At 39.2% G+C, this 288358-nt stretch overlaps 5 long non-coding RNA genes across 12 annotated transcripts in view; 2 read left to right on the forward strand and 3 right to left on the reverse strand.

Annotated features, from left to right (window-relative positions):
- Positions 1 to 26340: 26340 nt before the first annotated feature.
- LOC117672527 (uncharacterized) lies at positions 26341 to 79429 on the reverse strand. Of its 2 annotated transcripts, none has more exons than XR_015733293.1 (4): positions 79379 to 79429; positions 31151 to 31320; positions 27432 to 27480; positions 26341 to 26547 (listed from the first exon to the last, which is right to left on the reverse strand). It is a non-coding gene; the product is annotated as an uncharacterized LOC117672527 (long non-coding RNA). The 2 variants fall into 2 exon arrangements; XR_015733294.1 differs by having other exon boundaries at positions 79297 to 79418.
- Positions 35803 to 161022, forward strand: LOC132709167 (uncharacterized). Its single transcript, XR_015733295.1, has 5 exons — positions 35803 to 35899; positions 55520 to 55621; positions 73818 to 73984; positions 85272 to 85399; positions 160811 to 161022. It is a non-coding gene; the product is annotated as an uncharacterized LOC132709167 (long non-coding RNA).
- Positions 160781 to 197966, reverse strand: LOC148114871 (uncharacterized). Of its 6 annotated transcripts, none has more exons than XR_015733289.1 (4): positions 197680 to 197966; positions 197030 to 197212; positions 193658 to 193709; positions 160781 to 160950 (listed from the first exon to the last, which is right to left on the reverse strand). It is a non-coding gene; the product is annotated as an uncharacterized LOC148114871 (long non-coding RNA). The 6 variants fall into 6 exon arrangements; XR_015733287.1 differs by lacking the exon at positions 160781 to 160950 and adding an exon at positions 167402 to 167614; XR_015733288.1 differs by lacking the exon at positions 197030 to 197212.
- Positions 197967 to 273021: 75055 nt separating this feature from the next.
- Positions 273022 to 280836, reverse strand: LOC117672530 (uncharacterized). Of its 2 annotated transcripts, none has more exons than XR_004593270.3 (3): positions 280755 to 280836; positions 274805 to 275017; positions 273022 to 273747 (listed from the first exon to the last, which is right to left on the reverse strand). It is a non-coding gene; the product is annotated as an uncharacterized LOC117672530 (long non-coding RNA). The 2 variants fall into 2 exon arrangements; XR_004593271.3 differs by lacking the exon at positions 280755 to 280836 and adding an exon at positions 280080 to 280127.
- Positions 280746 to 288358, forward strand: part of LOC117672531 (uncharacterized) — a 26816-nt gene continuing 19203 nt past the window's right edge. The window contains exon 1 of the long non-coding RNA XR_004593272.3: positions 280746 to 281078. This is a non-coding gene — a long non-coding RNA (uncharacterized LOC117672531). The remainder of the gene's footprint in view (positions 281079 to 288358) is intronic.

Here is a 288358-nt window from a genome sequence, read left to right on the forward strand (position 1 = left end):
CCCACCATCCCCGACGTCATCAGAACACTTCTGTGCAAGCGAAGCGAGCGCACATGCGCAGCTCCGTTGCGAACCGGTAGTAAAGGTAAGTAGAACCCACCCCCGGGGTCCTTATATCTAAAGGCCTTGAGCCATGGGAACAGTCGGTACCTTGAACTATCCTGGGAAGCTTGCTGGTAACCACAGCAGCTGCATCAGTGGTGGGTTGCTCCCGGTTCGGTCTTGTTCTTGCGAACTGGTAATAATGGTGGCGGGAGGCTTCGCCCACCCACCCGGACGTCATCATGGATGATCTGCGCATGCGCGCCCATTGTGAACCGGTAATAAAGGTAAGTGGAACCCACCCCTGAGCTGCATGAATTAGAGATGTCAGATGGGTGAAATAAAATGAAGGTGTAGGAGATGACCAGGCTGAGCCTAAGGGATGGGTCAAGTGCATCATGGGTTTGGAATCCCTTTGCACTCACAAGAGATCTGAGTCTGCCCCCACTCCTGTGAATTTCATTGATTCTTATCTACTGCCAATTTGCCTTGACTGTTAATAGTTCAGATTTTTGTAGATCGCTGGCATGGAATAAACTTATAATTGAACAACCTTGGTTCCTGGTTTCTTGACTTGCGCTACTGTATTCTGGACTAACTGTAGCTTTTAAGTAGTCTTCAAGGACAACTGTAAGTAAAGCACTTTCTGTTGGCCCAATGAGAGCTGATTATTGCACAAATGATGGTGAGAAGAGCCTTCCAAAGCAGGAACGAGTGTAATTGTCTACCAAATGAATATGTGCAGTGGTTCTCCTGGTAACAACCATCATTTTCTAACTGAGCAAGTGCTGTAAATCCAGAAGGACCCCCGAATTATACACAAACGTCAAATAGATGAACTGCTTTATATCTTTGGTCCAGTGCCTAGATGCAATCTCACCAGTTTAGTATTATGTAAAAAATTAACAACTGTATAATAACTAAAACACTGCTTTTCAAATGAAATTGTTGCATATGCAGACTGAAACTTAGAAGTCACATAGGACAGGAAGTCCTGCAAGTTCTAAGCTGAAATTAGCTGCTGCCAATTATAGGACTTCTAGGTCTTTGGGTTTTATAAAGATATTGAATTAATATTTTGTTTGTAGCTCAAGTGCAACTCCCATTTTAAGATAATAGCAGATAATAAATTCGAGAAGCTGATTCCTCTGGAGGTCTCCCAGCAGTTTAATTCAGATTTATCTATTTTTCAACTCTACTGCAACTTTCTGGGTTATGGTACTTTATTAAAAAAAACTAATCCTCATTGTCACAGAGGTAAATATAAGACATAAAAATGCATGTGACAGATGCCCTAATTTTTCCTCTTGGTTTTCACAATGTTTGATCAAGACTTTAAAACTCAAACATAGTGGCAACATGGGTTTATCATCAGTTAATCTCTAGAAAACTACCACTTTAACTCCTATTGACATGGGAGAACTTCTAAAGGTATTACTTGTTGAATTTCATGATAATTCAGGACATCCTTGTAAATCAGGATTTTTTTTTCTTTCTTGTTTAAAAACGTACAAACTATACAAACTGAGTATAGATGAAGTCATGTACCGCTGCCATTCTAAAAGCATCAGTTCTAGTGTTAATCCACACATTATATCTCACTGAGCTTTCTTGAGCTCAGAGTAGTTCTTTTTCTTCCCTTGAATTTCTGAATCAAACTGTAATGTTTAATGTTCTTATTTAGAAGAGGGATATCTTTGATAGTAAAAGGCCATCCAGTGATTTTTAAGTAGGGTGAGGACAATAGATGGGTTAATGACACCATATCAAACACAAAGGAGAGATCCAGAATATTACGTTTTTTCTCAGCTTCATGAGAATTGTGATTTTGTACCATTTATTTATCCTAATATCAGTGGTGAAATCCAATTTTTTTTACTACCGGTTCTGTGGGCGTGGCTAGTCGGGAGTGATGTGGCTTGATGGGCGTGGCAGGGGAAGGAAGGACTGCAATCTCCATTCCCACCCCACTCCAGGGGAAGGATACTGCAAAATCCCCATTCCCACCCCACTCCAGGGGAAGGATACTGCAAAATCTCCATTCCCACCCCACTCCAGGGGAAGGATACTGCAAAATTCCCATTCTCACCCCACTCCAGGGGAAAGATACTGCAAAATCTCCATTCCCACCACACTCCAGGGGAAGGATACTGCAAAATCCCCATTCTCACCCCACTCCAGGGGAAGGATACTGCAAAATCTCCATTCCCACCTCACTACAGGGGAAGGATACTGCAAAATCTCCATTCCCACCCCACTCTGGGGCAGCCAGATATGGTATTTGCTGGTTTTCCGAATTACTCAAAATTTCCGCTACCAATTCTCCAGAACCTGTCGGAACCTGCTGGATTTCGCCCCTGCCCAATATGATTTTAAAGCTTATGCTACATTTTTGTTTACAATTTTACTAAATAATCTTAGTTTATAGAAGGAGAAGCCCAATCTTTACCTTAATAAGGTCATCTGTCTACTACCATTGAGGTATTTAAGACTATGGTTCTTATAGTCCCATAAATATTAACTTGGAAGAAAGCTCCACTTAACTTTTAAAGTAACTTTCTTCCTAATACAGGTAGTCCTCGATTTACAACAGTTCATTTAGTGACCGTTCAAAGCTACAAGGCACTGAAAATAGTGATTTATGACCATTTTTCACACTTATGACTGTTGCAGCATTCCCATGATCAAAATTTGAACACTTGGCAAATGACTCATATTTATGACAGTTGCAAAATCCCAGAATCATGTGATCAGCTTTTGCGACCTTCTGAGAACTAAAGTCAATGGGGAAGCCAGATTCACTTAACAACCGTATTACTCACTTAACAACTGCAGTGATTTACTTATCTGTGGCAAGAAAGCTCATAAAATGGGGCAAAATTCACTTAACAAATATTTCATTTAGCAACAGAATAGTTGGGCTCAATTTTGGTCGTAAGTCGAGGACTACCTGTAATCATATTCAGATTAAATCAGTTTTCCCCAAACTCAGTAATTACAAACCTATACTAGAAAGATCTACTTTTTGTGAACCATCAATAGCAAACATTGTCCTTCACTATGTGAGCCTCTTGAGACCAACTATCTTTATTAGTATTGTCTCCTTTTAAAGGTCAGAGATTTCTCTTAATTCTTTCATTCATTTCTTTCTCTTTTGATACCACAAATAATATAAATTACGGTACTGGTTAATAAACAGGATGAGATTGCAAAAATCCCCGTTTGCTTTGTTTTTGACCTGGCAAACCCCAGACCCTTGGCCAAGTAAGTGAGAACATTTCCATATAATTGCATAAGGTAAAGGTTCTCCTCACACATATGTGCTAGTCGTTCCCGACTCTAGGGGGCGGTCCTCATCTCCATTTCAAAGCCGAAGAGCCAGCGCTGTCCAAAGACATCTCCGTGGTCATGTGGCCCACACGACTAAACGCCAAAGGCGCACAGAATGCTGTTACCTTCCCACCAAAGGTGATCCCTATTTTTCTACTTGCATTTTTTATGTGCTTTCGAACTGCTAGGTTGGCAGAAGCTGGGACAAGTAATGGGAGCTCGCCCTGTTACGCGGCACTAAGGATTCGAACCACTGAACTGCCGACCTTTCGATCGACAAGCTCAGTGTCTTAGCCACTGAGCCACCACATCCCATATAATTGCATAGAATAGATCAGTGGTGGGTTTCAAAAAATTCTACTACTGGTTCTGTGGGTGTGGCTTGGTGGGCGTGGCATGACTTGGTGGGTGTGGCTTGGTGAGTGTGGCAGGGGAAAGATACTGTAAAATCTCCATTTCCACCCCACTCCAGGGGAAGGTTACTGCAAAATCCCTATTTCCTCCTGATCAGCTGGGACTTGGGACGCAGAGAATAGATGGGAGTGGGGCCAGTCAGAATTTTTACTACCGGTTCTCTGAACTATTCAAAATTTCTGCTACCGGTTCTCCAGAACTGGTCAGAACCTGCTGAAACCCATCTCTGGAATAGATATTTATATTGCCTTTTCCCAGTAATGGGTTTCACTTACCTTCGCTACCATTTTGGAACTGTGAGTGCGCATGTGTGTGTGCTCACTTTGCTTGCATGTTATGTTTATGCACATGCTCAGAACTTTCTGCGCATGCGAAGAGCATCCATGATGACATCCGGGAAGGGGGGTGGAGCCTGTCGCTGCCGCTACCATTTCACCTCAACTGGGGCGAACCAGTAGAAACCCACTACTGCCTTTTCCTAATTTAAGCCCCTCAAAGAGGTATTTTTGAACTCCCTCCATCCCCGTAGATGGGAAACACTAGCAAATAAATAAAGGAAACTCTCTTTCTTGCCATCTAGTGGTCTTTCAGAGTTTTGCAACCCAGATCTGGTAAGCTTAATGTGAATTGATATGTGGCATTTGAAAGCATTGATATAGGCTGGTAATGCTTTATTGGTATGTCAACCACTCATGTTACTCTGTCACTTTTTAGTGAGAAAAACATTACTCAGGGAAGAAACCCCAAAGAACATTTCAAAGTGCTTTGTATGTCATGGATATTTAATGTACTGTAATATGATTTGACACAAAGAAGTTGGGGAATACGAGAGAAAGGCAGAAAGAAGTAATGATCTGAGGCCGAGGAAAAGAGAACAGAACTTTAAATTGGGGGAACAAGAGACAAGAACAATTTTTATTTGTTTGAAGGACAAATGAGAGATAAGTGAAAGAATATTTGTGGAGACACAAGCCAAAGAATAATTGAAAAGAATTTTATTTCCTTTGTAGTGCTGCTTTTTTTTTTAATTTTTGAAACTTTCCTTAGATTTATAATGAGGAAAGGAGAGAAGAATTTTAGATCCAGAATTTTAAGCAACTCAAAAGTCTGAAGTAAAACATGAAAAAGGGTAGGGAAGAATGAAATTTAGCAGCAAGGAGAAAAAAAAAATCACTGGCTTTGCTGTGACTGTTGAGTCCCCAAAGGCAGCCCTGAGGACTCAGTCAAATGGCAAGCAAGAAAATAAATCTTTCTCCTTCTGTAATGATACCATTCACTGATTCAGGTGTCAGCTCTGCCACAAAGGAAAGAAACAACAAGAAACCCACGCTGGCCTTTTCTGTTTTAATTAAGCCCAGGTTAGGAAAACATTAAGTTGGTTTTGCAATAACCTCTTAAAATAAGGAGTATTTTTTACAGCCGAAGGTTGAACCTCATCTGCTACCTTCACAGACCAAGATTAGCTTGATTTATGGACAATATTAGACTGAAGCTATGTAAGTGCTAATGGCTCTTGCTGGGCCAAGGAGATAGAAGAATGACTCATCACACTGAAATTTAACAATAGTGGAGTGTCATGTTTATCAAACTAATAAGTTTCAAAGGTAATTCTCTAGCTAGGCCTAACTACAGCACTCCCAAACACTATATATTGGTTTATAGAAAACCTGTAAATTTAGTTTTCTTTTTCTTTTGATGCTGGCTTGGAATTTGACGCATGAGATTTCTCAGATAATGGACTTTCATGTGTTGCTAAGATAATCATAAAGACACCTGTCATGTAGATGGATAGGTGTGGAGTGTCTCCTTTGGAGAGCAAAGCCTAGGGCTGGACTGCCAATAAAACAGGTGAACTATACGTGCCACACCCAAACACAACTATACACATCTATTTCCAAGACCCCATCACTATTATTAAGGAAACAGTAGGCCTCAGGGTTTATTATGATTATCTATCGTATAAATTCTCTAAAGCCTGTAAGGGTTGCAAAAATCTGGATGACAAGTAGATAACAACCAGAGAACATAAGACTATAATTCTTTGTTGCTATTGCTGCATTCTACACCTGGTAACCCTAAATTCTTTGCAAACCTTCTGAAGTGAAGCTGGGTGCTTTGGGACATTGCCTGAAATGCAATATGGTAGCCTGGAAGTAGAGAATGGATGCTTCAGTGGTCATAAATGTCCCCAAATCATGGTTAGCCATCTTTTAAGGAACCTCTGGAAGGATATCTAGGATGAGGCCAATCTCATTCAGGAAGTTGATGTTCTACAGGGCAAATACCACAGTAGAAAAGGCCCATTTCCTAGGTCCCACCACTTGAGACTCTTTCATAGATAGGACCTGTAGCATACCTCTTCTGCCGGACCTCCCATCAGACTTTACAGCTGCTTTCTACTTTCTAATCAATTGTCCTTATACAAATTAAAATGTAAATAATTCACATAAAGACACACTGTTATATTATTAGGGGATGAATAATAGGATTTTCAGAGTCATTTCCAGAGGAGAAGTTTTATGGTTTTAAGAAATGGACTGCTAACATGGTCAAATTAGTTGAATTTAGTGCAATTTGAATTTTGACTCTCAGAATTTCTTAGCCAGCCACACATCTTAAAATGGCTAAGGATGAGAAATACTATTTTAGTGCATTGTTATGGTATTACAATCAGCATGTGGAGTATTAAAATATATCAAGTGTAAATATATTCAGATTCAAATAACTTTTTAATATTATACAATATAACTTGTTTTAATATTTTAAAACAAGTACTAGGAAGAGGTACCGAGCTTTACCAACTTTAATCATGCTAATTAACAGGCAATGTAAGAAATTAGTGATGAAGTAAACTTTTGTTTTACCAAAATACTGTATGCTGTATATAACTTGTTATACTGTAATGTCTAGCTTTTTCCATATATTTTGAATATGTTCATAAAATAGATAGTATATAGATGTACTTACTAACTTTATTTAGGATCATGTATACTGTCATGGGAACTCAAAGAACTGCCGATTATTCTTAAATGTTTTGAACCTTACACAATGCTCTTCTTAAGCATCTCTGTAGAACACATAAACTAGCTTTGGTGTTGAGTGTAAAACAGCAGAAGGAGCCTCCCCCCTCAAGCACTAACTGTCCCAGGTGGCTAAAAGTCCAGGATGAACAGTATGTCATCAAATGGGCCTAGCTAAAGTGTGTGGAACGGAGGGGCCATGGCCCATTGGCCAGGGTGAACGAATAGGCGCATGTCAGCCAAGGAGAAAAGCTAGCAATGAATACCCGGAGGTGGAACCTTGGCAGAGAAGCAGGCGGGACCAAGGTAGAAGCCAAAAAGTCCTAAACCCTAAATGACTGTGAGATCACAAGTTGTTAGGGCCAGAGAAAATTAGATCGTTCAAACATGCATTTGAACGATCTGGAGAAATAAGTCTTTACCTGGTACTTAAAAGTTGATGCCGGGATAATTGAAAACAGTCCTAAAGAAGACCCTCTGAAGTATTTGAACGACAATTAAATATGGTAAATGTAATTATTCCCCTATTTAAAAAAATATTTTCCATTCTGTTAAAAAAATATAGTTTAATAGCAATTTATAGAGTGTTTTTTGAGCATCATCCAAAGATGTGATGGGATTTAAATGAAAGGCTGACTATTGTTGGTAGCATTTAGCAATTTCATTCACATGTTCCTTCAGAGAAACTCTCAGATGAATGCCATCTGGTCCTGAGACTTGTTGCTCTTCAATTTGTGAGTTTGCTGCCTCACTCCCAGTCATTAAAACTCATCTCTATCTACTCAGGAAAGACAATTTCCTCTACAAATTAGAACAAGTAGAACTGAAGCAACCAGAATGTGCAGCCTTTCTAAAGCAGAATCCTGGCAGGCAACTCTGCTGCCTCACAGCCCTGTTGAGGCACACATCAGTGGTGGGTTGCCCCCGGTTCGGACCGGTCCTATAAAACCGGTAGTAAAACTGGCAGGAGGCTCCGCCCACCAACCCCGATGTCATCAGAACGCTTCTGCGCATGCGCAGAAGAGCGCACACGCGGACCCGTTGCAAACCAGTAGTAAAGGTGAGTAGAACCCACCCCGGGCACACATCCATGTTAAAGTGGTTGCTTCCACTTTTCATGATCTTTTCATGGTCTTCAGCTGTGAGGTTGAGCATTTCCACCCACACATGGGCTGCTTTCTGACAGCAATGGGCTGGGATAAAGCTGAAGACTGGAGGAATTAGGAAGTAGAGATTAATAGGAAGAGAGAAGAGGAAGCAGGATGGAAAAGGAGAGTGGGGAAAAAAATATAATAATCTTTTCTATCTTTCTTGGTCACCAACACGCAAGGCTAAACTTGCAGAGGAGTAGGTTGGGCAGCAACCTAAATGACCAGGAAGAACTCCTCCAAATGATTGTCAACTTTACCTCTGATCAGTGTATCCTTGCTAGAAGTTATCACTGGGCATATCAACCTTATGGTCGATCTACATCTGATCTTCATGAAAGATTTTGTTCTTATGGAAACAGAACAAACAAGAAAAAGAGGTAGTTATCCATAAGAGAAATCCACACTCTCTGTAGCCATAGGACAAATGTCCACAAAAGCCTGAAGCTCTACAGCTGGATAGGAGGAATAATTCTGGAGGGGACCAATTAGAGCACAGCAGATTGCCAAATGTCGGAAGACTCTGCCACCACATGACATTTCTTCCACTTTCCTATGAAAAAATATCTCTCTTTCTGCCCAAACTGTCTTGATCTGCCTTTGAATAGTGTCAGCAATGGACTGCCCCAAGGAAGCAGCTCCATTGTGAGGTTATGACCTCAGCCTCCAATAAGAAGGCCACACTGGATGCAGGGTAAGGACACCGATAAGTATTTAATTCAGTGTTTCTCAACCTTGACAACTTTTAACTTTTAAGATGTGTGGATTTCAATTCCCAGAATTCTGGGAGTTGAAGTCCACACATCTTAAATTGACCAAGGTTCAGAAATACTGTTCTAGATGAAGTAGTGGAAATATATTTGATTTTAGACCAGTGGTGAAATCCAATTTTTTTTACTATCAGTTCTGTGGGTGTGGCTTGGTGGGCGTGGTGTGGCTTGGTGGGCGTGGCAGGGGAAGGATACTGCAAAATCTCCATTCCCACCCCACTCCAGGGGAAGGATACTGCAAAATCTCCATTCCCACCCCACTCCAGGAGAAGGATACTGCAAAATCTCCATTCCCACCCCACTCTGGGGTCAGCCAGAGGTGGTATTTTCTGGTTCTCCGAACTACTCAAAATTTCCGCTACCAGTTCTCCAGAACCTGTCAGAACCTGCTGGATTTCACCCCTGTTTTACACTGAATAGTTGGAGACAACCTAATGCAGTGTTTTCCAGCATAGATGGGCTTTGTCACTTGGAATTCCCCAAGTGAAAGGGTCGTTCCTGAAAATTTGGGGACCAACTTCACACATTGGGCATCAAGGGATGGGAACACTGATCTAATAAGTAGTTTAGTCCAATCTTTAGGAGAGCTTTTCTGACATCCTTAAGCATGACAGAAAAGGAATTAGTGAGCACAGGCGCAAAGTACAGAAGGGATTTGTGGTTAGCAACTGCGGCAATTTAAAGTTCATCTTCCTTGTTTCATTACACCAGTGTAGGGACAGGCAAAGTGACAAATTTCTGACAAAGTGTGAGTGGAAAGCCTCTGATGTGTACAATGGGATTTAATTTTATTTTAATGAAAAAATATACATATAAAACTATCCATTAAATATAAAACAGCAAAGTAATTTGCAAATTTTCCTACAGCATAATAAATTAAGCATGGAGAGCACTAGGAATGCAATTTGCAGTCATTTATAATGCAGTATTTTATGTTAATAATTCAAAAATCACATGCTATTTGGAGATACTTCTAATTAATGTATTTATGAAATAGTGAACTGTGACTGTTTTGGTTCCATTTAGCTAAACATTTCAACAGAATGTGCGTGTTGTTGATTTGTGTTTGCTTGATGGCACCAGCAAGCTTCAAATGTACAACAGGGGAAGTTGTGGGTTGTGAAGTTTTTTGCTTTTTTTTAAATGTAAGCACACTACTACAGAATATGGTGGTGTGAAAAGTAGATGGGATAGAGGAAAGAAAGAAACCTTTGAGAATTTACTTGGAATAATGTGAAGCAGGAAACTTTTGTGAATGAATAATTAACTGAGAGAAAAGTTCAGAGCCTCATTAAAAGCCCTCTCAAACATAAGTACTTTTTGCATGACGTTCTTCCAGAACTTTTCAGGCATGGGATGTAGAATAGTCAATTTTGATTTCTTAGTTCCAATTAGATTCTCTTTCATACAAACAATAAGCTAAATATTTGTTAGGTTCCTCAGGAAAAGAAAATTTAGGATTGTATTTTGTTTTGTACATGTGCACGCTTACACGCATAGGAGAGTAGTAGTGAAGTTGTTGGACTAGAACACGGGTCTGCAACCTTAAACACTCAAGGAGCCATTTGGACCCATTTCCCACAGAAAAGAAAACACCAGGAGCCACAAAACCTGGGTGGGCATGGCCAACTCAATGTCACTCACTTCCACCAGTCACATGATCCCCCTAGCCACGCCTACCGAGCCGGTCATTAAGGCAGAGAACCAATTGTTAAAAACCACCGGGAACCACAAAATCCTTTTGACATCTCTCTCTCTCCCCTCCCTCCCTCCCTCTCTCTCTGTATCTCTCTATGTCTTTTTCTCTCCCCCTCTCTCTGTATCTCTCTGTCTCTGCCCTGGCCGCTTCTCCATCACCCGCCATTGCCGTTACCTTCTCAGGCCAAGCGAGGAGTGACTGGGAGGGGAGGGCAAGGGGCGGGGCCAGCCAGTGGTGGGATCACCTGACAGGGAGCCATAGCACAGGGCCCAAAGAGCCGCAGGTTGCTGACCCCTGGAGTAGAAGTGGAGATACAAGGTTCTAGTCTTCAGGCATTCAACCCTGCTGGGTGACTTGGGTGACTTGAGTGGGTGACTTGGGTGACACTTTCCTCAGGCCTTGACTGGGAAGTTAAAATATTAGCCAAATTGAACAGTGTTACAGACTACACTCATAACTTTTATTGAAGAGACAATGGGTTGATCTGGGGTGGTAACGATATTTCAATTTATAGTAGGTTAGAAATGTTATCGTCATATAGGAGTTTTATTTAATGGTATGTCCTTTGATTTTAACAGAAAGAATTTTTAAGAAAATTGAATTTTAAATTATACAATGGACAATATTTCCAAGTTTTATTTATTTATTTATCTATTATTAAATTTATATTGCCGCCTATTCACCCATAGCGACTCAAGGCGGCTTACAGAATATTAAAACCACATTTAAAAACAATAAAACTAATTACAAATCAAATAAATTAATATAGTAATAAAATCATAATAAAATCACTCCCCACCCCCCACCTCCCATCCCGGCAACAGCAGATCACATGAGCCATTTAATGGGCTCTATCCCACTCTGGGTTTCCCAGGCCTGCTGGCAAAACCAGGTTTTCAGCGCCTTCCAGAAGAGAATTAGAGTGGGGGCCATTCTAATCTCGGAGGGAATGATGTTCCAGATTGATTGATTGATTATGTGCCACCTACTAGGCAAGGCAAGTCTGTGTTCTCTTCCAACAGCAGCAATAACCATTGGCTTGTACTTTGCATCATACCCAGAGAACTTTTAATTCATTTTTTTTCATTGAATTTATATATTTTCTTTCTCTCTTTTTTTAAAAGGAAGATTCCACTGGTACTGCTGAATAATAATTTATTCCATCTTTTCTTTATGTTGCTCACTGAGGATTTAACATTGTGCTGATTCAATGGGTTGTGATCATAATTTTTAGTGGGAATGACTTAAGAATAGTCTCCCTTATATGTTCTATTCTCATCAGTGGTGGGTTGCTACTGGTTCTCCACGGTTCTTGCGAACCGGTAGTGGAAATTTTGAGTAGTTCAGGGAACTGGTAAATACCACCTCTGCCTGGCCCTGCCCCCAATCTATTTGCTGCCTCCCGAGTCCCAGCTAATAGGCTAGAAGGAAAAAATCAGGGCTCACTTGACAAAGAAGAGGAAAAAAAAGCAAGACACCTTAGCTTTAAATTGAGAAGCCAAGAAGCCTCCCAACTGATCGGCTAGAACCGATCCGCTCCTTGTAAACTGCTCGGTAGTGGTAGATTGGCAACTGAGGCTAAGCTGCCTGAAAGCGGTTTCCGATGCTCTTGGTGGTGGCAGAGTGGCAAAAAACTGTTTAAACTCTTGCCGCAGTGCTTGAAAGGGCCGCCCTACAGCTGATCAGCAGTAAAAGGCAGTGTGGTGGTAGACCAATGCGCTCCAAAAACAAATGGATAGACCAGTGCGCTCCAAAACAAATGGGTAGACCAATGCGCTCCAAAAACAAATGGGTAGACCAATGCGCTCCAAAACAAATGGATAGACCAATGCGCTCCAAAACAAATGGATAGACCAATGCGCTCCAAAACAAATGGATAGACCAGTGTGCTCCAAAACAAATGGGTAGACCGGAACGCTCCAAAAACAAATGGGTAGACCGGTACAGCTTTGCAAGCAGTTAAAAGCTTGGTAGATCAGTACCTCTGCTAAATCCTAAAGAATTGCTTGTCAGATGACCATCAAACCACACCCACAAAATAAGCCACACCCACAGAACCGGTAGTAAAAAAATTTAGAACCCACCCTTGAGTCTCATGGATATATGAAGCAACCATATACATCGGATGATGTTATAGTCTCAAGTATTTATACAGTGTTGTGTTGTATTCTTGCCTGCTTGTTGCCCTCGCTTCTTTTGACTACAACTTTCAGCAGCTGCAAAAACTGGGGTTGTTAATAGTTTTGATGTAAAGCAGGCAGAGATCACCAAGCTGGGGAAAATGATGGGTCAGCTGGAATCCAGATGAGACAAAACTAACGGATGATTTTTCCTAACTTAGCGTTCTGTTGTGTTAGAACTTCTAAAATTGTAACCCCAATATCTCTACATTGTGGAAGCTGCGCCGATAAACTGTTCTGAAACTTGTCGTTCTGTCAAGAGCATTTCATGCTGAACATTCACTCGGCGAAACACTCTTACCACATATCTGTTGATGAAATGATGGAGGCTATAATTAAAAGTGCACGTGCTATGACAGAGTGCTGGTGAGACTATTACTGCACCAAAATATTAAGTTTAAAGACGTGTCCTAACATTACTGAAGACTCACGTATTCTAATGACTCTATTCATCGTATAAATAAAACATTTCGGACTAGTAATGGGCAACGCAGGAGCAGCCAAGCACATTCTTCACCATCTTGAGAGAACTACTTAAGCTTACACTTTACAAAAATGGCTACTGCCAACAGTGCCGAAATAAGGTTTTCAGTGAAACAATGTCATTTCTGTTTTTGCTGCGGAATACTTTGATAAATAGTCTTGCCTCTTTTTGAGGAGACTGTGATATATCAATACACTTTGTCTGTTGACCCAGGAGGGCACAGTTGATGATACTTTGAATATTACAAATCCTTTGCCATATGCATGTTGTCTAGCCTGGACTTCAACCCTATCACTTTTGAACAGATTGTTTTAGACAACAGATCTCAAGGGCAGAGAATCTGCAATGCATATATGTTTCCTTGCTCATTTAATACAAAGGAGTCCTCAACGCTGACCTTGTCTCTGGAATCCAGCTTGGCAGGGAGGGAGGTAACACAGCGAAGACCTGCAAATTCCCATTTTTAAAGGGGCACCTGAACAAAAAAGCTAATTCCAAATGAACGGAAACATCTAGTTACGAGTTACTAGTAACTAGTATCTAGTTACTTTTCTGTTGTTTAAATAAGAGAATAAGAGAAAAGCCCTAAATGAATAGGTATATACACCTATCAGATCGTACTAATCCTATAATATTACTTATTTCAGAATAAGGCATATTTTTTTCTTTTTTTCAGACCAACAATCTTTACAAAAGTTTGGATACCTTAACATCAGCAATGTAAGGATTTTTCAGGTTTTCTGCCTTTTAGATTTTCTCCCCAAAACATTTCTTTGCTTACTTTCATTTCTCACAGGACCCAAATGGTGTCCTATCAAGATGCTTAGGCTCTGTGTATTTCTCCTATTTTTTATTTTTCTTTTTTAACTTAGAAGACTCCCATAGACAGAGTTTCTTTCAGATCCCCTTTGTTTGCCTCTACTTGTCATTTTCTAGCCAGACTGCGTACAATCTTCATCTTTTCTTCTGACGAATCCCTAATTTACCTATAAAGTCCACCAAGAGTTGGACATGACCAAATGGTTAAAAACAACAATACATTTGTAAAGTTATAGCCTTCACTTATTTATTTTGTTTGATATATGGAGCAGCCGGAATACCACACTGTTTCCTTTTAACTGGAAAAAGAGCAGGCTACTTGGAAGGCAGAATCACAGGTTTTTGTTAGTTTTTGCAGGTTTTTTTTAAAAAAAAAACAAATATCAGTATAGAAATTGATGGCTATGTTGGGTTTTGTTTGCCTGTTTGTTTTTATGACAAATACAGCATCCTTTAAAAAAAGATGAAATGCATCCCATTTTTAATCGTGTTAACATGGCACTTGGCGTGTGGACCAAATTTCAGTTCTGTTTATTATGGTTATTTTAGATCCCAAAGCATTCTGATGTGTATATAATTCCTGAGAAAATTGTTCTTCTGGCAGATTAAGGAAACAATTTGCTTTTGCTTCAGGCCATTAACATTTTAATGTAATGGTTGTCGGTGATAACAAATCATCTTTAGGCAACATTATCTATTATTAACCTTATTAAGTAGCACATTTCTTTTTGCTGGCAAACTGATTTTCCACCCTCAACAACAATGTTTCTCTTTTATTGTTCCATTCTTCTTCTGTCTTTGCTCCTCGTTCTTTCTTCATCTTCCTCCTTGACTGTTTCACATTACATTCCTTTACTAAATTGCTTCCGGGGTCCTCTTTTTGTTCTAAATATATAATCTGTCAATAATTCATCAATGTGATTTGCAAAAAGTGGTTGTTGTTGTTTTATTTAAAAAGAAGTTGGTATCATCTCTGTGGAATATTAAACATGTGCTTGTTCATTTTTGGCTATGTCCAGATGGACCTTTTAATATGCAACACCAACAGTTAATTGTGCAAATTTTGCCTCCAGATGATGCAGCCTTTATTTAGAGACTAGGCCATATTTTACCTTCCTTCCATCTGTCTTTTCTGTTTGCAGGAATAATCCACTTAGGTAAAAGTAGCTTAACTCAAGGTCTTTTGTTCTTGCGAATGTTGCATGCTATGAAATTCTACCTTATCCTGAGAGGTTGGTTGCTACATCAGCAGTGACTGATATTGCTGCTCTTGGTTCAGTTTCTCCCATACTGTTTCCTCTCATGGCCCAGCATATACATACTGTTATAATGTTATAATGACCTCTCAGAATTTTAAAATAGTTTTGTTTCTTGTTCCAGAATTCCAGAATGCTTCTTCCAAAGGTGCTTTTTCAAGAGACAATTTCTTGTTTTTCTTTGAAGATGTTTTGCTTCTCATCCAAAAAACTTATTCAGTTCTAACTGGATAGTGGAGAACGGAAGGATTTATACTCCTTGCAGACAGCTTCCATTCCCCACCATCTAGTCAGAGCTGAAGAAGCTTCTTGGATGAGAAGTGAAATGTCTTCAAGAAAGTCCAGTTGCTTCTTGAAAAAACACCTTTGAGACAACTATGACCTGGATGACTGAGAATCTCCATAGACATCCAGAATGCTTGGGAAATACTGCGGTAGTTATAATGCAGGACAATCTTTAAATTGAAAATGCAAGAGGCATGCTTGTAAAAAGATTGGTACATGTCTTTCACACTTCTGCAGTTCAGGTAAAAACATGTGCAAAGATTAGGCATGCGGAGCTCCTTGTGCAAGCTTTGCTGATCTAATTGTGTACTACCCAAACTTATGCCAAGGAAGAAATAAATGTAAAATCATCCAACCAAAGAAACTTGGCATATTATTTCTCTTGAGTTCCAGTTTTCTATAAATTCAGTTCTGAACCATTTAAAAAAAAATGTTCAAGAAGTAAACGCTTGTTAGTTCTGCAAACCAAGGAGAGGAACACAGAAGTGAAAATTCATCCTAAGCAGACAGGATAATATGAAGAAGATAAGTACCCCAAAATGATCTGTATAAGGTACAGATTGAAATACAGTGACTCTTTTGAATAGATTATGAAACAGTAATGAAACATGTAAACTGTTCTGTGGTTCTAACAGTAGGAAAGAATGAGAAAGTGATGTTCTGTGATAAACAGCTTGCATCTGGGCGCAGTATCTAATTTTCCTTCCCCACATTTAAAAGTCAACAACAGCGCACATGACAAAAGAAATGCCATTTAATAAAATCACATGTGCTGATTTTAAATCATCTACACATCTGTTGCATTCACAGTATTTATCATACTGTCATACAGCTGAAAAACCTAGTATAGTACTGGGCAAGCTCCAGGCATATATTCTGTAAAATAAGACAATTAGGGAAAACCTGATGTGTATACAAATCAAATCACTGTACCAGCTAGCTGTGTTAGATCTGAAGTTTAGGCCATTTCCCTATTAGTGACTTATAGCATTTTTATAGTATCACCCAGCCAATAGTCAAAGTTTTTTTTGGCGGGGGGGCACAATGATGGTTGGAGAACTCTAGAAAATGTTATAAATCACAAATGGGAAAATGACCATAATGACCTCCTCCATGCTGACACCATCCTCCAGTTCCTTTTTCCACTGGGCATAATGTGCAAGGAGTAGTAAATCAAGAGAAAACTTGGGCTATGGAAATAATGGAAGAAATAGGACAAAAGAGCACAGCTTCCTTTGTGAGGCATTCTCGGCACTAAATGGGAAAAAAATGCCTCCTTTTTGAGAAGGAATAGGGTTTTCAGGTCTTTGTCATAGTAACTCAATTAGCACCCTCTCTTCTCTGGAAGAGATGGCCCTTCAGACATAGCCACTGCTACCTTTTCCCAGGTGTTAACCAGTTAGAATCGTTTAATCTCCCAATCTTATTCTGGAAAGAGTCTCAGCAACTACAGCACCCCTACTGACATTGTATTTGTAGCTGTCAACTCTTGCCTGATCCAAAACACGGCATACAGTAATACAGTACATTTGTCATTCATAACAGGCAGACGATGCCTTATTGAAAACAATGAGAAATCCAGATCATAAGTGCAATTGCATCTAGAGAGACACACTACAATCAGTGCTATACCATGGAGTTGCATAATTCTGCATTTATCAATGCATATTGGTTCTTCTGAATCTTATCCTAAGCAGAGAAAACAAACTTTTCTATGGAAGCTTTAAAGGTTCCACTTAATGGGCAGCCATCATTGGCTTGGATATCTTGAGGACACAACAAATTGAAATTTGGGGAGCTTCTCAATCAAGACTAATACTTTTGAATGATCATTTTAATATAGACTTTTTGTCATTTTTACTTCTGGATGTTATTATCATGTTTCCCCGAAAATAAGACATCCCCTGATAATAAGTCCTCCCCTGAAAATAAGCCCTGCCCGAAAATATTTAATCACATGCACAGCTGGTTCAAAAAAATATAAGACAGGGTCTTATTTTCGGGGAAACATGGTAGAAAACCCAAAAAGGAAAGGAAAAGTCAAAATTGACCGTAACATATGTCAAGAAATTCCACATTAGGAAAATGGCATCTTTAGTTTGAAACTTTGAATTTTAGCCTTTAATATAAACATTAAATGTTTCCACGTCAGGATTTGTTTGTGGGAGAAAATTGCATGATTCTAGGACTATCTTTTTAAGGAGAGGATATACTTGAAATTTAGACACTATTGAGCAGGGTACTGACCATATCCCCTGAGCTTGGAATTCTTTTAATATTTTCTTCAAATGTTGCTGCCACTATCTAACATTTTACAGAGGAAAGCAGTTGGGCTCAGCTTTTCATATATTTTGCTGACTGCTTCAAAGCCAATATGTTGTACCTACAATCCTCTAGATCAGGGGTCTCCAATCTTTGCTGGCTGAGGAACTCTGGGAGTTGAGGTCCACAAGTCTTAAAGTTGCCAAGGTTGGAGACCCCTGCTCTAGATCAGAACATATTCATGGATTTCAATCTGAAAGACTGCATTGAGGGGAAATAATAATCAAAACGAATAATCAATTGCGCAGTGAAGTGCAAATAAAAAATACAAGCATATAATCTGATTTCCCTTTATATAGTTATTCTTGTTGGAAAATCTGTATAGGTCATTAGGTTTGCACATTTCTAATCGATTTTAGATAGAGATCCAAGGAAGCACCCGAATCACTTGTTTAGCTAACAAAAAAGTCAAAAATTTCCTTTGAACATGGTAAACCACTACAGATATCATGAAACAAATTCTTCCAAACACGATTTGACAGTCAGGTGGATCCTTGCTGTTCAGCTGTTTTGATGTCTGTCTTATCTGGTGGATGATTTATTTATTTATTTAGCGTATGGTATACAAGGCCAGAGACACCAGTGTTATGCACACAGTAGAAGTCCTGGCAGCTGACAGTCGCTAGTCCGTTTGTTGCATCGGTGCACCACAAGAGAGCTTCACACTGGCTGGCCTGCAGTGTTATCAGAGGAAGTCAGATCTTCCAGCACTTTTCTCCACTGCTCCTCCACTGATTGCATCTGGGCAGATCCAACGCTGGTTCTGGCTCCCTGCGCAGTCAGCAGTTTCCCACCACTGAAATGTCGATACCTATCCATCAGCTCACAAGTGATGCTTTCAAACTGCTAGGTGGGCAAGAGCTAGGAACAAGAGCTGGGGGATCACCGTGTCCTGTGGATCTGGATTTGAACCTCCAGAGTGCTGGCAATTGTTCAGCACATCCAGTGTCATTAAGCCTCTGCACCACTGCGTCTCCTGATGGACAATAGTTCACCAGGATTGTGTATCCATAGTTGCTTCTTTGAGTTCTTATAAGCCCATGTTTGTGAAATCAGTGAAAGCATCTAACTACTTTGTCTTTCGCTACCTTTTCTTTCTTTTTTTTTTTGGGTTGCCTTCAATTTTTGCAAACATCAGATCTTCTCTGAAGATTCTTGCTTCTGCGTTGTGCATCTAAAATACTTAGGTTTTACCGTTAGTGCTTTCAGTGAGCTGTCTGGCTTTACTTCATTTAGTATTAAATGATTCATCTTTCTTGTAGTCCAAGGTACTTTCAGCAATTTTCTCCAATGTTTCATTTCAAACAAAGACATTGATTCTTCTTTGTTAGCTTTTTTTTCGGTTGAGCTTTCACAGCCATTTGTTAAAGTAGGAAATTCATGGCCTTGACAACATGTTCCTTTTTTGTCAGGGTGATGTCTCTCCACTTTGATATTGTCTTTGGATTTGTTGAAGTCTTTTTACAGAATAGTAGATCTCCCTGCATTTCATAGTTACATCATCACCTCTCTGGATTCTTAGTCCAGCAATATAAAATCTATTATAGCTTCCTCAGCTATTTACATTGGTTAGACTCCAGCATTTTGCACAATCTTTTAAAAAATATATATCTGGAGTATCTGGTAAGCTTTTGCATTCACACATTTCATTTTCAACCACAGATTCCTTGAGTTTTCCTCACCTCCAGATGACAAAGGCTATCATCCCCATACTAGGGACCGTTAATATTTCTCCTAGAAATTTTAATTGCAACTTCTTTTTTCCTCTGTATTCCGCATATGAAGTAAATAGATAGGCTGACTGTATGTGGGATAGCCCTTTGCCAGTTTTGAAACAATAAGGCAACTTTGTATTCCATTTTAACTGTTGCTTCCTAGACTACAGATTTTTTTCATTACTTGGATGTGACGGTGTGATAGATTTGTGTTTTCATAGAATCAAAAGTCACAGTATGATCAATAAAGCAAAAATAGGGCTTTCTGAAACTTTTACCTTTTGAATGTTTGCAGTGTAATCTTGGCTGCTTCTCTTTTCTGACAACGGCTTGCATCCATGGTGCTTCTCATTCTATTTATTACTGAAGTCTGAATTGCAATTGTTCAGTAGTTTAAGCATTTTTAACCAGTGTCTTTTTTTTTTTTTTTTGGTATTGCAGTATAGACTGATCTTTTCCAGTCATCTGGCTGCTGCCGTGCTTTCATCCTTGCACACAAACTGCAGGCAGTTTTTAACAGCATTGTCTTGCTAGATGGAATTTTATCAGTCCTGTAGCCTTATTGTTAGCAGTATTTTCTACAACCCATTTTACTTCATTTCCCAAAATGTCTAGCTCTAGCTCATTGATTGTATCTTTATGCATATCAGGGATTTGGGGTCTTTTTTGTATGTATGTGTGTGCGTGCATAGCTCCATGCATTCGGTTTTCTTTATATGTACTTTTCTCCATTGTGCCCGTCTCTGAGTAAAATGTTCCTTTGATTTTTCTAATTTTCTTACATCAGTTTTTTTTTCTCGTTTTATTGCTGTCTTTATCTCCCCCCCCCAATTCTTATTTAGATTTAGATACATATTGTTCTTCTCTGGAATTCAACATTTAATTTTCCTCTCAGGGTGTTGTCTTTTGCTTTTTGTCTTTCTTCAGCTAGCTCCATATCTCAGTAGATGGCTTTTTGTTTTATAGAAAGTGGACTTTTTAAATTGTTTCATCTTTAATGATATTATGAATTTCAAACCAGAGCTCTTCCAGTGCTCTGTTTATCAGAACTAACGCAATAAACTTGATTTTTACTTTCACTGTGTATTCATGTAGGCATCTTGTTGAGATGGTACCTTAATGGTATTGGTTGATTTCTTCAATCTTAGTTGGAATTTTACAAAAAGTTCATCATCTCTGTCACATTCAGAGCCAGATGTTTTTTTTTAAATTTATTGAATAGAACTCCTTCATAGTTCCTTGCAAAGTAGACAGTTAATTTGACGATGACATTACTTTCTGTGATGTTCATGCAGGGCTGATTTTTAGGTTGTTGGAAAAAGTTACTTGCTGGTATTCCCCCCAGAATTCTGTTAGTTTGTCACCTGCTTTGTATATCAAGGTCAACTGCTCCTGTTATTCCAGATGCTACTTTTCGTACACCTTTAGCATTCCAATTACTTATTAGGAATATGTCCTTATTTTCTGATGCTATATCTACAATGCTTTGGAAGTTGGCATAGAACTCTATGGTTGGAGCATAATGTTGGAACCACCATAATATTGAAATGCTTGTTTTGGACAAATTGAGATCAGGCTGACATTTTGGGGAGTTGAATTCAACATTGACTTTAGCACTTTTTTTGTTAATAATAATGACTATTCCATTTCTATGATCATCTTGCCCACAGTACAGCTGGTGCTCTTATGATATGAACTGACCCATGCCAATTGGTTGCAGATGAATAATTTCTGGAATGTCAATGTTCACTCTCAATTTTTCTGCTTCAACAAAAGTTGCCTTGGTTCATAGTTCTGACATTCCTTGTGTGTGTGTGTGTGTGTGTGTGTGTGTGTATCTATATGTCTATATCTTTATAATACCAAACTTTTATTTTGCCTCTAGGCACATTAGCAGTTAGCTGTCCAGTTTTAATCGAGCCACATTATAAACTTCAATGTTACTCACATTTGCTTTTTGATTTTCCTGGTGGCTCGTTGTGTATCTTCTGAGTTGAAGGGCTGATCTTCCAGGTTCATGTAAACATTGTCCTGATTGTGAATATCCGTTTGGGTTTTTGGGGTAGGGGCAGAATACTGGATTGCCATTTCTGTCTTCAATGGATTGTGTTGAATTTGATTTCTCTTCTCTAACCCATGTCTTCCAGAAGTGTTCACCCCCAACCATATTGTGGTATGCAATATGCAAATTCGTTCATCACTACTTACATAGCAAAGATTCATTAAGGGCAGCTAGATGCATAGTTGGTTCAGAAAATATGTTCAAAAAACATTAATCAGTGGTTGTCATCAAGAGGAAGGCAGGTATTGAGGTGCTGTTTGGGATTCAAATTTATACCTGGCATATTTCAATATTTTATGAATTATTTAAATGGCAAGGAGAAAAGAATTTTTTTTTGGATTTGGAGATGATACAAATATCTTAGAAAACAGGAATTACATACAAACAAAACCCACATGATGGAGGAGGAGTGAGCAGTTTGTGGATCAATGCACTGAGCAGGGAATTGGACAGTGATTGAAATGTCTCTTTCCAACATTATGATTCAGTTATGAAATCAATGTTGTAATTTTAAGATTTATTTACATTTATATTGATCTGGTACGACATATTGCGAGCAACTCCAAGGAAGAGCTGGGGGGGGGGGAGAGAAATAGTTTCAATTAAAGTGAGCTGTAGATCCAGGTTATTGGATGAAAGTTTTGCTCTTGCTACTAATCTAAAATTTTGAAAAGCTCCTAAATATTTTTTAGGAATTAAGAACGTTTTAGTTCTATTTTACAGCATAAGCTATTAGCATATTCCAGAAATTTAGAAGCACACAATTATGAATGTCTTATTGTCATTCAGATAATCACTTATGGCAGTACTGTGGTTGCAGGAAATGTAGTACTGTTATTTTAATGCAAATATCTAGTACGCTGTAGTATTTCCCCTTTAGATATTTTACAGCAATTATATATTTTTCTTTTTTATCCTAATTAATTGTGACTTTTGTGTTTTATCTTCTAGTCTATGATCAATTAGGATTGATTGATTGCAAAAATCTAGGAAGTGGTAATAAGATTTACCAGTGAAAATAGAGTTTAATGCAGCATCTATTCTGTTACCCTCTTGATGAAGCTAATGGAAGAATAAGTGCTACTGCAAACATTGTTGTTTGTGATGGGGTAGCAGGAAAAAAACAGCAACACAGACACTATTTCACCTTGTCCTTTTGTGTACATACAACATCTCCCCATAGCAAACTACATATTAATTACTAAGCTTCATGACTGCTATGGGAAGAAGCTGAGCTCAGGTGTATTGAATACTGACCAGTAGTGTCAGATAATCACTGTGGAAATTAATCTCCTATGTGAATAAATGAATAGTGGCATCTGAAAGTGCTTTAAGTTTAACTCTCCTGCTTGAGCAGGGGGTTGGACTGGAAGACCTTCAAGGTCCCTTCCAACTCTATTATTCTGTTCTGTTCTGGTTGAAATGGTTCAGAAAAGTCTTGAGTTGTTTCTCATGCAGCTCTTCACCTTCTTAAACACAGAATAGCTTGTTGAGCCATGGAAGATATTAGATTTTTTTTGGCTGGTCTTCTCCAACAATCTGCTTCCGGGCATCCTTTCTTAGCTGCACCATCTGTTTAGCTTGGAAACTTGCTTGAGGGTGCCGAGATGAAGTTTTTGTTCAAAAATTTCTTCAATTCATTTAATATAAGTGTAGAATAGTAATCATCGACTATATGACCAGCAATCCATGTTTTGCCATAATTGGTGGAAGACTGTGACTATTGTAATAGATATTTATGACTGGAATAAGGACACTTGAAACTATGTTGAGTTGAAGATATTTTCAGAAATTTCTTGTAGATTCTTGAATAGAGTTTCCTGGTTACTTATCATTAAAGCATAGATACCCATAATGATTTATATGGGTAGCACATAAATCCAATCCAGTCCAATTAATAAACAAATGGATAGGTACGTAGGTGGGTAGATTGAGAGAGAGAGAGAGAGAGTGTAGATGGATGACATATATAACTGAGGTAGAAGCAGAAGGCCCTCATAGAGAAGAGCAGTGCCCTTCCATTTTCTATAACTTTACTCGTTCAGATGATGATTTGTCCTTTAGAGGATGGGTAGCTGCCTCTGACTACTTCATACAATTCTCTTTTTAACATACTGAGAAAAGGGAATGATGAGTCTCTTAAGGAAACATAAACACGGTGAATTCATTAGAAGGGTCATTATAAATAAAGCGCAGAGGAAGTGCCTGAAGAGCAAGCTCTTTTGAGGGTGTTTATTACAACAAAGAGCTTCTCTAATAGGGCAACCAAAAAAAAAAAAAAAAAAAAGCACTCTGCTGCGATCGTTAATAAACATTACTGATTTCTTGAGGGCGAAATGCCTTTTTACAAGCAGCAACCTGTGCAAAAACCAGTGGTGTCATATGGCAAAAATGTCCCTACCTTTGATTCTAAAACTTCCATTGTAATAAACTATGAAACTTTGGTGGCAAAACCATGAATGGTGTTTGACTATGTCAATTTATAAATGCTATAAACATGAACTGTAAATATTCCTGGGGTGCAGTTTCAGATATGTTTGGAAAACTGTGCTTAGAAACATGCTTGGAAAATAGAATGGAAGAAATGTAACTAGATTTTGGCAGAACCTAAAGTGTTTAGTGAATTATGCCTTGATTTAACAGCATGATAATTATATTGTAAAACACAAGTTTAAATATCTTTGGACTGTATTTCTAACTGCACAGTATGAGAGACATAAGAAATAACAGAATTGCTCTGTTTAGTACTGTTTTGAGTTAGTGAAAAGATAATATTTTTTTAAAAGAGTACTAACTGGGGATGATTTGAAAAAGTTGAGATTGTAAAAACTATTACCTTAAACACGTAAAGATTTTGTTGGTAGCAATGTGGACTAGTTTGCTGTAGTGGTTAAGGCCCTAGGCTAGAAATCTGTGAGTTCTAGTCCCACCTTAGGCATGAAAGCCGACTGGGTGACTTTGGGCCTGTCACTCTCTCCCAAGCCCAACCCACATCACTTCTTGGCATCTTACTTCTCCGCCATGTCTTACCTGACTTCCAGCTCCTGCCATGCCCGGTGAGGTGGGGGGAGAAGACACAGCAAAGGGAGCTCCATCTCCGTCCATGAGTCTCGCTTTTCCGCCACCCCACCCCTCCCCACTTGCCACTCCCCCTCATCGGCCGAGATCGGCAAGCCAGATTCAGGGAGCTGAACGCGCTGCCGCCGCCCGGGAGGAGAAGAAAGTGAGAAATGGGCTCTTTCACAGCACCTCCTCTTTCTCTTCTTCTCCTGAGTGGCAGCAGTGCATCCAGCTCACCGAATCTGGCCTGGTGATCTCGGGTGGCAGTGGCTCTGACCCGATCCTCACCGACAATGCTGCGTGCAAGAACTGGCCACACAAATCCCGCTTCATGGCTGCACAGACAGCCCACACTGGCCACTGCTCAGAGCTCCAATGCCAGTCCCCCTTGCCCCAGTCCCAGGTCAACAGGACTAGGGCTAGCAAGAGTTTTTTTTGTGGCCGCTCTTTTTGCGGCTGCCATTAAGAGAAGGGGCGCACGAGCTAGGGTTTGCAGGAGCGGCCTCCGCAAGGCTGTTCCGCGTGGATGGCAGGTGTGTGTGGGGCATGTCCCCACTTTCGCCCCCCTGCCTCGTCTCTTCACCTCGTGCTGTTTGCATGGGAAACAACAGAAAAGCTGCCACAATTGCTGGAGTCAGTGTCCTGAGTGGCACCAGCAAAGCAGCTGGTCGGCGCTCTGGTACCAGTCTTCCTGCCACAGGCCAAGGTTTAGGGGCCTCCTGCACCTCAAAAATAATAAGACCCCCAGTAATAAGGCCAAGGCCATATTTCGGGGTTCAAAAGAAAATAAGATCCTGTCTTATTTTCAGGAAAACACAGTATTCGAAATGTTGAATTTATTGTCGTGTCGCTAATACTGACAATATTGTTGGCAGATACCTTATTTTATTTCTGGTACTTGTCAAACAACCAGAATTAGTGTCTGAAAAGCACTTTATTTGCTTTCCTGAATAGATCTCTTTTTGAGATATAACAAAAGCGAAGGGAAAATGGCCAAGTCAGTTCTTTTCAGAGATCTCCTAGGATAGAAAGGGATTGTGTTCAGCCAAGATTTCGTTCTTACCTGGATAAAAGTTAATAAGCTGAACTGGAGTGTCCATGTAATTGAGCCTGACTTTAATAGATAATTAAATTTCTCATCATTTTGATGCAACTGCAGGTGTTCAAATATAGTACTGTATGCAGCATCCTTAAAACTCTTTTTAAGAGGGGGAAGGATAAGATGGGTGAGAAAGCAAGGAAGGAAAGGATCTTTTTTTTTTTGTTGTATCCCTGAAAATCATTCTTAGAGGCTTTCTGGGTGACACAATTGAGAATACTAACTTCTTTTTTGATAATGGTATTGATGCAGAACTGTTAGTGGTGGGGCATCGGAGTAACTGTTAATAGTCAATTGGCATTGATTTATTAAGGTTTTAAGTTTGTTAAGGTGTTTGTTAAGGTGTTAAGGTGCTGAGGTCCCCAGAAAAAATGTTGAAGGCTCTTCAGATTTCTTTGGGATTATGAGTCAGCACTTCTGTGGTGGCTCCTGTAGCCAATGGCAAGACAACCTCTTGGCCTATTGTGGCCTATTGAATGACTGGCAGGTCAAAGTGCTTGATGGCTGGAACGAGATCCAAACATAGACTAGGCAGGGCAGCCATTTGCAATATATGATGAGCTGGCAGTGGAGCAGTGATAGTGTTGCCATCAATCACGTGTTTGGCATTGGACAGTGCTGGACTGGACAGCTCCTGAGGTATCTATTTTTTTTTTTATTGTTGTTTAAAGAATTGGCTGACGAGAAATGCAGGATTTGAGAGGTTTAAAGGGAAAGGACTTTGTTGATGAAGCTGGTTGGTGTCCATGTTTTTCCTCTTTCCCAAATGGGAGGCTGGGATGCGTACAATTGGAAAGAGAATATTTTGTGGGCACAACATCATTTGCTACATTCCCTGCATCCTGAAATGCAAGAAAAACTCATGTCAAAACTCCATTCATCACTGGATTCCTGTAAACACAACCCATCTGGATGTCATCTTAATATCAGATCACCGTTTGGCCTCTGAATTTAGCAGCGTGATCTGGGAGCGGGCTGCAAGAATAGGTCCAAAAGGCTGCATGTGGACTCTAGGCCATCCATTATCTGTCACTGCTCTATACAGAAATAAAACAAAACCCATTATTTGCACGGTGCAAATTAGTGTGTTGGGGGAAAAACTGGATGCAGAATAGCCAGATTTGAATAGCAAAACAGTCTCAGGCTTCTGCAGCTTGTTTATTACATTGCACAGAAGTTCGCCCTGTTGCCAAAATCAGTGGCTTGAATTTTCATTTTAGAAATATCAGCACAAAAAGAAATCTACCTCGATACAATGTAAGAATTACCAGTATATGTACTTAGGGAGGAGATAAACTGGAACTTCCTCAAAACAGGTTGACCTCTTCAATAGTACCAGCAAGTATATCACTTTCAAAGAAATACTGGGACACAACTCATTTTAAAAATGTGCCCTTTCAGAAGTGTTAATATTATCCACAAGGCATATTATTGGTATCCTTTGTTTCCCTAATATTTTAATTAAATGGAATGTATGGTCTGACCAGCCATTTTTGGTGTCCTGTTCTGTAGGCAATTTCTGTCAAGGCTTGACCTTGATCAAGAATTGGGCTCTTTGCTCCTCTCACTATGCAAATGACACTAATTAATCCACACAAACATCAATATTTTTGCAAAGCAAAACCCCAAGTGCTGTTTTATGACCATGTAATTTACAAGACCTTAAACTACATTAAAATTACCCCATACAGTGTTTACAGTTTAATTACACGGCTATTTGCCTTACCCAATCAAGTGTTATTCATATAGCCCTTACTCACTGGCCCTCATCTTACCTAAAAAGAAAAAGAAAACAAACCCTCATGCCTGGAATAAGAACAGCAAACATTTAGCAAGATGAATTATTTCAGATTGCTTTGTTTTTGTGAACATTAAAACAAATTACTCTATATAAGATCATTGTTACAGTATGTATCTATTTGCATTTCTCACTGATGCCTACTTCACTTGGATAAATGCCAGGGAGTTGTGGTGATGGTGATGATAAGGAGAAGATGATATGAAAACTATTAGGTGTCCATATGTTGTAAAATGAGGTGAGGAAGTCATGGTACAACGCTTAGATGGTGGAATGGATTATTTCATTTTGGAATACAAAATAGGGATTGCAAATTCAAATGAGCTGATCCGAGAAATATATTTGCAAGAAGAAATTAACTCAGCAGATGTAGGTCCACTAGATTCTGAGGAATTGGTTTTTGTTTTTAATTGTCAGAAAAACTGGGTCCATGGGTGGGGTGGGACTTTCAGGATGCCTATAGCCAAGGATCCCACTTAACAGTAGATTGAGAAATAGTGATTCCACATAGTCACTGAGCAAACTGTAGGAGATGACCAGGCTGAGCCCAAAGGAGGGGGTCAAATACGTCATAAATCACGAGTCCCTGCTTGCCTGCAATGAAATCTAAGTCCAGCCCACCTTGAGTGCCTCTCTTATCTCCCGCTCATTTCCCTTGACTGTTAGTTGGTCAGATTCTTGTACGGAGCTGAAGCTTGCAATAAATCTTTATATTCGTTTGAACTGCCTGAATCTCCTGAATTCCCCAATGCTTGACACAAACTTCATGGATATGCACGCAGGACTTCTTGAGCTCCATCACAAAGACTTGGCTCCCATTTCTATCCTGTTTAAATGGAACGGCATTTTGATTCCCACCATGGACGAATAGCTGCAGAAGCTGATGGAGTTGGCAGAAATGGCTAAATCGATCATTTTGATTAAAGAAAAGAATATAAGTACGTTTGTTGCCACACGGAGACCGCTTCTGAACTTTGTGCTTGAGGTGGGAAAAAAATGAAACTTTGATTTTTGGGTTTTACCAGTTAGATTGATAGACGTTTATAGAAATGGCTAGTTTATATTACTATATTAAAAAGCAAAAAGTTGTGTTTTGATGTTAATGCTTTGTTTTACTGCATCAGAGGGAGTTGGAAGTCAACACTTTTTTTTCTTCTTCCCAGCCCTTCCTCACTTCTTTTTCTCCTCTTTCCCCTCACTGTCTTCCTATTTATTTTTGTATTTTGTATCTTATCTTATAACCTAATAAAATGTAAACAAACAAACAAACAAACAACAACAAAGACTTGGCTCCATTTCTATCCTGTTTTCTCTGTAACTGTAGCATGGTTTCCCTTTGCTTAATCTTGTACTTGGCTTGTGAGCATAACACACTCTCTCTGGAATTGTCGTGTTCTCTTTGGGCTCCTGCGGTGACTTTTTGGTGCTAGACTTATGGAAATGGGACAGGGAGAATTATATCATTTTAATTCCATTTCCAATACTTCTAACAGCAGCTTGGAGAAAATAATGAGAATCAAAGATCACATGGCTACAGATCCCTCGGGAATGCATAATGCTTTTCTGTGTAAGTATAGCACGCAAGCAGTTAGAATCATGGCAGGATTCAGATCAACAACCATTATGCTTTTGCATTTACTGATATAATCTTACATTACTTCAATTTTGGTATCCCCCCCCCTTTATTTCCAAATGGATGAAAAATGCCATGCATCAATCCCATGATACCAAACAGTGCTCTGATTATTATACCTGCCAAACAAGAGTCGGGTCTGTAGACATTTAAGTAATAATACAGCTCTTAATCCTGGAAGCACCGCAGGACTCTTTGTCATTTATAATGTAGATTATTTATGAACATGCAAATTATGCTTGGGCTCCTTGGAATACTAATGTAGAAAACCTCATTTACATTATTTCCAACCTATATTATTATTTACTCAAAAACCACCAAGCCCCAGAAGAAGTAATGTAAAACAGGGCACTGGATCTTGGTACACCGATCCAGAGATAATTTGATGGCAATAGTAAGGTTAGAGAGAAGCAGTTTGGTGTTGTGGTTAAGGCACCCAGGCTAGAATCTGGGACTGGGGAATTCTTAGTGGTTGGGGAATTCTGGGAGTTGAAGTCTACAAGTCAAGATTGGACCCCCTGTTATAGACTTACTCTGCCTAGTTTAGTTTGATTCTGAACAAGCTATCAGCCATCCTAGAGTTAAACCAGTGGGACTGATGTTATAGTCACAGGAGGAAATCCAAAGCATTGAAGAGCATATCTGGTTCTTGAAATCAGCGCTGCTAAAGCGCACTCCAGGAAAATTAATAGTCCAATATCTTTTAATAGCAGCGAAAACATTCTTGACTCTGTTCCACTGTGGAATGGATTGCTGTGTCCCAACCATCTTTAAGAAGGATCTTTTAATTCTGCTTTGCAGCAAGATTTAGAACTGGGCAAGTAAGGATTTATATTACATCAAAGTAGCAACCCCTTGCAAAGTGTTATTTCAGAGTTTTAATTTTCTTGCTGGTCTCTTCATTTTACATTTGTGCTTTGAGTATCATTGCTAGTCCTAGTGTTCTCGCAGCAATTTTGAAAAGATACTAGATTCTTTGTCAATGTAGAAGAATAGGGTACTCAGAGAGCTGGTAGTGGCATACCTCGGATATGCAGTCATGAGTGAGGAACCCGCTATCAAATAGCTCTGATTGGTTCACGGACTTGGGATGGTGGTTTGTCTTAAATAAAACGTGCCTTCCAAACCAGCAGTCATTTGAGGGCATTTTGCCTAATAAGTTATGCATTTGTGGAATGTAGTCTTAATTTTTTTAAAAAAATCAGGCTGCCTCAACCATGGTGTCTTTTCTTTCGAAGTCTCTTAGAGCATAAACCCAACGATAAAAAAATAAAAGACTAGTTTTTAAGAATGGTAGCCACGCACGATACAACCTGCCAAATACAGTGGGTAAGAATGGTGAGGTTAGTAATGTTGCATGCAGGAAGACGAAACATTAATTTGATGGAGAGAGCAATCACAGAAATCAAACTGTGAATCAATCTGTTTATAGTTGACTAGAGGAAGAAGAAAAAGGTGGATGCTGATAAAAGAGCATGCTTTTCAGAGTTGGCTGCTTTTGAAATGAATGTCAGCTTCTTAATTCATATTGAGAGGTATCTAAAAATCCTTTACACATGGAGCTGATAGAAAGTGGCAGTTCCTGCAACCAGCAGCTCGTTTAGAGCTGTGAGGAGGAAGTTGCGGACAGAAGGGTGTTTTGAGCTGGTCATTTAGGCTAAGAGTCAGCATGGATGTCCTCATCACTGAGCCAATGACACGTTTAATAAGTGCTAGGACAGAGTGACTGGCAGGGAAGAGACAAAGGGGCAAATTGCACCCGTGTGAGTTGAGATTGCTGTTTTCTAACCTCCTTGGTCTCCATTTAAAATCTGGTTATGTCTGGGGGATACTTTTCTCAAGACACAGTGTGCTTAGCAAACCTTGCATGGATGTCTTTTAACAGAAGGCAGGGAATTACTTTTAGAGTTTATTTCTAGGCTATCTTGAAAGACAAAAGGTTTTCCAGGACAGCTTGTGCATGTAAAAGAAATGAAACCTGAATAAAAGCAGCGGAATACAAAAGTTAAACTACCTCTCCCAAGCTGTAAAATCAACACATTTCAACTGGTGCCTGGATGGAGTAATATTACATATTCAGTGGCATGTTTGAATAAATAAAATGTTTCTCTCTCTCTCTCTTCTTCTCTCTCTCTCTCTTTCTGTGTCTCTCTTAAAAGCTGGCAGTGACAGCATCTGAAGGACCTGCAGACAGATAGAAAATCACAGTAGGTCAATACTTAGCTAAAAAGATAAAACGGTTTAAATATGCCAGTAAACTTTGTACAGAGGAGGGAGGGTGCTTTGAGAAGAAGTATACTCATTTTTAAATAAGTGGCATTTATCAAAAATGGTAAATGGTATTTGAAAAAGCAAATCCACAGCCCAATGCAGACTATAAATTTTAGAGTGCATAGAATTAGTATCAGTGTATTTTCTCATCGCGGTTTCTGGATTTTACATTCTCCTCCAACACTTCTGTATTCTAGTAGGAAAAATAAAAAAGGTTATGTGTACAGATGGTTAACTGCTCAAATGCCCAGAAGGTTCAACTCATCTGCGTTGCAAAGATGAGGAGAATTTTCCATTGACTAATTCACAGGTGTTAAAAGCTCTGGATTATATTCACGTCTTGCCATATTGTTTGATCAAATATCTTAGTTTCAATTTGAGAATATGCAATGTTAATTATTATTATATACACAACGTGAAATCACAACTGCCAGTTCTTTACTTGGTGTTGGCCTTTATATACATCAAATTCTTCCGAAGAACCTGGGATGTTGTATTGTCTCTGCGTAACATATGGGCGGATCCAAGTAATGTGGCCTTTTGTAATTGACAGATGGAAATTCCATCAATGTACAGATTTTCTAAGTATTATCATTATCATTATTATCCATGCCGATTCCTAGAGAAAATAGGACATGTGGAACATGTGGACTGTATAGTTGTTACAAATAGAGGCTCTGGGCCACTTGCATGATTGAGTTGGTTCTCTTTTTCTGTGACATATTGTGTTGCCTCGGGTCAGCGACTCATGGCTTGCTGCCCCTTGTCATCATGGTTGTAATTTGGCAAGTGATGATAATTATTTTCTGCCTTATGCTAGGCAAGACCTTTCTCCTTCTCCATCTCCCTCTTATTCAGCAGTAACCAGAATCACACACACACACACACACACACACACACACACACACACAGGAAGATATTTAAAAATTTTGGCTGGCATACTAGGAGAACAGAAAAGCACAATTTCTTTCACCATTAGAAGAAGCTGTGTCGGCACCACACTTTGGCAGCTATCTGTCTAAAGGAAGATGCAAAGGCAGTGCTTACTGTAAGGTCTTGCTTAAGAAAGGTTTAATAGGAACTATGAGTAAAATTTTAAAAAAACCTACTCACTATGGTATATATCACTATTATAAGCAAATCTGCCAGCCAAGTAAAAGTGCAGTAAGTACTTTTCCTATTTTTTTAAAAAAGGAGTTAGATTTATTATATATTTGTTGTGTTCATATTTTCTACAATCCATATATAAATTGATATATATTCTTTCTGCATTACGTAACAAAAATACCAGCACTTTCTTCATTTAATGTTTCTGGAAGAGTGTCTGGAAATACAAAGCTAACGCTGCATTTTTACACAGCCACCAATCATACATTTGTGTTGTCATTATCCCCAAAACAGTACCCAGAGTAGCATTCACGATCATCCTCAAACCATATAACTGTTAAGGTACAAGTACCAAAATGTGCAAAAGTTCCCAAAAAGAGATGTTTGATGATTGGCAGAGACAGTGTTCTTCTCAACCTCTCTGTATCTTTCGTCACTATTGACCATGAATTGCCAGAGATTTAGGAATAGGAGGCACTGCTTAATACTGGTCTCATTCCACTCTCTGACAGATATTTCAGATGGTGTTGCTTGGAGACAGTTGTTCTGCTAAGTAGAAGCTATTATATGATCTCCTGCAGGGCTCCATTCCATCTCTAATACACTGCAATCTCTGCAGGAAGCCTCTTGGGGGAACCACCTGGAGGTCTGCAGATGGGCTTGTCAATACATGGATGCCAACCAAATCTATTTCTCGGTAACAGCTCCAAGAAAAGCGTGGCTCGCTGATCAACTCTGTAGTCATTACAGTTGGAGGAGACATAATAAATTAGGCTGAACCCAGGCAAGGCAGTGATTCTTATAGGAGGTCATAATTTCAAGTAAATGACTTATCCTCTTTCTCTGTGCCGTATTGCATTCCTTCAGAAAAAAGATGTACAGGTAGCCCTTGACTTACCACCACAACTGAGCCCAAAATTTCTGTTGTTAAAGTGAGACAGTTGTTAAATGAGTTTTGCTCCTTTTTATGACCTTTCTTGCCACAGTTGTTAAGTGAATCACTGCCGTTGTTAAGTTAGTAATACGGTTGTTACATGAATGTGACTTTGCTTGCCAGGTTGCAAAAGATAATCGTATGACCCTGGGACACCGCAACTCTCATAAATATGAATCAGTTGCCAAGCATCTGGATTTTGATCACATGACCCTGGGGATGCTGCAATGATCGTAAGTTTGAAAAACAGTCATAAATTGCTTTTTCAGTGCCATTGTATCTTCAAATGGTCACTCACTGAATGGTTGTAAGTTGAGGACGATCTGTATTCTGGACTAGTTCTTATCCAGGTCATGGTCTGATTTTCTAGACTGAACAATGAGGAACATCTATCACTTTTGCTGAGACTGCCTGTCTATAACTCTCAATATGAATACTAATATGTATTCACATCTGGTCTATGACACAGAAGACATGTATTAATCAAAATATCCTTTCAAGCATCTAGTTTCAGCTTCAGGGCTTGCCATTGTATAGTTCAAATATAGAAAACTTCTGGTGCTCTTATAGCCTCCTGCCCTAACTATAAAAAAATAAGATTATAATCTTGGCCCTTCAAGACTAACCCTCCTCTACCCCCATTAAGGAACCCATGGCTTAAGATGTTCCCTTAACATGCCTTAAAGAGTGACTTTTCGATGAGCTAGTTCTGGAATTTGTGTGAGTGTCTAGAGGAATGAGGAGGGAATGTGTACATTTGTGTAACTCTGTGGGATGTCTGATCCATGTCCAGGCAAAACATTTTGTGGGAAAATGTTCCTGCCATGCAGTGTTCCTATCCTCTATTAGCACACTTTCAATGCTCTTATTACCTCCTAGCCAAAATAAACTAATACTTCAGATTCAGGGAAATGCATAATTGTATACATGAGAGCTTCATATATAATACAAGTGGAAACGATGCATTGTTTGAACATTTTGCTTTTAAACAGTTTGTTTTTAAGCTGAATTCCCTAGATCCAGTTCCCTTGTGGAAATAGGGGGCCCTTTTCACCAATCTTAGTCACCTTTGCCACCTGTTTTCTCCTCATCTATTCTTTGGTCTAAAAGAGATGGTCAAATGAGGTGTTGGTGAGGACAAGAAGCACGAGGAAGATTCATTGACTGCTTACCAGCACCAAGCCTGGCCAACAAGACGTAGGAGCAAAGTGGTTGAAATGTCCACTGAAGAGCTTTCCCAAAAATCCTATTCCTCCAATAAAATCCAGTGTGCAAAGGAATCCCAAAACAGAGGCATTTAGCATGCTCATAAATACTCTGACTCTTGATAATTGCAGTTTCTTCTTCTACAGCAGAGCTCTCCAAACTTGGCCAGAACAGACGAGTTGGAAGGGACCTTGTAGGTCATCTAGTCCAACCCTCCTCTCTGCCCAAACAGGAGACCCTGCCTACACCATTTCTGAAGATGGCAGTCCAGTCAATTCTTGAAAGCTTCCAGCGATGAAGCTCCCACAACTTTTGGGCCACTTTCAGGCTTGTGGACTTCAACGCCTAGAATTCTCCAGCCAGTCCCCAAATCTTAAAATGGCCAAGTTTGGAGACTCCTGTTCTAGAGGAGCGAGGTTGAGATGAAAAAACAAAACAAAAAAACCTTTAATTTTTGATTCCTGATGACTTGCGTGGTGAGGCAAAGAAAGTTACGCGTGGAAAGCACCTCTGCAAATTTCTCCCCCTGGTAAGACTGGCTGCAAAGTCTCCACACCTGTTCATCCTGACAGGTCAGAAGGCACCAGATTTTGGGGAGGGAGACGGAGTGCACAGAAGAAGAGGACAGTGTAGCCTTGGAGTTGCTGGGTTCCTCCCCCCCCCAAAAAAATCCTGGTGTAAATGGCAGAGACACCCCTCTAGCTTCTCATAAACACCCCATTTAAGCATCTCTGGGTTTTCTAAAAACAGCCGTGGAATCTGATTTCATCAAAAGAGGAGCAAGTAATGAGAAACAGCTTCCGAGAGGTTGTTGGGGCAGTGTGAGAACTTGGCCCCGCCGTGCAGAGCGTTCCAGAGAGAGGAGTGCCAATACAAAAAAACAAAACAAAACACCCCACAAAAACATCTTTTAAAGGAATCGGGATATACACTGAACTGGCGAGAAGCTTCAACCCACAACAAAAGGAACTCCCCCACCCCCTTTCCCCCCCTCCTCCTTCCCATTTGCTTGAGTTTTCCTGCCAGAAAAGGCGGTGGGACTCGTTTCCTAGCAACGGGCCCCAGCGCCCGCCCTCTCTCCGTGGAGAGTCTTTTACCCCTAGGGGGAGCCCATCAGCTGTCAGCTTCCAGCAGGGCGCCGGGTTTAATTTACTAGCTCCTTCTGGGATGCCGGCAAGCTGTCGGAGGGCACAGTTTTGGAGTATCTGCCCCGACAAGACGGGACAGCACCCGGCAAGAGGAAAGGTAACGTTTCCTGCTTGGAGGAGGCCAGAGAAATTTCCAGCAAAATCCTTGAGAAGTGCAAAGATGACCCGCCCCTCCCACTTCTTAAACGGAGCTGTGTAAGCACAGCGCGCACTAAATCTTTCTTGGGTTTTAAAAGATTTTCACGTTAGGGAATTCCCAAGAGAAGTTATGCTAACACCTGCGATTTTTAATTTATGATCTTTAACAGCAGGCCTTATTTGCCCGTTGGATTAAAGTTGGGGTGTGTGTGTGTGTCCTTGGTACGTTTTCTTGCAGATGTTTCATTACCCAAACTTAGTAGCAGCATCAGCATCAGCATCAGCATCAGCACAGATGATGTTACCTAGTAAGGTAATGAAACGTTTGCAAGAAAACAGCCGAACTCAGAGAGCGCAAAGCACTTCTCATTTCAACCCTGAGCTACAAATATTCTCCTTTATCAATTAAAGTTGGCAGCCGACGAATCATGGTTGTCAGCAGACCTTCATCAACAACCTTATTAATTGTGTCCCACTGGATTCTCAAACTACTACTATAGTCACCTCCAGCCGGGTGTTCCCATGAATGGGATTATGGGAACTAAAAAACAGCACAAGTGGAAACTGCTTTCCTAGTTTTGCTCATCCCTTGTTTTCTTTTTCAAGGTTTCTATGGAACATAATTGAGATTTCTGTACTTGGTGCAGAAATCTGCACTTATATCTTAACTATACAATTAACATTAATGAATGAGTGCCAGATTAGGAGCAGAGAGACCTGAGTTCAAGGTCCTGCCTTAAGCATGGAAGCAAACTGGGTGATTTGGAACAGTTTCCCCTTAGAAAGAAAAAGGCAATGACAAACCATTTCCAAAAAATGTTGCTAAGAAAGCTGCGTGGACTTATTCATAGTTCCTCCAGGAAGCAGTCCAAGGCACAAATATTATTTATACTCACAAAGTATATGGATGTGTAAATGTATGTGCTTTCATTATGTGAAGCTTATACAACTATACACACCCTACAACTAAATATGATCAGCATAAGTATCCCCAAACAACTGATGTCTTCTAAAATGACTTCTGGGTATTTCACGATCACAACTATTCCTTAGAGAAGGGGATGAGAATGAAGATAGCTACAAGGAGTGAAGAAGGATTTTTAAAAAAAGAATTCCTTATCTAAAGAGAGTATATACATGTGTTATGTTCTTCTCAGAAACTGGGAAAGGAGACTATTTTGGAACAAAAAGTCAGCTCTGAAGATATACATATTCTTCCTTTATCAGGAAAATGGACAGTCAGTATTCCTGTCCATTAAAGTGTGGTTAGAAAAATAAATTAAGAATGATTCTAATTGAAATTCCTGTGACTTTATTCCTTTTCTCTTTCAATAAATTTGATTATAGAGATTTTGGTAAGATCATGTAATCAACCAGATATTTAGGCTAGATTGGAATTTTTATCTATCAAGTCCTTCCCAAGGACCTGGGATAGGCCAATGTTGTTATTGATGGTGTTAAAGGTATTATTGCAGGGTGTAAACTCTTCTAATTAAATATGCCTTTTGCAATTGACTGGTGATTTTGTCAAGGCACCTATTAACTATTGATATTATCTTTGCTTTCTTTTGCCATAGTTGTTCTACTTCTATTTGCAGATCTTCGTATTTTGTGATTTTCTCTAATTCTTTCTCTTCTCTTTTGCTGTCTCCAAGCATTGCTATGTCCACTTTCCAGACTTCTTTGTCTTTCTCATCAACATTTGTTAAATCTGGGATGTTAAGTGGCAGGTGCTCATCTATTTAAATTCTAAAGCTAAAACGTTTTAGATTCTTCATTTTCTCTACTTTGTCTGTCTTATGGCCCCATCAGTTCTTGCTTTTAGGCAAATAGTATTTCTTGCAAGTATTTCTTGCACATATTCCAATGCACCATTGTTGTTACTTTGTTGTATCATTGTATTATTATACACAACAGTGTGAAATCACTTCTGCTAGTTCTTTAGCTGGTATTGGCCTTCATAGGCATTGAGTTCTTCCCAGGATGTCATAATGTAATACTAATATTACATTATTACATGATGTACGGTAATAGTCATACTATGAGCATAGCATATATGTGGATCCAAGTGGAGTGGTATTTTGTAGCTGAGATGGAAATGTTGTCAATCTTCATATTTTCTAATGCTGTCCAAAATTATTTGGTATGGCAAAAAAATGCATTCGGGAAGCAAAGTAAGCTGCTCCATTGCTGGGTTGTGTGAGCTATCTTAGAAGTGGCCACCATTTTCCAAGTGACTTGGGGCTCCTAGAAAATGGTGGCCACTTCCAGGATTGTGTCACATAGCCCAGCAATAAAGCGGATTGTCTTGCTTTCCTTAGTGACCTCTGGAGCTCCTGAGATCTCCAAAAGGTAAGTGTGCAATGGCTAATGTGGGATGAGGAGGAAGGTATGGTCTGGTGATGGGGGGAAGTAGCCCCAAGGCGTTTGACGCTCCTGGAAGCAGGAAGTGGAGCATTGGGTGCCTCTGGGTCTGGGGGCCTAATAACCTACACATTCATTTAATAACTATATCAAGGAAGAGCAGAGATGGGAGGTTGCAAGTGTTGCAATCATGTTGGTGCTTCACTTAATGGCCATCATAACTTCCAACCATAATGGGCAGGCTCCATTATAGTTCTGCGTCGAGGACAACCTGTAAACCTCTCCCTCCATTTCTGTGGGGCAGATATATTCTGTCGATATCACTATGAGGTCACAATGCACAGTGAAAGTCATTATCTTTCTTGTTTTTCAGTCCAAACTATGAGTTGGTGTCCAGTTAATAATTCCAACAGTGCATCGTATCACAGCCATATTCATTCTCATATTGGCATTGTGACCCATATCTCAGATTTTACTGTTGTACTTATTATTAATTTATTCAGAGTAGTTAAATCTCAAAATTTCACACCTTATTAGAAATTTCTGTTCCAGGTATATGCTAAAAATAAACAAGGCTACCCTTTAAGCAAGATTTGTATTTCCAATCAGATGAAATCAGACAAACTAAAACTAAATGCTTGAAATCACCAGGCATGTAAGGGCAGAAAATACTATTTTATTATTTTTATTACTTTTAGTTCTGCTCCTTTTTATTATATACACTTGTGTTACTTACAGTAAATAGGAAATCATTGTCTTTATAGGAAATTAGTTAATACCATACAACAATCCTTGTTTTCCCTAATACAATATTTTCCTTGAAAGCTGATTAGAACAGTGGTTGGTCTGGCAATGTTTCATTATTCATATGTTTTTATATGATTTTATATGAATAGTTTATTCCATAATGTAGGGGACTTAATTGATGTTTTATAGTATGGGTGGGTTTTATGTTTTTGAACATTAGCCGGAGTCTGGTGATAGGAACAGTGAAAAAAATACAATAAATAAAGAAATCTGATTGAGATAAGTATGACAATATATTATTATTAATGATTGATAATTTTGATAGAATAATAAGATTCTTTCCAATAATGAGCATGCACATATGTGTATATTTGTGTACATATTTCTGTATCTTTAATTATATAACATCCACATCTATATCTATTCATCAAGTGTACCAGAGAACTATCATGCTAGGATGAAAATCTGGTCTCTAATAGTTTTAAGTTGTTAGGAAGTCATATGATCAAAACTCATTAGCATCTGAAACGGCTTCCAAATTCTGAAAAGAACTTCTGTACAATACTTAAGAGTTAGATCATCCTGTAACAGGATGGATCTTTTTCTCCAAATATTTATTTGTATTCCCACGCTTACAGCTTCATTGAAACTTTTTTTAAAAAAGAGAAAGAATACAGTTGCCAAGATAACAGCTAAATTTTTCTTGCTGGATGCACTTAAATTTCTAGGCAGGCATCGATGCAGACTCACACTGGCCTTTCTCTCACTGTGTAAAAAAACTAGTAACAATATTCTTTCCGAAATAAATGTCTCACTGTGGGGTGACTGAATAGAACATTGCTATAGTCTTTCTGAAGCATATAAAATGGGAATATGTAGCCCAACAGAGAGAAAGTGAAGTTCCTACGTACACAAAGCAATAGGACATTAATTGCATTTGCTGAAATGCTCCGAAAGTAGAATGTGGTTGAGCATAAGTTCCAGGTTATTTGAATTAATGCAGTTTCCCCATCTGAAGAAACTGAAAGTTACCTTTTAAAAAAGAGCAGCAAGTTGAATAGATAGAAGTCATGGACTAAAAAGTGCATATCTAATACAGGCGGCTTGACAATCCTGTTCAAGGAGAAAGTGAAGAAGGTAAGTATGACAGTATAAAGAAAAGCCTTCAAAAACATCAAAGGCCATGCTCAAATGTATGGCAAGGATGGAAAAAACCCCATTCCAGTTGCTATAATATATCACAGACTGTCAATTTATTAATAGATGCTTCTAAAATAGACATGGGAGGGGACATAACAACTTTGACGGTGCCAGCATCAAATTCTACGCAAAAGAATGAAAGATTAACTACAGAATATTCACTGGTGTGAAATGGAAGCTGAAAGAAGGCAGATCGCAAACATCTGGTGTTGCTTTGTAATAAAACAATTCATTAATGACACTTGGGAAAAGAGAAATGAAGTGATTCTCAGACAATATTTTGTCATGGAATAGTTAACTTTGGAGGAGAAGGCAGAGTTGTTTGGCTCCTGTCTAGGATTTAGACCTCCATCGGCCACACATGTTCATTTGTGAATCTGGCTTTAGATATTTTCTGGGAAACCAGTACTAATTTGATCATTGTGGTTGAAATGAAGCTTGCAACCAAATGAAATTAGTGAAGTTGCAAGTTCCAAATCTGTATTTTACTCAACTGAAACATATTTTAAAACTGTTAATGTAATTGAAGTTCTCAGGACAATAGTATGACACAGAATGCAGGTATATTTTTAAGATGTGGAAACTGCCAACATCTAAATGAGGTTCTTAGCAAAATTATCTCCATTGGCTTGTCAGTAAATATTTGTGTCTTTGATTCCTTTAATCATGTGTTCTAATATACAATAAAGTATTTAAGAAGCATGTTATATATGGAATTAACAAACTTAAACTTGAACAACATTCCTTTATGTGATCGTTACAGTTTGCAAACATTTTCCCTTCTTTTTCTCTTTTTCCCTTAGGTGGCCTGAATGTGTCGCTCACTAACAATTTGGCAACAAACTGCAGCAAAGAGCTGTACACTAAATTAGTTTATCCTTAAGCATAATGTTCTTTTCCATTTTAACTGAGCATAAATTTTTATCTTTTAAGAATCTTTGGGAAGGGAGGTTTGATGCTTTTTCAGTAACTCAGTATGACATATGGTCTGCCTTTCCAAGCATCAGTTTGATTTGCCACATATAGTATCTGCAAATTTGAGTGAGTTTTGCTGTGAAAACAAGTAATGATTTATTCCCCCCTTCATTCTAAAGAAGAGAATAAAAATTATCTTTCCTTAAAATTTTAAGCAACATAACTTACGTTTCTACATGCATTTTGTGGGTGGTTATGTACTAAAGTTTCCTGTAATTCAAAGTCATACATGGGATTCTGAATGGGCAAGGCTGTCCAAGTATCTTCATAATCAGAAAATATTTCCAATCAACATTCAAGAAGCCTAGTTTTATACAGTTTTCCATACACAGATGCTTCAATCGCCTCCTTTTTATCACCATCATTATCAAATTAGTAGTTAGGTGATTTTATCTAGTTATTCAACAACTGGAAAATAGCAAGTTTCTCTGAACTTTTAATAAGGGATCAGTGGGTGATAAAAGAAATTAAAGGCCAGGTTCGTTTCACATTTTTTTTTGGGAGAAATTGTTGAAAATATTATTAAAAAGAAAGTGACCATGCATTAAAAAAAATGAGCCTTGTTGAAAAGGCACTTGACTTTCACAGAAGTATTTGTATTTGTATTTATTAATTTGTCAAACATGTACAAGATAGCAGGTATAAATATAAACATCGATATGAATGAAAGAAATGAATACAAATAAATGGGGACAGTAGGACGAGGGTAGGCATGCTGGTGCGCTTATGCACGCCCCCTTTATGGACCTCTTAGGAATGGGGTGAGGTCCACGGTAGACAGTTTAAGGTTGAAGCTGTGAGGGTTAGAGGATGTAACAATAGACTCAGGTAGAGCATTCCAGGCGTTGATCACTCTGTTGCTGAAGTTGTATTAAGTATATCGTGTCTTACTGACTTTCCATCATACCATTTTCTCAGTGAACAGATAAGGATGGCCAAGTTGTGTAATGGATTGGTAACAGATAGGGGTATCCATGAGGGCTGATAAAAAAAAGTCAAATGATGGCTCCAATAATGTCAGTGAAACTCCACCTCTTTTATAGGAATGAATGCATAAATGGGTGGGGCTTCAATTGCAAACTTGTGGCCACCATTTTGTCTTTTTTGAGCCCCCGTTCCCCCTATAGCTATCCCTGGTAACTAATTATAAAAACCCCCAAAAAACCAGTATGGCTAGATGGGTCATTTTCATGCTGGCAAAGTGTGGTCTCTCAGGGATCGATTCTGGGATGTATTTTTTTCCCTTGTGTACAAAAGATCTGGATTTACAGCTGAGACAGAGAGAGTGAGTCCTGAAGTCATTTTATGTAATTTGTTTCCAACATTTTGTTGAGTTGGAAAGAATTAAAAAGGAGATGCCATGCTTCAGTTAATTAGGAAAGGAACTGAAAAATAGAACTGCCAATATTACAGTGTCAGTATATAAATCTATGGTGAGACCAATCTTGGAGTATTGCGTACTGCAGATATTCAGAGTGTTGTTTATGTGTAGAGAATCAAGGAGAGACAACCTTGAGGGTCAAGAACCATTATATAAGCCGACAGGGCTGAAACCCTGGGTAATGAAGGAGTAAAACAAATACATGAATCAAAACCGCCAAACTAGAAAGGACCCTGAACTCATCTGAGCCTCCCTAACATCTTGCTTAGGAGTTTGCATATGCTGACTCATGGGTTATCTTAAATCAACACTTGTAAATTTAAACGGGAACTACCCACAAAAACTGCCTAGTGCCAACCTCCACTTCATTATTCTGCTTATCTTATTATAAATAGGAAATCCAAGCCATGTTGTGATTGGTGTTTGGCACCCTCCTTCAGTGGGCAGAACCTTGGAGTCTGTTCCTAGCACTGTTCAAATAAACATGATTCAAAGCACATTGTTTGGTCTCAACTTCTAAATTGGGTAATGGGGAATTTTTTCTTCTTCAGAAACAAGATAGTACATTTGTTTAGAGACCATTTGAAGTTACAACGGCCTTGAAAAAAGTGACTTACGATTGTTTTTCACACTTATGACCATTGTAGCATCCCCATGGTCACATGATCAAAATTTGGACACTGTGCAGCTTGGCTCATATTTATGACAGTTGCAGTGTCCCTGGGATCGTGCGAGATCACCTTTTGCGACCTTCTGACAAGCAAAGTCAATGGAGAAACCAGATTCACTTAACAACCGTGTTAGTAACCGAACCACTGCAGGGATTCACTTAACATCTGTGGCAAGAAAGTAAAATGGGGCAAAACTCACTTAACAACTGTCTGACTTAGCATGGAAATTTTGGGCTCAGTTGTGGCTGTATGTCGAGGGCTACTTACAGTATATTAGGAAAAATATGGCAGACTCCTCCCTGATTTATGAGATATAAGAAGGAGGAGTTTAAAGCACATTCAGTTCTGCAAGATTTTATTACTATAACCTCTCCTTAATGAAGGTTAGTTCTAGGAATCAGATTTCTTATCTGGTCTGTTTCAAAGGACTGGCAATATTCTGGACACTGCACCTTAGGAAAGTTATTATAGAGTTAAAAAGGTGGAAAAAAAAGTAATAACAAGATTAGGGAAGTTCCCCTCTGAAGAAATACTGAAACACTTAGGATTCATTTGTTGGGAATGATGGTGAGTTAGGACAGCTAAGATAAAATCTTTTTGATACCAGAGATAATTTGGATGGAGATCTTTTTTTCTTCATGTCTCGACTTGAAGACATCTATAAAAACTACATGCAAGGGAATTTGGTGGAAGGAAAGACATTTTTTCCAGTTAAACTATAGATTTTTCTGGCAGTGGCTGTGATAATGGCAGCCAATTTGTGTGATTTTAAAAGAGGGCTAGATATTTTAGATATGTCTAGATATGTCTAGATATGTCTCTGGACTTGGAGGCCACATGCCAGTATATGACTGCTAGAAAACAATGTAAAAAACAGTGTAAAAAAATGGCAATCTCCATCTAGGGCAGCCTTGTGAACTTCCTAAGTACACGCAGCTGGCAACTGTATAATTCTGAATGCTGGTCCCTTCATATGCCCTCTTTGCACCATATTGCCTAGAGCTTTGGTCAGACTCTAGATTAATTTTAAGCTTTCTAAAAATAATACATAGAATAGAATAGAATAGAATAGAATAGAATAGAATAGAATAGAATAGAATAGAATAGAATTCTTTATTGGCCAAGTGTGATTGGACACGCAAGGAATTTGTCTTGGTACATACACTCTCAGTGTACATAAAAGAAAAGATACATTCGTCAAGAATCATAAGGTACAACACTTATTGATAGTCATAGGGTACAAATAAGCAATCAAATCATATTAGGAAACAGTCAATATAAATCGTAAGGATACCAGCAACAAGGTTACAGTCATAGAGTAATAAGTGGGAGGAGATAGGAACAATGAGAAGATTAATATGTAGTGCAGACTTAGTAAATAGTTTGACAGTGTTGAGGGAATTATTTGTTTAGCAGAGTGATGGTGTTTGGGAAAAAACTGTTCTTGTTTTCTAGATAAATGATCACAGGAACAGCAAAGGATAGCTTAATTGCCTAATCTTGCAACAATGCTTAAACTCTAGATTCAGAGATAATGGTAAAATCAGAAGAGATTTGGAATTCCTGTTCCTACATCAAGTATGGTTTGTTAGTAATCACAGACTTTTAATTTAGCCCCTATCACTTGATTGCTACATATGTTTTTTTAGGTTAATAGAGAATTGAAGTATTTTAAGAAAACAAAAGCAGAATCATTAAAATGATTTTTTTTTCATATTCAGACTGAGTTTTACTGGTCAGTGTGTGAACAGTTTCCATTGAAACATTCTATCTATCTATCTACCCTGTTTTGCCCAAAATAAGAAATCCCCTGACAATAAACCCAATCCGGCTTTTGAGGGCCGGATTTATAAGGCCAAGTGCTTATTTCAGGGTTCAAAAAAATATAAGACAAGGCCTTATTTTTTGGGAAACACGGCATCTCCCCCCCCTCTCTCTCATATCTATCTATCATCTGTCTGTCTAGACTTTAATTTTAGGGCTATCAAATCTGGGCTGCAAAAATCTAAACAGCTAGTAGATCTCAGCAAAGATTTAGAGTTTTCTTTTGCTGGAATCTAGTGGTCAACTGGAGTTTTCTAGATCAACTCAGTTAGCAACAAGTTCTGAGACCAATAGGTTCTGCGACCAGCTGAGCAAACCAATAACTACAGTTGTGCTATTCAGATATGCAGAATGAAAAAAACAACCCGCACCAAAATAGGCCAGCAACAAAAATTGTGTAAAGGACTGACAACAAATTGATTTGTGAATTTCGGGGTGAGTACAGAGGATGTGGACCTGGGTTTCATAAACTGAATAAGGAATAACATACTTCTTTATTATTAATAATGCAATTTCTGTTTAATATTATTAAGAAAGTGGACTTTTCAAAGGAATCTGGTTGATCATTTTGGGAAGAGAATGCTGGCTAGGTTAAGGTGACCAGACGTCCCGCTTTTGGCGGGACAGTCCCGCTTTTGAGCAATTTGTCCCGCGTCCCGCAGCGTTTCAAAAAAGTCCCGATTTTTCTTGAGCCCCAGCTGATGGCTAGAAGAAAAAAAAACTGTTTAAACTCTTGCCCGGGGCTTCAAAGGGCCGCCCTACAGGCAATCAGTGTAAAGAGTTTTTTTTCCCCCTAGCTAAGCTTCAGAAACGAAACCGAAACCAGGATCTTTGGTGCAGCGTGACAAAATGAGGCAGAGAGAGATTTATTTTTATTTTTATTTTTCCTCCCCAAAAAAGGTAGGTGAAAAACTGCAAACAATGGGAAATTTAGGAGGAGAGTTCAAGATTTTAAAACACAAAGGAAAAAAAGCTGTATTTAACTAGGGAATTGTAATAATTGAGATACTATTAATTGTATATTGTGTTGAAAGCAGAAATGGTTAAGTTGTGGTTCGGAGGAATATATGGGAGAAATTATTTGGTTTATTATTATTGGTAAATATAATTAATTGATTTGTAAGAAATTGGATTGCATGGAAATAATTGGAATATTCATGTTCATATTGATTAATATACAAAAAAGATAGTTTTATAACTAATTGATTTATATTAAAATGTTGAATTTGTATTAAACAACTGTATTACATAATTACATAATTAAACAATGTGAGGATGGATATAAAAATAGATGACAATGGGAAGGGGTATAATATAGAATAGAAGGGAAAAATTGAATTTGATTAAGATTAGAGATGAGGATGAAGGGTAATATTGGTTTTTTTAAAAAATAGATGAGGAATAAATATGGCAAAAAGGAAATATAGAAATTGTAAATTTAATTGAAATGACTAAACGCTGTTTAAATTTGTGAACCAGCCAAATATTCTGTTCAAAGAAAATACATTGTATGTTTGTATGTGTGTTTCTAATTATTGCTATTTATTCATATTTGTTCTCTTTTATTCTTTAAAGTTTAACAATTCATTCTTTATCTTAATATCTTTATATTTGCTTGGGGTTGGCTTTCTTCCCTTTCATCTTTTTTATTGTACAGCAATCTTTCTCCTCAAACCTACCACCTCTCTCTTTTCTTTCCTTCTTACTTTCTCTTCCCCCCACCCTCTTTTTCTCCTCCCTACTTCCTCTTTCTTTCTTCTTCTCCTCCTCTCTTCCTCCCTCTCTTACTCTCACTCCTACTCTAATTTCCATTCCTTCATCCCTCTCTATTGCTGTAATCCTTTAATGCATATGGACTACTCAGAGGGCTGAAAAAGTTATTTTTGACTGGTCCTCACACTTTTGACCAGTCCTCGAACTTATGACTGTCCTCACATTTTACATTTTTGCCCTATCTTGTCATCATGGTGAAGAGAAGCAGTTGTGAAATGAGTGACATGGTTGTTAAGAATGCTGCATGGGCATAAATGTGAGGATGGTCATAAGTGTGAGGACCAGTCAAAAGTGCGAGGACCTGTCAGAAATGACTTTTTTCAGCCCTCTGGTTAGTCCTTTTGTGCATATGGACTACTCAGAGGGCTGAAAAAGTTATTTTTGACTGGTCCTCACACTTTTGACCAGTCCTCGAACTTACGACTGTCCTCACATTTTACATTTTTGCCCTATCTTGTCACCTTGTTGAAGAGAAGCAGTTGTGAAATGAGTGACATGGTTGTTAAGAATGCTGCACGGGCATAAATGTGAGGATGGTCATAAGTGTGAGGACCAGTCAAAAGTGTGAGGACCTGTCAGAAATGACTTTTCAGCCCTCTGAGTAGTCCCTATACACATAGCCATGGCCACCCGGTCACATGACCAGCTAGCCACGCCCACCCAGTCACATGGCCTCCAAGCCACGCCCACACAATAAGCCACGCCCACAATGGTGTCCTTCTTACCAATGTTAAAATCTGTTCACCTTACCCTATAGACATAGCCATGGCCACCCGGTCACATGACCAGCTAGCCACGCCCACCCAGTCACATGACCAGCTAGCCACGCCCACAAAATAAGCCACGCCCACAATGTCCCTCTTTACCAATGTTAAAATCTGGTCACCTTAGGCTAGGTCTATGATGTTATGTTTTCTGTCTGTGGTTTGTTCTATGGTGAGTTCTTCAGACATACCAGCTGTTATCGAAACTACAATAATCATACGCTAAATAATAATCAATTGTGGATTGTAAATTGTGAATTTGGTATCTGGAAGAGTTCTTAGGGCCCAAAAGTTGATATCTCAAGCACAAATATACACACTATCTTACATTTCAGATAATTTGCCCTTAAAACTACAGTCCCCATCTTACCTCAACCACCTTCTGCCTTAAGCGATAAAGTACTCGGGCTGTGCTAGATATAAAGAGGAAAAGTATCTCTTGCAAATATTTCCCTTTACTTCTTCAGTCAATTCTTTGTTCACAGACCATTTATTAAATGAAATGCTCAAAGCAAATTTTGTTTTAGCTACTTTTAAAAAAGCTTTCACAGGAAAGAAATTTCAGGAAAAAAATGAAGTGTATTTTTTAAAAACGATTTTTGAAAAATAAGATAAGTGAATCCTCTTCTGTCAGGTTACATTATTCAGTCACCTACATGATGGGCTTGAAATGAAAGATGGAGCTGCTTTAAAAAAAAAAAAAAGACTGTACCAGGCAACAGAGAGAATCACTGTTTATTTTCCTAACATTTTTTTTTTCTCACCACAATGCATCATAAAGTCCAGGTACTTTTGTAGCACCTCTGAAATGAACTTACAAATGAATATTCTGTCTTGAATACAGAGAAAACTGTTTCTGAACATCCTGGATAAGAATGTATTGCAATTTATAAAAAAACAGAAATGTGTTTTCTGCTAAAGCATGATTTTTAGTACGTGGCTTTTCTATTTAATGAACAAAATGCTGTCAGACTTTCTATCATAGACTATGCCTGCTATTGCTTATTGCTCTTTCCCATTCAAACAAGCGAGTGGCTTACTATTGAGTACAGTATGGAGCTATTGTATATCTTTTTGTGAAATCAACTTAATTACACAATGTTTTGTACAATACCTCCTTTTCTTTTCTTGGCAGATCCTTGATAAAGGCTGGAAAATGTGTCGCATATTCAGAAGAGTTATCAGCAACTACAGAATTGTATTTTTCTTGTCCAAAAATTAAAATATTTTTTTCCCACTTGGCACAGTCATAAAGAGAACCTTCCCTTCACTTTGTTATTAATTTTAACAAGGTTTTATTATTCTTGCCTCCTTTTAAAATTTTAATTCTAAAATTTTACTTTTAAATACTGTTTTTATATGTTTTTATATGATGTTTTATTGTGTACCACCCAGAATCCCTCTTTGAGGGAGATGGTTGATTCAGAAATATGAAATATAAATAAGTAAGTAAGTGCATAAGTAAGTTTAGGATCTTTCTGAATGATAAAATATCAAAATTTAATTCTATTTCTTAGCACTGTCCTCATATAATCCCAGTAACTGCAATTGCTGAAAGGAAAAACAATATCAAAGAATAGACAAATCCTCTATTTATTGGTTGCAAACTGCTCAGAGTTGTTTTAAAATAAGTGGCTATGTAAGTGTTACAAACAAACAAAACAAACAAACAAACAAACAAACAAACAAACAAATGTACTTCTTGAATTTTCTAGGCTTCCTGCACACTTTGCAGTCATGCCTTAGAATGTCCAATCTGTGCTCTTTAATCTCTATCACAAACCTCTCAGAAAATTCTTTATATACTGAGTTATTACTATGCAGCTACGATCTGGTCATTGTGGCTCCCATGACTTAGACAAGTTTTGTAATGTATCATGCAAAAAAGCTGCCCTTTCTACTATTTCTTGCTCACTGGACAAGAAGACATCTCTTGATCCTCAAACTAATCCAGAGTCATGAACACATGCAGAGTGAGCCACAGCAATTTTAAGCCTTTCCCAGCAAGAGGCTCCTTACCATAATGCCTTCATTTCCCTTTGTAATGTGTCTGGGATTTTACAAGAAATAGACTTCTACAGGTGGGAATTACTGGCAGGTAGATCATTGGGGGTAGCGATTGCGGCTGCAGAATAAAATAAAATATTCTGTCTAATGTACTCTTCTATCATCTCAATATCTATAGACAGCACTTATAGGAGAAGATCAAGCTGTATCAGCTGGAATCCCCACCTATGATTGTGCTATTCAAATACCTGAATAGAAATATTAAAGGATTATATTAATAAATAAAAATGAATCTCTCTCTCTCTCTCTCTCTCTCTCTCTCTCTCTCTCTCTCTCTCTCTCTCTCTCTCACACACACACACACACACACACACACACACACACACACACACACACCTACCTCTCTTAATATTTAGTAATAAATCTCAATATAATAAGTTGGTTCCTATTGATTTCACAATAAGTCATTTGGTATAAGAAAGTACAGATGTCTTCAGCAGACCCTTGCTATCCAGAACCGTAGTCATTTTTAATCTGTTGTCTTTGGAATAAGACAGAATCTTGTTCTACTTTAAATGCTGTGAAAAGTGAAAAGAAACATATATACCCTCAAACTCCATAAGCCACTCAACTCTTCTGGAATAGCATCATCTTGAAGCAAACTAAATTGGAATTATCAAAGACCAACCAACAAATCTATGGAGCATAATGAAGGAGAAAAGTGGAGTGTTTAGGTCAATGAAATAGCTCAAGTTAAAGCTTCATCTCATAGGCTTTGATGGTACAGTATATTAGTCCATTGCACCATTGGCCTCCAGAGGATCGCCTCTTGAACAATGCATTATTAGGTAGTTTGTTTACAGTAACTGATATTTTTCCTAGTTTGCAGTTTGTGAAGCAACATTATTCTTCCATGGTAACACTTTTTGGCATGATACGATCCAGCATTTTGAATGGAAAAACACAAATGCTTTTCATCACAAAGATTATACAGTGCAATTGTCGTTGTGTCAAATAAATCGATGCCATTGATGTGTACAGTTGTTGCATGTAATTTCTTCTTGCCTTGTACATTTTAATAAATAATAGTGCTGTGCAGAGGTGCAGTTTTAAAAAGTAAAATATGACTCAGAGGTCATGTGGGTGTATATTGTGTGCAGCACCTGGAATCTTCTAAAGCAGGTATGTATTTTCCTGGGCTTGGGCAGACAGATGACGCACAATTCTGGGAAAAACTGTACAGGTAATCCTCCACTTCTGACCACAATTAAGCCCAAAATTTCTGTTTTGTATAGTGAAACATTTGTTAAGTGAGTTTTGCCCCATTTTATGACCTTTCTTGCCACAGTTCTTAAGTGAATCGTTTCAATTGATAGGTTAGTAAGCAGTTATGTGAATCTGGCTCTCCCCATTGACTTTGCTTATCAAAAGATCGCAAGAGGTGATCACATGACCTTGGGACACAGCAATGGTCATGTACGAACCAACTGCCAAGCATCTGAATTTTGATCACATGACCATGGAGATTCTATAAAGGTTGTAACTGTGAAAAATGGTCGTAAGCCACTTTTTTCAGTGCCGTTGTAACCTTGGTGTTCAATAAATGAACTGTTGTAAGTCGACGACTACCTGTATTTGATTTAAAGGTGTTCCCAACAGATACTACCATATGTGCAGGCCAGTGGTGGGTTCTAACCGGCTTTACTTCCGGCGCGCAATTGCCTCTTCATGCACGTGCTTCACGCGCGATTGCCTCTTCATGCACGCGCTTTGCACGCGATTGCCGTGCACAAAGCGCATTTCGCTCACATGCATGCCAAACCTGTGCTCTGCGCAAGCGCGTTAGGGATCTGCCCAGCTGAGGTGTGGCAATCCACTCTGCCACACCTATCAGCTGGGCTAAAAAAGAAGAAATAAAAGGTAGAAATAATGCGGGGGTGGGCGGGAGAGCCTAGCTCCCAAACAAAGAGAACCGGTTTGGTGACATCATATCGTCACTGCTACCGGCTCGGCCGAACCAGGAGGAACCCACCACTGGTGCAGGCCTATATTTACTCGGAATCACATTTTTGTCATTCAGCCCTTTGTACAACCCTAATGAACAATGTACTTACGTATTTAGTTTATGTATTTATTTCCCAATGTAGTTTTTATCCAGGTTTCTGTAATGTGAATTTATCACTTTGCTACAAATTCTTATGCTTTGAGCTGTTCTCTTGCAATACCCTGGATATTTAAGAGATGGCATCTTAAAAGGATTTCTTTTTTCCTGTTTAGTTTATTCCATATGCTATTGATTGTGCTTGGTTTTGTGCTTTCCTGTGTCGATTTTCCTTCAAGTCATGTCTCTTTTTCCTCTCTTAGCCTCATAGGTAACGCACGTCACTTTAGTTAGTACTACTAAGCACGCATACATTTCCTTCCCTGGTTCAGAAAGTGACCAGGTTGTCCAGTGGTCTGGTAAATGATCATGAAAACTCATGGCTGAGCTAGCCAGAATAAATCCATGAGCTTTCATGCATCATGGGAATACAGGTAGTCCTCAACTTATGACCACAATTGAGCCCAAAATTTACGTTAAGTGAGTTTTGTTCCATTTTATGACTTTTCTTGCTATAGTTGTTAAGTGAATCATTGCAGTTGTTAAGTTAGTAACCGGGTTGTTAAGTGAATCTGGCTTCCCCATTGACTTTGCTTGTCAGAAAGTCACAAAATGGAAAATCATGTGACCCAGGACCCTGCAACCGTCTTAATTACATGCCAGTTGCCAAGCATCCGAATTTTGATCATGTGACCCTGGGGATGCTGCAATAGTCGTAAGTGTGAAAAATGGTCATAACTCACTTTTTTTCAGTGCTTTGAATGGTCACTAAATGAACTTGTAAGTCGAGGACTACCTGTAATGAATTATACCTTATGGAACAATTCACAAATCTAAGTAGCTGAGTGCTGACTTGAGAAGTAAAGAACAGCCTTACAAAATGGAACTTATGCCAAGTTTTTCTGGTGATAAGAAAATTTCTTCTGGGGTCTTGGATTTGGTGGTGCAGTTGAACTGTATTTATTCTCATTTGTTCTAAAAGAATGGCAGTTTCTAACTTGCTTATTCTATTTATATAATCAGCCACAGACATTGTTTGCAATCCAAATGCAGTTTTCCCACTAATGCAGTGCCTCTCGTAGGGGGCAGCTCTATTCCTTTTTCTTTCTTTCTCCTTAGCAGTTTAGGGACCTTCCAAGGCCAGTTTGGGGCAGAGAGAAAAATAGGGAGAAAGAGAATGTTCTATGCAAGAAAAAATACAAAGGAAAAAGAAACAGAAAAAGAAAGGCAAAACAAAAAGGAAAAAAAAAACCAACCTCATGCAACATGGGACTTCATCCATTGCTCTACGAGCAGTTCACAAAATAAAGGGGTAAAATTACAATACTAAGGTCACATGGGAATTCCACATCACGTTCAAGGAAGCACCAGTGAAAAAGCCTCTGTTCTTTGATAGCACTGAGCTTCTGAAATCACACCGGGTTTTTCAAAGCTGAGGTTCCTCTGCCACTTCATACTTGTTAGAAAATAATTGCAATTCCCATCTGCTCAAAAACACAATTGTCCAGGGAAGGATGCGCACTGTCTGCCTTTTATTCTGACAATCATCTGTCATGGATCTGCCTGCAAGAAAGCATCATGCTTGTTCTCCAAAGAATCCACCAAGTAATTCCTTTTTTAAACAAATTCCTAAGTGGGAATTTGCCAGGTTTATACCTCCTGCTCAAAACTGGGAGCTTCTTATGAGGTGAGGAGATGTGAGGGAAAAGCATTTTTCTCCGTTTGAGGAGAAGGCCATTTTTCAACGGACAAGACATGGGGGACAAGACAACAGGCCACATACCATTCGTAACGCCTTCTCTAGATTCCCAAGGGCTCCCCACAGGTAGTCCTTGACTTACAACAGTTGATTTTGTGACCACTCAAAGTTACAACAGCACCAGTGGTGGGATTCAGCCAGTTCGCACCACTTCGGGAGAACCGGTTGTTAACTTTCTGAGCAGTTTGGTGAACTGGTTGTTGGAAGAAATCATTAGGGCAGAGAACCGGTTGTTAAATTATTTGAATCCCACCACTGAACAGCACTAAAAAAAAAATGACTTATGATGATTTTTCAACTCTTACGATCATTTCAGCATCCCCATGGCCATGTGATCAAAATTCAGACACTTGGTCACTGATTCCTATTTATGACGGCTGCAGTGTCCTAAGGTCACATAATCCCCTTTTGCGACCTTCTGACAAGCAAAAGTCAATGGGGAAGCTAGATTCGCTTAACAACCGTGTTACTAACTTAACACCTACAGTGATTCACTTAACAACCATGGCAGGAAAAGTAATAAAATGGGGCAAAACTCACTTAACAAATGTCAACAGAATTTCTGGGCTCAATTGTGGTCCTAAATCAAAGACCACCTATTCTTTCCTCATATAGACACAATTTGTTTTGAACTCCTCACGTTGCCCCACTTATGTGGCTGCTGTTGAATTTGCAGCTTCAAGTACTGGTGTCTAAGTCACACACTCATTCCAGCATAATTATTTTCTTTAACGCCTTCTGAATGCAGCCCCCTCCAAAAGTAGTCAGTTCTGATATGTGTTTATCATGCCCTGGAAACTCCTTCTTTCCCCTCCTGAATGTTAGATGTTTACATGTAAAATGTAAGATCAGCAGCCGTATCAGAAATTGTACATGTAGTCGTCAACGTATGACTACTGTTGAGCCCAAAATGTCTGTTGCTAAGCAAGGCAGTTATTAAGTGAGTTTTGCTCATTGCTCATTTTATGACCTGTTTTGCCGCAGTTGAATCACTGCAGTTGATAAGTTAGTCAAACAGTTGTTCAGTGAATCTGGCTTCCCCATTGATTTCGCTTCAGGGGTGAAATTCAGCCAATTCTATCCGGTTTGGGCGAATCTGTAGCGGCGCCTGCGGGAGGCTCTGGCCATCCACACAGACGTCTCCGTCCACCCGCACGGACGTCATGACGTCACTTTTTTGTGATGATTTTAAGCCTCTGTGCATGCGCAGAAGGCTTTGCGCATGCACAGATGATGGCGCGCGCACATTTGCAAACCGGTAGGGAAGGTAAGTGAATTTCACCTCTGCATCGTTTGTCAGAAGATCACAAAAACTGACCACATGAGACCCTGCAACCGTCATAAATATGAGTCAGTTCCCAAGCCTCTGAATTTCGATCACGTAACCTTGGGGATGCTACAATGGTCGTAAGTGTGGAAAAACAGCCATAGGTCACTTTTTCAGTGCCGTTGTAAGTCCAAAGGATCACTAAAGGAACTGTTGTAATCCGAGGACCACCTGTATTATACAATTAATTGAGAACTTCACATTCACTGCATTCTTACCAAGATTCTGGGAAAAGAGATTCACGATTCTGTCTTTTAATATAAAAGATATTTTTAAAAATCAAAATGCTTTTAGAAAACTAGGCTTGGATAGTTTACATTCCACTAGACATCCATTTTGCATAATTAGATGGATGGGAATTTTTTTCTCCCCTCCGTTCCCCCTTCAGCTGCATATTGGCTCCAGACCATATCCCAGGTCTGGGAGTGAGGAACAAGAGAAGGATTCAGCATTCAGAACCAGAGCAGTGTTTTACCCAGGTTTCAGCTGTGTTGTCCTCAAGTGCAAGGGGTTCTGGAAATGTTAACTGTAAGTAAATCTCCTCCTAAATGGCCTGGAGGAGGGAGGGAGAGAGAGCAGTTGTGTGTGCCCTCTTTCTTCTTTGGATTTTGCTCTAGGAACTGGCGAGCATCTTGTGCTCTTGTGTTTTTGTTTCCAACCTTCCCACGCATGCCTCTCATTGTCAGGTGCTGGTTACTCAGAGGAAGAAGACGGTCACTTGAGCTCATTACCGCAAGAAGATCCCCGACTTCATTCTCGCATCCCTGTGGAATTCTGGGCAACAAAAGGTATCAGTTGAAAGTTCTTTTAGTGCAAAATTTGGACGAGATTAAAAAGAGGGCGAGAGTTCACATGAGAACGAACCACTGCCAAGCCTGCAAAACATCTTGGCCCAAAAGGCAGAGGGCTAGCGATACAGAGGGGGAAGCCTTTGGTTTGAAAGGCGAGTAACCATGGCAAGCCAGGAACTCCATCCTAGAATCTGGCTAACAAGGATGGGGTTTCACAGAGCTGCAATTGTTTATTCAAGGCATGACGATACCGTTGTCTCCCGTGAGTATTCTCACAGCTCCGATCCAAAACCCTGAGTGCGGTTTCTTGAGACCAGCCAACATTTCTTCACAGTCAATTTGGGGATGGACAAAAGAGAAAGAAAGTACAAAGTTTATTCTCGGTAGTTCTTGGTCTTGGAGACAGTTTCACAGAAGGGGGGGGGCAAAATTCATGCCAGAGGACCCCCCTCTTTTTTTATATGGATGGGGCTCATTTTCTTCCTAGAGCAAAGGAAGCAATGGCTGGGGGGGGGGGCGGGGCGTGTCATGATAGCAGCCTTCAGGAACCCTTGTGACTGTTGAAAAAGAAGATGCTGCTGTTCCTGGGTTCCTTCAACTCATTTCAGGCCTTTGAGATTGAGAAATATGTTATCCCATCACTTAGCAGTCATATCAACTGGCTTTTGCAAAGGGAAGGGCTACCATCTTGTTCTTTACCTCAGGCCGCAAAATAACCTGCAATAGTCAATCAGTGCAGGGAGGTGTTCCTGGTGCCAATCTGTCCAAGTCTTCTTCCATAGGAACGGGAAGCGGAGAGTGAAAGATGGACAGTTGTCTCTTTTTTGGAAAGAGTGTTTCTGCAACAGTCGCCTTTTTAGAAAACAAAACCAACGTGGCTTGCAGCCACTTATTGCTGTGAGAATTTGGAGGTTAGGGATGGCATGAAAACAAGGACAAATCTCATGCAAAGTAATAACTCACAAAAGCCGATCTGCAAATATCAGCGATACCCATCTACGCACCTGCACCTTTTACACACCTGTTGTCCTACATGCGCAATGAAAACTCCCTTTGAAAGAGAATTTCCTTTGCAACTACACTGACCAAAAGATACTTCAAGCATTTGGCATAAGTTAAAGCTGGGAAAGAATACTTAGATTTTCTAATAAAGCAAGAGAGAGGAACTGAAAAGAGTAGATACCTTTACTTCCCAAAATTAAATCACTACAATTTCATATTCATGTTCAAATGCTTGCTACACAGGATTCTTAGGCATATTAATTTATATTTCATGTTTCTAGGCCATCCGTGTCCCTCAAGGATCATTTACCATCTGAATTCTATATTCCATTTGGATAGTATTTCCAGTATTATTAATGTTGTTATTATTTTATTTGAATGTAATATGGCTATTGACTCGGGGGCGGGGGGGTCTTAAAAAATCCAGAATCAATAAAGATATTTAATAACACAAAACAACACAGTATTGCTTTTCATATCATAAAGTCAATGTCCCTGTTCATTCAAACACACAGTAATAATGAATGCAACCAACAGAAACTTTATGATTGCTGGGAAAATGTCCTAGAATTCTTGTGATATTTTTGAGAGAATGAAGATCACTATTGTAGCTTACTTATGACAGTCAGAACCATATTATTTCCTTTCCTGTTTGTTTTACAATATTGTTACAGAGAAAAAAAGGGTTAAATAAAAAGTTCTTGGATGCATTGGACTAAAATTCCTCCCATTTCCCCAACAAGTCCTTGCCAAGGAAAAACATAGCTCTAGACCAGGATTGGTAACAGAATGATGAGAGAGGGGAAAAAAACGCTTTTCATTTCTGGTAAGGACAATAGAATGGACTGATCATCATGGGCTATTTATCTCCACCTCTCTATCCTTCTAATCTGTAGTCAAGATGATTAATAAAATAATAATAAGGATTCTTAATGCAAAAAGGGAGGTTACATTCCAAGGGAGAATATACCACTAGGTTGAAGGATAAAGCTGTAAAAATTAGCCACTGTATATAGTTAGGAAAAAATGGCAGTGAATTAGATTATAAATTATCCAATACATATACTGAGTGTTAGTATCATGAAAGTGTATATACTGAGTATAATCCTTTGGGCGTTATTATAGTGATTGTGGATCTACTTTATTTAGGATGATGATGATATTATCCATTCAGTTGTGTCCGACTCTTGACTATTCTATGGATCGGCTCTTTCCACATCTTACTATCTTGCACTACTTTTATATAGGATACTCTTCTATTTGAAGATATTGTCCAGCTGAATAGCTGTCCAGCTTAAGTCTGAGTTAAGGCAAAAGAATCCAGAATGGAGAACAGTGGGTCTTCAAGTTTTTTTTTTTTAATTTGATTTATATGCCGCCCTTCTCCGGAGACTCAGGGCGGCTTACAATGTGCTCAGCAATAGCCTTCATCCTTTTGTATATTTATACAAAGTCAGCTTATTGCCCCCACAACTGGGTCCTCAATTTACCTACCTTAGAAAGGATGGAAGGCTGAGTCAACCTTGAGCCTTGGCGAGATTCGAACCTGCAGTAATTGCAGGCAGCTGGTCTTAATAACCAGCTTAATAACAGGGTGCCTTAGACCACTGTACTACCAAGTTGCCCATCAAACAAGAGCATCTGGTTATAGTTTACCCTTCTTTGTAGAGCAGAGTTGTATAATTTTCCTGATTGAGATGTAGCAATTAGACCCAAATATGTGCATCTTTATATAAATTAACAAGTACATCATTTTCTGTTTGACATAGGTTACATTGCTGTCTTTCTTGGCTAGTGGTAACACTGAAGTGGACACCCTAGCTTTTAATTTTCTGTCTTCTAAAGATTATTCTCGAAACAAAAGCACAAAAGACACTTCAAAATGGAGGATTCTGGGTAGGAAAAGCAGTGAAACTTAAACTTCATATAACTTGGACAGACCATGTGTTCTCATTAGAACAGTGTTGTGTGGGATTTGTTTGATTTTTAGAATTTTATTATCTTAAAACTTCATCAAGATTTTGCTACTTTAAAAATGAAGAGGATCTATGTAAAAATAATACTCTAGCACTTTTTTTTCTCCTCCCCCCTTTCCCCTCTGATCTTTGCTGAATAAGTCAAGATGTGAAAACAAAAAGTTCTATATGCAACATGCTAAAAAGAATTTAACTCGCTACTGATTTTTCTTTTAGCAAGCAATCCCTAGTGGCTTGACAACATCAAATGGGAATTTTTGACTCTTCATCTGTTTTTTATTTTATTCATGCCTTGTTCTCTTGGTAGCTTTTCATCTTGAATTGTCCTCTGTGTTTTAGTAAAGTCTTTCTTAGTCCTAGTTATTGCACAAGTCTTTGGGAGAAGCAACACAATAAGGAAAAAGACCAGAGTTGATTACATGGTATATTTGTAAGCATATTTTTAATGTGTGGAAATGAGGAAATCAGCTGTAGTAAAATGAGATAAATGTTACCTTAGATGTATCATGGTAAAATCATTATTCATCTGGAAATTAAAATTTGTAAAAGGAGCAAAATGACCATAGACTTTTTAAACGAAAAAATTGTGTAGGAGTTTATTCTTTCTTCTTAACTGTTCGCTGAGTTTTTTCCCTGAAGCATAGCCATTGTTGGAATGCTCAACTCTTGATTTTTTAAAAATGGTGACATAAGTGTTACACGACTAAGTCTCAAAATCCATAACAAGAAATGGACCTATTCCGAGCTGATATCTGTACAAAGTTGAATGTAACCATCAACTAAGGTGGTTCTACTTTCATAAAATGGAGGAAATAAAAGTGAGTTTCACAAAGCAATAATACAGAATTGATGTCTTGCATTCAGCTTGGGGCATTTTATTAATACATTCTAAAGTACCAACCTCATAATAAAAATATGCTTCAAATTAGACAAAGAGTTGTCTAAAATGTGTATGCATGTACAGTGGCTTTGTTCACTGATGGCCCCATTATTATTCTTTTAAAAAATATTGAATCACAGCGTTCAACAAGTGCTCATTTTTCAATCAATTTCCCACACTTTTATATGTTAATGAACGAAAGAAGATTGTACTACAGTGCTCTATATTTTTGTAATAGAAATACTCAGTAAGTTATGCTTCCTTTTCACCAATGTTGAAATGTTGGCTTGGATGGAAAAAAATGAGCAGAGAGAAAATTGGAGAGGTCTTCTCTTTTAAGAAATGGGATTTTTGACATCTTCATGTTGCATCCTGATTGTATCACTCCTGGGTAGAAGTCTATTCAGTTTGGGGCAGTTCCCCTTTTCTCAATGACATCTCCATCCCAGGGTTGTGTGATCTTGGCAACTTTAAGATCTATGGCAGGGGTGTCAAACTTGCAGTGTCATGTCATCACATGACATATTGTGACTTCCCCCCCTTCGCTAAACCAGGGGTGGGCGTGGCCAGTGTGTGATGCATTTGACCCACAGGCTGTGAGTTTGACACCCTTGACTTATGGACTTCAACTCCAAGAATTCCCCAGCCAGCCATGCTAGCTGGGGAATTCTTGGAGTTGAAGTCCACTAGTTTTAAAGTTGCCAAGGTCAGACAACTCTGCTCTACTCTATCCCATGTTATCTGGAAACTATTTGGTGGCATACTTTGTTTATAATAGAAGAGCTCAGGAAAATCTTCCACAAATACCATTTATTTTCCCTATTTTAAGTTTGAACCAGTAATTTACTAGAATACACAAATGTAACTAATATATTAACAACTAATTGACTAAAAATAATATAATTAACTATCAGAACAATCCATCAGAATGCTTCGATAAACCCTCAAGCCCTGCTAGCAGGGCAGAAGGAGCAGAAGGGCAGAAGGGCAGAAGGAGCAAAATACAGCAACTATTGGCTGGGTCAGCACTTCAAGCTGCATTTACTCTAGTGCTGACATAAGAAGGAGAAGAGGAGGCGTCTGGAAAGGGACGTTTGACTTTTCACCTACTTATTTTCCCTGGAGATAATATCCCCTAGGAGATGGGATGGGAGGGGGGAAATTCCTTTGAGCTGGAGCAGTAGATTAGGGGTAGAATGACTTGGAAGATGGCCAATGAGTGCAGGGGAGTGGGGAATGGAAAGGGAGGGTTTTGGGTCTGGAAGTCAGTGTTGGCTTCGATGGAGTTGGATTTTAGAATGTTGTGCTTAATAAATAGGAGTTTTCCTTCAAAGACTTTGTTTGAAATGCAATTTATTTGAGACAACCTCGAAACCTGACAGACTGTTGGTATCTTTGAAGGAATGTAACCTCTCAAAGGCTCACAATGAACAAAGGCTTGTGACTAAAGTAAAAAATAACAAAAAAAGCTTCTTCCAACATATTAAAAACAAGAAAAAAGTCAAGGAAACAATTGGCCCATTGCTGGGAGAAAGTGGCAAGAAGGTGGCAAGCAACAGGGAGAAAGCAGAACTACTTAACTCATTTTTTGCATCTGTCTTTACACAAAAGGAAAAAACAGTCCAACCTATCAAAAACAGCAGCACAAAAAAACAGATTAGGAACACAAGTTAAAATAGGGAAGAAAATGGTAAGTGAATGGTAAGAGCCTTGATAGTACAGTGGTCTACACACCCTGTTATTAACACAGCTGCCTGCAATTTACTGCTGGTTCGAATCTCTCCAAGGCTCAAGGTTGACTCAGCCTTCCATCCTTTCTAAGGTAGGTGAAATGAGGACCCAGTTTGTGGGGGCAATAAGCTGACTTTGTATAAATATACAAAAGTATGAAGGCTATTGCTTAACGCATTGTAAGCCGCCCTGAGTCTCCGGAGAAGGGCGGCATATAAATCAAATTTAAAACAAAACAAAACAAAAAAACAACAACACCTGTCTACCCTAGACAAGTTCAAATCACCAGGACCAGATGGATTACACCCCAAGGTTCTGAAGGAACTGGCAGAAGAGATCTCAGAACCACTGAACTATATCTTTCAAAGTTCCTGGAGCACAGGGAAACTGCCAGAGGATTGGAAAAGAGCTGATGTAGTTCCCATCTTCAAAAAAGGAAAAAAAATAGATCCAAGAAACTACAGACCTATCAGCCTGACCTCAATACCAGGGAAGATTCTGGAAAAGATAATCCAACAATGAATCACTGAACTCCTAGAAGCAAACCAAGTAATAACCAAAAGCCAACATGGGTTTGTCAAAAACAGATCATGCCAGATTAATCTTATTGCATTCTTTGACAAAGTGACAAAATTAGTGGACCAGAGGAATGCTGTTGATATAATTTACTTGGACTTCAGTAAAGCATTTGATAAAGTAGACCATTACCTACTACTAGATAAAGTAGAAAAATGTGGGTTAAACAGCATCACCACCAGATGGATTCGTAACTGGCTGACCAACCGCACTCAACATGTAGTCCTCAATGGAACTGCATCTACATGGAGGGAAGTATGCAGTGGAGTACCCCAGGGCTCTGTTTTAGGCCCAGTACTCTTCAACATCTTCATCAATGACTTGGACGAGGGGATAGATGGGGGACTCATCAAATTTGCAGGAATAGCCAACACTCCAGAAGATGGGCTCAAGATACAGAAGGTTCTTGACAGACTTGAACATTGGGCACTATCTAACAAAATGAAATTCAACAGTGAAGAAAGCAAGGTTCTACATTTAGGGAAGAAAAACAAAATGCACAGGTACCGTATATGTGGTACCTTGCTCAATAGTAGTAACTGTGAGAGGGATCTTGGAGTCCTAGTGGACAACTATTTAAGTATGAGCCAGCAGGGTGCAGCAGCTGCCAAAAAAGCCAACACAGTTTTGGGCTGCATAAACAGAGGGATAGAATCAAGATCACGTGAAGTGTTAATACTTTATAATGCCTTAGTAAGGCCACACTTGGAATATTGCATTCAGTTTTGGTCACCACGATGTAAAAAAGATGTTGAGACTCTAGAAAGGGTGCAGAGAAGAGCAACAAAGGTGATTAGGGGAGTGGAGGTTAAAACATATGAAGAACGGTTGCAGGAACTAGGTATGTCTAGTTTAATGAAGAGAAGGACTAGGGGAGACATGATAGCAGTGTCCCAATATCTCAGGGGTTGCCACAAAGAAGAGGGAGTCAAACTATTCTTCAAAGCACCTGAGGATAGAACAAGAAGCAATGGGTGGAAACTAATCAAGGAGAGAAGCAATTTAGAACTAAGGAGAAATTTCCTGACAGATAGAACAATTAATCAGTGGAACAACATGCCTGCAGAAGTTGTGAATGCCCCAACACTGGAAACTTTTAAGAAGATGTTGGATAACCATTTGTTCGAAGTGGTGTAGGGTTTCCTGCCTGGGCAGGGAGTTGGACTAGAAGAACTCTAAGGTCCCTTCCAACTCTGTTATTCTATTCTATTCTAACTATAAGCAAGGATAAGAAAATTGACTGGTTCAGCTAAACATGCTGTTTAAAAGGGCTTTGATTGGAGAATTTCTCAGATGTTGATTTCATCTCAACCTGCTCTAGTGCAGCTCAATCTGCTAAAAGCAATCAATAAGAGACTGGCGGGATGGGAGGTTTGAAGAGAGAACAGTGGACTCCGAGTCAACTGGATTATCATTGATATTTATTTTCCTGGGTTAAAGCCCTAACACCTTCGCATCTTTACTTGAGTCTTGATGTCACAGCATGATAACAGAAGAAGCTCTGCAGGAATAGAATAATTTAGCAGAGTCTCTGCAGAACATCTGAACAAATGTTGATTTCAAAGACAAACTAGTAAATATTTGGGGGGAGCTGGCAAAAATTATGAATATATTCATACTGTAAGTCTGGAAATGGAATGAAAGATTAATTTTGAAGAAATGCATTTTATAAGATCATTAGATGACACCAATATCAGAACCATTGTAAATAAATATCAGAACCATGTAAAAAAAGATGTTGAGACTCTAGAAAGAGTGCAGAGAAGATCAACAAAGATGATTAGGGGATTGGAGGCTAAAACATAAAGAACAGTTGCTGGAACTGGGTATGTCTAGTCTGATGAAAGAACGATTGAGGGCAAAAGAAGAATGGAACGGCAGAGAATGAGGTGTCTGGATGGAGTCACTGAAGCAGTCGGTGTGAGCTTAAATGAACTCCAGGGGACGGTAGAGGACAGAAAGGCCTGGAGGAACGTTGTCCATGAGGTCATGATGGGTTGGACATGACTTCACAACTAATAACAACAAGTCTGATGAAAAGAAGGACTAGGGATGAGGTGATAGCAGTGTTCCAATACCTCAGAGGCTGCCACAAAGAAGAGGGTGTCAAGCTATTCTCCAAAGCACCTGAAGGCAGGACAAGAAGCAATGGGTGGAAACTAATCAAGGAGAGAAGCAACTTAGAACTAAGGAGAAATTTCCTGACAGTTAGAACAATTAATCAGTGGAACAACTTGCCTCCAGAAGTTGTGAATGCTCCAACACTGGAAGTTTTAAAGAATAGATTGGATAACCATTTGTCTGAAATGGTATAGCATTTCCTGCCTAAGCAGGGGCTTGGACTAGAAGACCTCCAAGGCCCCTTCCAACTCTATTATTCTATTCTAAATATATTTTTTATGGTATTTATTTTTTAAAAAAAATTAAACTCAATTATATTTTATGTGCATAATAATTATTTATAGTCTCCCTCCCTCCATAAAGGATTACTGACTGGCAAATATATATCCATGCCAAAAAGAATAGATTTTTACGGAATCTTTACTGAAATCTCTTATTAATCTTTTACTAATTGAACTTCCACTGGTACACAGGAAATATGTGCCAGATTGTAATCCTGAATATTAGCTTGTATTAATTTGTACTTGATCCCATATCCCACAAGAAAATAAAAGGCAGATGTCAAACTGTGTTGAATCCTTCTAAGAATTATAAAGCTATTTCCTAAAACGTAACATACAGAAAGTAAGTTCGGCTGGTTGTTTGGCTTTGATCTGGGTTCAAGAACTACCTTTCCTATTGCGATAGATGTGATTGAATTATTGCTTCAATAACAGAAGAATATAATACACAATATTATACTATCTTAATAGAAGCATTTTCTAGTAGATTAGAAAGTAGGGACCTTTTTAATATTTAGTTAGACTTTGTGAATTGTCCCTAGATTTGATGAATCAGTATTTGGCTTTCTGATAGCTGTTGTTTTTTCACCAATGATTTATATAAGTGACTGAAATGTTTACAAACATCTCTGCAAAAATAATAATTAAATAGTTAGCCTAACTAATGATTTTTAATGCGACTTGGCTAATCACATTAATGCGACTGCGTTTTGGTTAATCATTTCCAAATGTTGTGTATTTGCTGTTCTAAGGCTGGACTGCAGAGAAAATAGATTTGAAAGGGTGAGGAAGTCTGGTAGTTTCATGGACATTTTCATGTCATTTTCCTGGAACAATATAGAAGTGGCATTGGTTTCTATATTGTGACTCCCCCCTCACTCCCAGTCTAGTCTAAATTTCCTTTAAAATCGGTCTTTTTTAAACAGGCACCTTCCAGAGATGCTGAACAGCCATTCCTATTGTCCACACCAAAAAAGACCAAAAAGTCATTTTGCTAAGGATAATGATTGTTATAGTCTAATATATATTATTGGCTTGTGCTGGGGGAGGTGCCTTAAATTATTAGCAAATGTATTGAATGCCTGTGTTCTTTAGCATTCTCCTGCTGGCAAGCTTATGAGCTTCTGCTGAACTAACCCTTAAAGAAATATTTTAGATTTTTTTTTTTACTCCCCCTTCTACTTCAATTGTTTTCAAAGTAGTAATATCAGTGGGGGATCCTCATTAATATTCATTGTAATGCATTCACATTTGTCCTCTCATCCAATCCATATATTACAAAACATACCACAATGGTTTAGAGTGGGAAAAGCTAGAAAAAGTGTTAATATTTTGTTTGTAATGGTTCAAATAAAGCATTTGAAAGTGCTCTTAATCATGAATGATGATAAAATAGGAACATTTTTATTTTTAGTTAACACACCTCTTAGATTCTACCTTGTGCTCTGTCAAAACAATACTTCACATTCACTCTGGCTAAACAATAGATTCAACATTTGATTCAAACAAATTGTTTGCATCAGTAGATCATATAATGCATTACCAATATATATATATATAGAGAGAGAGGAGTAATTTATTAGTCTAATGTAAAATAGTTTTCAGCCCAAACATCATTTGGAGAGTGGAGAAAACTAGAAATGATGCCGTCTTTTCTTAATAATGTATTTAAGATTTTGGGCTATGAAACAATTATTCACTAAAGCCATTCTTTTTCTCTTTAAAAATCCTTTTAAATATGGAATGTCAGTCCTTTACTAAAAAGAGAGAAAGAGAGAGAGCGAATCAGCTCAGATGCAGCTGCAGTGATACAAAAGAAGAGATTATACAAAAGGGAACAGGTTGGAAATGTGGAATATAAGGGGTATGGATCCTTTATTCGTCCTTAGAATTGTGATTAAAATGAAAAGGTTAATAAAAAAATTCCTTGTAAAGATTTGAGAGAGCACTTCTAAAATATGCTTTAAATGTTATTAATTTAAAGAAGGACCTTTTCAGATTGAGGCGGAATAAAGAATTTAAAAAAACAACTCATTCCATTTCCCACCCCTTTGAAATATTTATAATGCTTGGATTTGGGTTTTTTTCCCCCCAAATAAAAAAGTAACAAATGTAGTGGAGGAGTTTGTAGGACCACATGCCTACATGCTTGTGTATGCACATACACTCATGGCATATACCGATATAATTAACAAAAATGAGTCCTGGATAAGTCTTTTTTATATGTGGTTTCTTTTATATGTGGTTTACTGCAAGTTTAAGTCGAATGGCAAGAGGAAGTCTGGAATTAGAGTACTCTTTTGGAATCCACTACTGAATTGAATTCAATTGAATTGAGAATTGAATTATGTCTAAGTCCTTTGATCATTTGTCTTCAATACAGAGAAAAGAAACATTTAGATATGCACCAAAAAGTTTCCTTGTTGAGAACAATGGGAATTTCTCAAATTTTCAGTAATGATTGGATAAAGATCATTGGCTGGCCTTTCAGGGAAAAAAATGGCTTTAAGTAATCGAGCATTTTTTCAACCATCTGTAATTATTGTGCTATTTCTATGTAGTTCTCAGATAAATTCTGCAACATTCTGATAAACGTGGTACACATCACAGCCCAACACTGATAATGGTGCATGAGGCTTATATTTTAAAAGTCAGAGATTAGTGGGAATAGGAAATAAACTTATTCATATTCCTCTTTTGGCATAATTCAGTATTACAAAACTTCCTTTTCATCTTTTTTTTCTTAGTTATGAACTTTTATGGTATGTGTTTCAATTCCCTTCTTGATATATTATTAGCATTCCTATAAAAATCACCAAAATATTCTTTCTAGTACTCTCTTCAGTTTCATCTTATATTATGTCAGCACTTTTATTTTTAATTCTTTCTATTTCCTTTCCTGGAGGTTCTTTGTTTAGACCTTTTCACTCACTTCAAAATTATTTTATTTCATTCAAAATTACTCTATCTATTCATGCCATCTGACTGAATAGTATTTTCCTTGATCTTATTCAGAATGTCACACACAATTTTTCCCCGAACTCTTGTCTGGAATGTAAAATATAAAATATGATCGACCTATGAATTCTTACTTTCCTATACATCAGTGCTTCTTAAATGTCAGTGTTTCTTCCTATACGTCAGTGTATTTCGCTGTGCCCTCAAAACCATGTTGTTCCGCCAGGCTGGGCTATCAATATAAAGATTTTAATTGGTTTTAAATTGGGTTTTTAAATTCGGGGTTTTATAAATTGGGCCTACTATTTAATAATTTTAATTATTTTTAAATATTGTCTTTGTGTTTTTAATTAGGCTGTACATCGCCCTGAGTCCTTCGGGAGAAGGGCAGTATAGAAATAAAATTAATAAATAATAAATTAATAAATAATAAATAAATAAAGTATGAACCCCAGGGAATTACCCCAACAGCCTCACAGGGATCCACAAAATGAAAATTATTTGCCAAGCTATATTGAAAAATAACTCAATATTAAAATCCCACTAAATGATGATGAGATGAGGTAGCAGCAGATCTGTCCATTTTGATTTCTGATATAACCATCAATAAAAATAGCTTGTACAAACAAAAGGCCCAATATGGGGTTATGGGAGGGAGGGCATGCGCATGCACACTCCCAAAATGCAATGCAAGCGCCCCCATGCATATGTCCCGCCCCCGTGCATGTGCCCTGCCCCCCTTCACATGCACATGCATATCCCCTGAATGCCCCCCGTGCATGCGCGGCAGAGACCTGAAGACCGGGTGGCCAGCGGGTTGTGCACGCGCATGCACTGTGGAGCTAGGCTGGGGCGATGGCTGGTGTGCCCACAGAGAACACTCTATGTGCCACCTGTGGCATATGTGCCATAGGTTTGCCTTCACGGACCTAGGCAATTACAGTAATTAGATACACAGTTGGAATAGTGGAGTGGACTGAAGCGGAACTAAAGGTCCTGGATAGGAAGATCAGAATAATAATCACAGTGAATCTTGCCCTTCATCCATGCATCGATGTTGACAGAGTCCACTTACCAAGGAGCATAGGTGGGCATGAAATCTTGAAAGTACACCAGACAGTTGAAGAAGAAGAAAATGACACTGGAAGAATATTTAAAAGATAGTGAATAAGATGCACTGAAGCTAGTACAACACGAAGATTTACTGAATACCAAAGAGCCCAACTGACCTTTAAGAAAGACTAAATGAAGGACAGAAAAGAGACATGGCAAGGCAAAGTAGTACATGGCCACTACATTAAAAAACAAAACAAAACTAGCAGCCAAGCAGATAACAAGATCTGGCAATAGCTAAGAGCAGCAAATGTGAAGAATGAGATAGATGTGCTAATTCTGAATCCAACAGAGCAAGCCTTTAGAGCAAATGCATAGAAGGCTAGAATTGAGAAGACAGCAACTGACAGCAAAGGCTGCCTCTGCAAAGAAGTGGAAGAAACAGTGGATCACCTAGACACTGCTGTAGGAAGATCATGCAGATTAACAAATAACAGCAGGACAAAGTAGCAGCAATGGTGCGTTGGAATATCTACAAGAAGTACCATTTGCCTGCAAACCACAAAATAGACTAAATAATCGAAAATGAAGGAACTAAATTGCTCCCGGATTTTAGAATTCAAAAAGAGAAGCTCCTGCCATATAACATCCCCGACTGAGCAATTGTCAATAAGAGACAAAAAAAAAAAAAAGAAGTCTGGATAGTGGACATCACAGTACCTGGAAAATAAAAGAGAAAAAGCTGGAGAAAAAAAAACAAAATACAAAGAACTGCAAATAGAACGACTGTGTCAAAATAAAGTAGTATAGATAGTGACAAGCACCTTGGGTACAATTCAGAAAATCTGGAGTATTGACACTATTGACAAAATCACCATTAGCCAAGTGCAAAAGTAGCTTTATACATCCTGCCAAGATTCCTTTAACACCTACCAACTTCATCATCTGCCTATCCTGGGTCCTTGGTAAGTAGATAAAATGCCAAATCTGGTCTGAAAATTCGATTGACTGTGTGACCAATCATAATAATAACAATTCACTCTTTTTAACATATCCGTAGCTCTTTCCTGCATACATAAATAACCTAATCTTCACCATTCTGCATATATTCAGCTCCATAAGATCAGGCCCATTTCATTGAGATTGCCCCTTTTCTCTTTGTTGCATAAATACACTGCATATCTAGTGTTCTTTCTTTTTTCATTTCATCTGTTAATTTGTGCTCTTCATCATTTACTCCTCCTGATTTCCAAAACTCAGTCCTTCACATGCAGTGGCTTTCTTCAGAGGGGGCCTTCTCCTTTTCTCCACTCAAAGTTTCCCTAATGCTTTTGGTAATATAAATAGACTAGACTAACTGGCCTTAGTTGCATCCATGCTAATGCAGCATTAATGATAAGGACAGCGCCAGCCAGTTTGTGTACTTTTTGGTTTTTGTGACACAAGAATGACCAAAGCCAATTTTACCTCAACCATTCTCTGTGGAAGCTAGGATCACTACTGTAAAGCCAACATAATTTTGTCAGTATCCAATCAACTAGGATGTACCTACAGAATCTAAAAACTCTACTGTCATTCTAGAACTTCAAATGGGTTTACTGTTTTTCAGAGTTCAATATTCTTAAAGGAGGATGATTTATCCTCCTGCCCTCTGCTGATGCTTCTGTACCCTTTTCTCTTACTGGCAATTTCTACCTACCATTCTCCGCTGCCTATTACCTTCCTTGCCTAAACTATTCCTAACTGACTGAAGTTGTATTTAATGACTGCAGCACATGAGAACGCAAATGGATTTCAGGGAAAGTTAATCTTCAGTCCATGCATGGTTGGCCTGCTGGGTCTTTCAGGAACTATAAGATTAGGTGAATTGGCTGGGAAAGTTATTTTGGTTTTAAAACAGACAGTGCAAACCATGATTCCCAACCTGTTGGACTACAACTTCCTTAATCCCCAGCCAGCTAGCAACACATTTGGTGGGCAGTTATAAGGGAGGGGTAAAATAAGATGTTTACTATTGCATTTGTTATTTTAAAAAAACAAAATGTTAGAAATCCTATAAAATAAATATAAAACGGAAATCAGTGAGTGTTAGGAACCCATAGCAGTATCAATATCATCTGAGAAGATTGGGGAGAATAAGAGCATTTTCTTAAGCATTCTCCATGGTCACAATCCTGTGTGTTGGAGATGGCAGGCTGGGACTTTCGTATCAGTTGGCCTCAAAGCCAACCTCTCTCTGTGTGTGCTGTTTGTGTGGGTCTTTGGATGTGTGTGTGTGTGTGTTAAGATGTGTGCAAAAGCTTCACAATATCTGGAAAGAAAAAAGAGACAAAACAAGAAGGTGCTTAAATTAAAGCTGCCTCGAGGCCGTAGCAAGTTCTGGGTTGGTGGGTTTTACAAGACTACTTACTATGCTATTCAATTAAAAAAGAGAGAGAGAGAGAGAGCAGTTACCATAGCAACCCTCCCATCTAATGGCTCTTGTGCTAACTCAGAGATACAAAGCACCTTCTTACAGAGATGCAGTGACCAATGCAGAATGTTGTGGGAAGTTTTATGCTCCCAGCAATGCTTTAAAGGGGAAGGTGCATCTTCCAATAACAAGGCACATTTATGTCTCTGGGCTGTAATCTGCTTTTAGAACTACTTGTTTGCCTTCCCCTGTTATCTGTGTATTTGTTTGCAATTCTCTCTCTCTCTCTCTGCCTTTAGATATACGGTGAGATATATAGCTCCAGTAAAAAAAAGAAAAGAAAAAAATTCCCATTTGTGAGATTTATAGTACATTTTCTCTGAAGTGAAGTATTGAGCCTGCCAAGTCAATATAGCTTATTCCCAGCATATTTAGTTTTGAAGTTTCAGGTTGCCACCTGAAGCATTATTATCTGGACATCAACTCCTCAGAACATAATGGGGCTTTCTTTTATGTAAACATTTACAGGAATGTGCTCTTAGTCCATAGGTAAATGTCCTTCCTTCCTTCCTTCCTTCCTTCCTTCCTTCCTTCCTTCCTTCCTTCCTTCCTTCCTTCTTTCCCTCCCCACTCCCTCTGTCCCTCCGTTCCTCCTTCCTTCCTTCCTTCCCTCCCCTCCCCTCCCCTTCCCCCTCTCCCTCTGTCTCTCCCTCCTTCCTTCCTTCCTTCCTTCCTTCCTTCCTTCCTTCCTTCCTTCCTTCCTTCCTTCCTGTAACTGCTATTTCATTAAACCAGCAAAATAGAAGTCAGAGTTGGTACACTAATAATGGTATTCAGAAAATGCTTTGAGTTTATCAGTAAAGCACACTTGTTTTTCTGAAAAGGGTTTTTATCAGAAACTGGCAAAAGTGGGAGAATATGATTTTCAGAAAATATTCAAAACGTACCTCTTTCTATTTCTTCGAACAGAAACATTTCTTTAATGCAGGGTGGGAAGTAACCTTTCATATACCTGAAGCTATTTGGGGAGATGAGAGACAGCCAAGAAATATCGTGCATGATGCAGTGATAAAACAATATCACTGAAATGGTTGGGCTACAGTTTCTGAGGAGGTTTTGAGGGACTATTTTTCCTCTAATGTGTTAAGCCTAAAAGAAGTCTTGTTCTGTCTTATAAAAAGGCAAAATTGGCAGAAAATAATGCCCTGATTTTTCTGTAACTTTTTCCTGAAAATCTGTGGTTCGATTTTTAGGATTAACAAAAAAGAGATTCGGGGCTACCTATGTAAAAGCATGAATTGCTCATGTCTGCTTTAATGGGAATTAAAGGATATGGTAGGGTAAATGCACACATTATGATACATAAGTTCATATGTTCCAGTGGCTGATTCCCTCATTGCCATCATTTATGCATCAACTTACAATGTTAACTTATTCTGGAGAATTTATGAAAAGAAGAAATCTGTGATTCTCCAGACATTGCCTTTGGGGACTAGACTAATGGAAGGTGGAATTCAAAAGTTCTGGAGAGCTACAGCTTCCCACTCTTAATAGATGTGAGCCATATCAATGAATCTGATATTGCATCAAACTTTCTGATCTGTTTGGAAACCCTACCTTTAACAGATTATGATCGACTCTCTCAAAGATTTAAACATTTACATAACAATAGGTAGTTCTCGATTGAAAGCAGTTCATTTAGTGACCGATCAAAGTTACAACAGCACCGAAAAACATGATTTATGACCATTTTTCACACTTATGACTATTGCAGTATCCCCATGGTCATGTGACCAAAATTTGGATTCTAGGCAACTGGTTTATATTTATGATGGTTGCAGTTCCCCAGGATCACATGATCACCTTTTGCGACCTTCTTACAAGCAAAGTCAATGGGGAAAACCAGATTCACTTAACAACCTTAGAATAACAGAGTTGGAAGGGACCTTGGAGGTCTTCTAGTCCAACCCCCCCATTTAGGCAGGAAACCCTATACCATTTCAGACAAATGGTTATCCAATCTCTTCTTAAAACTTCCAGTGTTGGAGCATTTACAACTTCTGGAGGCAAGTTGTTCCACTGATTAATTGTTCTAACTGTCAGGAAATTCCTCCTTAGTTCTAGGTTGCTTCTCTCCTTGATTAGTTTCCACCAGGGGTGGGTTCTACTTACCTTTACTACCAGTTTGCAATGGGGCCACGCGTTCATGCTTGCTTCGCTTGCGTGTGCGCGCTCTTCTGCACGTGCGCGCTCTTCTGCGCATGTGCAGAAGCGTTCTGATTATGTTGGGGTTGGTGGGCAGAGTCTCCCGCCGGTTTTACTACTGGTTCTATAAAACCAGTGCAAACTGAGGCCAACCCACCACTGGTTTCCACCCATTGCTTCTTGTCCTGCTCCCAGGTGCTTTAAGTTTAACCTTGTTATTAACTTAACAACTGCAGTGATTCATTTAACAACCATGGCAAGAAAAGACATAAAATGGGACAAAATTCCCTTAACAAATGTCTCACTTAGCAACAGAAATTTTGGGGTCAATTGGGGTCAAAAGTCGAGGACTACCTGTATTGTAATCACACTCTGTACACACGATCTCTGTGTGTCTAGAACATATTTCTGTGTGTGGATCTGTATCATCCCTAAAACCAATAATGAAAGCAGCGGAGGTGTTGTGGATAGGGCTATCGATGCAGCCATGTCCAAACGTTTGAACCTGAAAAGTCAAATGCAAAGTGACGGTAGAAGGTATTTAAAATTCAAGTGCTAGCTTTTTTTTTATGCATTAATGTATTCTGGAAAAAATGAATTATTAAGAGATTTGCATAGGCACAACAAAAGCCAATTTAGACAAGCAAGTTTACCCTGAAGCGTTTTGCCACCTTTCCTTCCCAATCTTTTCCAAACACTGCTAAAGACTTTTTCCCCTTCAAATTTGGGAGGAAAAAAAATGCATTACTTTTACTGAAATTGTTTCCTTAAAAATGCTTTTCAAATGATTGGGAACCAAGTATTTTTCCTCCTGTTCAGATCTTTTCATGGTTTATATTTTCATCACTTTTATAATGTGATGACATTCGATTTTTTTCTCACTTTGCTTTTTATCTCAGCAATTACTTCTGTCATCTAGTTTTTAAAATACACATTTATTATTTAGAGGTCAAGGAGGGAAAAAAAAGAATTGGTTCTGCTTTTCTCTTTCTAACAGATACCAAAAGAGAACAAGAATTGGTACTATTCGACTCTTCAGAAGTTTACTCTGCCTGGTGTGTTACATTTAAATGACCAATGGCAGAATAGCAACAGAATAAAGAAAGTTTATTTATGAATTGCAAGCCAGTTTGATTCTCAAGGGTATTTTACAGAGCTATCAAGGTAAGTATAAGGCAAGGCCTCTATGATTGGCACATTTTCTTTTACTTATTCAAAGGAGACACTGAAACATGTTTTTTAAAAAACTTTTGTACCTCATACACTGAATGAACAATGTACTGTCTTTTTCCTGACAGCATATATCCAAAAATATTTTTCTTTTCAGGGATGCCTACAAGATATCATAAAAAAATAATAATCAGTCGATTCATGGAATGCTGAAAGTTTTCAGGTATGGGATGGTAAATAGCAATTGTCAAATAACTGTGGATTAACTAAGATTAACTAAGATTAACAGGTGAGTTGGTGGGGGACAAAAAGTCAGACCTTTTGAAGCTCTGCCCCCTTTCTACAAATGTTGCATATGTTTTTGGACTTTTTTTCTTTTTCTTTTGGCTTTCCTGGAGTTCCTTTTCAGAACTAAGGCCAATAGGTTGAAACTGCTCTCTGCAACCGATCACTATGTTGAACACATTTAGGAGCTAGAGACAATGTGGACAAAATACAGTAGAGAAATGTGTGTTGGTATCTTTGTAATGTTTTCAAACAAAATGTGTGATAATGGTTGTAGCATTTCGGTTTTCACGTGTGAATGGGTTATTTCACATCCCACAGGGCTTTCTTATTATATTTCGTCAGGATGGATCCACTCTGCTTCAATACAGCCAATGGCAAGAGAACAAATATTGTGTAGGCAAAATGAAAGGGCATGCAATTATTTCTTAATTCACTGTTCATAGGATAATTTATTAATTTTAGACCCAGCGAAGAGGTCTTATCTGGTGTCCTTGTGTTGGACTCTGTGACCCACAGAAGCTATGATTTGCTTCTAATTTACTTCACAAGGGTGTTTGGGATTTCTCAGATGAGTTGAAGAAGATAGGAAGAAAACATGTTTCCCTTATCTCTCCTGGGTGGCATTGTATGCAGACTGTAAAAGCAATTGGAGTAAACACAAGTGTAAAACAGACAAATGGGAAGGAGCAATTTTGGTAAACAAGAAAAAGCCAGTTTGTTCTACAAAGCACGATAAACTTAGCTAAATCTGATTCATGAAATCCAAATTAGTAAATAATGCTAAGTAGTGGTTTTGGATTATCCTCGGAAGCCATGCCTTTAGTTATGCCTGTCATCCCCTGATATTGGCCCGGTCTGATTGCTTTTATGCTCTCACATAGTAATCCTCCTGGTGGCACGATATTATTACACCACCTCCCCTGATCATTCTTATTGCAGCTTGCAAATATCGCAGCATGTGGAATAACCTCTGTGCCAGGCATCAAACAGAATTTGCCAGAACTCCTTGAGGTAGCAATTCTAGAGAATTGCTTTCATGAGTAACCATGAAAATTGCTAGAGATGAAATCATCAGGATTTGTTATTTGTTCCTCATCTTATATCCAGCAAGTGAAATTTCACACTGATTTCCTGCTTTTTCTGGTCAACAACAGGTAGCAACCTCGTAACACACACACACACACACACACACACACACACACACACACACATGGACACGGACACATCCTGTTTTTTCCTCATACTGTAGAGCAGCTAAAGGTGCTCTTTTAAAAATACTAGTGGAGAAAAATTTCTTTCTTTTTTGAAATAGGTATATGGATTCACAATTAACACTGTCATAATCCAGGCAAAAAGCTATTTACTTTCAGTTTCTATAGAACAGCTTTCCCTGATGTGGCGCCTTGCAGACATGTCTCTCTACAATTCCACTGGTATGCTATCTGAGAATACTTGAGTAGGAATTCTAAACTGACATAAACTAGCATATCTACAAAGTACAAAATCTGGGAAGGCTGGAACAGGAAATTTTTTTTCCCTATTGCTGATAACTAATTTTGATTGCATGCAGCTTGTCCTGAGGACAAGAGAATGCTTTTTATGATCTACAAAAGACTAAATGCTTTGGACCTAGGATGTCATTATTCTCAGACATACCCACTTTTAATTTACAATAATCCAGGGGTGGGCTGCTGGGGGTTTGCAGGGATTTGGGAGAACCTCTAGCTAAAATTCTGTGCAGTTCAGAGAACCCCCAAATACCACCCCTGGCTGGCCCCACCCACCTCACCCCGCCCTTCCCAGGAGTCTCCATGCAGCCTGTTTTAGATGCAGGTAAGTGCAGGGTGTGCAGAGGCTCAGGCAGGGGTGGGTTCTACTTGCCTTTACTACCGGTTCGTAGCGGGGCCGCATGTACGCGCTCGCTTTGCTCACATGCTCTTCCGCACATGCGCAGAAGTGTTTTGATGGCGTCGGGGTTGGTGGGTGGAGCCTCCTGCCAGTTTTACTATTGGTTCTATAGAACCAGTGCGACCCGGGGGCAACCCACCACTGGGCTCAGGGAGGGCAAAAAATGGGCCTACTGGAAGTTTGGGAAGGCCAGAAACGAGCCTGTTTCTGGCCTCCAGAGGGCTTCCGGAGCCTGGGAAGGCCATTTTCGCCCTCCCGGAGGCTCAAGAAAAGCCTCCGGAGCCCAGGAAGGACAAAAACACCCTTCCATGATGCAAGAGGCCAACTAGGCCACACCCACCATGGCCACACCCACCAAGCAACCGGACAGAGAACCCCTTGATAAAATTTTTGAAGTTCACCCCTGCAATAATCTTTAGAGATGTATTTTCAATTATAGCAACCATTTGAGGAACTTTCTGATAAAAGGAGATGGGGAGAAAAGTTGGCTTCTGTCCAGCGTGCGGCTGGAATCAGTCAGATGTCTCCAATTAATTGGATTTTAAGAAATGAACATGCAACAATGACCTGACAAAAGAATTATTTTTGATACAAGTTAAGTGCCTGTGATTTGTCTTTTTAGCAACTTTTCTACTCTACTTGTAGGAAGTTCTGCTCAAGAATGTCCATCTTCACTTTTTTCCCTTCTTCATCTTTTCGTTTTGCTACTCACTTCACTTGCATTCATATCCTGCTTCAGTTCTTTTTATACAGACAGACATTTGGATGCATATTTATTTTATCTCCTTTTTAAAAAGCTACTATCTATGGCCAAGGATGGCTGTATAGAAAGAGAGAAGAATTTATCATATAGATGTGACCAATTACATTTGAAGCAAGAAAGCTTTGAACATCTTTCAAGAACTTAGTGCTTAATATTACTTCTTTGCTTTGTGCATTTACACTAAGGGACTTGTGGGCATAATACAGTAATCTCTCGAGAATTTTGAAACTGTCTTTGTGATCATTTAAATGCATGTGGGATGGTTCCTTGCAAGATAATTATTAGGATGCACAGCCCAGGTTGTTCCATATAAAAAATAGGGTAAGAAATATATCTCTTTTACCCTCTTCTATTTATGCCTATTTGGATCAGGAATACATGTTCCATTTCTCTTCATTGCTCTTGCTCTCTCCCTCTCCCTCCCTCCCCCCCTCTGTGTGTGTGTGTATATATGAGAGAGGGAGGGAGGGAAAGGGATCACCCTAAAGCTTTCTTTTGTTTTGTTCCTGACAATGTCTGTGACAGATACTTTTCTTTTTTTCCCTGGCTATTAGAAATAGAAAGAATTGGGAAAGGAATGGTTCATAGTAAATGAATCCTTGAACTTAGGACCAAATCAGAAACACATGGACAGAATTAAATTTCTATAGAATTAAAGATCATCCCAAAGCTTTGTGAGAAAATCAGACAACTAGAGAAACAGAAAACACAAACATCGAGTTATGCATTTTCTCCATATAAGGAATCCTGCCAGCAAGGGAGAAATGTGAAGTGTAATTTTGGAATGGTCACTCTTCCTTCAACCAGGGGCTAGTTTTATTAAGGCTCTCAATTTTGTTTCCATTCAGAATGTCTTTGTAAGGATGTAAAGAAACTAAATAAATGCCGTTACGCTGTTTCACAGCTTTCATAGTATCAACCACTCTGAAAGATTTCTAGGAATGACTGGAAAGCTAGCTGAAGTCTAAAAACACAGAAGTTGTTACTTCTGATATCTATTCCTTAGTCAGGCATATGGAGTTTCCCAAAATCCCAGAATCTGACTCAAGCACCCCCAGCATTCTTCTCTTGCTGAGGACCAAAGCCCAAGCACTACCTGTCTGCCTAAAGGTGTTGCATACTTGCCACATACTGGAGTCCACAGGGTGACTGAATAGAAGAATTGACCTCTTGGCTTGGTTGTCAGCTTTATCACTGCTTAATATACAATGTATTAAGGGTTTTCGCTGGGTTTTCGCTCTGAAAGACGGAAATTAAAGGATACCTTCCCCCCACCTCTTACCTGAGGGCATACAAAGACCAAGATGCTCTTTTACAAAAATATGCTTGACTGTTACACTACTGTCACACAAGGAAAGACAATGCACACAATGAAAAATAATGTATGACAATGTTTCCTACAATATATATAGGAAACACACCACAGTACTAACGGGGGACTTTAATTACCCTGACAATAACTGAGAGATAAATTCTGCATCAAGTGGGAAATCGAACAGATTCCTGACCAACCTAGCTGACAACTTTGTCATCCAAAAGGTAGAAGAGGGAACAAGAGGGACAGCTATACTGGACCCAATTCTTACTAACAGAGAAGAAGTGATAGAGGGGGTTGAAGTTGCCAGAATTTTGGGTGAGAGTGATGATGTCATATTGGAATTCAATATAATGCAAACACAAACAATAGAATATAATCAGACCAGTGTCTTAGGCTTTAAAAGAGCTGATTTTAACAAACTTTGAGCTTCCATGGATGAAAATTTTAAAGAGAAAAAAATTATAACCAAAAGCAAAGTTATAAACAGAAGCCAACAGGGGTTAGTCAAAAACAGATCATGCTAAACAAATCTTATTTCATTCTTTGACAAAGTGACTACATTAGTGGACAAGTGAAATGCTGTGAACATAGTATACTTCAATTTCAATAAGGCATTTGACAAAGTAGACCACAACCTTCTTCTTAGTAAGCTAAAAAAAATGTGGAATAGACAGCATCACCACCAGATGGATCCTCTCCTGCTCCCCTCCCCCTCACTCACTTCCCCTCTTCCCCATCTACCTCCCAATGAATCCCTTTCTCTCTTCCTCTCTCCCTCCCTCCTTCTTTCCTTTCTGTCCCCCCTCCTCTCCATTCCCTTCCTACCTTTTCTTCTGCTTCTTTGTCCCATTTCCTTCCCTTTCCCCCTGCATAGTCCTCTCCCAGTTCCCTTCCCACTCTCTGTCTTTCATTCCTTCCACTTCCCAACCTTCCACCCCCTTCGATCCTGACTCTCAACCTCACTGTCATTCTATCTTTCACCCTCATTCTCATCTTAAACCTAACCCTAATCACAACCAAAGTTCTCACCCTTATCACCACTTCTGATATTTGGTTAGAAAAAGCGGGAAGGTTTCCCAGAATCCAGGCGCTTTTCTGAAGACCAACTGACCTCTTAGGAGCCATCTTCACTCTGACAATTGACATCACTGATAGTTTACCTGTCAGTTAGGGAAGGATGAAGTCATAAAGCCATCAGAATTCCCAAGGAGATGATAGGTCTCCTTTGGCATCCTATCAGATCTTACCAGATCAAGATATGTCACAATCTAGCTGAGGCTCCATTTCTTTCTGAACAACTGGGTGGTGATCACATGAATTTGTTGCCCTCAAACTCCGGCATCCCGAGTTTGGTGGAAAGCTGATAAAAAAAACCCTTGATCCCTGAATTTGAGAGAGATCCGTATATGCGGTACGTCAGTAAGCAAATGATCGAACAATTAAAAACACTGATTGCATGTGAGACTTGAACAGTAGAAACCATGGATTCTAGATAAAATTCCACAAATGGCAAATGGCTGGGTTTGTATCTTTTTTAAAAAAACTTGCAAGTATGTTGAGGGAATTCCAGAATAGGCTCTCTGTTTAGTGTTGAAAATGGGTTCTCCCATACCAAAAGAAATGGTCTTGACAAGAAGAAGAAGAAAAGTTTTGCAGAAATTAAAAACAGGCCTAACTGCCATGTTAAAAGTGCTAATATCATTTAAAAAAATAATAAATAAATAAATAAACAAATAACTTTATTGTCATTGTACGTGTATACACAGTATATCCATACAACGAAATTCACTTAACACCCAAAGACCAGGTCCAACACACATAATAATCCCCAAACACACTCCCACCCACCACAAATTCCCCACCCCTAAACCACCCAAACATCCACACAACAGACCAAGTAATGCTATCCAACAGCTCACTGATGGTGGCCCTTTAGTTCATCGTTGAGTGCAATTATAGCTCTGGGATAAAAACTATTCAGAAAATCTGTATCTTCTGCCAGAAGACAACAGTCCAAAAAGATTGTAAGCAGGATGGGAAGAATCTCTGAAAATGTTATGCAACTTTCTCAAACAGTGAGAGACAATAATGTAGCCTAAAATTTGAGGCAACAAATTCATTAATCATTTTGAAGTCAAAACAATGCCATAACTACTACTTGGTAAGTTAGAAAAATGTAGGATAGACAGGATCACCACCAGATGGATTCATAATTGGCTGACAAACCATGCTTAATATGTAGTCCTTAATATAATTACATTTACATGGAGGGAAGTAAGCAGTGTGTACCACAAAGATCTGTTTTACTCAATACTCTTCAATGTCTTCAAAAATAATTTAGATGAGGGAATCAAAGGGGAATAAGAGCCTGTAGTACAGTGGACTAAAGCACTGTTATTAACAACTGCTGCTTGCAATTACTGCAAGTTCAAATCTCACCAGGCTCAAGGTTGACTCAGCCTTCCATCCTTTCAAAGGTAGGTGAAATGAGGACCCAGATTGTGGGGGCAATAAGCTGACTTTGTATAAATATACAAAAGTATGTAGGCTATTGCTTAACGCATTGTAAGCCATCCTGAGTCTCCGGAGAAGGGCGGCATATAAATTAAAGCAAAAAAAAAAAAATCATCAAATTTGAAATGACGCTAAACTGGCAGGAATAGCCAACACCCCAGAAGATAGGCTCAAGATGATAGATCTCATTGAACACTGTGTTCTCTCTAGCAAAATGAAATTCAGTGTAGAGAAAAATAAGATTTTACACTTAGGCAAGAAAAAGCAAATGTACAGGTACAGATTTGATGAAACCTGACTCAAGAGCATAACTGTGAGAAGGATCTTGGAGTCCTAGTGGACAACCACTTAAATATGAGCCAGCAGTATGTGGCAGTAGTCAAATAAAGCCAATGCACTCCTAGGTTGCATTAACAGAGAGATAGAATCATGTCAAGTATTAGTGCCATTTTATAAGTGCAACATTCTGCAGTGAATCTAATTATATTATTTTCTCAATTAAGGGTCCTCTTCATTCTATCACAGATGAAGTATTTAAAGATTTTATAATACTGTTGCTATCAACGGAGCAGAAACCAAAACAAAGGAGTTTTTCATTGATCATAATCTCCCAGCCAGCTACCTATACTTCTGACAGTTTATTTATACAGAGGCATGCCAATGTAACAGGTGTACAAGTTTCTCCCACAAAATAAAAATTCTCACTCTCACTGCATAATTGGCTTAAAAGATAGCATAAAACTCCCAGGTGTCTATTTTTCTAAAATATTGTTAGTATCTTCCCTATGAGCACTTTTTTGATGTAAAATGTTTTCATACAAATTTATCCAAAACCCTCAAAAAGAAGATAACAAGTTAAAGGAGTGGCTTTCCAAATAGCTGAGGTAAGATATTTTATGAGTGACCAAATTGGCATTCAAACCAGTAGTGGGATTCAATTTTTTTTACTACCGGTTCTGTGGGCATGGCTTTGTGGGCATGGCATGGCTTGGTGGCCATGGCTTTGTGGATGTGGCAGGGGAAGGATACTGTAAAATCTCCATTCCCACCTCACTCCAGGGGAAGGTTACTGCAGAATCCCCATTTCCTCCTGATCAGCTGGGACTTGGAGAATAGATGGGGGTGGGGGCCAGTCAGAGGTGGCATTTACCAGTTCTCTGAACTACTCAAACTTTCCGCTACCGGTTCTCCAGAACTGGTCAGAACCTGCTGAAACCCACCTCTGATTCAAACTCATATTCTGATTGGAGTGCTTTATGCAGTTCTTTAAAAAATGATCCTCTTTCTCTCACAATTTCTCATTGCTCTTGAATAGTAAAATTTGATACCCTGTGTAAGACTACAGGAGTTATATTTATTAAAGTTGGGTGATGCTTCACATTGTCAGACATAATATATCATTTTGTTAGTGTGTAAAGCTTGATTGGGTACTCACTAATCCTAGCACTAATTTGTGGAAGAGAAGAGAAGAAGCAACATAGTAGTAGCTATGGGGAAATAGTGGTACAAACAATATACAAGTAGATATGAAGCAGGGGTGAAATGGTCCCGGTTCGGACTGGATCACCCAATCCAGTAGCGATGGCAGCAGGTGGTTCGGAGAACCAGTAGCAAAAATCCCTGCATCCCCCCCTCCACCATGCCCAGCTGAGCCGCACGATCATCAGAGGCTTTTTTTTTACTTTTAAAAGCATTTTTCTACTTTTTCCGCCGAAAAAATGCTTTTAAAAGTAAAAAAAAAAAGCCTCTGATGATCGTGCGGCTCAGCTGGGATCGTCAGAGCCTTTTCAAAGCTTTTTTAAACCACCTCTTCCGCTGAAGAGATTGCAGAAAAAAATGCTTTAAAAGTCTCTCTGACGATCCCAGCTGAGTTGCCTGATCGGCAGAGGCTTTTCAAAGCATTTTTTTGCATTTGCAGAAAAAATGCTTTGAAAAGTTAAAAAAAAAAAATTGGCCACGCCTACCCAGTCACATTACCCCCCCTCCCCCCCACCAAGCCACGCCGACAGAACAGGAAGTAACCAATTTTACATTTCACCCCTGATGTGAAGTGTAACAGAGAATAATTTCTGGCTATCAAAACCTTTTTCAAAGATTTTTATTCCATTTTTTTCTCCATATACAACTGATGGTGGTAAACATTGATAATTCTTCCTTGTCCTATTTTCCCCATAACAACAAGCCTATGAGGTGAATTGGACTGAGAGAGTAACTTGCCCAAAGTCACCCAGCTGGTTTTCCTACCTAAGGCAGAACTAGAATTCAGTCTCCTGGTTTCTAGGGCAGCACCTTAAGTACTATATCAAACTGGCTCTCAAACTGATTGCTTTTTTCTAGCTTCCAAAGGGTTGTCGTGCATTTTGGCCTGTGATTTTAGAAACTGCATAACTGAAGTTTGATAGCTACAATTTGTTACCCATTTGCAAAGAATTATATCTTTATGGGAATTTCTCCATTTAAATTTGGAAGAAGTTGAGTTTTCCCGAATTACTTTAAGTTGTGATTGATCTAGTGCATGACATAGAACACATCTAACATAGTCAATTTTCTTTTTCTAATTTCCTTATTACAATAGGAAATCTCAGGAAATGGATAATTTGATTCTACAAATGATATTGAACTTGCAATAAATAAACAGCCACCTTCTGACAAAGTGATTCACTTTATCTCAAGGACACATGCACTGTCACTCGTTAACCCAGTCAAATGCAAAAGCTTCACTCTTTTCTGTGTTCATCCTGAAGATCAAACTACTGTATGTGCCATACTTAAAAAAAAAAAACGTTATCTAATATATTTATATTTAAATATTCTAGTTTCATTAACTCTTTGGAAGCCTTTTTTCTATCTCTCCTAGGAAGCAAAACTCCTCAGAAAAGAAACTTCTAGGGAAGGAAGAGCAAAATACATTTACAATTGAATCATCTGTACTATTTTAGAAATTTAATATGTGCAGGTGGTTATAGACGCAATGAGCCAATCTGTCAGGCCCAAGCCTAGAGACAGAATGAAATCCAATCAAGTGCAATCCTTTATTAGCTTACACCTAGTGGACAGAATCTTGCCATACTAAAGCTATAACTTTCTACCTATTGGATATATCCTGAGAGACTCTGGAGTGTGATTACCCTGAACTACTTCTTCCCTCCCCTATCCAACTCAGGACGGTGCAGTCTCTTAACGTCTATAACATTACCAGTCTTCTAGTATTTGATGGGTTGTCACATAGAAGAGGGGGTTGACCTACTCTCCAAAGCACCTGAGGGCAGGACAAGAAGTAATTGGGGGAAGATCACTAAAGAGAGATCCAACCTAGAACTCAGGAGAAATTTCCTGACAGTGGGAATAATTAATCACTGGAATGGCTTGCCTCTGGGAGTTGTGAGTTCTCTCTGAGAAAGTTTCATGTGGCTAAAAGTCCTCCCATCTTTTCCTCCTTCCATCACCTCATCTCTGCTCCTGAGCAATTTTGTTTTAATAAAAACAAAATTCAGGAAAATAAACACTGGCATGATATGCTTTCTGTTCTACCATCCAAATACTAGAGGACAAGGAAAGGCCTTCATCATTGGCCCAGATCAGGGATGTCAAACCCGCGGCCTGCAGGCTGGGTGTATCATGCGCTGGCCACCCCACCCCCATTTTAGCGAAGGGAGAAAAAGTCATGATACATCACGTGACGACGTGACGAGGTGAGTTTGACACCCCTGGCCTAGATCTTAGATGCTGCTATTTAAAAGGCCTTTCATTTCATCACAGCCAATTAAACACTGGAAGGAACAGGTTAATAGAGAGCAAGATTACACATAAAGCATAGATCAGTAGGCTGTTGAGGAAGAACCTCAAGCCCACATTTTGTTCCCCACCTTCCTCACATTTTACTACACCCTGGGAATAAGAAGGAATAACTGTAATTACATTTCTAGAAAAGTGGGAGAGGTCTTGAAATGACTTCCAAGGAGGAATTTGAGAATGTGAACATTCTCATATGAATATGAGAAATTAATGATTTGAGTACCAAATAATTTGTGCTGCCTTTAGTGATTAGCCATTCTTTAGCCATTCTGGAAAAATCAATATTACACCATGCTCAGAGCATTTCTTTTAACAGAATCAGGGATGTAGGCACAATGCTCTGTTAAAAGAAATGTTCTGTTTGAACATCTGAAGCATGGCATATTTTTTAAACAAAAAAAGTCCACCTGATAAAGAGGAACCATTATTTTATTCCCCTCCACTAGATATTTCACCCTTTTCTAACCATCCTTTTATTTTCTCCTTGTTTTACAGAAAAAAAATCATAGGCTAATTGGCTTTAGCTTTTCTAGAGCGGGAGTTGTAACAGTTGATTCATAAACATCCATAATTAAAGACAAACAAATAGTAAATCCAATTTATTTGTAATGATCCTTGTCACATTTGTATATTTCAACAAAATTTGGTCTTGATAAAGCATCCCAGTTCCATTTGTCTTTTGCCTACTTTTACAGGAAAGGAAAGAACAAGCATTAAGGGCCCTGAAATTCCCAGGAATCAAAAGGGAGAAACAATAAAATAGAAACTGCAAACTGCAAATGATTTCTGCTTTTGGGATCACATTTGTCATTTCGATTTATCGGTGAGTCCAATGCTTAAATAGCAGATCTTTTCCCATTATTTATCTTCCTGGCTAAGCCACAAGATACTTTTTAAGTAGCTAAGTTAAGTACCACTTCAGACCTGTCTTCCACTTACATACTTGTAAAGCAAGAACTTTTCCTACTAGTAAAAGGAAAAGTTACCTTTTTAAAAACCATTCTAGAGAAAATGTTCGCATTGATGGAGATACGGAATAAGGAAGGCAACATTAATGCAGCAAAGTATTCAATTTAAGAAGCCTACAATTTTTTAAAAAAACTATGAACAAGCAAAGGATTATTTCATTTTAATAAAACTTGCATAATATTTGTTGGGAGGAATTGAAATGTGGAAATAAGAAGAGTATGATTATAAAATAAACGCCAAATAATCTGAATCTTATTTAAATAGGGCTATACTGCCTCCATTCTTCGTCCAGACTAACATAGGTAGTCCTTGACTTACAACTGGCTATTTAATGACCTTTCAAAGTTATGACACAGTTTTAGAAAACTATTTACAACCCATTTTTGAAGTTATGACTGTCGGCTAGGGTCACATGATTGTATTTCAGGCACTTGGTAACTGGGTCATATTTACAACCAGTTGCAGCATCCCACAGTCACATGACCATGATTTCTGCAAAAAAAAAAGTCCTTTCAGAAGAATGGATTTGTTTAATGACCATGTGATTTGCTTTGTAACCGCAGTATCTAGCTTTATAACTATCGTAAATATAGTCATAAAATCAAGCTTGGTGGCATGGTGCCTTTACTTACTTGTGACTGAAATTCTGGGTTCCATTGTGGTTGTAAATTGTGGGCCAATAGTATCTTCTCTTTTAGGAATAAAAGCTGAGAACAATGTGTAATATCCATATCTGTTGTAGGGCATAACAACAACAACAACAACTTTACTCAGAACTGCCTACATACTCAGACGCTAACTTAAGTTCTTGGTTAGGACTTGAACTGTTAAGTTTTTATCAGTCCCAGACTGTGAATTGAATTGAAGAGTAAATCTTAAATAATAATAAAATAAAATAATAAAACAATAAAAGAAAACAAAACAAAATAATAGGAATAATGAACTACATCTGTGTATGAGAAAAAGACAAACAGAAAGTAGTTTGATCCTTGATTCTGGATCTTGACTGTGCAAGATCATCAGCCAACTCTGGGCTTTTCTAAATGCAGCAGTCAGATTTAGATCATCATGCTTTATCCCTTTGTAGTTGTTGTTAGTTGCGAAGTTGTGTCCGACCCATCACGACCCCATGGACAACGTTCCTCCAGGCCTTCCTGTTCTCTACCATCTTCTGGAGTCCATTTAAGCTCACGCCTATGCTTCAGTGACTCCATCCAGCCACCTCATTCTCTGTCGTTCCCTTCTTCTTTTGCCTTCAATCTTTCCCAGCATATTAGGCTCTTCTCCAGTGAGTCCTTCCTTCTCAATAGGTGGCCAAAGTATTTAAGTATCCCTTTGTAAATTTATACTAATGAGAAAATTCCCTGTTGTAATTGACATATAAAATAACTTTATCGGAAGACTATCTGTATGCCTAGGATTAAACAGTGAGGAATGACAGTTTTGGGCCACAGATATCCACTGATTTTACTCATAATACTTCCTCACCCCTCCCCTAACATTCCACATATTTCTAATTTAGCCCAATGTCTTCAGACAAAGTGTAGACATTTGGAGAGTAAGCAACACCTCTTAGACATAAAACAGGATTCTGCTCCAGTAATAATATACAACACTTCATCTTTTGTGTAGCAGTCAGAGCTGATGTAATGGTTCCCTTTATATTTGAGCTAATTTATTTTATTTATTTATTAATTTTATTTCTATACCGCCCTTCTCCCGAAGGATTCAAGGCGGTGTACAGCCTAATTAAAAACACAAAGACAGACAAAATTTAAAAATAATTAAAATTATTAAATAATAGGCCCAATTTATAAAACCCCAAATTTAAAATCCCATTTAAAACCAATTAAAATCTTTACATTGATAGCCCAGCCTGGCGGAACAACATGGTTTTGAGGGCACAGCGAAATACACGGAGATCAGAGATTTTACGAATTTCTGTATAATACTTCATAATACTGTATGTCCATATGTATCTTGTGAATTATGATATTCCAAAAATAATCTATAATTTTTTTCCTGCCTCTCCTCAGAAATACAACATTGGCTGAAATGTATGCCTGAAATACAGCATGTAAATTCACTAAAGTTCTCTATCATAATATTTAAATAGCCTTTAGAGCATTTTTTAATTGTTCAAAGCTCTTCGTATACATTATCTCAAGAATTACATCATTAGTCAAATCTATTTCTAGCCAACCTGTTTTCCCTACATTGTTTGTTAGAAGGCTTGTATTTTCAGACTTTCTCCAGATCTTCAATTCCGTGCAGGAAAATGAGACATTTGACTTAACTGTCATTTGTTGATGGAAATACATTTTTTCCCTACTAATTAATGCAAAGGCTGTTTGGCAATGCATGAACTGTATGTACTGTTTCAAAATGTGCTTCCTTACTCTGCTTTGGGTTTCTACTGAGAAGGAAACATTGAAAGTAATCTGAGCTAGAATCCTGTGTACCAAGTCCCATCTATATAAGAATGTAATAGTGGCCAAGGCCTAGATTAATGGGGTCAAAAATAATCAAGTTATATAAATGATCGTACTGGGTCTGAAGAATTTCCAGCATTATGCATGCAGTACAACAGCTATTTTGCAAATTCAGGATCAAATAGGAGCCAGTTCATTCAAAAGGGCATGGTGGAGACTTTACATAAAGAATTTTGCATGCTTTCAACACCATCTGAAAGAAGCACCCGATCATAATTAGGATGTTTGATTTAGCACGAGTTTTGAAACAGACTAGAAGGCCAAGCAATGCATCAGAACAAAATGACAGAAAAGAATTAAGAATGAAAATACTTTTCACTTTAAAGTTAAGCAGCTCGGGGTATGCAATCCAGAGAAAAGACCCCTGAATGAATGGATAGTTCAATTTGTATTATTGCTCTTCTGAATATCCTGTCCCCAGGCTTGTCGATTTTGACCTGGCCCATAGCAGCAAATTCATCTGCGGTAAATATCGGGTAATAATGTTTCTCTCAGGGCTCTTAGAGCTAATTACAGCTTATCCTCCCAATGTTTCTGCAAAATAGGTTGGATCCTGGGAGACCACCCTGTAAGGACAGTACTGATCAGGGATTTGATCTCAGGTGTGAACTGCCTCATTCTATTCATCGTTGCTGCCTTGGTGCATGTCCATATTAGGGTTCTTGTGCCTTTAACAGCTGAATAATAGGGAGAAGCACAGCAGGTGAAAGTTTTAGTGGCAGGATGTGGGTTGCAGAGATAAGAAAAGATCCATCTGTTCCATTTCTTGTGTGCTATTTTGTGGCTAAAGGCAAAGGAGTCTAACTGGGTCTCTCCTGCCGGGCTTTGTTTGCTATTTCCAGGTGGGGATGTTAGGAGAGGAAAAATGCTAATGAGATGGGGCAGGGGGTAAGGGTGGGAGAACTAGAGACTATCTAATCACTTCCCACTTTCTGAGCTGGTTGCATTTCTAGTTCCCAGTCTCAAGTTCTATCCAGGGGTGGGATCCTACCAGTTTAACAATCGGTTTGCTGAGCACGCGCACCAGACGCACATTGAGCACGCGTGCACAATTTGCAGAAAATTAAACTGAGAGCAAGGAAAACAGCTGAGAAGCGGCAATCCACTCTGCCTCCTCAATCAGCTGGGCTTCGGAAGCAGAAATATAGGTAAGTATAACGCAAGGGCGGGTGGGCCCACTGAAAGAAAGAGAGAACCCGTTCACTCATGGCTGAAAATCGGATCTAATGGTTCACCTGAACCGGTCCGAACCAGTAGAATTTCATCACTGCTACTCAATCAGTTTAGAATTCAATAACCATAGCGAAATTCCCAAAGTGTTCGTTTCTAAAATACGTTGGTTGTTCAAAGAAACACAATGCTACCCAAAAGCCAAGGCTCTTTTCATACTATGGATTTTTTTCATAGTGTGGGTCTTCAAGATAGCCCTAATAAACGTGAAACAAGTAAACGTGTAAAAACACATTTTGGGGGGTAACTCCTACTTTCAGGGCTGCATGATCTTAGCTTTTCTGTTCTATAGGGAGCAATGCTCAGATAGTGGACAAAAACTTTCTCAAGCGTGTCTCTAGGGCTTTTTTTTTGGTGGGATGCCATTTTGAAGAAAAGCTATAAAATTAAATTCTTTTTTAACCTGGTCCATGTCAGACTGTGGAGTTATAACATTTGTATGTTTAGGGCACAGAAGACAGACTACCCATATTCCATTATCAAAACACAGTCGACTTCATGAGAGTATTAACTGTACTGCGTTTTTTACTCTTGCTTTGGAAATCCACCAAGTTGTAAATGAAATAATTTCCATACAACATAACTTATAAAGGCTTTGTGATCCTATTTATCAGAAGGAGTGTGGCATTTAAAAATCATAGTTCCTGCCTGATCTACCCTGACATTAACTCCTATTATTCTAAACAGCGCTTACTGTTTGTGGAGGCAGGAACTGAACAGGCTCCCTATCCATTCACCAACATTTTCATCAGAGCTATTGTATGTATTTTCTGACTGATACATATTTACATAATTCGCAGTGCTGTAAACGGTTCCTGTTACTACAATAACTGAGCAGGCAGAAGCTGAACAGGTCCACCATCCATCCGCCATCACTTCCTACACATGCATAAATAAAGAGCAATTCTTTAGAGCAGCTTGATAGCTTGCTCTTTTGCTGTTCCCATCGTGAGTGCGGCTAACATGAATTGATCTGCTGCAGAAATGAAAATGATGTTATGCAGAACATCCCACATCAAGCTTCATTAACATTTGATGATGAAGCTTGAACGTACAGATGAACTGCCACATGATTCAAGCACACGGTAGATTGTTTCTTGTCATCTGAACTCTGCTTTCCCCAGTGACAGAAAGCTTTTATGTTCTCATGCCAGAGCAAATGGTTTCCTCCTTTCCTCTCCCATTCATACATTATAAATGGGTAGATTCCCCGAAATGAATGCCATGCCCTCTCGCCTAGAGATATAAGAATATTTTGCAGATCAACAAAATGGCTTCACCAGGTGAAAAATATGTCATGATTAACTGCTGATTATGATGGCAACTTCTGCATTTTGGCTTTTGATTAATATATTCAGCAATAATCACTTTGGCAGGTGAAAAAAATATATTCTTAGATGTTTCATGATCACAATTTAAACAAGCCAGTTATTCTCTCTGTGACTAAGCCATCTTAAATATTCAGGGAGACCATTGCATGAAGAAACTTTTAAAATTTATTTATTTACTTATTTATTACATTTTTGAACTGCTCATCTCCGTCATGACATTGAATGAGTTCAAAATGTGAAGTTGTTCTTTTAAATGCATCCTACAGACCTGTTTGCAATCTGGTGCTCCACTTAGACTCACGACTCTTGGTCAAAGAGCAAGTGGCAGTTGTAGCTAGAAAGGCCTTTGCACCACTTGGTATTGTGCGCCAGTTGCTCCTCTTCCTAGATCGAGGGGCTCTACACATGATCACTCATGCCCTATTTGTAATGGACTCTATATGGGGACTGCCCTTGAACAGTATCTGGAAACTTCAGCTGGTGTAAAATGCAGTGGTTCAGGCAGTTATGTGTGTTTCATATGTTATATCTGCCGGGTGGAGGGATTCAAATATTTTTACTACCGGTTCCGTGGGCGTGGCTTGCTGGGCGTGACATGGTTTGGTGGGCATAGCTTGGTGGACGTGGCAAGAGAAGGATACTGTAAAATCTCATTCCCTCCCCACTCCAGAGGAAGGATACTGCAAAATCTCCATTTCCTCCCAATCAGCTGGGACCCGGGAGGCAGAGAATAGATGGGGGTGTGGCCAGTCAGAGGTGGTATTTACCAGTTCTCCGAACTACTCAAAATTTCCACTACCTGTTTTCCAGAACTGGTCAGAACCTACTAAATGCCATCTCTGTCTCTGCCCCATGAGCTGTATTGATTACCAGTATGTTTCCTGGTCCAATTCAAGGTGCTGTTTTTGACCTTTAAAGCACTACCTAGCATGGGTGATCAGTGCGTGTGTGTGTGTTTGCCTTTCTCCAATAAGATCTGTTTGACCCACCAGTTCAAGCAGAGAAGGCATGTTAACAGGTTCCGTATGCTAGGGAGCTACATTTGACAGGCCTTGGGCAATAGGCCTTTTTGTCCACTGACACCCACATTATACAATAACTTCCCCCCTGAAGTGAGATTGAATTCATCATTTTTAAGTTTTCAAAGGTCCTGCAAGACCTGGCTGTGTGCCATTAAGCCTGGAGACTCTAAGGAAGTGGTGTACTAGTGAGATGGAAATTAACACTCTCACAATTTCCTCTTTTTAACTTTGTTTTTTATAGATTTTAAATATATTTTAAGCATCATCATCTTACATCCTGCAACAATACCGTTCATACCATCAAATACCACCTGTCTATCCTAGCCTTTGAGAAGGACCCGACAGGTAGATAAAAATGCCAAATCCAGACTAAACATCTGGCTGTGACAAACCATATTAACAGTTTTGTATTTACTGTATGACTAATTTTTAGTTCAGTTGTAGACTGCCCAGAGTCACTTGCTTTGAATGATGGGTAGCTATATAGAGAAAGGAAGGAAGGAAGGAAGGAAGGAAGGAAGGAAGGAAGGAAGGAAGGAAGGAAGGAAGGAGAGGGAAAGAAAGAAAGAAAGAAAGAAGGAAGGAAGGAAGGAAGGAAGGAAGGAAGGAAGGAAGGAAGGAAGGAAGGAAGGAAAGAAAGAAAAAGATGCAGTAGTGTAGACTATACTACTTGATTTTGATGTAAGTAGCGTAATTCACTTTACTGTCTAAAATGGGATGGTTCTGTTGAAAGCATGTAAGTGCCCTAAATCCAGAGCTTAATTGTTGAATATGTTTCCTCATTCATTTCTCCATTATTTGGGCCTTCTCAGACTTGATTAGGGTTATGCAGATCAGTTTAATACCAATCAGTGTCAGTGTCCACCAATTTTAATTTATTATAAAATATATATGATTCCGAACTGTTGTGTGTTTTTAAGTTGGTATTATATCTATTTTGCCTTTTATCTTATTTTATCTTATATGTATTTTTCTCTTTTATTGGAACTACTCAGAGTTACATATTGAGCAGTAAAGATTGATAAAACAAACGAATGAACAAATAAATAGATTTCAACTGTAATGACTATAACCAACATCTGCACCTGTGTTCTGTTAGCCAGGTTATAATTGTAAAGCTAGTTCTTTCATTCAGGCTTTGAGCCCAGCAACTTTCTACATGCAAAATATGTTTTTATACAGAGGGCTGTTCTCACAACTTTTCATATGTACAAAATGCACGGTTAAGCAACTAGCATGGCTGCAAAATGGGGGCCTTTGGAAGAAGGTCTATCCAGATATCCCCATCAGCCCATTGATCGGGGAAATATATATATATATATATATATATATATATATATATATATATATATATATATATATATATAACACACTCCCATCCAATCAGAGCACAGCCAACCCCCCATCCAATCAGAGCACAGCCAAGCTCCCACCCAATCAGTTCACACCCCCACTGGCAGTTAAAAGGAAGAAATAGCTGTGATCACACATTGCTCCTAGAAGCACGAAGCCGAAAACACAAGCCTGAAGATGATGAATGAGACTTCGTCAAAACGTCGCCAAGACACTTCCAATTTTACGCGGGAGAAAACCCGAATAACCAAAGACCTACATATATATATAGTTCTTACTGTAAACTCTAATGAAAATCACAATCAATTCTAAATATCACCATTTGTTAGGTTTCTGAGCATAATATATGTTTCTGGCTGCAGGCAATGTATAGTATGTGATGGTAGGTAAGTGATTATGGCTATGATGATGTGATGATGTTATCCATTCAGTCATGACTCTTGGTGATTCTGACGCCAGATATCTCCACATCTTCTGATCTTGCACTACTTCTTTGATTGGTTCTATACTTTGGCTGTGTCAGCTTTGATGATGTCCAGCCACCATGTTCTTTGGTGGCCTTGTTTCCTGTTAACCATTAACTCTTCCAAAGACAATTACTTTCTCCAGTGTATTCCCCCACATGACATGGCCAAAGTAGGCAAGATGCAGTTTTGTGACTTTTGCCTTCCAGTGACATGTCTGGTGTTGTGAGCTCCAGTTCTTGCTCGTTGATCACCTTTGCTATCCAAGATTATCGCTAAGAGTCAGTGGTGAAATCCAAATTTTTTTACTACCAGTTCTGTGGGTGTTGCTTGGTGGGTGTGGTGTGGCTTGGTGGGTGTGGCTTGGTGGGCGTGGCTTGGTGGGCATGGCAGGGGAAGGATACTGCAAAATCTCCATTCCCTCCCCACTCCTAGGAGAAGGATACTGCAAAATCTCCATTCCCACCGCACTCTGGGGCCAGCCAGAGGTGATATTTGCTGGTTCTCCGAACTACTCAAAATTTCCACTACCGGTTCTCCTGAACCTTTCAGAACCTGCTGGATTTCACCCCTGCTAAGGGTGCAACCAAACCCAGTGATTGACATCTAAGAGATGAGACAATCAGGCAGTTTTATTTTTCTCACAAACTATCAAACATCTTAAACGTTTGCATCCCTTTTGTAGCACATGGTCCATTTAGTCACTTATCACCTTACAAGGAATCTTTCAGATGTCACAAGACTGGTGGCAATAGAATTTGGCAATTCTTCATGCTGGGAGGTTTTGCTTCTTCTAGCCACTAGATGGGGCTATATGTCATTTCAAGTAAGGGCTTTCCTTTCTTTGGTTGTTTTTTGTTTGGGGGCTTCTAGTGGACTCAATGGAAAAACAACAGGCAGATAGATAGACCCTTATTCATGAGAAGAACTACAAGTCTACAGTAGATTGTGGGCATCTTGAGTTACCCTGTTGTTTCTCACTCAGTTATTTCTGAGCAAAATAGGCCAAATTGATGCTAAATGGACAACTATATGTGCATCTGAGTACAAGCTAGGATCTCCTTCCTAGAGATTGCATCCATATTTTCCACATGGAAAGAATGGCAATTAGAATAGTAATCCTATATATCCTTACTGGGAGGAAAATGTAATGCTTCTGAGTGTCAACTGATCTAAAATGGCATCCAGAAGCAAACCAGCAAAGGATATAATTTTTTTTCCCTATTGAAGACTTATGGACAGCTTAAAAGTTTGGGAAGGTATAAAAAAGTAGAGAAAATGTGACAATTAAAAAATTTAGGGGGAGATAATTTAAATAAGGACACACTTAATCCAGTTCCGAATACAAGTGCAAGGCTCCAGTTGGCAGGTGAAGGTATTTGAAACTCTTTTCTACTGAAAAAAGTTTTTTGCTTGCTAAGTTTGTGCATGAATCTTGTTGCTAAATGTTGTTAGGGAGAGAGGTGAACACATAAGAAGGATTTTAAGAGTTTTTTTTTAAAGTAAAAGTTGCATTAAATCTTATTTATACAATTAATACCAATGATGGTACGGTAGATATCTCATTTTTTATTGTCCACATCATTACAGTCCAAGTGTAAATTCATCAAATGATGAATTTTTTTAATGAAAGTAATGTATATAATAATCCTAAGAATGGCTCTGAAAATAAAAGTTGCATTAAATCTGATTTCAAGCTTTCTGTATAAAGGTATAGGTAATCCTCAATTCACGACCACAATTGAGCCTGAAATTTCTGTTGCTAAGCGAGACAGTTGTTAAGTAAATTTTGTCCCATTTTATGACCTTTATTGCCATAGTTGTTAAGTGACTCACTGCAGTTGTTAAGATAGTAACACGGTTGTTAAGCCAATCTGGCTTCCTCATTGACTTTGCTTGTCACAAGGTCACAAAAAGTGACACATGAGGTAGGACATTGTAATTGTCATAAAGATGAGTCAGTTGCCAAATATCTAAATTTTGATCTTGTCACCGTGGGGATGCTGCAATGGTCACAAGTGTGAAAAACAGTTGTAAGTAACTTTTTTCAGTGCTGTTGTAATTTCAAACAGTCAATAAATGAACAGTTGTATGTCAAAGGCTACTTGTATTGTTAGTATTGAACAGTGATGCAATATTTAAAGAGTTGGGCTGTGCCACTGCCATCAGACAGCTATTTTATACTGAATTGTGCAGCACATTATATCTACTTATGATTTTAAATTTAAATCATGGATCTATCTTTATACAAGAAAAATAAAGGAAAAAATGTCAAAGCAAATAAGGTTTCTGCAACTTGAGGCCCCAAACAAGAATTCTCCATCCGTATGGTCAATGTTCATATGGAGAACGATAAAGTACAATCTTGTCACTTGCTAACAAATCTAAATGTTCCTTCATTCCTAGTTCAAAATTGTCATCTAAGTGAGGTCTATTCTGAAAAACTAGAGAAAACTAAGATTAATCTTTTCCTCTTAGAATCCTTTAATATACTTTTGCCTGCAACTAAGCTATTTATATGTCTATATTTCATGTAATTCTGCAATGTCAGATGAGATAGTGAAGATTATCCTCCTAGAGGATTTGAGTTAAACTACCTCTTCCACCTGCTTATCATATAATGACTTGAAAAGTCTTTGAGTAATAGCAGGAAAGTGAAATGTAACCCTGTCCATCAAGTTGTGACAATAAAAACTTAAAAGACACACATGAAATATCAATCTGTTGGGATTTAATCTTGTATTCCTTAGTGACTAGATTTCTTTTCAGTCAGTAAGTGCTATGACCCTCAAAACAATCATGTCTATATACTGTTTATTGTTATTTGCATTAATAATGTTTTAAAGTAGAAGGTAATTCTATTCACTTGTAGAAGGAATTATATTTTACTGTTTAAAATGGTTTAAGGGCTATAGCAGTGTCTTATCTAAAGATCTCTTCTTGGTAAGAAGTCAATTCATTATGTAAGAATGAATTAATTTCATTCTTTCAACCAGGACAGAAAAGCTATGGCCCTTCAGAAATGGAGCTTTTAGACATTGTGATTTAGCAAAGTATAGACAATCTTTGCCTAACACAAAATGGTGAATGAATTGGTTGCCTCAAATTTTAGGTTATATTATTAGCATTTTAAAAGATGACATTAGCACTTTTTACATGTTTTTAAATTTTGGAAAAATTGTTTTCTTCCTCTTGTTGTCAAGGCCATTTTTTGGGGGGTATGGGACAACCCATTTTCAACACTAAACAGAGAGCCTATTCTGGAATTCCGTCAACACACTTGCAAGTTTTAAGAAAGATAAAAACCTAGCTGGAAAGAGTAATGAAACCCATAAATTTGCCACTTGTGGATTGTTATGTAGAATCCATGTTTTCTACTGTTCAAGTCTCATATATAATCAGTGACTTTAATTGTTTGATCATTTGTTTACTGGCATATCATATATATGAATCTCTCTCAAATTCAGGGATTCATGTTTTTATCAACTTCCCATCAAACTTGGGATGCTTGAGTTTGGGTGCAACAAATTCATGCGATCACCAACCAATTGTTCAGAAAGAAATTGAGCCAATTCTCACATTCTAAACTGATTATTATGGGCAAGCCTCCCCTCTTCAATCTATTCATTTCTCCCCAGACAGTGTGACCCAGAGCTCAAGAACCTCTGCCTAAGAGAACTCTGCATGTTTAATCCAGGGATCCTCAGGTGTGGGGTATTGCTATTTCTGTTGGTCTCTTATACTTCAGCTAGCTTGTCTTTGGCTATGACATACCCTTGATCTGGCAAGACCTGATAGGATGCCAGAGAAGACCTGTCATCTCTTTGGAAATTCTGATGGCTTTATGACTTCATCTTCCCCTAACTGACAGGCTAAGCTGTCAGTTATGTCAGTTGTCAGAGTGAAGATGGCACCTAAGAGGCCAGTTGGTCTTCAGAAAGGCTCCTGGACTCTGAGGAACCTTCCCTCTTTTTCTAACCAATTATCAGGGGTAAGTGGTGGTCAGGGGTGAGAGTTTTGGCTGTGATTAGGATTAGATTTAAGATGAGGGTGAAAGGTAGAATGAAAGTGAGGTTGAGAGTCAGGATCAGGGGGAGAGTTTGGGAGGTGGAAGGAGTGGAAGACAGAGAGGAAAGAGGACAGGGAGAGGAATATGAAGGGGGAAAGGGAAAATAAAGGAACAGAAAAGCAGAAGAAAGGGTAGGAAGGGAATGGGGAGGAGGGGGACAGAAAGGAAAGAGGGAGTGAGAGAGTGTGAGAGAAAGAGGGATGCATAGGGACTGGGACCAAATGGAGGATAGGGAGGGGAAGAAGGAGAAAGGGGGAAAGAGTGTGGGAGAAACAAGGCAGGGAAAGGAGGAGGGGGATGGGGAGGGGAAGGGTAGGGGGTAAAGAAGGGGGAGGCAAGGGGGAGGGGAGAGGATGAGGAAAGTGGAGAGTGAAATAGATGTGAAGTGTGATGGAAAGGGAGGGGAGGGAGAGATGGTAAGGCCAAGGGGTAAGAGGATGAGGAGGGGAATGAGAGGGGGAGATAGACCATGATGGTTTGGGGAAGAGGAGAGAGGAAGGGAAGGGAAAGAGTGAGGGGGAGGAGCGACGGGAAGAAGAGCAGAAAATGGAAGAGGAGGAGGGAAAAATAGGGATGGGAAGAGGGAGAGGTAAAGGGAGCAGGAGTAGAATTGGGAGGTGGATTTGTCAGTTGATAGGTCTACAAGCAGAGCATATTAAGAGTATGGGACAAGATTAAATGAAAGAGAGGAACAAGCACTTAAGGGCTCAGATAAAGTGACAGGGATAAAATCCCAAATCACAGAAAGAAAGAAAAATAAGGTAGAAAATCAAGGTTGCTATTGCTCTGAATCAATCTGGATGTTAAATGTTTCCTACAGTACCCATCCTCAAAGTTTGCTCTCCCTGGATCCTCATTTATTAATGCCAATTTAATATTTTTATGCATTTTAGCAGCCTTATCATAGTTGTAGCAGTTAGTCTTGTTTGAGTTGGTGTTTACAGGACTGTTGGTAGTGATATACAAGTGGCATGTTTGTTTCCTAAGCACCGTGCAGCATGTTTCCAATATCAATGACACCCAGTTGTATGATACAATGTTTACACAAAGGCATATCCTGCTTAGCAGACATTGAATATTCATTGGCATAATGCGGCTCATGATGAATTCAGGTGACATTACCACATGTGTCACATACAATGTATTATTGTGAAATTATTAGTGTATTTACATTCTATTGAACCCTGCAACGATCATCTTTTTTTAATTTCCTTTCCTGTGAGAATAACCAGTAGAGCAGTTAAAATATATGTGTTTGCTCTTTTTTAATGACACTCACAGATCTGTATAGAAAGGGGGTAGGGAAGAATCGGTGTTCTCTAACCTATTTGGAACTGATGTATTTTCTGCTTCAATTCAGTTGGTGAATGGAAAAACTGAACTCTGCTAACACTTGCACCATAACAAGCAAAATGTTTTGTGCACACTGCAGATTAGATAAAATAAAACTCAGCCTATTTTAAAAAATCATTCTTTTTGGCAATGTTTTAGTGAGTCCTTCAAAAGAGGTTGAAATATTTCAGTTATTCAGGATGTGCTTTCACAAAGGCCCATTTAAAAAATATGTTGTTCTGAGCTTCCTGTAGACTAGAGATAACATATCGAATAAGTGTGGCTGAAGGTTTTTTCTCTCTCTCTTCTGAAGAAACTTTAACTTGCTTGATTTAGCTGAGCATAAGAAAAAGAGTGTTATAGAAGCAAGCAGGATTAACTTTATATGGTTATATCTATTGTTGATCTCTGATCGTAAATAAAGAATTTCAGATTGAATTTGAACAGGATCATAGTGCTATAGACCATTAAGATCAGACTTCATTTTCTTTTTGTCCACTGTCCCAGAAAAGCATTGAAAATGGTACTGCAGCACATAGCCTTGTTTGGAACTTTTTTGTACAAAAAATTGGCAAACCTCAAACAGAGACCTTTATTAGTCTGTAGAGATTCTCAATCACCCAAGTCATGGTTGTCCCAAAGTGGTTGGTTGTCCCAAAATGACCTGGATGACTGAGAATCTCTACAGATTTTTAGCTGTACAATTTGGGATGAACACCCTTTGAATGGTGTGGGAGTAGGAATGGATTTCCAGTGGAAAAAAATTGCAGAGTACAGGAACCAGGAGCACTACTCAGGTGACCCTGAGAACACAGGTAAACCTCCAAGTGCTTCAAAGACCCTCTAAAAGGATGCACATTACCAGCTGTCTGCAAGGAATACAAATCCTCCCATTTCTCACTATCCTGTTAGAGCTGAAGAAGCTTCTTGGATGAGAATGAAAAAAAACAGGATAGCAGTGTTCCAATATCTCAGGGACTGCCACAAAGAAGAGGGAGTCAAGCTATTCCCCAAAGCACCTGAGGGCAGGACAAGAAGCAATGGGTGGAAACTAATCAAGGAGAGAAGCAACTTAGAACCAAGGAGAAATTTCCTGACAGTTAGAACAATTAATCAGTGGAACAACTTGCCTCCAGAAGTTGTGAATGCTCCAACACTGGAAATTTTTAAGAAGAGATTGGATAACCATTTGTCTGAAGTAGTGTAGGGTTTCCTGCCTAAGCAGGGGGTTGGACTAGAAGACCTCCTAGGTCCCTCCAACTCTGTTATTCTAATAACTAAGAAGCAAAACGTCTTCAAAAGAAAAAAACAAGAAAGTGGTTGCCTCCTGAAAAAGCACCTTTGGGAGAGCTCCCTATTACGACCTGTGATTAGGCTGTAAAGTTGGAGAGATATTTCATCCCAGCATTAAATTACAGCTGGGAGCCTCCCTGTGAGCGTGTGCATTTTAGGAAGACATTGGATTGTGAAGACAGGACAATGTTGACCAGAGCCATGGTAGGACCCTAACTGAGTATTGGTTCTTAGAACTAAGTCTGAAGGTTGTCCCTGGAAATCCTGAGGAGTTTGCAGCCTAGCTGTAGTGGATAAAGAGAAGGGCCTTGAAGAACAGAGGGAAGGTCTGCTACCAAAGCAGCGAATAAATTTTAACTCGGCCCAAAAAAGTAAGTTGTGAAAATGCCTCCGGAAGCACCCACCCTCCCAATTCTCATGAAAATAAAAGAAGGAAGAAAGGTAGCAGCTTGAGACTTCCAAGATTGATTTATCTAAGTTACTTTTATTAAGGTAGGAACAGAAACTTGCGAGTCTGGATGTGCCACCTTTCCTTCCTCTTTTATCTTCATGAGGCTTGGATGGGGAATTGTCTGAAGCATTTCCAATGACTTTCCTGACTTCCTGGCTCAAGTTGCATTAGTTTGATTGCTTCCTTGGTAGTAGATCTTCCCTCTTTCTATGAAGGAAGTCCTCTGTGTCCACTACTCTAGTCCTCTGTGTGATCTGTTTTGTTTGACCACAAATAGAAATGTGATATGGGTTTAATGTTATAATTATGGCAGATTGTATGAGTTTCCTTTTTAATTTCTGATATACTTTAATTGAAAGGTCTCATTTGCAGATAGGGGATTGTTTCTCCTCCCCCCACCACATTTCTTTTATGTTCTTGGATTCCCCCCCCCCAACATTGTCTAAGTAGAGAAAAAATATTATGGATTTCATATTTTTATCTATCTATACAATATTTATCTAGATAGACACACACACCTTTCAAGCAGGGGTGAAATCCAGCAGCTTCTGACAGGTTCTGGAGAATCGATAGCAGAAATTTTGAGTAGTTCGGAAAACCGGCAAATACCACCTCTGGCTAGCCCCAGAATGGGTTGGGAATGGAGATTTTGCAATATCCTTCCCCCAAGAATGGGAAGGGAATGGGGATTTTGCAATATCCTTCCCCCAGGAATGGGAAGGGAATGGAGATTCTGCAGTATCCTTCCCCTGCCACGCCTACCAAGCCACACCACACCACACCACACTACACCACACCATGCCCACCAAGCCATGCCCACAGAGCCGGTAGTTAAAAAATTTGGATTTCACCACTGCTTTCAAGTACATTCTAGTTAATGGCCAAATGAGGCTACTGTCAATTATTACTTGCATCTGTGCAAGTAATAATTTTTAGGAAGGATTGCATTTGAGAATTGCCCTCCCATATGAATAGACTGAAACAAAAACCATAATTCTCTTCCCTTGGGTCTGAATAATTCATAGGCGTACTCTAGTCTTTGCAACTCTTCTGTTTTCTGTGCTCCCTCTCCTTATTTACTCTGTCTGAATTCTTGCTGCCTATGACTGTCTGATCTACACTCAGCCTGAATACTGAACAGAAAATGCTAATATTGTTCAGAATTGTTCTGTGCATGGATGAAGCTACAATATTTATATATGGTACTCATTTACAATATCATACTGTGTGTTTCTTGGTGTGTTGCCTAATTGTATGTATCTATGTGTGTGACAGAGATATAATTTATTTCTATAATAAATAAATTCCTCTTCACATTTAGGGTATTTTTAGCATACAAGCTCATTAGTCTTATTTCCTCTGTTCTAGGATCTAAATATAGATTTTGGATATCTTAACATTGATCTTCACATCAATGGTTCCACATTTTTGCCTCCCTCTCAGTGTATTAAAAGAGGCTTGTCACATTATCTAAAACATTCATGTTTATCAGAATTCGTACGCACTCCACAATATAAATTTTCCAAATAACTTTTCCAGGGCTACATGCATGTTCTTCAGAAAAGGCCAGGCTGAAAAAGGGCACTTGAGTTGATGCTTGCTTGCATGTATAGTTCCCCACTTCACAGCCACTCCACTCCAATTATAGTGATTACAGTAATGTGTTCCCATTGTGGCAATGGCTCCACAGTTGTCTGGTTAAGAAGTTCAAGCAGGATCTAAAATGAAACACACAGCAGTGTAACTCAATGGGACTAATTTAGTTTTGGCATGACAATTGTAAGCCGCCCTGAGTCTCCGGAGAAGGGCGGCATATAAATCAAAATTAAAAAAAAATAAAATTAAAAAAATAAAATTCCAATGTTTATTTATTTTATTTATTTATTTTATCATTAGACTATTATGTAGTTATGATCTCTTGATCTAATCTGTCTACTACCTACACTATGAGTAGGGAAGTCAATTGACATACTATGATCCTAGAATTTTTTTAAAAAAAAAGAGAACAGAAGGCAACAAATATTCTATAGATTTATTAGACAGATGATAGATAGATAGATAGATAGATAGATAGATAGATAGATAGATAGATAGATAGATACTGAAAGACAGACAGAAGTGTGTGGCAGCTGCCAAAAAGTCAATGCAGTCCTAGGTTGCATTGATGGGGAGATAGAATCAAGATCATGTTAATGTTAATACCACTTTATAATGCCTTGGTAAGACCACACTGGGAATATTGCAACCAGTTTTGGTTGCCACAATACGAAAAAGATGTTGAGATTCTAAAAAGAGCATAGAAAAGAGCAACAAAGATGATTAGGGGACTGGTGGCTAAAAAAATACGAAGAAAGGTTGCTGGAATTGGGTATGTCTAGTTTAATGAAAAGAAGGACTAGGAGTGACATGATAGCAGTGTTCCAAAATCTAAGAGGCTGCCACAAAAAAGAAGGGGTCAAGCTATTCACCGAAGCACCTGAAGGTAGGACAAAAAGCAATTAATGGAATAAAATCAAGGAGAGAGCTAACCTAGAACCAAGGAGAAATTTCCTGACAGTTTGAACAAGTAGTCAGTGGAATGAACTGCCTCCAGAAGTTGTGGGTTTTCAACATTGGAGGTATTTATGAAACCTTGGACAACTACTTGACCGGAATGGGATATGGTCTCCTGCTTGAGCAGGAAGTTGAACTGGAATACCTCAAGGTCCCTTCCAACTGTTATTCTGTTACAGACAATAGAATTGTATTTTATCAGCTTATACATATGCTTTAAGTGTTCTTTGTTGACAAAATACAGACCATTAGCTGCAAGCTGTTCTTGGTAATTGACAATTACTGCATCAGCAAAACTACCTGTCCATAGTGGACACTCCTGTCTATAAAATGAGAATAGATTCCTGAACCCATGAAACTAAATATGAGTGAATGAAATGAGATAATAGTTAACTAGAATGAGCTTTGCAAATAAGCATCATTGTTCACACCTCCACGTAAACTTATCTAAAAACGATATAATACTAGGGAATTTTCTTAAAGCAGTTTATTTTTTTAAGATTTCAATACTGCTACTGTAATTTCTGTGGAGGAGGTATATAACGTAATACAACATTTACCAAATTAAAAATGACAACATTAAAATATCATAGAAGATCAGAAGAATAAAAATGCTATAACATCAAAATAACAATTCATTGTTGGGGAAAACTTTTCAAGCATGTGGCTTTGAGAAAGGTCTGTTCGCTCCCTGGTGACCAGATGATGTGATCCATTGAAGGAGAACTTTCAGACTGACTCGAATTCACATGCTGAAATGGAAGTTGCTGTTTCTTCTAGCATGGCATTTGAAATTGTCATTGAAACAGACTAAAACCAATGACATTCTCTCGTGAATACTGAGATATGTGACCAGTGTCCACTCAATAGCTTCATGAGTACAGTAGAAATGTCTACTACACTACACATAATTACGGCGGCCAGACTGACTTTAGCACAATTGTGGAAAACAGATCGTATGCCAACAGATCAGGAAGTAATACAAAAAATTTATACATGCGCAGAAATGGATAAATTAACTCTAGAATTAAAAGATAAGGAAAACTCAAAGTATTTTATAGTATGGAATAGATGGTATAAATGGATAAACCAAAGGAAAAAAGGGTAAAGATAAGAATTAGAGGAAATGCCAAAAAAAAAAAAAAAAAAGCACCGTCAGATAGATAGAAAAGGTAAATAAGTCACTGTTTGTAGATTTGTATATATGTGTTTATATAATCATATGTACTTAGTTTGTTAGTGTAATTATGGATTGAAAATGTAAATTTTAAGAGAGAGAAAATTTGTATATTCTCTCTTTTCGTTTCTGTTTGTTAATATTTTTAAATTCAATAAAGTTTGTTTTTAAACTTAAAAAAAGAAGAAGAAATGTCTACTCTTTCTAATGGTTATTTCCAAAAACGAAAAAGGGAGGGAAGAAGGGAGGCGACGGAGAACTTCCTAATTGCTTTTAAAAGATAAGGAATGGTATTTTGTTTGCAATATACCAACATTTTTCAAAGTTGGCAATTTTAAAATGTGTAGACTTTAAGTCCCAGAATCCCCCAGCCAGCATAGTGGAAGCATACACACCTTAAAGTTGCTAAGTTTGAAAAACACTGTGATAAACTAATAAGTAATTACTAATCTTTGCAAGTTTGAAATAGCGACATCAGGACCATCTAGATATGTTATTTCCTATTTCCAGTTTTCTGTTTAATTTTCTTTTTTGATGTCTTCATTCTTATGCAAAATGAAATGTTTCCTTTTGGGTTTTAATTGTGTAGAACAGTTGAAGGAGATGTTCTTTTCATGCCCAACAACATCTGTACATAGGTTTCTATCTGGGAAGTATAGAAAATCATAGACCTACATTTGTGGAAAGTGTCAGAGAAGTGTCTTTAGAAGTATGTTAAATGGGTCCAATATTATAACCACACTAAGCAGTCTTTGCAATAGTTGCAACTTTTTCCAATTTCATATGATTTTATTGGTAGTTTCATTATATCCTATCTTGGGAATAATGCAAAGTGGGCTAAAAGTAACTCAGATAAATAATGTAATAAATCTGTATTAGGTGGTTAAACTATAATATCCTATTACCAAATCAAACAAGCAATCAAACGAAGAAGAGATGAACTTAACATGTTGAAGAGTCATCTGTTTGAAACACATTTTGAATAGTAATTCTCAATTCATCCCAACAATGGTTTTAAGAGGTATCTCAAATGGAAATGGACTGAACTGAGGAAATAGGCACCATTTCTGGGAAGTAAGATCAGATACATTTCTACTCGTGTAATGTTGGAACAGGGGTTGGGAAAGTAAGAATTGGAAGATCCAGCTGTTCGAGATAAAACTCTGATCCTATCTTCAAGGGCAGCAGTGGGCAAACAGTGGTTGCAGACAATGATAAGGGGGCAAGAACTGTTTGGAGGTCTGAAGAGAATCACTTGAGTCAGTAAGTCTAGACTCCAGATGTGAATGTACAACCACAGAAAGCATAAATATATCATCCAGATGTCCCAAGTTTCAAACTACAGATCTCTGCAAGTGGTGACAAGATTTGGCTCTTTGAACTCTTTCCAAATATTTGCAATACTTGTTTCCTGTTTACATTACTGGTCACTTGCCTTGGCAGCAGCCGATAGAGACTGCCAGCTTGAAGAACGGCTGTTTAGGAGTGTTGTCTGGTTGATGCTGGGTACAAACTGTTTGGTTTCCACTAAGAAAAATAGTTCCACCAAAAGAAAAAAAATATGAATAAAATTGGAATGGGAGAATAGAAAACGAGGTTTGTTTGGTTTTTTAAGCAATGCGTTAGAAGAAGATAGCTTGTATCAGCATCAAACCCATTTATAAGACAGGATGGGTGATGATGGATCAAGGACTGGCTTGAGGCTTTTAACCACCTCGGAAGATTTTAGGGCTGGAAAGCAGGTTAGAGATCATAAGTAGCAATAGCAATAGCACTTAGACTTATATACCACTTCACAGTGCTTTACAGCCCTCTCTGAGCAGTTTACAGTGTCAGCATACAGCCTCCAACAATCTGGGTCCTCATTTTACCATTTTATCTCAAAAGGATGGAAGTCTGCCTTGAGCCTGGTGAGATTCAAACTGCCAAATTGCAGGCAGCCGGCAGTCAGCAGAAATAGCCTGCAGTACTGCATTCCAACCACTGTGCTATTTACTCTAAATAGATTAGAATAAGAAGACATACATAATAATAAACATATTATATTTAAATATATTACCTTTGCAAACAACATATTACTCATCTCTTATATGTACCGTATATGCTCTTAGTATGTTGGAAGGTCAAGAGCTAGTGTGGCTCTAAAATTAGGCACACAGAGGCTGAGCTCCACTTGTCTCTACCACAATGGAATAGGGTGGATTAAAATGATCAGGCCTTTACAGAGGAAAAGTCTCAGTTGGAACCCTGATCACTGCTTTCTCTAGCTTTGTTTTCTCTGCTCACAGTGAAAGAACAATCCCAGCTAGACTCCTCTGCCCAAAGAGCAGCTTGTTTGGAGGAGAAGAAAAGACCTAATAGCAGGATATGCATATGCATTCTTATTCTAATGAATCATATATCATACTATCTAATTTAACAGAGGTCTTAATGTGGTATATCGATGAATTTGATTACTCAGCTGCTGGCTCTGGCTTTGTCTGAACAACCTGCTTTTAAAGTGCATTTAATATCAGGGTGAGATAAACGGTACCTAAATTTGATAATAAATACTACTTCTACTGCATCTTAAAACAAGTGACATTTGATTTAATAATGTGGAAAGACTTTACACGGAGGTTCTGAGAGGTTCTCAGCTCTCTTTGTTAGCCCCTTTTGATATCTACCTGGGTGGTTATTGGCATTAGTAATAGTGGTGTTAATAGCTCTCATGACTAATAGAAGAGGTAGCTAGCTGTTGAAGGAGCAGCGTCTTTAGTTAGGCAAAATAATTGGGTTATTGATCCAGCGAGTCAATCTGGATGCCTGGCATTGCTAAAAATCTGGGCTGCTTTTTTTTTTTTCCTTTCAAGATTTCTTAAGAAGTAGGTTCTTGTTATTGTTTATGAAACACCATCTGTGTACATGGCGCTTTACAAGTGCCTCGGGGGGGGGAGGGGAGCTTACAATTTAGATGCCAACACAAGGGAGACAAGAGCACAAGGAGAAAAAAAAAATGGAGACAAGGGAATACTGTGTTGTTGTTTCAGTTAACATATTTCGGCTTCATTAGAGTAAAATGTATTAGAGAGGGTTGGAAATTGTGCGATATGCGGAATATCCATTGTAAATGGCTGGATTTGCCTTCCCAATGCAAGTTCCACCAGGCTAGCTAAGCATGATGCTACTTGCATCTACTTGCATTGTTTATTTATTTAGCCACCCATCTCACATAAATGACTCTGGGTGGCTCACACACTTAAAACAGAAAACAATAGGTACAAATAAACAACTGAAATGAGAATCATTAAAAACTAATGAAAGCAATTAACACTTAAATTGTGGGAAAATACAAACCGTACAATGGCTAACAGTACAATCAAGAGGCTCCATATTCCCACTGGTTCCCCAGGCACAATGACAAAGCCTTTGGAAAGTCCAGCAGGGTTGGGGCCAGGTTGGGGGAATGATGTTCCAAAGGATGGGTGGTATGGCAGAAAAGGCTCGTCTCCTGAGTCCTTAGTGGATGGGAGCTTACCAAGCCTCTTCTGCTGGCTTTGATGCAGTGGTGGGCTGCTGCCGGTTCAGACTGGTTCTAGCGAACCAGTAGTTCCGACGATCGAATGGCCCCGCCCACGTGCCCCCTCCCTATCCTGTCCTATATTTCCTTCTTTCTGGCTCAGCTGATTTGCGCTGCACAGCTGATTTCCGTGCCTCCACTGTTCTACTTACCGGGGCTGCCTTAAAAGGTAGGAAGCAGAGCTTCACATTGCTGTATTTTGAATCCTGCACGCAAGCGCGTTTAGGTGTGTGTGTATGCAAAGTCCGCATGCACGTGCAAAGCCTGCGCTCACAGAACCTGTTGTTAAACCGGTTGCAGTCCACCACTGCTCTTATGGAATGAGTAAATGTAACCAGGTAGAAGTCTTCCCTCAAATAACCTGGCCCCATGCCATGTAGGGCTTTATAGGTTAGCATCTTGAATTGAACCCAGAAGCAAATTGGCAACAAGCACAGCTCTTGTATCAGAGGTGTAATATGGACCGACTGAAGGCTGCACACATACTTGCCCCACCATTGCATTTTGCATCAACTATAACTTCTGGATGTTGATCAGTGGCAGCCCCACGTAGAGTCTGTTGTAGTAATCCATTTTGGAGGTGACCAGGGCATGAGTGATTGAGTGTAGAGCCTGCCAATCCAGGAATCAGTGCAAGTGGCACACAACCTATGCAAAAGCTCTCCTAGCCATGACTTCCACGTGCTCACTAAGAAGGAGTCATGAATCCAGAAGGACCTTCACCATAACTTCATCCAGTACCTAAGATGGTAAGTTCCTGGAACTGAAGGCACCCAAACCCAAAAGCTACTCACTCTTGCTAGGCTTGAACTGAAACCTATTGTTCCCCATCCATACCCCTGCATCCTTCAGACAGCCAAGACGAGACATGAATAGCATCTCTTAGTTTGCTACAGGTGGAGATATACAGCTGGATATCATCAGCATGCTATTAATACTTCATTCCCAAATGATGGATCACCTTACCTGCTGGCTTCATGTAGGTGTTAAACAGGAGCAAAGACAGTAGTGAGGTCTGCAGCTGGACCTCTTGCTCCAACACCAATTGGAACCAGATCCAGATGAAGGAAGAGAACCAGCACAATCTAGTACCACCTACTCTCAACCCTAGGAGCTGGTCCTGAAAAATACCATGATTGATGGTATCAAAGGCCACCAAGAGGTCAAGAAGGGCAATGATGGATGCATTACTTCCATCCTGTTCTCATTATAAGTTATCCAAAAGTGTGACCAATGCTGTTTCAGGCCCATGCCCAGGTGTGAAACGTGACTGGAAGGAATCCAGAAATACATCACTAGGCAGCCATAAGGCTGGGGTAGGCTGGTTTGGACTATTTTTACTTACCTTTTTACTTACTCTTTTCATGTATTCAAATTATGTTTATACTTTTACCTGTTAACTTATACATGCTTGACAAATTTATGATTTCATGTATTCAAATTATGTTTATACTTTTACCTGTTATCTTATATATGCTTGACAAACTTATGATTATGATTATGTTGCTGATACTGAAATCTTTAGTTAGAGTCAATGGAGTTGTTTAGTATTTGGTTCTCTCCCTGTGAAAACCTAGGATTTTTTTGGATGTGTGTGTGTGTGTGTTGCTGTTTGTTTCTGAAAGGTCTACAGATTTTCTTCCGCTATCCAAATTCCTGTAAAACAGGGGTGTCAAACTCACGTCGTCACAGCAGCATCATGTGATGTATTGAGACTTTTTCCTCCTTCATTAAACCGAGTGTGGGCGTGGCCAGCACGTGACACATCCGGTCCGTGAGCCGGCAGTTTGACAGTCCTTGGTAAAACAATTACTTTGTAATACTTTGGGGTTATTAATACGGAATGATGTAGCATTTCATTTATATCCCTCATATTTATCAACATAAACCTCCTAGGTAAAATTAACATCCAGAGGTTTAGTCTAAACTTAAGTGTTGGTAGTAGTCTAATGATATCTGACTCTATTCCTTCAGGATCTCTCCCAGGAATGCTATCGGAAATTTGAATTCATGCCTGATAATTTGGGATGAATGACAAAATATAAAATCAGATTTAATCCAGACAAAACAGAGATGCTGATTGTTTGGGGTGGAAATGTGTACAGGTAGTCCTCGATTTACAACAGTTCTTTTAGTGACTGTTCAAAGTTACAATGGCACTGAAAAAAGTGCCACCCTTTTCACCGTATGATTGCTGCAGCATCCCGATGGTCACATGATCAAAATTCAGATGCTTGGCAACTGGTTCATGCTTATGATAGTTGCAGTGTCCCGGGTCACATGATTACTTTTTGTAACCTTCTGACAAGCAAAATCTGTGAGGAAGGCAGATTCACTTAACAATCTGCAGCGATTACCTTAACAACTGTGGCAAGAAAGGTTGTTTTAAAAAAACAACCTTGCAGTGGTGAGGCCCAGGCTGGATTACTGCAAAGTATTTAGTAGAATACTTTGCAGTATTTGCACTACTAAGGAGTATTTGGATATTTCAGTTGGTATGGAATGCCGCTGCTGCTGAAGTGTCAACATATGCAAGAGATTCTACTTATTTTCTTACTTACTTACTTACTTGCTTGCTTGCTTGCTTGCTTGCTTGCTTGCTTGCTTATCTACCTACCTACCTACCTACCTACCTACCTACCTACCTACCTACCTACCTACCTACCTATCTATCTATCTATCTATCTATCTATCTATCTATCTATCTATCTATTGTTGCCTTAGATCAGGGGTGGGCAAATATGGCCTCTTTATGACCTGGTTCAGGAATTCTGCGAATTGGAATCCAAAGGTAGTAAAGGGGCCATAGTTGCACATCCCTGCCTTAGATAGCTGGGGACCAATATATATCAAAAGCCTGTATGATCAAAGCGTCCTGTGCACGTTGAAATAATTGGTTACGTCTTTGGTTTTCTCTTTTTGAAAACTATTAGGTTGATAGACACAAAATCGCCCATTTGGAGGCAACTTTTGGAGACTTATGGAACTCATTAGCAATAGAAGTTCATTTACTTCTGTTTTTAAATCTTTTAGAAGTATCCTGAAGAAGTACCTGTTATGCTCACTGATTTTTCCTTAAGTGTGTTATAGAAATTATCGAAGTGGGTGGTTTATATTTATATCTGTGTTTCATTTTAGTCTTACTGCACAGTATTTATTAGTTATTAAGATAACTGGCTTTATTCCAATTGTATGTTCTTGATACTTGTGATACGTTTTAAATGTGATACATAGAAAATAAAAGAAAATAAAATTTGTAACATGAGCCTTCGTTCTCCTGTAGATAACCTGCAAATATATTTAAATAAAATCACTAAAATGACCTGCTGAAACAATCTTGGAATCACTAGGTCAGGCTCTGTAGTCATACAAGGCATTACATTTTTCCAGACAGCAATTAATGCACAGTATCACAATGTCCTAAAATCAAAAAAGATATTTCTCCTACTATTGCCCTTAGAATCTTTTAGGCAGACACAGTGAACTGTTGAACTAGCATTTTGAAATTTGTTCCAGGATCTTCCCAGGATAGAGATGCTACTGGGCATTTTGCTAAATGTCAATGATCATTGCTAGTTGGCTTTTGAGAAGCTGTCAAAGAATCACTTTATCCTATAATGTTTCTTGCTCAGTGGAGTGTACAAAATGTTACCGGTGGAATCTACCAAACACATTTTCCCTTAGGAATGCAAAGTGCTTTTTATTAAAGAGTGCTCATCATTGTGGCAATGATTGTACTAAGTTCAGTTGGTGTATTTTAAAAGTAATAACCAGTGGATTGAAAAAAAGAAATTTTAAATTAAGGAAGAGGAAAACAAAGAAGAAAGAAAAATAAAACTCCAATCTGGAACAAAAATGTCAGTAAAGTGCATCTCACTGAAGAGTAAGAGTTGTTGAATGGTAGAACACAACAGTAATCACTTTCTCCTCAAAGACTGATATGTAAAAACATGCCCTCAAATGTTTGTATCCCATGCATCTTTCTGATGTCATCTGTCTTCCTTGCATATGCTCTTGTTGTGTTGCTGTCTTCAGTTACTTTCACAAACTGGTTCTGTTCCATATCAGGGAACATTAGTTAATTAATTCCTTAAGTGCCTTGTGCAGATACAGATTTAAAAAAAGCTAGAATCACCTCGACTGGAATTATTAGAATCCACAGTGGCAGGAAGTTCACTAGGCTGTGCTATTTTCATATTTTCATGATAAGACTATTGCTAGTTTGTTTGGGATTAAATCTCACATACAGGAGGTTCTCCCTTACTGAATACCTTGTTTAGCGATCATTTGAAGTTACGTCAGTGCTGAAAAACTAATTTATAACTAATTTATAATAAACTATTATATAGGGTAGAGGTGGCTCGAAAGGTCGGCAGTTTAGCAGCTCAAATCCCTAGTGCTGTGTAATGGGGTGAGCTCCCGTTACTTGCCCCAGCTTCTGCCAACCTAGCAGTTCAAAAGCACATAAAAAATGCAAGTAGAAAAATAGGGACCACCTTTGGTGGGAAGATAACAGTGTTCTGTGCATGTTTGGCATTTAGTGATGCCGGCCACATGACCACAGAGATTTCTTCGGACAGCGCTGGCTCTTCAGCTTTGAAACGGAGATGAGCACCACCCCCCTAGAGTCGGGAACAACTTCCACATATGTGCCAGGGGAACCTTTACCTTTATAATAATCTAATTTATAAAAAACTAATTAATAACCATTGCATCCTCACAGTCAAGTGATTGACATTTGGGTACTTTGAAACCTGCGGCCATTTATGACGGTCACAGCATCCCATGATCATGTTAGATTACGATGGTTATTTCTAGTAATTGGGTTTTGGTTTTTTTTGAGTGGCTATTTGAAGAGAGGACATGGGGAGATCTGTTTAAATATAAATATATATATCAAAGGACGGATTCAATTTGGATATAACAGATAGTTAGTAAGACTTAGCAGAAATGTTGCTATTTTGGATAACCCTTCCTGGATATTTGCTGATGGATAAAGAAATATGAGGTTTTAGAGACAAGTTTATTGCGAATGGGATGAGTTATGGAATGAAGAGATACTTGGATGTTTTTTAAGAGATAGTGATAAGTTATTGATTATACTTGCTGGGGATGGAGAGGGAGGCTCCTTCTATCTTTTTTCTGTTTCTTTTTCTGCACTTTTAATTTTTTTAAAAAAGAACTTTAATGTATTTCTGTTTCTTTGTAGTTGTATTAGTTTTATCTGTATAATATAATCTTCAATAAAATTATTGGGGGGGGGGGGAAGAAGTCGGCTGCAGCAATGCACTTTCAAGGAAAGATCATGCCCTAAACTGATAACACTACTGATGAATCATCAGTACTGAACAAAATTGGGTAATCTACCCAATTTAATCTGATGCCACATCATTTCTAGTGTAATAACACTTAATGGACTTCTGGGAGAGTTGATTTTTAATCAGAACAATTGGTACTTGCAGAATTGGATTCTGCTCAGCAGTTTTTAAGAAAGCTAATTCTTGCCACCAGAAAAACCATTTCTTGTCATCTGAACTGCTTTTTTCAATCACTAGTATTTTTCTCAGTAGAACATTTCTTTCAACCCTAAATATTGACACTCTTTCTCAGTCGGGCATGCTATAGATTTTCATTTTGATACATGCAAAGCATTCAAGTCCTTACCTCAATGTGATTTTTAAGTCAGACAAAGAATGTCGGGGCAGGAATATATCTGAGAATTAAAAGTTGGGAAAATCTGAATTCAATGATGGCAGCATTAGTCTTTTTGCTTATATTTTCCAATATTGAACTGTTACCCAAAATCTTTGCTTCCTGGAGCCATCGACCTGCACGCATGGATGGATGGAGATGAAGGAACATCTTGCATCTCATTTCTGTGTTTCCATAAGATAAAATCTGAAGAAAATTCATCACCGGTTGAAAACAGGTTGCATTTATTAACTTCATATTATCCTGAGTCTGGCATTTACATCCTTCATATGTTTGTTGTCTGCATAGTGAGGGGCTTTTTCAATGGAAGACAATGCCAGTTCTCTCACTCTTGCCTTGCAGATCTAATTAGGGATTGTACCTTTATGTACGGAGACAGTTTTGCTCAGGTTATTGTCCTGATTATCGATAATTGCTGCAAGCTGATACCTTTTCTTCAGAATACACGAGTCTCCCAGGAAATAGCTATACATGTGATTTTTTTTAAAGAAGCAAAAGAAGGATAGAATTATATTTTGAACAGCAAGTGCAGACATTGGTTTGCATTTTCAAATATTCATTTTTTTCTTCTGATACAATTAAGTCTGCTAATGCTTTAACAACATCACTTGCAAATATTTTTAGTGAACTGGAACTGTGCACCATCAAGTTACAGAGGAGAGTGCAGATGTCAAGAAAATACCATTTAAATCCTGCTGCTAAGGTAGTGAAATCAGCGGTGGGTTTTACATTATGTTACTACTGGTTCGCCCCACACGTGCACACTCGCTTTGTACGTGCGCCTGCCTTCCGTGCATGCGCTTGGCCTTCCACACATACACTTTGCTCATGTGTGCACCTTCTGTGCATGTGCCCAGCCTCAAAAATGTGCCTAAATAGGATGGCATAGAGCCAGGGCGAGGTAGCAGTAGCAGAAACCCGTGATTTCTGCTACTGGTTCGGGCGAACCAGTCTAAACCGCTAAATATCACCTCTGAGTGAAATGTTAGAGCCTGCAGATTACACTGGGTAACTTTCTGAGTGTACTGGGTGCGTTGCTGTTCCCCTGGATCTCAGCCTCCTTGATCGAATTGCCAGGCTGGCACTTTTATTACTATTATTATAGTTCATCACACAATCAGTCAGATGTTCAGACTGGATTGGGCATTTTTGTCTACCTATTGAATCCTTTCCAAGGACCTGGGATAGGCAGAGGTGGATGTTGGATGGTGTTAAAAACATCATCACAGGATGTAAGCCGCCCTAAATAAAGCTGCCTTTTGCAATTGCTCGATAAATGATTTTGTCAATGCTGATGATGTTCCGGTTGTTTTGGGATTCTAGCCAAAATGTTTATTATTATTGGTACTACCTTTGCTTTCTTTTGCCTCAGTGGTTCTGCTTCTATTTGCAGGTCTTTGTGTTTTGTTATCTTCTCTATTTCTTTCTTGTACCCTTCTATCTCCAGATACTGCTGCATTTGCTACCCATTATTATTAAATATTGTGTATTAATGTTTTATTATGTTGATGATTTAGTAGCTTATGTATGCATTGCAAAAATAAGTAAATCCCATTTTAAACATTTTGAAGTAATACTCTGGAAGTGGAGTTTGCTTGATGGCTATTAGAAGAATTTGAAGCATTTGTAGCTGTCTCCATCAGGATCCTAAAGAGCATGATGCTGACATAGACAATGCTTTTCTGAAGGATTGAATTTTGGCATCTCAATCCATGACAATGCCATTTATTTCTGAAGACCCAGAAACACCAATTCTCCCTGTGAATTCATGTATGAATATTCTTGGCTGCTCTGCATCTAACTCCAGCTGCCTGCCAGCCTGCAATGTTGGACAACTAAGCCTCAAAATAAGAACCAAATCAGAAGTGGGAAATGGCCAGGTGCTACGTATGGCGCAAATAATCCAGATTTTCATATGATTATCCCTATTTGGTTTTTCAATGTTAGATTTAGACAACATCCAAAGTAAGGACAAATCCACTACTGTGTTACCTTCCATGTGTTAACAGCATGGAAGACCATATAGATAGATTTTTCTCCATGATCCCACATAGGAAGGGGAATATTTCAAATATTTCAAGGACCATCACACCAAACATGGAGTGACACTAATGGAGGAATGGCAAGAAAACAGATTTTAAACCGAAAATAATGTTGAGGAGGCAACGGTGAAGCATGTTCACTGGGGATAATAGGATCTGTGTGGGATCATGGGGGAAAAAATTATATATGTGGTCAACACCTACTTGATGGCACATAATTAATAGGATCTGCGGACCAATGCATCTGGATATTGTGAGATTGTAGAAGACAGATGCCAACAGCAAAAGAATAAAATTGGATTGCCGTGAGTCCCTTTCCCCTACGCAGCTCCATTTAATGTCAATCTTCCTCAGAGGAGTAGCTCGGAGATCTCTCGGCCTGCAACTCCTCCAGCTAGTAAGATAGGGTGGGAGATCCTGAATGCTGCTGTTCCAACACTGTAGTTTTCTATTCCAATTAGCAAATACTGTGGAAGGTGTTTGTTTTCTAATTATACCATTGTAACCTTTAATCTTCCATTAAATGCTGTTAAGTTTTAACAGAATTATTATAGCCTCTTGTAATCTGATGTTGTTTTTAAATGCTCTGCTTCCAAAGCCAGTGAAAAAACAAATACCGTTAGGTGTTCGGCGTGTATTTTGAAAATCCTGCTCCAACCATTACAGGTCTGCATCTGTCATTGCTTAGGCTGCCTAGCAATTGTGTAGCTCTGTGGAAAACAGCAAGGTGGCTATTGTCAAGTGCAAATTTATTTTTTTAAAATTCAGGCAGGATAGGGACTCGTGCAATAGTGCTTGATGAGCGTATTACTTGTAGAATTGTACAGTCTGTGTGCATTTTGGAGAGGGAGGGATATATTGGAAGATGAAATCTTCTATTAGGGCAGAACTTGCAATTAATTAACCCACCACAAAAATACCAGCGATAGCCAGCTAAATAAGTCTTAAACAATATTCCTCCTAATGTGAATATTCTTCTGACAAGAAATGTCAGGTCTTGCTGCCTCTTAGGAGAGCATTTTAGCCAGCTATGAAGGTTTCAGAGCTGACAATAAGCCTGTTTGTGACAGCTTGTTTCAAAGGATTTACTGTCCATTGCCTGAAAACCGTTGCAGAAGGGTTCAGATACTTCACTTATTGTCAGATGATTACTATAAAGAGGTCACTGGTAAATTCCCATAATTCACAGCGACTGTGGAGGAAAACCAGCCCTGGGGCTTGTTGATCATTATGACTGAAAGCTTTGAAGGAAAACATCACCTGCTGTTTTAATTGTTCCAGCACAGCCCAAATGTTTGGTGGCCTCTTTTTTTTATATAGAGTATTAGATCTTTGGACTTTGCTAGATCAAGACAGGGTCTAAAATTTAGAAGGAAAACTATATGTTTGTGTGTGTGTGTGTGTGTGTGTGTGTGGTTGGGTAGAGGGTAGGTGTCTAGCATCATTCCAGATTGTATGGATGTGATTTGTAAAATAGTTGGGGGAAGGATTACAACCAAAACATATGGAAGATAAAACGTAAATCAAAAAGGAAATTTCAATAATAGGGGAAAAAAACCCTCTCAGAAAGCTACTTTTAGTTTTCCTATAAATGGTACTTTTTAATAAAATAATATTGCAAAGATGACTTTAAAGAGTCTCATTGCTAGAATTAGAACGTGGTCCAAATGTCTTCATCCAGATTGCACATTTGTAAGTTACAGTGATTTCAGGAATGGCTTTATTGCCTTTATAATTACCTATAACAACTAATGAAAAAATTAAATATTTAAGTTTGGGTTTATCACATCATGATCATTGTTGGTTGTTGCCTTGCATGAATGTCAGCCATGTCCTTCTTACCAAATATAATTATTTTTCATTGCTAAAACATAGAAAACATTGCTTTTGCTTTGACAATGGTTTCATATCCCTTGACTAAGGGGCTCAGTAATGCTCTGAACTGATAGGCTATCTGGCAACTAACTTTATGTAGAATCTGTTATGCTTTTCTGACCTATGAATGCAGCCCTACCCTCAACTGTTAATTTAGACTTTGAGGATTAATTTCCTTAGTGATTCCTGACTTTAGAAATAACCACAAGAATCAAGTGAACATCCATTGGGTGGAACATGAGGCTCATCCGTACTTCTTATGGTCTCAATTTTCTACAAAGTTATGCAGGAGGTCTGCTGGTTAGGGCAGTAAGTCACGCTCTATGCTAGTTGGAGTCTTGAAAACTTCCTGATTTGTTAAGTCCCAGATCATTCCTTAAACACATTGTTTTTCGTGCTTGAGTGTGTACCTACTCACTTTCTCTAGGCCTATGGTCTCTTCAGCATACATGGAGTGCGAAGGCAGTCTATCTAAATAAATATTCAAGTTTTTAACCTTACAGTTTTCATCATTGTATCCTGCAGTAGTCTAGATATGTACAGTATGCGTATGCATTATTTGCAGAAGTGAAATATATGTATATGTGTGTGTATGTATGTATGTATGTACAAATGTGTATAGAGAGGTTAGAAAACCACATACAATAAATATATTGAACAATTTTGCCATACAATTTCCAGTGAATGAAAATAATAAAATTTGTATCGAATAGATTGGAATGGAATGGAATAGAATTTTTTTTATTGGCCAAGTGTGGACACACAAGGAATTTGTCTTTGGTGCATATGCTCTCAGTGTACATAAGGACAATAAAATACAGTCATCAAGAATAAAAAGATACAACACTTAGTGATAGTCAAGGTTATTAATAAGCTATCAAATTGTACTAGTAAACAAATAAAACAATATAAATTGAAAGATACAAGCAACATGGTTATAGTCATAAGTGGGAAAAGATAGATACTAGGAAGGAAGAGAAGAATCATAGTAATACAGTCTGAGTAAATTATTTGACAGTGTTGTGGGAATTAGTTGTTAAGGAGAGTGATGGCATCCGGGGAAAAACTGTTCCTTGTGTCTAGTTGTTTTGGTGTGCAGTGCCCTATAGCGTCATTTTGACGGCAGAAGTTGAAACAATTTATGTCTAGGATGTGAGGGGTCTGTAGATATTTTCACAGCCCTCTTTTTAACTCATGCAGTATACAGATCCTCAATGGAAGGCAGATTGGTAGCAATTGTTTTTTCTGCAGATCTAATTATCCGTTGAAGTCTGTGTTTGTCTTGTTTGGTTGTAGAGCCAAACCAGACAGTTATGGAGATTCAGATGACAGACTCAATAATTCCTCTGTATTATATATTATTATATATACACCATATATTATTACTGTATATATGAAGCAGGTTATTAAAGATGATGCTTCCTTGCACCGACAATATTCCCTATGTTATCTCTTTAATCTGCTTTAATCTGCAACCATAGACAGAATTGCCAATATAATTCATAGCCACAGTGACAACAAATGGCAAAACATGAGTGGTTGATCATGACATAAGCTTCTCCCTTTCATACATGTGTTCCTTGATTTACAACTGGTTGCATAGCAGTGGGTTCACTTAACGACTATCAGCATTTGCTTAATGACTGCTACAAAAAAGATCATAAATTGGGTCAGTCATGTGATTGACCCAATTTAGAACTGTCACAATATATTACCATAAGGGCAGGGCTCTGTTACAATCGTATGTTGAGACTACCTGTAATTACATCACAATATCAAACCCATGTGTATAAGGGATACAACATATTATATTGTATCACAATATTTATAACCCACATTTCAGCATTTCCTCCCATGTTCTCCCCTTCTCATCTGCAGACCTCAATGGTACCATTCGATATTTTAACAATATTAAAGTAGCAACACAAGTGACTCGATGTAAAGTAGCTTTCTGTAATTTCAATCTGAGCTCCTGCGCAAGATGCGTGCTTTGGCCTAGTTGAAAAATAATATTTTTAGAAAGGTTTTGATGCCTCTAGAGGGATTCAGTGAGCTAGAATTTATAGGAACCTGTGAAGAGAATTCAGATGGATAGGAAATTGTGTCTTTACAGTTGCTAGAGGCGTCTGTACTGATGACTGGCTCTCTAATCTGACCTGCCTTCTGTTTAAAATTATGATCTCATCACACATTAACCTTGTCATACCTTTCATGCTTCAGACAGATCTCTACAAGACCTTCCTTTCTCTTTTCTTTCCTTCTATTTCAGACATTCTCATAGTGCATTGGGAGGGTCTGAAGTCTGTCCTTCCTCATTAAGACTAGGGCATGATGCTAAATATGTCTGCCTCACCACAAAATCCCCCTCTTTTGTAATATGCTTTCACTTATTGGCCCCGGCCCTCAAATGGCAATCGGCTTTTAAATTTTGGGACTGATGCCAGGAGAGCCACAACCCCAAAGATCAGTGGAATTGTCTGGTTACTGGCTGACCAATCCAGGAACAAAACTGTCTTTGCTTCTGGAGAGTTGATTGTGTCACTTCAACTAATGCTTCTTGGTATGGCAAAACAAATCAATGCTCACCCCTGCATGGGCAATCTCTATTCCTTAACTGTTTCCTCAGAAGAACTCGTTTTCTGGTCCTTTCACCCTTGCGACCTTCTCCGAAGCTGTTCTACTTTGTGTTAGTTCTTGATGAGCTAGAAGTGGAATAACATGCTTAGTGGGATTTAAACAGTGCCTAACAGAATGGAAGTGGACTTTCCATGATACAGTATAGAAAGCATACTGCTATTAATGTAGTTTAAAACTGCATTTCCTTTTTTGGTGGGGAGCAATGTCACATTACAGACTCATATTAAATCTGAGATCAATTATATTTCCAAGAATCTTTTTCAGAAGTATTGTAGTACTTCCAAGCTTGGTTTTACTTTATTTTATTCATCAAATTTATATGAGGCTCATCTCACAGTGTGAGATGGTTTGCCCCATCCTATAACTTTGCTACCTATTTATCACTCTCTCTCTCTCTCTCTCTTCTATCTATCTATCTATCTATCTATCTATCTATCTATCTATCTATCTATCTATCTGTGTATCGAATTACAAGGCCAATTTATTTCCCAGCAACTCTTGAAGGCTTATAATTTAAAAAAGCTAACCGTATAAATAAGAAAATCAACCTGAGGAGCGAAATAGAGCAACACAAAATAGAGCCACACAATCCAGCCCATAAAACCACACAAAACCAACATAAGTTTAAACAAAAGGGAGCTCTTTGATCACCCTGCTCCAGAGGCTGGGGACCAGATCTTCAATGATTTCCTAAATGAGCTACAGTAAGGTTGGGCCTTCCCCTAGCCCCCTAATGAATAGCTTTGCATCTCTCTTTCTCACTCTCTCTTTTATATTTCATTCATTTCTTGAAATCAAGTCCTCTAAAGCTATCAAAATCATTTTTAAGTTTTCTTTCTTATCATCCAGGATAGCAGCTCCCAAACCTTTTGGGCACTAGGGACCGGTTCCGTGGAAAGAGATTTTTCCACGGACCGGAGGGGGCGTGGTTTCACATGATGCCTACATCCCACTGGTGAGGCTTTGCTGCTTTGTGTGGCCTGATTTCTGGCATGCCGTGGCCCAGTGCCAGTCCATGGATGGGGGTTGGGGACCCTTGTTCTAGGGTAACAGCCATCTTAGTTACCATCTTGTCCTTTACAAAGAAAGAAAAGAAAAGAAAAGAAAGAAAGAAAGAAAGAATAGAATAGAATAGAATAGAATAGAATAGAAGAGAAAAGAAAAGAAAAGAAAAGAAAAGAAAAGAAAAGAAAAGAAAAGAAAAGAAATGCTACCGTTGAGGAGATAGTGGATGAAAGGGTAATAGACCCTGGGAGACATAGAGTTAGGTCAGAGACAGGTTGCTCATGTAATCGCAATATGAACAAGAGCTTACTATTTTAAGAAGCCAGGTTACCTAGAATCTTCTTTGTGCCAGCAAACTGGGAAAGGGCTTCAATGCCCATTGCTCAGTGCTTTTGCATCAAAACTTGCCTCCACCAGTTTATTTGGCAGTCCCTGATTCTTTCTCTTGCTTTCCTCCGAGGAAGAGTCTGCTCAGCAAATATATCTTTGTAACTGTGTCTTATTATAAGTCATGGGGTGATTTGCCTCAAAGGATAATGCATTTTTAATCAAGCAGCAAGGCCAACAGTATGTAAAGTTCATCTTCATTTGTGTTTTCCCCATCGTGAACAAACCCCCTCATGGTCTTCAACCTTTAGCTACTTTTGCCTCTGCCAATGCGCACATCAGAATTGCTCTTAATTACATGCCTGGCTGCACTCTTAACCCTGTTGGGGAACAGTAAACTTTAAAGCTCCCCTGTCCACAAAGGATATGAACAGAAACATATTATATTTTCAAAAGGTTTAATCAAGCTCCGTGTATAATATTACTTTTTCATAATTTTAAACAAGTTCATTGTGGTTACTTTAACATGCACTGCAATAGATGGGCTTGGCTCAAGAGAATCAGGCTTATATCCCTATTCGCTCTTACCGTTCATTGTATTGTACTGTATCGTGTTTATGATTTATTGAATTTGTATCCAGAGCAGAGGAGACTGGGTTTGTTTTGGATAAATTGCTCTCCCTCATCCTTTCCTATCACCTGTATTTTGGGGAGGGCAAAAATAAAAGTAAAAATAGTACAATTAAAAAATGCAACAGCAAATAATAGGATATTGGAAGGAACAAACTTACTTGAAAACCAGGTTTGCTGAAGTCTTTTTTCATTTTTGAACTGACTGCCAACAATATGCATGTATAAATGGCAGCAATTTTTATCCCAAAGTTCATATAGTAGTTGCTGCCGACTATACCAAACATGCAGCACAAAGATAGTTTTATTATTTTAGCTATTTCTCTTCCTAGTCCTCAGTTCCAACTCTTGGCCTTTTTAATCCATTCTTCCCTTGATTTTCCCTTGATCCATTTTCCAAGCTGCGTGGTCCAAAACCTACCATGAGAAGTATTAAATCACCGGGTTCAATTAATACTCTGGGGTGATTAACAAAATGCCTCTTTTACTCAAATGCTGCTACCATTTGCCTGTTCCCATATACCCCCAGATGGTTGATGTGGATGCCACCTTACATTCTTCAAAAGAAAAGTTGACTTGATATCAACTTTACACTATGGGAAATCAAAATAAAAGCTACCTTTTGATGATTTTACTATGTAAATCTTACCTATTCTTTAGCTCTACAACAGGGGTGTCAAACTCGTGTCGTCACCTCGTCATCACGTGACGTATTGTGACTTCCCCCCCTTCACTAAACCAGGGGTGGGTGTGGCCAGTGCATGACGAATCCGGCCCCTGGGCCACAAGTTTGACACCCCTGCTCTACAATACGATATGCTTAAGCTGATAAACTATTTTATGTCTTAATGCAATGGCCATGCTAAAATGAAGATAGAGTTCTCACAACAATTTACGAGCTACTAACCTTATTTTAATCTTGACATGTATTGTATAAATTCAACCATCAGGAGAAGGAAGGGTGAAAGTGACTTATGATAGGAGTAGGAAGGAAAGAGCAGCATTGCTGGTTGAAGAATTTTCTTTTGCTGTCTGCTAGGTCTGTTTTTAATTGGAGTCACATCTATCTTCCTTCCTTCCTTCCTTCCTTCCTTCCTTCCTTCCTTCCTTCCTTCCTTCCTTCCTTCCTTCCCTTTCTCTCCATTAGGTGTATACAAACTAGTGACCTTCAGATCTTAAGGACTAGGATTTAATCATGGTTAGGCAGTTTTGCTTTAGTTTTGTAGCTTTGTATTATACAGTATTAAGTCATTATGTCCAGAGATGGTATTCAGCTGGTTCAGACCGGTTTGTCCAAATCGGTAGCGGAAGTCGCAGGTGAGCCTGCCCACCTGCCCTGGCTCTATGTTGTCCTATTTAGGGACGTTTTTGAGGCTGGCTGCATGTGCAGAAGGCACTTGCATGAGCAAAGTGAGTGCGCGGAAGACTGGGCGCATGTGCGGAAGGCAGGCACGCATGAACTGGGGGTGCGTACACAGAAGTGAGCATGTGTGCGCGGGGGGAACCAGTAGCAACATAATGTGCAACCCACCGCTGATTATGTCCTATTTAAAACTTGATGAGACCTGCACAGAAGATGAATTTCTTCATCAATTACAGGTTGCCAACCAGAATAAAATAAAATCACACGAATCAGGGAAGTTGTATGAACTAATAGCACATAATATTTGTATGATTGGCTTCATTGATACGAAACCAGTGCATTTTTTTAGTGCCAGGATGCACTTGAGTGGTTAAAATTCCTGTAGCTATCTTAGATGTTTGCCTTACCAAGAACATATGCATTAACATGAGGCAGTGCTTCAATTCAGTGAATTGTTAATTTGATTCAAGAATGATAAGCATGGCTAAAGGCCAAGGGAAATTTGGTACTTGCTTCTCTAAGTATCTCTGTATGTATTCTTAATCTGTTTTTTATGGAGTTTGAATTATAATAGCAAGACAACTATTTTTGGGGCTGTCCTAAAGTTATTTCTGACTAATTCAATTTCCATTGTTTTCAGTGGAACTATTAGGGGTACCTTTACTGAAGTCAAGGAAAATAATTAAGTCTCGAGAAATATTACTAAATAAAACCTTTGTAATATAGTATTTTCTCCCTGAGTTTGAATTTTTATATTAACAGTGAAAACAATAACTTCAGAGAAAAATACTGTCTATCTGAAGATATATTTGTACCCTTTTAAGCCCACAGATTGCATGAGAAAATGAAATCATTTCACAAAAACATAGGCAACATCATAAGTGCATTTTACTTACAGGAACAGGTACAGTAAATCATTCTAGGGTGTCTGTTTCTCTGGGTGTGTTTGTGGCTCATTTGAGAGACCCACTGTTTTGTATTCAACTTTCCCATGCCTGGAATATTCAGAGAAAGGGGTGCCTTCCTTACACTGGCAAATCTGGCAAAAATCTAATTTGGGTATTAAAGAAGGCTGAAAAACCAGAACTTGGTCCAATGTGACGGAGGTGTTAATACAAGACAATTAGGGCAATATCTGTGTATTTATGTTAACTCAATCATCATTATTTTATAGACAGTTTCCACCCCTTTAAGATGCTAAAAACGAGAAAAACATTGCCTTACTGCCGGCCAGAATGAAGGGGAAAAAAAGGTATGAAATCCTGCATCTAAGCAGCCGAAGGGCTTTATGATTTGTTAGGTTTAATAGTTCAGGGGATTAAACAGACAGGAATATTAGCAGGATAAAAAAAAAGAGAGAGAGAAAGAAAAAGTCAATGTATTCACTGAAGCAAATCTAATGGTTTGCTGGGCCAGAGGAAAAGGGGGAAAAAAAGGTTCCCCCACCACCTGAGTGAATCTTATTTATAATTCTTAATTCACTATATGAAAATACATTCCCAGGCACCTTTCTTCTTCTTTTTCCTCTCTCTTTTGCTATGCAAGTCACATTTTCTAAATCCTTTATCAACGGCCATTCTGCATATGAATGGGCTGTAATTGAACTGTCACATTCATGAAGGTCAGTAACCTTTCATTAGGAAGAATGTGTCTCTCTTGATAAAGTGGAACGTCCCCAGGGACTTGAAAGCAGATTTAAAATAAAATAAAATAATCGCTCTTTCAAATATACCTTTAAAATCTAATGCCAATCTCTCTCTCCCCCCGCCCCCTTCTTCCTGTTCCCTTCGGAGTACTCTGACAAACCTTTGTCTTTCTCATATAGTCAGCATTGTTCCAGTGATTTAATCGCATACTTTGTTGTCGTGACCAACTTTAAGAGTAAAAGAGGAAGTGACAAAATGCCTGTGCGTTAAAAATTGCAGATCGTCATTGTGTCTAGGGTCCCTTTTGTTTTAATAACAAACCTTGAAATTACAGCTAGTTCTCCTGGTGTTAAGGACCCTTTTGGCATCTGATGTGCAAATGGCTATCCACTCCATGCAGAACTCTATAAAGGACGCCACATCAGTCAGTGTAACAAGGGAGGCTGAAGTGTCTGTGCGCTTTGCTATTCGGTGTAGTCAAGGAGATTATCTCCTTTCAGCAAAATGTCCAGTTATTCTAATTGTGCTATTGTCCATATCGGTGTCACCAGGAAAGATGTTTTGTTGTTTGAGAGACAATAGGGGTGTCTTTCTTACTTTCCCAAGCCATTGTGCATAATAGTCATACCTCAGCTCTGATAGCATCTGAGGTTTAAATTCCACAAGAAGCTGTTTCTTGTCTATTAAAAAAAAAACAGCAATTGTATATTATATAGCTAATGAATTACTGACTTTTCGTGAAAAATCAAACTGATTTTTGCATGTCATCTAATGATATGGCTGGGTCATCAATTACTGTCTAATTAAGATACTTCAAGAGAATCGAATGTGTCAGAAGATTCATAGGTCTTCCATCATTCTAAACCTGTTGTATTTGACAATGTTTGCTCTTCTAGAGGAAATGTTTCTAGTCCAGTCACTCTAATGGATGACTTTCTCTGTAATTTGGAAATGCCCCCACTGGTTCTATTAGATTTCTTGGAGGTGTTAGATAGTATATATCAGGGGTTCCCAACCTTTCGGACCTCAGGGACCATTAAAGTCATAATTTTAAAACCCAAGGACCACTAATATGATCTGCCTAATGACCGGCTGGGTGGGCGGGGCTAGGTAATCATGTGACTGGGTGGGCATGGCCAACTTGATTGGCAACTTGATGTCACTCACATCGAGGGGCGCCTCGCTGGCCTCTACTCCCCCCTCTCCTGCCAGCCACTCCTTGCCTCCCCACCCGGGCTCCTTAGGGTCCCAACAGGAAGCAGTTGTTGGAGCTAAGCAGTCACCTCAAGAAAGAGTTGGCAAAACAGCTGGCTCAGTTCAAATTGGATCTGACCGAAAAGGAGGCTCAGCAGAAGCACGTCACTGAGGACTATGAGCATAGTCTTTCCAAGCAGAGGGAAGATCTGTGGGAGTGCAAGGCCAGGTACCGGCACCTGGAGGCTTAGTGGGCTGAGATGATCAGCCAGTTCCAGGCCATGATGCAGTCCCACTGGAACAAGGCCCTCTGGCTCTTTGCCACCAGCAGCACTTCCCTCCAGCCTTCGCCCAAAGCCCCGTACCAGGAGACTGAAGTAGACCCTGAGTCGGAATTTCTTCCCCTCTCTGACCCACACAAAATGGCCCCAAAGGGGGAGACTCTCTGCAGCAACACAAATGTTCATTGCACATATCCAGCCCAGGGGCCATAGTTTGAGGACCCCTGATTTAGTTCAATATTTAAAAAAATGCAAATAATTTTTCTGCGGACCACCAAAATTTTCTCACAGACCACCAGTGATCCATGGATCACCAGTGATGACCGCTGGTATCTATCATGGTGTTCAACTGGAGTGCCTCTAAGAAATGGAAACAGACAGCGATGTAATATGATGGTTACACTTATGAGCAGACAATTCCAATTGGTATTCTTAAAGAATCAGTGATCAAGCTATTCCAATGTGATTTCAAATTTCACTTGAGAGAAGTCATCTATTAGTTTGGAGTGAGGTTTGGTTCCACGGCAAGTGATGAAACCGATTGCTATCCAGGCCAAGCTGGAAGTCCTGAAACAGTGTCTAGAGGATATCAGAGGCTAAGAATATAGATTAAATTTTATCAAAATGGAACTAGTCATCTGAGAACATCAGCCCTACTCTCAACAGGGTCACACTCACCCTGAAAAAAATCATAGCTCCATTTGAAACAGCAGAGGGATTCAGGACCAGGAAACCTTTGTGACTATAACTTGTGCTCTGATCATCTTACTATTGGCCTATTGCAACAATTCTCTATGGGCTGCCTTTGCAAATGACATGGAAGCTGTAACTGATACAGAACATGGAAGCAAGTTTGTTAGAGGAAGAAACCGGCCAGAGTTATGCCCATCTTGAGGTCATAAACTGCCACTAAACATGAACCAATTCAATAGCCAGCTGATTATTACTCTAAAGATGTATATGACATGGCACTGGAATATATCAAAGATCACCTTACTCTGCATGTTTTGCATCTCAATTCCAACTATAGGTAGTTCTCGACTTACAACAGTTCATTTAGTGACTGTTCAAAGTTACAACATCACTGAAAAAAGAGACATGAACATTTTTCACAGTTATGACCTTTGCAGCATCCCCTGGCCTCAACTTTCCTTTTATACTGAAAGACCCTGAAGACTCTATAATGGTCCTTTAGGACGATTGGGGGAACTAATGGGTTTTATGTTTATTAAGTTTTTATTGAGATTGACATATCTTTGTTACTGTTTTCCTTTGTTGTGTACCACTCAGAGTCTTATAGCACTGGAAAGGAATCCACATTTGTAGAATAAGTAACTGCTATTTTCTTACACTATAGCCCATTTTTCCTAAAGAATAAAGAGATTATCTGCAGTTGTGCTATCAAATTATCCAATTTAGCATCTGTTTAAAAATGCTATGAATGAAATTAAATTTAATTTGTTTGTCCTCTGCTATTCATATCATCTCGAGGAGATATACATACAGCAGCATAATGTCGTATTTCAATTAATATATTGCCACAATAATACAGCAAAATGAGATGGCCAGCCAGGGAGTCAAGAAACACCTGGAAGATGTTGGACCTGGTCTTTGGGTGTTAAGTGTATGGGTATACTGTGTATACACGTACAATGACAATAAAGTTATTATTATAAGTCCTTTCCTATGGTTCACCTTCATTGCAAAAAATTCCCACTTCCGTAAAGTGAGATTATGTTACTAGACTTGATTCCTGTTTGGAAAAAGTTCCTAAGGAGATAAAGATGCTATGTAAGAAGATGGAGATTTGGATTGCACTGTGCACACATCCCTTGTACTTCTTAAATTGAACCTTACCACATTTATGTGGGCATGGAAAATCCAGATTTTAATACAAAGTAATATAAGTTTCCTTCCCTTAGAAAATATGAATGGTAGGGCTGGAGTGGGGCTGAAGCAGTGACATGTTGAGGAAATGGGTTGAGGGCCTTTCCTTCAACTGCCACAGCCACCATAGTTTGCGTGAGTGAAAACTGCAGAGGGTACAGTACTAAATAACCTTATCATTTGTCCTGAACTGGACAAAAAATAAGATCCTTGTCGACAACAGTCTCCTTCTTCAGTACTAGATACTGATCAATAGGTATCATTTGGTATTGTAGCAGAGGTGGGTTTCAGCAGGTTCTGACCTGGTCTGGAGAACCAGTAGCGGAAATTTTGAGTAGTTTGGAGAGCTGGTAGTAAAAATTCTGACTGGCCCCACCCCCCCATCTATTCTCTGCCTCCCAAGTCCCAGCTGATCGGGAGGAAATGGGGATTTTGCAGTAACTTTCCCCTGGATTGGGGAGGGAATGGAGATTTTACAGTATCATTCCCCTGGAGTGGGGTGGGAATGGAGATTTTACAGTATCCTTCCCATGCCACGCCCACCAAGCCACACCCACAGAACTGGTAGTAAAAAAATTTGAAACCCACCACTGTATTGTAGGAAAGATTCCACTCAATCTCTCTTAAAAGATGGATTGTAACTGAAGGGAGGGATATGCATTTGCAAATAAAAATTACATTAAATTATTTTAATCAGGCGGATTTAGTATCACCTCTATACCAAAACATGTATTTCCAAAAGGAAACAATTTGATTCCAAAACAAACTTTCATAGCTCTCCCCCCCCCTTTTTTTTTAAAAAAAGTAAAATTTATTTATTTATTTATTTATTATTCAAACTTCTATACCGCCCTTCTCCTTTCGGACTCAGGGCGGTGAACAGCCAAAATAAAAACATAAATCACTTTTTTTCACATCCTTTCGTTTCAAATGGTACCCGACTATGATACTTACTTGCTTAGAAAAGAGGCAAAGCTGAATTTATTGAATGGGCAAATCTCATCAGGCCTCCCAATTATTTTTCTAAACAGCTGTAAAATAATTCGGTCAGGCTAAATTATTTCTGTGTTGTCAGCCATGATTGCTATTTCTGCCTAGTGAGATCCGAGAAGTTTTTTTTTTTAATCCAGAGCAGCAAAATATAAAGCAACAGAGTTTTTCAAGGGTTAATTCATACTGATAGAGGAAACTCATGTGGGGAAATTGTATACTGTTGCTTCCCTAGGCATAGAACTGTGTGGAAAGACCATGCCAACCAGTGGGAGGGATTCAGCCGGTTCTCTCCGGATCAGGTGAACTGGTAGCGGAGACTGCGGGAGGCGCTGCCCACCCACCTGGATGTAATGCATGAGTAGTGCGCATGCGCAGAAGGCTGTGAGCATGTGCAGACAAGGCATATGGGAGTGAGGTGTGCACGCTCGCGCACAGGCTCACATTTGCAAACCGGTAGGGAAGGTAAGTGAATCCCACCGCTGATGCCAACCTAGTTGGATCAACTTCCCATCTGTTGGATATTGAAGTCCATTCAAGTGTATTCCTATCTTAGACTCAGATGCAAGAATAAATGGCAATGTACTATTAGCTTGAACAATTTGCTGATACTTGGATTTAAGATTTTCATTCGTGCTCATCTACCTTTTGCATCAGGAGTTATTTACTAAGCCAGAGATCAGCAACCTGCAGCTCTGGAGCCGCATGTGGCTCTTTCACCCCTCTGCTGCGACTCCCTGTCACTTGAAATATGTGTCACAACCGCCAATGTGTGACACCTGCCGGCACGTGATTTATTGAGCTTTTCAACCCTCGGTAGGCCAACCATGGATAAATCCAAGAAAAGAAAAATTACAGGAGAAAACAGAAAGTGGTGAACATATTTCCAAGTACACAAATTTTTTTTCTCAGACAGGCACAGACCAAACCCAGTTTTACCACTTTGTGTCGTTACAATAGAAGCCCATCCATTAACATGGGAAACTGCTTGTTTGCATTTCTGAACAGCTGACATTTGTACCTTTCCAAGGAAAATGAAGGGCATCTCATTACTTCCTTGTTTAAGTGTAGAAATAATGGGAATGATAGGGAATAGCAGCTAATTTCCTTTGTCTCCTATTCAGCAGATAATGGAGGGATGTGCTTGGATGTTAAAGGCCAGGCAGAGGAGGTGACCTGGAGATGACTCCATTCTTCCGAGGTTTATCAAAGGCTCCTGTCAGTCAAAGGCATGCTGGGAGACTGGGGACTGGCCATCTGGTCCAAAGTTAATCAAAGAGGAAAATCAGAGAAGGAAGTGAGAGGGAAAAGATCTTGCTGTCAATTTTTGTGCCAAAAATTCCAGTTCCCCTGTTTGTTTCAGCACATGTGTTTGAGGATGGTGGAATCACCAGAAGGATGGAAAGTTTTATTTAATATGGATAAGCAGTGAGATAATCTTGTGTCACCATTCAGTGGAAACACCGAAGGTCACTCATGCTGTTAGCTATTGAGACAAGCAATACAACTGTTTCACTTACTTGAGAGAAGAAAGGAAAGAGCTGGTTCACTATTGGAAGCCAATTTAAATTCAACCAGGTCTTCTGTTTCGAAGCCAGAAATCTTTTCATCATTGTGGTGTTTATTATAAGTCTTTAACCCACTTCCATGACAAATACCATTGCTAAATGATCAGTCTCTCAAATATTATACATACAGTCTCCCTAGAATGCTAAAATGATGGAATTTCTAATCAGAGGTACAAGTAAAACTCTGAAAAGATTTAGGGTAATTTTGTTCAATTGCTACTAATCTTCTAATTTGAAACAGCGCAGGGTATGGGTGTGGAGAACCTACAGCTTTAATATTGTTGGAGCTAGATGAATTGGTGAACCAAATCAGTTACTGAATGAACAACAATCAGTAATAATGTTCTGATGTAACCTCATCAGAAAGCTATAAGAGGAATAATGAAATAATTGAATGTGCTTGTGTGTGTGTGTGTATGTGCATTTGTGTGTGCTTGTGCACCTGGTTTATGAAAATATAAATTATGAATAATCATCAGTAATAATTTTCCTATGTAAGCTCATCTGAAAGTTATAACAGGAACAATGAAATTAATGGGTGTTTGTGTGTATATGCGTGAATGCGCACCTGTCTTATGGAAATATAATTGATGAGTATCTGAAGGATGAACTTTCCATCTATGAACTTGCCTGATTACTCAAGTCATTGGAGAGACCATTTTGAAGAATCCTCCTCTGCTAGAAACTTGTTTATTTGGCACGTGGAAGAGGCCTTCTCTTATGTGGGAGGACGCATTTGGCCTCTACTCTTTCAATATGTAGTAAAATGACAAATACCCCTTTCTTCCATCAACCTTTAATTGTTGACTGAACTCAATTTTACTTCTGCTTCTAATAATATTGATTTATATTTATGCTTTGTATTTTAATTGTTGTAAGCCACCCTTGTTATGTGACCAGCAAGGTTAGATTAAAATAAAATATTTATCCTACATACTTTGGTATATACTGGCAGTGTCCAGTCTACATATCTAACCAGATTAGTTAAAAATCTAACCACTGTGTGGATAAATTTGCCTAGGTTTTTTTCCCCCTGGTTTAGCCCAGCATAAGTGAAGTCTGGACTTTTCAGACTCTCAACTTCTTCGTTTGAAATGGTTTTATTTTTATTAAACAAATTTTATAGCCACCCACACACAATGACTCCAGGCAGCATACAGCAATAAAAAGCCACAATTTAACACCCCTTCCCCCATTGTTTGTCCTGCTGATAGTTCTCCAGTCTAGTGAGATATACTGTATATTACCTTCTAGGTAGTGTTTTTGTTAACAATGCCTATATTTTGGAACAGACTCTCACTTCAAGTGAGGTTGTGTCCTGCTTCTGGTTTCGAACATATGGTTATTGGCAGTTTTCTCAAAGTCAAATAGATAACAGCAGACAAGGAATGCAAACCAGAGCAGAATATCTGAAAAGACCTTGCCTGAATGATTGCTTTTAAGAGGTGCATGCAGAAGAATAGTAAAAATCCAATCCAAGGTTCTGTGAGTCAAGTCAGATTAGTCAGCCAATCCAAAGGTCGGAATTCCACAAGCAGAGTCCAAATAAACATTATTCAAGAGCCAGAGATCAAATAGTTTATTCCAATGAAGGATCATGGATCAAAACTGTCTCTTAAATTAGGCTGCAGTCAGCTGTCTTTAATCAAGAGATTTGCTCCCTTGTTTGGCAAGGAGCTTCATAGAATGTTCTGATCTTCATTCTACTCACGGGGTATGGGAGCTGGGCAGCATTATGTCACCATTTTCTGACTGCTTCAATTGTGGTGCCTGTGTTTAATCGATCTTGGAATGGTTCTTGTTTTTGTGTCTCCTAAGGCTGTCGTTCCACAGGTTGTGCTGGAGCAGCTTCTTCACATTCAGAATGAGTGTGAATTCTGGGTTGACCACCAAATTTTAGTCTTCCAGAAACTCTTGAAAAAGTTGATGGAGAGAGGCTATAGTGATGCACATGATACCTAGGACTGACAATTTTAAGCCTTGTTTTATTCTTTATTCTTTATTCTTTTATAAATTTGTATACCGCCCTTCTCCCTGAGGACTCAGGGCAGTGAACAGCCAAATAAAAACATAAACTACAAACATTAAAATACAATTAAAAAGATATATATAACCTCTAAGTAAATCAAAGATTTAAATGGGTTGAATGTCTATGGAGATTCTCAGTCATCCAAGTTATGGTTGTCTCAAAGGCAGGCAGGCAGGAAGGCAGGCAGGCAGGCAGGCAGGCGGAAATGATGTATAAATATACACAATATAAATTTACACAAACCAATACAGTTTCTTAGGGTGGTGTCTTGGAGAGGAGGAATGTTTCACCATTAACATGCATAGAATGTCATGGCATTTAACATTTTTAGTCATTGATCAGATCTAATACATGGGAAGTAGAAGTACTGATAGTATTCTTCAATGTATTACTACAAAATTAAAAAAAAATACATAGGGATAAAATCTACTTTGTAGAGGAACATTGCCACCATAGAACTTGGTGCATACTGTACTTGAGTTTCTTGGTTTGAAAGCAATTTTGTTTACTTGCTGGGTCAAGATTCCATGAAGTGTCTTTAAACTAGGCATATGTGAAAAAGCTTAATAGTGTTAATAAAAGTTTAAAGGTTAACGGCTTCATCTTTAGTACAGTACTAAAGGTAAAAGTTTCCCCTGTCCAGTCATGTCTGACTCTAGGGAGCAGTGCTCATGCTGTTACCTTCCCACCAAAGTGGTACCTATTTATCTACTCACATTTGCATACTTTCAAACTGCTAGGTTGGCAGGAGCTGGGGCAAGAACAGGAACTCACCCTGTCACATGGTGGTTGGGTCTCAAACTGCCAACCTTTCAGTCAAGTAGCCCAGCATCTTAACCCCCAGCCACCACACCCTTTACCTTTAATATTACTGAGTTTCATTTCGTCTAATGCCTTTGTAGAAGAGGCACAGTTTTCTACAGCTGAATAACAATAATATGGAACAGAAAATATGACTTTCAATATTAAGTCATCCAGACTACTGTAATAAACATACGTACAAAGATATAATGCCCCGTGAACCCAATTAAATTCTGTGCAAATAAATATGTAGGCATTTGCACTGTATTCTCTGCAGTAACTGCTTTCTAGCTCAAGAGGTAAGCTTGCTCCAGTGAAGTATCACTATTTTCCTATTAATATAATTGCCCTCTCGTCCTGCTGCAAGCAGTAGAGAAAACATAATAAAGACATATAAGCCCAAAGACCTTCTTATTATTTTCTTTCTAGTGCAGAGCAACCTGTCTTTAAGCAGAACCCAGTATATTATATATCTTCACAGCCCAAACTCTCACATAAATGTATTTTTTCTTTCTTTCAAAGGCATAAAATTAGGGAGAGAAGATGTAGGATGCAGCTGCAAAGCACCAATATAATTTATCAGACAAAGCCTGTGAGGATGCTATCAGGTCTGCTATCAAAGGGGGAAAAGAAAAAAAAACCTTCCGGCATTTTACATCCCTTAATCCCGATGACAGCCTGTTTCTGCAGATACCCTGCAGTTCATGAATCACTGGCTATAGCATGCAAAATCCCTATTTAGGTAATTATAATACAATACACAAATCTGCACTTTGGCTAATGTCACTGAGAAATGTTCCAAGCAATCTTTTCCTTGAAATAACACACAGCAGCCTACCAGTTTTATGCGATCTCGACCGTGCCTCTGTCACAAGACAATGGGGAGGTAGGCGAATATAATTTTGTCAGGCATGTACTTCGGACTACTGGAGGCATTCCACATTCAAAGAAATGGAACTTGCTTAACACGATAGCCTGAGAAACCCACTGGTGGCAAAAGACAAGGGCATCTTCTAAAATGACATTTCCTAATCAGGGAAATAAATAAATAAAAAACACACAGACTGGATAAGGCTGAAAAATTTAGGATGATAGTCAAAAGGATTCACTTCTCCCTTTGAAAATACAGTTCAATAAAGTTCTGAGCCATTATATTGCACTATTAGCAGTTTAGTATTCTTTTGATTGGTTTCTTGTTGTGGGGAGTTAAAAGTTTATTTTAACGTTTCCTTGATTCATACAGGTTGGAATGTAATTGCATTTTTTTTTCTTGCTGGAGCCAAAGCACCACTATAAAACATCACTGTAAAGCTACTGTATTACTTCTCCTATACAGGTGTTGTGGCTCCGTTACCTGAGCCTGTGTCATCGGCAGGAGAGGACTCCGAGAGTGAAGGAGAGGAGTTGGCAAGCCCTCCCTCTCCAGGACCCTCCTCTTTGGCAATGCCTTCAGTGTCCGCCGAAGGGCAAGAGATAGGGCCGGGGCCAAGCACGTCCACGCAGCCACAGATGGACAGTGATGAGAGTAATGAGTCTTGGCTGGACTCACGCCAGCGTTGCAGAGATAAGCGCGCGCAACAGAAGAAAAGGCGTGCCCGAGATTAGGCTGAGTCACTGGACCACACCCCACACGGTATAAAAGGGAGCGTGATGGCCAGTCAAGCCTTGTGACGAACAAAGCTGAAAGTTTCCACGCCATTCTGCATTGCCGGACTTTTGCTATAGACTTTGCTGGATTATATTTGGACTTAAGTTACTCTGTAATTATTGAACATTTTACTTTGATGTACCAGAAGCGGAGAGAAGTTATCTCTTCCCTTCGTGAGTAATAAACTCTTGGCAGGCAGCCACTAGGTTGCTGCCAAGTTCCGTTATCATAAGGAAAAGGATTTTGTCGGCTGGTTTGGTTTTTAACTCTTGGACGTCTGTTGGTGTGTGTGCGTGTGTGACGGGGACAGAACAACAGGTCTGACAAATATAGAATATAGAATTTAGAATAATATGGTTGGAAGGTCTTCTAGTCCAACCTCCTGCTCAAGCAAGAGACTCTGTATCATTCCAGAAAAATGGCTGTCCAGTCTGTTCTTGAAAACCTCTAGTGATGGAGCACCCACAACATGGCAAGCTTGATTGCTTCTTCTCCTCCATTTTCTTTAACTGTCTTAGTGTTGGCCCTGGTATCCATCACCACTGCCAAATCAGCCGACATTTTGGGGCTTGGAAAAAACAAAAATCTAGATTGTACACAAAACCGAGAGAACGCCAATAGCAGTATTTACTCAGGAAGGCTTTGGTAAACATCAGTTTGTGATATCATTTCCTCTCTTTTCAAATAGGGTTCTCTCAGCAGTCTTTAGCACTTCTCTTATGCAAATTGCATCATAAACCGTATGGGCACTTCTGTATAATTTTTAGAAACACATGTTTGTTAACAGGCAAATACTGATTTTTAAAAAGTGGATTTTTGAATGGCAGAAGAGAAGACCAATACACTTGGCTAGTGCTGCCATCTGTATTGAACGATTTGTATTTTGGGAGACTGGGTACCACCCTTTAAAATAAAGGCCAGTTATTGACTCACATTTAAGGTGTAATAGTAAGTCAACAGTGATTTGAATAAATAACCACACCATACTATCTTATACCTACTGTCTATATCTGCCGTAAATATCCATTAGAGACCCCTGATGATAAATTTAAATTTGTAAAGATAATAATTGTGCACTAACAAAGCAGTACTAATGTCCTGGCCTGGAATAAGAAAGTTTCCTATACAGGTAGTCCTTGACTTACAACTATTCACTTTGTAACCATTCAAAGTTACAGCAGCCCTGAAAAAAGTGACCTATGACCATTTTTCACACGACTGCCCACGGTCACCTGATCAAAATTTGGATTCTTGGCAACTGATTCACATTTATGATGGTTGCACTGTCCTATGGCCATGTGATCCTCTTTTGTGACCTTCTGACAAGCAGTGTCAGTGGGGAAGCCAGGTTCACTTAACAACCAAGTTACTAGCTGCAGCCATACACTTAACAACTGTGGCAAGAAACAGGGCTGTCTTAATGCATGGGCCTTATGGGCACTTGCCCATGGGCCCCACGAGCATAGGGACCCCATACCAACACCGATTTTGTTGGAAGTGCCAATGTTTAATTTTATTGACCATTTACATTTTTATTCCTGTGAGTAGTTGTTGTAGGGGCCCCAGTACACTGCTTTGCCCGGGGCCCATAATGCTGTTAAGACAGCCCTGGCAAGAAAGATTGTAAAATTGGGCAAAACTCACTTAACAACTATGTCATTTAGCAACATAAAATTTGGGCTTAATTGTGGTTGTGAGTGAAGGACCACCTGTATACTTATATCCATGTCTTGCTATCACAACAACCTGTGAAAGGGCTCAGGCACAGGATGTGATGCTTGGGTTCAGTCCCAAATTATATATTCCACATTTCTGTCTTTCAATATTGCTCCCTTTGACCTAGGACTGTTGGAAAAAAAACCAGATTATATCATTTCATTCTAGGATAATATCCCTTTGGGATCTTTCTGAGGAAAAAATAAAGGTTTTCCAGTTTGTCCACCATCGCTGTACCACTTTTTCATTTAATTGCACAAGTTCTGTACAATTTTACCCTGCTAATCTGCTTTAATCATTTCTTTTGCTAACTCAGCTTTCTGCTTGCCCTAATGAGCTCTCCCTCGCACTCACATAATACAACTGAAATTAGCAATGGCTTTACTTGGCAGTCCCTCCGGGAATGCTTTGTCCTTCCCTAAAGAAGTAAAAGTCAGTTTAAATCACCTTGAGCAGAACTTGCTAGATTTTTATCTGCATATATCTCTGAAGTTTTCACCGTGGCAGTTTAAGTACTTGGGAGCTTTTGTCCAGCACTTTTACTGTTCTATCGCTGTGTATGAAAACATATTCAGGTAAATATCTCGCTTCCAGCAGGCTACAAAGAATTCTGCATTATTCTGTTAAGGTCTGTGCTCCGAGCTGTTATCTTAATTGTCTTTATTCAAAGACCGGACCTTTAGTACGTTTACTCAGCATCATTTCCATAGGTCTTGAGATAACCTATTTACAGAGACCCTTTTTTTTTCTTGACTGTCTCCTTAGCCCCCTAAGTGAGTCAATGCTGGTTACAGGCATGTCTCCTTTAATTTGTACTCTTGCTTGCTTATTTGCCATCATTACGGACTTGGAGGGAAATGAGGAAAAAAGGGTTATCGCCATTTCTCTATATTTCTGCCATTGCTCACGCTCAGAGTGAGTTAGTAGGCAGTGGCTGTAAAACTGGACAACCGTGGGCCTTTGTAAGCCCCCAATAATGCTAGTCATTTAATGAATATCTGTGTTAGCCTTGTATTCCCAGGACCCTGACAATGAAAACATGAATATTCAGATTCTCCAAAAAAAAATTTCCAAATATGGCAAAAGCAGGAATCTCCAAAACAAAATCAATTTTCTACCAGTAACTGAGTTGTTTGCTAATTCTCAAATGTAAGCAGTTGGTGATCTACATTATATTTGTTTCTCTCTCTTTTCGAAGCTTGCAGAAATGAAATGCCTCATTGATGATACTTGAGTCAATAAGTAATTATATTGCTGATTTGAGGACTCCCTTTAGCTTCATCGGATTGTAGACCCAGCATCATACTTTCTTAATAACCAGGAAATACCCAAGTTTCTTTTGCTCATCTCAGCTCTTCTCATTGGGGATGATCAAAGCCATAAGAACAGATTTCCTCCACATGCAAATGTTAGTTTGAGATATGAGATTTTCAGGGGATGGCAGCAGGGAAGGGAAGGTTAAATTCCCTCAACATACCTTCTCTGACTCCATGATACAATTTTAAGCACCTGCTGTATCTTCATTACATGCAAAACAGTGCATTAAAACTAATCTCTGTATTAGTAGACAAACCACTCACCTTGGGGCACATTACTTTAAAGAAGGTCTCCATTTAAGGCAACCTCTGATGTGCAGAAATGGACATTCAACCTAATGCCCATCAGAACCCATAGCAGCAACTATTGCTTGGCATCTGCAATCTCCATCTTTAATTACACCACCCTATAGCACTGTAAGGATCTAAAAAAAAATCCTCTGTTTTTTTCTCTTTCTTTGTCGGAATTCTATGTGGCACAGAAATACGGTTGTATATCTCTTTGTGTCTATTATACAGACAACACACAGAAGTGCTTCAGGAAGCAAGTGTTTTCGCTTCACCATCCTCCCACAGATCCCCAAATGCCACCAGGAATTTGGCCATAACTATATAATGGCACAGGAGACTATTGTGATCAGTTAAGTGATTTCACAAAATGAGACCGAAAGGTAAATCAACGATGGGTTTAACGGGATTGTGGAGGAGAAGGACAAAAAAAGAGAAAGGTTTCACCCAGTTGTCATTAGCAAAGGAGGGGACACTCTTAGAGAGTCTGAGGAGGTCAATAAATCACCACCCTTATCTTGCAAACAGAGCCTGCGACTTCAAAAATTAGCTCATTTATTCTGCACAATTAAATTTATTGAAGTGTGACAGAAAAAGTTTAACACGCATTGAAGCAGAAAGCCAGCAACAACGGAGGCAAGCATCAGAGTGAAAGGCACAATTAGTTGATTTTCATTTTATTTATCAATATAATTATTGAATTGTATTTATCCTATTTCACAGATTTTTACTATTATTGCTTGCTGGACTCAGGGGAAAAGTGTTAGCTTGAAATTGCTTTGCCCCCTTTTTTTAGCCTCGCTTAATATGATTATAGGGTAACTAATAAATGAAAACTTCTCCTAAATACTTCACAATTTTGCATTCAATGAGAGCATATCATTTGGCAAGATATCAAGTCATTTTCCTGTAAAATAATAAACAGAATATGAAATGCGAATAAAATAAATTTCCTAAAAGGAATTCAACATGTGTCAGATCAGTGCCAACTGTGCTGTTTATGTAAGTGGTTTTTCTTTTAATCTTTAATATATTTCAGCCGTACTTTCATAATACATACTTGAAAGTCTCGAAATGGTTCAGAGTATAAAATTTGTCTAATGGCAACCTTATAATATTTATTCAAAATATTTTAAGATTGCCATCAGACAAATTTAAAATAGAATATAACAAATTGTTATTGATGACCTCCTCTGGTTGACCTTATTAGAATATATTAGAGAGTCAGTTTTGGACTAGTGGTTAAGACACCAGGCTAGAAAGCATGAGACCATGAGTTCAAGTCCCACCTTAATCATGAAAGCCAGCTGGGTGACTTTGGGCCAATATCTGTCTGTCTGTCTGTCCGTCCGTCCGTCCGTTCGTCCGTCCATCTATCTACAGATATACATACACATATTCCCTTCTCACCCTCATAGGTCATTTGTCTTCCTCAATGTCAGATACTCTACCAGAGGCCTTGGAGTTTGAATGTTTTACTCACAATCTTAGCTGTTCCTAGCACTGCACTCTTCTGGACAGAAAGCTCTGATGTTGTTCTTGGGATCTGTTGGAGCCATCATCACAGCTTAGGAGTCACAGTGCTGAGTGTTCCTATCATTACTTTGGCCTTCTGAAAGAAAGAGTAGGAAAAAGATGTTTGGCACAACCAAGTATCTGTATCATGTACAGGAACATCTGCACAGATAGACCCTCCCAAGTCCAGATGGGAGATTCCATACAGTAGAAGGAAAGGAACTTGCTGATTGATATTTTTCCCCCTTTGCTTGAAATATACAATCTCTGAAATCTCAAAGTCTCTTCCAATTTCACGTTTAATGAAATCCAATGAAAAATCTGCGAGATTCCCAAGAAATTGTATTACTCTCACGCATGATATTTTGGTTCCCTTCCTAATTGCTACAGTATTCAGGAGTGATGACAAAAGCAGCCGCATCCAAATTTGCTTCAAGTTCACTTTTGATGAAATCTGGCAACTCTTGTAATTGAAAAGGATATCACTGGGCAGCCTTCCCTTACTCTGGCATCTGTCACAGGAGCTGGACTCCTATCCCCATCATTTCCTGCCAACGGCCTTCTGAATGGGGAAGTATGGGAGCTGCAGCCCAAAACATCTGGCAGGCAGAATCTGGTGGAAATGGCTGCCAGGGCCGACCATAATTACTGCTGTGCTAGAGGCCACGGAGACTGTATTGGAAAGCAACTGCCGCTACACAGTTTGGGAGATCTTTCCCTGTTTATCAGTCAATGTTGGAGCTAATCATGATAAAAACATGAAGATCAGCTTGTCTGGGAAGAATTCTGAAAAGTCCTTCTTGGTCAGTTATATTTTTATTTCATTTTATGTTGTAATAAATCTGGACTTAAAGGTATGCCCATTTAACTCCACCATCTATAAAACTATTCCTTAGTATCCATTACCTTGCAACTTAATGTTTCTGTCATTAGAGTTTTGCATAATAATTTAATTTGATTGATTATGTGCCATCAAGTCATTTTTGACTAGCAACCACCTAGATCGATCTTGTCCTTGCCCCCAGCCTGGTCCTTCAGATCTTCCAAAATTGTATCCTTACCACTGTAACAGAGTCTGTTTATTTTGCTGCTGGTTCTGCTCTTTTTTCCCTCTTTCCTTCCCTCTTTCCCAACCTTAGAGCTTTTTTCAGATAACTTCGCGCTTCATTGCCGAAGGGATTTAATTTGAATTTGATAATACAACAGAACAGCCCCAAATAAAACAAGTTAATTAGGAAAGTTGCAGATGGAAGGCGAACATGTATATAGGGAATGTACAAAGATCTGTAATGTGACCACGAAGGACCGAACTCAAATTAAGCTTGCATTAATTGTGTTTCAGGGAGTAAGGTCCGTTGAACGTAGTGAGACTGGAAGTGAGTTTCAAGAGTAAGTCTCAATAAAGGAGAATATTTGAAGTTCAGTGTTGAAATGAGGGGTCCGTGATGCTGTCTGAAGTTGGTTGTTTTCTTGCAGATGTTTCATTAACCAAACTAGGTAACATCATGAGCCTTGGTGGTGCAGCAGACTAAAGCACTGTTAAGTAACACCAGCTGCCTAGCAATTACTGCAAGTTCAAATCTCACCAGGCTCAAGGTTGACTCAGCCTTCCATCCTTTTGAGGTAGTTAAATGAGGACCCGGATTGTGGGGGCAATAAGCTGACTTTGTATAAAAAAGAACACCGCTTGGGGGCCCCCGAAAGCCCTACTAAGCAGGTATATACAAAAGTATGAAGGCTATTGCTTAATGCATTGTAAGCCGCCCTGAGTCTCCGGAAAAGGGCGGCATATAAATCGAACCAATAAATACAATAAATAAATCATCAGTGCTAGTAAGTCTTCCGTTAGGGAGATAGCCCCTGTAAACTCCTATAAACTGCAATATTTTCTAAGGAACAGTTCTATATGGGCAAGACTACCCTTAATTAATTGGTTGATTAATTTGATTTGAATAGCACCTGATTTACGACAACTGTTGAGTAGTTCATAGGAGAATTATACTTGATGCAGTGATGAAATCAGGAGATTTTATAAAGTATTGGGTTTTATCTTGTTCAGTTCAGGATTAAGTAGTTTTCTGTGAGTTTCCCTCCCCCTCTTTTCACCAAGTGTGTTGCATTTTCATCTCAAGTTCTAAAGCCTTCTGTAGTATCCCAGATAAAATGATAAAATGGGGAGGGTTTTATTCCCCACCACTGGCAGATTCTGAAAAGAATTCAAAGACTGAAACCCTCCCCTTTATGGTCTGTGGTGGTTGACTGGTTGCTAGAGATGCAAAGAAAGGATAGACCAATGTGTGAACTCAGCCACAAGATGGAGAAACCAATGCCTGTAGTCCTCAATTTATGATCACAATTGAGCCCCCAATTTCTGTTGCTAAGCGTGACAGTTGTTAAGTGAGTCTTGTTCCATTTTATGACCTTTCTTTACGACCTTTACGACGCACAGTTATTAAGTGCATCACTGCAATTGTTAAGTTAGTAACACCGTTGTTAAGTTAATCTAGCTTCCTTGTTTAGATTGCTGGTCAGAAGGTCACAAAAGTTGATCACATGACCATAGGAGAGTGCAACCGTCATAAATATGAACCAGTTGCCGAGCTTCTGAACATGTGACCATAGGAATGCTGAAACAGTTGTAAATGTGAAAAACATATGTCACTTTTTTCAGTGTTGTTTTAACTTTGAACGGTCACTGAATGAATGCTTGTAAGTTGAGAACTACCTTAAATGAAAATGTTGGATGTACATATAGGGCTCTGTAATCTAAATATACTTGCCTTGCTTTTAGTGCTGTTAGAATGCCGTATATTGCATTATATAATGACACTGCTTCACATTTATATACACCTTTCAAACATTCAAAGCGCTTCATGTAGCATTAAAATGAAGGTTTTAATGGAGGTTTTAGGGAGGGAAGAGCAGGTGGGATGGCCTCACAAACACTAACCTTTTAAGGACAATAACCAGTTAATGCTAAATGAAGTGCTTTGAATGCTTGAAAGGATTCAAGCATTCAAGCATTTGTATAAATGTGAAGCAGTGTCATTATATAATGCAATATATGGCATTCTAACACAACTAAAAGCAAGGCAAGTATATTTAAATTACAGAGCCCTATATGTACTTCCAACATTTTCATTTAAGGTAGTTCCCGACCTACAACCATTCCTTTAGTCAGATAGTTCTATGCTTCTCAGCTCGCAGAGAAAAATACTGTCCCATGAACCCTGCACTGGGAGATCCAATTCCCATACAATCTCTCACAATCCACCACTTTTAATTCAAATGGCAAAAGCAGCAGCATGCCATCGTGACAGCTCTGCCCTTTTTGTAGATGCAAATGATGTCATGACCCCTACACAAAAGTCACCATGGAGGATCTATCTGCTTCTCATCTGCCATTCGTTGACTCAGAAAGTTTCAAATGCAAGAGTTGGGAAGGAGAAGGATAAAGGAAAAACCTCACCCAGTGGTGTCCAGTCCACAGACATTTTGGGTGGAAATATGGCCTATGGGTGTTGTGGCCCGCCAGCGGCCTGCACAGATCGTGGCTGATCCCGACGACAAGGAGGCTGGTGTGGTGTCGCGCCAGCAGTCTGAGCAGCCGGCACTCGTGTTGGACAGCGAGGAGGCTGAAGAGGATGTGGTGCCAGAGGCAGAGACTCAGCCAAGGCCTTCAGAACCTCCAGAGGCTCCTTCAAAAAGAGAGCGAAGTGGAGGAGCCTCTTCTCAATGCTCGAGCACGCAGGGCTGCCAAAAGGCAGGAGTGGTTACTCAGGAGGAGGAAGTCTCCTCGAGAGTAAGGCTTGAGGATAATTGGCCACTCCCTTAGCCTATTTAAGTCACATGCCATTAGTAAGTTTCTTGCTAGAAACAACTTGTAATTATCAACAGAGCATTTTTGGAAAAGTCTTAACTTCCTTTCTGGGCTGGTTGCCAACCTTTGCCGGACTTTGGTTTATTCTTGCTACTTAATAAATTTGATAAGGACTGTTGGTGTGTGTCTATATCCTCAGGAATCTAGAGCCTGGGGCAGAACAATGGGGCAACAAAAAAAAGAAGCTTTCTATCCTTGCCTTGGGATGACTTTGTAAAGCCCTACTTAATCTATCCCATACCTCAGATGAGGCCATTGAGACAAAGGAGAGCCTATGGCCATCTACTATCGTCAGTTGCGAAATCTGAGTAGACATTTCTTGATTTGTTGTTCTCTTTCCAGCTATTCCTTACATCAAATACCACGTGTAGGGAGTAGGGTTTTACTCCCATTTATACAAATCCGGGAAATTAGGTCAAACGGAGACAGGAGTACTTGACTTTCCCAAAGATTGTTTGTCTGATTGCAAGTAGGTCACTTTGCCCTAACCTCCATTTCCATTTGACAGAATTTAATTTCTCTACACCAGGGAAGTGTACTATTTTTGGTAACCTTCGGGTAAAACTAAAAAATGGAGATTTCTCTTCAGAGTATACAGAAGTGATGAGAATGCACCAACAATTATTCACTCACTGTAAACAGTAGTCAAGTGGGGAACTTGTGCAAGATGATATGTAGTTAAATTCAAAAAAGAAACATGGATATTGCTTCTGGTTACAGAAATCACGATTCAAAAAGCAGATATGTGAGTATTGATTGATTTATCATAAATATGTCTCTTATGAAGATGGACAGGTTTAAAGCAGTGGTGGGTTGCCCCCGGTTTGCACCGGTTCTATAGAACTGGTAGTAAAACCAGTGGGAGGCTCCGCCCACCGACCCTGACGTCATCAAAATGCTTCTGCGCTTGCGCAGAAGAGCATGTGTGCACGCGCGGCCCTGCTACAAACCGATAGTAAAGGTAAGTAGAACCCCCCCCCCCGGTTTAAAGGACTGTGTTCTGCACAGAAACAGATATTCTGTTTACACTAAGAGACAATATAGCCAGCCAGAGTCACCATGTAGGGGAGTATATGGTGACTCTGGCCGGCTATAATGTCTCTTGATATAAACAGAATATCTGCTTCCATATTGAACATAGTCCTTTAAACCTGTCCATCCTTATAATACACACACATACACATAGAGTCACACATATACATATGTCCATTAATTACTTAAGACTGAGGCAAATAAATAATTACAGTAGGGGCAAGATTATTCCCTGGTATATTGGCAATACCTTTTTTTGATGGAATGAATAGAGCTAAATGGAGCTTCTGATAATTCAGACTGGGAATTTGGTGTTAGTCTGATTTTCGTTTCCACAAAAATCCTTTTCCTTCATGATCTTTTCTACATTTTCATTGCCTTTCTTCCTCCTACACTATCTTTACCTTTACTTTGTTACATCAGAGTATGTTAGCGGTTGTCATTGCCTTTGCCTTCTTAACTTTTAACATTAAATCAGCTTTATCTTTTTTTATTTTCCTAAAAATGAGTTCTCTTAAGTCTCTTTTATTTTCAACTAACAAAATTGTGTGTCTGTATAGTGTCACTATTTGGATTTCCAATTTCTATTTCAGTTGTCAACTCTTCCAGTCCAGCTATTTTTCTAATACATTAGATAACTGTAGCATCTATCCTTTTCCCATTAGATAGATGCTACCAGTTATCTAATCTATTAGAAAAATAGCTGGCTTGGAAGAGTGAATCACAGTTTCTCTTAATTTAGTTCTTACAGTAGCTTCTTATTCAATATAGATGTTCCTCTGAAGAATAATCAGGTATACTGGCCCACTATATTATGTTACATATTCTGGCATGATCATAATAATCAAAGGCCTTGATCTAGTCAATAAAATAAAAATAAACCTTAAATTTTCTGTTATCCACCCTGATATTGACTGTATAGTCTTTTTTTTTAAAAAAAATTTATTGTATTTTTATTGTTAAAGAATAACAGAAAAAAAGAAAAAAAAACAATACAATAATCAATAGTAAAGAAAGAAAAAAAAAATTCCCCCCAACGTGCTATGCAAATGGAAAGGAAGTTTTAGGAAATTAAAGTCTTCAATTCTTCCAAAAATCTCTTTGATAAGGTACTGGCGCCGATTCATCCAATCTCCCAAGTGCAAAGTCCACAAATGGTTGCCAAGTGTTCCAAAAAACATTCTCTTTGTATATACCACTTCTAATTTTAATATCACAAGTCAATTTATCATTTAATGCAAATTTCCATGTTTCATTATACCATTCTTCTAATTTTAAGTCAACATTTAATTTCCAATATCTAGCAATTATAATTCTCCCCATTATAACCAAAATCCTCACCAATTCTCTTTCTCCAGTTGTTAATGTTGTTTCGTTCAATATTAATAATAATATGGTTTCCGATTTCAATTTGACTGTATAGTCTTATATTCCTGTTTTTTCTGAAATGTACCTATTCATTTAGTATTTTCGTTTCCACATATACTGTTTTTCTTAGTAATCTTTTAAGCAAAACTTTGCCGGTATGAGGAATTAGTGCAGTATTTTTAATAATTTGCCATATTTCTTGCAACTTCTTCTCTCTCTTTTTGGTGCAGGATACACACAAATCTTTTTCAATCTTATAAGTGATGCAGACTTCTTCCATATTGGTTGATATAAAACTGTCAGCATCATTATTGCCTCTTTTCCTCAACTGTTAACAGTCCAGTTGGTGTTTCACCTGTCCCTGGCCAACTAGTTTATTACATCCATATTTCAGTTTCTAGTGAAAAAAGTGATTTTCAATTCTAATGTGTCTTCTTCCCGATAAGAAGCTCTCTCTCCCTGCTAGGTTGTCTCCTTTGTAAAGTCCACTCTGCTTTCAACCTCTCTTCATCTCTACTCTTTCAATCTTACAGCAAGGGTGAGCTTAATAGGTATTCAGTATCTATCTTTCTATCTGGTTTCAGGTTGGATATAGCAATAGCACTTAGACTTATATACCGCTTCATAGTGCTTTTCAGGCCTCTCTAAGCGATTTACAGAGTCAGCATATATATGAAATAATCAAGAGTCAATTTCAATTCAGGGGCATTTCAGGCTACTGATCTTTGCATATCTGGGCTGCAAAATCCTGAGAGATACTAGATGGCAGCAAAGCATTAAAGTTTTCTGTATATTTCTGTTACCATCTAATGGTCATCCAGATTTTTGTTACCAGTTATGGTAACCTTAACTTCATAGAGAAACATGAAAAGCAGAGTGAACATTGCGTACTTTCCTTATGAAAAAGTGCTCTATAATGTTATCATTTTTTAAAAAAAAATCCTTTCTATTATATAAATAGTGGCAATTTTAATCAAACTTCTCGGTTAAAAAGGGGAAGGCTGATTAGTATATTTTCTATAGCATCTAGCCAGATAACTAATAAATAAAAGAGGACATCAAAGGCATATCTAGCCTAGCCTTTGCATTGGACATCCATATGTCTATAAGAAGCTGGAAAAAATTTCTTTTTCTTTTTTTTGTTGTAGTCCGATCCAAAAGTTTATACTGCCTCAATCAAGTAATGAATCAATTAAAACTCATGTGATTAATCAGCTAGGGGTCTTTTCTTCAGAAGATGGCTTTAAAATTAACATATTTCTATATGGTATCTTTCTACATATATCTCAGTTTTCAAATATTGTGCAAGACACAGATCAACACTGCTGATCTCCACAAAATTCTGAAAGGGATTTAATGTTACCAGATTCTTATTTTTAATCCTGATGTTTCCCAGTAATAGTAGGTCTTCAAGCTGTCAGTTTTTTTGCAATGTATTATCATGTACACAAAGTTGCAGTCCTGAGGGCGGGAGAAAAATTAAGCTTCATGTATGAGAATTGGGAAATTCTTGGGGTGGGGGGGGCTGTGAAAGGGTTTGAATTGACACAGTAATCTATAAGTAGTTCTTGACTTGGGGTTGTTTAATTTAATGATCGTTTAATGAAGTTACGATGGGCTCGGAAAAAGTGACTTATGACCTGTCCTCGAAGTTATGACCGCCGCAACTTCCCTGTAATCACATGATTGTAATCTTCAACCGGCTGGCTTCTCACAAGTAAAGTCAGTTAATTAAGTGGAAGCTGGAGTCACTTAATGATTGCTTGAGTCACTTACGGACCACATGATTTGTTTAACCACCGTGGTGATTCACTTAATGGCCACTGTAAAATGGACATAAAATTGAGCCCAGTTATGAAAAGACTCACTTAACAACCACATTGTTTAGTGACTGAAATTCTGGTCCCAATTATGGTTGTAAGTCAAGAACTACCTATCTAACTACCTTTAGAAGAAATGCATGAAGAAATAAAGGGCACATTCATTGTTCACTGCAGCACTATTGTTATCATTTATTATTATACACTAATATATAGAGTGTGTATAGACACACACACACACACACATACATATACATACATATACGTACATACATACACACACACTTTTTATGTATGTATTTGAGTGTGTGTGTGTTTTCTGTGTGTGTGTGTAAATTTATATATATATATATATATATATATATATATATATATATATATATATATATATATGCGACATTTTTGCAATCAGGGTTCCCTCCTATGTTGAAAGATGTCAAAATGGCCATGGTGGGATGAAATCTCCATTCATCACTTTCAGACCTGTCAGAAATTTTATGTTGTTTCTTCTGTGACTTATGGGAGACTGGGACAGCACCATTTCGGCCTTTTTAGGCCTCCTCAGCCAGACACACCCACACTTTGCGACTCCTCCCTGTAGAGGTCAAACATTTTGACATCTTTCAACACAGGAGGGAACCCTGATTGCAAAAATGTCGCACATTTGTACCTATGAATCAAAGGAAATGAATATATATATATACACACACACACACACACACACACAAACACACACACACATACTGCCCTTTTCCGGAGACTCAGTGCAGCTTACAATGCGTTAAGCAATAGCCTTCATACTTTTGTATATACCTGCTTAGTAGGGCTTTCGGCCCCCCCAAGCGGTGTTCTTTTTTATACAAAGTCAGCTTATTGCCCCACAAACCGGGTCCTCATTTTACCTACCTTGAAAGGATGGAAGGCTGAGTCAACCTTGAGCCTGGTGAGATTTGAACTTGCTTTCAACTTGAAATCCTTTCTCACCCCTATGTGTGGTATGTGTCTTCTGTCAGCTCCTTTACCTGAGAGTTTGAGAGTTTTATGCACAATCTTAGCTTTCCTTAGCACTGCACTCTTCTGGACAGAGAGCTCTGATGTTGTTCCTGGGGTCTGTTGGAGCCACTCTCCCAGCCCCGAGTGTTCCTATCACCACTGGGATTACTTTGGCTTTTCCATTTCACCTCCTTTCTAGTTCTTCCTTCAGGCCCTGATACTTGTCTAATACTCAGACGAGTGCTGCAGAGTTGTGAGAAAATCTAGCTTCCCATTTCTGACAGCATTAAGGAGACTTAAAACGGTTTGGATTTGTCTTTAAGAGGAGCGCAGAAAATGTGGGCTGGCAAAAAGAGAAGTGGAGAAAGGCAGGGATGGCAACCAGGGACTCAAGAAAGGAGAAGGTAGAAAAGCAAAGGGGAATATACTATGGTAAACTTCATCACAAAGTTGGTGACATATAATGGTATAGAGCAATGGTGAAATCCAAATTTTTTTACTACCGGTTCTGTGGGCGTGACTTGGTGGGCATGGTGTGTGGCTTGGTGGGCATGGCAGGGGAAGGATACTGCGAAATCCCCATTCCCTCCCCACTCCTGGGAGAAAGATATTGCAAAATCCCCATTCCCTCCATACTCCTGGGGGAAGGATATTGCAAAATATCCATTCCCACTCCACTCTGGGGCCAGCTGTAGAACTGGAGTATTTGCCGGTTCACCAAACTACTCAAAATTTCCACTGCCAGTTCTCTGAACTGCTCAAAATTTCCGCTACCGGTTCTCCAGAACCTGTCAGAACCTGCTGGATTTCACCCCTGGTATAGAGGCTATTTACTGAGACAAACCTGGTATATAGGAATGGCTTTGAAAACAGTGATGAGAAAATGGATTACGGATAGTCAGATTATAGTATTTCAGGACTAGGGAATGCTACTTTATGCTTTGTCTGTCTGGTTATCCAACTAACACAGTTCTTACTGATTTAAATTGCAAGAACAGTTTTTCTCAGCCATTCTGACCTGGGCCTTTTACTGGAGAGGTTGGGCATCTACATTCATTGCAAGATTTGCTCATAAGACTGCCCTACCCTACTTGATTAACATAATTTAATCAAATAAATTGTCCTCGGTTTAATTAGGCAGCAGTTCTATAAGCAACTAATTGTTTTTAATGTAAATAGTTATAAATTCAAAGTGCAAGCACCATTTCGGAAGATATTGTTCTTTCCTTAAAGAAAACTATCAATCATCCGAAACAACTTTTCTTCAGAACAATTATTTATTGATATGTAAATTTATGTAGATCAGATATTTTAATTGATTAAAAACTGATATGATTAATTGAGTTGGGCTGCAATTCTATAATGCATTTACTTGGGCTCAAGTCCTATTGAATTAATTGGAATTGGGTTTGAGCAACGCATAGATCTGCAAGTTTTCCTTAACTGAATCAGAGCTAAGGAGCTTTTTTGGATTCACAAACTCACCAGTAGATTAGATTTATTTCCTTCCCGGATTCTTTACAAACTTTCAACTGTGGAGGGCAAAAGATTCTGGCAGTTATGAAATGTGACACAGAAGCAAAATAAAACAGCATAATTTAGAATAAATATTATTTTCGGTGGAATGTTTCCCCCTTCCTCTAGCCCCCATATACGCACTAAGATGCACAAACATCCACATGCTTATTTTTAGATCAATAGCAAGACTGAAGAAGTTTCAACATTTTTCAAAGGTCTCTAATGCTCCAGTAACTTAATATATTTCTCCAATTTGTTTTATAACCTTACAAAAATGTTATTCTTTGGAGACCATCTCCTATCTTATGTTATGCATATATTATTTGCTGTAAAAGATTAATGAGCCAGCAGAAGCAATTTCTAATAGATTCCCTTGGTTTTCTCTCCTGTCTCCTAAAGATACACACCAATGGATCTGCAAAGTGTTCTTGGCATAAAGGCTCGGGGAAAAAAGAAAGTAATGAAACCCAAGCCTTTTTAAACAATTTCTCCTCCTCTTGCTTTGTCAGTTGGATAGACTGGACTAACTAATCCAGTAGAGGGACCTCATGTGTATTTGTCAAATATTTTTGAGGAAGCCCTGTTACTTTCAGGAGTTAACCAGATATTTTAACCTGTACATATTTTAAGGTAAGATCATTTTTAAAAAAAATCGCACAAAAATGGAGAAGACCTCTAAGTGACATCGAAGAGATTTCTGTGCTGCTATAAAATGGTCCATCTGCATATTTATAGTGCAGATATGGGTGCCTTAAATTAAGGCGGTTTATTCAGATCTTCTTTGTATGGGTTGGGATGAAGTCCTCTGAATCAGGGCTCTCCAACCTTAGCAACTTTAAGCCTGGTGGCCCTCAACTCCCAGAATTCCCCAGCCAGCTTGCTGGAAGTTGAAATCTGCCAGGCTTAATGTTGCCAAGGTTGGAGAGCCCTGCTCTGAATACCACTGGGGGAGATACTGTAGTAAGATTTGAGGATATTACCTAGATAAAGTTTGCCCTAGGAATACTGGGTAAACTGTATTCTTGGGTATATGGGAAGATTATACCACTAACTCAGTTCTGGTTGTCAGAAACTATATACTTCTGCTGACTGCTGGCTGCCAGCAGTTTGGCAGTTTGATTCTCACCAGCTCAAGGTTGACTCAGCCATCCATCCTTCTGAGGTCAGTAAAATGAGGACCCAGATTGTTGGGGCAATATGATGACTCTGTAAACCGCTTAGAGAGGGCTGTAAAGCACTGTGAAGCAGTATATAAGTCTAAGTGCTATTGGTATTGCTGTGTGCTATAAAGCTATAAAGCTATCCACCCCCCCCCCCCGAAGTATCAAAAGAAGATGAAATATGAAGAACTAGCATAGTTAAACTAAGCAGACTCAATCTTTTCCACTCATAATCTGTAGCTGTTACCTCAGTTCTTTATCTAGTCCCCTTCCTAGTGATGTTAGACCTGTAGGTCATTGAGACAGGGTCTTATCTGCATTGGTACCCTTATTATGAAACTTCTTCCCTAAGGAGATTAAATTGGTCCCCTTTCCTACGCTTTAGGCAGTCAGTGAAAAGAATTCTGTTTTAGTGAACTCTGAATGGTTTCAATATGGTTCTTTAGTTACCCTGGATATATTTGCTGCTGTGTGAATTTATTTCTGAAATATGCAGGTTTTTATTTTTATTTATTATTTAGTCAGTTGTGTAGCCACTTGAGCATCTGGTAGATGGATGGGCAATTCATAAACAGGTCTATAAATAAATTATAAATAATAAAATGGAAATGTCTAATTCTGCTCCCTTTTATTGCTACACTGCTTCTCCCATGTTGAGGCAGCTTGGAAAATTAATAAAATACAATAATAAAATCCAATTAAAAATGAAACTACACATCGTTTCACTAAAATTGCAATGCAAACACATCCAATTAAAGCAAGGTCATAATCAGCCAGTACTACATTAGCTTCCAAATATCTTTCTAACAAAGGTGGGTTTTGTTTTACATGGTTTTAGGATAACTGTGCATTGTGCACAAAATGAATTGACACCTGAAAATTCATCCTGCAGTCTAGCAATAGCAACTGAGGTGACCCTTCTTTAGCTACAGACAAACTGAAATGCCCCCATCCCCAACGAGAAGAGAAAGGAAAATGCAATTTGCATAACATTTGCATGTGCTGATTTATATGTAGATGTGCAAAGTTAGAAATAATGACTATAATTTTAATAGAAATGAAATACTCCAGTGTATGCTTAGCTCTCAATCCAGGTACTAATAAAATCACAGAATATAGGAGATCCTAGAAATAATTTAGTCCACACCCTTGGCCAGTGCAGGAATTCTTTACTATAACTACCAGATGGTCATCCACCTCTTTTAAAAACTTTCACTGAAGAAGAATTCACCACCTTCCAAGATAATCTGTTTGATTGTTGAACAGCATTTGTATTATGAACAATTTTCTGACGCGCAAATGAAATCTACTTCGGTACAAATTAAACCCATTGCTTCTGATCTTTTCTCCTAAAACAACTCCAATATTCTTCTACACGATACCTTGCCAGAGATTTAAGACAGTTTTCATGTATTCCTACAGTCTTCTCCAAGCTAATCCATATTCAACAATGCCAATTGTTTCTGCTGTTTTTCATTCCAATATGTGATCATGTTGATAGTTTTCCTTTGGACATGCTCCAGTTTGTCAATTGCCATTCAACATTCTTTGCCCATATCTAGGTATGATCTCACCAACTCAGAGTAGAGAAGAATGAACATGACGTTATATTTCTGCTGATGCAGCCTAGGATTAATTTGCTTTGTTTTTTTTTTTTTTTGCAGCTGCATCAAACTCTTGGCTTAGGTCTATGGAGATTCTCAATCATCCAATTCATGGTTGTCCCAAAGGTGCTTTCTCCAAAGGGCAAGAGGACTTTCTTTTTATTTATTTATTTATTTTCAAAAAGTTTTTTATTTTTATTTCTCATAAGCATATTTGAGTGTACAATCTTTTATCCATCATTTTCCATTCATCTTATCTTTTAACTTTCATTTTTAGTTGTTCGGGGCTGCTCTTTTACCATTTATCCTCCTTTATTTTACCATGACCTTTCCTCTTCTCCTCTTCCTTCCTCCATCTCTTCCTACTTTCTTCGTTTTTGCTCTCCTTCTCTTTCCTACTTCCCCTTCCCCCACTCATCTCTTCTTCCTCCCTTTCTAACCCTCTCTCCTACTCCTCTTTCCCCTTCCTTTTCTTCCTCTCCTTTTCCCTCTCTTCTATCCCTCCCTCTCCTTTCCTCTCTTCTTCCTTCCTCTCTCTCTACTTCTTTCCCTCTCTCTTGTTGTTTCCCTTTTCAATTCAATCTAGAATGGTATTCGAGCAGCCGGCAAGGGGACTTTCTTGCTATCCATCAAGAATCAATCTTTAATAACTTCTCCTGCCTAGTAGGATTTCCATGCACACCCCCACCTGCCATCATTGACTTATGTCTTTTATTTTTCCTATCCAAATTCAAGGCTTGACATTTGTCCATGTACAAAACCATCTAACTCTAACCCTAACCAATTTCGTTGTATATATGATGCACAATGACAATAAAGGCTATACTTTACTACTATAATGTTCCAATTTCAATCCTGATATTGTAAGAGATTTACTGTCCTCTCTGTTTTTGTGTTGTCTACAAATTTGATAATATTTTTAACCTCACATCCACATTACTCATAAATATATTGAACAACAACAAAGCCAAGAATGAGTAGTTCTATGCAGGTTGATGTGGAGCCATTGACATAGACGCATTTGAATAGTTGAACTCAACTGTTCAACTACTTCTGTATGGAAGCATTAGTTCAAGCAATCTTTTTTTGCACTAAAATTTTACAGGATACTTTTTTTCGGTACTTTGCTGAAATCACGATGCACACTGTAGTCCTGGGGACAACTATCACTATCAAAAAAGTGGATTGGTTTAGCATGGTTTAGCATGCACTAGTGAGCCATGGTGGCAGAGTGGTGAGAATAAAGTATTGCAGTCAAACTCTGCCCACAGCCAGGAGTTTGATCCTCACCGGCTTAAAGTTGACTCAGCCTCCAATCCTTCCAAGGTCAGTAAAATGAGGATCCATATTGTTGGGGGAAAGATGCTAACATTGTAAACTGCTCAGAGAGTGCTGGAAAGCGCAATGGGATGTTATACAAGTACTATTGCTATTGCTATTATTCTTAATAAACTTCTGCTGACTCCTGCAAAGCAATGCTCTTTCCATCCAAAAGTTCACAAACTACAGTAACTGCTTAATTATTTCAGAATTTTGGCTGGGTTATACATCAAGTTGACTGTCTGTAGTTAATCAAGGTTTAAATTAACATTTAAAATAGAAAGATTATCTCTTAATAAGTCTTCTAGATAGATAGATAGATTTTTTTTTATTGGCCAAGTATGATTGGACACACAAGGAATTTGTCTTGGTGCATATGCTCTCAGTGTACATAAAAGAAAAGATACGTTCATCAAGAATCATAAGGTACAACACTCAGAAACGGAGTTAGTCAAAGACTGTATGATAAAATGGGCACAAAATATTGAGGAACCAATAATGATGGAAAAGTGGGAAAAAATATGGGTTAGAAACGTAAAATTTATGCAAGCCCAAAACTTGAGAGAAAATTTTTATAAAATGTTTTATAGATGGCATCTAGATCCTAAAAAGTTAGCTTGTATGTATCCAGGTTTACAATCCAAGTGTTGGAGATGTAAGTGTGATGATGCCACGTATTATCATATATGGTGGACATGTAAAAAAATCAAGGCATTTTGGATTAAAATTTGGTGGATTATGCAAAATATTTTTAAAAAGAAGATAAAGTTTACTCCACAGTTGTTTTTATTGGGTATAATTACAGATTGTACGGTTATAGAGACTAATTTGATTTTGAACTTAATAACCGCAGTCAGACTTTTGGTGGTGCAGTACTGGAAGAAGGAAGATCTACCTACTATTGAAGAATGGACACTAAAAGTAGTGAATTTAGCAGAGATGGCTAAAATTTCAGCATATTTGAAGGATCACTCAAATGAAAGATATATATTGGAATGGAGAAGATGGATTGACTATATTCAAAATAAATATGGGACTAAAAAGTTTCAAATAGCTTATGAATGAAAAAAAAAGATATTTAAGGGAATTCTTATATTTAGTCATGTAAAGGGGAGTTAAAGTGCAAGAGGGAGATAGGAGTTTATGGATAGTTTGCATATGTTAGCTTATGTTTGTTAAATGCTATACCCTGTATTTTGCTCTGGGAAGTCCGGGGTGGGGGGAGGAGGGTTGATTGGGAGGGGGGAGAAGGGGTGGGAAAATTGTTGTAAAAATTTTTTTTAAAAACTTTTCAATTAAAAAAAAAGAATCATAAGGTACAACACTTAATGAGAGTCGTAGGGTACAAATAAGCAATCAGGAAACAATCAATATCAAAATATAAATTCTAAATAAAATTACACAAATCTTTGCAACAGAAAGATTTATTCCGGACTGCTTTGAGTTGAATTTCTCAGATTCAGTGTTCCTCTAATTTTATTTTATTTATTTATTTATATTTTATTTATTTAATTTGTATACCGCCCTACTCCCGAAGGACTCCCGAAGATTTGGAAGGATGTTGCCCCTTCCAAATCTTCACTTGGAATACATTTTAAATAAAAAGGTCCCAGGCAGGGGTGGGTTCTACTTATCTTTACTACCGTTTTGCAATGGGATCGCGCACACGCGAGTGAAGCTTACGCGTGCGCCTTGCTTCTGCACATGTGCAGATCACTGATGATGACATCCGGGGTGGTGGGCAGGGCCTCCCATTGGTTTTACTACCGATTCTTGCAAACCGGTCTGAACCGAGGGCAACCCACCACTGGTCCCAGGTTATGTAGAGCAATCAACACTCAGTGATATTACAGAATACTGCTTCAAAATGATCCTTCTCCCTTTCTCACCTTTGAGGAAATTTGAGGCACACCTCAACCATTTAATTTTTTGTCCCTTAGAAAAGGGGTGTTCAACCTTGGCAACTTTAAGACTTGTGAGTTCAACTCCCAAAATATTCCCCCTCCCCCCAGCATCAATGATGATGTTACCTAGTATGTTATTATAGTATTGGGTAATGAAACTTCTGCAAGAAAACAACCAAGCTCAGAGAGCACCAAGGACCCCTCACTTCAACTCTGAGCTACAAATATTCTCCTTTAGTGGTCTGAGGAGTGATTATTTCTGCAGATGCTGAAAGCACGCTAGAAATTGCCAAGGTGCAGGTCCTCCACAGAGAATTTTAGGCGATTAATAAGATTGGCCCAGCTGATCTCAGCATCCTCATGGAGAACTCTGTCTAGAGATACATGATCTCTAAGGTAACCAGATCCCAAGCCGTGCAGGGCTTCTCAGATAGTATTACACAAATAATACTGAAGATTTTCCTCCTGTAATAAGAGGAAACTTAAGGACGTGTCCTTTCTGTGGCTCCTTCTGATTAGAGAACAGAAGACAAACCAGTGGTGGGTTCCTCCTGGTTCTGCCCGGTTCCGCCGAGCCAGTAATGGTGATGATATGATGTCACCGAACCAGTTCTGCCCACCCCACCCCCCGCGTTATTCTTACCTTTTATTTGGCCTCACCCCCAATCTATTGCTGCCTCCTGAGTCCCAGCTGATGGCTAGAGGGAAAAAAACTGTTTAAACTGTTGCCGGGGGGCTTCAAAGGGCCGCCCTACAGCTGATCAGTGTTAAAGGAAAACAAATGAGTAGACCGGTGCCTGCAAAAATAAATGGGTAGACCGGTACAGCTCTGCAAGCAGTTAAAAGCCTGGTAGACAGTACCTCTGCTAAATCCTAAATAATTGTCACATGACCATCAAGCCACGCCCACAAAATAAGCCACGCCCACAGAACCGGTAGTAAAAAATTTTAGAACCCACCCCTGAGACAAACCATTCTGCATTGGATGGAGGCTCCTGGTTGCCATTCCTAAATATCATTCTGGCTTCCCAAGAAGACAGTTCTGAAGGATGTCCTGCTTAACTCCACTGCATTTGGCTCATTTAAAAAAAAAAAAAAGCTGCTGGCTGGCAGAACAGGAGAGAACGAAATGAGCAGGTGTGCTAGGCAGTCTCTGTAGACTACGAAGCACTTAGGGAAGCTTCTACTTAGATTTGCTAAGCAGAACATTCTTTTTCAGAGTTGAGCTGTCTGGATACATAGTTTTGTTTTGCTGTGACTTTATTTTCAGTAGACGTTTTTAATCGAAGTCCAATCTAGGACTGTGCAGTCTGAGATATTATCCCACTACAAGATCTAGCTAAGATTGCACACCCTAGATCAGTGATGGCTAATCTTTTTGCCGTTGCGTGCCAAAAGCAGGGGGAGTGTGGGGATGAACCCTGCCCCTGCGCATGTGCGTGCGTCCCCCCCCCCACTTTTAGCACGTGATGGCCCAGTGGGCCAGGTAGGCCTGTTTTTCACCCTCCCCAGGCTCCAGAGGCTTTCTAGGAGCCTGGGGAGGGTGAAAATGGCCTTCCCCACCCCCCTGGAGGCCCTCCGGAGGCCGGAAACAGCCCGTTTCCCAACTTCCGGTGGGATCGAAAGGCCCAAAAATCAGCTGGCTGGCACACAGATACGTGCTGGAGCTGAGCTACAACAACGCTCATGTGCCCACTGATATGGCTCCGTGTGCCACCTGTGGCACCCGTGCCATAGGTTCACCATCACGGCCCTAGATTAACATATTGAACTAATTGGGGAGATCCAAGTTCCCTGCTCAATCTAAATTACTTCGCAAGTAATTTGTCTTTGTAAAGACAAAACTGAAAGGGTTGACGTGTTCACATCCTTGAACTCCTCAGGAAAAAAATAGAATATAAATGCAAGAAACATCTCTCATTTGATTACAAACTTCTATTGAAAATAAAGCAACAGCAAAACAAAACTCGGTATCCAGACTTAGTGGAAACTTCATTAAATACATAATCAATTATTATGCTAATTCTATGTTTGTCAGCCTTTTCAGATAGGCATGATTAGGAGTCTTAGATTGTTTAATGGGATTAAGGTATTGCACAGAATCCTGAAAACCTTTCAAAGCCTGTCTCTGCTTTCACTTATATCTGACACAATCAAGGCAGAGTTGGTTTGAATTTCCTTCTCATGCTTTCTACTCTCCCAGACTCATGTCTTTTCTGTAATGGCTTGGCATGCCCACTCCCTCTTCTCTGAGTAAAACCTACGTTCCATCGTAAACTTGTAAATTTAATTCAATTTAAACTCAGTTGAAATTTCATTTTATCCTGCCTAGTTTTGGAATATAAGATGCAACATGACACTCAAAAGATCAAGTACAGTTTTTGAGTCTTTAGTATTTTGTACTTCTCTTCATAGGTATCTGCAGGGAAGGCAAATGATGAAGCGTGTCATAACATGGCATGCAAGATGCATTCTGAAGTCCCCATGTGCATCCCATTTTCCCATCATTTTGGATTTTTGGCAATGCCTGTGCCCCTACTCTAACTACTACCATATATTTAAACCCCATATTACAGGACTTGATTCTACTATATGAGAAGACCCATCAAATTATAAGGGAGGCGCTTTTCCAAGGCAGTATTTCTCCAGGGGTTTTATTTTCCTTGCCTTAACAATGTATGTAATAATTTTATATATCGAAAATGCCAGAATGCAAGGCTAGCCTGTTCATAATCTTATCAATCTGTATCCTTTGTGGGAGAAAGTCTGTGTAGCCATGTATGTATGCACATGTGTATAAACATAAACATTTTGTTGGATACATTGAAAACTGTATATAAACACACTATTTCCTTCTCTGGGGGGAAAGTGGTCCCCAATTGGCATGACTAGAGATGCCAGGATCTAAATTAGAGAACTTTTATAGAATGTGCCAGATGTACCACTGAGATCAGTGTGACCCCAGAAAACTAAATAAGATGTGTGCAGTTAATATCACTGAATTGTCCTTGGTACTGGTACAGTGTTCATTGTATACATTTACATATTTACTGGTTTAGATGTGTTGTACAGTGCTCACAGTCAATAATGATTGGGGTGCCAAGTTAGTAAATAAAACTAATATCACAACTGCCAATCAAGCTTTTGCTGGCAATAAATAAATAAATAAATCCCAGAATTTCCAGCAATAGCATCTGGTAGTTTAAATATGAGCTGGGAATGCTTTTTGATTGATTGATTGATTGATTGATTGATTGATTGATTGATTAGCCTTTGGGCCATATCAAAGTGCAGAGTTCCAGAAACAACTTATTACTAAATTTGATAAAAGCAATTTAAAATGGAATTGGATAAAATACAATTTAAAATGAAATTGGAATAAAATACAATAATTTAAGATATAAATAAAATATGATAAAATTATATTTCAGTGTCACCCCTACAATCTACCCCAATCAGTCCCACATAGCAACTGGTAGTTTAAATATGATCTGGGAATGTTTTTTTCCTTTAGAACACAGGAGACTGAATCATACTAAGCCTGGATAATCCTTGTAAAGAAGCTATTGCAAGTGCAAAACAAAAATGCTTTAGGTTATCCATACTTTACGCTAGTAGAGAAATGGTGGCGAATGTGATGCAGCATGTAATGAATTCATTTCTCAGATACAAGTATGTAGCTGTTATAGCTGTAATAATCAGTTTTAACATAGGTAAAGCATAACCATCTTTCTCACATGCTTCTATGCTAGTAGACTGGAAACATGATTGCTTCTTGAAGGGGGGTGGGAATCAAAGACAACTCTTTTAAAAGAAATGGCCAGTACAAGGAGCAGATAATACAGAAGATATATAACTTTTATTTTTCAGAAATTGGAGCAATGCCTTATCTCCGGACAGATATCCAATTGCTCCAAAGACACACCAGAGCTAAGGACATGAAATATAAAACTAAATGAAGATCCACGCTAAGAACTCATTTGATCCTTATGTCTTGCTGTTCGTTATAACTGTTGAAAAGTTACAGAGAGAGAGAGAGAGATTGGAGAAAGAGACAAGAATAAACATTATGAGAAATGGCAGCTGACAGTTTTTCACAAATACATTTTATCATTTTAACTTGTCCTATGAAAAACCAAATGTGGGTGGACTCTGTCAGCAAATATGTCTTTTCTCTTTCATAAGACAAAGAAAATGCATATCTTGTTGGGGCATTTTTTAATTACATCATTTGATATATCAAAACTGTAATGTTTAACGTGTGTGTAAAAATAATAAAGTGAAGGTTTAGATTAATCAATTGATTATTAAGAGGGAAGAGTGTTCCTGAATGAATGAACCATTCATTCACTGTCATTCAATGAACCATTAACATGTTTTTTTTTTTTAAAAAAGATTTTCCTTTATTTCATCTGGTGTGATAATCACCGGCCGCGTGGGTGATTATGGGAGCATCATGGCGCTCCCATGTAACACGTCTCCTGCGGAAGCTGCACTGGCTTCCGGTGGTCCTCGGGGTGCGATTCAAGGTGTTGGTGACCACCTTTAGAGTGCTCCATGGCTTAAGACCTGGGTACCTACAAGACCACCTTCTGCCACCGAGAGCCTCCCACCGGCCAGTATGCTCCCACAGAGAGGGGCTCCTCAGGGTGCCGTCAGTCAAACAATGTCAACTGGCGGCCCCAGGGGGAGAGCTTTCTCTGTGGGAGCACCTGCACTCTGGAACGAGCTCCCCCCGGAGATACAGAGGATTCCGGATTTACGTATTTTCTCCTGGGCCCTCAAGACTTTTTTATTTCAACAAGCCGGGCTGGTCTAACTTCTCCAATTGCTTAATTTTAAAAGGGGTATTTTAATTGTTGGGTCAAAATTGTTTAATATGTTTTTTAAACTGTTCTTAAACTTTTGTATTCTGTGTGTTTACCTTTGGCTGTTCACTGCCCTGAGTCCTTCGGGAGAAGGGTGGTATATAAATTTAAATAAATAAATAAATAAATAAATAAATAAATAAATAAATAATAAATAATAAATAATAAATAATAAATAATATAGTTGGTATATATAAACCATTTAGAAACTTAGAAATTGCATCTGATTTCTAGACTTAATTCACGCACCAAACATAGCAATACCTGTGTTGACTAGGTCTGTATGCATCCAGCCATTATGGGTTATAAATTATGATTTATGCCTTACTGCATTGTATGAAACCAACAATTGTGGTGTATTCAGTATATTAGGTCATAGCAGTTAAGTCTAGTGGTTATGGCACCAGGCTGTAAACGGAGTTTTTCCTGCCTTAGCCATGGAACCAGCCGGGTGTTTTGGGGCCAGTCACTCTCTCTCAGCCCAACCCACCTCACAAGGTTGTCGTTGTGGGGAAAACAGGAGGAAGGTATGTTGGATATGTTCGCCATCTTGAGCTATTTGTAAAAATAATAAGAGGAGAGGGAAGTATCTGAATTTTGATCACATGACCATAGGGATGCTGCAAAGTGTGAAAAACGATCATAGGTCACTTTTTTCAGTGCCGTTATAACGTTGAATGGTTACTAAATGAACTGTTGTAAATGGAGGACTATTTGTTTTTGATGTTGAAGTCTATTCATAGGTAAAGCATTGCATTGCATTCACAAAGCCAGGCAATGCTCAACTCCCAGCAAAGATAAATCCATTCTCAGGGTTCTATTATATTACTAAAGTCATGCTGTATTTTAATCACTCTTGGTTTACAGACTGTTACTTATAGTTTTAAAAAACTCTCCTGCAGTTATTGGCAGCTGAGTACCTGGCACTGTCATAGCATGTCCTTTCACACACCAGTGTTGGTACTTCATGCACACCAACTTGGAAGAGATGTGGTTTCCATGCAACGTTTTCCATACAGCAGTCAGTTCTTGGCAAAAACAATCCACAGTGGCTTTAGGTAAGTCACAATTCTTCCCTTGGGTTCAAAATCTTAGGAGCATTGATACCTTGTTTACCTCAGCAGGGAATATTGTTTGTAAGACGGTTGTTCCAGAGATGTTTTCTGAATAAAATAAAACCTTTAAGAGAAGCTCTTCAAATACTTTTCTTTTAAAAAAAAATGTTTGGGCATTATTTCAGTTTGCTATATAAATCTGAAGTGAGCTTGCTCAATGGCTTTGGATTTTTCCAGGACAGATGAAGTTCATTTTCTCTATAGAATAGCATAGAAGGAACTAAAGGAACTCTCTGCATACAGTTTTCTCATTAGCATCTGCTATCATCAAGCTATCTTTGTTGTGCTGAAAACATAGAAATTCAGGCCTGTGGTATTTACCTAGGGCCATGATGGCGAACCTATGACATGTGCCAAAGGTGGCAAGCAGCGCCCTATCTGATGGCACGCGAGCCATCGCCCCAGTTCAGCTCCTGCTGCGCATGTGCACGTGCCTCCTGCTGTCCAGTTGGTCTTTGGGTCTCGCCATGCATGCAGGGTGGCACGCGCGCATATAGGGGGTGGGGTTGCACACACATGTGGGGGGTCGTGGCGCATGCGCAAGGACCACGCACGCATTATATTTTGGGGGTTTAGGTGCTTGCATGCACATTCACATATGCACATACTTTGGGCACTCGGTCTGGAAAAGGTTAGCCATCACTGACCTAGGGAGAAATGGGAAGACAAATAGTCGTTTCTCTTGAACTCTTCTTTAGTGAGGATAAGGAATGATGCATTTATTTGATTCAAGTAACTATAAATATTTCTTCTGAATTCGAAAAAGAGAAATTGTGAACCACTTAAAAAAAAATAATCATTGCTGACTAAGTCTAAGTAATTCTTTCCTCCAGCCCTTCTATAATTGGATTTTTGTAGTTTAACAAAAGTGCATTATTCTTCCACCTGTCTCCAACACTGGACATTTCCAACAAACAACATCCTGTACTTATATATAAAAAAAAACTTAAACCCTTCAGTCTTCCCAGTAAGCCATTTCCAATATGACCCACAGAACTCTACCTGGAGAGACTGAAAGCAAAAAAAAAACACAACTCAAATGCACCAGGGATAATTCTTTCAATATTTCTAAGATATTGCAGAATGGGAGGAGTGGTGGCCGTAATCAGTATCTAGAGAAATACCTTAGCTGAGTAGCATTCTCCTGTGAAAAAAAGATCTTGGCCACCATTTTGTGGATGCCTATCTTCCCTTCTTCTAAAACATCCTGCTCCAATCCTGCCTTCCTTGTCCCTCAGCCTTTGTCCAACCAAGGTCAAACAGGAGGATTTGGGTGCACAGGACATAAATTTAACTCCAGGCAGGAATTTCTAATCAGCCCTTTTGTTATAAACCAGCAACAATTAGCAGCAATGAATAACATAGCCATTCAAAGTGGCTACAGGTCAACCAATATAGTGGTGCTACTGCTTGGACATCCCTAACTTTGGCTGTGCTACTAGAGCAGGGGAGCCTCCAAACTTGGTAACTATAAGACTTTTGGACTTCAACTCCCAGAATTCCTTAGCCAGCCATGTAACAGTAAGGTAGAATTCCCTGGCTTCCTCAGTTGGGGACTTTTTCCGACATGGGATGGAAGAAACAGATGAAGCATGTCTGGCTGGAGAACTCTGAGAGTTGAAGTTTACAAGTCTTAAAATTGCCAAGTTTGGAGACTCCTGCGCCAGAGAAAAAAGCCAGCCGCACCTGTTTCTTCCCCCCCCTGTCAGACAGAATCCCCAACCGAGGAAGCCAGGGAATTCTACCTTACTGTTAACCTGCCAACCAAAGCAGATACCGTACTTATTATGCTATTTTTAATATTCACAAGATTTGATTCAAAGTTTTTTCTATAGGACAATGAAGATACTTTATACTTTGTGGGGGGAAAAAAAGTATTTCCCAATTCCCAAAGCCATTCCCCAGAAAGGCGTGAAACATTGTCCGCTTCCCAAATTTGTTGGATTTCAGTTCTCATGGCCAGCAAAAATTACTACCTAAAGATCAAAACAGATGGAAAATCATCTCCAACCAGGTTGGAAGAAAATTGTATTAAAATGTCTGTTTCTTTACAATGTTTTTCATGCATGGCAAAGCTGCATTATGGAGGAGCGTGCTGACAAAATACACTTTAATGTCCTCCTCTTGATGCAAATGTCAAGCCTGATTGGTGAGCACATTATGTACGCACTACGGTACATGTTAAGGCTGACATCCTCCCAGGCCAGCTGCTTTCATCCCTTCACTGGAAAAAAAAAAAAGGCCAAATTCCATAAAGCTTAATACTTCCTTCAGGTAAAACCCCCAAACCTAAAATGTGGCATTTCCATTGCTTCTATTCAATTTTTAAACAAATTATTATTGCTTTTCTTGTTGTGTTCCTGTTGTAAAACTCAAGTGTTGATCAAGACGAAGGGCTTGGCAGCCTTCCCACAACTCTCAGCATGTGGGAATAGCAAGTAACAAAGTGTTAACACCTGCCAACTGTTGGTTAGGTGTAAATATCTTTGTTAACAACAAACACTGCTGCTGGCAGTCATTGGAGCAAAGCAGCAAATCTGTTCCCTTCTCCAATCTGGGAAACACTAAAGGATGACAACAGAAAGCTATCTAATTGCTCGATTAAGATGTCTCAGTCGGAAGAACTGTTGATCTAGAACAGTGCATCACTAACATTCACTTCTCTCGTGGTTACGCCGAATTGTTAGAGGGCCAGCTACATTGCTGACATCTCTGAAGTCCTAGCACCCTTCTGCTGAAGTTGCAGGGATGGTTTTTATTTATTTATTTTTGTACAAAATCAAGTGCATGATACAGCACTGATCCTGATGGGACAAAAAATAGGAGAAACATTATGTTGGCAATTGAAATGGCAAAATAAAATAAACACGGGCAATGTCTGGCATGAGTAACATCTGGAAGTGTAAAGACATCGGCCTCATAACCAAGTGCAGATTAGTTAATGCAATAATTTCTCCAATTGCTACTTATGGCTACGAAACTTGGACTCTGAAAAAGGCAGATAGGGGAAAAGTGGATGCCCTTGAATTGTGGTATGACGCATCCCTTGGACTGCAAAAATACCAAAGAAGTCCTAGACTGAACTTCACCCAAAATATTACTTGAAGCCAAGATCGCCACCAAATGGAGGCCGTCCTACTTTGGTCCTGTCATGACAGCTGACTCACTCAAAAAGTCAATCATGCTGGGAGTGATCAGCGGGAAAGGAGAAGGGGCCAACCTGGAATCCACTGGCTGGACACTATAAAGCAGGAGTCTCCAACCTTGGCAACTTTAAGACTTGTGGACTTCAACTCCTTGAATTAAAGTTGCCAAGGTTGGAGACCCCTGCTATAAAGGATGACTGCAGGATGACTATGGGGCATCTGAAGAAGGTGGTGCGAGACAGAGGAACATGGAAAGTGGTGATCCATAGAGTGGTTGAGGGACAGAAATGACTGAATGGCTGACAACAACGACAACAAGTGTTCAATGATTCCTTCAACTGTAATCCTTATAAAGCTCTTCTCTGTCTACAACTTTGGGACGTCTTGGCAATATTAAAGCCCACCCCCCTTTTTTTCCAGCCTGAAATATGAATTTAAGATAGTGTTCATTCTTTGATTATGATTAATGCATATACTAAAAGAAGCGTTCATGACAAGCTACTTGCCACCAAGTAGTTTCCTAGCATCGATATTTCAATTTTATGGACTCTGTTAAGGATAGCAGCATAGATACAGAGAAGAAACTATAAGAACAGGGAGACAAGAGGGAGCAATTTTAATATAATTCCCAATGTTTAGCAATGTCTGAATGGAGACACTCACTCTTTCTTGATAGCCATTAGGCTCCTAATCTTATCCATCAGGTGACTAATGAAGATTTATCTTTTCTCCCAGGCCTTATCTCTGGGCAAAATCTCCACTGTTTATGAAGCAGTAGCCATAAGCCCATTTTGTCCCCAAAACATACAGAAATGTTATCTGTGTAAAAGTGAATTCAGTTCAGTATTTCACATCTCAAAGAAAGATGGCACTGCCTCCTGCATGAAATCAGAATCATTCCAGTCAATTCTGAGACTGTTAGGCTACACTATAAAGAACTGGTGGAGTACTGATGAGCTGTTGAACTACCCAGTTTGTGGTCCACCCTCAGCCATGGAAGTTCATTGTGTGTTTTGGGGTCAGTCACTGTATCTAAGCCCAAAACATCTCATAGCATGTTGCTGGGAAGGGAGAGAAGGGAAGTGGAAGGAGAGAGCATATATGCATTACTTTGAACTCCTGAATAAAAGTCAGGTATATCGCAAATAAATAAATAACAAATAAATAAATAATAAAGCGGATACAAGGTAGTTTCCTACATAGAGAACTCTATGGTCACGTTCTTCCATTATTTTTTCCGCTGAGTTGGAACTTGTGAATCAGCTTCTAGATGTTGCCCGTTTTCAGCTACTACTTCACAGTTCTTTCACAAACAAATGAACTGTGCTTTTTGAATAATTCTGAAATATGAAGAAAAAAACACATTGCTCTCCTCAAGGACCTGTCTCATTTTGCAAAGATTTCTTGCAAACACTTGTAAAACCTCCAAAGAGAGATGAGTACTCAGAGAAAACTGTCAAAACACCAGCAGTTTGGACTGTTCTTCCATTTCCTTTTGTGAAAGAGTAGAAATAACTGGCAAAAGTTGTCTGTCTACCATTTCACCTGCAGAAATACAAAGAATGTAAAAAAATGTGGATTACTTACTAGTGTCCTATGTGTTAATCCTCTCAAAGGAGTTCCATTTTTATTTCGAAAGAAAGACACCAAGCAAGTGAGACCGGTTTATGTGTATATTACAAATTTCAACTGGCAAAAATAACAATATTTAAGCTTCAAACTACTATGGAGAGGGAGGAGGATTATGGAAGTCCTTATTGTCACTGATGCTCTTATGCGGTATGTCTTTAAGTACTGAACTAGAAGTGCCAACTTTTTTTTTCTGTCTGTATCTGTGGTAACTTTCCTAGCATCACTTGGTAAAAAAATGGCTGCCATTAGAAATTGCTTAGCTAACTTGCAACATTTTCAATCTAAGCTTCCATGCACTCATTTTGGTACTGGAGACTGAAAAGAATGAGTCTTCTATAGATACATGTTACTGTACACATAATATAGATGTGAGAGTATCTGAGATGCCTCTTCATAATGTTTTGACAACATCTGTACTACTATAACAACCATTTTGACTCAATATTTCATTTGGCTGCTTTCACAGCTGAAACACAGGTCTTCTCCAGAGCATATTCTCAACCTTTGGAGATATAGATGAGGAGAACTCTGGAGAAGGTAAATTATTCCCCTTTCAGGGGATAAAACTTCAGCAGAACATCCATCTCCTGAGCCTTGCAAAGATTAAGCATTAAGTCTTCAAAAATTTAGACAGCTGCTTCAAGGAGTACAGAGCTGATCACAATAAAGTGTTTGGCTGCATAGGCCAAATTTCTACCTTGAAATGTAAGATTAGTTTGGTTATAAAATATTATAGCAATAGAGCTATTTTGTTATCCTAAGAGGACTCTCCCCCTTTAAATGACATCACCCAATATTATTTTCTTTTTAAAATTCATTGGTTAAGCATTTACATAAAATAAAAAAATCTAAAGGAAAAGGAACTAAAGTTATGAAAAAAAATGACTTCCAACCTTATTTTCAATAATTACGATCTTATTTTTTATTTAATTAATTTATTAATTTTTAATCCCACATTTAGTACAAATAATTTAACCATACATATTCTTTCATCTGCCTCCTTTTTCCCACATCAACAATCATGTGAGGTGAATTGGGCTGAGAGAGTCAGCCAGTTGGCTTTCATATCTAAGGCAGGACTAGAATTTACAGTCTCTGGTTTGTAGGCCAGCACCTTAACCACTATGCCAAACTGGCTCTCTAATAATCCCTCCTTCCTCTTAGATGCTACACAAGTCCCTTACTCAACGTCTGTTGATGAAGTTTCTCAATCATCCAAGTAAAGTGTCTATGGAGATTCTCAGTCATCCAGCTCATGGTTGTCCCAAAGGTGCTTTTTCAAGAGGCAACTAGACTTGTCTTGTTTTTCGTAAAGACATTTCACTTCTCATCCAAGGAAGCTTCTTCAGCTCTGAAGAAGTTTTTTGGATGAGAAGCGAAACGTCTTCAAAGAAAAACAAGACAAGTCCAGTTGCCTCTTGAAAAAGCACCTTTGGTGCCATCCAGGTAGAGTTGTCTGAAGGTTGTCTGAAATTGTCTGAAGGTTGAATCATTGCAACTGGATTAATTTTTTGTTAAGAAAATAAAATAAAAATTAAACAAAAAAATAATCCAGTTGCAATGATTCAACCTTCAGACAATTTCAGACAACCTTCAGACCAGTGGTGAAATGCGACCGGATCTATCCTGCTCGCACGAGGAGGTAGGGCCAGCTGCAGAAGGCTCCGCCCACCCACTGGGACATCATCACGTCTCGTTTTTGACCCACTGGCTCATACCAGAAGAGGCGCGAGGGCTCACATTTCCAATCCAGTAGTGAAGGTAAGTGCATTTTACCCCTGCTTCAGACTTACTCAACATCCTTTTCTGGATGTTTCTTGGCTGGAATAGCAGGGATTTGGAGGGTTTCTTATCTCTTACAGGAGAAGCACTCAAAAATAACACATGTTGCAATCATCCATGGATCTATATTGTGTGATTTTTCTCTTTAAGAGACAGCCATTGCTGCTGCTGCTGCTTCTATATGCCTTTTCCTCTTGCCTTCAGATATCCTTCCTTACCTCTCATCACAGTGTCCTCCTTAATCACCACTATTAGGCACCTTAATTATTGTAATTTCTTTGTTAAGAAGTTAATTAGATTTTCCATATTTCTGAGTACAATTAAGAAAAATAAGTTGATTTGAAAGCACCGTGGGACTTGTTGCCCACAATAATTGCAACTCAACATTCTATTTCATGTCCTTATACTGTGAACATAAATGATTTCTTTATTGAAGAAGGGATGGAATGCAAGATATTGTGATTATCAAATTGTCCACATGTTGGGGCTACAGCTCCCCGATTTCGTAGCCAGCACTTCCTTTGATCATGCTGGTTGAAAATTCTAGGAAATATATGTGGAGGTGACCACATAGTTAGTTTTGCCATTATGGTGATCCAAAAATTAAGATGTGTTATTTTTCTATTTTTTTTTTTAGTATTCTGGATATTGTTCATAACCCAAATGGTTTAATTTGGAGAATCAGTAATAACTTAAGATGCTTTCTTTTCAAAAGTCAATGCACCTCATTAAATTTCTTACATTTACTGCACAGATTAATATGTCTCAGAAGAGAAGTTTTTAGACATGTTGTGGAAATAGCTTGAATTTGTGCAATATGTGCTATGGTGTGGTTTTCATGCTTATTATTTTCTATACTTTTGTCTACTCTTGAAGATTTCAATCCTATCCCATTTCCTTGGGAGTAAGTGTCCCTAGATTCAGTGCAACTCAAATGTGAGTAGACCGGTTTAACTAATGAATTGAACACTTGTTTAGCTATAGTTTCATTGATGTTAAATGCTCTCTTTAGACTTCTTGTTTGTTTTGCCCTCTTGCAATAAACATAACTGCACTTCAGTCAAATAAGATGGCGACCTTTATATTCAGTAACAGCAGAAAGTAATAGGCTGAAAACTTGACACATCGCTATTAAATAACTACAAAATACAGTTCTACAGGCTTTATAAATTTTTCATATGTTTTCCAATGTCATCAGAGAGATTTTTCTAAAGTGTTACTCAGTGTATTAATTTAATTACAAGGACACTGATCCAAAGAGATATGAAGGGAGCAGTGTGCAGTCTGTGTATTGTTGTGTGTTGCTTGCTTGCCACCCAGCAGATGGTTCATGATGTTAGTTTTAGCCCTTTGGCAGATTTAGGTCCCTTTATGTACCTCAACTAATATAGAGTTTTGGGTTTACTTTCCACCACTTCCCTTCGCCCCCAATCCTCTAGGGAAATTGTGAATATTTATAGTAATGTATTGTTTTTGGTATACTGTTATTTTTATTAGTGGATATTTTTTGTAAGAAAAATGTCCGTATTTACCTTGACCTATAATGTCCTCAACAGCTTGGGCCCAACATACTTAAGAGCTTTCCTCCTCCCCTATATCCCATTACAACTCTGAAGATCAACTGAGAATGCCTTCTTGATTATACCATCTGTGCACCCCATTTGTACACAAGAACACATAAAGAGGCATTTTGGATATTACCCTACAATTGCAGAATTTCCTTTCCTTTAGAGACTTATAAAAACTGAAGCCAATGCAATATTTTGACATCCTTGAAGATGTTTTCTTTTTCCTTTTTATATATATATAAAAGAATATTGGCAGATTTTTGATAGTTATGGCTGATCTTTAAGGGTAATAGGGCTTGAATAGATATCCAAATGTGAAGTTTAATATAAGAACATGTTTTCTTGAATCAGGATATGTCCCCATAGTCTAGTATTCTGTTCGCAACAGTAACTAGTTCATTAAAATTTAAACTATTTCAGGAATGCTGTTGAGAAAGGGGAAATTAGAAATGTAATGCTGGTGATAAAAGCAAAAAAAAAAACTCAAACCAAACTGAAGAATAACTAATGAAATTGGAATCTTATAATAGATCAAAAATACCCCTTATCGCCATTTAAGTTACAAGCCTTAGCCATTGGTTAAAATACTCTGATGTCATAATGAGTTAGCGCATATTCTAAATGTAATAAGAAAAGATGCCGATAATTCACTGACAATGTAGATTTTGCTCACAAAATATCTGTTTTGAAATGAGAACATTTTTCCCCAATAGCCCCAGTTGTGGGGGCAATAAGCTGACTTTGTATAAATATACAAAAGTATGAAGGCTATTGCTTAACGCATTGTAAGCCGCCCTGAGTCTCCGGAGAAGGGCAGCATATAAATCAAATTAAATAATAAAAAAAAAAGGAAGAGCATTTATAGAAATGGGGAAAATCAGAACCACTGTTAATTATTAAAGTGTCATGGGAGAATGAATTATCATGAACAGAACAGGCCAATGGGATAACTAGTAACAAATGAAAGTTTAAGGGAAAAACTGACAAGAGGGAGGAACAAGCAAAATGAAAAGAAAAGGAGGTGGCACCAAACCAATATATATCATTAATATGAACTGGCTGGGGACAGAAATAAAGAACTGGATTAATGTGCATTCCTCCAATCCTTGAATCAGCCCAAAAATATACTGGCATAATTTATGCCAAGCTCAGATCTGCCTCAATAAAATGCAAACTGTTTTTGTCCTTGGGGAAAACTATTGATAGATTTCCCCCTAGCTTTATTTACTCTCAAACCCAATGTCAACAACTTACTTGAAACATTACCCCCAGTTCTCAGGAAAGTATGGCAGGGTGGGCTGCCAAAAGGGTGAGTGGAAGCCTAGGATGGAGACTGTAGTCACTTTTCAAATTGCCCAAATGATAGTTACCATGTAGAGAAGTTCTGTGTTGATGATAATGAAGAAGATAATGATGATATCCATTCAGTCATGTCCGACTGTTGGCAAATATATAGACCAGATCTCTCCATGTTGTACTACTTTTTTGAGTTGTTCTATGCGCTGGCTGGTGTTAACTTTGATGGTATCCAACCACTGTGTTCTTTGGCGGGTTGGTTTTCTCTTACCACTAACTTTTCCAAACATGCCATATTGTTCGGAGTATAAGACGCACCGGAGTATAAGACGCACCTACCTTTTTTTGGTGAGGAAAAGAAGAAGAAGAAATCTCCCTCTGTCTCTGCCTCTGAGAAATTTTGCTTCATAACAGCAAACAGCCTGCTTTACTTTCATTTTCATTTTCAGTATAGCTTGATTAGCACAAGGAAAAAAAAAATCTGCTCCAGCAATTTGCCTCTTTGTAGCAAGCAGCAGAGCCCTGTGCAAAACAGCTGAGAGCAAATCAGCTGAGAGTCGGGAGGCCAATCCATTCAACTTGTGCTAATTAGGCTGTGGTGAAGCTGAAAGGAGCTGTTTTTTTCTTGCTGTTTGCTTGCAAGGAGGTAACTGCTGCGAGGCAGAGGCCAAAGGGTGGGGGCCAGTGGGTGGGCGGGGCTACATTCAGTGTATACGATGCACCTAAATTTTCACCTCCTTTTGGGGGGGGGAAGGTGCGTCTTATACTCCGAAAAATATAGTAATTGCTTTCTCCAGTGAATTCCCCCACATGACATGACCAAATAAGTGAGATACAATTTTGTGATTTTGCCTTCTAGTGACATGTCTGATGTTCTGCTCTTCATGTCAGTAACCTGTCACTAAGGTTCTTTCTGAACCTTGGCCTCTTGATCTTTTGGAAGACCAGTAACCCATCTCCAAAATGAGGCAGCTGATAGATCACTGCAGAATGACACTGGAAGGCGCTTCTCAACTTATTGAGAACACGCTGTCTTACTTCATCCAGCTCATATGTCCATTAGGCTCTTTTTTGGCCAGAGGTCTTCCTGAACACTGGTAGAATGATAAAGAGAAACTGGCAGAATCTCTTACCAATTTTTATCCCAGCTCACAAATATTCCTTATCGGTAAATGCTGCAAAACCTTTTAATGTGTTCCTTTGGAACAGAACCAGGAATCCATCTCTTTCCTGGGAAGTTAGTTTTAGTTTTACAAATAAGCGTTTTGAAAGATGACTGAACACATATTTTATAATTGGTCTAGTAGTCATCCAGAGGATCAGGGATGAAATGCTCCCGGTTTGGACCGGATCGCCCGATCCGATAGCGATGGCAGCAGGTGGTTCGGAGAACCGGTAGCAAAAATCCCTGCACCCCCCCCACCACCACCACCATGCCCAGCTGAGCCACAGGATCATCAGAGGCTTTTTTTTTTTACTTTTAAAAGCATTTTTTCTACATCCTCTTCTGACGAAAAAATGCTTTTAAAAGTAAAAAAAAAAAAGCCTCTGATGATCGCGTGGCTCAGCTGGGATAGTCAGAGGCTTTTCAAAGCATTTTTTTCTGCAACCTCTTGGCCGAAGAGGTGGTAAAAAAAATGCTTTGAAAAGTCTCTGACGATCCCAGCTGAGTTGCCTGATCGGCAGAGGCTTTTCAAAGCATTAGAAAAAATGCTTTGAAAAGTTAAAAAAAAAAAAGTTGGCCACGCCCACCCAGTCACATTACCCCCCACCAAGCCACGCCCACAGAACCAGTAGTAACGAATTTTACATTTCACCCCTGCAGAGGACTGATATGCCAGCGTACATAAAAAGCAGGGGTGAAATCCAAAGTCCTTTCCAATTCTATTATTCTGTTGTTATTCTGTTATAGTTATTCTGCTATTCTGTTATTCTATTATTCTATTATTTCGTTATATAGGCAGCTGCCTATTTAATTCTGCAGTTCAAGCCAAAATGGCTATGGAAGAGAGAATACAGTGACCATAAGGAGGGGCGTGTCCACAGCAGCCTCAACTGGCCAATAGGAGCTCAGTGAAATCCAGCCCTTGACCACGCCATTTCCATATCATGAATCAAGCACTGACGATCGTTCATTCTCCACCACAGTCTGTGGAAAAGACTGAAAGTGTTGAAAACGGAACAGCTGAGAGCAAATTTAAGCCGCTTCTATGGAAGGTCGGGATGAGACAGAACGAACTCCACTGTCGCATAATCTTAGCACTAAACACAATATAACTTTCCTTAGTCAATAATACAGCTTCCCTCTGCCTCCCCATTTTTAGAATTGTGAATGGGGGGAAAAAACCCATATAAAAGGGCAATCATGTTGAAAATGTGCTTACAGCTAGGAAATTAGCATTCATAAAGAACAGGATCAGAGGCCTGTACATTTTAGAAAGGATATATTACGTGATTTTCTGTTACAAACTTCACATATGGGGGGCACAGAGGGGGAACCGGGGCCTCTGCAGATGCTAGCCATTTTGCTCGGCAGCTACTGGTAGGTCACAGGCTCTCCTCCTTAAATTACGGCAACGGAAAAAGGTGGAAATGAAAATAGATTATCTTTTGCTGATAATTTTAAATGCATCTACAACACATTTCCTCCCTTCACAGACTGGAATATTAACCTATTAACACGAGCAGCAAAATAAATGAGATTTTTTTTTCTTTTTTTACCGATCTGTGAATCCCTTTTTCAATAGCAGAGCAGCCGAAGAAAGGTGTAACTGGCAGAAAGTAGGGTGAGAAACATCAGCATAAGAGAAGAATTAATGAAAGAGAAGGCGACTTTGAAAAGGACAGAGGCGGCCTCGGTGAAGTAGAGGCTCTGTAAAATAACGCTTGTGACTTTTGACAGCTATGGCCCTGGGAGACGGCAAAGAGGTTGAAGGAGGGAGAGGAAAGCAGGGCTGGATTCTATGCAGCGATTTGAACAATCAGCCGCATATTTTATTATTAGACAGAAATATGGCAAGGGGAAAAAACAAAAACTTAAAAATAAATTTTGGGAGAATGGGCACAGCTGTGGAAGCCGAAGCCAGTTCTCAAGGAAGCAAGCAATCTGCAGGCCGAGAAGCAGGCCCAACATGCCACAAAGCTTGTCTGAGCTATAATTCGAAGATCCATGTATATACATACTAATGCTCTAATGCTGGATCGTTCATAGTCTCATGTCAGCTGTTTGCATTGTTTCCGAAAGACCACGTAAAGCTGGCTCTTTAGCGGAAAGCAACTCTCTGTAATTTGGAGTCCTTTTCAATGGACCCCACGGGAGTACAGCTGGCAACAAAACCACAACTTTGCAAAGTTAAACACCCGCTGATTTCGGGTGAAGTCCAAATCCTCATGACACCGAATCCAATAACCCCAGTCAGTGGGCCTGGTACCTAACCCTGGTTTACCCACCCTGCCGTTCTCAAGCTCGGGTAGGTTACTGGACATGCCCTGAAGAATTTTATGGGAGACTATAAAGGAAGTCATTTTTCTTGTAAAAGCCTCCCTAGCGAGGCTCTTAACATAAGTAATTTCATTATAATTTTGGCCAGTGCCTTTTCAGAAACACTGGCAGGCGGTTGTCACACAGCTATTATGGGGAAACCATACTGTGAAGTGAAAAGCTTTTCCCGCCCTCTGGGACAAGCAGCACAGATCAGCCTAGTTTATTCGCTGTGGGAGATTTCGAAAAGCAGGAGGGAGGAAAAGCTTTGCTCGCATGCCTCTCTCTCTCTCTCTCTCTCTCTCTCTCTCTCTCTCTCTCTCTCTCTCTCTCTCTCTCTCTCTCTCTCTCTCTGTGTGTGTGTGTGTGTGTGTGTGTGTGTATGCATGTGCGTGCACATACACACACCTCTCAACCATTTTGTAAGCATTCCAGAAAAAAGGTAGCTCTGCGTGCAATGCAGTTTGCAAACAATGAACATCTTTTGTGTTCGGTGTTGGCAGAGCAATCGATTCTAGTTAGAGACTGGAGCCGTGCCATCCCCAAAGCCGTATGTCTTTTCCGTTCTGAAAAGTATAGTAACGAAGAGCTTCCAATGGGGCTTTGCTATTATTATATAAAGACTGGGATTTCATTCAGCCTTTCTCCCCCTTTCCTTTCATGTTGCAAAATACAACATAGAAGCCATCATTTCACAATATGAGGCAATAATGTAACTCATTGGTTGGGCCTCACAACCAATGCTGTTTGTCTGTTTAACAGTGGTACCTTGTCTTTGGGTTTGTTTGTTTGTTCATTTGTGAACAAGAGTCTCTTCTTCCATCTTATTAGGTAGGACATTTTGACCAAGGGAAACCTGCACTTTTTTTACATCTCCAGATCCACCTATCAGCATCTACAGCCATGGATTCTGGATCAGGCAGACCTCGAAAGAGTCACTCATGCCTACATTATCTCACAGCTTGGCTATTGCAAGGCACTCTACATGAGGCTGTCCTTGGAAGTTTTAACTGGCCCATGTGAGTCCCCTGCCTTGTCAGCTTCTCAGGTTATCAGTGTGCCTCCAGGCATGATTCAGAGTGCTGTTTATCACCCGTAGAGCCCAAAGTGACATCAATCTTGATAATTTGAGGGATTATCATCTATCTGCCTTGGTTTCTGCCTGATCAGTACAATTTAACAGTCCCTTCTTGCGACTGTGCCTTCTCTGTCCTAGCATCTGCCCTCTGGAATGAGGTTCCTCCTGAAATCCATGGGGCTCCCACCCTGATGGCATTCAGGGAGTCCTTATGACCTGGCTGTTCTCCCAGGCCTTGAAGTATCCCTTAGAGGTGTTTAATATACACTGTATATGGAAGTAGGTTGGCCAGATTTTCCATTTTGTTTATTTTATTGTATTTGTATTTACTTGATTGTATTACTACTCTTTCCCCCCCCTCTTTATATTGTGAGCTGCTCACAATCAAAATATATAACCACCCAATGCCTGGGGTTGATGATTTTGTAACGACTGTATATTTATTTTAAATTGATTTATTCTAAGATTATCAAGGCTGCATTTGAGGGCAAAACCTTCCCAAGGCAGTCTGCGTAAGAAGAATAAATATAGTAAAACAATATTCAAGAGAAAGTGCTATCAAATATAAAATACTACCTGACAAATTAAAACCCTTACTTCTCTTACAAAATTCAAGATTTATTTATTTGTTATATTTATCACTTTTCCCCAGTTTTATCTTATTGTGCTGCCATTATCTTATTCCATGGTGTCTCCTCTCTGCCCATAATGCCAGAACTTTCCTCATTCCTTCTCTCTATATCATTATTAATGCAACTATTAAGGTTGCTATTTCTGGAGGACACGAGCCAATTGAGGTGTGGAGAATTTAAAAACGGTGAGAAACATCAAACAGAAAGCTATGAAAACACAGATGAAAGATTCCTGATAAGAGACTTTACCCTTCTATTATTCAGTAGGAAATTTGTGATCTTCTAAATCAGGGGTGGGAACTGTGGCCCCTTTATAACCTGTGGACTTCAGCTCCCAGAATTCCTGAGCCAGCCATACTGGTTCAGGAATTCTGGGAGTTGAAGTCCACATGTCATAAAGGGGCCACAGTTGCAGATCCCACACCCCAGTTCTAAATGGTATTGACGTACAGCTTTTTCATCATTGGCCATTTTGTCTGCTGGCAGTTGTAATTTGGCTCGGTCTCTATAGAAATATAGATTTATATGTCCTTTGCCAAAAATAGCCATGCTGTATGTTAATTAGTATGTTTTTCTCGCAAAACAGTATGCCCTAAGTGTGTAAGCATTATAGCTGCATAAAATGAGATCTATTAAAATGTAGGATACTTTATTGAGCTGCACCCTACATTGTGAAACTATTTGCTTGCTTGCAATCATATAATACGATTTAAAACATCAAGGATTTATTTTTATCCTATTTCCCTAGGGGGACAAAAAAAACTACCAGGCATCACAGGACTCTGTTGAATAAAATTACTGTTAAGGCTGATCCTCCCCTTCTCCCTCTTCTTCTGTCTTTTACTGATGAAAGAAACCATTAGTCGTGCCATATCAATAACTTTCTCAGTTTGGAAATTTGCTCACATAATTATTCTAGCTAGTATCATTACAACAAGCCTACATTATATGATAAGAGGCTTTGGTCTAATTGGCATTGGAAGCATCAGGAGGTTGGATGTTTTTTCACAGGTTAGGCTCGAGTCCCTAGAGGGGGACTTTTCATCTCACAAAAGAGGCTTTCCTGTTACTCATTGCAATGTGTAAATCAAATTCTCTGTAACGGCTGTTTTCATGAGTTGCCTGTGACCTGGAAATAAATCTCTGATGTATTATCCCACAGTTTGGATTCCTCTTGGGAACTCAAACGGTTCACGAGAAATAATTGAATACTTATGTGGAAGATGAAATTAGTGAACTACTTTGGTGAAATAGATGGAGATTAAAAGAAGCAAATCTTTGTCACATTTTATGGTGGGAAAATAATCCAACACAATAGATTATTCAGAGCATTGGAAAGCTTTGATAAATTTACTATTGTAGACTGCAATTACAAAATTTTAAGCATAGCTGCCAATTGTTTGGGTGAAAATATATAAAAACACCTAGTTGTTCTTTCTCTCTCTCAACCTCAACTTTAAGCCTTGTCTGACACATAAGAAAAGACATGTCCACCACAGTGAGTGAGTTCCACTTACCTTCGCTACCACTTCGGAACTGTGAGTGCATGCATGACGCTTCTGCGCATGTGCACCATGTCTGTGATAATGTCCAGGCGGGTGGGTGGAGCCTCCCGCTGCCGCCACTACCTATTCGCCCGAACTGGGGCGAACCGGTAGAAACCCACCACTGGTCCACCCCAAAAGTTTACTGGACCTGTCCAAGATCATAGATCGCCACCGTTCATCATGGAGACAGCCATTTCTCTGTTATCTTTTGTTGTCATATGATGAGGAAAACCCAGAGAAATGTATTCTCCTTGTTTTCAAACTTATTTCAAATTGTATGACCTATTATCCAAACACAAGAGCATTTCAAGCTATTAACTTGAAGAAATATAACAACCTCTTAGCTTCCAATATGTTGTTCCAAGATCTTAGTCTCCAAGATGAGGGTGATGCTCTTTCTGGAAATTACAGTCTCAGTTTATTTTTTGTTTAATTAATACTATATATACCTTCTTTTCATCATTACAAACATTGTATACTGTTTACATATTTTTATAAACTGTATGCAAATACGTGTAGGAAATAATCAGGCAGAGCCCTAGAGAGGGCTCAAGCGCATGTTGTGCATCAACTATCTGGAGTCCCTTCACGCCCACAAGGGTTCTAAGTCCAGCCCACCTTGAATCCCATTGACTCCTATCTACCGCTAATTCGCTTTGACTGTTAGTAGTTCAGATTCTTGTTTAGAAGTAGCATAAAATCAACTTGTTTACATTTTGGATCTAACTCTGGTTCCTGATTTCCTGCGCCCGACAGTACAGGATCAAAATAAAATTAAAAAATTAAAACTGACTCCATTGTTTACCCTTCTCCTGCACACTGTGGACTTCTGGATGAGAAATCTGGAGAGCCCCTGGTACGGGACAACAGTATTACAAGCTATCAAGAGACAATCAGTGTAGAAATATGGAAATATCTAAGCTCTCCAGACCTTCCTTTACAGCCCTGAATTTCAATTTCAGTTCAGGGGCATGCATAGTGTTAGGAAGCATATGTGCCGCCTGTTATCTGGACTTCCAAGCACAAAGCTTTACTTTTTGGCTTTTTTTTCCTGGTATAAGTGTGCATGAGAGTGTGCGTGCATGTACTGTATGTATGTTAGTGGTTTCCTACCTTTGATTAAACCCTGCATGGGGCATTAAAGACTAAAACAGATGACAAATGCCACACAGTGCTTTACATTATATCAGGGTTGATTAGAATTTTTGATGATCCAGCAACTAGAGGAAGAAATTGCATGAACAGCAAGTGGGGGAAAAAACATTCAGCTGTTACCTTTGTGTGAGTAAATGGCTTTTGTGCAATCAGAGAGACAAAGAAGAACTAACTGAGTGATATTTCCTCTAAGGCAACTAGTAGTTTTCAATGCCTTTTTTTTTTTTTTTTGGTAATTTGTACTTGGGATATTTAATTGCTTTGGTGGCATAATTCAGCCTTTTCCGAGCCAGTAGGCAGAGCTGTGTTGGCATGAGTGGTGCACTGGTTTTGCATCAGCCACACCCCTAGCAGACTTGTGCTAAAAAAAATATGCAGCTGCGCTGGCATACAGCACAAGAGGATGTCGAAGGATTGTAGCAGTAAGAGACAAAATTGGAAAGAGTCTTAGTGGGTCCAGGGATTGTGTCATTCCTGGGATGAGAAGATAGACTTGGGTCCTGTGGAGGTCTCACCTGAATATAACTTTTCTCATCGTGTCCATTATGCTTGGATTATAAATCTCAAACTTGCCTTTACACAACAAGGGTTTTAGTTTCTGGTCTCCTTTCTATTTGCAGATCTCCCATAGAAATACCTACAGACCAGAGGTGGGTTTCAGCAGGTTCTGACCAGTTCTGGAGAACCGGTAGTGGAAATTTTGAGTAGTTCGGAAAACTGGTAGTAAAAATTCTGACTGGCCCCACTCCCATCTATTCTCTGCCTCCCAAGTCCCAGCTGATCGGAGGGGAATGGGGATTTTGCAGTAACCTTCCCCTGGAGTGGGGTGGGAATGGAGATTTTACAGTATCCTTCCCCTGCCACGCCCACCAAGCCATGCCCACCAAGCCATGCTATGCCCACCCAGCCACACCCACAAAACCGATAGTAAAAAATTTTGAAACCCACCACTGCTACAGACCTTTTCCCTTTGAAAGATTCCAAATGGCTCGGGAACCAACAATTCACTTCAATCTTTTTTCTACTTACTTATCATCGAATCCATGCTCAGGGTTTTCTTTACAGTTTTTATGGTCCATGCCCCTGCAATCAAGTCAGTGTGAGGAAACCCAAATAATTCTTGAGGTTATAATTTCACTGTTTTGAGGAGAGAGTATGGATCTAGCTCGGGACAACAGCAAAAAATGAAAATGTGGTCATTGGGTTACAGTCAAGGCTCTGGTTGCTTTTTATGTGCATTGAGCATTTCAGCTTTTTATGTGTGTTGAGTCAGGAATGTATCCCCTAATTGTATGCTCAGCATGTATTTCTGTAAATACATTGCATCAGGAAAACAGTAAATCATTTTAAAGCCCATCGCTTTAAAGGGTCGGTCCTCTCGCCCCTTCTGTTCAACATTTATATGAAGCCGCTGGGCGAGATCATCCGTGGTTTTGGGGTGAAGTGTCATCTTCACACTGTATCACGCTGTATCAAGCAGTATCACGCTGATGATATTCAGTTGTACATCTCCACCCCTGACCACCCCAACGATGCCCTTGAAGTGATGTCTCGCTGCCTGGAGGCCGTACGGGTCTGGATGGGGAGGAACAGGCTCAGACTCAACCCTTCCAAGACTGAGTGGCTGTGGCTCCCGGCATCCCGATATAGTCAGCAGGTGCCATCGTTGACTATTGGGGGTGAATCCCTGCCCCCCACAGAGAGGGCTTGCAATCTGGGTGTCCTCCTGGACGCACGGCTGTCTTTAGAAGAGCATATGATGGCCGTGGCCAGGGGGGCCTTTTATCAGGTTCACCTGATTTGCCAGTTGCAGCCCTTTCTGGACCGGGATGCCTTGCGCACGGTCACTCACGCCCTTGTCACCTCCCGGCTGGACTATTGTAATGCTCTCTACATGGGGCTCCCCTTGAAGAGCACTCGGAGGCTCCAGCTGGTCCAGAATGCGGCTACGCGGGTGGTTATGGGCGCAACCCATTGCGCCCATGTGACACCCCTCCTGTGCGAGCTGCACTGGCTCCCAGTGGTCTTCCGGGTGCGATTCAAGGTGCTGGTTACCACCTTTAAAGCGCTCCATGGCATAGGACCCGGATACCTTCGAGACCGACTTCTGCCACCAATAGCCTCCCACCGGCCAGTTCGCTCCCACAGAGAGGGCCTCCTCAGGGTGCCATCGGCCAAATTATGTCGGCTGGCGACACCCAGGGGGAGGGCCTTCTCTGTGGATGCCCCAGCCCTGTGGAATGAACTGCCCCCGGAAATACGTAAGATCTCTGACCTCCGACCTTTCGTTGCGCACTAAAGACCCTGTTGTTCCGCCAGGCTGGGCTATCAACATAACATTTTTAAATTGGGTTTTAAATTTCTGGGGTTTTAAAATTTAGCCAAATTTATTTAATAATTTTAAACTATTTTAACTGATGTTGTTTTGTGTTTTTAATAGGCTGTACACTGCCCTGAGTCCTTCGGGAGAAGGGCGGTATAGAAATAAAATTATTTATTTATTTATTTATTTATATTGCTGCTACACTGTATGCTCTTTGTCTATGTACAATGACGACTACACAAAATAGCACGAATTTATCAAAAGAGGAGGAAAATCTCAGTCTCCTCTATCTGAAATTTAAAGTTTGAAAAATGCATGTTGCTGTTTTGCTAGATAGATTGATTATATGCCATCAAGTCATTGTTGACTTTTAATGACCGCAGATAGATTTTCTCCATGATGAGCTGTCCCTGAGCTGTTCTTTCAGGTTTCCCAATGGTGCCTCCATAGCCACCGTAACAATCCATCCTCCTTGCTGATGGTTGTTATGCTTCTCTTTTCTTCCACCTTTCTCAACATTAGAGCCTTTTCCAGAGAGCTGGCTCTTCTCATGGAGTTAGAAACAAAGAAGGGGCAAGAATTGTGGTTAAGAAGTGAGAAAAGACAGGTGGAAACATTAGAGGAGAGAGAAGTAAGTTAGAAAGCATGCTATACGGGTAGTCCTCAATTTACAACTCTTCATTTAGTGACTGTGAGTTGTATGGCCGATGTTACAATGAAAAAAGTGTCTCATGACCAGTGGTGAAATCTTACCGGTTCGCACCAATTTGGGCGAACCGGTAGTGATAAAAGCTATCGGTTTGGAGAACCGGTAGTTAAAAAAAAGCTACCAGTTGGTCCGAACTGGTATTTCCGAGGATCAGCTGTGCTGCACAATTTAAAATCGTTAGCAAGAAATCCTGCTTTCTAGTGAATCTAAATTGCGTGGCACAACTGTTTTCCTCCCTCACTGTTCTACTTACCTTCCCAAGCTTCCACGCAGCTCGCATTTGGCGCATACTGTGCATGTGAATGTGCACAGTGTGCGTTGGCATGCACTGCACATGTGCGCACAGCGTGCATTTTGCACGCACTGCACATGCATGCACAGTATGCATTTGGTGTGTACTGCGCATGCATGCGCAGCATGCGTTTGACGTGCACTGCATATGCACGTGTGCAGCATGCACTTGGCACACATCACACATGTGCATGGGCTACGTGCATTTGGCATGCAATGCACATGCGTGGGCAGCGAACTAGTTGCAAATCGGGGAAGATTTCACCACTGCTTATGACTGTTTTTCACACTTAACAATCGTTACAGCATTCCCCATGTTCACACGATCAAAATTCAGATGCTTGGCAATTGGTTCATATTTATGACGGCTGCAGTGTCCCAGGGTCATGTGATCACCTTTTGCGACCTACTGACAAGCAAAGTCAATGGAGAAGCCAAATTCACTTAACAAGCATGTTAACAAGCAACTTAACAACTAAAGTGATTCATTTAACAACTGTGGCAAGAAAGGTCATAAAATAGTCCAAGCTGTCTTGCATAGCAATGGAAATTTGGGGTTCATTTGGGGTCGTAAGTCGAGCATTACCTGTATTGTAGTGAAACTTACTATTGTATTATACATTTCATATCAGAGCATAACTTTTCCTGAACCATTAAGAGCTTCCCACCCGCTTCCCCAGAGCCTTACCTGTGGAGGGTAGTAAGGCTGTTGTGTTCTTTTTCCTCATTCCTTTTCATAAACATTTTGTTAAAATTAGCATTTGGTGAGCAATTTATTTCAATTGTTAAAGTATAATTGTGGAATTATTTCAAATATACAGCGTGGCCTTTTGTGCGATTTAAAATGTTTCAATTTCTATTCTGAGTCTATTCTCTAGTCTATTTAAAAAAAAAGCAAAAAAACCCCATGCCATGTTACTGAATGGGGGAAGGAAAAACAGAATTAAGACATTTTGCAAGATGACCCAGTTTATGAGCCCTTTCTGTTCTGCTTGTCAGAGCCAGTGAAGGAAAATAAATGTGACAAAGCTATTTCTTTCGTGAGATGCAATACATGATCGTGTAAGAGATGGGTGAACCCAGAGGAATTTGGGGAAAATCATGAGGAATTTACTCTTAATAAAGAGGTTTAGCTTTAGCCAACCATTCCTCAGTATGAAGATGCAAGTTAGCTGAAACCGCACAAAATAGCTAAGCAAATGGCTGCTGTGTTTACACAACTAGAAGACTACAATTCAGCCAGTGGTGGGTTGCCCCAGGTTCGCACTGGTTCTATAGAACCGGTAGTAAAGCCGACGGGAGGTTCCGCCCACTGACCCTGACGTCATGAAAATGCTTCTGCGCATGCACAGATGCTTCTGCGCTTGCTCAGAAGAGCGCGCATGCGGCCCCATTGCGAACTGGTAGTAAAGGTAAGTAGAACCCACGCCTGAATTCAGCAGTGGTAGAACCGCACTCTTATGTCACAAAACAGCTGCTACAGGTAACAGGACAAGCCCTTTGGTAGGTTATTATGATAATACTACTCTTCTTTGCATTTCCATAGTTTCCATTTGCTTAGAAATCTGAACAGGACCAAATATGAATTCGCCAATGGGATTACACCAGTGGTGGGTTGCCCCTGGTTCACACCGGTTCTATAGAACCGGTAGTAAAACTGGCGGGAGGCTCCACCCACCGACCCCGACGTCATAAAAATGCAGCCCCGTTGTGAACCGGTAGTAAAGGTAAGTAGAACCCACCCCTGGATTACACAGTTTGAAGTGATTTGTGTGAAGCTGACTACATAAGCTTACTTGTCTGTCCATTCAGGATCTTTCACTTGGGAAAATTACTTAAGGTATCCTTTGCGTGTCTGACCAACAAGCTATAGATTCTTAATAAAGTTTTGGAGGCTTTAATCTATGTCCTGACTGAGGAGAGGGACAAATCTGAACCTTGGCACCAAAGGAGCTGAGAAGAAACATGGGGTCTAGGGTTGTTGTTTTTTTTCCTTAGAGGACTTCACCAATTGGGTAACCATGAGCAGCTCGGTGTCCTTGGGCCAATCACTGTCTCTCAGACCAACCCACCTCACAGGGTTGTTGTTATGGGGAAAACAGGAGGAGGAAGATGTGTTGGATATGTTCACTGCCTTGCGTTGTTTGTAACAATAATAAAAGCAGGATACAAGCAAACAAACAAATAATATGGGAACTCAGATTTATCTGCTTAACATTTTCCTGGGAGAGTTCGGATTGGTTTTAATGGAATATTGTGTGAAGATAAATAATTTCATTTTCAAATTCATTTAATGTATTTCCAGCCTATAACTTCTCTTTGCTGAAATGTTTGCTGCATTTTTGTATAAGCTTCTATATAGTGTTTTATGTCAATTAATAATACTTCTGCTAAAATCATGTAATTTACAGTGGTTTGAAACAAAATTTGTGCTCAAACTGCTTTTATTATTATTTTTTACATAATTCAAATGAAATATTTTTCATTATTTCAAAATTATGAAATTCTATTAGAATTTTTTTGTAATTTGGATTTAATTCATTTAAAATATGTATACTGTCTATCATCTTTCCCTTATATACAGTAGTTCTTTATTGCTCATTAGGCTATAATATATGCATGTTTATTTATATATGAATCTGTGTCGAAGACTCAGAATTCCCAGTTGTATTATAGGCTTAATAATCATATGTCAACACATGCATCGTACTCAAAATTATGCATGCAGATTAAGTTCCACATGTGTCTACTTGTGTGTTTCTCAACCTTGGCAATTTTAAGATGCATGGACTTCAACTCCCAGAATTCTCCAGCAGCATGCAGCTGCCCTAGCTGATTCTTCCAATGGCAGTGAAAAAATGAAAAAAATCCCTACTTCCTCTACTTTTTGATAGCTGGTTGTATTTAAAATACAGCAATCAGAAGCTGTTAATTAAGATTAAAAGGATTTGCATATTGTATAAAAAAAACCAGATTCTGATAAGGATCCTACGGGTCACTTCTAAAAACCATGGCATTTCAACGGGATTATAGTTTGCAAGAAATAATTTAGAATTTTCCCCAAGTCACATTAGCAGAGGCCTGGGAAGGAGAAAAAAAGTGATTGGATGTATAATGTTGGCAACTCATTAAGAAAGAATCCGTGCCACTGTTTGCGTTTTTCCTCTTTATTCCCAATCTCTTTTTCTTTTGTTTTATAACTACTATGTATAATAATATGTTTATGAAAACATATTTGTAGGAGCTTTGTTGGCCTGCAGAATTGATAAAAACACTCAAACAAGTACCAAATCAGCCAAGATCTGTACTGAATTGAGATTTAAGATTCAGAAGAGGCATGAGTCCATTTAAAATATAAAGGCGAGAAGATTTGATTCAAACAGGTTTGACATTGGCTAAATGGAAGGAATACTGCAAAAGAGAAGAAAGTCCATAAATCTTTGTGCGTCATGTCAATGTCATGGGATTCTATATCATAGAAGACATATACAAAAAGAGAAGGTCAAAGAACACTAGGCAGACCCAGAAGAAGATGGAGATACATCAAAGACACACTGCAAATGAACAATGGTTGAGGCTGTCAGAATAGCAAGAACCAGAACTTTTGTACCTCCTCCCAGGGGTGGGTTCTACTTACCTTTACTACCAGTTTGCAACGGGATCGGGTGCGTGCACGCTTACCGGTTCTTGCAAACTGGTCCAAACCAGGGGCAACCCACCACTGCCTCCTCCCTTAACACCCAAAATGGTAAGAGAGGAAGAGGAAGAAGAAGAAGGTCAAATCTGCAACTGTCTCCAGTTCTCTCTATATCAGTTCAAAGGCATTGTTTAACATCACAAATTGATCTGAAGATTCAACAGAATCCCCTTTCGATTGACTCATCCGTTCTGTGCTTCACAAAGCCTGACAAACAAGTAAAAGTAAATAAGAACTGAAAGGAAAGGGCAAATGATCAACGATAAAGACAACATGATATTTAGTTAGTTTTATTTAATTCGTGAGTTCATCCTTGAAGATTGCAGTCATGAAATGAAGAAAATGCATATGGGAACAAGCTTTTAGCCTTATAGTACATCTTTGTCACCATATGCTCTGTTTATTGCCACATAAATTAAGCCTTATGTAAGTAGCACATTGAAATGTTCTTCATATATAATTATCTGAATATGCAGGAAATCTCTCATCAAAAACATTAGGCTTAACAGTAAATATTCTCCATTTCTGAAACTACAGCTGAATTCATTGGTTACAACACAGATTGCTCTCCACAAAATGTGTGAGAGTAAGCTGGGAGGTGACCCTTAAGGCTGACATTACTCAATATATTGTTAGTCTGCACAGTCTGTCTGAGATCATTTTAACCTCTTTGTTAGGAGCGGAGCCTAAATCTTATCTTTCTTTGTGAAAAAGCTGATGTTGAGGCTATCTAGGAACTGCCATCATCCAAAAGTATTGATTACAATTCAACTCAGATTCAACATGTTTCTTCAGAAAGAAACCAGGTCAACTGACTTACACATACAAGAAAATGTCAACCTAGTAGCAAAACATTTAGAACATCCTTTCCTAACCTTGTGATTTCTCAATGTGTTTTCCAAATCTCCAGTCATTATGACATAAATTATTGGATTTAGAAATGGTGGAAAATATTTGTAGCTCAGGTGGTAGAGGTGGGTGGTGGTTTGTTCTCTGAGCTGGTTGTTGAGTGTCCAAAATTTTCATTACCAGGCTACGTAACATCAGCAGTGGAACTTTGGTTGAATTGTCTTGATTCAGTTCTCTTCTGTTTTTATAGGTCTTATGTGATCAGTTGGTCATGTGACCAAATGGTCATGCCATGTGAGGGTCATCTGGTGGTAAGGTCATCCTGGCTGGTCACCCATTCATTGAATACCAGGCTTCGATGAACTAAACTAAACAAGAAGCTCGGAGAACAAACCACCAACATTATTGGACTTGACATATCTGACAGCCTGAAGGATATCTGGTTGGGGAAGGCAAGAATATCTAATCTACTTAGTGTATCAAATATAGGTAACCCTACGTTTTAAAGCCAAATATTTGATGGCATTCCACATCAGGCAAATAATGACAGCCCTCTTTTGACCAAGTGGTCAATCAACTGTGCTGCGCGATCGTTGGAACCTTTTTTTTTTACTTTTTTAAAGCATTTTTTTACTACCGGTTCAGGCGAATAGGTAGTAAAAAATGCTTACAAAAGTAAAAAAAAAAGTTGGCTACGCTCACCCAGTCACATGACCCCCCCAGCAAGCCACGCCCAGCAAGCCATGCCCACAGAACCAGTAGCAAAAAAAATTGCATTTCACCACTGAATCGTATACCAGACCACATTTATTATTCATCTATGTGCTGAACTAGTGTTAAAAGCACCCTTCTTTTGACCCAGATTCTCTCATTAGATAGTTTATATATAATACCGCAGTCAGGGCCGGATTTTCCTATAGGCTAACTAGGCTTCAGCCTAGGGCCTCAAGATCAAGAGGGGCCTACATTCAAATTGTTAGCAAAATTAAAATTACACTTTCACTATAGGTGAAAGGGCCTCATAAGTGGAATAGCCTAGGGCCTCTTTTCATCTAAATCCGGCCCTGACCGCAGTATGTAAAAGCTACAAATGGGCAAAAAAATTACTTTGATGCTTTAATTTTTTTTCTCCAAAGAGGAAGATTTATTTTGTCTTTTGGTGTTCTTGCACTGGACTACTCAAAGGAAGATATTACAAAAAAAACCTTCCCCTCACTGGATTTTTGCAGTAGAGATGCTACTGTACAATCACTGTTACGGGGCAATCTGGCCTTGGAGAAAATATGAGAATCCTGAGAAAATGTTCATCCAATTTTGATGTTCACTTATTTGATGGAGTTTTTTTTTTCAAAAACCTTCAGTATCTAGCTCTAATGAAAACTGTCTAGCTCTAGTTTAAAAAAATCTAGCTCTAATGAAAACTTATAAAAAAAGATGTTGGAACTCTGGAAAGAATACAGAAAAGAGCAACAAAGATGATTAGCGGGCTGGAGGCTAAACATACAGCATGAAGAACAGTTGCAGGAATTGGGTATGTCTAATCTAGTGAAAAGAGGGACCAGGCAGGGGTGACATGATAGCAATGTTCCAATATTTGAGCCACAAAGAAGAGGGAGGGTCCTATTTTCCAAAGGACCAGAAGACAAGGCAAGAAACAATGCATGAAAATCAATCAAGAGGAGAAGCAACCTAAAACTAAGGAAAAAATTCCTACCAGGGAGAACAATTAACAATCAACCAGTGGAACAGCTTGTCTTCACATTTGTGGGCGCTCCATCACTGGAAGCTTTTAAGAAGAGACTGGTTAGCCATTTGTCTGGAATGGTATATTTTCCTGCTTGAGCAGGGAGTTGGACTAAAAGACCTTCTAGTTCTGTTGTCCTGTTACTCTGTCTCACTGAGACCATTGTATAGGTTCTGATAGATATGGATGGCAACACTGCTTCCCAAGTCAACAAGGGCGTAAAAGAATTTTTCTCTTTAGTTACACGACCTTTCCTCTCAACCGCAGCTAACAGGCCAAAGATAGGGACGCTCACCCATCTGTAATTCTGCATGTGACTGCTTTAATTTGGTTGCTCATAGAATTACAATGATTTGAAATAGTTTTCTACATCTGGAATAGCTGTCAAGCATTGCTTAGTGGCACACTTTCTCTACTTGGTAGGCTAATGGCTTCTATCAGGAGCCTGTTATTCCATCAAAACTCGCAATTGTCTCTGTAACTCCATTACTTTGCAGTATAATTACCTTTCAGTGCTACTTCTTTAAAAGCCTGGAAATGAACATCTTTTTGAGATAGGGTGTCATAAAAACTGAGAAGATTAGTTATTTTAATGTCATTACATCCTCTAGAAAGAGCTAAGTGCCATCTTCATGGCATTTTCCTCTATCCTCACTTAAGCAATTTTTAAAATAAATCCCAGCTTGGGGAAAAAAAAATTGCTTCTAATAATGCTGAACTCTTACTTCATTTTGAGACAGCCTCCTCTCTGTTCTCTTTTCTCTGTTTACAGACAAAGAAGAGCAGAGTTCAATCAAATTGTGCCATCAAAAATTAAGCATTGTACTGTAATTGTTGGTACGTTCTTCAGTGAATGTGATCGGACAAGTCAATCTCCACACATTTCTCACTTCCATGCCCTTGACCTGGGCATGTGAGTAAAAATACTCACTTTGATTTTCAATTAGAGCAGGGTGGGGGGGGGCAATGCATCCATTCTGGCTCTTCTTGACCTCTTGGAGCTTTAAATACCATCAACCATGGTTTCTTTTTGGGCTGGCTTCGGGAGTTGGGGGAGGGTGGGAGGCACAGTTTTGTGCTGGTTCACCTTCTTCCTCTGGGACAAGTCCCAATCAGTGTTGATTGGGAGTGAGAGGCCCAACCCATAGCCCCTGCTCTGTGTGATGCCACATGTTTCAGTGCTCTCTCTGTTCTTTTTTCAACATTTACATGAAGCTGTTGGGCGAGATCATCCATTGCCATGGCATGAAGTATCATCAGCATGCTGATGACACCCAGATGTATGTTTTCATCCTGGGGAAAGTAGATAATACTGTGGGTGTCCTTTCATGGGGCCTGGATGTTGTAGAGGATTTGGATGAGGAACAGCAGACTTCAATTAAACCTTGGTAAGTGGGAGTAACTATGTACTGGAGGCTCCTCTGTAACTGGGAGTTTACCATCATTGGTCCTGGATGGGATTGTGCTACCCAAGACAGACCCAATGTGTAATCTGGGGGTCCTCCTGAATTCAGGATTGCTAGTGAAGGAGCAGGTGGCAAGCATATTTGGGAGGACTTTGGTTCAGTTTTCTGGTGTGTGCCAGTTGCATCTTTCCTTGATTGAGAAAGCCCTTCTTTCAGTCACACATATCCTGATCATCTTCATTATGTACTACTGCAATATATTCTACATGAGGCTACCCTTGAAGAATATATAGAAGCTACAAGTAGGGCAGAATATAGTGGCCTGAGTAGTTTTTGTTGCTTCTGCAATTGCAAACTGTATTGGGTGCCAGTTTACTTCTGGGTCCAATTCATGTTATGTCGGCTGGCGACACCCAGGGGGAGGGCCTTCTCTGTGGGAGCCCCAGCCCTGTGGAATGAACTGCCCCCGGAAATACGTAAGATCTCCGACCTCCGGGTGTTTCGCTGTACACTGAAGACCCTGTTGTTCCGCCGGGCCGGACTATCAACATAATAATTTTAAATTGGGGTATTTTAAATTTTTGGGGTTTTAAATCGGCCAAATCTATTTAATTATTTTAATTTTTAATCATTGTTGTGTTTTGTGTTTTTAAATTGGCTGTAAACCGCCCTGAGTCCTTCGGGAGAAGGGCGGTATAGAAATAAAATTATGATGATCATGATGATGATCATGATGATGATGATGAGGATGATGATGATGATGATGATGATGATGTTATCACCTTTAAAGTCCTTCATGGCATGGGACCAGATTCCTTGAGGAACCATCTCATTCCAATTACATCATCCCATCCCATCTGGTCAAGCAGGGACAGTAGGTTGGTTAAAAAAATTTCAATATAAAGATTTTCAAAATAAAGTTTGATTGATTGACTGCAGACAGGAGTGGAGAAAAGAAGACACTGATTTCCCTATTCTGTACCTCAGGAGTGGCCTTCTAGGATTTATTTCTAATCATTATTTTCCTTTTTACTTGTCAGTGAGGTACCCAGGCTGGAAGTTCTTCTCTATTTCACACGGAACCCCAGCTCAAAACATTTCTCTGGTCGGTAGCTAATGGCAACAGTAATTATGACATTAATGGACCACACCCACACAATGCTCTTTAAGTCAGAGAAGATTCCAGAAGTCAAAGATGTTGTGAGGCAGGATTCTTTAAGAGTCCTGATCCACAACATCTGTCTTAGGTCTTGCATTCACCCAATTCTTAAATACAATGTGCTAGTAAATAAGTGATTTTATAATGGTATAAACATATGCTAGGGAATCAAGAGACATATGCGGACTATAGGTAGTCCTTGACTTACTACAGTTTGTTTATGACCATTTGTGATGACTCCCCTGGATACTTCCCCATTTACCTCTCTGGATGTCAGCTCAGGGGAGAATGAACCAGTTCCTGACATGACAAGAGCTGAGCTGATTGATGGCTCTGAGCAGCCATCTGTGTGGGAATTGGATGAAACACAGCTGCAGCAGAACAGTCCTGAGGCTCCAGGTGGGGAAAGTATGCAGCTGCAGCTGGTCAGTGATGAGGAAGAGGAACTGCCTTCTGCACCTGATCCAAGAACACATAGGGCAGAGAACAGGCAGGAGCAGAGAAGGTCAGCCAATTAGTCATGAGGAAGCAGCCTCACTCTTCTTGATGGGCTGCACCAGAAGCTGGCTATTAAACACAGCAGACGGATGGAGACAATGCTGAGAGCAACATGTTTGTTTCCTAGCTGTGTGTTTTCTAGTTATTGTGATTTCTGCCTCACTTTGGATTGACATGGTGCCTTGACTTGGATCGTGCCTTGAAAACTCTGGAATTATTTTGCTTCATGAACTCTTTTATGTTATGGATATAAGTTTGCCTGGTGATTATTTTGATTGAGAAACTTTCATGTGCCTTGTAGACTCTTTGGCCATTGCTCTGTGGACTAGCATTGGTCTGCTTGTGGCTGGACTTAATTGGGACAGTTCTAGGTTTTTGATGACAGGAATTGGTTGGGAATATTAATAAACTCACTAAATGACAGTTATGTGTGTGCGTGAGTTAGCGGGACAGCACACCATTTGAAATTACAATGGCACTGAAAATTTTTTACTTATGACCTTTTTTAACACTTACGACCATTGCAGCATCCCCATGGTCATGTGATCAAAATTCAGAAGCTTGACAACTGGTTCACATTTATGATGGTTGCAATGTCCCGAGGTCATGTGATCACTTTTTGCAACCTTCTGAAAGCAAAGCCAATGAGGAAGTCAGAGTCACTTAACACTAACTTAACAACTGCAGTGATTCACTTAACAACCATGGCAAGAAAGGTCATAAAATGGGGGCAAAACTCACTTAACAACTCTGTCGCATAGTTTGGGCTCAGTTGTGGTAAGTCGAGGATCACCTGTACAAAAATAAAAAGCAAGAATTCAGACAGGTAGCAAAAATCGAACAGAAAGCCATAAAGGAACTTATTTTAGCAATCTAGCACTCTTGTAAGTTATGGAAATGAATTATTTGATCCCACAAAGAGTATCAAGTCCTAAAAGAGTGTCCACTGTTTCATGATTATATATATATATATATATATATATATATATATATATATATATATATATATTCCCCCTTTGCAGTTGCATTTAATGGCAGGGGATGAAGATTACATCGGTACATTATGTGTCATGATAGGAACAATCCCCCCCACCCCCAGGTGTCTGCAGAAGATACAAAGCAGCAAAAGATAATCTGTTAATTGATGTCTACAAAAGAAAAATTGTATAAGCTTTCTGGGCATTTCTTTGGATTGAATTTTTTTTTCCTTATCAAGTGTTTCATTTCAACTATAAATAGAAAATGAAATCACATGGGAAGCAGTGCTGACATAGTGTGCCATTTATAATCTGTATACGCGTTTTAGAATTCTTCTGTTAAAAATGCCACATAGCAACTATGATGATTTTTAATGCATTTAATATAACAGACACAAAGCATACTCCATGTTTCTAGTTCCTGATCCAAAGTTACCTCTGATAAATATATCCATGCGTATAATGGAAAAAAAGAGGGTGAGTTTTAAATAAACACTTTAGGATGACTGTTTCCTTAGGTCTCTGTTTTTTATAACAACTGCTTCTAAAATACACGGATAAATATTTGACTTATGCTGAATCTGCCACCTAAAATTATCATATACGTGCATAGTGACTTATTACCAATCATTTCTGAGAAAGTCTAGTAAAAAAATAGTAAAAATGTAACTTTTCTGGAACATATTGTGACAGAGTTTAGTCAAACACTTCATTTCTAAAAAAAAATTGTTCAGCCAAGCATCCCTAAGGAATCCTCAAACACAATAAGATGGAAATAACCATCTCAAACTGCTTGTCTCCAGCAGCTGGCAACTCTGACGTTTTCCTATTTTTGAGTAATATTTTCCTCTTACATATTAGATTATTGTCAATGACGATGATGAATGGGTTGTGTCTATGTGTGTAATCTTTAAAGATCAGACAGCACATTATGCAGATCTATCAAGTTGGGCAATCCCAAATTACAACACTAGAAGAATATGTCCTCTTATTTAAACTTTCCACACAAGTTTATTCTTTTCTAAACTTTCTCTGCTTTCACCTATTGCTATTGCTTGGAGGAGATCAGGGCTACTGATGTACAGGAAAACAGAATATTGTTAAAGCAGGATTTGTGGTAAGGATATTGGCCTACAATTTCTTGTTAACGTCAAATTTTGTCCCTCTTTAGTTAATAGTGCTACATTGATCTATTTCTAACTCTCTGGCATCTTTCCTTTCTCTAAGTTAGAGTTATCATATTTTGTAAAGGTTGTACAAGTTCATCCTCAAAACATTTATAATAAGAACCTCATAATTCATGTGGTTCAGACACGTTTCCTGCTTTAATCTTGTTTTAATACTTCAGAAACTTCCCCTTATTATTATAGATCCATTCACAATCTGTTTCTGTTCTTCTATCATCCTTGGTAATTTGTTCATCTTTAAATTCTTTAGATATTCATGTAATTTCTTGAAAGAGATGTTGCTTGCTTTAATTAGAATAAAATTCATGAAAAATGCCCTTTGTGAGGCCACACTATCCATTAATGTTGCTTTTAAATCTTTAAAATTGGAAGGTTTAAGCCAGATATTGGGACAGAGAGATTTTCAGCATGTAGTTCTTGAATCAAGTGACTCATTTTTAGGATCCAGAAGAAGGAGACAGAGGCAAAATTAAGACTGTCTTGTTGCATTTATTCCAGTATTGACTGGGATAAATCTCATCTTTAAGAAACAGCTATCCCATATTTAGTTAAGGACATCTTTAATAATGTCTTTAACTGATGAACTCTTAAGAAATCTCATCTTTCCATCTGAAAAATAACACTTCATCCTATTAGATAAAAGAGTTCTATAATAAATAAATTTATTGAAAGAATGTGAGTGAAATATTTATATAAAAGAGAACATTTAATGTAGTGGTAGGAATTAAAGCTTTACTATGGCATTATTTTTTCTTTCAGATCATATCTATTGGAAAACTTCATTAATAACAGGCTACAAATTTCACATATGGTACTCTTAAAGCAGAGGTGGGTTTCAGCAGGTTCTGACCAGTTCTAGAGAACTGGTAGCGGAAATTTTGAGTAGTTCGGAGAACCGGTAGTAAAAATTCTGACTGGCCCTGCCCCGCTCTATTCTCTGCCTCCCAAGTCCCAGTTGATCAGGAGGAAATGGGGAGTTTGCAGTATCCTTCCCCTGGAGTGGGGAAGGAATGGAGATTTTACAGTATCCTTCCCCTCCCATGCCCACCAAGCCACACCCACCAAGCCATGCCACGCCCATCAAGCCACACCCATAGAACCGGTAATAAAATTTTTTGAAACCCACCACTGTCTTAAAGTTGGCTAAAGGGAAGCATAGATGTAATCCTTTAGTTGCTTTTCCACAGCCACAAATAGGTTGATTAAGGAAATACTTTTGGCATATCATAGAGCAGTGATGGCTAACCTTTTTGCCATCATGTGCCAAAAGCGAGGGGAGCGTGGGGGGGGGGGTGTGTCACACGCACATGTGCCCACATCCATAATTCTATGCACCCCACCCACCCCTCATGCTTCCCCTGCTTTTTGCATGTGATGGCACGGTGGGCCCAGTAGGCCCATTTTTCGCTCTCCCCAGGCTCCAGAGCCTTTCTAGGAGCCTGGGGAGGGCAAAAACAGCCTTCCCCACCCTTCCTAGAGGCCCTCCGGAGGCCAGAAACAGCATGTTTCCTGACTTCTGGTGGGCCCAGAAGGCCCGAAAATCAACTGGCTGGCGCATGCAGGCGTGCCAGAGCTGAGCTCATGTGCCCACTGATATGGCTCCACATGCCACCTGTGGCACCCGTGCCATAGGTTCGCCATCACGGTCATAGAGAATGTGATGGGTCCCAGAGAGACAGTCCATGGGATGTGATTCATTGCAAATCTGAAAATGGTTGGTTGCTCATGTTTCTCAAATTTCCACAGTTATTAGCACTTTTAACTAGTTTCTAAATAAGGAATATTCTTTTTATTTAGCTTTTATAGAGTTAATATTTGTTTACTATAAACATTTTCTTCTAAATTAAAAGTGGATTCAAGGTCAATTAACCAAGAGGGGTTTTTCATTTAGAGCAGAATGTGCTAGCTGGACAGAGGGAGAGGGAAACATTGTGGTACAAGTCACTCACCAAACCCTCAAGAGACTTTTCAAACTCTGAACAATAACAGGAAACAACAACGTTTAATGCTGATTTTTGATTGAGAACCGATGTGAGGAGACTGAGAAAGTAATATCCAAAGTAATATACGAACAACCAATAGATGAGATAGGGGTTCATGAGTAGCTTATCTCGGTCCAGGCTGCTGAAATCCTGAAAAAAAGAGATTGAAAATCTTTTCAAAGAGGCATTGCTTAACTATTAAAAGAAGGCTGAGGTGCTTATTGTCGTTTCCAAAATTCGATATACCCAATTCTTCCCTTAACCCTCCGAATTGAAATCTGTGTGTTCCTGCTTCACTGATTATGCCCCGCTAGATGGGCTTGACAACTGTCTATACAGATAGTCCTTGAATTACAAAAGTTCATTTAGTGACCATTTGAAGTTAAAATGGCACTGAAAAAAGTATCCTGACATCATGTGACCCACGTTTTGCGATCTTCTGACAAGCAAAGTCAGTGGGGAAATTAAGTTGTGTTACTAACTTAACAACGGCAGTGATTCTCTTAACAACTGTGGCAAGAAAGGTTGTAAAATGGAAATGCAAAATTTACTTCATAGCTGTTTCACTTAGCAAGAGAAATTTTTGGGCTCAATTGTGGTCTTAAACAGAGGGCTACCTGTAGTTCAACTGTTCCAATTTTCTTTTTCAAATGGAATAGAATGCTGAAAACCCGAGAGAAGTTGGGCCTGTGCTGACCAGATTTACCAGAGGATGCCCTCCTTGGAAATATTCCTCAGACTTTTTAAACAAATGAACTTGTTGGTAGCTGCTGAGTTGAACCCGGATGAGGCTGTATTGCAGGGGTGTCAAACTTGATCTAATTGAGGGCCGCATCACAGTTGCGTTTGACCTCAGGGCTCCTGCCGGCTTCTCTGGGATCGGTTGCGTTACCACACTGGACACCTCGTGGCACCTGTCTCTGCCACTCCAGATTCAGGGATCTGAACCCAACTCCCTTTTGATCGGCCGAGGGCAACTGAGGCCATCACCCGTCCCTTCGGAATGGAACTCACCTATCTCTCAGGACCAACTGACCTATGTTCAACTGCTGTTCACATGGAACCCTTCTCCACTTCGGCCTTCAAAGTTCTCATTTGAATATTTGCTACTACCACTAAGATCTGCGCCCGTGGCGGCTCCACCCGGGCCCATGCCCTAGGCTTCAAGGCCTACCACGGCGGCCCTCCTACTCATCATGGCCTAGCCCCCAGGTCACGCTTTGCCAGCGACGGCCGAGTATTGGCCCAATACTCCAGTGCCATCCATTTTCAGGGCTAGTTGATTCAGCAGGTGAGTTGTTACACACTTCTGGATTCTGACTTCCATGGCCACCATCCTGCTGTCTATATCAACCAACACCTTTTGTTGGGGTCTGATGAGCGTCAGCATTGGGCGCCTTACCTAGCGTTCAGTTCATCCTGCAGTGCCAGTTCTACTTACCAAAAGTGGCCCACTAGGCATCTTGCATTCCAGTCCAAGAGACTTCATAACTTGGCACTTTTACAATTTTCTTTCTGTGAATTCCATTATGAATGTCAAGCTTTCCTAATTTATTTTTTTATTCCTCTTCCTCTAATCTTACTTGAACTAACTTTTATCATCTATTGTGCTAACATTGATCAGTCTTTGAGTACCTCCAAGACTCCTCTGAAGTCGAAGGGATCTCTTTTAAGTGGATTCCTACAAAAAGACTATTTAACTTTTCCTTTCCTTTTTAATTTGGAGATAGATCATGATGAACTATAGCAAGTTATACCTGGACATTCATCTGATAGCAGACAGATGACTGGCTAGAGAAAATACAGACAGTCATAAAACTCTACATGTGTCTAATTTTTATGTTATGAAGTGTGTTTATAAAAATTGCTCTTTGTTGCATGGTTTAATACAAATTGAATCATGATATATTTTTCATTTAGTCACTTCACTATTTGTATTTAACTTTTATTTCAGTTTTATATTGGTCAACTCAAAGCAGCATACTACCTAATACTTCCATCTCTTATTTTGGCAACAACAACCCTGAAAGGTAGTGTAGGCTGAGATAGAGAGATTAGATCAAAGTCATCCAGTCAGTTTTTATATTTAAGCAATAACTGTAACTCAATGCCTTCTAGTTTCTAGCCCAACTCCTTAGCCATTGTACCAATCTCTCTCTCTTTCTCTCTCTCCCCTCCCTCCTGCCCTCCCCCTCCCTCCCTCTCTCTCTCCCCCCTCCCTCTCCCTCCCCCTCCCTCTCTTCCCTCCTCCCCTTCCTTCCCTCCCTCTCTCTCGTTCTTTCTCTCGTTTTCTTCTGTGTTGACCTTTCATCTTATAAATCTGACTGTGATATTTAATGAGATTTTAATACATTTTTCAATTTAAGATATTTTCATTCAAACATTTCTTTTTCTTTTTCATAGGAGACTGCAGTTTATTCTGGCACTGATATTCTTGGATTCAACTTTCCTTTTCAATCTTTTCCCGGAACACTAAAATTGAAAAGATTCAGTTCCATTAGTTTTAATAGATTTTCTGGTTGGATTCTGCAGTCCAACACAACAACAACAAGACCTTGAAATCTGAATAGCATGCAGGTTAATGCATACAGAGTTTTGTATGCAATCATTCCTTATTATATTGTTATTTTGATTTGTATACTTTGCATTTTATATTTCATTGGTCTAAACAGTATCTTGTAAAATTGCTTTAAGGACATACCAGAGGACAAACTTACTTCGTAAAAAAATTGTATTTTGTAAAAACAACAGGAATAATTTAATAAACTGATTAATATAACACATAACAATGTATACAGTCTGTTATAGCGCAAATGAATTAGAAATGGGTTTTTAAAAACTTTTTGCTAAAATTCTGATTTTGCTGACTATGTTCTGTTCAACTATAAATGAACCTGGCAAAAATATTCCAAAGAGATACATGCACTTCTAGTACAAGGGAATTTTGTGCTCAGTTTTCCCTTATGCATAATATTTATATGCAGCTGTTTCACAGTAAACTGAAAACATTCTTGTGTATTTCCCCCTGTAATGCCTGTATTTTCTTTCTTTTTTAGCAGCATGCTATATCGTATCATTCTGAAAAGTATGGATTTTGGTGTGAGTTTCAGTTTCTTCAATAAGAACCTGAAAGACACACCAGAGGTTTTTCAGTCAGGTTCTTCAATAAGAAGGTGTGGATGCTTCATCACTGGAGGTTTTTAAGAAGAGATTGGACAGCTACTTGTGTGATGTGGTAGAGGAGCTCCTGCTTCATCAGGGGGTTGGACTAGAAGACCTCCAAGGTCTCTTCCTACTCTACTCTACTCTACTCTACTCTACTCTACTCTACTCTACTCTACTCTACTCTACTCTACTCTACTCTACTCTACTCTACATTTAAGAGGTCATAATACATTTGGGTCCACATTTTCATGTGATAGATTTTTCATCCTCACTCAAGTCATCCATAGTTAATTACCATCTTTTTCTTCTGAGTAGACATATATCTGTTTGTCTAGTATGTATCCTTCTTAACTTTAGGTGCTCCCAAGGTGCTTCTGTAATAGCCATAAAGTTTTAATTATAGAAAAAATATGTATGTGTATCATAATCTGAAAAATATTTCTCCACTTGGCAGATCAAAATGTTCCAGTTATATCATTACAATAGGAGAATTACTGACAATAACTAAGGACAATTCCTGTCCCTTAAGTATATCTGTTTTTTCCTCCTTTCCAAATCTCATGTGAAGAACTTCAGAATATTAATTGTTGTGTGGTGTTTACAGGAGAGAAGTGAGAATGAGAGCATCAGAGGTGAAGTAGAGTTTACACCGGGGAGTGTGTTTTATTTGCTGCAAACAAGACTCTATCAAAGATCCTATAATTCAGCTCAGGGCCAACAAGCTGTTTATTTATTTTGATGCTAAGAATCATCCAGCCATATTTAAGCACTTCCTAGACCAACTGAGTTTACTAGATTAGAGTTTGGTGCTTCTCTTTTTTCCTTGTGCAGCTCACTGAACTACTTTGCTTCTTTACAAATTCACAAACAGTAGATACAATGGCAACATTAAAAACAAAAATAACCACAGATTTCCTAGAAATAGTTATATATTGCCTACAGGTAATCCTCAACCTACAATGATCACAAGTTGTACCAGAATTTCTGCCGCTAAGCAAGGCAGTTAAGTGTGTTGCATCTAGTTTTAGGCATTTTTTTTGCCATGGTTGTCACTGCAGTTGTTAAGTGAATCATCTGGTTGTTAAGCAAATCCAATTTCCCCCCCCCTTGACTTCGCTTATTGGAAATCAGCTGGAAAGATTGCAAATGGTGAGCCACATGACCCCAGGATGCTGCAGCCATAATAAATACATGCCAGTTGTCAAGCGCCTGAATTTCGATCACTTAACCGTAGGGATGTTGCAATGGTTGTAAGTGTGAGGACTAATGGTTATAAGTCACTTTTTTCAATGTGGGCAAGAATACTCACTAGAAAAAAAAACCCTATTCCCTTTCTATACAATGCAATCTAAGCTGGCTTTGTGAGAAATAATTCAACACATTTTTGAGCGTCTTCTAGGACTACTTCGACTATTTATAGAGTAAGTCTGGGCAACTTATGTGATCAATGCCAGTTAGCCAAATCTTTTTCCAAAACTGAGGTAATTACTTGAACATCAGAACTCCATAGATGAATTAATTCCATTAAGTAAACACAATGGGTACGAGAACTGCACAGAATCCTAGCTAGAGATTTTCCCGAACCCCTGCAAACCCCCAGCAGCCCACTCCTGAATATAGAGACATTACTATGAGAGGTCCTTGGTGTTCTCTGAGCTTGCTTGCTTTTTTTCAGACATTTATTACCCAAACTAGGTAACATCATCAGTGCTAGGTTAGTATAATAATATATGATGTTAGCAACATTTTGTGTGCCTATAGAGAGCAAAACCTTTTGTTTTTCACAGTATTTCCAAATGAATTTTCTCTTTCAGTTTTAAAATATAAAGCAGGAAAGACATCTCTGAGCAAGAAAATACTAGATTTTAAGGATGCGTTGGGTTAACACAGTCCAAAGCTAAATGGCTGCTAAAGTGTCCTAAGAATTCCTTGCAGCCATAATTTCTATCCAAAGCTGAGGAAAATGGAAAGTGACAGCAAACATTCTTCACCAAGGCACAAGCTCCTATCTGAGAATGCAAGTTAATGGGATGCTAAATTCTTGCCATCATAAATTTCAGAAGGCTTAACCATAAGGCAAATAGGTTAAAGGTCACTCACAAATGTTTGCTTTCTGCTTGATAAATGTCAGTTTAAGTTAGGGTTTTGATTGAACAGGCTCCATGCTGCATTCTCATAAAATGGGAGTACAGTGGGCTCTTCCTTTCTCCCTTGTGGATGGATTTCTGGAGAACCTTCTGGTGGTAAGCTGCATTGATATATGTTACATCATGGATTCAACTCCTCACTCAAGCTTTATATGCTTAGATAAGGAAGATGGCACCTTAATGAGGTTGAATCCCCTGACATTAAGGCTCGTGCTTATTTTACACAACTAGGATTCTGTATTACATTACAATGCCACGTGCCCAGAAGATTTTTTTTAAAAAAAAAATATGTATTTATAAATATTTCAACTCTCTCTCTACTTGTGTGGTGTCACATTTCTTCCTCCCAATTTATTTTACCTACATTACAGCTGTAAGTAAATAAATGACAGAGTTTGGCCCATCATCAACAGACAGATCATCCTGTATCAGGGCTGAGAAAATGGGGAAAATCGTCATCTGTCTGGTTCTCCTCACATTGTCTGTCAGCTTCGCTGCATCTGGGCTGCATGTCACAGGCATCTGAACAAGCTGAACGTAATGGTGAAAAAAGAACAACAACCCATCAGCTTGGGATTCAAATCAATCAAAACGGACAACTGTAGCCACAAGGCAGACTTGGGCAAAAGAAACAGATGCCGAAGGACTTGTCCTCCCTTGCCAGCCAGCCTGCTTGTGCTTCTTGTTGGGACTGACAGCTCAAGCTTATTGCCTCCTCATTCAAATCCCTTCCTTGTTTTGGCGGGATTTATCTGTTGGTGGTAAAACAGGGAAGGGGAAATTAAACAGCTGTTAAATCTGGGAATGAAAACAGTTGTGACTAAGCTTATTGTGAGGCCAAATCCCGTTATTTTTATGTGAAGCTTCTGAATTCCAGTGCAGCAGGAATGGAAAAAGGGCCTGAAATTGTTGGGATGACTCACTCAAAACTTTGCCAGTGGACTGGAGGACTAACATAAATCTAGCCAACTAAAACCATCCAACCGTTCCAATGAGGTGGCATGGAAAAGTGGATTTTGATAGTTTGTTGCTCAGTCCAAGTCATATTCATATTAGCTCATATATCTAGTCTAGCCTAGTGGGCAACATCCCACGCATTGCTCCTGAGGTCTCCCAAGTTAAATTTCAGCTGATCCACACTTGTAAGTAACTATGTCTATTCACATAGAACATGTTTCCTTAAACCAACCACAAAACTGTGCTGGAAGAGATCTAAAAAATATTTCTTATTAAATGCACAATATAGATAGTATAATTCTTACCACTTAGGCTGAAACATTTTAAATGTCACTCTTTTTTTAACAGTTGTGTGTACTTAGCATACAGTACTAATTCAAAATATTTCCTTTGCTGTTCCATTCTTTTCTTTTTTAGGGAATTTTTATCTGTTTGCTTTAATAATATCAATATTCCTCACAGAAGGCCTATAGTGTTACAGCCCAATCTTATTCAATTAAATGGGAAAGGAAGGTGAGAGAAGTGACCATTTTAGTAGATGAAAGATGGAACACATACAATTAAGTATTTTGTGATAGAAAGGGTTTCTGTGGGGTGCTGTGGCAGCTGAGACTGCAGAGAAAGAAAAGATTGAGGAACTAGATGGTAGATGTAGCAATAATTCATACCAATTAACAAGTGCCATACCTCTAAAATTATGCATTATGACTAATCTTCTATTTTATCTTTTTGTTATGATATTTTACTGATCTTACTTCTATTTTGGGAACGGTTATAAAGTTATTTATTTTATCTTTATATACGGGTTGAGCAGTCTAGTGGTGAAGATGCTTGTCTCCCACTCAGAGGTTGCAAGTTCAATCCTAAATAGCATTAGATGTTTCTCTCCTAGGGTACAAAAAAATATCTGCAGAAACTCCACATGGTGTTAGGAAGGGCATCCGGCCAGGAAACGCTCAACTCCATCCAGTTGCCCCAATTCTACCTCAGATTAAGGGATTACAGGATTGTAAAAAGGAGGATTTTTAACATGAATTCAATCAAAATATACCTTGATTTTAAATATTCCATTGTTTCATCTGTAGTTATTTCATTCTGAGCACAAACATTTTTCCCATATATTCCACACAGAGCATTTAGGAATATATATGATTTAGAATTACAGCCCTTAAAATAGTATAGAATTGTGTCAAGAAATCTAATAACCCCAAAATAATGTTTTAACTTTTTATATTCAGTTAACAAATTGCCTTGAAGGTCTGAAAAAGTTAATGGCAACACCCACAGTCATGCAAATGATAAAGTGCTTTTTTCACCCTCCTGAAATGGCATTTGTGGGACTATTTTTCAGCTTTGTTCCGAGACAGTAATATGCAACGCGCTAAATAAATAATGTCAGGCAAAAGTGTCAGGAATAATGCCAAAACAATAATGATTTTGTAGCAGTTGTAGAAAGCCCTTTGAAGGATAACAAAAACTATAGGCCAAACAAAGGCAGACTGTTTGGTTTGCGCCACATAGAATATTTAAGCGCTGGGCTGTTTGAACAGCCTGTGGGAACTAAAGCAATTTCTCTGAGATTGCTGCATGGAAAAATCCCTGCCTGGTTACAAAATGGCTGTGTGTACATATGTATGTGTACATGTGCACATGTGTGTGTGTGTGTGTGTGTGTGTGTGCAGTGGTGGGTTTCAAATTTTTTTACTACCGGTTCTGTGGGTATGGCTTAGTGGGCGTGGCATGGCTTGATGGGCGTGGCTTAGTGGGCATGGCAGGGAAAGGATACTTAAAATCCCCATTCCCTCCCCAATCCAGGGGAAGGTTACTGCAAAATCCCTATTTCCTCCCGATCAGCTGGGGCCTGGGAGGCAGAAAATAGATGGGGGTGGTGCTAGTCAGAATTTTTACTACCGGTTCTCCGAACTACTCAAAATTTCCACTACTGGTTCTCCAGAACTGGACAGAACCTGCTGAACCCCACCTCTGTGTGTGTGTGATGTAGATATATGTGTGCATAAAATTTGGAGACCCTTGTTCTAAATGAATGAGATATAGGATCAACTAGTCAATGCAGGAGACCCTACCATGCTTTGTAAATAGCACTAAAATGTGTGGTTTTGCAATGAGTATGCTTGGGTAAATAACTAGGTCTTCATTTGGCACCAGAGTGTTCACAGCTACAACCCTTGCCTCACCTATTTATCAGGAGCACCCAAAAAACCGTATTTGTATATGACGACACAGTCTAGACAGGTATACAGGATACACACCTTCAAGGTCATACGTCTCCATTTTTTAAAGGGCAATATCAACCCTCTGAATGGTCCCCTTTGGTTCCTTTCTTCCATTTTAATGTTTTAAGTTAGGTTGGGACTGACCTTTATCTCTCAATCCTTTCTGTAGATGGAATCTTAAGTAATGCAAACCAAGTCTGCAAGATTCAAAAGACTGAAGCATATAGTTTGCATATTTCGCAAAATTTACATACCCCACCCATATGACATTGGTTCACATTGCTCGCCAAACAGTTAACCGTTTTAATCACAATATGCTAAGATGTTTTATGCTGAAGGTCGATGCACCGTATCTTAACTTTCCTTTTCAAAAACAAATGCAGGAGTGTCATGTAAATCTAGAGACCAATAATTGTAGTATTAACCAGAACAGGTTCCCCCACTCACTTTCCACTGCTATATTTCTGTATGCAGATTTTGAAATCAATAAACATTTTTTCCTACCTAACTAAACAGTACAACTTTTGGTATGCAATGTCACCCACTTTTTCCCACACCCTGTTTCTGTACTGAACATATAAAATCTATCAAGCAGTTTTTCAGTAACTGCTTGTCACAGATTCCTCTAATCTGAGCCATTAAGTCACCTGACCAATTTCTAACTTCCTCTCAGGTGTGTTTGTTCACCTGGCTAATCCCCATAGACAAGGTCATCAGTTATAGCTGGAGCTAGGTGTGAATATGCCTGCTTGTCATATAGTCATATATTTTATTCTGACAGGTAACAGAGGCATATAAATAAGGTTTGGCAGAAATAGTGACAGTGATTATATTAATAGTAATACTAGCAATAACATTAACAATTACATCAGTATATAATGTAATAATAATGATGTGTCACAATCAGTTTACGTCTGGTTTTGCTTATAAGAAAGTTCACCAAAAGCATCACTCGCTTGGTCTTTAAAAAGTTTTCAGATTCATCTTGTCAATTCATATAAATGGGTTGCAACACTAATCACAACATCTTTGTTATGCTGAGGCTGTAAAGCATCCCCTATGCAAAACCAGAAGTGTAAGGTCATCTTTTCCATTGGAAATCTGTCATGAAAAATGCACATGACTTGCAAATGATAGTTTTAATGAGAAACAGTAAACTTAACGGCTGGTGTTGTTTGTCCCCTAATTGCACTGTGAAGTTTGAAAGCTTAATGCAATATTTAAAAGTGGGATAAAATCTCCCATTTCTCCCACGCATTTCTTGAAACTCACAGCTCTTGATATGAAAATATGCAACAATTTGTAGACTTAGGCACTGAGCAATAAAAATGGAGTGGGGAAGATTTGCAAATGTTCTTCTCCCTATTGTATTTATGTCCCCCTTTATTTTTGGCCTTCAAATGTTAAGCTAGAAGATCTGATTGCAGTGGAGCAATCAAATGCTTTATTTTAAGACAGGGGTGTCAAACTCGCATCGTCACGTGATGTATCGTGACTTTTCCCCCCTTCGCTAAACCGGGGGTGGGCATGGCCAGTGCGTGATGCATCCGGCCCGTGGGCCACAAGTTTGACTCACCTGTTTTAAGGGCTCAATTGATTGAGTACATCAGAGTTGTCCAACCTTAGCAACTTTAAGACCTGTGGACTTTAACTCCCAGAATTCCCCAGCCAGCATGTCTGGCTGGGGAATTCTGGGAGTTGAAGTCCAGAAATCTTAAACTTGCCATTGTTGGATACTCTTGGATTACATCAGTTCTTCCAACGTTTTTGACAAGAGCCTGGAAGATGAAAATTATGTTGAGGAGACTTTTCTTTTCCATAAAAGCAATTAAATTTGGTTCAACTCTCAAAACACATCAATTTCTTTTTACTTTGATGTAATGGATTTAAATATAGGAAGGCAGAAGGCATCCCAACTAAACGTTAGGAAAAAATTTCTATCAGTAAGATCAGTTTGGTAGTGAAAGAATCTGATTGTCCCAAAAGGTTAGGCTCTCCTTCATTAGAAGCTAGACAGCCATCTGTCTGGAATGATTTATTGGCATCCAAGTCTTAAATGGCACCTACCACTCTGTACCTGGATCTAAATATTAGGAGGCCAGCAATTTATTCTCCCAAAGAATGATTTAGCAATATTAACTATGTTATATTCTAAAAGTGAAATCAGGAACAAAACTGGAGAATTATGTAAACATCTGACCTCTAGTTCTGAAGTTTGATCAAAACTCCAGGCAAGTGCTTCAAAGCTTCATTCAAACAAATAAACCACAACACATTTTTTAGCTCTGATATCCCTCTTACTGTGGAAATGGTAACTACTTAGAATGCATTCTGTAATATTGTTTGAGTGTAAAATCATAAAAAATATGGTAACTGATTGTTAGGCAGAATATATCTTTTTGAACCAAATAAGAATGATTTTGCTTGTATGTTTTATATATCTCTGTAGCAAAAACATGCAATTTTAGATATGAGTGCAGTCAGTACTTAATTCTGAGGCTGGCAACATGGAAAAAGATAAACTGAGTTCTTTAGGTTTCCTAACGGGGTTCAAATATGGTAACTTGCAGAAACATCTTGCAAGCTATTCAAGGAGTACCTCTACAGTTTATTCTCCACAGTGTCACAATTACACGTGCCTAAATTGCCTATTTAAAACTTACTTTAAACTTGAGGTCTTATTCTAAGGACTTCATTCCTACAAGGGCCAGCATGAAAGTATAAATCAGGCTAATAAAATCCATACCCTTTCAGCATGAAATGGTAAACTTTGAACATGCTCAAGGTCAAGACCTATTAAGTGTAGAGAAGTTGTTTTATTAATTTTACATTTCTGTCTGAAATTCTCTTTCATGTTGTCTTTCGAAATGAGCTTTTACCCGAGGTTGAGTTTACAGTCTGTCTGCCAGCAGCTTTCATAATTTGACTGCACACATCTAAATTCGTAATAAAAGTTCTGCCCATATTGGATATGCATTATGATGTTGCACACACATACAAAAGGGAAAAGGTTTATGCAATGCTACTTTCATCACTTTGACAAAAGCAACGGATCCTGAAAATGACTTTGATTATTACAATGGTGAGTTAGGTTCTTGGAAGGCAGCTAAGAGTTAAAGGTGTTAGTTAGTAAACCAATCTGGAATCTTTCAGCCTGGAAAGAACATGGACACAGCAGGGTTAGACAATTGAGAAAAAGGTACAAGAATGTATGGGCCCTGGATTCTAAATCGTGACTTAATAAAATTTATTATCCCTGTGCCAAAAGAGAGCCAAGACCTGACAATAAGATCCTGTATGATCTAGGTTCAAAAAATAGAAATATAAAACTAAGATTTAAAGAAAACTATACATTTTAATAACATAACATACAGTCTGCTTTTTTCTCTTTAATTTTTTTTCCTCTTTATGTTTAAAGATAGGTCTCATTCAGGTTTTTCTCACTTTGGAGATTTTAGCTTTTTTGATGGCGGTGTTCAAAAATTTTGTTTTTATTTTCTAGGGCTTTTTTGCTGTTTTATCTTTTAGTATATAAATAAATATAGTTTTCTTTCTCACTATATACTGTAACTCTTTTTGTATAATTGGTCAGAGATCCTTTTTAAAGTATTGAATTTTTATATGATAGTACCATCACTGTATCTTTATATTGCTACTTAGATTCCATTATAAATAATTAAGAAATAGCTAAAATGTTTTAAAAGTATAATATATAGATTAATTGTAGATGTAGATTATAGATATAGCTATAGATATATAGACGATATAGCTATAACAAGAAATGTTGGTAAGCTATCTAATAGTATTTTCATTAAAGTTCATTGCTGTGACACAGCAATAGCGAAAGCCCTCTTTACAGTAGATTTTACAAGTTCCCAGCTTCTCATCCCACACAATATCCAAAGAATATTAGCATATAAAATTCTGTATTGCTGAAAGGAAAAAAAGCCAGAGAGAAAGAACCAATCTTCTCTAGTTGAGAAAGAATTCAAGACACTAGGAACCGTTTCCCCGGAAATTAATTTCAGCCCACTTGGAAAATGTGTTTGCTTTTATACCTTCTTTTCTCTGATGATTTTTGAAATGTTTACCATATGGGATAGCAGCCCTTTTTACAAGATAATTCATGTGATCAGTTTTGAGCTCTAGGCTTTTAAAAATTGTTGCATAATTCCATGTGAGCACTGGATGTTTAACTTGGCTCAAATTCTAATCATTCAGCCTGGCATGATCATATTTATATTCTGTAAGTGATAACTATTCTCTCTCTCTCTCTCTCTCTCTCTCTCTCTCTCTCTCTCTCTCTCTCTCTCTCTCTCTCTCTCTCTCCCTCCCTCCCTCCCTCCCTCCCTCCCTCCCTCCCTCTCTCTCTCTCTCTCTCTCTCTCTCTTTAATAGTGTCTTGGGTTTTTTGTCTGAGAGGCCAATGAAAAGCATTGAGTTTTCCCAAGACATAATTTTTGAAGCCAGAGACAACTATATAAAGTCCCATGTAACAAAAGGTAATTTTCTTGTTCATCTGGGTGATGCTTCAAAATATCCTTATCCACTAAAGAAGCTGTATGTCTTCCAGACATACTGGTTTACCATTGCTGGTTTACTCTTCCTTTCCACGCACAAAAAAATAGGACTGCTAAATTCACTGAGAAAGCATGCAAAAGTAAGTCATAAAACAAGTGTGAAGAGAATGAAAACAACAGAATCCCATTTAATAACAGAATCCCATGTGCAATAAATCTGTATGCAAATAATAAAATAAAATAATAAAATAAAGACACTTGAGAAGGATAATATTAAATATAATAAGAGTAATTAAAGAAGAGAAGAAGGAGAAGGAATAATAATAGTGAGTGGCTAAGTAAGTGACTGAATTATTTCCTATACTTGATCTCCAGTCAGGTGCTTGCATTATTTATGAATGGAGCAAAATACTTAGAAATGGAGCATAGAGTCAACACAAGAACTATCTGTGGTTTGTGTTTATTGCATATTTTTAATGTCATCTTTTCCCATAGCCTAACTGAGTTTATCATAATGGCCATGAACATTGTGAGGAAATGTGGCACACCAATCTCCATTCCATTTGCAGATCATTCCTAATTCATTCAATCACAACCCATGATTCTCCCACTTTGTCCTATCACCCAGGTATCCTGCTCCTAGTTTACCAGTCAGTGAATTTTCTTATCATCATCCAAAATGCTTCCTAAGCTCCGTGAAACCCTGAGCTACAAACATTTTCTTCTATTGGCAGCTAAGTGTTACAGTACAGGCACTTCGCAACAACTATAGGTCCTTCTTTGCCAAAACTGCTCAAGAACTATATTTCTGAATGAGTTTCCCTTGCTTATAATTTGGTAATGTTACTTGCGTGCTAATAGTTTATGCTTAAGTGAAAGAAAGCATTTACTGTAAATATCATTTTAGCAGTCTTTTATAAACAGATATAGTCCGTACTATCATAATTGTAAGAGTGCATGAAAAAAATGAGTTATGCTCTTTGCAATTTCAAGGGAATGGAAAAGATGAAAAGATTTCTACAAGAGTATTTTTTCAGTTTTAATTCGTCTTTTTCATAAGAAAATTTCAAGGGAGTGTTCAGGAAGTTAGTTTGTAACTCATTGCTGGGGAAAACAGTCTATTAGAATAAAATACAATAATGTTAACTCATTAATAGGACTTAACCTATAGAACCTCTTCCTTGGTTCTATATTCACAATTCTGAACACCTGATTATAGTATACAGTAGGCCAAATAATCAAATGGTAAATCTTTTCCTGGGACCATACCCATTTCAACTGCCACTAAGGCTCACATATTTTCATACTCCCTCATGTAAAAATAACTTCCTGGTCTGGCAAAAATGGTATAAATGGTTAGAGGGAAGTGGAAAAAAAAGAGAAGAAGAAAGAAAGAAAAATTGAATAAAAGAAAAGATATTAATAGAGTTAAATAATTTTTTAAATCAAATGAAATTTAAGAAAGAGACACGAGATATCAATAAAATAATATCATTATATAAGGTGAGAGAAATATTGTATATTGAAGAATATAGGATATTGATATTGTAACAATTCAGATATTATAGGTAGATGTTATAAAGATGATGTTTGTTGTAAATTGTTTTACTTGCATTTATAAATGTATTATGTGGTTTCTTAAATTAATAAAAATTAAAAAAAAATAACTTCCTGAGGATTAGAACGGTTATAGAGTTGAGGTGATCATCACCCTGTCATATTATATTTCGTGTGCCTCATTTTTTTCCTTATTGTGGTACAATAGGATTGTTCCTGGTGTTACGGTTTTTGAAAATTTGATTTTACTAAATATATACACAAATAGTTTTTAATCTATCCTTTACCCACAGGGCAATGATTTATTATTTATTTTTATTTATTTATTAATAAAATATTACATCTGTTAAAGTACATTTTTCACAATCTTGAAGATGGTTTTTATAGTTTGGGTTAAAGGGGAAAATGGAACCAAACTAGTTAAATTACTGCAGAGCCAATTTAAGATGAATATTTAAAAGCTTTAAACATTGTAATAAAGAACTGAACAGTGTAAACAGTGCTGAAAAAAAATGTTGGGTATTTTACTTTGGAAATTTGTAGAGCTAATGCTAGTTAAAAAAAATAAATAATTGAGAAATTGATCCTTGTTTCTCTTTTGTGTGGATAATCTTTGCTTCATTTTCCAGTTCAGCGATCCTATGTTAAAATGTTGCATTCTGTGATCCAAAATCTTATCACTAGAGAAGCATACAGTTGTAGTACCAAAATATAGAACAGTTTCTAGTTCCAATATTATTTGCAGCTGAAAAACTCTTATCTTGTTTTTTTTCTTTATTTAAAAAAAATCCTTGAAATATGGTCAATTGGAAAACAACCAAACTCTCTTCTAAGTTGTCTGAATTCAGCTACTTTGCAGTTCTTAAAATGTAGAGGAAAAGAAATACAAAGATTAAACTTGCTCAGCTATAGCAAGAATCTATTACTAAAACAGAAAGCACTCTGAAATCGAAAGTGGTACAGTAGTAGAAGGAGCTGTCCGTGGTTCCGCCTGTATACAAACAGGCAGACTCTTCATGGACTCCATTCGCAGTGAGTTAAGATTTTTGTTACCGTAAGAAGAACATGGGGAAAGAGGGAGGGTAGCAAAAAAAAAAAAAAAAAAGACTCAAGTTCTCTAAATATTAACATCTCTATCCCAAAATGATATTCAGATGCCCCTTGCCTAGCAACTGTTCATTCAAGGACCATTCAAACTTAAGACGGCACTGAAGAGCAACACTTGAAAAGCATCTCAAAGTTCCATCCCTGGCAGCATGTCTGACGTCATGTGGTTTGGATGATAGCAATAGCACTTAGACTTATATACCGCTTCACAGTGCTTTACAGCCCCTTCTAAGCGGTTTAGAGAGTCAACTTTTGCCCCCAACAATCTGGATCCTCATTTTACCCACCTTGGAAGGATGGAAGGCTGAGTCAACCTTGAACCTGTTGAGATTCGAACTGCCAAATTGCAGGCAGCCAGCAGTCAGCAGAAGTAGCCTGCAATACTGCATTCTAACCACTGCGCCACTGTGATCATGATTATACCAGCATCTTACAGTTCGGGACCCAAAAACTTTGAAAATGCATATCAGCATTTATTTTACACACTGAAACCATTCTAAATCAATGCCAAAAAGTACACTCAAATCAGATTTTTAAGTAAGGATAGGAGAAAGCATGTAGAATCAACAGTATCGAAAATACTACATCTGTTTATTAATTCAACATTAATAAACTGATTATGAGTTAGTTCTAAGTAACTGTTTCCTCAACAAATTAAGTGGATTAATTGCTGAAGCTTCTTTTAAAAATAGAAAGTCATTTGTATTACACTGGAGTTACCCTTCTGCTTTTGGTAATGTTTAACCCTCAGAATATAGTCTTCCATTTTAACATCTATGTTGATGTATATAGTAAAAGCCTTGTATGTAACTTTTTCACATTTAGAATAGTGCATACCTAGAGCAATTATAAATATCTTACATGTGTTTTGATTTTTTTTTCTAATTACCAAATATCAAAGTAGCCACGTTTCTCATTGTTACTGCTTTCTCCTTACTTGGAAACAGAATCAATAAGCTTTACTCTTGCAAAGATATTGATTTTGACTCTGAAGTGAGTCAATCGGCCTTTTTTTTTTTTATGCTTCGCTTTTTGCATTATTTTATCATATGAGAACAGGGAAAAAATTGTTAGAATAGATTTGAACGCCATTTCACATTCATGCCGTTGGACTGTAGATTTTTTTGTCCAAGTGATGCACAGTTTTCATGAACAATTCGAGGGTAGAATGGACAATTGTTCTGACACAAGTCTTTTCACAAGGCTTTCTGAATTTCAGGTCTGGACTAATTTGTTACTCTTTTGTCCACTTAGCCTAATTTATTTATGTGGGTTGCCTCTATCTCATAAAAGACTGTGGTCTTTTTAAAATGATCTACTATTTAACTGGAGATGCCAAGGGTTAACTGTTGGATTTTCTATACACAAAAGACATTAAAATGCATGGCTGCTTCTTAAATGCTATAAGCAAGAAATCCAAAAACTGTTCTTGGGGATATGAGTGGTATTTCAGTAGTCATTAAGGGCTAAATTAAATGCATATCAAGTTTTACCTTAATTAATTACAGGCTGGAAGGGAGCAAATCTTATTTGAAAATAGCATGGAGTGCAATCAGGAACATCCAATGGGTTTTTTTTTAATGTGTTCTAGTTGCATATAGTTATGTTCTGATGAAGCTAGGCTGGAAGGAATTAAAACTTCCCACCATGTACTATATGCCTGGTAAGATTCTCTCCTTAATGTTTTTAATTATTGAAAAAAACAAACTTCATATATATCTGGAAAGTGTTTATTAAGGGAAAATCAAGTTTGGTTCTTTATGTATCACAAAGAAAAGAGCAGATTTTGCTTGTGGTCTGCAATTACAGGTAATCCTCACTTACTGACAACAATTGGAACCAGCAATTCTGTTGTTAAGCACCATGGCTGTTAGGTGAAAAATCATGTGACCGCATTGGGCTTATGATGTCATTTTTGTAGTTAAGAAAATTAGTCAACCAGTCAGCTAATAAATTTCCTTATGAACAATTGGCCAACAGGACATTATATAGGTTTCCATGAGCCACACTTTTTGTGTCCCAGAGTCACAGATGGCCCCAATCCATGTTTTGCTTTCCTGTATTATCATGAAATAATAAATCCAGTGTGTCCCAAAATGGTGTTTCAAGTGACTGGATATTTTACACAAATTATCTCAGAACATTAAATTCTACAAATTATTTTTGTATTATCATTTCACATCTTCCAGATGTCATTACCAATTATGTTTTTTCCCCATAATCTACTCCTAGAAATTTAAATTGCCTTTCATGTAAACGTTGAATTATTACTTGATATTTTGTCTCTGTATTTTGCGTCTTCTATTACACGTCTAATCTTTTCTCTTCAAAGCCTACTACAGTCTTTCAAAGCCTTTGCTAGGCTTTTCTCCATTCTCATTTCAAATTTGCTTAGCTTTTCCTGTAAAGTCTTACCAAATACTTTAAAAAAATTTTTTTTAAAAAATTTCTTTTTTAAAAGAAATAGTTTGCAATAGTGGTGAATATCTGTAGCTCAGGTGTAGGATGAGGGTGAAGGTTCTTTCTCCAAGCTTTGGGTTAGTTTCCGAACATTTCATTACCAGGCTGGGTAACATACCAAATCCTTAATCTCTACCCACATCAACACCAAACAGCAGCAGTTCAATTGGAGCAACACAAAAATCATTGGCCATGCTATCACCTGCCATGCTCATGAGTTCCTCGGAGCCTGGCACTCCACAAGCAATTCCATCAACAGACACATTGACTTACAACCAGCCTATGAACCCCTCAGAATCCAAATCAACTGCACAGACAACCAGAGACAGCACCGACCCTCAACCAATCCATGCAATTCCCCCCCACACACACCAGCAGTTCACCTCCCAATGACCCTGACCTGAGGTAATCACCTTATCATAAGACCCATCACAAGACTCACTTATGACTCACACCTGACCCATCACAAGACCCTTACTTGACACACCCACACCCGAAGCCCTTATGAACAGAAGAACATTAACACTGGCATCCCCTAAACTCTGCTGAAGTAGCCAGGTAACAAAATGTTAGGAAATCAACCCACAAGCTTGCAGAACGAAACTTCACCCTCAAATTCTCATAGTCTTTATTTCTTTCTAATTATAATCAAATTAATTTCCAATAGACGAAGAAAAACATAACTTCATGTTCTTACTCTAGATGAAAATGGCTACTGTTTGCATCTATTCAGGCAATGCCCAACTTCTTCCCTTTGGCATTTATTCTCATCAAGTTGATACACCAAAATTACAGTACTCTGGATTTGTCCGTCTTCTATAGAACTGCGGTCTAACATGTCCTCCTTGCTCTGCAAAGCATTTTATAGAAACCAACTAAAGCAATGCTCTCTCTCTCTCTCTCTCTCTCTCTCTCTCTCTCTCTCTGTGTGTGTGTGTGTGTGTGTGTGTGTATGTGTGTGCATCCACCAATGTTGATTCATGATGGCTGCTTAGACCAGTCCCTGCAAGTTTCTTGGTGAGATTTCAGAGATAGCTTGTCATTGTCTGTTTCCAGAGAGTGATCTGTCCAAAGCCCTCCAGCTGGTGTATTTAAGGCAGGACTAAAATTCCCAATGGCTCTCAAAAACAATACTAATTCCCAGAAAACCAGCTGACTGTCTAATGTAATAGAAATATGATGAGCTGGGCTACTTATTATGCATTTCATGTATTATACTTTGGATGGGATATGAGGTTTCTCATGGAAGGGACTATTTATTATTCTTCAGTTGAATATCTCAGCTCTCCTGACATTTTGCAAGGCTCTTAATAATGATGCTATAAGATCTGGCGGTGAAAGTGAAAGCACTTAGAAATATAAATCACCAATCTAAGTAGTCATGTAACTTAGCAAAAAAAGAAAAAAAATGACACAAATGGAAATTTTGGGGTGGCATTGGGAGCAAAAAGGGGAGCGGGGCCTGCTCTACTCTTTGGCTGCATCACTGCTATCTGGAGAAGGGATGAGCTGAAGCCATAATGATAGAAATGTTATCGCACAGGAGGTTTTGATAAGTGGAGTGTCATCTCTGTGCATCTATATGCCACTAGCCTTGATGGCTATAGATAACCGCTGATATCAGAGGCAGTGTGCTGCTTGAGAGCAGTTGCTTGGAAACCGGAGCAGGAAACTGCAATTGTAATCATGACCTGCTTGTTAGCTTTCTACAAGCATCTGGTCAGCCTCCATGGGAACAGAAGCTGGGCTAGGTGAGAGTTAAGTTGGATCAATCAAGTTAGTCTTACATTTTATGAGACTGAAAAGGACTTAAGTCATAGTATGTTGGTGTGCAAATAACTCTTTACCAAAGCAGCAGAATTTTCCTGTATTAATTTAATACCAAGGAACTTTTCCTCAAATGTTTACCACACTGTGAAAAGCACAGGTTCCAGAAAATGCCGGTGAGAATATAGCCATAACTGAGAATAAAGCCAAAGAGTCCTATTTATGCAGAAAAAGAAAAAGAAAAAAGAAACCAGAAAGATCCTAAAGTGTCTGCTAATGATAAGGCCTCAGTTGCTCAATAAGCAACGAATCTTCCAGGGCTTGTAAAAGAAAAAACAATGTACTGTGGGGAGTGTTTTCCTTTGTGCAACTATTGTGCTCCGCTTTTCTGTATAAATGTTATTAAGAAGACTCATGGGAAAGTCTAGCAACCTCCTGGTGGTGGGAAAAAGCAAGGATAGCTTTTGCAGACAGATCATAGAAAAAGCTTACAAAAGCTTTTGTGATGGTATTGATACCCTCCACTCTGCTTCCAGATTTGATTTAGCATGCAAGCCTATGATGTGTCCAATTGGGGGAAAAATCTTTTCACACTTAAGGAGTTAAGAGTACAGATGTTGCTATCTTCTTGTATGGAGTCTCAACAGTTGTATTTAGATATTTCTTTACCTAGTTTGGCTGTGGAGTCACACAGTCAGGCAGATGTTTAGACTGGATTTGGCATTTTTATCCACCTATGGGGTCCTGGGATGGACAAATATGTTTGATGGTATTCAAGGTATTGTCACAGGATATAAGCTGTTCAAAATAAAGCTGCCTTTTGCAATTGACTGATGGTGATTTTATCAATGCTGATGGTATTCAAGTGGTGCTCCAGTTGTTTTGGGATTGCACCCAAGGCCCCTATTCCCTTTGCTTGCTTTTCCCATAGTCATTCTATTTCTATTTGTAGGTCTTTGTACTTTTTTATCTTCTCCAGTTCTTTCTATTCTAGTATCTCCAGGTTCTGCCACATCCACTAGCCATACTTTTTTGTCTTTCTTATCAACATCTGGGTTGTTATGTGTCAGGTGCCTGCCTGTTTGAAATCTAAAGACCCAGAACATCTTAGCTTCTTTTCTATTTTCTATTACATTTTCTATTAAGGGTGAGGATTTGAACATCCCATAGAAAGGGAGAGTCTTATTCTTATTAGCACATTGGCGAATATCTGTAACTCAGGTGTAGGATGAGGGTGGAGGTTCCTTCTCCAAGCTTGTGGGTTGGTTTCCAAATGTTTTGTTACCAGGCTAGGTAACATCTTCAGTTGAATTTAGGGAATGCCATTGTTGGTTTCCTTCTGTTTATAAAGGCTTTGTGTGGTCAGTAGGTCTTGTGATGAGAGGATCATGTCAGGTGAAGATCTTATGATTGGTCAGGTGTGGGTTGCATCAGGTGAGAGTCTTGTGATGGGGAGGTCATGTCAGGTGAGGCTCATTGGGAGGTGAAGTGCTCCCTTTTTTCTTGGACCAAAATGTATACCCAGAAACATACAAATTATTTTAAAGCATTCCTTAACAGAGATCTTTCCAACTTCAATTCACCTGAAGCCAGATGCTAACATTTCCCATCTGGGAATTCTCCAGATGTGTAGTCTTCAACTCCCAGAAGTCTTTATTTAGCCTGACCATTTCTGAGGATGGGGGAACACCCACACACATCTGAAGGGCACCGTTGTATAAGGTTTCCCTGGGCTTTTATTTGGAAACAATGGCAACTATAATATTTAAATGCTTTTGTCATGTGATGAAAAGAGCACCATGGTGACATTTTGTCCCTTTTTTGTAATGACTGTGAAAACACATAGAAAAGGGATGAATCTTGAATCACAACATGGCTTCATTTCATTCTGATCTTCATTGCGTTATCCTGCATATGCAGTCATTTGAAAGCCCTTTTTCCAGTGAGTATCTACTAATTATGTTTATTCATCAAAAAGAGAAAGGTATTCTACCTGCACTGTGTATATCTTGTTGCTATATGATTGGTTCTGGAATGAAGGAATGTCACCTGCTTCCTCTTCAGTCTATTATATTTTGCATAGCAGTTTTCTGCCATCCAGGTTCTCCCTGTGTGCCAAGTCAGCAATCACCAAGGATCTCAGCTATCATGAGCAAATTTGGCTGGGGCTCTAAGAGGCTTTGATGATAGGGATGATAGGAAGGACATGGAAGAATAGAAAAACAAAGGAACCAAAGAGAAAGCTGAGCTTGAATTTTCTGAAGCTTTTGTAATTTATATATTCATTTTAATTGAATGTTTAAAACATACAAATGAGTAAATTAGTAAAATCTATGCAGATTCTCAATCATCCAGGTCATAGTTGTCCCAAAAATGCTTTTTTTCCAAATGGCAACTGGACTTTCTTGATTTTTTTCTTTGAAAATGTTTCTCTTCTCCTCCAAGAAGTTTTTTCAGTTCAGTTTAGTTCAGAACTGAAGAAGGTTCTTAGATGAGAAGCGAAACATTTGCAAAGAAAAAACAACAATCAAGGAAGTTGAATGTCTATGGAGATTCTCATCCAGGTCATGGCTTTTCCAAAGGTGCTTTTTTTCAAGAGGCAACTAGGCTTTCTTGTTTTTCTTTGATGACATTTTGCTTCTCATCCAAGAAGCTTTTTCAGCTCTGACTGGATGGTGGGGAACACAGATAAACCTCCAATTGGCCTCACTGACTCTCTAAAAGAATGAAAATGATCAGCTGTCTGCAAGGAATATAATTCCTTCCATTCCCACCATCCAGTCAGAGCTGAAGAAGCTTCTTGGATGAGAAGTGCAATGTCTTCAAAGAAAAACAAGAAAGCCTAGTTGCCTCTTGAAAAAAGCACTTTTGGGACAACCAAGGAAGCCAGTTGCCTTTTTGGAAAAAGCACCTTTGGGATGAGTAAGTTATTAATAACAAACAATATACTATATCAAACAAGAAAGCCAGTATAAAGAATGAGATGCATACATAAAGAAATGAAACAAAAAATAAAATAAAACAAAACACCGAACCAAAAAAAAAAGGTTATCTCCCAAAGAAGAAAAAAATAATCCAATAATTAAATTTTTTTTTGAAGTTTACACTTTATCACGTTACTAATAAAAATAGTGCTTGTTCATAAAAAAATAATAGAGGCACAAGGCATAAAGAGAACATTTTATCCATAACCAAATACTTATGACTGCTCCATACACAGTAAATTAGCTGAGTGTTGTTTGCGCAAGGCTGTTTCTTTGAACGAACATAGCTTTCGCATCTTCACCTTCCCACTCTCAAGCCTTCAATTAAAGGTCAAGGTGTGACATCATGAATAATGGTTCTCTGGGGCATCTCTCAGATGAGAAGCAGCCTGGAAGGTTGGAGGGATGGGGACAACAGCTTGAGAGAAAGCATCATCTCTACATCTGACAGTGGGAAGTTAGCTAAAAATACCAACCTGCCAAATTTTACTGAAATTTATCTTAAGGTAAAAAACTGTGTTTGATGTTTTTTATTTATTTTTTTGGTAGGGTTGATTTTTTAAAAAAATGAATTTTAGCCACTCAGAGTCATATACTGTAGTTGTATGAATTTAAATAATATATAAATAAACCAAGAACCTTTTTACACAGGAAAATAAAATTTTCAAGAACCTGGGAGAAAAATTTGGCAGTATACTAGTCACTGCAAATGAGGAAGCAGAAAATAAAGATGATTTGGAGAGAGCTCCTTGTTATCATAGCAAATACATATAAAACCATTGCTAGAGCTTATTTTCTTTCTTTTTAGTAACTACTGCACCTTCCTTCTTTCCTTCTTTCCTTCTTTCCTTCCTTCCTTGGTGAGCCATGGTGGTGCAGTGGTTAGAATGCAGAATTGCACACTAATTCTGCTGACTGCCAGCAGTTTGATTCTCACTGGCTCAAGGTTGATTCAGCATTCCATCCTTCTGAGGTCAGTAAAACGAGGACCCAGTTTGTTGGAGGCACTATGCTGACTTTGTAAACCACTTATAGAGGACTGTACAGCACTATGAAGGTTTCCTTTCCTTCCTTTCCTTTCCTTTCCTTTCCTTTCCTTTCCTTTCCTTTCCTTTCCTTTCCTTTCCTTCCCTTCCCTTCCCTTCCCTTCCCTTTCCTTCCCCTTCCCTTCCCTTCCTTCCCCTTCCCTTCCTTTCCTTCCCTTCCCTTCCCTTCCCTTCCCTTCCCTTCCCTTCCCTTCCCTTCCCTTTCCTTCCACTTCCCTTCCCTTCCCTTCCCTTCATTTCATGTCAATACCATGAGGAACATCAGAAAAAACAAGATTCTGAAGCAACCTAATTGTATTGCAGGAAATACACAGTATATAAACAATTGTATTAAAATTCCAGCAAAAAAGTGATCAATAATGCAAAATGACTTGTCCCTTTCTTTCTTAACTGAAAAGAACAAATAATAATTAACAATTGACAACCCTCATTTTAAGATGCCTGGCCTTTAGTGTATTTCACAATGTGTCTGCTTATCAATTTCATGCACAAGCTTTTCTTTTCTTTTATTCTCTTCTCTCCCTGACAAATTTTATTCCGTTTCCATAATAGTTAGCATTGTTTATCCTAGTTGTAATTATTTTTATAAGGTTGTGTCTTTTTAAAGGACTGTACATAAAAACACAAGAAATAATTAGGTGAGCCAAGATTTTATAGTTTAACAACATAAAGTGTAACACATTGCAACAGCAAAGAGAAGAAGAAAAAATTAAAGAGCACGAATCTATAACAACTAGTTTTGAAGGGCTCGATGTGAAACCAACCAGAAAATAATTATTCTTCTACAATAAATACACAAGTCCTAAAATCAAGTCTATAGCACTATGAAAAAACTATAAATAAAAGAGACACCCCCAAAAGCATTGTAGGCAAAGTATTTATGTGGCTATAAAATGGCAAATTTGTTTTCTTTATATTAAGTGCAACTTTCATTCTTTATATTAAGTGCAACTTTGATTGAATCTGTAGAATTAAACTCTAATGTTATTATAAACTAGAACTGGAATTTTTTTTTTTGCCTGGCACCAAATCAAGCAAGAAATGAGTGTGAGTCACCAAGCCTGAAGATGTGATTTGCCTTTATATGGCTTAGTTAGGGTTACTTTGGATGCACTGGAAAATAAAAGTATTCCTTACATAAAGAAGCAAAAATGCTCCTTCTTTAAATAAGCACAAAGAATGAAGCTCATGTGCCAGAGATGGCTGTGCACATATAAATCTTTCTACAAGTGCAAACAGATTATTATGTTTAGCTCATATTCTGTTGAGATTAACATGTCAGATTAGGACATCCACCCCCTGACTGTGAGGTCATACTATCTTTTTTTGATTAATTGTAGCCTTCTGTTACTCAGTGCAAGGAAGTGGTCTTTTTAATTTTTTTTAAAATTTGATTTATATGCCACCCTTCTCCGGAGACTCAGGGCGGCTTACAATGCGTTAAGCAATAGCCTTCATACTTTTGTATATTTTATACAAAGTCAGCTTATTGCCCCCACAAACTGGGTCCTCAATTTACCTACCTTAGAAAGGATGGAAGGCTGAGTCAACCTTGAGCCTGGTGAGATTCGAACTTACAGTAATTGCAGACAGCTGGCGTTAATCACAATGCTATCTGTCTGCTGAGCCACCAGGTCTTCACTTTCTTTTTCTGTTTAGCCTGGGGTCATGAATAGATAAACCCTCTGCAAGTATATTCAAAAGGGGGAGGGGATGGTGGACAAAGCAGATATTCCATGGCTAGGTAACATAGGTGTACCTATCGAGGACTTTTTAAATTAACTACAGACATGTGGAATGGAGGGAGAATTACTATCAGAAATTGTGCATTGGAGAGTGGATTATGGCATTAGTCTTTCCACATCACTGGAATTCTTACATGGCTAGAAAGTTAAGAGGGCAAAAATCCCATTGATTGCAATCAGATTGTCTTTCTTGAGCTATTATTGAGGAGAATGTGATTTAGATCCCCATCATGTTGGGAAATAAACACACGAGTCTCCCCTTTTCACACGCAGTGATAATTTTTGATAATATCTCAACACCCTCTGATAAATGACATAGTGGTGTACCAAGAATATACAGAATTTCTTTGAGGCCATGTGGGTTCAATGACCCTGTCCTGTGAAGTGAGAAAGCTGTAGCTAAACCTTGTGTAGTTTGAGGTCACTGAAGAACCCAAGATAGATAGTATGGTCTCCATTTTATTAGGAAAATTAATGTTTATTCTATTTTCTGAGCACTTCTAGTTGGAGATGATTGTGTAGAAAATGAAGGAGTGTTATAGAAATTCATCACTTGTTTACGATTGCAAGTGTGGCTAATTCATTTTTTCCTCACCAAGATAATTGGCCATCAGAAATGGAAACATTTTGATACTAAGAATAATTAAACAGAGAGATTGTGTTCCAATATCTCAGGGGCTGCCACAAAGAAGAAGGAGTCAAGCTATTCTCCAAAGCACCTGAGGGTATGACAAGAAGCAATGGGTGGAAACTAATCAAGGAGAGAAGCAACTTAGAACTAAGGAGAAATTTCCTGACAGTTAGAACAATTAATCAGTGGAACAACTTGTCTCCAGAAGTTGTGAATGCTCCAACACCGGAAGTTTTTAAGAAGATGTTGGCTAACCATTTGTCTGAAATGATGTAGGGTTTCCTGCCTAAGCAGGGGGTTGGACTAGAAGACCTCCAAGGTCCATTCCAACTCTGTTATTCTATTCTATGATATAGATGAGCTAGACACTGTCAACCATGACACCAACATAGCAGTCATGAGAAATCTAGGATATGTATAGCCTGGTAGTTTTCATCAATATATGAAAGCCCATATTACTGAAGAGCAGCATAACCAATACTAATGTCAAGTGGCAAAATGGCCCTCATGTATGTGTCAATCTCTTTTCCAGCTGCCCTTCTCTCTCTCTGAGGAGAACAAAGTCTTCGATTGCCATTGTAAAATTTCAGAGGACGCATAGAAAACACAAGTGGAACACAAGGCAAGAGTAGGAACATTTTGACCTGGTGGTTTGAAGTAGGTAAACAGCAGTTTGTATCTTTGTAACTTTGTCATCCATAAAGGCACATTTGTGCTACTTCAAAGGTGTTCCTTTGTAGTTTAATGCCACATATATCAGCAGGAACAATAAGTTCCTGGAAGATTTAGCTTCATATGTAAACACTGCTTCGGCTTTCAACTGCACTGTCTCTCATGGTGGTGGCTGAATTTATTGGAAAAAACAATGTCTTCTAGAGTTTTAGGGAAGGTGATTCTAACAAAGTAATTTGTGATTTAACACAAAATTTAGTTCAGAGTCCAAGTGAAAAATCTAACTTGATTATATCAGCTTTTATTCTAGCACTATTGATTCTGAACTTGATTCAGAACTGATTCTGTCTACCTTTTTAGCCTACCTTCTTGATATCTGGAGCTGACAGTGCACAACTAAAGAAATAAATCCTATATCCATAAGCTTTAGAATGATCTAGAAACCCAGTTGTTCTAGGGCTTGTGAATGCATGGAAGCCATGCACGTAGTTTTCTCCTCTTCTTGAGCCTGTGGCCTATGAATGGGAATGTGGTCAAAGAAGTAAACAACTGCTTGATCTTGGGTATGGAGTCCCATCATAGTTTGGCTTCCAACTGGTTGATTAGAATCAAGTGATCAAATTTTAATCAAAGGATTAAAATTATAAAAGGGTATCTACAAAGCAAGATGATTTGGGCATATAGACGCCATATGCATAGGAAGTGAAAAATGAAGCCATAAGGTCCTTTAAGCCATGATTTTTCACTCCCTTATTCTAGATGTTTGAAGATACCTCATTTTTAAGCCCATCAAGTGATGATTTAGCCATTTTACAATATTATGTTTATAAAGAAGACTAATGAAATTTCAGGGAGTGCTAGATTGGGGCAGTTAAATCAGTCTGTGTCCCTTCTTCGGTTTTCTTTTTCTCCCCTTTTCTCAACATTCAAAGTTGGTTTGGTCAGTTTGGATTTAAGTTGGTTTTCTAGCCCGAATATCTGAAACCTCCTTAGTATGTATATGGTGACCCTGCAATGAATAAAGAGGTCAAAAGCCTTCTAGGATGTCCATATTGCCCATGCTTTCAGCTTAAGATATTTAAAGGCACTCATTAAATGCATATAAAGATGTAACAGATGTCCAAGTCCACCTTGAGATGCCCCTGCTCTCTCTGCCTCCTTGAAATATTAATCATGCTTCTGTATAGCAAAATCCTCACCTTGTAGATAAGAGGGGGGGAAGGAGGGGGGGAGGCCTTCATTTATTAATTTTCACAGCTAGGATAGCGACAGTGCATTTCCCTTCTGCCAAGTACGCCTGCTCAGGACATCGAGTCATTTCGGCACTCTCCTAGATCGGAATGTTGCCCTCGACACACTTATCTGATACTTAGACATAGTCTCTTGGCTGCCTACTTATTGCCCATCTGGTTGGATGGCACGGTGCCAGCTTACAAGGTAGCTTGCCAGCTTTGCTTGAATAAATAAGCGGAGATGCAGATTTATTCCTAGACAAAGTGATGGGGATCTCTTTTCCCATGAGAAAATTTCTGCCATGGAGAGATAGCTTGTGCTAGAAGTACTATTTCCAGGGCATCCTAAAATACATCCTCTGAAACTAAGCAGCACACAGATGTGCATAATATGCATAGACACTCATCCACAAATTAATTGAGTTCATTAATGCAGTGATTACATTTAATGGAATTAAATGCTGGCTGGGGAATTCTGGGAGTTGAAGTCCACAAGTCTTAAAGTTACTATGTTTGGAGACTCCTGGATTAATCCATTGGTTAGACTTATATCCTATCTTTCCTCCAGGTGCTCAGCTTAGGAAGAGTAACTAGATCAAAGTCACCCAGTGAACATCCATGATCTTCTTGCTTAGGTTTACCTCTTTGTTTGCAAGAAACCAGGTATATTTTCACATGAAATACTAGTACCCTGTATCGTATGACTTGCGTTCACTTATTTCCATATGACATTTTCTATAGCTAACCATCCTATTGACTGTGACACTGATGATGTCACTTTACCATGTAATGAAATGTCTGCAAGCAAACAAGTAAGCCCAGAAAGCACCAAGTTCACAATTCAACCTGAGTTACAGATACTACCTTCTATTGGAACCTATTGACTGTTGTTTGTGGAAATAGAATTGACATTCACCTATGACTTCTATGTAATAGTTAACTTCTGGTGGCACTGTGATTAAAGGCAGTTACAAGCAAATTCTGCCCACAGCATGGAGTTCGATCATGATGGGGCTCAGGGTTGACTCAGCCTTTCATCCTTCTGAGGTCAGTAAAATGAGGGTCCAGATTGTTGGAGGTAACATGCAAATAATTCTGACATTGTAGACTGCTCAGAAAGTGTTATAAAGCATTGTGGGACTGTATAAAAGTCTAAACTCTATTGCTATTGCTAAATGGAGGGCTGACACAAACCTGAAGTGCATTATGAGTTCTCCCTAATCCTGATCAAGCTGCTTGCCTATATTAAGCACATGGAAGAATTTAAAATGTAAAGTTTTTTTTAATGTAAGAGACCTCGTTTATGAAAAGAGAAAAGTCAATCAAGAAAAGCAAAGGTGTATGAAGATTCCCATAAATATAATAATTTTAAAATATTTTTTTAAAAAAGGAGTTGTAGGAGATGATGACCCAGCTGAGCTTGAGGGCGGTGTCAAACACATCATCAGCCTGGAATCCCTAGGGTTCCAGCCCTGCTTGAAGTCCCTTGGCTCTTATCTGGTGCCAACTTGTGTTGATTGTTAGTAGATCAGATTCTTGTGTACAGGTTGCATGGAATAAACTCATAGTGCTTTTGACTCCTGATTTCCTGCGCCTGACAAGAGGCCAGAAGAGGACAAGAGAACGATGGACTGGATGAGGCCTATAGGTTCCCATAAACTAAGCATAGCTGATATTGTGAAAAAGAGAAGAGAGTCTCCCAATCAGACAAGCCACATGGAGACAGGGGAAGTCCTGGGAGGAATCATAGCTGTGCTCAAAGCAGCCATTGCTTGTCCAAAACAAGATCTAGCATTTACAATGCTCTGACTCTCATTTTTCTCAAAAGCACCCTCAGAGCCCCATACCTGCCAGAATTTGGACTTCCATTCATTGTGGAAATGAATGTGACCTCTTTTTACAGCACCCCTAATATAACTGCTCATTTGAATTACTGCCACCATGCCAGGATTTGATTTGGAAACATTTAGGTATTTTGATCCTTTAAGAAGAACATGCATGGAACGGGCCATTTTGTTTTTAAACCACAGGAGGGGGTCTCTAATTGCTGGCACATGCTTGTCTGTGCAAACTAGAGGAACGGATACTTTCTCAGTGCTTGGGTATCTCCAAAAGACTGATTGTGTTTGTGTGTTAGTGTGTGTGTGTGTGTGTGTCTGTATAGGTTGGGGCTTTTTATGAATGATACTCTATAAAGTATCAGAGAGAGAGAGAGAGAGAGAAAGCCTGACGTACATTGCATAGCAATTGAGGGCTAATGAAGATCCAGGTATTAAATCAATTAAGAAGTATCAAAAGCTACCTAATCATCAAGGAACAAAATTGGCACCACAATATGTAGTGAGTATGGGAAAGCCTAATTTACTAAACATACCCTGCAGTCACATAATTGCATGTAATTTTACCAGCATAATTAACTAATTTAATTACCACTTCTCAAGTGCATCAATTATTGACATTACAGAGTTTTCAGACAGCAGAATTACTGTGTGATACATTCAGAGAATGCAAAATGTTCCCTATGCTACTTCTCTAGGCAGAGGCAACAACTGAGGGGAAAGGCAACATGCCTTTCATCTTTTCCCACCCGCCCCAAAATCCCACTGAAAAAAAAGCGTGGCTGGATCGGAATCAAGGGAAGCCACAGTCTATTTTCTGTTGGGCACTGGGCTTCCCCATTTGTAGAGACTGGTGGGTGGGATGTTTAGAGTTACAAGCCTGTGTGTTATGTGGTTAGGTTACATTATATTGCATCATACTACATTGGTTGTTTGGTGTAGTGGTTAAAGTTGTTCTGCCTTAGACGCAGAAGTCAACGGGGCGACTGTGGGCCAGTTATTCCCTCTAAACCAGAGGTCTCCAAACTTGGCAATTTTAAGTCTTGTGGACTTCAACTCCTAGAATTTCTCATCCAGCCCTTGCTGAGGCGGAATCCTGGGAGCTGAAGTTCACAAATCTTAAAATTGCCAGCTTTGGAGACCCCTGCTCTAAACCCTTGGAAGAAGGCAATGGGCAATCACTTCCAAAAAAGGTGTCAAGTTACCAGGAATCAAGAGTAAAAACACTTCTCCTCCCTCTACCAACAGATATTAACAAAGATAATTTGGATATTTGATAGTCTTTGGGTTTCTAGATATTCAAAACACTATGCCATCTATATGATGAGAAGCTGCCATGTGTATATTTGCAAAGATAAAATGGCAAAGCTCATTGAGTCTTCAAGAAAAATACAGGTTATAGAAAATTAATTTCTTATTCAGTCAATGCTACAGGATCATTCCCATTGCAGATTTGATCACTGCTTTGCAGGTAGGAACAAATCATTTCATAGAAAGAATTGGTGCCAGTCTTCTCCAGCCTCACATTCTTTTGATGCACTGGAACGAACTACATTTCTCAGCATTCCCAACCATTGTGACCTTGTGCACCAAATCTGGGAAAGATTTTTATAGCAGAATCCAATCAATTGCACCGTATTTAACGATTAGCCATTATTTCATTCTTTTGCATTCTGTTTCTAGCAATTTATGATAAATAGAAAAACTGCAAGACAGTAAGCATTAAAATTAAAAGTGAGGTAATCTAATACCACAACAAACTCAACCACCATTGTAGGGTTACACATTAAAGAAGCATTACAATAGATTTCCACACATAAAATGTTAAATAAAATGCCTGATCTTCTGTACGCTATTTTGCATAGTGCAAAAATCCGAATCTAATGGTGAAATTGTATCCCATTAAAACTTTATTCAGAACTACATGTCAAGTTTTTGTGATTGTGTTTTCTGCAATGAACATATAATATTTTTTTTAAAAAAAACCCACCACACTTTCCCTAGACTACCCAACAGGGTATCCTTACAGTGATATTATGGAGAAGAACAGCAACTCTTCCTGCTACATAATTTATGAGGATTAAAGGGATGTTTCTTCCTTGGCAAAATAGACAAGGAAGTGTTGGATTTATCCTGCAACAAATCCAAGCAACTATCTGGACTAGGTTCTTTGTGGTGATATAATGTGGAAAACCACACTTTAAACTGGAGCAGAAGTCACTGATCATGAATGGGAGATTAATACAGGGCAGCATGAATTGTTTCCACCTTCCAGAAATGGCTGTTAGCCCATTCGAGTAACAGGCAACCCATCCAGACAGGGTAGATAAACCAGTGGTGAAATCAAACATTTTTTACTACCAGTTCTGGGGGCATGGCTTGGTGGGCGTGGTGTGGCTTGGTGGGCGTGGCAGGGGAAGGATATTGCAAAATCCCCATTCCCTCCCTACTTCTGAGGGAAGGATATTGCAAAATCTCCATGCCCACCCCATTCTGGGGCCAGCCAGAGGTGGTATTTGCCAGTTCTCCAAACTACTCAAAATTTCCACTGCAGTACTCCAAACTGCTCAAAATTTCCACTACCAGTTCTCCAGAACCTATCAGAACCTGCTGGATTTCACCCCTGGGATAAACCCATAATCAGCTGGCAGAAGGGAATCCATAAGTAGAATAAACTCTTCCTCGTCTTCACCCAATTTTTTGTGCAGGATGGGAGAATGTTTTTAACTAAGAGTTGGAACTTATTTGTGGACTGGAACACAGAACAACAGGAAGTCCTGGTGCATAAATAGAAATCATGCTGTTGAATACTGGTGCATATAGAAGCAAGCATGGAGAGCTACATTTTAAACTAAAACAGAGTAAAAGGCTTGGGAAAGCTCAAAGGACTAGAGTGACCAATCAAATACCTCTTGTATTAAATCAGCTACCTGATGCTGGTCATAACTAGACATGGGATTATGGCCCATAGTAGGTTTTAATGAATGCCATTCACAAAAATCATCCTGCATTTTCTCTCCATCTGATGAAAAAGAATATTCCTCTTGAAATTATTTTCCAAGGAAAAAAAGATGTCAGAGCAGTTTTCATGGATAAAGCATGAAATATCCACGGAGGTGTCTTTTTTTATTTATATAATCATCTCTTCCGCTATCAGCAGCTTCTCTGGCTTCCCACACCTCAGATCTCAAAGGAAGACATTGCAAAACCATCGGGTTTATCAGACCACAAACTGTGGACATCTTAAAGAAAGTTGTACAACTGAAAACTCCACCACAATCAAGTATACTATCTCCCCCTCCAACAATACAGTCATCTACAAACACCAAGAGCAATTTGAAAGGTATTCTCCAGCACCTTGAGAATAAGATAGGAAATGGAACTTGTTTCATAGAAGAGGAAAGATTTTGACAAATTGCAACCCAGCCCAGCAGTACCCAAGAAAAAAAAGTGTGTGTGTGAGAGAGAGCTAATAGCTCAGTAATAGTTTTCATATCTAAACAGTTTGCTTAAAAAACTTGTAAATGAACCGAACAACTGAACAAATCCTTGTTCAGCAATTCCCAGGAGCAGTTCACTTTTTTCCCCCTATTGTGCTCAATGAGAGAAATCAGCTGAAGTTAATCCTAGTGAAGAAGTGTAAAGAAAGGAAGGAAAGCTGGATTTCTCTAGGGAGGCCTAACCATTTTTGTAAATAAGATGCCATCCGATGTAATTGGAGAGGGACTAAGAACCTGCGGAAGTCTGAAATTCAAAACTATTTGAAGATATTTTTCTGCTTCTTTTCCCCAATGGTATTACACTTTTGGTGCGGAAAGAAAGCACCAAGGAGGATATGTTAGAAACTTATATATTTTATTTGAATTAATACGATTTCATTAACATGATTTTAAAAGGCCAGAAAATATAAAAGCAATAAATAAGTGTACCGGAATTCAATAACAGGCCATTGTTTTGAAACAATTGTTGATGTTATGTTTCAATATTGTCCAATATCAGATATTTCTGTGTTATTTCTTTTATAAAGAATAGGATACAAATGGAAAATTATAAACAAATTATTCTGTAATTCTAAAAAACACTTAGCAGCTAATATTTCCCCACTTATTTTTAAATGTCTGTAAAGTCTGAACATCAGCTAGTTATTAGTGATTCACTCTTCATTCACTAGTAGCCTTGATTATTTTTAGCATAACCACATACACCGTCAATATCTTGTTTTTCCTCTTTAATAGGTATATAAAACAATGTGGTTGTCTATCCAAGGCATTCACTCCATGTTGTGCAAAATGCAACACTAAGTACAGATATAGACATAGTATTAACAGCTGTAGCCAAAACTGAAGCCAATCAGGAATTGACTGACAGGATCAAAACTGGAAGCCATGATATATGGTAATATCCAGTTGGGAAAGCTATGAAGATCTTGGGTTTAGATATTGGTTTGCAGTTAGGAGATTTGAAATAAGACACTGATCGTTATTGGATAATCTAGGATTTTAATATGGATTTGTTAAGAAGCATTTGTGGTTGTTCAAACTTTCAGGTCTGGATATTTATATTATCACAATAGCAACTTGAGTGTCAAAGACTCAACTGATAAACAGTCTGCTCTTATTGCCATTGGCTATAATTTCTATGTTGGATTATTTACCCACTCTTTATTTCATAACTTACATTGTTTATTTCAGTTCAAGGCAGATGCAAAGAGATTAGATTTATTTACACCTATTATCAGTTACCCCTCTGACTGAGCGGTGTAGAACTAACTAATGATGAATTGTGGAGATCAAGAGGAACAATAACTCTGGGTAATACTGGCCCAACTGGCAAATAGTTTCAAGATCCAGTTTTGGTACGCAGAGGGTTACTTAATAGATTCAGTCAGGAGGAAAATTCCTCACTTGATAATGAACAGCTGAAAGGGACAGTTGTCCCAGTATTTCTCCATAGCAAAGTACAGAGATCAGTGATTTCTTTCAGTTCAAGTCTTAGAGTTACAATCAAATAATGCTGGATATGGGAAATGGATATATTAGGAGTATCTTTTATAGAATCTAATGATATACCTACTACCATACAATAGATTAGTTGGTAGTATTAGATTTAAACCTGATAAGGTGAGGAAAAAGGAGCAGCACCATTTCAGGATTGGAATATCATCCACTGTGAAGGTTCACACCAACTTCATAATCACCAACGTCAGTGATAGTTTGGATTTAGAAGTCTTGTTTCTGCTGCTGCATTAATTCCTACAAAGGAATGGCAAGGAATTACTGTTGCTGGGCGGAACAGAGTAACTCTGAATGCTCATCCAGGGACAGTGATGTAATTAGGGATAATAATAGAAACAAGAATAAAAAAACAAAATAACGTCAATGACACCAGCCCACAAGGTTAATGACAGAAATATAGGAAGTGAATCCAGCTACCTCTTTAGATCATAAAAATATATTTGTCATTTAAAACTAGGCTTTACAAAATGACAATTAGACTCGGAGGTCTCCCAGGATTTACCCATTGTGGCAATTTATGAACAGGAGTGTGGCAAAAAAAAAGAATAATTCTAGAATTCACACCTCAAAGTTCCGGAATTCCACATGTGTATGTATCACACACACACACACACACACACACACACACACACACACACACACACTTCAGTCAATTTTTGCCTCCTAGCAACTGCCTAGACAAGTCCCTGCAGTTTCTTGGCAAGGCTTTTAAAAGTAATTTGCCATTGCCCCCTTCCTAGTGTTAAGAAGAAAGGATTGGCTCAAGGTCATTCGGCTGACTGTATGGCTAAGGCAGGACTAGAACTCCCTGTCTCCCAGTTTCTAGCCTGATGCCTTAACCAGTACGCCAAACTGAGTCTACTCAGAATACCTACCTGTTGTGGTCCGCTGGCGGCCTGCGGAGCTGGCAGCAGAGTCGGACAGTGAGGAGGTTAGGGAGGAACATGGGTCAGTCCTGGAGTCTGGGGAAGGCTCGGACGAAGGCTCTGTGTTGGAGGCAGAGAAAGGGCCATCTGGGAGGTACGTGCTGCCTCCAGAGCCTCCAAAGTTGGACCTCAGTGAGGCAGAGGAACAGGAGGAGCCTGTTCCCAGTGCACGCATGCACAGAGCTGCCAGAAGGCAAGAACAGTTAAAACAAAAGGGATGACTTGGGAGTAGGGCTTGGAGATGATTGGCTCCTCCCATAAGACTTAAAAGAGGAGCAAAGGCATGTGGGCCTTTGCAGGAAGCAACGTTGTTAATTCTGTTCAGTTTAAAGTCTGAAGCTCTGTTTGATTCTGGACTCCATGTGGTTTTGCCAATTAGGTCTTTGGCAGCGTGTCAAGGGAGATAAAGGTGGGTGATTATCAGCCTTATCCTGAAGGACTCTTTACAACTATTTGGGACTCATCTGTGAATGAACAGAATTCATAGCTGTTAAAATAAAAGAGGTTTTTGGGACTACTCGTGTGTTTTACTGACTCAGGAAGCCTAGGTCAGAACACTACCCAGCAAAATCTCACAAAGTTCATCTAATAGATGGAAGTTCTGGAAAGATCATCTGAGATGATAAATTTCTATCCAGGAAAAAAAAAGATGAGTGAAACTCCATGCCATTCAAAAAAAAAAAAAAGAAAGAAATGTCCAGCAAGGAAAAGAAAAGGTAGGCTAAGCTCACAATTGGTAGAAATAAGAATCTGACTAGCTTCATTGATATTGCTGAGAAACCCTACCTTTCAATCTAAGATTCCCTAGATATACTGAACTGAGGATAATCTTTTGGGCATCTAGCAAACAGAAGTAGTTATCCATGGAGACATTGAGGTTGACTTGAGGTTCAAGGGGAGGAACACAATTTTGCTTAACCCATAGCAGAGTGGGCTGCCAACTTTGTAGTGGAAAATTCTCAATATTTTGACACACTTTTAATTTGGTTTTCCTATAGGAGAGTTGGCATTTGAATACTTGAATTTACTTCTTATTGTTTTTCATTTTTGAGAAATTAAAGATAAGGAATCAGGGAGTTGGAGGAAAATGACTATAAGGATGAGATTTGGTTTTGCTTTGCTTTGATCTCTATAACATCCAGGGTCACTGTAAATGGGTAGCCATATAATTTTAAATTATAAATACTTTTTATAGTGTGTGTTGGATACAGCAGTAAAAGATTCGTAATAGCTGGCAATCATATCAAGCCACATTCTGCTGACTCAGAATTAAGAGAGCAGAAAACTGATTTGTGTTATGATCCATGTATCTCCAATATAGCTACTCAATAACCTCAGTTATTTACTGGATGTAATACTAACTGACTATCCTGATGCAGAATTACTAACGTATGGTGATTTTGAAGCATGTGCTGATACTGGCACAGGTTTGGCTTTTGTAAAGTCCAAAATCAAGACATCTGGTTAAAGATTGCCCATTGCCCAGCCCTTTTGGATGGAGCAGAAGCAGGGGTGAAATGCTCCCGGTTTGGACCGGCTCGGGCGAGTAAGTAACAATGGCGGTGGGCAGTTCGGAGATCCGGTAGCAAAAATTCCCTGCCCCCGCCCCCCATGCCCAGCTGAGCTACACGATCATCAGAGGCTTTTTTTCTTTTAAATGCCTCTGACGAGCCAAACTCTGACGATCCAAGCTCTGACGATCCCAGCTGAGTTGCCTGCCGATCAGGCAACTCAGCTTGGATCGTCAGAGCCATTTAAAAGAAAAAAAGTTTTTTTTTCTTTTAAATGGCTCTGACGATCCAAGCTCTGACGATCCCAGCTGAGTTGCCTGATCGGCAGAGGGTTTTTTAAAAACCTTCTGACGATCAGGCAACTCAGCTGGGATCGTCAGAGCCTTTTGAAAGCATTTTTTTACATGGTTTTACATTTTTACATGGTTTTAAAAGTAAAAAAAAAATTGGCCACGCCTACCCAGTCACATTACCTCCCCGCCCCCCCACCAAGCCATGCCCACAGAACCGGTAGTAATAAATTTTCGATTTCACCACTGAGCAGAAGAGAACAATGCAGGCAGTCCTTGACTTACAACAGTTCATTTAGTAACCGTTCAAAGTTACAACTGCACTGAAAAAAGTGACTTTTGACCGTTTTTCACAGTTACGACCTTTGCAGTATCCCTAAGATCATGTGATCAAAATTCAGATGCTTGGCAACTGGCTCATATTTATGACCGTTGCTCTATCCCAAGGTCACGCGATCACCTTTTGCAACCTTCTGACAAGGAAAGTCAATGGGGAAGTCAGATTCACTTAACACCCGGGTTACTGACTAATCATCTGCAGTGATTCACTTAACAACTGTGGCAAGAAAGGTCATAAAAATGGGGCAAAACTCGGTTAACAAATGTCTCACTTAACAGCAGAAATGTTGGGCTCAGTGATTTTGTTTGTCATAAAGTTGCAAAAGGGGATCATATGACTCCAGGATACTGCAACCATCATAAATTTTGATCATGTGACCCTGAAAATGCCGCAATGGTCGTAAGTGTGAAAAATGGTCATAAGTCGTAAGAAGACAGTGTTCTTATAACTTCGAACAGTCACTAAATGGACATCAAGGACTACCTGTATTTGGAATAAACAGAATTCCTCATTTGTGTTTTCATATGTTGCCTGACTGCTCCTTTACATGAAAATAAGGGCTCCCCTGGCAGCTTCTCCTTTCCAAAGGCAAATGTTTTGGCTTATAGTAACAACTATGCCTTTTGTCAAGTCCATCTCCAAGCTGGCAATATTATGCCCGCATCCATTCTCTCATCTCCATCATCCTGTCTGCGGGAGATCTTTCTTTTTGCTTCAGATCTGAAGTGCCGCCTCGATGCCAAAAATGCCGCTGCAGTTATCAGAAGAAAAGTAAATGATCCAGCACGAGGAAGAAAGGAAATGAAATGAAAGTGCAAAGATCATATTACTCCGATGAAGGAAAACACTTTCCCAACTACAATAGTGGCTGAACTCATAAATTAGATGACTGGAGTAATAAGACATGTGAAATAGCTTTTAACTCCACTACCAGCTCTGTGCAATAAATTTCCAATGACACCCAAGCTTTTAGTGGAGGATATGATTTATTACGGTCTACAGGAAGAGAGCTTTCATGGATTATCTCTAAAGTGGCAAAACTCTATTCTGAATTTTTCAAAATTAGTGAAGCTGTACGAACGTTACAGGTAGACAGGTTCCAGAATACTGAAGATGTATTTTAGAAGAGGTAAAAACTATGATTGCACTGGCTAAACTTCTGAACATCAAATGAGATTCAAGCGTACTTATCCATGTTATACTTTGTTATCAAGATAAGATATAGGAGAATGGGAGAAATAGGATGCTGTGGGTAACTGTGAGGCAACTGCCTAATCCTGGCATTTAAGTGATTTATACGTTTCGGAAAAAGTTGTACCAAAAGTTACCTAAAGTTTTTAAAATACAACCGAGTGCTACCAAAAAAAAAAAAAGACAAATAACTTACCAGAAAATACGTTAAAAGAACAGAACTTCAAGGATATACAGGCTTACATATTATATTGTAAATTATCCTTTGCATGGTAGATTTTGACTCACAATCAGATACCAAAGTATGCATTTTGAATCAGAAAAGCAATTTTCTCAACTGCTGGTTAATCTTAACCTGCTGACTTTGTCCCAAAGGTGCTTTTTCCAAAAGGCAATTGGACTTCCTCGGGGTTTTTTTTTTTTGTCCTTTGTAAACATTTCGTTCCTCATCTAAGAAGCTTCTTCGGTTCAGTTCAGAACGGAGGAAGCTTCTTGGATGAGAAGCTAAACATGTTAAAAAAAAAAAAAAAAAGAACCGAACGAAATTAGTTGTAAAAAGCATCTTTGGGACATCCATGACCTGGTTGATTGAGAATCTCCATAGACACCTGCCAACCTTATTATGTATCTAAGGAGGGTCAGGCAGAAACTTCCCAAAGGCAGCAATACTCATAACATAGGATACTAAGACTCAAACTCAACTTGAAAAAGATCTTACTTTTTAGAAATCTTTCAGAAATGGGGATTGCCTTTTCCTGCAAGGTAAAGGTAAAGATTCCCCCGCACATGTGTGCCAGTCGTTCCCGACTCTAGGGGGCGGTGCTCATCTCCATTTCAAAGCCAAAGAGCCAGCGCTGTCTGAAGATGTCTCCGTCAGGGGTGGGTTCTACTTACCTTTACTACCGGTTTGCAATGGAGCCGCACGCGTGCGCTCTTCTGCGCAAGCGCAGAAGCATTTTGATGACATCAGGGTCAATGGGCGGAGCCTCCCGCCGGTTTTACTACCGGTTCTATAGAACCGGTGCAAACCGGGGGCAACCCACCACTGGTCTCCATTGTCATGTGGCTGGCATGACTAAACCCCGAAGGTGCACGTAAGCGCTGTTACTTTCCCACCAAAGTCGTCCCTATTTTTCTACTTGCATTTTTAATGTGCTTTCGAACTGCTAGGTTGGCAGAAGCTGGGACAAGTAACGGGAGCTCACTCCGTTACGCAGCACTAGGGATTCAAACCACTGAACTGCCAACCTTCTGATCAACAAGCTCAGCATTTTAGCCACTGAGCCACCACGTCCCTTCCTGCAAGGTACAGCAGCCTTAATTTTTTTCAGGAAGGCACCCACCACCACTGGACAGCCACGTTCTCTATGTGCATACCTCTTTTAGCACATACTGCCATCTAGCTGGTCTGAACAGCAGGAAAGTAGCTGGTTTGGGGGCTTTATGGAACAGCTTTATAGGAATTGAAGAGATGACGCCATGCGTCTCTCAGTGATGTTAAACTCTGAGAAAGGGTCAAATCTATTACTCCACCTTCAAGTGTCCCAAGAGATCTTAGCAAAGAGGGAATTCAGTGTTATCTCAACATCAACAGGATTCTGTGTTTCAGGTTTTCCTGATGTATCTTTTGCCAGAAGGCAAACTCTCATTTTGGAACAGCCACAAAAGAAGAGGATACTTCTCAGCTAGGAAAAATATGAAGATGGCCCCAAGCCAATCACCTGCAGCTGTTTGTGTTTTCGTTAAGCACCTACAGAAATATACTTAGCAAAAGATAATTCAAATGTTTTTTTTTACAACATTGAGGCTGCGATACATTTGCAGCCATCTGATGCCAATAGAATGACAAATGATATTGTACTAAATACATAGGAGAGGAACAGGCTGTTTAAGTAACATCATAATCCAACTGAGGTACATTATTGTAGATAGTAGGCTGGAGTCCCTTTCCTTTGCCATAATTCTCATCTGAAGTGATGCCTGAATTACACCAGGAAGGAGGGACAAACTCACCTTTCGTCAGAAAGCAAAATCATCTATTTTTGCATTTTTTAGCCAACATACATACCAAAAATCAGTTAACCTTCAAGAATGTGCACCTTGGCCTATATAAAAGCACATGGAATCACGATAATATCGCTAGGGTATGTCATGTATAGTGCATAACTGAATCTACATTCTACTGAAGATGTGAGGATTTGAGCCACCATTTTATGTTCTTTTGATGACTTGCTATTAAGGTAGGTTGCAGGCAAGAGTTACCGAGGATAAATCCTGTAAAGTTACTGAGAAGGTAAGCTATCTTATTAGCAGACTTTAATGAAAAGGGACGCGACGGCTCAATGGTTAAGACGCTGAGCTTGTTGATCGAAAGGTCGGCAGTTCAGTGGTTCAAATCCCTAGTGCTGCATAATGGGGTAAGCTCTTGTTATTTGTCCCAGCTTCTGCCAACCTAGCAGTTCAAAAGCATATAAAAAATGCAAGTAGAAAAATAGGGACCACCTTTGGTGGGAAGGTAACAGCATTACGTGCACTTTTGGCTTTTAGTCATGCCGGCCACATCTTCGGACAGCAGGAGACGTCTTCGGACAGCACTGGCTCTTTGGCTTTGAAACGGAGATGAGCACTGCCCCCTAGGGTCAGGAATGACTAGCACATAAGTGCGAGGGGAACCTTTACCTTTATCTTTAATCTAGTGAACGGAGCCTTTATTTACTCGGACATCCCTTGAGTAGTGGCTTGATGTACTATTGCTGTACGTTCCCTTTAACCTTTTTCATCAAATCATGCTTTATGGATACACTAGGAACACCACTGATTCAGCAGCACTGCAGTCTTTCCTTAAGGCAAAGAGTGAAAGTAACTATCTAGCCCAATCAAAATGAGGGGAAGATTTACTATCAGCATAATTTAATTAGCCAAATGGGAATCTGATGAGGACACCAAGCCAAATGCTTCTGTTTGCATTGTATGCTGGGTACCAACAGCACAAGAGTGGTGCTAAATACATGGTTTTTAATCTGATTTTTCTAACAAAGATAAGGCAGGCTTCTGGTCCTGATGATTTTACATATGCAAAACATATATAGAGTTCTTTTTTTTTAATTAAATTTTATTGAATTAAGAATATATTACAAAACATATATAGAGTTCTTATAACCTACTTTATTTGAAATATAGATCAAAACACTTGACAACTAGATGCCTAACACTTTGTTTCAAAGGAACGAACATAATGCTTCCACGCATGCAAGATTTACATTATTTTGTTGATAAATGTGACTGCTAAGATTTCTGATTTAACTTTGAATTGCGTGTGATAATTACATGTGATATGGCTCCAGGACCTCTTAGTTGTATTGCTCAAAATTTTGAAAACATTAAAGGGATTGGATTAGAAGAGTCAGAGTATTAAATTGTAATACATTGGAGCAATATGTTCAGTTTCATTAACAATCCACTCTTAATCTCTATAAATTGCTTGCTCTACAAATTGGAACAAGTTGAAGTTAATGCCATTTAAGTCAAATAATAATTCCTATATGTTGTGTTCTGACTCATTTGTTTATCTCATTTTATTTATGACAGAATTAGGAATTAGGGGCAAATTTTAAATGATCCCTACTTTGACAGAAAGGTATAGACAGTAGTCCTTTCCTCCTTGAGTATGAGGCATAAGAGAAATATGATCAAGCCAAATTTAATACCAAGATGTATTAATTATTATTTTTTAAATGCCTGCTACAATTAAGAGACTCACCAGAGAAACTCTTAACAAATTATTCACGGTTCAAAAAAACTACATATCAATAAACAGTCCTCCAAAACTTAAACTGCAGTTTTAAAAAAATGAACTAAAAGCAATCAAGACAGATGGGACAAAGGCCTTTTGAAAAAAACATTTTTTAAAATAACTTCCTGAAGCTCAACAAGATACAATCTGATTGGATTTCAGAAGAGAGGGAACGCCATTAATTTTAGGACTGCTCCTGAAAAAACAAGGTTAGCAGGCATCTCAAGAGAATAGGAGACTATTATTAGTAGAATCTCTTGGGACTTCTGTATCAGACATTGGTCCAGCTTCATGGAGGAGATATTACTGGAGATGTCTTGATACTACTAAGCCATGGAGGGTTTCCAAACTAGAAAACAGCTCTTTGAATTGCACATGGGACCTATTAGGAACATGGGTAATATTCACTTACTTTCCCTATCGGTTCGCAAATGTGAGCATGTGCATGCACGCGCCTGCTCACTTTGCTCGCACATGCCCCGTCCATGCATGTGTTCAGCCTTCCACGCATGCACTTTGCTGGCACGCACACCTTCAGCGCATGCGGCCGGCTTGAAAAACGTGTCTAAATAGGATGACATAGAGCTGGGGCAGGTGGGCAGGTCTGCCCGTGATTTCCGCTACCGGTTCGGGTGAACTGGTCCGAACTGGCTGAATACAACCTCTGATTAGGAAGCCAGTGAAGGTCCAAGCACCTATGAACAACCGAGCTGCTGCATTCTATACTCGGTGAAATCCTGTGTGGTCTTCAAAGGTAGCCCCATATAGAGTAGGAGAGAGAGAGCTGAGCCTTGTAGTAACTCCAAGAAAGGGGCCACTTAACAGCTCCTATCCCCCACAACCATTGACTGGACTTGCCACTGAAGAAGCAGGATGCAAAGATTCAACTCTTAACCCCTGGAGGGGGTACAGAAGGATATTATGGTCAATGGAAGCAAATCCTGCTGTAGCAGGACTGGGAGAGAGGTACTTCCCCCATCCAGGTCAACATCAGTCAGAACATCCAGCACTGTCTTAGTTCCTTAAAAAGAGTGTTTTTATTTTTATTATTTCACATTTTTTTAATGTGAACATATAATAGTTTTCTCTGGTCGTTGTCTCTGCAATTTACCATATAAATTACAATGGGAAAATTGGAATTTAACTTTTCATATTTTCTTATTATTGAGCATTTTAATTTTGCTTATTGATTACACTTAGGAACTTCAGTTCCACTTTGGGGACTATCTTAATCCTGTAAGATCAATGTGGAAAATATTGGGTTATCCTTGTACCCATGAAAAACTTATACTATGAAATAATGGGAATATTAAATATCTGGTAAATCAATAGTCAAAGCTATCTGGACCTTTAAAAATATGGATTTAATACTGCTATAGCTGCTCTTCCAACTTTTGAAGACTAAGAGTTTGATGTCATCAGAAGTATTTCTTGGCACTTGGTTTAACTTAAGCACATTTTAGATTGTTCAACTTTGATTCTATTATTGCCTCTGATATTACATACTTGTTAAATACTTCAGAGGATTTAGTTCAAGTACCTAAGCTGGTGTTTTGTTAAGAAATTGAAAGAAGTTTATGGAATGGATATTATCCTAATTACATAAATTGTGGAATCATGAGCTTAAATGTTCTATGAAGCAGTGAAAAGTCATCTTAAAGAAGGCAAAAACTATTTGTTCTGATATTAAAGTGAGGTTAGTTCGATTGAAATTTCATTTAATATATGTTGGATACTTTGAGAATGGTTATTAAAAGTTGGATTTGATCATCTTGCTCTCCCAGATGCAATATAAATGTTAGAATATTAACTAACTTGTTCTAAACTTGTTCTAGGATTACCACATTTTGGATTGAAATCCATGGATTGTTAACATAACTTTAGATCAATCATTGCTAGTTAAGGAAACATATGTTCCATTTGGCTAGATTCCCAGCATTCGGAATATATCAAAACACAAAGAACTGTGATTTTGCATGCAAATGGATAGTCAGGAGAATTACTCTACTACAGGCCTGCCAAACTGGTGGCCCACGGGCCGGATACATCACGCGCAGGCCACGCCCACCCCATCTCTGCAAAGGGAAAAAACGTTGTACTATGTCATGTGATGGTAATCTGATGCAGCGAGTTTGACGCCCGTGTGCTACAACATCGGAAGGACAAATTTATACTTGACTTGCAGCCATGGATTTTTAGGAAGAAATAAATGGTAGACAGACGTTAAGAACAGCAGATTGTCTGCAACTACACAATAAATGCAGCTTCCTAGGAACCTGAAGTTGGTACCATTTCCTGAACAAAAGGAAAGCATAAGGAGGCACGTTTAAAAACATTACATATATATGAAAGTAACACACACACACACGTCACACATCACACAGTGCCGCCTGGACTACTGCAATGATCTTTACATGGGGCTCCCCTTGAAGAGCACCCGGAGGCTTCAACTGGTCCAGAATGCGGCCACGCAGGTGATTATGGGAGCGTCATGGCGCTCCCATTTAACACCCCTCCTGCATGAGCTGCACTGGCTCCCGGTGGTCCTCAGGGTGCGATTCAAGGTGTTGGTGACCACCTTTAGAGCGCTTCATGGCTTAGGGTCAGGATATTTACGGGACCGCCTTCTGCCAACGACAGCCTCCCACCGGCCAGTACGCTCCCACAGAGAGGGGCTCCTCCGGGTGCCGTTGGCCAAACAATGCCAACTGGCGGCCCCCAGGGGGAGAGCTTTCTCTGTGGGAGCACCTGCCCTCTGGAACGAGCTCCCCCCGGAGATACGTACGATTCTGGACTTACGTACTTTCTGTCGGGCCCTCAAAATCTTTTTATTTCATCAAGTCGGGCTGGCCTAATCTCTCCTATTGTGTATTTTATTTGGATTTTAATGGGGGATTTTAACTGTCGGGCCAAATTGTTTAATTCATTTTTAAATTGTTTTTATATTTTGTATTTGATGTTTTTTACTTCTGGCTGTTCACCGCCCTGAGACCTTCGGGAGAAGGGCGGTATATAAATTTAAATATTAAATTAAATTAAATTAAATCTCCCCACCTTTAGCACACGTTAAAAAAAGTCCCAGCAATTCAGAGAGCTTCCTAATCAATGGAAATTACAATGCCAATAAATAATAGCGTAAAGAATTGGAAAGGCTTCCAGTAGGATTACTTTAAACAGAAAATTTCAATTGGAAATGAAGTATAAGATTTTTTTGCTATTCTTATTTTTCCTATGTTTAATACAATCATACTAGTAGAGTCAGATTCTTTAGCTCATCACAAACTTCCCAAGCTAGTTTTGTAAACACTTGTTCGTTGTAGACATAATTTTAAAAACTTTGCGTTCATCCTTTGCTTTTCTAGTCTTGAATTAAAATGTTTTTGCCTCTTTCAAGCTATGTTCAATGTTTTAAACTGTGGGGTAGTTGCTGTATTACAGATTTGCCTTGAAAGTCGCAGGAAGTTGAATTTCCAACCTTCCTGAACTTCATTTCAAGATTCAACAATAAAATAATCTTCAAATGAAGAAGCAGTATCCTATAAAGCAAATTTTTGAGGTGTGTAGTCCTGGATTACCACCACACTATAATCCTTGGTGCTACTGTTGAAATTCTGCCATACTTGCTGACTTCTGGTACCAGTTTAGGCACCACCCTGATTTCCAAGATTACTCAAGGCACTGCCCAAACATTTTCAAAATTTCTCTTTCAGCTATTGACATTATTTATTTATTTTGTAAATGTACATCAGGTTTGGCCTTCTATGACGTTGTAGCAAATATGTATTCACAATTAATAATTAGGAGCTTTTAACCAATGTTGAAAAATTAATCATTTAGAAATACTTGATCATTTTTCTTGAGACTTTGCAAGAATTAGCTGAAGAAAGTGAGATGTTAGCAGGAGACTGATCTTTTCTGAATGAAAAATAAAAGCAAAATTCTTCATTTTAACAGAACATGACCTCCCTTGGTGATAATCAAGAGAAAAGAGGGCAAAATAATAGATCCCTTTCTCTTGTATTGTTTAACAGCTCTTGCTGATTTGTTAGTAATTGGAAACTGCCAATGGCACTGGCCAATGATCATATTTAGCTTTTGCATTCAATTGATTTTCTTTATTTTTGCAAGTAACTTTGATTTTATGTTACACAAGCTTCTTACTTTTAAAGGGAAAGAGGCCTTGTTACTTCAAGTTCCTTAGCAGCACTGCAAGGATCTATTATTAGTACCATCATTAATAATTTTCATGTCCACCCAATAGCATCTTGTTCTCTTTAAGAAGAAATCTATGAAATAGCTACATAAATAGTATACACTGCATTGATATCCAACAAATTTAAATGTGACTTTCCCCGGCTCAAAGTTTTGTTTTACTGGTCAATGACCAAAATAAAATGATTGCCTAACTTCCTAGTTTCCACTATTTCAAATACTGGTGTTTTTATTGTTTTTGTACTTATATCTTTCTATTCTATTCTATTCTATTCTATTCTATTCTATTCTATTCTATTCTATTCTATTCTATTCTATTATCTTTATACAGCATTATACACTGATGGCCCTGATATAAATAAAATAGAAAAAAAAAAGTACAGTTGTGAAGTAGAAGTAGAAATAATGGTGATGGTCTATTATGTTTGCCAAAGAGATAAAAATGTTTTGAGAAGAGAGGTATTCACCTGATCTCTTTCTATATTTTTTTCTTTAAGCCTTTAGAAATTATTTTAGCATAACAAAGCAAAAAAAAAAAAAGGAATAAAACTAATCAGTCAGGTCTTTTGAAGAAGGCAACTATTTCTATGTAATTGGAAGAGTACAATCAGAATAAGTCAAAATAAATAACTTTGCCAAGAACTGTTTCCAATTTCCATAAAATATGAGGTAATAAGATTGCAAATGTGTGAGTAGCACATAACCAATATCATGGTCAGATCACCTCTAGTTTTACTTGCTTCCTTTCTGTTCAAAGGAGAGCAACATCATATCTATTTCACACAAACAGAGGTATCCGTAGCTTGCATTTTAAATAGGTACCTGAAGCCATGAAGCAGTAATCATTCCTATTCAACATCATCAGCACTCTGCATTCATGGCCTAGAATATTTGCTTTATGACACCCAAATAAATGACTGACATAATTTAAAACAAAACCTTCAGGGTTTTTTTTTCCCAAAGAAAAGAATAAAATTTAAAAACATTCAGAGACTGCTCAAACCCAACTGGACAGCAAAAAGTCTTTATATATTTATTGTTCTTCTTCTTTACGGAAAACAAAATTTTCAGTTCAATAGATATCATTAATTACTCCTAATTTTTTTCCTCACTTCCATCTGGCCTGTCTGGATTCCCTACCATGTAGAACTTCTTTGACGAACATTTACGAACTTAAACCTCCTTTGAGCTGGATATTGGATTCCCGGATGCTGCTAATCCCAGGAGGGATACTGGTTCTATGGACATGAGGCCTGAGGAGGCGGAATATGGCTATCCTCACCTTTGAGCTTTCTATCAAAGTCTCCATGGATTGGCCTGGTGAGAGACGGCTGCCCTGGAAACTTTCGGGGTCGAATGATATGCACCTCCTTAGTCACTGTCGTGAGAGGACAGTGGAGCTTGGCAGCCTGACCATGGACTGGAATTTTCCCTGCGCTTATAACATCAGCGGTCCCCCACCCTTGGACTGTTTCCCCTGATGGCTATATGTATTCAGTGTCGGAACTCCTTGTCCTGCGAGATTCTCCCCTCTCGCAGGTTTGGCCCCCCACATTATCGAGGGCCTATCTCGATGACGGACTTTGGAGTCCGGAGAGATGGCATGGAGCAAGGAAGAATTTATGGGGCTTTTTAGGGAAATTTTTAAAGATTTTAAGGGGTTCTGGGGGGGGGGTTGTAATTATTCTTTTAAAGATACTGGGAAGATGACTATGGCGGATGGGGGGGGGAATCCACCAGGGTCAGAGCCGTGCCCGGCACAGGGTAACGATCCGGGGGGCACTGGGCGAGGGACTGGGAAAGGGATGGGGGACGATATCTATGAGGGCTGTACCATCGGCACGGTGAATGGGAGGGGCAGATATGGCGGGAGCAGGGGACCACATCAGGTGTTGGGGGCTCGCACTTGCTGTCTGAGAGCAATTGCCTGCCCCGGTCCCCAAGGCTCTGCTCGGATACTAGGTGGCTTAGATACTCAGGAGCTGGGCCTTCGGCTGATGCTGTGCAATGCCAGGTCCGTGGTCAATAAGGCCTCCCTCATTCACGATCTTATACAAGAGGGAGGAGCGGACCTGGCGGGTATTACAGAGACCTGGTTGGGCCCGGAGGGTGGCGTCCCTCTGGTTGAAATGTGTCCACCAGGCTTCAGAGCATTCCATCAGCCGAGGGCCCAGGGGAGGGGCGGGGGGGGTGGCGGTTATTATTAACCAGGATCTGGGTCCAAGGGAGACCACTGTGCCTCAGATAGCTGGATGTGAGTCCCTCCTTGTGAGGTGGGGCCGTGGGGTTCAGATGGGCTTGTTGCTTACGTACCTGGCTCCCTGTCGCGTGGCAACAGCCCTACCCGAGCTACTCGACGTGATAGCCACGGTGGCAGTAGATACACCCAGGCTTTTAGTCATGGGTGATTTCAATTTGCCATCCGTTGGTGAAACGTCCGAGGTGGCTCGGGAGTTCATGGCTTCCATGACGGCCATGGACCTGATCCAGTTAGTTCATGGCCCTACTCACAGGGGAGGTCACACTCTGGATTTGATTTTTGTCTCGGGCAGTGGTTGAGTTGCCTTGTTATAGGGGATATAGACATGGAACCCTTGTCATGGACTGACCACTCACTCCTTCGCCTAGATCTTCGAACCGCGACCCCTCACCGCAGGGAGGCGGACCCAATTAGATGGATCCGCCCCAGGCACCTGATGGATCCTGATAGGTTCCAGACGGAGCTTGGGCCATTTCCTGAGGATCTAGCACATGACTCGGCCGAGGACCTGGTAGCTGCCTGGGATCGGGCGGCTGGTGGGGCCTTGGACCGAGTTGTGCCTTTGCGGCCTCTGACCCGATGCCGATCCCGTGTGGCTCCTTGGTTTACTGAGGAGCTGAGGGAAATGAAGCGCCGGAAAAGACTCCTGGAGAGCAGTTGGAGGGCCAGTCTCGCTGAATCTGATCGAACACTGGTAAGGTCGCATATTAAGGCCTACCTAGTGGCGATAAAGACGGCAAAGTCTAACTACTTTTCCGCCTCTATTGCGTCATCAGGGAATCGTCCGGCCGCCCTGTTTAGGGTGACCCGCGCCCTGCTCCACCAGGGAGTGCGGGAGGATCCCTTAGAAGGCAGGGCGGAGGATTTCAGACAATACCTGTATGACAAAATCGCTCAGATCCGGAGGGATCTGGACTCTGACTGGGTAGATCAGGGCAGGGTGACGAGGAACAGTCTTGAGAATGTTATCTGGGAAGAGTTTGATGCTGTGACTCCCGTTGATGTGGACAGGATTTTGGAGAGACTTAGTGCGGCCACATGTTTACTGGACCCGTGTCCCTCCTGGTTGGTACTGGCTTCCCGGGAGGTTACACGAGGCTGGCTCCAGGGCGTCATTAATGCTTCGTTGAGTGAGGGTCACTTCCCCGCTGCCCTGAAAGAGGCGGTGGTGAGGCCTCTCCTCAAGAAGCCGTCCCTGGATCCAGCAATATTGGCCAACTATCGTCCTGTTTCCAACCTTCGCTTCATTGCGAAGGTTGTTGAGAGTGTGGTCGCGCAACAGTTTCCGCAATTCCTGGAGGAAACATCCTATCTAGATCCGTTCCAGTCAGGTTTCAGGTCTGGGCACAGCACGGAAACGGCATTGGTCGCGTTGGTGGATGATCTCTGGAGGGCTCGGGACAGGGGTTATTCCTCTGTTCTGGTCCTATTAGATCTCTCAGCGGCTTTTGATACCATCGACCATGGTATCATGCTGCACCGGCTGGAAGAGTTGGGGGTGGGAGGCACTGTGCTGCGGTGGTTCTCCTCCTTTCTCTCCGACCGGTCGCAGTTTGTGTTGGCAGGGGGGCAGAGGTCGACCTCGAGGCCTCTCATCTGTGGAGTGCCGCAGGGATCGGTCCTCTCGCCCCTTCTGTTCAACATTTATGTGAAGCCGCTGGGCGAGATCATCCGTGGCTTTGGGGTGAGATACCACCAGTACGCTGATGACACCCAGCTGTACATCTCCACCCCAGGCCACCCCAACGATGCCCTTGAAATGATGTCCCAGTGCCTGGAGGCTGTGCGGATCTGGATGGGGAGGAACAGGCTCAGGCTCAACCCTTCCAAGACTGAGTGGCTGTGGCTCCCGGCATCCCGATATAGTCAGTTGACTCCATCGCTGACTATTGGGGGCGAGTCTTTGGCCCCCACTGAAAGGGCTCGCAATCTGGGAGTCCTCCTGGATAGGCAGCTGTCTTTGGAGGAACATCTAACGGCTGTTACCCGGGGGACCTTTTATCAGGTTTGCCTGATTCGCCAGTTGCGGCCCTTTCTTGATCGGGATTCCTTGTGCACAGTCACTCACGCCCTCATCACCTCTCGCCTTGACTACTGCAACGCTCTCTACATGGGGCTCCCCTTGAAGAGCACCCGGAGGATCCAGCTGGTCCAGAATGCAGCAGCGTGGGTAGTGATGGGAGCAACATGGTGCTCCCATGTAACACCGCTCCTGCACGAGCTGCACTGGCTCCCGGTGGTCTTCTGGGTGCGCTTCAAGGTGTTGGTTATCACCTTTAAAGCGCTCCATGGCATAGGGCCTAGCTATCTCCGAGACCGCCTGCTGCTACCGACGACCTCCCATCGACCCGTGTGCTCCCACAGAGAGGGCCTCCTCAGGGTGCCATCAGCCAAACAATGTAGGCTGGTGGCCCCCAGGGGGAGGGCCTTCTCTGTGGGGGCTCCCACCCTCTGGAATCAGTTGCCCCTGGAGATAAGAAGAATCCATGACCTCAATGCCTTCCGTCGTTCCCTGAAAACCTATCTTTTTCAGCAAGCCGGGTTGGCTTAGAAGAAATTTTTAAATTCTTTTAATTAGTTTGTGATTCTTAACTTTCGGGCCAAAATTTATATATATTTTTAAATGTTTTAATATTTGTATTCTATGTTTTTTATCTTGGCTGTACACCGCCCTGAGTCCTCAGGGAGAAGGGCGGTATATAAATTGGAAATTAAATTAAATTAAATTAAATTAAGTGCAAGCTATGAATGCATTTTCCATTCAAAGAGACAGCAGTTCTTGGTCCAAGTTCTTACGTCTTGAACAACTACTAGCTTTCTGCACTGTGAAAAGACTCCCTGGGAAAGGCTACAGGTTACAACTCTCCTTTTGACTTTCTGAGAAGTCAGCACCCAGTTGACTATGAAACTATACGCAGCCTGGCCTCATTTTCTGCTGCTCTGGAGCATTCAGAGCAGTGATGGGTTCCTCCCAGTTTGGCCCAGTTCGGCCGAGCTGGTAGCGGTGACGATATGACGTCACCGAACTGGTTTTCTCTGTTCAGGAGCTGGGCCCTCCCACCCCCCGGATTATTCTTACTTTTTATTTGGTCCCGCCCCCAATCTATTCGCTGCCTCCCGAGTCCTAGCTGATCGGCTAGAAGGAAAAAAACTGTTTAAACTCTTGCCGCAGGGCTTTAAAGGGCCACCCTACAGCTGATCAGTGTTAAAAGGCAGTGTGGTGGTAGACCGGTGTGCTCCAAAAACAAATGGGTAGACCGGTGCTTCCAAAAACAAATGGGTAGACCGGTGCCTCCAAAAACAAATAGGTAGACCGGAACACTTCAAGAATAAATGGATAGACCAGTACAGCTCTGCAAGCAATTAAAAGCCTGGTAGACCAGTACCTCTGCTAAATCCTAAAGAATTGTCACATGACCATCAAACCACGCCCACAAAATAAGCCACACCCACAGAACCGGTAGTAAAAATTTTTAGAACCCACTCCTGATTCAGAGTACCACTAGGGCAGACAGGGCCAAAAATTTTGACCCAGATTTGAAATTTTTATGGCTGGGGAGGGAGAAAATACACTGGTTTATTAAATTACACTGGAAAACAAAGATTTCGCTTCCTGAACACTTTGGGGTATATGTTACAGATTTTGGACTGTCATGAAAATAACCTATAACTTAACCTACCATGTACTATTTTATAAAAACCTTATGATTTTGAAATTTCTTCTACATATTTTAAGTTTACTCATTTTTGCTTGCATTATAAGATGCTTTGTGTAGATCATGCATGTCCCAGCATGCACTCAGCACCTATTGCTTAGCATTTGTGGAACTGGTACAGTTTAGGCATGCCTAAGCATGTTTCAGCTGGATGGATGCTGTCTGAGAAGCCAATAAAAGCAGCTCACGTGCACAGGTGCTATTCATTTCATTGATACCAATTTCCTTGTATTTTGATGCATTGTTTCAAGGCATAGTCTTGTCTATGCACATGTAATTTACATAACAAACAAGACAGTTATAGACTTGCTATTGGATGATTGATGAAAACAGAAATGATTCGTCAATGTCAGAACAGCCACAATACATGTTGTTACCTTTGTGGTGAGTATATGCTTAAGCCTCAAATATGCACTTTTTAAAAAAAAACATATGAATTGTACTTTGGCTGAAAGACTGGTGGTCAAGACAAGGCCTGAGGTCCTCAATTTTGTTGTGCAAATTCTAAGGGACACTCAGAAAATCAATACCGTTTGTTGTTCCTATGATATGGCGAGAACAGAATGATCATGTGATGGACTGTGACTTCTGTCTCACTAATGCCACTGGTTTCTCTGCTGAAAATAAAAATGCAAATACCCCAATCTGCCCTTGGTCATGAGACCAGTGCCACATGATGACAATCTGCCAGTATCAAATCCGCTACAGAAATGGAACTTAGAAGAAACTGATAAAGATGCTGCAATGCACCAGCCAGGCACAGACAGTAACAATGATCTAGATTTTGAACTGTTGCACTAACTTTGGAACAGCTTCCTCATTCGCACAAGTCATCCCTTAAATATCATCATCAGTTCATCCATGCCACAGAAGTCCACAACGCTGGGAAAAATGTAAAAAAGAAGAGGTTGACCAATAGCAAGCAATTGGTGGAGCCTTGGTGGCGCAGCAGACTAAAGTGCTGTTAAGTAGCACCAGCTGCCTGCAATTACTGCAAGTTCAAATCTCACCAGGCTCAAGGTTGACTCAGCCTTCCATCCTTTCGAGGTAGGTAAAATGAGGACCCGGATTGTGGAGGCAATAAGCTGACATTGTATAAAAAAGAACACCGCTTAGGGGGGGCCTGAAAGCCCTACTAAGCAGGTATATACAAAAGTATGAAGGCTATTGCTTATGGCATTGTAAGCCACCCTAAGTTTCGGGAGAAGGGCGGCATATAAATCGAACCAATAAATACATACATACATACATACATACATACATACATACATACATACATACATAATATCAGTGATGGGTTTGTCACTGGAAGACCTGAAGAGCCAAGTTGGAGGCAGATCATCCTGGAGAAGATCTGTCTATTTGGCTACTAAATTGACACTGCCCTGATGACGCATAATCATTCAAAGAGCATAAAAAGTATTTCTTCCTTTAGGGATTCTTCAGGAAATGAGTTAGTCAGAAATGCACAATCTGTGCCTCCTCCAGAGCGTTGAATGTGGTCTGGTAGCCACCCTGTTTCCCCCAAAATAAGACCCAACTGGAAAATAAGGCCTAGCATGATTTTTCAGGATGCTCGTAATATAAGCCCTACCCCAAAAATAAGCCCCAGTTAAGATCGTCAGCAGACGGAGGTGTTTAGTAATGTATTTCCCCCAAAATAAGACCTAACCAGAAGATAAGCCATAATGCATCTTTTGGAGCAAAAATTAATATAAGACCCAGTCTTATTTGGGTAGTTATGACTTTGGGCCAATTCACTCTCTTTTAACCCAACCTATCTCAGAGGATTGTAGTTGTGTATAGTCGTAGGAGGCAGCAGCATTCCATAATGCTCAATCAGAATAGAGTTGGAAGGGACCTTGGAAGTCTTCTAGTCCAACCCCCTGCTCAAACAGGACACCCTATACTTGACAAGTTTATAGGGTAGCTAAGTGGACTAGATTTCTCTGACTCCTGAGGCAAAATTATACTGTGTAAGAAATCATACTCATACTCTTGAGCATGTAGAGAAGGCTCTACGTAAAGATAAGGGATGAGGTTTATCCACTTTCTCTTAACTCTTTTCTACTGACAAACATTCACTCTACTTATTAATAAACAAATAATTGGGTGACCTTCCCTCAGCCCTTTAGGATAACTAATTAACTATCTGCGAGGTGAAACTTCTAGGCATTTTCATCAGCAAAATGTATTGTTCGCAGCACCCAGGGCCTGCATAAAATTGCCTCAGGCAGGCTGCTGTTGCTTCTCCATAATTATATTTTATAATCCTCCTTTGCACACAAGGACTCAATCCAGTCATTCTTGATGCATTAGGATCCCCTTCAAACCCATTAGCTGTATCAGAGGCTGGGCAGCATCACTCTCTCTTCAAAACATTTTATGACGAGGTGACTCTATTACAAAACCGTGAACTATGAATATTTAAGCATGCTGCACACATATTAAACTGCTGAAATCAATCCTGCTCTTTCGCTACCCCAGCAAGATTTGGAAAATGGTTCTATGCTCTGTCATTTTTTATTATTATTTTATTTTCCAGCAAAGAGCAGGGATCTTTTATTTGTAATCATAATAAAAATGTGACAGGTAGTCATCCAGAACCACTTATCCAGTCTTCGGGTTGTTCTAATTGGTTGTCCAAGAGAAAAGAGTTATAGTATAGCTCAGATTGGCTAGATGCTCAAACTTCAGATCTTTGGGCACTACACAAAGTTCTTCTTCCGCATAATGTTTTTCCTAATTTATTAATAAAATACTGATTTCTTGACCTTCTTCATCTACAGGTAGTCCTCGACTTATAACCATTAATTTAGTGTCCGTTCAGACAGTGGTGAAATCCTCCTCAGTTTGCCACCGGTTCGCTGCCTGTGCATGCGTGGTGCGTGCCAAATGCACACTGCACGCACATGGGCAGTGCACACCAAGCACGCTGTGCATGTGGATGCACAGTATGTGCCAAATGTATGCTGCACGTGGAAAAAGGAGGCTTGGGAAGGTAAGTAGAACAGCGGAGGGGAACAGCTGTGCTGCACGATTTAGATTCACTAGAAAGCAGGATTTCCTGCTTTCTAGCGATTTTAAATTGTGCAGCACAGCTGATCATCGGAAATACAGGTTTGGACCAACCGGTAGCTTTTTTTTACTACCAGTTCGCCGAACTGGTAGCTTTTATCACTACCGGTTTGCCCAAACTGGTGCAAACCGGTAGGATTTATAATGGCACTTAAAAAAGTGACTTATCACAATTTTTCACATTTGCAGTCATTGCAGCATCCCCATAGTCACATGATCAAAATTTGGACGCTTGGCAACTGGCATGTATTTATGACGGTTGCAGTGTCCCAGTGTGATGTGACCTTTTGTGACCTACCGACAAGCAAAGCCAATGGAGAAGCCAGGTTCACTTAATAACCATGTTACTAAGCACTGCAGTGATTCACTTAACAACTGTGTCAAGAAAGGTCGTAAAAAAGGAGGAAAACTTACTTAGCAACTACCTTGCTTAGCCATAGAAATGTTGGGATCAATTGTGATCGTAAGTCGAGAACTACCGGTAGCATATGATGCAATCTCACATCAGCTTTATAACCACTTCCATACAATCAGTCGCTCTGGACAAGACCAGAAATGTGTCTCCCTTGTGGATTCTTGAGAGCAGAATATGCAATGCTGAGGGCGTGGGGAGTGGGGGAAGAGTGCACCATTTGCAAATGCAATAGTGTTGATTTTCAGGTCACAAAGAAGCCAGGTCTAGAAAAATGCAGTATTAGAATGAAAAATGGTGGCGCACATGGGTAGAATGCAGTACTGCAGGCTAATTCTGCCGACTGCTAGGAGTTCGATCCTGACCGATTCAAGGTTGACTCAGTCTTCATTCCTTCCGAGTTTGGTAAAATGGGGACCCAGATTGTTGGTAGAAATATGCTGACTCTGTAAACTGCTTAGAGAGAGCTGTAAAGCATCATGAAGCAGTATATAAGTCCAAGTGCTATTTCTTGCAATAAAGAAATATCAATATTTCTGAGGCTACCCTTGATAAACCCTACGAAACCTCTTCCATCCAGATTTCCTCTTTGAAAATAGTTGTTCTACTATCAAAGACTTGACTTGTTCTTATCTTATTTAGTTAAAGTTGCCCCTCTTTGCATCTCTGTTGTACCTCTTTTATCTTGACTGCTTGGCTTACACCATGGTCAAAAAATTGGGTGGGAGGGGAGGAATTCAGCAGTTAATCTCATTCAAATTCATACACCAGTTTGACTTGGTGGTTAAGGCATCAGCCTAGAAGCCAAGTGACATGAATTCTAGTTGTACCTTAGGCACAAAGCCAGCTAGGTGACTTTGGGCCAGTCACATTCTCTCAGCCCCGCAAAGAAGGAGCAATAGCAAACCTTTAATGAAAACCTTTGCCAAGAAAACTGCAGGGACTAATCCAGGCAATCTCAAAAGCATCCCTGTTAGTCCTCAGGCTATTTGCTCACTGATTCATGTTGTATATTATTTGGGGGAAGGGGGTTGGCATTCTTTTTAATTGGTGGGTGTTTGGGATCTGAGCTCCCCTGCTTAGTGGTAGAGATACAAAATGATAGGCTTGAAATATAACAGGCACAGCTTTTGGGGCTGAAAACTCAGGCTGAACCTTTTGAGTGAGATGTCAAGCCGCTTTCCCAAAATGGGTGGCACCAGGACAAAAACTAAATTTGACTTAGTTTTATTTAGCCACTTAAATTAACTACACTTACTATGTTAGTTCATTCATATTTAAGATTTTTCCCCTTTATATTACATTAAAAATTACCATTCTTTTAGAAAATCCCCCCCAGACCTTTAAACTGCGATTTACATAACGTAATAATTTCATAATCTATTGCATTACAATTTGGGTCATATACAATATACCAAACCTCAAGTGGATTGAAATGTTGGAAAATTAGGTGTGTAAAATTTTACTGCATAGTAAATACTGAATAGGAAAAGAAATAGCAATAACACTTAGACTTATATACTGCTTTACAGTGCTTTACAGCCCTCTCTAAGCAGTTATACAGAGTCAGCATATTGCCACCAACAATTTTGGGTCCTCATTTTACCCACCTCGGCAGGATGGAAGGCTGAGTAAACTTTGAGCCTGATGAGGTTCCATCTGCCACATTGCAGGCAGCCGGCAGGCAGCAGAAGTAGCCTGCAGTACTGCACTCTAACCACTGCGTCACCCTGGCTCATTTTAAAAGCTTTAATTCAAGAAGTTACCTCAGCCAAGCCCAAAGGTTAACTACAGGGATGGATTTCTTCAGTGTCCTTTGCTTTAGATGGTGTAACTGTTGAATGTAGAAGAAAATAAATAAGCACACAAAGATAGCAGAGACTTGAGATTGGCAGAGAACTTGGCTATTATCTTAGATGCAAGGGTTCTAGAATAACACCCAGGTTCACTGCAAATCTCAGCTCTCTGTTATCTTTTTGAATAGGACTTTCTTTTCTGTGGAACTGCTTTTCCATCGGTATAGTCTCATAACCTGATATAGATCCATCAGAATAATGTGCCGACATAAAACACTCCTGAGAAATTCTTGACATCTCTTTAGCAAATGCTGTACAAATGCACAGAGAAGTGGTCAAACTTCACAAAATTTACGAGACTCTCTATCTCAAAGCATTAGAACAGGGATGTCCAACTCGTGGCCCACAGGCCGGACGCATCATGCGCTGGCCACGCCCATCCCAGTTTAGCAAAGGGGGGGAGTCGCGATACGTCAGGTGATGACAACGTGACACCACGAGTTTGACACCCCTGCATTAGAAGGAAGCCTATGAACATGTGTAGTCATGCCTTTAACTAGAAAGAATGTAGGCCATAAGCCATATGCTTAAAGATGTCCACTAAAAAGTGAACTAATCACCCAAAAGAGTGAACAAAATCATCTAGTGCAATATTTCTTATTTTGCCCCTCTAGAATAAAAGATCCCGAAGATGACTATTTCCTTATATGCTCAATTAAAACACACACACACACATGCACACACATTTCCAATGATTATGGTGAGAGGCTTTCCAAGAACAACTGCTAAAATAGATCAAATCATTAGTCTGGCACTTTCATTATTCCGTTTCTAGCAGCAGCTTGATTTAGTGGAAGTTATAAACACTGAAGAGCGGCTCTGTCTCCCGCTGTTCTCACCTAGATTTTTGCCAGCTAGAAATTAAAAGATACCCAGTTTATAAAGACATAAAAGGAGATGATTGGCTTTCAGCTGTTGTTGATAGTATTTTTACCATGTTTCTCAGCAAATATAATAACAACAAATGGAGCACGTTCTATGAATGGGCTCATGCTATCAAGCTGTACTTTCTTTAGTTTTGATTTGTTAAATAAGTAACAGTTAGCTGGGTTTATAGATTGCGCTAATCTATAATGATCACATGAAGTGTTAATACCACTTGATAATGCCTTGGTAAGGCCACACTTGGAATACTGCATCCAGTTTTGGTTGCCACAATGTAAAAAAGATGTAGAGACTCTAGAAAGAGTGCAGAGAAGAGCAACAAAGGTGATTAGGGGACTGGAGGCTAAAACATATAAAGAACGGTTGCTGGAATTGGGTATATCTAGTTTAATGAAAAGAAGGACTAGGAGTGACATGATAGCAGTGTTCCGATATCTCAGAGGTTGCCACAAAGAAGAGGGAGTCAAACTATTCTCCAAAGCACCTGAGGGTAGGACAAGAAGCAATGGGTGGAAACTCATCAAGGAGAGAAGCAACTTAGAACTAAGGAGAAATTTCCTGACAATTAATCAGTGGAATAACTTGCCTCCAGAAGTTGTAAATGCTCCAACACTGGAAGTTTTAAAGAAGAGATTGGATAACCATTTGTCTGAAGTGGTGTAGGGTTTCCTGCCTAAGCAGAGGTTTGGACTCCAAGGTCCCTTCCAACTCTGTTATTCTATTCTATTCTATTCTATTCTATTCTATTCTATTCTATTCTATTCTATTCTATTCTATTCTATTCTATTCTATTCCATTCCATTCCATTCCATTCCATTCCATTCCATTCCATTCTAGCCATGGTTAAGGAAAGAAGCAAATCTAATGCCTGATTTTGCTGTTAAAATCATTACACATACAGTAAGAGCAAGGTGTATTACCAAATCAAGATTTTTTTTAAAAAAAAGTGCTTTATTTGTACAAGTGTTTTTGTGCTACAATCACACACACGCACGCACACAATCTAAATGGCTTATGGAAGCAGGATTCAATAAATGCTACAATCCATATAATAGGAATAAATAACACTGTAAAATCAAGGTATAATGACAATCTCATTAGCAGCATCCATGCAAACATCTTCAGTCAATACTTCCTCCATACCTCAATCCCTCAATGCTTACTTAAATAGCCAAGTATTCCCTAATCTCCTAAGTGCCAAAAATAAAGATGCCAGTTTTATTTCACGAGGCAGGAGGAACAGATTGCATAGGTCAGGAGAACTCTAGCACAGGATGGTTGTTTCCAAGTCTTTTCTCATCACACCTCAATAAAAAGTCCTTTATACACGTTAAATAAAGCCCGTTGTCTGTTGGATGCCTTATGCCTGTCCATCAAATTGGTTCTTTAATACAAAATGCAGGACGGATCACTTCGTGTCCTACTTTCCACCTCTATTCTGCTACTGCTATGGGCATAAAGGGCGAAAGCTGGAATAACCAAAGGCCGCTCGTTTGGGGAACACCCATGCTAATAATTACTTGCAGCACTGTTTCCAGTGACTCTGCAAAGTCCGGTGCTTTTTAGCCTAGCTATAAACATTATCCTCGATAGTTTGTTTAGTGATTGTTCAAACTTACAGTGACACTGGAAAAAGTGACCTATGACCGTTTTTCACACTTAACGATCATTGCAGCAAATCCATGCTCATGTGATCAAAATTCAGACGCTTGGCAACCGATTCATATTTATGATGGTTGCAGTATCCTGGGGGTCACATGATCCCCTTTTGTGACCTTCTAACAAGCAAAATCAATGGGGAAGCCAGATTCACCTAACAACCGTGTTGCTCACTTTAACAACTGCAGTGATTCATTCATTTAACAACTGTGGCAAGAAAGGTTGCAAAATGGGGCAAAATGGGCTTAATTATCTTGTTTAGCAACAGAAATTTTGGGCTCAGTTGTGGTTGTAAGTCAAGGACTACCTGTATTGTCCCAAAGGTGCTTTTTCAAGAGGCAACTGGACTTTGTGGTTTTTCTTTGAAGACAAGAAGCTTCTTATCCAAGAAGCTTCTTCAGCTCTCAGAGCTCTACAGAGCTGAAGAAGCTTCTTGGATGAGAAGCGAAATGTCTTCAAAGAAAAACCAGAAAGTCCAGTAGCCTTTTGAAAAAACATCTTTGGGACAACCATGAGCTAGATGATTGAGAATCTCCATAAACTACCTGTACTGTATAGATAAACTCTTGCTTATTGTTCATGTCTTGCCTTTTGCTTTTGCTTGCCTCCTACTGCATTTCTCCAGTTACCTGTTTGGTTGTTTTGATGATGCTTAATAAATAAACATCCAGCTACTGTATATTTTTGTTGGCTGAGCCGCATTGTGTGTGTATTTGTTTTGATCTGGATAGGAGGATTGACTAGGAGTGCGCTGGGTGCAAACCAAACTGGAAATTACCCACAGTAATTTTCCAGTCCTCTCAGATTTAGTGTTAAGCCAAACTGGAAAAAAAAAACATGCTTAACCAAGATGCCCATGTCCCGTATTCAGGCTTTGACATATTACCAAGAACAGAACATTGGAAAGCCAGAGGTAGCAATCCAGAATGCCTGTCACTCTGTTTTTCTGCTGTGAGAACTGGACGTTTAATACAGGACCCCCATTTTTTGACAACATGATGGGATTTCAAAAGTTAAAAATCTTCTGTGATCTGCAGATTTTCAAATAAAGCATATGAAAAGCCTTGAGATTTCAATCTCTCGACTGTGGAAAAGCAAAATGGATAAGATCTATCCATCTAGGCTAAGGGCTATAAGAATTTAGCTCTTGAGTAGAATCTATCTAGTCTAAAGCCATGGTGGCACAGTGGTTAGAGTGCAGTACTGCAGGCTATCTCTGCTGGCTGCCTGCAATTTGTCAGTTTGAATCTCACCAGGCTCAAGGTTGACTCAGCCTTTCATCCTTCCGAGGTTGGTAAAATGAGGACCCAGATTGTCGGGGGCAAGAGAATGACTCTATAAACCACTTAGAGAGAGTTGTAAAGCACTGTGAAGCGGTATATAAGTCTAAATGCTATTGCTATTGCTATTCTAGAGTCCAGCACAGCTGCAAGGCTCCACAGTGGGGGTGGTTTTACAAAACAAAATTGCTGCACTTTACAGATAAAATTGCTCATATTCACTCTCAGCTGGACACAAGATGGGCAGGATCTCACCAGCAGGGTGAAGTCAATTTGCAATCTCATCTGGGATGTTTTCAAGCCTGTGACACCTGAAGGAGCTAGCAGGATACTCTGCTGAATTAATGAAGCCACTTGTAAATTAGAGCCTTCCCCTCTTGGATAGTACCAGTGGCTACAGAAGGTACAATAGTATGGGTACAAAAGAGTGTAAATGCATCCTTAGGGGAAGGGATAATGGCACCTTCCTGAAGGAGAGGGGATGGCAAGCCCCTTGTTCCTCAAAAAATTATTTCTTGATCCAGCTATTTTAGGTGACTATTGACCTACTGTTCTTTTGTTTGGTTGTTCAGTAGGTTGTTAAACTCAGATTCAAAAGATCTTGGATGAAATGAATTGCCTTTCTGTCAGGGTTGAGACTAGAGCAGGGGTCTTAAGCACTATGGTCACTCTTGTGGATAACTTGTAATATGCTCCTCTCCTCATTCTTTTAGACCTTTCAGCATCATTTGATACCCTCAACGGTAGCATCTTTTTTGGGAAAAACTCTTGAGATTTGGGGATTGCAGGCACTGTATTGCAGAGGTGCCACTCCTTCCTGAGTAAGCTTTTCCAATCAGTGTTCCAGACCAGGGCTCTCCAAACCTAGCAACTTTAAGATTTGTGGACTTCAACTTCCAGGATTCCCCAGGAATTGGAGGAATTGTGGCAATTGACATCCACAAGTCTTAAAGTTGCTAGGTTTGGAGAGCCCTGTTCTAGCTTCTGCATTCCAGTATGGAGTCTCCCAGAGCCCAGTCCTGCTTCCCACCATATTTACAATCTACACAAAACCCCTGAGGGAGGTCATCTATTAGTTCAGGGCCCAGTATATTGATGATACCCATCTCTATATCTCAACACCAGAGTCATGGAAGCTGTGAGGAACGCACTGGGCAAAAGAGACTTAGAGATTGAATCCCAGCAAAATGAAGTTATTGTTAAGACACAAACCATGACACCATGAAGCTTCCATCCAGTCCTGTTGACAGGGTTGCACTTCCTCTGAAAGTGTGGAAGCAATGAACAAGAGGGTCTTTGGCCAACTCCAGCAGGTCTGCCAGTATTGCCCATTCCTGGATTGGGAGATCCTGAAGAAAGCAACCTCTGTCATATGTCAGTTAGACTACTGCAATTTCCTCTCAATGGGGCTTGAAGATGAACAGAAGGTTCAAGTGTTGACCTATTAATTGGTGCTTGTTGGAGTTGACAGAATAGCACCTATCTTGTGCAAGCTTCATTGGTTATTAGTAGGCTTCAGGTTCAATTCAAGTGCCAGTTGGTACCCATAATCCTTATTACCTGCTCAACTTCCATGATCTGGCTGGGAGAAGATGGTGAAGTTCCTACCACTAAAAACATTAGAGAGGATACAAACTCAGCAAATGCCATTCTTTACAGCGAATATCTTGTTCTCCTCTGGAAGTGTTTACTTTCCTGTAGTTAGGCTAATCCCATCCTTCTATTCCTTAGGAAGAAATGCTGAAGCTCCCCTTCCCTATGGCATGACTTTTTAGTGTCATATTTTAAAAACCAATAAATAAGGTGTATTTATAAGGTTTATATTTTTTTAAGTTTGTTTAATGCTTTACTGATTTTATTGATGTTTAAATTACTTAGTTTATAGGTGATGTAGACTTGGCCCCATACAAGCAATTATAATGCATGATAATAAGTAAACAATAAAACTGAAGGTTCCTAGGCTGTAAAATGAGAATTTTATATTCCCTCTGCTGGGAATTTATTTTTGGAAGATGCAAGAAAAACTTGACCTTATATTTTCTTCCCTATGACAACAATGAAACCATCTCCAACATCAGTAAACAGTTAACCAGTTATTTGTTTCACGCCTGGCAAAATATCTAATGATCTTTTTCATCTGACCAAGAATAAAACAAAATTGAGTTGCTGGAGTTTTATGTTTTCAGCTATGCTGTTCCTGCTTCCTGGCATGCTTTGGCAGAATCTCTGGCATATCTTGACTTTCTCCTTCAGTTTAAGAATGCAATCTGACTCGGGGCTTGAACGCATCAAGTGAAAGTCAGGAACAATGTTTCCATCCCCTTTATTTAAGTTGAATTAAATATTAATTAAACCAGATTTTCTTTTTGTACTGGCCCCATGTAATACTTTTTGGAGTATGATCCCTGGCATACCACTTAGAGACCAAATACCATCTTTGACCAATAAAACTGTGCATGCCTCATCACAAACCTGTTCACCTAAAAAACAGATTATCTCAGTCTTAAATAATGACATCTGTCTACTGTGCAGCTCTGTCAACATGGGCTAAGTATATGGACAATTGTATTGTAGGAAATTAGCACCCACCCCTTTCCTAGAAGAATGAAATATTTTAGGAAATTTCCCCCCCCCACTTTTTCCCCACTTGGAGCTGAACCCAGAAGGATATTTCTTCTAACAGTATAAAGTGAACAGAAATGCAAAACCGTCCTCTGATCTGATAATGTCTTTGTAGGAGTTTACCATTAGGTAATCAATCATCTGCAAATTCTAATCAACACTACTCTGCCAGCAATTGATAAAGATACCATAAGCCTCCATTGTGATATATATTGACATGTGTCACCAATATGCTTACCTCCAAGTACACAAAAATGAGACTCAGAAGCAAAATCTATGTACCGTCCATCAAAGTAGCCAATGACGGTTAACTTCTTAAGTGTTTGCTACATGGAGAAGAGAAATTTTTTAGAATATTATTGTTATGAATCTTTTTTTTTTTTTTTTTTTACAAATGTAGTTAAAATGACTGGGCTGGAGACATGATAAAAAAAATAAAAATAAAAATCTAGCCTATCCATGATCTTTTACTAGATGATAAAACAAAAATGTAAACCGGTACAACATAAGAACAACATTACTTTGTTCTCATCTCCTCCTCATTACTTTAGAATTTCAGAATTTATCGTTCTTTTTGCCCACACAACATAATGTGATCTGCTCAAGGCTTTTTTATTTTGACTCCTTACTGGCAAAGCCTTCAACTTGTACTACGGACTTTAGCCTTGAAGCCAAGTGCAAATTAGCTTTAAATCAGTGAAGCTGATTAAAGCCTCATTGTATCTGAGTCCTAATAGGAAGCATATAGACAAAGGACAGGGGAGGGGGAGAAAGGAAAAGCCCACTTAAACGCAGCAAGAGTTGCCTCTTGTAACTTGGAATGTGTGCAATGCTTCTCAGCTTCATTTTTCTTGGATAAAACCATGAAAGGCTTTGGGCTATTTACCTGCTGAGAGAATGGAGCCAAATTTCTAGTTTGATGAAAATAGCCAAGGAACAATCAAAGACATTACTATACTTTGTTTCTCTTAAATAGTAAATATATTTTTAAAAAAAATACTTTAAAAAAATTCTAAAATGAGAGAAAGGGGGAATGGCATCAAATCATTCCAAAGTACCTTGCCTTAGTGTGAAAATTTTATATTGACTTAAATGCATGCCAAGGCCAAATATAAAAGACGATATTTGGGAAATAACAAAAATTTTCTAAGAATGATCAACTTATAAGGAATTTGTTGCTGGCAATGGTGAAATCCAGCAGGTTCTGACAGGTTCTGGAGAACCCATAGAGGAAATTTTGAGTAGTTCAGAGAACTGGCAAATACCACCTCTGGCTGGTCCCAGAGTTGGTGGGAATGGAGATTTGCGGTATCCTGCCCCTGCCACGCTCATCAAGCCACACCCACTAAGCCACATCATGCCCACCAAGCCACGCCCACAGAACCAGTAGTAAAAAAAATTGGATTTCACCACTGGTTGTTGGGCTTTTTCCTTTTTTATTTTAAGAAAAGATCGAAGGTCCTTTGAGCTAAGTTTGAGTCCGGGTGACTACATGTACCAAAACCATGCAGTTTTCATAGCAACAGTACCAAGGTTATTGGCTTTTCCCAATATTTCTTTTAAACTTTCATCGTCTGGACTGCTGCCTAAGGTTTTGCTGGTCATCTCTAATACAAGGAGGAATCAAATTTGACTCTGCTTAGCTTTTTTAGAGATCAGCCATGGTCAGTTAAATGTGCTTGTCTTGCATCCCTTTTTTAAATACCTCTTCTAGCAAACCAAATTTTCTTCTCTTCAAACCATGCAAGATTTTCAGCATAAGCCTGTGTGAGTATCGGGGTGGGAGTTGGTTAGGAGGAAGCAATGTGGTAGTTCTACCACTACAGCTAAATCCTCCTATCTCCCCAAGATGGAAGGTGGGCTGACAGTTTTCCTTGGCTTTCTAGCCTACCAACCTTTATACAGTTTTATTTTCTCCATGGAAAGTTTTCTATGGGAAAATGAAACTAAACTGCAGACTTTCTAGGTTAACGTGCTGTACATAAAGAAGGTGTCTATATTGAGATCTGTTTGGATTCTCCCACTTGAGGGAAATAAGTAGATTTAGACCTTCCTATTTCAGGACTTAAGTCTCTATGTTTGGTACAGCTAATGGGACTCAAGTAGTCTGAGCAATCAATAGGTAGATGGAAGGAAATTATTGTTGAAGATCTTGACTTCCTTAGCAAACCATGGATAATACCTCTACCAATTTTTTACCTCCTGCAACCCCCCACCCCCAAGAGAGCTAGGTTTTCTCTCTTAGAATTTTTAGCTAATTAGTTAACATCAAAGGTTTCAGAGACTACACTGGGATTTCTGAGTCACATATAACTAACTAGACCTCCCATATCTAGGCTGCCAAAATCTGATAAATCACCAGATGGCAGCAAAGATGCATCAATTTGCTGCCATCTAGTGGTCATCCAAGTTGTTGAAGCTCAGAATGGACTAATATGGTCTCAGGAATCTATATGCCAGTAAAGAATACTCGTGGATAGTGGGCATAGCACCCTAAACTATGGTTAGCAGTATATCTTCATGGGGTACCCAGACAGACCATGTTGTAAGGGCCCAGTTTAACCTATGCAGAGGAGATAGACACGTGATAGGTTATCATGCAATAATTCAAGTTGACAGGAGAAAAAAAAATCAATACAGGCTAACAGTATCCTTCATGTTTTTGCGACATATGTGAGGGCACTTTTAAGAAAGAACTCTCACAGCTGCCAAGGATCACAAGAGAAATTTTGTGGCTGCCAAGCATATGAATAGAAAGCACTGAGCCAAATTTTAATTTATAGAAGAGGTGAATTTATTCTGGGTAGGCTCACCAAACCTACAGATAATGCCTGCAATTACACGACAGTAAACAAGATAATCTAATCCCATTGAATTTTTCAAAATTAATATTAATTGGGAGGCAGCCCTTTTTCTTGCCACTACTTTTTTCATGAAAATCTCAAAAGACAGGGTTTTGTAAGTGATTGTTCACACATACACAAATGCAGAGAGAGGGAGGGAGGAAGGGGGAGGGGGGGAGAGAGATAGTCCTCAATTTACGATCATTTGTTTATCAGTATCAATATTGATATTACTACCTTTTTTATACCTTAAATTCTATTTTTGCAGTTTCACTTCCACTATCAGTGAATTCCCTACATCATGAAATCTGTGAGATCACAATACAGTCTAGATATTTTAATCTGCTAACTGTTCCTAATGAATTTTGTTTTCCTTCATCTATATATTGCTAGTCTGCTTTATTTATAGTGTATCATTATATAATTGTAATATCCTATCTAAGATCTAATTCCTATAATTAGATCTAAGTGATATAAGGTTTTATCATTCTCTTAATAATCCTTATATTTACATTATTAGTATATTATTCTATATATTAATTTTTATTCCTACTATGTATTTGATATTGTTCTATGCCTGAAACAAAGATTGACCAATTGACTGGCTTATTATAGGCAGGAGACCCTGCTAGCAAGAGAATGACCACAAAAACTGCTAATATCAAAACCCAGTTTTAGGCCTTTTTTGGGCAGTTTGGCACTATCTGAAGGTGCTCCGTGTGTTCAAAGTTTTTCTTTTTTTTCTTTAGTCCTATAAATCACGCAAAAGAAAGAGGAAGAAGTACATGTGGATTGGAATGCTGAAGCAGCAATTTTAGCAAATGCTAAAGGGTATCTCAGATGCTGAGTTCTATAAAGTCTGAAATCTAATTATTTTTATGTGTTATAATGCCTTGAGCTGCTGGAGGCCAGGGGGAGGGGATGTGAAAATGTGGCACTAAATAAAAACAGTAATACACTGTCAAGCTCAAGCCCAGAGACAACATAGCAAAATCCAATCGAGTTGTATCCTTTATTTGCTTATAGCTGATGGACAGAATCTTGCCAAACTAAAGCTATAACTTGCTAACCTACTAGGGATATCCTGAGAGCTTCTATGATGTGCCTACCCTGAACCTTTTTTTCCTTTACCAGTCCAGTTTGGGACTACACAGTCTCTTAGTCTGGACCTCTGTGAGAAAGCTCCATGTTTGTTTGTTTATTTATTTTTCGTATTTCTACGCCGCCCACTCTCCGAGGATTCTGGGCAGCTTACATCAAAGACAGTATACTAAATAGCATATTGCCCCCAACAATCTGGGTCGTCATTTTACCCACCTCGGAAGGATGGAAGGCTGAATCAACCTTGAGCCGGTGAGATTTGATCCGCTGATCAGCTGAAGTAGCTGCAGTACTGCACTCTAACCACTGTGCCACCTCGGCTCTTATAATGTTGCCAGAACTCTCCCTCCCTCTCCTCCTCCAGGTGCACATTCCACTACATACAAGTAGTCCTTGACTTACAACACAACTGAGCCCAAAATTTCTATTAATTAATGAGACAGCTGTTAAATGGGTTTTGCCGCATTTTCTTGCCACAATTAAATGAATCATTGCAGTTGATAAAAGTTAGGAACATGGTTATTAAGTGAATGTGGCTTCCCTATTCACTTTGCTTGTTGGAAGGTCACAAAAGGGAATCACATGACCCCAGGATACGACAACCGTCATAAATATGAATCAGTTGTCAAGCGTCTGAATTTTGATCACATGACCATGGGGATGCTGCAATGGTCATAAGTGTGAAAAATAGTCATAAGTCACTTTTTTCAGTGCCACTGTAACTTCGGTCACTAAATGAACTCATATAAGTCAAGGACTACCTGTATTCCCCCTTTCAGTCACCCTAGGACTATTTATGCTATTGGTCAGAACAGTGAATGCCATTCCACAGAACACGACTTAGTCAAGACTTAAACTGGGGAAGGAATTTGGAAGTCCAGGCCCAGCTGCCATTGCCAGTTGTGGGGGAAGCTGGGAATACTTTTAACTTGTTTCCCCTTCCACCCCACTACACGCAGATCTTCACAATACAGATGGCCAAATACCAATGAAGGCAGAGGTGGGTTTCAGCAGGTTCTGACCAGTTCTGGAGAACCGGTAGCAGAAATTTTGAGTAGTTCGGAGAACCAGTAAATACCACCTCTGCCTGGCCCCGCCCCCATCTATTCTCTGCCTCCTGAGTCCCAGCTAATCTGGAGGAAATGGGGATTTTGCAGTATCCTTCCCCTGGAGTGGGGTGGTAATGGAGTTTTTACAGTATCCTTCCCATGCCACGCCCACCAAGCCATGCCATGCCCACCAAGCCACACCCACAGAACTGGTAGTAAAAAATTTTGAAACCCACCACTGAATGAAGGAGAATATTTTTAGCTCAGGGTTGACAAGAGGGAACCTTACTGCTTGTTTCATTATCCAAACTATGTAACATCATCAGTGCTAGTCTAACACTGATGATGTTACCTAGTTTGGGTAATGAAACATTTGTAAGGAAACAACCAAGCTCAGAGAGCACCAAGGACCTCTCAGATAACCCAATATACTGGGAGGTTTGGCACAAGGTTTCAGTGCATGCTCACTTCCCCTTCCTGGTGTAATTCTACAGGTATTTTTACCTGAATTCATAATTGCAGATAACAACCCCATGAGACAGGCAAGCCTTCATAGACTTTTGTTTCTTTTTTAGGGGAAGACAGACTTGTGAGGGAAGACTGATACATCTGCACAGGAAGTAAGGGACCCAGGAACTCAATACAGAAGAAAATAAAGGAAAGCCACTGAGGAAAAAAAATGTGACAAGAAGCTGAAGAGAAATAAGGTGTTGACACTGTTAAAGAGAAGTTCCCTGAGGATGTGGTCCAACACGAGTCCGAAAGCTCGGAAGATTAAACCTCCGGTAACTGACCCAGATTGGATCATGCAAAATTATCCTGACACATGTATATTCACCTTTATTCGTGATAAGGTTTCTATGCTAAAATGGTAGCAATTAAAAACAAAACTGAGAAAAGTAGGTGTTCCTTTTGTCTTTCAGGAATCCTTTAATTAGATCCCATATTTATTTATTCATGACTGTCCAAAGACAGACTGTGAAGAAACAGCACTTGCTTTGTTTAATGTTCTATTACGGTATGTGTGCATTGCAGTAACTTCTAGCCTAGAGATAATAGTTGACCATCTTCTACAGATTGCAGTGTGATTATCTATGAGAAGCACATACATCCCATTTTTCCTGTTCAAGGGTTTTTGCACCCCTTCAAAACCTGCAGAATGTGGTACAAATGAGGTGAGGTTTTTTTATCGTGGGAAATATTGCTTCCGTTGCTTCTATTGTTCTCTTAAAACTATTAAGTATTTAACTCATTAAGATGAATGTGCCACCAATTTGGTTGGCAGTGTGGCAGCCTTAACCCATTCTGCATTTGTCTGTGGCTTCCTCTCTCTAACCAGAGGGCTCAATCAGACATTTATAGCGTACTGTATGTATATTAATTAGATTCAAGAAAACTCTTTTCTGAAGGAAGGACTTCTATTACCACATTGTTTTAATCCTAAAACTGCATTTTCTGGCCACCTAAAAGAATTCCTTGCATATGTTAAGTCTCTCCTTTTTTTTCTCCACATTATCCATTTTACCAATAGATATCCATCAAGGATTAAATATCAGTTGTCACAATCATTAGCTCAGGCTTCCCCCAAACTGGACTTTCCAGATGTTTGGAATTACAAAACCCAGAATCCCATTTTGCAGGGCCAATGTGTAATCTCAATGTGGCATACATTTGCAATACTAGCTGGTAACTAGTCCCTGGTAACTAGCTTCCGCATAGGAAATGACATCACTTTGGTAATGAGATCATTAACCAAACATTGTCATGATGGACAAGATGTCACTGAGCCTTTATCAGGCACCTCAGATGGATGGATTCGCATAAGATGATAAACTATAATGTGGTAAGTTTGGCTTGGTACATTGTGTGATCCTAACCATTATGGCTAGTTAGCTATGGGTTATGTATCAGCATGGTGCATGAACTTGGTTGCCAATCACCTAGTTTGTTCCCGTGTCCTCTTGCCAAAAGCTTCTAGTACTCCATGAAACTCAAAGAAAACCTAGCCTTTGACTCACCATAGTGGTATTCTGGCAGGCCCTGTGTTGTGTTTTACCCCAACAAATCCTGATAGCGTATCAAACAAGCTCAAGGACTTTTCCCCAAGTCCAGCTAGGTGAAAAGGAATGGGGAGGCAGGCCATTGCAGACACTCTGTCTGATGAGAAAGAAAACAAACAAGGAATGATCTCACAAGAACATAAATTCCATCTGTAGCGTAAGTGTGGGAGGGAATCCTTCATTTTCAGGGAGAGGAGGAAGACGATGCTGCCAGTTTGCTATCAGCTTCATACAATGAGCAGAATCTTGTACAGTGCCAGAGCTATGGTAAAATGGTTGTGTATCAAGATCTGTAACGTTTATTTTTTGTTATTCAAACTGCCAAGGAGCCTTGAGAAAAGTTCTTGGCCACAGATTACTTGTGTAGATGCAACCCCCTCAGGAACAAAGTCAGAGAATTAGAGGGGGAAGAATTTGTTTGTTCTTCTGGTTATTATCATACTTTAAAAGATAAATTGGACCAATATCTTTTGTGACTGGTTTACATCTCTAGAATGTGTTACACATTTGCATTGCAACGTTACAAATGGAATTGTATCTTCATTTAACATGATTGCCAGTTCTAAAATAATCCTAGCTCTTTGTTTTGGCTATCTGGATTCAAATTTCGCATACAAAGATTATCTGATTCCTCTTTGAACTGGTTGATAATGCATTCTCTCTATCCAAGCAGCTACTATATTATTTCCCAATAAAGGAAGATGCTACTAAAGAAATTTTGTTCATGTTGGATCTCTGAAGGTTTTATCTCACATAAATTTGTTTCTGGAAACAAATCGGTTTAATTGAGCTGTGCATGCTCCACAAGTTATTTATAAATAAGTCTTCCAATCCCATGAAATGGTGGTATCCTTCTGCTATTCATTATTTTTCAGGCTTCCATGACAATCTGAAAAAGTGGCTGCTGTTTTAGTAAGCCAAACTATTAAACCAATATTTCTTAAATACAACTCTAAGCCTAAGAAAAATATAGTTCCTCTAAACTATATTTTTCTTAGACTCATGAATAACCCAGAAAAAAGTTGTGGCTAGTAAAGATGTTTTGCATTCATGTGAAAAACAAAATCTAGGTTTGTAAAATTGCAGCAAGGAAAAACAAAATATGGGAACTAAAATTTCCCCTGCCTCTACAATAAGTCCATTTTCCAGGTGTTCGGCAAAGTTTTGTCATGCAAGGTTCAGAACCCCATGTTTTCCCAATCTCAACTCAAAGCAAGACAGAGGTTGACAGTTCCTACACAAGCCATAACAGCATATTTTCCCCCCTCATACAGCCCCTCAACCATGGTCAGAGTTATCTGACCATGTAATGAGAGGACTGGGAGCAGTGCCTCAATCAGGCTTTCCCCACTTCGATGCTGTCTTGTAGAGGAGCAGAAAGATGACCTTGGAGAAAGCATAGCTAGCCTGGAAATGAAGCGTGAGAAAGAAGATTTAAAATTATCTTGTATCAGAGGTGGGTTTCAGCAGGTTCTGACCAGTTCTGGAGAACCAGTAGAGGAAATTTTGAGTAGTTTGGAGAACCGGTAGTAAAAATTCTGACTGGCCCCACCCCCATCTATTCTCTGCCTCCCAAGTCCCAGCTGATTGGGAGGAAATGGGGATTTTGCAGTAACCTTCCCCTGGAATGGGGTGGGAATGGAGATTTTATAGTATCCTACCCCTGTCACACCCACCAAACCACGCCCACCAAGCCACGCCAACAGAACCGGTAGTAAAAAATTGCCCTGTATTGACTCTCTTTGGTATAAGAGGAAGGAAGGGGGAATGTAACCAAGGCTTCTAAAATTCTATTAATGTGGCCGATATCAAAAAAGTAGAGATTTAATATTTCTTGTGGTATCTGTTTCCTGACCTGGCCTACCTCAAAGAGCTGAGATCTTAGATATGTTGGAGTTCAATTCTAATTAGCGCCAGCTAGTGTAGACTCTGTTGGCATGCATTAAATCCTATTTGAACCCAATTCCTGTTTTATATTGTTGTGTGTCCTGGACCAAATGGTGTTATACTTTTTAGAAAAAGGTTTAAGACCCCAACACTGACAGAAAATTGAGTGAATTTCAAGCATTGGAAAAGTTACCTGCAAAATGCTGCATTTGAGGATAATAACAACTGCATAATTCAAGGTTGAGACCACACAGCACAAACCTCTGTAGGGACATTTCCTATCCCCAGTGAATTTCCCTGACATAGATATAAGATTTATTATAGCCCATTTCGCCATTATAATATTCACTAAAAGGGCTTTTTTTTTAAAAAAAAATTAATTAACACACATAAAAAATGTGGAGGCAGCAACTGAAGCAGAACATTGTATGGGGGCAGGGAATGAGGTAAGGTTTTTATAGAAATGCTTCTGAATTTGGATTCCCTCTTCACACTGCAATAATAATTCCATATATACCGAAATGTAAAGATCTTATTGAACATTCAGGAGACTCATTAAAACTAAAAATGCCATCTGAAAAAAAAAAAGAAATTAATACTTTTCTTCAGCAGCAGACGCTTAAAAACATAAAAGAAAAACCTCATTTCTAATGTAGAAGTTCCTTCAAAAATTAGCTTACTCGGTGATATAAATTAGTTTTCTTTGTGAACTAAAATTGACTTGCCGTTAACTACTTAGTCAAAAAAAAAAAAAATAGTTGGTGAAAAGGCCCAGCCTCGGAGCTTTGGACTGTGGGTTCCTTTCATGCTGTAAACAAATGCTTCAGATTTAAAGCTTTCCCATAATTGTTATGCTAACCTTGGAGTGAAACCTCTCCATTTGCATTTGAAGGAGCTAAATATTAGGCAGGAAAGAAAAGTGCTCTTTTTAAAAGCATGAGAAAATGTTCCTTCTTTTTGGTCCTCAACCATCTGGGCAGGCTCTGTTTTTCTCTCTCTCTGGCAGAGGAAGAAGTGGAGGGAAAGGGACAGGGGTGGCGGTAATCTCACTCGAGAAGGAGGAGGAGGAGGAGGAGGAGGAGGAGGAGGAGGAGGAGGAGGAGAAGAAGAAGAAGAAGAAGAAGAAGAAGAAGAAGAAGAAGAAGAAGAAGAAGATGAAGAAGAAGAAGAAGAAGAAGAAGAAGAAAGTAATTCCTTCTGTATGTGAATGGGAGCATCAATGAGCTTTACTATAGGGAAAGCAAAAAAATGCATTCCTGGAGGATATTAAGTAAAAGTAGGTGAGAAAGGGGTGAGAATAGAAAGAAGCAGCTTTGACTAAAATCCTCAGTAGTTCAGCAACATAAAATACATTGCAAGAACTGAGATCTATGTGGGTGTGGGTGGGTGTATACAGGTTATTCTTGATATATAACGGTTCATTTAGTGACTGTTCAATGCTACAAGGGTACTGAAAAAAGTGACTTATGACCATTTTTCACACGTACAACTGTTGCAGCAATCCCCATGATCCCATGATCAAAATCCAGACACTTGGCAACTGACTCATATTTATGACAGTTGCAATGTCCCAGGGTCATGTGATCACCTTTTGCGAGTTTCTGACAAGCAAAGCCACATTCACTTAATAACCATGTTGCTAGCTTAACAACTGCTGTCACTCACTGGACAACTGTGGCAAGGAAGGTTGTAAAATGGGGTAAAATTCACTTAACAACTGTCTCGCTTAGCAACAGAAATTTTGAGCTCAATTGTGGTTGTAAATGGAGAACTACTTGTATAGATAGATGGGTAGTTAGATGAGAGAGAGAGAGAGAGAAAGAGAGAAAGAGAGAGAAATAATAAAGAATCTTTGAAACTTTGATCATACAATTTTATCTTATGCTATATTTTCACTTACTTTGGGCAAAAATATCCAGTAGGATTTATTAAATGGCAAATTTGAAGAGAAAATTAAATGTGTTTGTGATCTTATACAGGTACAGTCAAAAGTATTATAGAATGGCATAGTGTACCCTTGATATGGTTGTAGAAAGCATGAAAAGAAAATTTGATTTGAAGGAGATTTGAGTGAGTTATCCCTTTGAATTGCATCTTCACATCTTCAAATTGGTTTGTGCCATCGAATCATATCAGGGTCCTATAAATAGCTTCAAAGAAGTTGGAAAGTGATTGGCTTTGCAATGTTTTGCAGACAAAGCATTGTAGAAGTTTTTCTCATATGGTCAAAGTTAAGAGACTAGAGATTGGTACAATGGGCTCTCCAATGTCGATATGAGTACCTGGTCAGTGAATTGTATGACTTCTACAAATCTTGCCTATCTTTCTGCTGTTTGGAGAGACGCTTTGTTGTGTATGTCTTACCCTTCTGAAAGAATCTGCTTAGGCAGGTTCGTTTGGAGGTAGAAAGAAACAGATTTATTCGGCTGCTGTGTTTGCTCTGATTGTTCTTTCTTGCGTGGCTCTCTACCATTCCTCCAATCCATAGGTTTTTTTGTGTCCTCCTTATCTCTCAAACCGTTTATCTGATGTTTAGCATACTGCTATTTTTTGTGCCCAGTAATTGCAATTCTTCACTCTGTCATTTTGTTCTTTCTCTCTCACTTCTTTGTAATTCTCTGTGCTTCCGGTTAGAGAACTAAAATAGAAAGACATAAACAAAAAATCCTGTTTACTTGTCTTATATTTTAAAAATAAGTTATCCTCACTTCTGTTGGAAGGGAAGCTGAGGCTTTGGTGAAGAGAAGACGGCTTCCTCAAGCGCCTATAGACTGAATGGACTACTTCAGGTGAATCAATTAGGTTGACAAGCCAAAACTTCTTCATCCCTGATTAAAGATACAATCAGCTGCTTTTTCTGCACAGCTGGCAACAACTCAAGAAAATGTGGCCTGACAGCCATGTCATAAGAGAAAAGGGGAAAAAAGGGGGCATCCAAATAGTCAAGAAAGAATGAGGAAAGGGGAACTCAGCAATGGTAAATATATGTAAATGCACACACACACACACACACACACACACACACACATGGTTACACAATTCAAGGAAAAGAAATCTTTCAATCTTACAAAGTGCACACAAACTCCAGTGTGTTCCTGTATGATATCACTCAGTTACACATTTTGCTAGGTTAAGACATATTGAAAGAATTTCAGAATCTACAAGTATGTTAAAAAAGGATCACAAAATCACAGATGTAAAAAAAAAAATCTGCCATAATAACTCTTGATTTCTCTCTTTTGGTTTTCAGGAAAGAAATGAAGAGTATTGCAGGGAAACGGGAAGCCTTCCTTTAAAAGGAATTGAAAAGAAATCCTCCATGCTCCTTAGGTACAAATGGTAATAACATAATTAATCTGGTAATTGACTGACCCTTCATAATTTTATTATTTGTCTTCCACATGGTGCAACTACATATTACTTCTATAGAAAAGGAATTTATTGTTCATGCTATCATTTCCGTACTGTGCAACTCCTGGTCCTTACTCTGTAGTAAGTAGCATCAGAAAATGCAAAGCAGAAAAACAGTGGGACACTCATATGGTAGCCCTTCTAAATCTACATAACAAATCTACAGAAATTTACATAACACGGTGCTTCTCAAAATAGGCAGTTCTGCCCCATATATTTTCTAGACAAGCATCATTGGGCACGTGTTCCCCATTACCAGGTATGTTCACGTGCCACTGACTTACCTCCCATAAACTCTGTTTGGTAAACTGTGAATGCTATTCAGCTGAGATGTGTTTAGTTAGGTGGATTTTTTTTTCTAAGTTGAAGAGCTTTGGTGGCCCTCCGTAGATCATCCCTCAATGAAAATCTTCAAGACAAAGCATCATGTCTCAGCAGTAGGTGTCCACTTCTAATCAAATGGTGTGTAAATTCAATATATAGCTATTAAGCAGAAGCTGGGGATTGCAGAGAAAGAGATTACATTGTAAATTGGGCTGTTAAAGAAGATGGGTTTAGAGCTAATTTCCATTGCATTGTTTTTCCATTTTTCTTCACTCTGAACCGATGCTAACTTATGCAGTTAGAATAAGAATTCTTAACATCTCAATGCTAAGGAACTGAGAGTTACTTAGCTTAACTATTAAATTTATATGCTGCCCATCTGAGTGTTAAGCGACTATGGGCAGTTTATCTGGTTGGGCTTCTCTAAACTTTTATACTTGAGGAACATGCTGAAATCCTGAACTCGGAGGATGAGATATTTTTCCCAAACTGAAAATATTCTACTATTTCTGAAGGCCTCTTACAGAAAGTTGGCCATGGCATCATTTTTGTTTAAGAGTTGTGGACTTCAACAACAAACTTCAAAAGAAGCTACTTCTCTAGGAGGTGTGTTTTCATCTTTCCATAAAGGGAAACAGGATGTTGTCTAGATTCCAGAATTTCCTCACAGCAATAGCTTATATACTGCCCCCATAGTACTTTACAGTATTCTCTGGGCAGTTTACAATGTGAGCATTATTTACATATCCCCCCTAGGTCTTCATTTTTCCAACCTCGGAAGGATGGAAGGCTGAGTCAACCTTGAGCATCATCAGGATTGAACTCCAGGCTGTGGGCAGAGTTTGCCTGCAATAGTGCACTTTGACCACTGCCACCCCCAGGGTTATTATTATAGTGATAGCATATTATGTAGCATAGATTTTTAACCTTCCATTATAAACAGGTATCCGTACGTGAAGAAAAACATGAAACAATTCTGTGGCCTTTTTTACTTTTTTAAAATGCATTGTATTTCTCCTGCTCCAATGATGTGGCAAGAGAGAAATTGTTAGGCAAGCTACTTAATGAAGAAGACTGCCACTGAACTAGAAACAGGATATTTTTTCAGTGCATTCCAAGGTAAATATAAAAATGTTCTCAAATCAAATTTGATTACTGACTTCATGGATGTTGACAGAGGTGAGGAAACAAAAATATAGAATTAATATTTCATTGGCTTCTTCCAGGATGTTCATTTCTCAGTTTAGCCCACAGGCCTGATATTTGCTAGTTGGTTTATGGTTTATGGTTTATTAAATTTGTATACCGCCCTTCTCCCGAAGGACTCAGGGCGGTGAACAGCCAAAATTAAAATACATACAGTAGAAAAATTAAAATAAATTAAAACAGAATTAAATCAGTTTGGCTTCCCTAAATTTTTTAAAACCCTTTACCCATAAAATAGCCCATTAAAATTTTAAGCCAGCCCGGCTTGCTGGAATAAGAAGGTCTTCAACACTCAGCGGAAAGTACGGAGGTCCGGGATCAGTCATATTCCTGGGGGTAGCTCGTTCCAGAGGGCGGGTGCCCCCACAGAGAAGGCTCTCCCCCTGGGAGTCATCAGTCGATATTGCTTGACCGATGGCACCCTGAGGAGACCCTCTCTGTGGGGGCGGATTGGCCGGTGGGAGTGGTCTCCATTCCTAATATTCCTCCATTCCTAATATTTACCAAGCCTAACCCTGCTTTATTCAAAACCAATCAAAATCAGATAGGTGCATATTCTACCAGCAGGTTCAAAGTAGATTTTGACACCACATCTTTCCATAGTTGCCGCTGCTGAAAATCAACATCTAAATCTTACATAATTTTGCTGTGGGTTGAAAACCAGTTTTACTTTCTATAAGATCAGACCAAATCACTGTCCTGGAGAAAACGGTGAGGTTGGCACTGTGATCATTGTCTCCTGCAACATTCTCCACTGAGCCAAAAAGTGAATCTAAGCAATTCAATCCGATCCAGCATAGGGGGACATAGACGGCCCATCGTTTTTAAACCCCTACAGAAAAACAAAGAACTCACTCTTAATTGCTGTTACTTCAGCAGCCAAGCCGTTAATGCATGGGAGAAAAGTGACAGAAACTTTGGAAGAAAGGGAAATTCCAGCAATTACAAGTGAAAGTGGTTGTAATCAAAACGCTGAGAACTGGAAGGGGATGTCAAAATAGGCGTCGAGGGATAGAATGTGCTGGAAGAGGATGCGGCTTGCTGGACTCCTGAACAGCCGCTCTGCACGTTGCAACAATATATTCCAGGCTTGACTTGAAGGCTATAAGGCTGTTTTCATTTGCTTTGCACTCTATATAAGAAATATGGGTCTTAGTCATTTGGGCCGACATAGCCGCAGACAAGCATTCAGGAGAGAGATCCTTTCAAGCCATTCCAAAAATTAAGAAGACAAAAGACTGCTTGAGCAACAGGCTAACAGAACAGACAAATGAAAGTTGATGGGAAGAATGTAGCAGGATCGTGCATTAAACTTGAGCATTCCCTAGTTTGAAGCCGCCTGGATATTTGTGGGACTGCAATTCTCTGAATTCCCAGCCAGAACCTTTTTCTAATCTTTTTAAGGCAATGCTAACAGATACCAGTTCACCACTGTTGCTGAACTGGGGCAAATATAGAAGAAATGGGCCAGAATAGGTTAAGGTGACCAGATTTTAACATTGGTAAAGAGGGACATTGTGGGCGTGGCTTATTTTGTGGGCGTGGCTAGCTGGTCATGTGACTGGGTGGGCGTGGCTAGCTGGTCATGTGACCGGGTGGCCATGGCTATGTCTATAGGGTAAGGTGAACAGATTTTAACATTGGTAAGAAGGACACCATTGTGGGCGTGGCTTATTGTGTGGGCGTGGCTTGGAGGCCATGTGACTGGGTGGGCGTGGCTACCTGGTCATGTGACCGGGTGGCCATGGCTATGTGTATAGGGACTACTCAGAGGGCTGAAAAGTCATTTCTGACAGGTCCTCACACTTTTGACTGGTCCTCACACTTATGACCATCCTCACATTTATGCCCGTGCAGCATTCTTAACAACCATGTCACTCATTTCACAACTGCTTCTCTTCAACAAGGTGACAAGATAGGGCAAAAATGTAAAATGTGAGGACAGTCGTAAGTTCGAGGACTGGTCAAAAGTGTGAGGACCAGTCAAAAATAACTTTTTCAGCCCTCTGAGTAGTCCATATGCACAAAAGGACTAACCAGAGGGCTGAAAAAAGTCATTTCTGACAGGTCCTCGCACTTTTGACTGGTCCTCACACTTATGACCATCCTCACATTTATGCCCGTGCAGCATTCTTAACAACCATGTCACTCATTTCACAACTGCTTCTCTTCAACATGGTGACAAGATAGGGCAAAAATGTAAAATGTGAGGACAGTCATAAGTTCGAGGACTGGTCAAAAGTGTGAGGACCAGTCAAAAATAACTTTTTCAGCCCTCTGAGTAGTCCATATGCATTAAAGGATTACAGCAATAGAGAGGGATGAAGGAATGGAAATTAGAGTAGGAGTGAGGGTAAGAGAGGGAGGAAGAGAGGAGGAGAAGGAGAAAGAAAGAGGAAGTAGGGAGGAGAAAAAGAGGGTGGGGGGAAGAGAAAGTAAGAAGGAAAGAAAAGAGAGAGGTGGTAGGTTTGAGGAGAAAGATTGCTGTACAATAAAAAAGATGAAAGGGAAGAAAGCCAACCCCAAGCAAATATAAAGATATTAAGATAAAGAATGAATTGTTAAACTTTAAAGAATAAAAGAGAACAAATATGAATAAATAGCAATAATTAGAAACACACATACAAACATACAATGTATTTTCTTTGAACAGAATATTTGGCTGGTTCACAAATTTAAACAGCGTTTAGTCATTTCAATTAAATTTACAATTTCTATATTTCCTTTTTGCCATATTTATTCCTCATCTATTTTTTAAAAAAACCAATATTACCCTTCATCCTCATCTCTAATCTTAATCAAATTCAATTTTTCCCTTCTATTCTATATTATACCCCTTCACATTGTCATCTATTTTTATATCCATCCTCACATTGTTTAATTATGTAATTATGTAATACAGTTGTTTAATACAAATTCAACATTTTAATATAAATCAATTAGTTATAAAACTATCTTTTTTGTATATTAATCAATATGAACATGAATATTCCAATTATTTCCATGCAATCCAATTTCTTACAAATCAATTAATTATATTTACCAATAATAATAAACCAAATAATTTCTCCCATATATTCCTCCGAACCACAACTTAACCATTTCTGCTTTCAACACAATATACAATTAATAGTATCTCAATTATTACAATTCCCTAGTTAAATACAGCTTTTTTTCCTTTGTGTTTTAAAATCTTGAACTCTCCTCCTAAATTTCCCATTGTTTGCAGTTTTTCACCTACCTTTTTTGGGGAGGAAAAATAAAAATAAAAATAAATATCTCTCTGCCTCATTTTGTCACGCTGCACCAAAGACCCTGGTTTCGGTTTCGTTTCTGAAGCTTAGCTAGGGGGAAAAAAAACTCTTTACACTGATTGCCTGTAGGGCGGCCCTTTGAAGCCCCGGGCAAGAGTTTAAACAGTTTTTTTTTCTTCTAGCCATCAGCTGGGGCTCAAGAAAAATCGGGACTTTTTTGAAACGCCACGGGACGCGGGACAAATTGCTCAAAAGCGGGACTGTCCCGCCAAAAGCGGGACGTCTGGTCACCTTAGAATAGGTCAAACGGGCCTGGTGGCTCAGCAGACTGATAGCATTGTGATTAACACCAGCTGTCTGCAATTACTGTAAGTTCGAATCTCACCAGGCTCAAGGTTGACTCAGCCTTCCATCCTTTCTAAGGTTGGTAAATTGAGGACCCAGTTTGTGGGGGCAATAAGCTGACTTTGTATAAATATACAAAAGTATGGAGGCTATTGCTTAATGCATTGTAAGCCGCCCTGAGTCTCCGGAGAAGGGCGGCATATAAATCAAATTAAAAAGAAAAAAAAAAGTCAGCAAGCAGGAGACATGCAAGCAGATTCTTCCACCTTAATCATTCAAAAAAATCATTTCAAATCTGCACCTTTCAATTGTTCTACTGGCAAAATATCTTTTCCTGCTGTAGCGCAGGCCAAGGCATAAATGCCACACAGCGGATAATTGATCAAAGATTAATTTCTGCATCTAGGAGGAAACTAAGAGATATATCTACCTTATCTTATGCTCGTTTGGGATGTGTGATGTTTGATACTGCACAACTGGCTCTATTTTAAACCTCTGATTTTTTCAGCAACGTGCAAACGAGATGAGAAGGCCTTGTTCTCTCCGAGATGGGAAGGCTGTACCTGCGATGTGTTCTTTCAGACTCCAGACTGGCTTTCAGTTCATTAAAATGTTTCTGACAACAGTTTCCTGCTCTTAAAATATATATACTGTATATGTTCTCCCTCCCCCATCTGTCTGAAAAAGTCCAATTCAGTCACAAGTTTTCCATTAGGCTAGGACAGGGCTACGGCTAGGTTAAAAGGTGGTATGACAAGCAGGGATGTCTGCGGGGAGGGGATAAAAAAAAATCAAGATGGTGGCCATAACCATGAATGTAAGAAAGGGTAGGGTTTGGATTGCATGGTAGAGGTTCACATTTTAAATTTTTGATCTTCCTTCCTGGGGATATTCCTGCTTGCTGGCAAGATACTCCCTAGGACAGGGTGTCCAAATTTGGCAGCTTTTAAGTCTTGTGGACACTTGAAGTCCACAAGTCTTAAAGTTGCCCAGGTTGGATACCCCTGCTCTAGAACTTACTCAGGAAGCTTAACACGAAAGGCAGGTTGTCCTTGTCCTCCTTGAAGTCTCTGTGATGGTATTTCTGATGGTTAGGTTGCTATACCTGGCTCTGGGAAGAGAAGCAGGTTGATTGATCCCTGATCCCTGCTGCTTTAGGCACCTGTCAGAGGCAGAGGAGGCCAAATACTCATCCGTGTGTGAAACTGTTATCACATAAAAACTGGCCCTGATGTCCTTGAGTCAGCATCAGAATGCAAGTGTATCTTCACAATGCTGACATAACGACATCACCCACGTGTCATCTTTCTGATTACAGTGTGATTTGTTACAGAGGCCAGTTTGTGCTACCTCAATCTGCATAGACACAGGGGAGAATTTAAAGAGCAGCAGCAAGGACTCTTGTACCATGTTTCTCTAACCATGCCAGGTAAACTAAGCCATGATTTTTTTAAAAAAATTAAAAGATGTCCCTTAGCAACGGACATCAACCAGAAGAAATCCTCTGATGCAGGTTACCCAGCATTTGCTTCTATTATCCTGGGGTGGGTCTCAGACCTACCAGAATGAAATCCATCGCTCTGCATGCATTTTAAAACAGTCCCCACATTATCACAAACAGAAGAACAGGTAGTCCTCAACTTAACAATAGTTCATTTATTTCCCACAGTACTGTTTTAGGCCCTCAAGATATTTACCCATGTAGTAGGCTGTATTGCTATTATCCATCTCATCTTCTCATCTTTCTTATCTTCTCATGAATTAATTAGGGCATCTTTCGGAAACTTGACACTCATCTTTTTCATCATTCCTACTACCTTCTCCTATTGTTGTCTATGATTATCACTTGTTGTTGTATCTTATGATGAATGATTGTAACTATGATCAAACCTATGCAAACCTATCACTTTGTTGTTTGTATGTACACTTGAGAGCTTATGCACCAGAGACGAATTCTTTCTGCATCCAATCACACTCGGCCAATAAAGAATTCTATCTATCTTCTATCTTCTATTTAGTGACTCTTCAAAGTTGCACCAGTACTGGAAAAAGTGACTTATGACCATTTTTCACAGTTACAACTTTTGCAGCATCCCCAGGGTCTTATGATCGAAATTCAAATGCTCGGCAACTGGTTCATATTTATGACAGTTGCAATGTCCCAAGGTCGTGTGATCACCTTTTGCAACTTTCTGACAAGCAGAGTCAATGGGGAAAACTAACTGTTGTTATTTGTTACTAACTTAACAACTGCAGTGGTTCATTTAACAACTGTGGCAAGAAATGGGGCAAAAAAATCCCTTAACTAATGTCTCACTTCACAACAGAAATGTTTGGGCTCGGTTGTGGTCATAAATTGAGGACTGCCTGTACTTGAGTTATTCATTTGGAAAACTGCCATATGGGAAAGTAATATTTCAAGGTATATTAATCTGAAGACAAACATAGCAATGTACCCCAAGGTCATGCTACAGGGAAGCTGAAAAAATCAGGCTTTTTTTCCTTCCTAAAACACACACACACCATTTTTGATGAACCTAGTTTTAAAATCAAAATAATCTCACCATTATTTTTGCATCCTTTTGTTGAAGAGGGTGAGAAGTCCACATGCATAAAATAATTGATTGTAGATCTGGGCACATCTAGGGTTGTAGATTAATGTGCTAGGTTGAAAAGCATTTGTTTTATAGCAGGGAATTTTTATATTGTGAGTGGTTGCATCAAGCACATATCTACACGTATCATACAATTTATAGCTGGTTTTGCATCATCATCATATATTCCACAGTGACCCAAACTTTTGTGATGTTATGGCATGCTGTCTTTGTAATTACATTAGTTATATTTATGGTGCCATAAAGCAAATTATAGTTTGCATTCTACGTACAAGGCCAACCCAGTAATACACTAAAATATTTTTTATAACCAGATGGAAATGGATTAATACAATGGGAAAGTTGCTTGTTCAATGTGGTGAATGCCTTCTATCACAATATGGAGATACTTGGCAAGCACCAGATGAAGGGGGGAAAATATATTAACAATAGCAAGAATCCATCAAAAAAAATGTTCCTCTACATTTTGGGAATGTGTGTGATCTTTGAAGGAATACATTGATCTTTCAATGTCTGTGTTCATTCTTTGACAAGCCGATCTACTTGCTTGAGAAATATATCTGTATTAACAGTCATTCGACTGTTATAAAAAGCGCATAACCGGGGGAGGACAATATTTCAGACAACAATGCCAAGAACTGTTGGCATCCTACGATTTTCATATCATCGAAACTTTTCCACACTTTTTGGATGTACAGCCCTGGTATCTAATGAAGTAACAGCATTAGCTATTTGCACAGGGAGAGAACTAAAAAGCAGGGGATAGAAACTATATCCAGTAACAAAAATAAGTAATAATTCAACCACAAGCACCAAGGGAACACACACAAAATTAGCTCTCTTGCATTTCTCCATTGTGGCCTCTTGCCTGGGGAACTTTGTTCCAGTTGATATCTGCCAGGTCCTATGATTACAGGCCTTAAGGGAACACTAAAAACTGGTCTCTTTGTCTTGGCTTAGAATTCCAGTTGACACAACTGTAGGCATGGCTCTGTCTGGCTTTACATACAGACAGACATAGATACAGATATAAAATTGCTGTTTTCTGATTTTTAATTTTGAGGGATAGTCATGTTCTCTTGGACTGGATAATGCCAGTAAAAAAGGGGGGATGGGACTTCAATTGCATGGTTGTAGCCACCATCAAGCTTCCCATGCAGGAAACAAACCAGATGAGTTAATTCTATTTTATGGTAAGACTTCCATTAACAGAATCTTGTAAATCTGAGAGTACAAAACTCCTGCTGTCTCTTTTACAGTCTGATAGCTTAGGGCAGAGGTGTCAAACTCAAGGCCCGTGTGCCGAATCCGGGCTGCGGAGTGCTTAGATTTGGCCCACAGGGCCGCCCTGAAACAGCGAAGGACCAGCCCGCGGTGCCTCTGCCAGCAAAAACTGAGTTTTTGACTGGGCCATGCACAGCTCCCCCTCCCCCAGCTCCATTTTCACTGGCAGAGAGCTGCAGGAAGTCATCGCCACTGAAAACGGGGCCCCGGGTGTGTTGTACTAGCCCTCTGCCAGTGAAAACTGAAAGCTAGCAAAACAAACTAAAAGCAAAACAAAACAAAACAAAAAGAGGAATAGCAATAGCAATAGCACTTAGACTTACATATGCCACTTCACAGTGCTTTACAGCCCTCTCTAAGCGGGTTAGAAAGACAGCATACTGCCCCCAACAATCTGGGTCTTCATTTTACCCACCTCGAAAGGATGGAAGGCTGAGTTAACCTTGAGCTGGTGAGAATTGAACTGCCGAACTGCTGATAGCCGGCAGTCAGCAGAAGTAGCCTACAGTACTGCATTCTAACCACTGCACCACCATGGCTCTTAATGTTTCCCCTTTTGCATTTGAGCATCCATAAAGGGAGGAAAGGAGAAAGGGAAAGAGAAAGGACAAAAAAAAAAGATGGGAAGATGGGAAGAGAGGAGGGAAGGAAGGAAGGAAGGAAGGAAGGAAGGAAGGAAGGAAGGAAGGAAGGAAGGAAGGAAGGAAGGAAGGTCCTGCCTTAGCACTTGGCCACCAGCAACCCTGCTGCCCTTTCGCCATCCCCTTGTCTTCTCCTCCTGACCTCTTCTAGTGCCCACAGGTGCCTCCGACACGAGTGATGTCAAGCTGTCCATGCCCACCCCAGCCACGCTCACCCAGCCCCTTGAGGTCAAACACAACCCTGATGTGGCCCTCAATGAAATCAGGTTTGACACCCCTTTTCGGGAGATTCCTTTCTAAGTTTCTTTCTCTGTTCATTATGCAATTGTGGGCTTCCCACCATTTATCTAATTGTTCCCAACTGCAGCATGCTTCAGCTGATTCCCACCTACCATTATACATACGGGCAGTTTTGACCCCTTCCCTCCAGACACCCATTTCTAGGCCCCCAAACTAAAGTGAAGCTTTTACAAATTGTTTGGCCAGTGTCGTTTTTTGCATTTTTAACCAAAGATATAGTATTGGATAGCCTATTCTGTTACATGAGATGGCAACAGATGATTTAGGTATCTCTGGAAGAATAGTTGAGTAGGTACAACAGGGGTCACCTCAGCCATGGCTGAGGAATTCTGGGAGTTGAAGTCCACAACTCTTAAAGTTGTCAAGTTTGGAGACCCCTGAGCTAAAGCAAGGAAAGCTGCAATCCCATACAACCATAATTACATCCTACATTTATTTAATAGATCTCCTAACAGTTTACTTTGTAAATGAAGCCAACAGTATATGAGCTGTGGAACAATCAGATTCCAGTAGTAGTGAGAATGTGAGGATTCGTTTAAATAACCATGAGCACAGATGCCAATCAAGAAATATACCATAGAAAAAAATACATTAGTCTAAGAGTTCAGTGATAGACCCATATTTTGTATATTAAGGATGGTGGTAATGTTTGATATCTTCATTTAAGAAGGTAAAACATGATGTTGAAGATGGCTACCTGAGATTGGTGAAGCTACTGATATTTAAGTAGTGAATGGGTAGCTCGAGGGTGGATCAAGGACTCCATATGTAACAGAACCATATCATCCATAGACCTTTCCCATGTATGAATAACTAGGAAATGCTTTGCAGAGGAAGTTCAGGAGAAAACAGGTTGTTCCCTGTTGTCTTGTTTACATGCAGCCCTAAACAAATTCTAGACTTTGGGATCTTCATATGAGGAACTGCATGTGAGATTATAATCCTTACATTGACTCATACAGTTGTGTGGATGAGCTCAATATATGCAGCTCCCCAATTCAGACTGCTGAATACAAGAATCAAAAAAGCCATTTATGGGCATAGCTTGCCCCAGTTAACACTGCATACTTAACTGAATCAGGGCAGAAGAAGATCATTGTGTTCTGGGCACATGAGTCAATACTAAACAGATTAAATGTAGCAGATTGTGGTGAGATGGGCGGTCAACAAATTTAACTAAATAAAAACATAAATAAATTTAACCTCAAAAAGAGACAATCATGAACAGGTTAAATGAATTCCATCCAGGCTTTTCTGCTGTGGGAACACTTACAGTCAACCAACTGATTCATTTTGTATCAGTTGTCCTCCCAGAAACTGTCCCAAAGTGATGGAGCAACTGAAATTGCAAACCCTTCTGTTATAAAAAGAAGACTGGCAGCATAGAATAGCCTTGCAAATACTAGCTGACTTTACTGGCCAAGCCATGGTCTCTTCTGCTTGACTAACCAAAGGGGAAAATATAAATGATATTCTGAAACTTTGAGGCCCTGGGATACTAAGTACTTTCTGAACAAAATCGGGGAGGAATCAAATCTCTGTTTCCAGAATACTATTGTTTGTTTATTCATTAAATTAAGATTAATGGCTCTGGATGGGTTGCAATTAAAAAAGGTGAGAGAAAGGAAGGAAGGAAGGAAGGAAGGAAGGAAGGAAGGAAGGAAGGAAGGAAGGAAGGAAGGAAGGAAGGAAGGAAGGAAATCATTAGTATCCAGAAGGCAAACATATAAACAAAAATAAACCTATCCGACAAGCACTCAACTGTTACCCTGTCCCAAAGTTTGATAACAGAGGTCCCAATAGCTTCATGAACATCACCAGGTAGGAAACATCTGAATCTCCGAGTCAATTAGCATGACTGTATTATTAGAATCACCATCATTGAGTTTTGTTTTTTAGTGACTAACCAGATTAAGCATATTAGTTAAGTAATATGTTCAGACCTTATGTTCAGTAATCAGTTTGTCTAATTAGGCACAAATTCCTTGTGTGTCCAATCACATTTGACCAATAAAGAATATTCTATTCTATTCTATTCTATTCTAGTCTAGTCTAGTCTAGTCTAGTCTAGTCTAGTCTAGTCTAGTCTAGTCTATTCTATTCTACTCTACTCTACTCTACTCTATTTTGTTCTGTTCTGTTTTCTGTTCTACACTCTACACTCTGCTCTGCTCTATACTCCTGTTCTGTTCTGTTCTGTTCTGTTCTGTTCGTTCTGTTCTGTTCTGTTCTGTTCTGAACAAGGCTGCCATCTCTCACATGTTAAAGTCTATGGAGATTCTGAATTATCCAGGTCATCGTTGTCCCAAAAGTGTTTTTTTTTCTAAAAGATAACTGGATTTTCTTGATTTTTTTCCTTTGAAAACATTCCGTTTCTCATCCAAGAACTGAACTGAAGAAGCTTCTTGGATGAGAAGCAAAATGTTATCAAAGGAAAAATCCAAGAAAGTCCAGTTGCCTTTTGGAAAAAGCACCTTTGGGTCCCACTTCTTAAAGACATCCCTGCATATGACTTCTTAGTAGCTGTATTCATTTCATCCTTTCAAAAAGCCATTTTATGTAAGAGCAGAAACAAAAAAATCAGCTCAGAATCCCCCCCAGACAAACAGAAATTGAACAGGGTGTTCATTTAAGTTTATTTGCACGTAAAGATCAAAATAATAGGCACACTCAATACAATCTAGCTCAATAAAGCCAGATTGCAACAAGAGGAGAAAACAGGAAATTAAAGAATGATTAAAATTAGAATTGTTTTGAAAAGAGGAAAAAAGAAAAGAGAGAAATAATGAGCAATGTAAATGCTTAAAGAGACTTAAACTTTCTTTAGACATTCTGAAAAAAGAACATATGGAGGGAGATGGAAATATATGGTTTGGTTGTGACCCTCTTCTCCACCCCCATATCACACTGTATTAATAGGGAGAGTGTGAAAAGGAGGTTAAAAGTATAATTGACAGAGCACAGTTACATGCTCAATAGGATTGGGAAAAAGACATTTGCATCACCAACAAGATATTTGTGTCCATATATAACAGAGGAGTCCAATTCCAACCATGATGTTGAAAACGCTGATGCCATTAATACAGTCCCTGTCATCCCATACTTGTTTCCCAACTCCAAAGGCAAGCAGGTAAGCCCCAGGATTATAAAATGGCATCATAATGTACAGAGGGATACAATCAAGATCAAGATAATCTATAAAGCCTTAGTAAGACCACACCTAGAATACTGCATCCAGTTTTGGTCACCACACTATACGAATGATGTTGAGATTCTAGAAAAAGTGCAGAGAAGAGCAACCAGGATGATTAGGGGACTGGAGGCTAAAACATATGAAGAATGTGCAGGAATTGGGCATGGCTAGTCTAGTGAAGAGAAAGGACCAGGGGAGACATGATAACAGTGTTCCAATATTTGGGGGGCTGCTACAGAGAGGAGGGGGGTCAAGCTATTTTCCAAGGCACCTGAAGTCCAGACAAGGAATAATGGATGGAAACTGATCAAGGAGAGATTCAACCTGGAAATAGGGAGAAATTTTCTGACAGTGAGAAAAAACAACCAATGGAACAGAAGTTGTCTTCAGAAGTTGTGGGAGCTTCATCACTGGAGGCTTTCAAGAAGAGACTAGACTGACATCTGTCAGAAATGGTGCAGGGTCTCCTGCTTGAGCAGGGAGTTGGACTAGATGACCTACAAGCTCCCTTCCAACTCTGTTAATCTATGTACTTTGTCATCCATTCCCTCCTATGGATGCCTACAGTCACACCATCACTGCTGACAACACAGGGACTTTAAGGGGAATGGAAGGAACATACCACAGCTCATTCCGTGTCTCGAGAGGTTAAAGTAATTCATACATTCCATGGTTG

The sequence above is a fragment of the Pantherophis guttatus genome, chromosome 3, assembly GCF_059756535.1.
Source record: "Pantherophis guttatus breed Tessera chromosome 3, ASM5975653v1, whole genome shotgun sequence".
NCBI classification, from domain to species: Eukaryota; Metazoa; Chordata; class Lepidosauria; order Squamata; family Colubridae; genus Pantherophis; species Pantherophis guttatus.